Raw genomic sequence first — 287,316 nt, 5'->3', positions numbered from 1 at the left:
ACTTTTTGAGTCCATTCCACATATTTAAAAAAGGGTGCCCAGTCCTTTTGAAAGTCTTCCAAATTTTTATCGTTTAGTTGGTCCGTTAGTTTTGCCATTTGTGCCAAGTTTAGGGATTTAAGTATCCATTCTTCCACAGATGGGATTAATTCTTCTTTCCACTTTGCGGCATAAGTAATTTGGGCCCAAGTAATCAAATACAGTAGAAGTTTTCCATAGTTTTTTTCCAAATCTTTGTTCATAAAGCCCAATAAGTAGAATTCCGGTGATTTATCAATGTTTACTGCCAATATTTTACAAATTATATTATGTATAGATGACCAAATTTTTTTTGCTTTTTTACAGGTGCACCACATATGGTATAAAGTTCCAATTTCGTTTTTACATTTCCAACAGATATTTGACGTATTTCAAAACATTTTCAATATTTTTTAGGAGTAATATACCACATGTACATAATTTTATTAAAAAAAAATTAAATTATAATTTAATGTACATTTTAATCCCTTAGTCCACATTCTTTCCCAAACATCGTATTCAGTATTGTATCCAAAATTTTTCTCCCATTTGTTCATACATTGCTTAATTTGTACATTTAATATTCTCATTTGTAATAGCATTTTATATGTGTTAGAGATCATGTGGTCATTATTAGCATAGATTTGTTCATCCCACCAAGATAGTTTTTTTGTAAATTTGTAACTTTTGGCATCTATTTTAAATTGTTCTTTTAATTGAATATATGTAAACCATTGACATGAATATCCTTCATTTTCCAGTTCTTCTCTTGTCTTCATTGTAAATTTGGTCCCTTGAAATTTTATTAAATCAGAATATTTTAGCCACTTATGGTTTCCTATTGTTTCTCGCCTTACAAAAGCTTCTTGTGGGGAAATCCATAGTGGTATTGTCGATGTTAAAATAGATTTATATTTTTCCCAAACTTTAAGAATGGACCGTCTAATACAATGATTATTAAATGTTTTATTTACTTTCAATTTGTTATACCATAAGAAGCCGCGCCATCCAAATTTTAAATCATGTCCTTCTAAATTTAGTAATTTATAATCTTGTAGGGTAATCCATTCTTTTAACTATAATAGACCACATGCCTCATAATATAACCTGAAATCGGGAAGACCCAAGCCGCCTCTTTCCTTATCCTCTTGTAGTAATTTGAATTTAATTCTTGGTCTTTTCCCTTGCCAAATAAATTTTGAAAGATCTTTTTGCCATAATTTAAATTTTTTATCAGTTATAAATATTGGAATGGTTTGAAATAAAAATAGCATCTTCGGCAAAATATTCATCTTAACTGCAGAGATTCGTCCCATAAGTGATAAGTTTAATTTTTTCCACCTCAATAAATCTTGTTTAATTTCCTTCCATATTTCAACATAATTATTTTGAAATAAATCACTAGTTTTGGCTGAAATCTCTATCCCTAGATATCTAACTTTTTTAACACTATTAAATCCTGATTTAATTTCTAATACATTCTGATTATTTTGTGGCATGTTTAAATTTATCATCTTCGTTTTTTGATTATTTATTTTAAAACCAGCTAATTCTCCATATTCTTGTAGTGTCTTTAATAAGTAATCAATTGATATTAATGGGTTTTGTAAAGTGATAACTAAATCATCCGCAAAGGCTCTTAATTTATATGTTTCTTGTTTAATCTTTATCCCTTCAATTCGATGATCCTTTCTGATAGCTTCTGTTAGAACCTCCAATACCAATATAAATAATAAAAGAGATAGCGGACAACCTTGCCTTGTTCTTTTTTCTATTTGACATTCTTGTGTTATCTCTTCGTTAATCACAATTCTGGCTTTTTGAAATGTATAAATTGATTTTATTGCTTTTATAAATATATCACCAAAATCCATCAATTCTAAAGTCTTAAGCATAAAATTCCAATTTAGGTTGTCAAAAACTTTTTCAGCATCTAAAAATAACAACGTAATCTGTTTTTCATTATGAAATTGGGCATGATCTATTATATTTAAAACCGTCCTTATATTGTTTTTTATATATCTTTGGGGTAAAAAACCATTTTGGTCATAATTATTTCTTGAAGTATTGTTTTTAGTCTTTCAGTTAGAATTAAAGTAAATATTTGATAGTCATTTTTAATAACGAAATAAGTCTATAATTTTTACATAGTGACGGGTCTTGTTTTTCTTTTGGGATTAGTATGATATTTGCCTCTGACCAAGATTTTGGTATTGGATTTCCTAACAGAATTGCATTCATTAAATCTTTAAGTGGTAACAAAATTTGATCTTGAAAATATTTATAATAACCTGCTGAAAATCCATCTGGACCTGGAACTTTGCCTGTTTTCAATTTTCTAATTGCCTCTATAATTTCCTGGGTTGTGATGGGATTGTTAATTAATGCTTTTTGGTCTTTAGTTAATTTCTTTAAATTTTGTTTTAATAAATAGTTTTCAATTTTATCAATTGAAATTTCTTGTTCCTTATATAGGCTTGTAAAGAAATTATGAAATGCCTTTTTAATTTTTTCATTGTCAACTAATTCTTTCCCATTTTCTCGAATTTTAGTAATATTTTTTTTCCTTTTCTTTTCTTAATTTGTATGCTAACCATTTTCCAGCTTTATTAGCATATTCAAAATTTCTTTGTTTAATATATCTCAATTTTCTTTCAATTTCATCTGTTGTGAGTATTTTTAATTGCTGCTGTAAAATTTTTATTTGATGATTTATACCTTCATCTGATGGTCTTATTTGAAGATTTTTTTCTTTTATCTTAATTTGATCAAGAACTATTTGAATTTTTTGTTGTGTTTTCCTCTTTAAGCAACTATTTAAATACATAAAATATCCTCTCATATATGCCTTGCTAGTCCCATACTGTCCCAATACTCACTTCATTATTTAAATTCCATTCAAAGAATTCTTTTAATTTCTTTTGGCAATCTTCTACAAGTTCTTTGTTTCTCAACAAGGTTTCATTTAATCTCCACCTATAACTTTTTGGGTGGAGTTTTATAACCAATTGAACTGGATTATGGTCTGAGAAGGATTGGTGGAGAATTGATACATTTAAATTTTTATTTGCCAAATTTTTAGATAACCATATTATATCGATCCTGGAGAACGATTTGAATCTGTCTGAATAAAATGTATAATCTCTTGCCGTACTGTTTTTATATCTCCAGGCATCTACAATAGCCAAATTTTCTGACATATCAAAAAAAGATTGGGGCAATTTTCCTTGATTTTTTTTTATTTGTTGTTCAGATTTTCTGTCAATAATTGGTAAGGTAACTCCATTCCAATCTCCCATCATAATCCAATTGTTATAGGATAATTCGGAAAGTTCATTTGATAAATTTTGATAGAATTTATTCTGATTATCATTAGGGGCATATACTCCAACCAATATTGCTTTAGAATTTTGTAGTTCTAATTCTATTATTAAATATCTCCCATTTTTATCATCACTTATTAATTTAGGATTTAGATGGGGCTTCACATATATTACAATTCCATTTTTTTTTTTTCATTTGCTGCTATAAATTCATTTCCTAATTTGTTATTTACCAGATATTTACTATCTTTTTTCGCAATATAAGTTTCTTGAAGACATATAATATCTTGTATCTGATGGCCCTAAATAAGGGTTATGGGCAGTGTAACCGTGCACCCTCAGCTTTTCAATCTATTCTGACTGTTGAAACCATGTTAATGAGTGGCAGAAAAAATAGGGAATTTTACTTCAGAGGTGATTATACTTAAATAAAAGGATATGTTCCTGTAGATATAGTATTCCATTTAATTGTGTATTTTACACTACTTTCCAAATGATAGTTGATGGAGTTCTTATTTATTTATTTATTTATTTACTATCTTGCTTTATTATTTTTATAAATAACTCAAGGCGGCAAACATACCTAATACTCCTTCCTCCTTCTATTTTCCCCACAACAACCCTGTGAGGTGGGTTGGGCTGACAGAGAGTGACTGGCCCAAAGCCACCCATGAATTATTGTAGATAAAACAAATATATAGCAAAGTTATCTATTTTTTTAGCCATTTAAAATCAAAATATGAAAAAATACATTTAACTGCATTAAGATGCAACAATGATGCAGCAATAAAACACAACCTTTGCATAATACAACAGGATTGTTATGAAGAGGGAAATAGTTCTGATGAAGACTCTGTATATAATTTTAAATTCTTTGAAAGAAATATATACTGTAAGTAATTAAAAATGCAAAGCATCATAATAGCTGTAAACACATTAATTTTATATTTTATGTTTATGTTTATATGGTACGTAATGTATCTGGTTTTATTGTATTTTAATCTTTTAGCTTTATTGTAAACCCTCCCGAGTCCCTCCTTTGGGGGAAATGGGCAGTGACAAAATTTGTAAATAAATATAGCATTAAAAGAAAGTGTATTAATATGATTTAGTGTATGACATTATATGCTTAAAAGTTTATTTATTTATATTTCGAATTTATGTCATTGCCCATCTCCCCCCAAAGGGGGACTCTGGGCAGTTTACAAAGTATTACATCTTAATATTCAAGATCCAGTCATAAACAAACAAATCTAGTGTTTAAAATGTAAGGATACTAGAAGCTGATTGAAAAGTAAAATTTATTTCATTTTTCATCCTCCACACAGTAAGTACTGTACAGAGATATTTCATCAAATGAGAACAGTTTTTGATTTTGTAACAGGAGGACAGAGGCCTTTCATAGATGACATTTATTCTCTTACCCCCAAATAAAATATATTTGAAAAGCAAATGCTAGCATGTCAAACATCGGTATGTACTTACCTCTTTGTGGAAAATGAAGTTCTATTTCCCTTTCATAGCCAGCTTACTAACAGCATATAGTATGTCCTGAAGTCTTCCAGGCCTTTTTTTGTTGTTGTTGAAAATAAACTTTAATGTGTTCTTAATTTCATCTTCCCAGACATGTTAGAATTAAAGGCAATGAATGGGCTGCCGAGGGTGGCAGCCGACAACAGTACATAGGAATCCTTTTCAGCAAATTACCTGACCTCAAATCTAATTTGGTAGTAAATGGCAGGAGCAGTGGGAAGGGCAAAGCCTCAATAAATTTCTGGAGCTGTAATTGGTATTCTCATCATAATCAATTGCATCTATCAAGAACTGCAGGCAGGAAAGTGCTCTGATTTGTCATAGTGTTTGCACTTATTCTCTGGCCTGGTTAATTCATAATGCTAAGCAATTATAAAGTTAGTTTGCTTTTCCTATATGAACCAGACCATTCAACAAACCATGATAAAAATCCTGGCTCAGTATAATATGTGAACCCATTCGGTATCTTCTGAATGGGGAGGGCTGGCAGCAGTGTATACATTTTATATGCTTACCCTAAAGTATACTGCTCCAACTAATTTAATTTCTAGCTGAAATTACTAAATCTGTAGGCTTTCTTGTATAAAAGCAAGTTCCCTGATTCATGGGTTGCTGATTAGGTCTAGCTCTAAAGTTGAGGAAGACCTGCATAATCTGCTTTTGAAGGGTTTTCTCTGTCAAAAGATTATGATTGGCTTATCTGACAAAGGACAGTCACTAACACTGCTAGGCCATTGTTCTGAATTCTCAGTATCTTAGACCCATTCCATATACAACACACTGTGGGAAATTTAAATAGTAGTTAACTGCAGTTACTCAGTATACTGTGTTAAGTTTTATTGTTAAGGATAGCCCAGGGATGCCTGGCGCTGATGCTAGTCTTGTTGATGATCAAATATATTTTATTGATGGCCAAAGACTAGAAGTTCTTTACACAATGGATATAATTAAAAGAAAAATACATATACAGTAGTGGGAAAGCACAAAGAGTATACAAAATTACTTGAAGGTTTACTACATTAAGTGATACAGTTCCATAGGATGTGTAGTATTTATACATACAAAATTTGGATTGAAAATTTATATGAAGAGTCTCTAAACAGCAAAGCTGATGGACAGAATTTGCCCTCCCCTTCTAGAGATTTCTAAGGATGAGTTTACTAGTAAGAAGGATACATTCTCATCATCTGACCTATTAGGACAGTTAGATAACAAAGGCTTTATCCAATCAATGTGCCATGTCAGATAAAATGAGCAGCCAAGTCAAATGTGTAACTAACTCAATCTCTCCAGTTGGGCAAGAATAAAGGCAAACTTGAGTTGGGGAGTGAGCATTTGTTGTTCACTCTTCGTGACCCCATGGACCATAGCACGCCAGGCCTTCCTGTCCTCCACTGTCTCCTGGAGTTTACTTAAATTCATGTTCATTGCATCAATGATGGCTATCTAACTATCTCATCCTCTGCTGTCCCCTTCTCCTTTTGCCTTCAGTCTTTCCTAGCATCAGGGTCTTTTCCAGTGAGTCCTCTCTTCACATTAGGTGGCCAAAGTATTTGAGCTTCAGTATCTGTCCTTCCAATGAGCAGTCAGGGTTGATTTCTGGTAGGATTGACTGATTTGACCTTGCAGTCCAATGGACTCTCAAGAGTCTTCTCCAGCACCACAGTTCGAAAGCATCAATTCTTCGGTGCTCAGCCTTCCTTATGGTCCAACTCTCACAGCCATACATTACTACTGGGAAAGCCATAGCTCTGATTATACGGACCTTTGTCGGCAAGGTGTCTCTGCTTTTTAATATGCTGTCTAGGTTTGCTGTAGCTTTCCTCCCAAGGAGCAAGCGTCTTTTAATTTCATGGCTGCACTCCCCCCAAAAGGAGCCCAAGAAAATAAAATCTCTCCCTGCTTCCATTTCTTCCCCTATTTGCCAGGAAGTGATGGGGCCAGATGCCATGATCTTAGTTTTTTTAATGTTGAGTTTCAAGCCAGCTTTTGCACTCTCCTCTTTCACCCTCATCAAGAGGCTCTTAGTTCCTCTTCACTTTCTGCCATTAGGGTGGTATTATCCGCATATCTGAGGTTGTTGATATTTTTCCCGGCAATCTTAATTCCGGCTTGTGATTCATTCAGCCCAGCATTTCTCATGAGGTACTCTGCATATATATATATATGCAGGTACTCTGCATATACTCATGGCGTTCCGTGAGTCATGCTGGCCACATGACCCGGAAGTGTCTATGACAACGCCGGCTCCAAGGCTTAGAAACGGAGATGAGCACCGCCCCCTAGAGTCGGATTCGACTGGACTTTACGTCAAGGGAAACCTTTACTACCTTTACTACTCTGCATATAAGTTAAATAAGCAGAGTGACAAAATACAGCCTTGTTGTACTCATTTCCCAATTTTGAACCAATCGGTTGTTTCATGTCCGGTTCTAACTGTTGCTTCCTGACCCGCATACAGGTTTCTCAGGAGACAGGTAAGGTGGTCCGGTACTCCCATCTCTTTAAGAATTTGCCACAGTTTGTTGTGATCCACACAATCAAAGGCTTTAGCATAGTCAATGAAGCAGAAGTAGTTGTTTTTCTGGAACTCTTTTGCTTTCTCCATGATCCAGCGAATGTTGGCAATTTGATCTCTAGTTCCTCTGCCTCTTCGAAACCCAGCTTGTACTTCTGGTAGTTCTCAGTTCATATATTGCTGAAGCCTAGCTTGTAGGATTTTGAGCATAACCTTGCTAGCATGTGAAATGAGCGCAATTGTGTGGTAGTTTGAACATTCTTTGGCATTTCCCTTCTTTGGAATTGGAACGTAAACTGACCTTTTCCAATCCTGTGGCCACTGTTGAGTTTTCCAAATTTGTTGGCATATTGAGTGCAGCACTTGTAACAGCATCTTTTAGGATTTCAAATAGCTCAGCTGGAATACTGTCATCTCGGCTAGCTTTGTTGTTAGTAATGTTTCCTAAAGCCCACTTGACTTCACTCTCTAGGATGTCCGGCTCAAGGTCAGTGACCACACCATCGTGGTTATCAGGGACATTAAGATCTTTCTTGTATAGTTCTTCTGTATATTCTTGCCACCTCTTCTTAATTTGTTCTGCTTCTGTTAGGTCCCTGCCTTTTTTGTCCTTTATCATGCCCATCTTTGCACAAAACATTCCCTTGGTATCTCCAATTTTCTTGAAGAAATCTCTAGTCTTCCCCATTCTATTGTTTTCCTCGATTTCTTTGCATTGTTCATCTAAGAAGGCCTTCTTATCTCTCTGGAAATCTGCATTCAGTTGGTTATATCTTTCCCTTTCTCATAACTTCTAAATAACATTTTGTTTATGGACTGAATTTAAAGTGAAAGTCAGTTGCTTTAATCTAGTGATTGGGCATGGGTGGAATGGATTTTCATCTTTCACACAGTTTCTTCTCACATCCCCAAAATTACTTGGGAGAATTAGGAGACCCTCTAGAGTGCAAGTGGGAGAATACAGGTATGGCAGGGAGGTAGGAAAGTCCTAATATTCAAGAGATCCCTTTAGGGGAACTTAGTTCTTGGAGCAGTAAAAAGCTCAAGAGTTAAGCTTTCAAACAGGATACCTGTATAGATGCTATTGCATGCAGTACAGTTTTCCAAGTTCATGCTGGTACCACCACTATAAGAAACTTAGCAGCCTCTCCCAATATCTGGCCAACATCACTAATGCTTCATTGAGGAAGGCTTTTACAGCTCTTAACTTTAAGACCATTGCTTTCACATACCTTGAAGGCAGATTTTGTACACTTCCAGTGGACAGTGCCTCTGCCCCTGTGATGCTGGCAAAGTGGAGAATATTATTCATTATATCCTGTACTGCCCTATCTGCAATGAAATTAGAGAAAATATTGATAATAACTGAAGGTGTTGGATGCCAAATGACTGAATTACTTTCTTGCAGAAATAATTCCAACTGTTAGTCAGGTTGCTACTTTTGCCATCCTTTCTTTTAAACTTAGAAATTTTAGGCTTTCAATTGTAGCATTGGTTCCATCTTAATTTACTTGTACTTTTTCCTTGTTACTGTTTTCTCGCCTTACTGATTTCATTGCTTTTTTATGCTGCATTAATGTACGACCCAACACAACAATAAACTTATTGATTGATGGTATACAAGAGACATTGGCATGATCTTGGATGCCACCCTGTGCTGAGACCCAGTTATTGTTACGCAGTAAAACCCGTAACCAATTGTCATACTTTCTGATTATTTAACTGCTGGAACTAATTATAATTTATTATTCCATAAACTGAAGAAAGTTATTCCATGGATATGTATGTAATTCAGTACATGATTGCCTTTCATTTGCATTTTGCATAATTTGAGAAGCAATAGAGTGCAAATTTTTTGTTTTGTTTTTTAATTGTATGGCATAGCAGTTCAGTGTTCATGCTGCTTTTCTTTTCTTTTTTTTGCTGGGAAATCCTTGTGAGGTCCAGCAGACAGATGTGTAGACTATTTAGCTGTGACAAGTCACGTTGCCTGGGGTGCACCACAAGGAGGCTAGTCTACGTTGCACCGAGTTGGGCTGAGAGAAGGTGACTGGCCCAAGGTCACCCAGCCGGCTTTCATGCCTAAGGCAGGACTAGAACTCATAGACTCCTGGTTTCTAGCCCAGAACCTTCATCAGTAGACCAAACTGGCTCTCATAGACTGCAGTGAAGCAATTTCAGCAAAGTTTGATGTTCTTCCTGAGATTATTTATTTAAATTTTATAAGGAAAATAAAATTTACATAGACTCTTTGAAAATAAATTTGAGTTGTTTAAAATGTTTTTAAATTCAACAAAAAGCCAGAAAATAAGAAAATACAAAAGACATTAAACATTCAGGCATTATTTATTTTAGGTAATGCTCTTTCAGAAAAATCACAGAATGTGAGAAAATCTTGAATAAGGAACAAAAAAACTGTTTATTTGAATTATAGGGAGTATACTCACCTTTTCACAGAGAAATTCTATATTGTGACTGAATAAATATAAGATCTCTTTTACTTCATTTAACTTACAGAAGTCAAGAATGTACTTCTCTAAGTAACATCTTGACATTCTTACAAGAATGCCAAGATGTTTATGTAAATCAATGCATACTTTATTGTTCTTCTGACCTCATGAAAGCACAGAACAAAATAAACAATAAAGCCATATATTAGAATAGGAGAACCATGAAACTCTGTTGATTGGGAACAAACTGAGTATTTGGACGTTGTGTGTTTTCTCTTAAACAATTCTAATTCTTATAATCAAGAGCCCAAGACAGAAAGTTCTCCTTCAGTAGACTGTAGGATTATTGCTAAGAGAAGGATAATTACCAGTGATTATAAGTGAATGTTGGAACAAAGTTATCAAACTGATCTAAACTGATTGTTTGCAAATCAAAAATACTGTAAAAAAAATGGAAAGAAAATTGTAATTCATAATAGACACCACAACAATGAATATTTATAGTGCCAGCCTGAAACTAGGAGACTTGTGAGTTCTAGGCCTCCCTTAAGCATGAAAGCTGGCTGGGTGGCTTTGGGCCAGTCACACTCTCTCAGCCCAGCCCACCTCACAGGGTTGTTGTTTTGGGGGAAATAGGCAGGAGTATTAGGTATATTTGCCACCTTGAGTTATATATTAAAAAGGTGGGATAAAAATATAATAACAGTAATAATTTAAAAAATAGGTAAGACTAGACAACCCATGACCCGTTGGGACATTGTTTCAGAGACATTTCCTTACCTAAACAGAGAAACAGAATGACCGAGGGCAAAAAAGAAGTGGGAGCTGGAGCGAATTCCGACTTGCTACCGGATTCCCCATCCCATTGACTTCACTTGTGGAAAGCTGGCTGAGAGTGTCAGAAATCTCCCTCCCTCTCTCCCTCCCCCTTCCTTTTTTCCTCCCTTTCCCCCTCCCTCCCTTCTCCTTCCTTCCTTCCCTCCCTTTACCCCCCCCGTTCTTCCTCCCCCTGCCTCCCGCCATCTTCCTCCCTCCCTCCCTGCCTCTTCCTACCTACCTATATTATAGGCATGCATTCAGGACCCTCAGAAGAGCCCTGGTGAAGCCTCCTCCTCCTCAACTGACCCAAGGAACTGCCTGCCACTTTGCTGGGGAAAGGTAGAACCAAGGGAGCTAAATACCTCCTTACCAGATTCCTCAATGCCTTCACGATGGCAAAGCTTGTAATGTAGATTCTAATTCAGGGAGAGATGTATCTGCCTTGAAAGTAGCCAATGTTGAGCTGTATAGCACAGTCAAACATCAGGAGTTGACCACAGGAAATGTTTTATGACGGTTTGTATTATATCATAAAATGTTTGATAAAATTTGCCAAATTTCAATTCCATGGGAATCATGAGTCCTGGATTTTGGTTAGCCCATTTGAGGTAGCTTGGTTCAAAAACTGTTGTCCTGTGATGCACCGGTTCACCCAGTTAAAGGTTACGGTATCAGACACAGGACTTTTAGTAATCCATAGATAGATACCTTTACAAAAAATTTAAAGATTGAAACATGCTAATATATAGATTTCCTGATTTAGCGCAGACAGACCCCCCCCCCGTCTGATTATTTATTGATTTTAAACATTTAGGCCACCTATCCTGAAGGTCTTGTGGCAGGTGTTAACACAATAAAGCCAAGAAAAATAGGTAATAAATTATTTTAAATCATTCTGTTTAAAATAAACATAATAAATAACCCTGACAGAGGGTCACTTAAAAGACAAAAGGCATTGTGTGTAAATCCCAGGTAGAAGAAGGAAAACCCACCTGGTACTGAAAGGCGGGTAATATTGGCAGCAGACAGGCCTCCGGGAAAAGGGCGTTGTACAGCTGGATTCCCAAAACAGGAAACACTCACCTGTCGTCACCCCCCTCCTCAATAATGTGCCTCTCCCAGCCATAGGGGACTGGGAGAGCCCCTCTCTGCTGCTACAGTGCTTAATATACACAGTGGTCCCTTGAAGTCCCAGGGATAATGTTACAGGCACCTGGTGCAATTCTTTTAGGGCTGGTGTTATGTGGTCTCTTAAAGCTGTTCCAGATAACAGTTGTTTATTCATTTAGTCGCTTCCGACTCTTCGTGACTTCATGGACCAGCCCACGCCAGAGCTTCCTGTCGGTTGTCAACACCCCCAGCTCTCCCAGGGACAAGTCCGTCACCTCTAGAAGATCATCCATCCACCTTGCCCTTGGTCGGCCCCTCTTCCTTTTGCCCTCCACTCTCCCTAGCATCAGCATCTTCTCCAGGGTGTCCTGTCTTCTCGTTATGTGGCCAAAGTATTTCAGTTTTGCCTTTAATATCATTCCCTCAAGTGAGCAGTCTGGCTTTATTTCCTGGAGTATGGACTGGTTTGATCTTTTTTGCAGTCCAAGGCACCCTCAGAATTTTCCTCCAACACCACAGTTCAAAAGCATCGATCTTCCTTCTCTCAGCCTTCCTTATGGTCCAGCTCTCGCAGCCATATGTTACTATGGGGAACACCATTGCTTTAACTATGCAGACCTTTGTCGTCAGTGTGATGTCTCTGCTCTTCACTATTTTATCGAGATTTGTCATTGCTCTTCTCCCAAGGATTAAGCGTCTTCTGATTTCCTGACTGCAGTCAGCATCTGCAGTAATCTTTGCACCTAGAAATACAAAGTCTTTCACTGCTTCTACATTTTCTCCCTCTATTTGCCAGTTATCAATCAAGCTGGTTGCCATAATCTTGGTTTTTTTGAGGTTTAGCTGCAAGCCAGCTTTTGCACTTTCTTCTTTCACCTTCATCATAAGGCTCCTCAGTTCCTATTGACTTTCAGCCATCAAAGTGGAATCATCTGCATATCTGAGATTGTTGATGTTTCTTCCAGCGATTTTAACTCCAGCCTTGGATTCCTCAAGCCCAGCACGTCGCATGATGTGTTCTGCGTACAAGTTGAATAGGTAGGGTGAGAGTATACAGCCCTGCCGTACTCCTTTCCCAATCTTAAACCAGTCCGTTGTTCCGTGGTCTGTTCTTATTGTTGCTACTTGGTCGTTATACAGATTCTTCAGGAGGCAGACAAGATGACTTGGTATCCCCATACCGCTAAGAACTTGCCACAATTTGTTATAGTCCACATAACAAATAACAGCCTTACTGCAGTTTCCATCTTCAAAGACAGACCCACATAGAGTACATTGCAATAACCCAAAGAGCATGTACTAAAGTGACCAGGCCATCCCTCAGAGTTTCAGCTGCCAAGTGGGATAGAGGTGGCTGAATGCACCCAGTGACACCTAGGCCTTGAGTGGCAGAGATGAATCCAGGACCAGAACTGTGTATCTGCTTCTGCAGGGGGAATGCAGCCCCAGGTACATTCACAGCATTTCCATTTTGCTGACAGTTAGCTTCTGTTTATTAGTCTGCATCTAACACTTGCACTGCCTCACCTGAGTCTGATGAAATGGAGAATCAGTTCCAGTTACAGATGGGGGATTTTATAATTACAGAATTGAAGACTGGATTTTCAGTGAAGAATTCCAGAACTTCTGTACTTGCACACAAGGGTCTTATGTGGAAAAGACATCGCTATCCATCATTTTTCCCATAAACTGGGCGCAGGGAGGGGGGTGTCCTTCATGTATTCCTTCATGCATGTACAGTGCCTGATCTAAAATATTGATATATTTCCTTCATAGTGCATCCATATAACTGTGACATGACCATCTCATGACTCTGAACTTGTTGACCCATTTAGAAAAAAGCAAAAGCCAATAGGATAATTTGCTCAGATTTGCCAACTGCCTTTGTTCTTATGCAGCCGGGTGTCCTGTGTTGTTTGTGGCTTTAGGACAACGAGCAGCAACAACCCTTGTGTCTAGCATGAATTTATGGGCTCTCAGTTTGTCAGCTCACAGCAGTTGCTTTCATCTCCAGATCTTTCGGCATTGTTGCTGGTTTTGAACAGAGACGTTTCTGTGCCTGTGGGCTACAATAGTGGCAAATGCCCTCATTAAAATGCCTAAAAATCCATGTTCTTTTCTTGTAGAACAAACCTTTCTCTTCCTGCCACTGTGGAGGGTTTTGCTTGTACAAAATGCTGACATTAATGAAAGTTGTCATGGATTCAGTCTGAAGGAGCACAACACTGAGAAGAACCATGTTTATTGCAAGGGCCACCGGGTGCCTGCTTTACAAGAAAGAGGAACCCTGAACAATGGAAAAGCAAAGTTGAGGGCTACAAGATGGGCTTGTAGAAGCTGAGGGCTACAAGGTGGGAAATCCTAGGGATCTGATTGGCTGGCCAGTTTGGGGAAGCTAGGCAGGTCCTTGCCCGTGTACCTGGGGTGAGATCTATTGTTAGGCAAAATGGGCCTTTCAGGAGTTGGAGCAGAGCTGGGAGCCCATTGTTAAGGAGGTGGCATGTTGAGGTCTTCAGCTGGTAGAGGGTGAACTATTGGGGTTTCTCTGGGCTGCAGTTTCTTTGCAAGGGCTGCCCTAGGGCCACACTGTGAACTGGTGAGGAGGCTTCTGTTCTTCAGTTTAGAATAGAAGCAGGGCTTTGTCTGAGGCAGGGAGGGTCAAATTGGGTCTGATGGATTAGGCACAGAGATCAACTGGGTTTGACCCTGGTCATATTCAAAAGGCGGGGGTGGGGGAGGGTGCAGTGTCCATTTTGTTTGTTAGGTTTATTTTCTCCACTACAAAAGTAACTTGCAGTGTTTGACCTTTGGATGAAAAAAGGCCCAGGGGTGAGAAAGTAATTTTCAGAAATGCACATAAGAGTACAAAGGCCTTGTGTATGGTGTATGATCTCTCTTTGACAATTGTCTCCTTCCAGATGTGCGTAACTTTATATCCTCTTGAAGAATGCAGCATTCTTTTTTTCCTGTGATGTACAGTGACAGAGTTTATTTATTTATTTTTATTTATATAGCCGCTCATCTCAAATACATGACTCTGGGCAGCTTACGACAATTAAAAACCTACAAAAAGAATAAAATACAATCAAAGCATACAAAACGCATAAAATCATATGTATGAAAAACAATCAACGCTTAACACAACCACTGTATAGGTTCTGCTGCACATCCAGATCCCCAGCCTGGTGACATAGCCACATCTTTAAGCCCTTAGGAAAGGCCAGTGGGGTTGGGGCCAATCTGATCTCTTCGGGGGGGATGACTTCCAAAGGGTGAGCACAACAGAAGGTGGTGGCTTCTCCTCTTCCTGAGCCCCACCAGATGACATTCTCTAGTGGACAGGACCCAAAGCATGCCTCTCCTGCTGGATCTAATGGGACAGGTAGCTGTAACCAGGGAGAGGTGGTCCCTCAAATATGGTTGGCACATCATAGCCATCTTTGTTCTAATTTCTGAATGCTTAGATAGCTTGCACGTTTAAAGATCTTTGGCATGGGTGCAGTAGTTATCTCCAGACAACTAAATGAACATGGAGTTGATAAGACTGGATTATAGATCCAGTCAGAGGAAGTAACCGTTCCCAAGATAGGGACCCATTAATGACCTCTTAAAGCTCTCATTGGGGGAATTGAATAAGGCAACAAGTCCTGTGTTAGATAATTTTTACAGGTACGCATATGCCACATTGTGATCAATTCAACAGTGAATACCACAAAACAATGCATTGTATTCTGATGTCACAATAAACCATGATTTAGCACATTGCCTCCCTTCTTCTCTAGCACTACCTCAAAGAAAAGCTTTGGAATTTGTTTTTGTTTCTCTGTTTATTAGCCATAGTTTATAATTACTTCAAATCTAACAAACTGGTTATTCTAAATGTTTATTTGAAACAAGCCAACTTGAACCATTAGTTAAGAGGAACCCTATTCAGGCTTTGGATGAAATACTGAAGTGTGATTAATTAAAACTGAAAGTAAAACTGAATCTCCTTAAAACCAGCTTAAGTGCATTCCATCCTGTAAGTCTCCAAACCAATTTAAGTGCATTTCCATCCTGTTCTCTGGGGCGTATTTAGATAGGACATTCCTTTTCAGCCTTTTTCCCACAATCTTGGGGGGTGGGGTGTTCTCCATGCATTCCTCCATGCATGTGCATTGCCTGACCTAAGAGATTCATGTATTTCCCTTATGGTGCATCCATCTAACTGTGACATGGCCATCTCAGGATTCTGAACATGTTTGATCTGTTTGGGGAAAAAAGCAAAAGCAATAGAATAAGGTTGCTCAGATTTGCTGACTGCTTTGTTCTTGTGCAGCCGGGCATTCTGTGTTGTTTGTAACTTTGTTTGCTGCATTCACAGAGCAACTGAAATGGGAGACTCCTGTACCAAAAAAAATAGGAAGGTTCATACAGATTAACCAGATCATACAGCTTCACAAAAATGAAAATGGCACAAGTTGTCCATTTTCAGTGTGTATCTTTCTTTTTTATAGTGTGCTGATATTGATAACTGGTAACATGCCAATTGACACTGGTAATATGGCAGTATCCTCATTGATTAAATCACAGTGAATCCTGATGGAACTACACAGTTGAATCAGGGTTTCTTGTTGAAAGAAATAAAATAATTCAAAATAACAGCAAATTGTATATGTGCCCATGTAGGGGTAACATTCAGAAGGTCTCCAAAAACAGGAAATCAGATGTCCACAGGTCTCACATACTAAATTATGCACCAGTTTGATTAACCAATGTTCTTTGGCTGGGTTCACACAACATGTTAAGCCAATTAAAAAAAAAACTTATATTTTGGCTTAGCTGGATGCACACATTCAGCCTGGGAAATTATTCCACTTACACCCTTCACTGTTTGTCTTCCTTTGCTCCCCATATTGAATTCACAGTCCAGTCATATTGTCTTCCTTTGTATAATTGCCAAAGTAATGCCTTTCATCTTCTCTTCTCAGCAAAATTCTGATTCATGAATCTGGACTATTCTGACCTTGTCCTCTGGTTTTCTTTACCAGGACTCTTACCTCCAGCTAGAATATGCTCTTGTCACTGTGACATATGACATCCTTTCTTACAGCTTTCCACTGGCTTCTATTCTGGGATGCAGAAGAAATCCTTTATTCTTGATTGTTGTTTGGAGCATATCTATATAACACTAAAATACAGTGACAGAAGTCTTGATCTTCAAAGCCCTCCATTGCATTGCCCAATTCCTTTTTCTTCTACCATTATATTTTTTGCTACCATTATACTAGCTTTCTAAAAGCTCCAAAAAGCAACTCTGCTGTTAATCACTTTGTTGCTTAAGCCTTAGAACTCCTCACAAAATACTTTATAACTCCATGCTGTCTTCAAATACCTCTTCAAAACTTATCTTTTAATATAATTTTTAATACTGTGTTTTAGCCCCCATGTCAAGAACTAGACTTAGGTCTACTTAAGAATATGTAAGGGAAAATAAACATGTAGATGTCATTTATGGAAAGCTCTCATTAGAACAAGAATATTTGCTAGTTCACATTCCTCCTACAACTCAGGGAAAATCTGCTCAAGATGATTAAGGGACAGGAGGAGGAAGAGATGAAGCACACCAGCCTTGTCTGACTCACTGTATAAAATCACTCCAGGATTGTTCTGAATTTTGTTTCAGCTGAAACCTAAAAGAACCCAAAATTTCTAGGCAGGGGTGTCCATAGGTGGGGAAACTAGCAGCTGAATCTTACTTCAGCACTGGCACACCTGTCTAATCTTGGTTTATCCATAGCTGCTGCCTGAGGCTTTCTCCTGTCCCTCTGCCTGAAGGGAGAGCCAGCCTGAATTAGAGTAATAAAAGAAAGCATCTGTGCAGCAAGGTACTGTAGTTTTTGTATTTCTTAAGCAAGCCTATGAGAGATTACAGGATTGCTTTGTTCAGTTGAAGGGCATATCATGTAGATCTAGCAAATCAAGAAGCTGTATGGACAAAATGACCAAGATTGGCCATCTTGATTCAGTAACTTCTGAAGAAGGTGCATATGTGGGGTAGTCAACAGGTCATTTATGGATATCATCGGTGTTAACATACAGCAGTAAGAAAACTTTACATTAGAGAAATCTAAACTCCATATTAGGGCAATGTTAATGGCAAACTGAAATGTCACCAAATAGTTTAGAAGACGCTGAGTTCTCTGGATGTTAAGCTAAACTGATGGAGTAAAAGCCCCCAAATGCAATTTACAACAGGTTGGAGATAGAATGCAGAAAGTCCCAGGTAGATTTATTAGTTTATGTGGAAAACAGATTTCAAGGTACCCCAAAGACTCTTAGGATAAAATCCTGACAGGCAGTTGTTCCTCAGTTGTATTGTAAATCTAAAATCTGTCTCCAGTACTAAATTGAACGCACAAATCCCTTGTGAAGCAGACAAGAGTATATCCCAAGGGAATACCACTAGAATAGATAATTCCATGGATTTATGGACAGGGTCAGGGAACAGGCAGGAGTGTGCAGATAGCATCTTGGTGTGTGTTTGTGTGTGTGTTGTTTGTTTTTAATTGTATGGCATAGCAGTTCGGTGTTTATGCTGCTTTTTTTCCCCCCCTCCTTGCTGGGAAATCCTTGTGAGGTCCAGCAGCCAGATGTGTAGACTATTTAGCCATGACAGGTCATGTTGCCTGGGGTGCACCACGAGGAGCTTTCATGACCCTCTTACATTATTGGCTTTTAATCAGAAAGGAGCGAGCGGGAAGTAGGAGGCAGCTAACAGATTTTAGAAATAGTACAAAAGGAAACTTCCTTTAGAAATGCTTAGGCAAAGCTATTGTTTCTTGAAGGAGATGGCAAGTCTTAACCCCAGAGCCTTACTCACTACAGAGTAATCTATAAGTCACTATGTTCTTTGAGGAACATTGGGGTTACTGAGAGTTGCTTCATTCAGTATATCATAGAGATTGTATTTGACACTCTATTTAGTATTTCCTTAATTTATGTACTGTTTTGTAATAAATCTCAAGTTATTAATTAGCCAAGGAGAACAAGCAGATTTTGCCAGTACTCTTACCAGTTTAGCGTCAGGACTTCATGATCTAGGAATGCTTAATCACAGCAACAATAAATTTGGCCAAATTAGGCTTTTTTTTCATTTATAGTAATATTCATTAGAATTAAGAGTGTTTAAAATCTTACTTTCATTTTTAAGATATCAAGAATTTTATATCCATTATAAATATGTAACTGTGCCTTGAAACACTTAATTTTAAAATACTTTTGTTTATTTCTTCGCTTTCTAAAGTTGTCTATTCACCAAGTGATTATGTGCATCTTCAAGAGGATTAAAAATACCAACATGGGAAGACCACCACCAATCCCCCCCCCCAACAATTGGTGAAGGAGTTGCTGCAATTTCACCTTAAACATTTGGTTACTTCACTTCTGCTTTAATCTTAATCTCCTCAAACATTCTTCAATTATTCCTTGATCCTGACCTGATAAATTTCTATCCCTCAAAGTAAAAGCCTACAGCAAACCCTAGGGTAAAGGTAAAGGTTTCCCTTGACATTAAGTCCAGTCGTGTCCGACTCTAGGGGGTGGTGCTCATCTCCGTTTCAAAGCTGAAGAGCCGGCGAGCTAAAACTATGTATCTTATCTGGGCACCATGTTAAAAAACTCAAAAATGGATGTGATAAAAGATGAAGGCAAAGGTCTACTGGAGGAAAAAGATGCAAAGAACAAATGATACAAATACATGGTAGACGTGTACAAAAAATGTGCACATTTCTCTTGGCAGACCATCTGGCCTACTGATAGCTTCTTCGGAGCCTCTTTGGACCCTCTCAAAGTAGTATCAGAACATCTCTGATCAACAGTGCTACCTGCTTCCTCCCTTTAGGAGAGAGGTATGAATCCTTCCCTTTACAGACCCTGCAGAATCCTCCTCTTCAGTCTCTGAAGTTTATAACAGCTGTTCTTTATCCAGAGTTCAGAAACATCATGAACAAGGGGGCCCTGGAAATTATTCTGAAGCTCCAGAGAATAAGAGCAGTTCCTGACAAGCTCAGGCCTTCATGTCATTGTTCCTCCATTTCTCCATCCCTTCTGCCTGGATTGCTTCTGTCTTCTGGGTGGCTCCTTGGTACCACTGTTCTTTTGCAAAGACTTCCTACGTCCAATTAATGAATTCCTTATCTTCCTTGAGAAGCTGGAGGATGGACAGTTTTGTCTGTAGCTCCTTCATCTTCTCTTCCATGGTCAGCCAGCACTTGTAGCACGTGCAGTTCTTGTTTATACATTTATGTCTGACCATTTTCTTTTTCAGATGACTTGGTCAGATGTTCAGGGGCAAAGCTGATCATTACAGCAACAATGGGTAGTTCCTATATGCACTGATGTATGCATAAGGATGCTGTATGTGTTCTGCTGAATATATCCCATACGTTAATAAAAAGTAACATCTTCAAGCTTGATTCATGACGACTTCATTGACAGGTCCATGTCATTTTCTTGGCAATAATATGGAATGGATGTGGCTTCCCAGTTGGCTCCTTCAGGATTATTTTTGATTTCTCAGTCTAGCCTACAGCCCTGAAATTTCTTGATGGATTCCCATTCAAGTATTAAAGCAGGATCAGCAAAAATTGGCTAAATCCTGCCACCTGGATGGATATAAATTTAACACTCCATTTAAAAAAAAAAATCACTAGAGATGCCTTTCTGTTGTCTTTACAAATAAAGCTACAAGTGTTTGCTCACCTTCATTTCAAGATTTATACTGATTTTGCAGCCTAACAGTATAAATAAAATTTAGGAATGTCATAGCAATGTTTTACCATCAATCTTGCATTACTTAAATCTCATTTTTAGCTTGTACGGAGTTATTCCATTATTATTGTAGTTCTCACTCTTAATGTCAAATTTAAATAAATCTACCCTGCCCCCCAAAACAACCTCACCCTATTTTGATGTGCATTTTAACTGCAGTAACAAAATACGATAGCTTTCAAGTTGGCCCTATGGAGATATCCTTGCTGATTTTTTTAAAATAATGAAATGAAATAATTCATAAATTGATCCTTCGCTATCTTTGAAATATATGTTCAAGTATACACCACTATATGGTTCAGCCTGTTTATAGTACTACAGTATTCTAAGTATTTTCAAGAAGGCCATGTTAGCTCATTATAGTAACAACAACAACACTCTTGTGGCCCTCAAAGAGTAACAAAACAATGAAATGTATGAGCTACAAGTATATACCGAGGACTGGGAAATTGTAAATAGCCAAGTCAGATGGGGATTAAATGTTGAAAGTATATACAATATAATTATGCTGATTAAGTACATGGTTACTGAGTGGTAATTTGGATACCTTTGCAATTGTATGATTAAATTCACATGTGTAGCATAATTGAAAAAAAAAACACTGCCCTAGTGCAAGCCACAGGAGATACAAGTGAACCCAACTTGAAGTCAGTGGTCAGAGGCAGAATATCCTGGGAAGCTGAAAGATTTCCTGTCTAGTTTTTAGAATTTAAATTTCTGGTGCCAGATTGCTGTCTTTGGGTCTTCGACACAACATGCAGGCACTTCCACGTAGCCAGTTTTCACCCACACATCCCAATTCCAAGCTGGTTCAAAATACACTGATTGTCCTCATTGCTGTTCTTCTTGCAAGATTCTGGAACTGCTCATAACCTATAGGGGAGCACAAAAATCAGCAGTCAGCCTACCCCCACTCCTGTCCTGACTTTGGGTTCATGCAGCAGTTTTAAAAAATAATTGCCTACTACGACTGCTCACTTTAAAAGGACCAGTGGAAGGGTAACCTGGTGCCACAGCACCTTAACCCCAATGTGCATAAGAACTGGAGAGGTGGGAGCGGCTGAGAATCCCCCCCACCAGAATCCACTTAGAGGCTGCAGAACTGAATTTGTAGTGATGCCTCCTGTCCTGCTGCTGATCTGGAAATTCATTGTGTCTACTGATCCTTGACAATGGGGGAGGGGTGGACAGGAGATTCCAAAATGTCAGGATGGCTCCACAACTATGCAATTGAAGCCCCACTCCATACTATATGTGCCACATCTGCAACACACATAAAAAGGGGTGCAGCTTCAATTGCACGGTTGTGCCCCTCATCTTGACTTTTTTCACCCTCCCTGCAGATGGAACCACAGAAGTTCAAGCCAATTCAGGATTTGTGCAAATGCTATATATTGAACAGCCCTGAGACCAGCCTGTTTTAAGTTTTGGGAATTCTGCTGATCTAATATGTCCCTGTTGATCTGGTAATAGTTGTTTCTCTCTCATTCAGTGTGGATAAATCACTTATTGTTTATATTGTCTATTGTATTTTCAGAACCACTGAAAACGCTGGTCTTCATTTTTCACTCATGTAATCTGTTTAACCCTTTCAATTTATTCCCTAACACCTTGTGTTTTTTTTTTCAGTTCCAAAATAGTTCTCATACAGTACTTTCTAGTATTTGTCCTGGATATCTTCATCTTATTTTTGTTGCTTCTCCTGCATCTATTCTGTTTTTAGTTTCACTAGTGTTTCTTTCTTCTATTTGTTCTTCAACATTTTTACATCAATCTATAAATGTAACATTTTATATTTTAAGATAGGGAAAGTATTTTGGCTTGGCTTGGTCTAAGATGCTAATAGTTTCCCAATTGAAACTGTGGTTGAGTCTGTCCATGTGTTGCGATATTAAGGAGTTTTCATCATGTCTTCTGACAATTGGTGTTTGTGGATGCGCTCTGCTAAGTCTAGGACAGGCAGGCAGGCAGAAGACCAGTCCAAATCCAAAAGTGCTAGAGAATTCCTGGAAGCTTGGCATTCAGATGAATCAGCCATCAATAGACAACTTGAGATAAACCATATTTACACCCCATTCGAAAGAGACAATAAAAAAACCTAGGAAGGAAACAAAAAGGCATATTCCCTCCAGCAGCCCAAATTCAGATGAGCAGGGATCAGCACCAGACAAACAATCAGACAGAAAACAATGTTCTATTCAAGGAACCATTAAGGAAGAAGCCACACGCCCACCAAAGCTGGCAGGGCAAGCTACTGCATAGAAACAGGCAGCAAACCTCACACTCACTTGCACTGATGATGTTACCTAGTTGGGTAATGAAACGTCTGCAATCAAACAACCAAGCTCAGAGAGCACCAAGGACTCCACAGTTCAACCCTGAGCTAAGAAGGAAACAAAAAGACCAGAACACACCCTCCCCAGAAGCCAATACCCAGATAAGCAGGGATCAGCACCAGGCAATCAAACAAATTTCCTAACTCTGGCAAGTATTTATTACATTTGTATCCTGCTGCAATCAGTTCAACTCTCAGCGGTTTATATAGAAAACAATTTGAGAGCATCCATGGTAAACTTTGTAACTATGAATCAAAACAAAAATAAAACAAAAGGTGGCTCTGAACAGGGGAGAACTCTCTGGAACAGCTCCATCTTCAATGTCTTCCTGAATGCAGCCAGGGATGGCATCACAGGAGATGGATTTGGTGCTGCCACTGAAAAGTGCTCCCTCCTGGCTTCAGCTTCTTTTCTTTCCCAACAATGGGGCACCAGCAGCAGTTTTTTTCAAGATGATCTAATAGGTTGGGCCAATTAGAAGTTAACTGGTAGCCAGTGCAGGGTCCACACTATACATGTCAAATGTTCCCAATATGACAGGAATGAGTTTGCACCCAGACCACTGCATTTTGGACTAACTCAGCTTCCCAGTGGTCTTTAAAGGCAACCCCATATAAAGTATATTGGGGCAGTTTAAAAGAGTGGCAATGAGGGCATGAGTTGCTGTAGCCAGAGGCAAGTAGCAGGAGAAATTGAATAGAATACTACACAACCTCAGGAGGATGGAAACATCCAGTTCCATGCATGTTTACTTATTCCCTATCTGTGACTTCTGATATATGCAATTTTTCAGGTTATAAGATGAAAGGTTAAAGCTTGTTCCCTGGTAAGGTCACAAAAGTGTCCATGCAGTCTTCTTGGTGAAATATAGTTGCCATTGCCTTTTTGAACTTCCCAATATAGATTTGGAATTTCCAGGTAAAATCCCTCCCCAATATTACCCAAAGCCCTCCCTGCTTAGCTTTCTCAGATTTTTCTAAGGTCAACTACCGCCACCACTGCTGAGCATTTTTACTGAGAATGAAAAGTTATTTCTCACCTTGCTGATTTGCTGCTACTTGGGGGAAGACAGGAGCATATAGTTCAACATTTCTGGCTGAGAAAAAATTACCAAAGAAGCTTCGCATAGAAAGAACTTAGTGCCTTCTAGTTTCAGATACGCATGCTGCATCGGGCTGCGTAAGAAGCATACGTAGTTGTCAATGCTTTTATTAGTCTGTTGTGCTAAAATGCAAAACACAGAGTGCTGGAAGTGCACTCAGTCTGGGGCCCAAGAATTCTTGGATATAGGCCCTCCAAAAATTGCCATGGAATGGATAATTTCAATATAACTTAAGAAGATTAATACATAGACTTCAGCAATTCATGGAGTGAGAATTGCCAGATGCACAAGCTGGGTTTAGAAAAGGCAGAGGAACTAGGGACCAAATTGCCAATATCCGCTGGATAATGCAAAAGGCCAGGGAGTTTCAGAAAAACATCTATTTCCGTTTTCTTGACTATTCTAAAGCCTTTGACTGTGTGGACCATAACAAATTGTGGCAAGTTCTTAGCGGTATGGGGATACCAAGTCACCTTGTCTGCCTCCTGAAGAATCTGTATAACGACCAAGTAGCAACAATAAGAACAGACCACAGAACAACGGACTGGTTTAAGATTGGGAAAGGAGTACGGCAGGGCTGTATACTCTCACCCTACCTATTCAACTTGTACGCAGAACACATCATGCAACATGCTGGGCTTGAGTTAAAGGCTGGAGTTAAAATCGCTGGAAGAAACATTAACTATCTCAGATATGCAGATGATACCACTTTGGTGGCTGAAAGCGAAGAGGAATTGAGGAGCCTTATGATGAAGGTGAAAGAAGAAAGTGCAAAAGCTGGCTTGTAGCTAAACCTCAAAAAAACCAAGATTATGGCAACCAGCTTGGTTGATAACTGGCAAATAGAGGGAGAAAATGTAGAAGCAGTGAAAGACTTTGTATTTCTAGGTGCAAAGATTACTGCAGATGCTGACTGCAGTCAGGAAATCAGAAGACGCTTAATCCTTGGGAGAAGAGCAATGACAAATCTCGATAAAATAGTGAAGAGCAGAGACATCACACTGACAACAAAGGTCTGCATAGTTAAAGCAATGGTGTTCCCCGTAGTAACATATGGCTGCGAGAGCTGGACCATAAGGAAGGCTGAGAGAAGGAAGATCGATGCTTTTGAACTGTGGTGTTGGAGGAAAATTCTGAGAGTGCCTTGGACTGCAAGACCAAACCAGTCCATCCTCCAGGAAATGAAGCCAGACTGCTCACTTGAGGGAATGATATTAAAGGCAAAACTGAAATACTTTGGCCACATAATGAGAAGACAGGACACCCTGGAGAAGATGCTGATGCTAGGGAGAGTGGAAGGCAAAAGGAAGAGGGGCCGACCAAGGACAAGATGGATGGATGACATTCTAGAGGTGATGGACTCATCCCTGGGGGAGCTGGGGGTGTTGACCGACAGGAAGCTCTGGCGTGGGCTGGTCCATGAAGTCATGAAGAGTCAGAAGCGACTGAACGAATAAACAACAGTAATTAGCTATAATTAATAATTTAATGTCATGCACTGCCTACCGCCGAGTAACACACAGACACTGGTTCAGATGAAGCAGGCTCTGGTTTATTCATAGCGTAGTTACAGTTGTAGAAAAAAGCTGAGAGTGACAGGAGCGCGCCGGTGCGGGGTTTAAATACCCCGCGCCGGTCAGCGCCCCCTCACTCGAGGTTACGTCACCCCCCCTTTGTCCCACATGCTGTCTTGCCGGTAGGTGAGGGGTTGCGAGGCCCCGCTGGCGCTCCGGGATCGCCCATCATCGGTTTCCCTATTCATCCGGTGATTGCTGTCAGCTGGGCGATCTCCGTTGCGCTAGCGCTAACAGCTTGGGTGTGCCTCGCGATCCGCTTAGCCATTGTATCTTCTCCTTTCGTCTTTGTGAGTTGATGGCTGCTTATCTTGAGCCCCTTCCCCTGTTTCCTCGTTATTGTCATGTGTGCCATTGCGCTGATGTCTTCAGCTCAACGGCACTCATGACATTTAACCACATTTAAAACCACAGTTAAATTTGAGAGCTTAGCCTTTTCCCCCTAGTTTCATATCAGTATACCTGCAATCAGAGCAAAGCCATTATTTTCTTCTGCAGTGTTGCAACTCTACAGAGCTTGTGGGTAGCTTGTTTGCTCACTGGTAGTGACTCTTGCTTCATTCTGCCTCCTGGCTCTGGGCTTCAGTGTTGTGTTCCAGGTATCCGCCCAGAGTAGCATGCAACTGTGATAGAAGTACAGTATTGGGAAAAGGGCTTGGTTGTAGAACAGCCACCTGCTATTATTTGATTTCGCTTCCCAGCTTGCAAAAAGATTTGCAATGCAGCAGGAAAGGCAATTTTGCAATTGAAAAACATCCAGATTAGATACTTGCGTATTTTTGCGTAACAACACAATATGAATTAAACACATGGATGAAGAGGGTGGATGGGTAGGCTTTATATATGTATGTATGTATATTTCAAATTTAGTCACCACCCATCTCACTCAAAGAGCAACTCTGGGCAGTTTACAATAAAAAAAGAATAAATAATCATTAAAATACAATAAAACAATATTCTTAAGCAAAAAATATAATCCAAGAGATAGGTGTTAAAAAGTTTTATTTCGTTTTATATGAAGTTGGTATGAAGGGATTTTTGTTGCTCCAGGATCTGTAGTAGCTCAGTGAGTGGGACCCTAATTGGATGATGTTTTTGACTTGTGCTAGTAAACTTCTAGTAAACAACAATTGGTTGGTGCTTGTTTGTTTGTTTAATTAATGTATATAGCTGCCTACTCAGCACGTGATTCAGGGTGGTGTACATTGTTAGTAAATAGAAAAAAAAATAAAATTGCATAATTAAAAAATACATTAAAAAGATAATCCAGAATAAAACGTAACTCATCCAGTGTGTCATATCACCTCCAGATCAAATGCCTATGGGGAAAACAGGCCTTTAATGCTATTCAAAAGACAGGCAGGGATGGGGTCAACCGCATCTAAGAGGGAATGCTATTCCAAAGGGTGGGAGCGGCAAAAGAGAAGGCATCTTTCCTCAGTCCTGCTAGGTGATACTGCCTAAGTGCTGTGACCTGGAACATGTTGACCCTGTCGGACCTTACTGGAGAGGCTGAAATAATTGGAGAAAGACAGTCCCACAATTAACCTGGCCCTGCACCTTGAAAGGTTTTATAGATAAGAACCAGCACCTTCAATTGCATCTGGAAGTGTACTGTACCCAGTGCAGGTTGCAAAGTAGAGGTGTTATATGGGCATGCCAAAGTCATCCATCACTGACTGAACCCCTGTGTTCTGGACAAGCTGAACACAGCTCGTCCAGTGGTCACCAAGGCAGTTCTACGTAGAGCACATAGCAGTAATCCAATCAGGAGTTGACTAAGGCATGAGTGATCACAAGCAGAGCCTTTTAATCCAGGAATGGGCACAACAGGTGCACAAGATAGAGTTGGGTGCAAAGGCCCTCTGAGCCACCTGCTCTTTGAGTAGGAGCCACAAGTCCAGGAAGACACTCCCCCAATTGTGAACTGAGTCTATTTGGGACAGTGCAACCCCATCCAGAACCAAAGATGGAAAATCTCCAGACCCAGAGGGTCCTACAACCCATAGTGACTCAGTCTTACCTGTGAAGGGCCTGCTTCATCCAGGGCCCTTTGAAATAGCAGTGTGACCTCTTCCTCAACAACCTTCCCTAAAAAGGGAACAGTGGAAACAGGCTGGAAATTATTCTGTGCAATCAGGTCCAGTAATGGCTTCTTGAGTAGGGGGTGGTCCACTGCCTTCTTAAGTGCAGGCAGGACCATCACCTTTCTCAAGGAAGAATTTGCCACCAGTTCATATTGTTCCCTGCCCAGTATCAGCTTTTTGAGGTCAGCAGAAGTGAGTAAGTGTGTAGATTGGTTTCCAACTCTTTGATGGAGGGATTGGGGAGTGGAAATGATGGTGGTATGTAACTCCCAGAAGAGCCAGCATATCAGTCTATTTTAATGCATCTCCTGCTGAAGAAAAATGTTATGTATGTATTTGCTTGTTTATTATGTAACCTGCCCAATAACCAACATTTTCTTGGGGAACTACAAAGTTACTTAGAACATTACACGCTTCTCAACTGAGAAGAACAAAATTAAACAGTACAAAAGTAATAAATTTGCAATAAAGAAATTGAACAGCTAAACCATTCTAAAATCTCCTATTCCAGTACTAAATAGGGAGCTCAAAATCAACCTGATACAGAAATGTGGGCACCGTCTTTGCCAGATGCTGAAAAGACATTGAAAACCCTCCATCGGCAGGAGGTCCCTTAAGTTGCGGTTCTCAGTTGGCCCCTGCCTCGCTTCCCACAGTCAGCATACTCCAGGGATAACCAAAGAGCCCAGGCCTAACCCTAACCCTGGGCCTAAGGGATGAGGCATTTTATAATCTGTGACCTGTATTCTGTTACTTGATATATAAATAGGTAAAGAGGCTGTATAACCTTTTGCCAGAGATTTATTCGACTTCGCCCAATAACCAACTTCAGAAAAACCCTTCTTGATTGCAAAATAAGGAGATACGCCTTCTTCATCTCCCAGGCCACAGCTTGAGCAATGATTCAACTTTCTGATTATGCACTGGGAGTTTGTGGCTGTACACAGTTTCTGCCAAGCAAGAAGGGACAGCATGATTCCATGGGCTTTACAAAACTAACAAACAGTAATAAAACGGGCAACACCTGCTTTAAAAGAAAAAAAGGATAAAAGGGATTAGTTTCCTGTGTTAAAAAAAAATGACTTTTTAAAGGAGGAGGAGGAGGAGGAAGAATAATATGTGGAATGTCATGCCATGTTCAGGTTATAAATAGCATAAAGTCAATTGTTTGAATGAGAAAGGCAAGAACATTCAGGAGATTTTCAAAGCGGTTACAGCCCTAGATTTAAGGCTTGGGAGTGATTAAGCTTTATCCTCTCTTCCAAATGCATTCCAAAGTAACATAACTAGCTGGATCAAGAATCATTGCTGATTGCACCTATCCACCTTTGAACTTTTATCAGAAAGCAATTGAGAGTAAAAATACTCTTACTGATTTCCTTTTTTTATTATACTGATCTGTAATCTGTCCTTGCGACATCTATTGTTATCATAAGTACTGTGTGGACTGTGCTGTGAGTAACATGGTAGAATAGCTATAACTATTTGAGAAAAGTCCATGTCCAAGACAAAGCCCATTAAGACAGAACACTGCTTAGAGCAAGGAGCACCATCCCTGAGTTACCAGTATGTGGGCGCAGGAAATTCGAAGAACTGGTCACTTGCCTAACAAGAGCGGCAGATGGGCTGCTATTTATAAAGACGCAAAATGTAATGTGCAAAATAAATGGCAGGTGAAGAAAAACAGCCTTTGAGCAATACTGCTTCTAGGATTTGGTCCTCAGTCACTATACTTTTAACCTGGAAAAGGTGAGGCGTGAAGATTTAGAATCGGTCCAGGTTGCAATCAGTGTTTTGGAACCTTTTTGCAAACTGGGAACGGCAGTGCTATTAGGGTGGCAGTTTTCTGTTAGGGTGGGGGTTCTGCTAGCTACCTAACCTTGCTATCTTCTGGAGTTAGCCCTGCCTTTGGAGGTAACTCTGTGAATAGTGATATACACCAGAAAGTGTAATCACATATAAACTCTTGATCAGACCTTACTGAGACTTGCTGTGAAATTGCTGGTGGCTAATCAAGTACTTCAGAATCAGTAGATCAAAGCAAAATAACATTACTGTACATAGGGAGTTATGAAAATGGGAGGAAGGGTAGTTAATTATTTGAAAGCATCAACACTTCTGGAATCAAAGGATGGAAATAAATTGCTGGCAATTCCATGTTTTTGTGCATTATTTGGCTTGGACTGCTACTATTTCTAGTAACCTGCTCTTACAACTTCCATACTGGAAAGCCTCCCAGGCAGAATTTCAGCAGCTAAAACTTTCCCTAGCATGTTTCATTCAATGTTTAGGCCTTGCAACCTTTTTAGCAAACCTTGTGCCTTTACTGGCTGTTTAATAAGTGTTTTTTTGTTGTTTATTCGTTTAATCGCTTCTGACTCTTCGTGACTTCATGGACCAGCCCATGCCAGAGCTTCCTGTTGGTGTTTAATAAGTAACAGGTGATAATGGTTATTTCCTTACCATAGAAACAAGGAGGCATCTAGTAGCAAAATCAAGATTAAGATTTACCATAGCATAATATTTTTGTAGAAGGATTTGGACAGATTTGGACATCTTCCCCCCCATGGGTAGGTTTTCTTGGTGGTTTTTTTTTTTTAGGGAACCAAGCAGCTTATGCAATAATAAATATCTTCACTTTTAAGATGTTTCAAGTCAGTTTACTAGGGTTTTCTTTTCCCTTTGGAATATGGTAATATCCTTACCTTTTCTTCTGGAAGGAGCTGCTATGCAAATGTCAGTGGTTGGTATCTGCACACTGAGCCACTGTTCATGGCCCAGGCAAGGTAATGTTCTGAGTCACTGGCATCTGCTGTGTTTCTCAGGGAGGGAGGCAAGGGTCATTCCCAAAGCCAATTTCTACTTTGTGCCGTCAGGTTTGATGAACCCATGGGGCAAGGATTGGGCAGCAGGGGAGCGCGAGGTGGTCCCTGGTGCCTGCAAGCCCCAGCATCTATCTCCCCTGCCTTCTACAGAGAACCAGTTTGGTCTAGTGGTTAAGGTGCTGGGCTAGAAACCAGGAGACTGTGAGTTCTAGTCCCGCCTGAGGCATGAAAGCCGGCTGGGTGACCTTGGGCCAGTCCCTCTCTCTCAGCCCAACTCACCTCTCAGGGTTGTTGTGGGGAAAAGAGGAGGAAAGAGTATTAAGTATGTTCGCCGCCTTGAGTTATTTATAAAAATAATAAAGGGATAGAAAATAAATACATCAAGTGCCATCTCTAACTCATGAAAAGCCTTGCATAATATCTAGAGTAATTACCATGATCTGTCACACCTCTAAGCGTCCACTGAAAATGGGGGCAAAGTCTACTTTTGTATGGCAAGATGTTCTTTAAAATATTTCAGAAGGGTGTGTGTGTCTTCTGCACACATTTCAGCCTGTTAGTGTCGTAGTTAGCACTGGTGCCATTAGTATAGACATGTTTCTATCAGCCTACACATGTCTGCTGAGTAGCAAAGAAAAGAAGATTCTTGGGCCTTGAAGCTCTTGCAAGAAGACACTTTTGCTTAGTACATGACAGGGATGAAGGAAGAAAAGTGAAAAGTAAAGTCTCCACAGACACACCCATGTTGTTTTCATGGCAACAGTACCAAGTATGTTTTCTATTGCTTTCTTCTGGGATATTTTCACGTTACTTTCTGGTCTGGCCTATACACCTGGGAATTCCCCATGTAGGGACAAACCAAATCCAACCCTACTTAGCTTTTCAAGATCAGTCAAGGTCAACTAGGGACATCTGCCCAAATCCCCACGGAACTTAACTGGAGTCTTCTGAACAAACACATTGAGGACTAGCTGGTTTTTCAGTTTGTCCGAGTCGCGGCCCAGCAGGGTAACTTTTAAAACAAACCCTTTCGTGTGTAGAAGAGGCGTCTGAAAAACGCCTGGCTTGTGAAGTGCAGGGAGTTCGTCGTGAATGAATCCTGCCTCCCGCTATTCCTGGGAGCGGCCTGCTGATGGCCCCAGAGAGCAAAGCGCCAATCTTAAAAGCCAGCCCTCCGCCGCTCATTGAGAAGAAAGTCTCGGAGCACCGCTGCTTGTGTTCGGCTCACTGGGCTGGGCCCAGCTCCGCTCCGGCGATGGAAGGAGGCTCGAGCGAGGGGGCCGCCGAGGAAGTTTTGCTCTCGGGCGTCTTTCGCCTCGCCCCGTCTCTGAAGGTGACCTGCGCCCTGAGCCTGACCAGCGGCGCGGAGCTGCTGGTGCGCCGGCTGGACTCGGATGCCCGGAGCAGCCGCAGCGCGGTCGGCGCGCTGAGCCTCTCCAGTTGCGTGGGCTGCACCGCTTTCCAGAGCAAGGGGACCCCGCAGCCGGCAGCCGCCTACTTCACCGTCTTCTGCTACCCTCTCAAGAAGGGCTGGTGGTACCCCGGGCAATCCCGGTGGAGAGTAGCGAAGACCTTTTGCGTCGTGGCGTCGCAGGACGCCGAAGAGAACCGGCACGTTGCCGAGACCTGGGCGAGGACCATCCGGGAGCGCTCGGCCCCCCACCTGGAAGGTGAGCCAGGCAGGCGAAAGGATGTCTCCCGACCGCGAATGATTAGACGGCGGTTCTTCTAACTCGCTTTCCCGTAGCGTCTGCCGGCAAATCGCACCTTTATCGGAGGCGGTTCGATTCACGTAACGGGCGAATCCCAAGGGTGGTTCGCTCGTTTGTGATGTTGCGTGTTGGGAGACCCCAGCCAGCCTGATCTGTAAAGCAAGCTTAGTGTGTGGCGCGAAGCCACCGAGGCGCGGGATAGGTAGTCAATTATGGTTAAACAAGCTATGGTTTCAAGGGTTACGGGATGCCGCCTTGCTAAGTTTATCCGATTGTATTCCGTTGGGTTTGCTGCCTCGAGTGCCTAGGACTACAGCCTCATCGGGGTAAATGTCTTGGCTCACCCCTGGGTAAAAGGGACATGACAATGCCTTAATTTTTCTCCGGATGGATAAAGCACTGTCTAGATTAAAAAAAAAAACATGGCTAAAAATAAAAGAAGTGTTAATTCACTTTGAAAACTCCTATTCATTGGGTGGGGAGGCAGGCCCAACACACCAGGTACTATTTTAGCCAAGTATGTCTGAAACAAATTGCTTTTTAATTAACTTTCTTAGCTAAGTTAGTACATTTTGCATATTGTCAAGTACTAAGGAGACTTCCAGAGAAAAGTTTGTGTGTGAACTACTTAGTATATATGGGATTTTAGGCAGGAGCAGAGATACTTTTTTTTGTGTTTCCAGTCTTCACATGAGTTCCTAATTTTTTAAAAAAAATTCCCTTGAAAATATCCTTTGGTGGCATTAGCAGCCATCTGTTTAGAACAGCCTTTCTCAACCCTTTGACCCTGGAGGAACCCTTGAAAGATTTTTCAGGCCTTGGGGAACCCCTGCACACTCAGGCTCAAATATAGGCCAGAGGTGACAAAAGTATTACGTTTGTTTTATGTGTAGGCCTGTATATATGCATTAACAGTGTTCCTAAACTAAACATAAAGAATGAAACTTACCTCTTTAATGTGAAGTTGCCTGAATTTGAAATAATTTTTTAAATAAATTGTGATCTCCCAGAGATCCTTAGTAACCTCTCGTGGAACTCTGGTTGAGAAATCCTGGTTTAAAAGCGTCTCTATTTGGAAAGGTCTGCCAATGTGGGAGGTTAATAATACAGTCAATATGCAGATTAGTGAGTGTGCCAATGACACAATATGTGCATGTTCCTGTGTGTGAACCCAGGATAAAAGTGCATGCAGCAGCGTGTATATGCACATTATAGTCATATGTACAAGCTCTGAATAATTTCTTGGCATCACTTGAAAGCATTCCAGAGTTTTGGAACTTGGGAAGTGGTCTGTGTAGCATGGCCTCATGCATGTTAGAAGTAAATCCCATTGATCATCTGATATATTAACCCTTGCGTACTTGATGGAAATCCCAAATTACAAGTGAGTGCTTACATGTGACCCTGTTAGCCTTTGGCGAGACCTGGAAGTCCTGGCTGTTTCCCCAGGCATTTGGGTCAAGGGGAAGATGAGCTCTGCTACTGTTGACAGTGAGTGAGTTTATCCTTGGGCGCTGGAGGGGGGCATGGTTGGTTGGTTGGTTTTAACTTTGTAAGCTGTCCAGAGTCACTCGTATGAGATGGGCAGCTATATAAATATGGGTGAATAAATAGATGTAGGATTGCTGTCTTACTCCCAAGCACATGCATTTAGGAGGACTATGTTTCAGTTGAAGTAAGATCTGCTGACTCAAGATTAGTTGGACTCACTTCTAACTCAGCTGCATTGGATAGCATTTTAAGTCTCATTTTACTTAATGGATGAGTATGATGAAGCTCCTAGGTTTGCAGGAGAACAAGAAGGGTAATTCAGATACAGATACACAATCACATGTGAATGAATCAGAGGTAATGATGCTCAGTAGGGGGAGCTAGAGGAGCAATAAGGGGGGAAGGGCCTTTCCCAGATGTGCAGATCTTTAGATGCTTCCCCTAAATAAGTAATTTGTCCAAAAGGAGTATAGATCCTACCATGTCCAGTGTTGGTTTGGGGATAGCATCAAATTACAGGCAACCTGTATAATTCCTGATGCTACTGGTCCCCATTGATCATCATCTTAGGAATCTTGGGATCTATAGTTTAGCAGCATCTCAGTGGCTACAGCTTCCCTGCCTTTGAAGTAGCTCAAGGTGAAAAATTAAGATTCAGGGCCACATTTGAAAACCTTATGTGGGCTATCAGAGCCCCTCCAAAATTGCACCAGACTGTAATTTTTAACTTGATATTAACCCTATACATGGGCAGTAAGCACCCACAACTCCAATTATTTTAATTCCAATTATTTTAAAGTAACATCAAATCACTGTCTTGTATTGGAATGCTGGGCCTGGTGTACCAATAAAAAGTGAAGTGCAATCTTTGCTCAGAAAAAGTTGTGCTGTAGTTGTTAGAGCTACCAGGTCTGAACAGTAAAAACCTGAATTATCACTAGATGGCAGCAGAGAGATGCAGAAACCTCAAACTTTTTGCAGCCATCCAATGGTCATTTGGAGTTTTGCAGCTCAGATTTGGTAGTCCTAGTAATTGTCGTCTGGAAGAGATGTGTGGCCAAACAAAACTGACATTAATTTTTTCCTGGACCACAGGGTGCCCTGACTCTCAAATGCAAACCTTTTTGGCAAGTCAAGCTTGAGGGGCTTGTGCAGTTCCAGTTGCCTTTAAAAAGGTAATACAGGCCTCTGTTAATAGGTATTGTACTGCAATAACTCTGCAGTCCAAGTTGTGACTACAGTTTTCTTTTGGGGTAGGTAAAACCACTTCCATACAATGGGATGCAGACAGAAGAAAGCCAAAGCAAGCACTGAAATACGGTGTTGGGTAAATAAAAGCATTTGGGGCTTTATAAAAAGCTGTATATTTATTTAGATTTAGGAGATGTATCTTTGGCAGGGATTATATAGATTCTGCTGATTTTTGTGTTACTCCAAGAATCTGATCAGGAATAACAGTGGGATAAGAGAAATGGATGAACACACAGTGGGAAGCAAAATTCTCTTTCAAGTTTTTTAGAGCTATTATTACAGTTTCATTCTTAGGTTAACCCAGAAAAGCTTGCTCTTATGTGCATCATTGTCTAGCCATTTGGATAATAACAAGGAGATTTGTATGTGGTTTGAGTCACCCCTGAAAGCAGTGAAAGATCAAATTCTTTTCCAAGATCTTTATTGCACTGGAGGTTATAACAATAAAGTTCTTTATTCCAGCCCTTTCTGCAAATCCTTTTGCTAGCTCTTTTCAAAACATCTCCTTGGGGAGTTGTGCTACACACATCACACAAAACTGGCCAAGTTAAAACGAGCTCTCCCGGGTGGGTTTCATGATGGCTGTAGTGATGTGCTCCTTCACTGCCACTAAACCATGCTCCATTATAGAACTATATGACACACCTGGCCAGCTCTGGAGGCTGTGTACCTTTTAAGAGTGGTGCACATTTTCAAGTACCGAGGGCTCTATGACTGAGCGACAAGCTCAGCCTTCTGAGCTTAGCTTTTTCAGCCTATACGTGTCCGGGAGACCCGACTGGTGCCATTGCTCTCAAAAAAATCATTCCTTAGAATTAACAAATGTGACTTTTAAAAAGCTGCTGCTGCTTTAAAAAGGAATCCACCCCTAGAAATTAATGTGATTTTCAAAGTTGTGGCACCTGAAAAGGTCAAGCTGCATTGAAAATAGTTGAGCTATACTCAGAAGATATCCAGAGCACTTTTTCTGAACCATTTTCAAAGCATGGACCACCCTTGAAGCTAGGACTGTTTGCCTTCCTATGTCCTCCTGCAATCATCTTTCTGTTAACCATCTTGCAATTAAATGCTGATGATTGTCACTTTTGCAAGGCTTCCTTCTCATTAAGTAGAAACAGGAAACCCTTTCTGTTCAAGCTGGTGGTCTGCTTGGTTTTGCTTGTGGGAGCCACATGAACTTGGAATCTGATGGATGCTCAGGACTGGCTCCTTCGTTCAAGGCTAACCTATGGCTTGTTTCAGTCCGTGATGAATGCCTTAGAGTCCTTTCTCCCCAGCTTCCAGTCATGCATGCATGCCAGTCGGTCATCTGCGGAGCTGCCATGTGATGTAAACACACACGCTCCAGAACCAGAGGGATTTCAAAACCTTGCAGTTGCTGGCTGGCTGGATTGTCATTGTGGTGACTCAACATTTTTTTTAGCCATTACCATAAAATTCACAGACAGATGAAGCAAAAAAAGTAAGAAAGAAAAGGATTTGGGGTTGCTAATTGAAGAATGAAAAGTACTGTTCTTAGCCAATCTTTTTTTCATTTTAAGTGTTTTCCAGGAAGAAGGAATCCTGCTGTTTTCCCCTCTGCAAGAGGTCACTTGGAGGGTGGGAGCCTTTTCAGATGAGAAACTGGGAGTGGGGGTGAGACAGGGAGAGACAGTTGCTGACTCTGCTCAGGATTTTGCTTTGTAATCCAGTCTGTGAACTGCTAGAAGAGGCTTCTGCTTGATTGGCCATTGTGGCTAGACAGCCTTCAGGCTGTAGTAGCACATTCTGTCGCTATGCATGCCCTCGTGGTGGCTTGCCCTCCAAAGGCCTCTTGATGTCTTTGTGTCTTATAGAGGAGAGACTGGAGGCTGCAAGGGAGCAAAAAAGTCAAGATGGCAATCATGTCATGATGCATCTAGGGGACAAGGCTTTGATCACATGTTAGCGGCCTTCAGCTTAATGTTTTTGATCCTCTCCCCATGGACGCCCATGGAAGAGACCATGCTATCTTTGGCAGCATATGCTATTCTCCTTCTGCAAGTAGTTGGCATTTTCCCCCACAACTTTTCTGGGCTTGATCTGATCTGCAAAAAGTCTGGGTGGATCTCAGGAAGAGTTGAGTTGCTATGGCAAAAGTAAGGTCAGTAGTCCCTATCATTTATGCTTTTGATACTACATATCAAATTGATATGTATCAAAAGGCAGAGTGATTCCCCCCCATGCACACAAAACTGAAAGGCTTAAATGTCTTTTAAAAGTCAAATAAAAGGATATTGCAGGCCATCTGGAAGATTCCTACAAATAGGATCTCCATTCTTTTGAAGCAATCCATTCCCTGGAAACCTGTAGATCACTCAGGGTTCTTTCTGCTTTTAAAACTAAGCTGTGCCATTCCTATTCTGCTAATATCTGGGACAGGATCCTAGCATGCACTGAGGTGGTGCATCATTATCATTTTCTGTTGCAGTGTTAATATTTAGCAGAGGAGAGAATTGCTGAAGAAATGCCCGTTGGCTCATTTTTACAGTGCCATATATGTATGGGAGGGAGTGAAAGCAAGCCCTAGGAAAAAGGTAGGTCTTCCCACCCTTCTGGAGGGTTTCATTCCTGCTTGTTATAGCCAAAGAAACGACATGTTATGAACCTTACTTTATGGAGCTCCAGAGCTCTTTGACCATCTTACCCGAAAGCCAGTCTAATTTATGAACCAATTTAGCCATGATGGTGAAGGCTCCTGTGACCCAAACAGCTCACCAGGACGGCCTGGTCATGGACAGGTAGCTTTCCTGGCAGCACAGAAGTGGTTTGCATGTCATGAAGCATGGGCCTATTAGCCCCGAGATTTTCTTTTCTTTAATTGTTTAAGTACGATAGTCTATTAAAAAAAAATAACACAACTACTTTGCTTTTTGTATTTGTAATGATTTGTAGAATTTGTAATTTGACTTGATTTGATTTTATCTTACCTTGAATTGGTGTTTGTTTGGGGTTTTTTGGTCTTAGCTGCTCAGGACTGTATGACTCTAATGGGAGGGTATAAAAAAAATCAATCTGTCAGATGTTACTTTAACTACTGAAAGATTATAACTTTAGGAGCGCAGCCTTCAGGTTATCTAGAACATTTTTCTAGGCTGAATGCTAACTAGCCCAACATGAAGAAGTCAGGAAAAGAAGATGGGGAGTAAAGAATAAAAACAGGGTTAAGGTATGATTAGGGATTGGTATGATTCGGTTATACCTTCCTCTTTTGTGCCATTGAGGGATAAATCAAAAACAGAAGTACTTTGAGCAGTAGCCAACTTAATTTCAGTTAGACTCTCTCCAAATGTTCCTTTATAACTGTTTTGGAATTAGGGTCTTTCATCTATTGCACCAGCATTAATAATCTGTAAAACTAGCATTTGAGATGCACTGGACATTGAACTAAAGCAGATACACACATATAAGCAACCCCGTGCTAGTGTGATGGCTAGCCACAAGGATAGAGGCTTGTCATGAAGTTAATTCAAACTCTATGAGTGGGGAGATAATTTGCATGAACTCTTTGCTTGGTGTGACCAGTTCCAATAACCTTCCTTCAAAAAGGTACCCAGGGTATTGCCAGCACATGTGAATTGAGTCTAAGGAGAAATTATGCATGAGCACTGATTCCAGTACAGAGCCTAGGATGGACAGAGGAAACCGATACGGATGGAATGTGGAGTGTGATGTTTCTTGTGAAGATCAGTATACTCAAGTTCCATGCTGAGTACTCTATAAACAATCAAAAACAGATCTTGGCAGTTCTTTATATGCCTGATGTGGGGTTTCGGTCTGTAGAAAAGTGATTATTTCCCCGTTATAAACAAGGAGTATGTAGTAAGGAAACACTTCAGAATTTCATTTGCGTTAAAAAAACAACAACCCTATTGACATCTGAAATAACACCTTCCTTATAGTGTTGCCTTCTTGGTGTGCTTGTCACACTGAATGAAGTATGCAATCTGTACTTGCACACACTGTATATATCAGAAGTTTGCACCTTTAGTGTGTTCAGAGAGATAAGGAGAGTGTCAGAGTTTCATTGGAAGCATGCACTTCTTTAAAAAATGAAAATTGAATTGTGCTTCCAGTTAGAAAAACAAAGTGAATAGGCTCCAACGGACAACTTTTAAAATATGATCATCTCAGACCTCAAGAGGCTATTTAAATGATTTCAGTAGCGAAAATGATGCTTTGTTCAACACTGAAAATAACTACCAGTTTAGGCAAAGTAATTTCCTCCCACACAAACCCAGCAGTCTTTTACGTACACAAATTCAGGCATTCACTTTTAAGTTCCAGAATGAATCAGAATTTGTGGATATCTAGATGCAGAATCATTTGGGTTAGAGATTCTGTTATCTGCATATTGTCATCTGTGTTCATCTGTAGAAGATAATGAGTGGGCACCCTGGGGAGACACCCTTACACCATTGGCAGTAACCCCTTGGAGGTGCATCGGAAGCCAGTGGCTCAGCTAATGCTGGGAAAGAGGCGGTGATCCCTCTTGTGCTCTGCTGCAGGAGGAATGCACACTTGCCCATGTGTTTCCTGACCTTTGTTTTCTAGGTGGAGAGGCTGACTCCCTGCCACACCTCTGCTGATTGTAGTCCACTGTGGGAGGTAGCCTGTGAATCCCATGGATTATGGTGTGGCAGAGCTGACTGCCTTGCATAAATTGGCTTGCTGGTGTTTTGTGAAAAAGAGATTCCAAAAGAGCCTGCCCAGAATCTTTTGCACTCTTAGGGGTGGGTGGAGAGGCTGCTGTGCCTAGAAGGAAAAAAGGAGCAAGAATGCATCTTTTCCCTGATGCCCTTCCTCTTGGCAGAAGAGGCTTGCCACAGGGAGAGTGGCCTGGTTCACAATAGCAATAAGCCAGCAAATGGTGAGTTGGTTATGGCTTAGTTATTTGTGTGAATCCAGCCAATTGTGGCTTATCCAGTGAACCATAATTATACAAATCAAGGCTTAGTGCAGATGTGAGCCCAGTTAGTAATACTTCTTGGAAATGATTCATAGGAGCCATATGGGCGATTAGTGGTACAATAATCATTTCCCTGAGAAGGCTATGCTGATGTAAGGGATGAGCACTTTGTGCAGTTAGACTCTCTCCAACACATAGTGGATTTTCCCTCAAAGTCACATTACTTTTCTCCTGTTCGTGAAGAATGTGCTAAGGCCCTATTTCAAATATCAGCCCTCTCTGTAGTGTTGCAAATAACAGCAGGATTGCATCGCTGGCTTCTTTTCCCAGAACCCCTCTTGGAACCATATCTCAGTAACTGGGAGGGGTGCAGTGTGGAAAAGTGACTCAGCAGAAGTTTTGACTTCTTGAAAATCAGCAGGCCTCAACTTTCAGAGAAATAACATATTTTCTTTGGTCTGGGTTTTTTTTTTCCATCACGCAGTGCTGAATCATAGCCATTTGGCCACCGCAAAATCATATGGCGAAAATAAGCCAAGCTTATTCTCTAGATTTTTTTCTGTGTCTCGGAAATAAGCAGTAGAACAGAGAGTGGGATGATGGGGGCTGAAATCCAACATATCTGAACAACATAGCATTAGGGAAGGGTTGATTTATATATAAGAGAATATACACAAAAGGAATGTGTTACATGATATTGTTCCTAATATAATTTAAGAAATAACTGAATAATATGGAGAAATTAATTGTATTGTACTTGCAATAAACTAAAAGGTAAATTGTACTAGAATTTGCAGTGAAGACTGATGAGGCTGTCTTTGCTACCACTCTGCCTGTAGATCCGGGCATCAGAAGTTAACTCTGCCCTATAACGCTCAGTACAATAGAACCAAATAGGAAGTGAGGTGAAGTGAAGTGATCCCGCAGAGAGGCAGCTAAGAAGGTAGGGCTTGTGCTGTAGTTGGTTGTGGTATTTATTGTGACCCTGCTAGCTTATTTGGGTAAGGAGAAGTTGGCCCTGACTTTGCTAGGATATTCCCAGTAACCTCCTTAGAGGATTGCCATTTCTTTCAAGGTGGAGCTCCACTATGCGTAGCTTGGCTTGATGGGGACTAGCTATAGTCTAATCTGCCTGGAGGGCACCAGTTTGGGCATAATTGACCTATGCGCCAGTCAGCCCTTCTACAGTTAGGCCCCAGTGGGCAGGACTCTACTGTTTGATATCCTCTTTAAAAAGGATATTTTAACAGTAACCCATTTCAAAGGGCAGAATTAGCAAGTTCTGAGCCATGAGCTGAAACCTGAAGAGCAAGATAGGAAAGAATAACCTGCTTCTTCTGGGAAGTGTGTGCAAAACACCCGCTACTGTCATCCTTTCTGCAGAATACTTTCAGTTGAGAGCAAGCGCTTTGCCCATCGAACCAAGTCTCTAATGGGATCTTTTGTACTTGGCCCTAGGTCAAACCTCTTTTGCTCAGTCGACTCGTATGACAAGCTAGTCTCTGTTTAGCGTTAAGACTGCCAACTTCCCAGCTGACAAAATCTGGATACCTGAACGGAGTTCGTTTACCTTGTATATATCCACCCACGGTCCTGGGCGACTCCTGAAATTCCCTCTGGAGTAGCTGGCAAACTCCAGTGGTGTAATTGTGTTGCCAAAATTTAGCATTGTGGCTTGCCACTGGAATGCAGTGGTTTCCTGGAGTTTTTAGAGTAATAATGCACAGGATGTGGAGGAGCTACATCCTAGATCGTTATTGAAAAATTTGACCTGGCGCTGCCCATTTTTTTGCCTTTCCCTGAGATTCTAGTCCCATCCACTGTGGAAGTATGCTCCCTGCTATACCTCTCAGACACCAAAATTTGAGGGCTAAAAGATTGCCCACCCAGTAGCAAAGGCTAACAGTAAAGGGAACTCAGTCAGCCTTAAACTAAGACAGCATCCCCCAGCTCAGGGATGTCTGAATGTTTTGGAGCACATTTCCAGAAAGTTTGTCTAGTGGCAAATGAGTCTTTTGTGACTGGCTGTAGAGGAGCACAGAGATGACCTTGGAGAAGGTGTGGGAACCGTGAGCAAAACATGAGCTCAGTTCAGGAAATTAGGAAAGTGTGAGAAAGAAGCTTAACACAGCCCCGCCTTGACTCTTTGTTGTAAGAGGGAGGGAAGGGGAAACACTGTCAGGCTTTCAAGGCTCTGTTATTATAGCCTGTATCAATAGAGTTGAGCTCTAATCGTTGTGTCTGTCCTGGCCTACCTTGAAGGGCTAACACTGGCTTTCTTCATTATGACAGCCATTTTGTGATTAGGAAGCCTTCCCACAGCAGCCATTTTGATAAAACACCCCCTAGATCAGTGTTTCTCAACCTTGGCAGCTGGAAGATGTGTGGACTTCAACTCCCAGAATTCCCCAGCCAGCAAGCTCGGGGGGTTGAAGTCCACACATCTTCCAGCTGCCAAGGTTGAAAAACCTTGCCCTAGATGATGCCAGAATTCTGAAGATGTCCATCAACTCAGAAAAGACTTATTAATAACCACAAGTACGTAGGTGGAACACAACTGGATTTTATGGCCACCCATGAGAGTAAGGCAGATCGGCAATACTGCAGAATGCGAACGGACAGGAGATATGCAAAGAAGGCAGAGATGTCAGGGGCTCTTTGAAAAGGGCAAAATTCACATGTTTTAGTGAGCAAGAGATACAAATGGCTATTCTTTAACCAGTGGCTTTTAGGACATCCCACCAAATTCCTTATCAGATTGTGAAGTTCAAAGATAGAGCAACTGAAATGAATGAATACAATGTGTGCCCACCAGATTTACGGGCACATAGGCAAGAGCTGCCCTTTTACCCATGTTGATGCTATCTCCAGGCTTTTCATAGGAAAAACACTTTTGGATGGGGGACACACAATTTTGGAAAAATGCTTAAAACTGAACGCTTTAATTTCAACTAGTCTTTTTAGCCTATGCATGTTGTTTCAGAGAAAGGAAGCACCTCAGCTTTTCTTTCCAGGGGTACAAAATACTTCCAGAAGGGAGGCAACAGGATGTTGGTTCATCATTTTCTTTGTTATAGGCCACAATTGGCTTCCACTGCAACCTCAGCATGCTCCCCTCCTAAACATGACCAAGCAAATAATTCTAGCAGGGTCGCATTTTCTCCTCCTTGGGGTAGTTAGCCAAATCTGTTTTTGATTTAGAGAGATCTAGTAGGATGTGGGCCAGCCGTCTGGAAAGTACTGTCTGAAGGGTGTGGAGGAAGTGAGGCCAGAGAAGAGCTGCCTTTTCAGCATCTGGAGCATGGGTGAGTTCAGTCTGAAGGGCGGCTTTCTGCCTGGTCATCTCTCATGAGCGGCTTTATTCGCTGTTATGAAGGAAAGTGGGTTGTGAATCATATGAGGCAGCCCTTGTGCATAAAGGTAATTTTAGACTCTCGGCTTAATGGTTTACCAGGGTCCCCTCCTGAAGCTGACAAGCTGCATAAAGCTAGCTTGTCTGGGTCTCCCCCACTTCCCAGGGCACTTCCATTTTATTATTACTTCTGCATTCCTGGTACGCTTGTGCAAAACATGAAGCAAAATAAAACCAAAGGAGAGAGACTCTGAGCTAGCCTTTCTCGACCTTTTGACCCCAGAGGAACCCTTGAAAGATTTTTCAGGCCTCAGGGAACCCTGCACATTCAGGCCAGAAGTTACAAAATAATTATATCCATTTCATGTATAGGCTCTATATAAATGTTAACAGTGTTCTTAAACTAAAAATAAAGAATGAAACTTACCTCTTTAAAGTGAAGTTGTGCCCGAATTTGAAATAATTTTTTAAATAAATTGTGATCTCCCAGGGAATCCGTAGTGACCTCTTGTGGACCCTGGGGTTCCACAGAACCCTGGCTGAGAAACCCTGTTGTACATTCTCAGAAATGTTTTTCTCCTGTTTTTCTCCCTTATTCTCAGGATGCTTGAGAAATTCTTTTGAATTATCTTGGTGATATTTTTTGCACTTTTTTGCCTGGCAGATGCAGGTTGACTAGCATGAACGCAGGGACGGCAATCTGATGCACATCTTCATGGAATGGCAGCACTTTCCATTTGATGAAAGTTCCTTTCTTTCCTCTTATTAAAAGAAAACAAAGTGCTCAGGGCAAGTGGCCAGGCAGGTAGAAAGTTACAAATGCTCCTTTTATCCTATTACATTTTCAAAGTACATTATCATTTTCTAAAACACAATGGCATTTACTCTGAAATAAATGGGTTTTGCATCTGAACAGTAGAAGCCAGCTCTGTTTTATTCTTATAGTCATGACTTCAGTTTAAAATGTGAGGTGGGCACGGCCAGGTTGACACACAATCTTTTCTCTAGGCAAACATGGCATAGCAATGGCCAGGGAGTTGTGCGCTTCACTAATTAAGTAACATGAAGGCCACTTAGAAAATTACCGTATACCATTAAGTTAAGCAAGAATGTTCCATAAGTCGGTACTCACAAGATGTGTGGGACTACAACTGCTGGCTAGGCTGGTAGGAGTTTGGGGGCTTGTAGTTCCAAAATATATAAAGGGTTCCTCTGTTTGGCCTATGGGTGAAGTGGCAGCATAATCCACTTGATGAGCAAGATGGTCACTATAGTTGCTGTGGTCTCCTGGGATTTCATCCTTCTCGTCCTGGGGATTCTTACTTGTCACCCCTGACTTTCGAGGAGGTGCTTTCAGTGTAAATCTTCCTGGAGAAGACAGGGATTCTGGCAACCCATGGCCCAGTCTGACTTCCTCTCTGAGCTGGCATCAGGGGTCTCAAGCATTATACAAAAATCTTGGGAGACCTAACCTTACACATTTTTTTATCGGAGAAACTGTTTCCATGCTATCACTATGCAGGATCACCCAATGGAATGATAGGACACTCCTTCTAGACTTTATTTACACACAGCTGTTTGACCCCAGCTATTATAGTCTGTAAGCCATACATAGTTGATGGCTAAATATGTTTAATCATATCATTAGTGGTTTATACAGCAACCCATAATTTAAAAAAACTCATGACTTATTATGATTTGTGAATTCAGTCACAATCTGGGCTGCAACAGGTAGATGCTCCAGTGTTCCACTGGGGCTTGTTTGCCAAGCATAATATCCTGGATTTGTGACTGATGCTGCCTGAGTTGCCTGATGACTGACGTGTTTGTGTGTGTACATGTGTTGCATTGTCACTCTGTCTTTTTGGATCTCTTGGTGGTGTTCAGTGTCATCAGCTGTGCTGTCCTGATATGCTTTGCCAGAATGAAACTATCTGCCAGTTGCTTCATGATGTCAGTTTTAAATATATGCACGTCTATGACCCTTGTAGAATCCTACCCAGCTTGCCAAGAAGATAGAGCAGGCCTCCCTAATTGCCACCTTCTGGAATCACTCTGACAAACTGGAACAAAGCCAGTGCAGTTTGAGCACTGACATGTCAACCAAGTACTTAACAGAATCTATTAAAATGCAAATAAACACTGTACCAGATCCTGCACTGAGCAGGGATTGAATCATCAGCACTATGATTCTATGAAATGCCATGATCCAGCAATGGGGAGGGACTAGAGGATCTCAAGAGGGAGAGAACTTGTTTGATGGGATCAACCAATGCCATCTCTGGCCTTCTTCCCCAGTTCCATTCCTGATTCTCGCCAACATACTCTGAAGCTGGTCACACCATTGTCTTCACTCTTGCCAACCTCAGAACACTGGGGAACACAGAGGTCACTATGAGCCAATCAGTACTCTTTCTAGCTGTCCAATGAGAGAGTGCAAAAACATCCTGGGGTCAGTGGTCTGTGCCTGGGGCAGCAAAACTCTCCTCTTTTCCACCTCATGCCAAAAAAGAAAAACCAAATAAAAAAAATCCTCTCGTCCCCCACTTCCCACCATGATAGGAAGTTCTGTGGGGGATGTATTTTGCAAAACAACAGAGCTTTGAAAACATTCCTTTGTTATGTTTAAAAGCTACTAAAGGTGGAAAGGAGAACAGCCTATCATCACTTTTGCAGCTGCATGTTTTTCCAATACTTGTAACCAGTACAAGAGATGGCTGTGCTGTGAGAGGGGGGACGAGAAATACAGTATGTAACGCAGGCTCTTGAAAGGGAACTGTACGCTCTGGAGTTGGGATGAGAACACCAACCATCAATACCATTCAGTCAGTGTTGCAGGGGGGAACATCCACTTTCATTTAGCTTTCAGAACCCCCTCCCCCCTGCCAAATGCTGATTCAGTTTCCAAATAAGCCAGTGACCCACAACCTGGAATCAAAAGTCTGGTGTCAGCTTGAAACTGGCCCAAAGTCATTGTATGGAGGTGTCCTCTGTGTATCATAAGAAGATCAGAAGCCAGACTGAGAAGGATCATGAAAAGGTCCCATGTTTTCCCAGCATTATACTTTTAGCATACTTAAAATAACAGTTTGGCCTTAAAATAGCTTTCTAAATGCTTTGGACTTCTGGAATGGATGAGACCACACTGCACCCAAGACAAGGGAAATGACTGCGGTGCAGAACAAACACCAATCCCAAACAAAACCCCAACCCCCTCCACAGCATCCTCACAAAGACAAGTGCTCCGAAATCTCTGATCTCAGCTGCCATCAGTCTGGGTGCATGTTTTCAATGGTGTGCAGCCAATTTCCTATACCTCTAAGTGCAAAGCTGCCAGCCTTTAACTGAAGAAACGGCTTCTTCCCTGCTGTTGTTTGGGGCAACCTAGTGTGGTGCCTCTGGATAGTTTCTCTGGAGACTATGGTAAATTGGCCCTCTGTGGGCACAGGGAAGCTCTTCTTTCATTTTCCTGAATGAGCCTGCCCTGCCATCAGCAGTGTTCTAGAAGGCCTTCATTTATCACTTTGGGAGGGAGAAGCACATCTCCGCTTGGTGAACTCTATTTGGGGGTCCAGGAAATTATCCTTTGCCCAGCTCTGTGATACCTGGAACTGATCTACTATGGGGCAGAAAGGGATCGAAGAAAACAACCCTGGTGGTGGTTTTCCTTTAAAAGTAAGACCAAGATTTCATCTCTTTTGGGAAGCACAACTTGAAGAACGTTGTCATGAGTGGGTGCAGTCTTGGATGTGCCCAGTTTGGAACCCCCACTGAACTTAACGGGGCTCATTTCTGAATAGGCCTGAATTGTAAGTTGGGTCATTTTTGTGAAGTTTGTGGTCAGCTGTGATGCTAAATGTGTGGCTGAGGGAGACCTGGGTTAAGAGCAGCTTGCTTCTGATCCTCCTGCTGGTAGATTGTTCAGCATTAAGACTGAAGAGTTCTGGTGCTTGGAATCCCAAATGTATTATGCAGGAGGTAATGTTACTGTATGGCATCAGGTCTAATGACATCAGTAAAGCAGATCTCTGTGTTAACTTTTAAACCATGGTTCTAGCCTTTGTCAACCTCCCCAAACTGCCTCCCAATCCCCACCCCACCCCACCCCACGCTTTGTTTTGTTTTGTTTTGCTGTACCACACCAGGGATGCTCAGGAGGCTGCAGAAGGGTAGGGTGAGGTGCTAAGCAAATCAGTGCTTCTCATAGATTGTCTGTGCCAGGAGATCAGTAAGCCTTTAAGGAGAGGGATTTTTGAACTGGGCTGAGCAGGCACATCTAAAGGGAAGGAATTATTTTCTTCGCCAGGCCAGTGATCTTTTGATGGGATTGGTAATGCTTAAAGCTGCAAGCCCCAGCATTCCACCACTTAGTCATTTTTGCTACTCTGTTTCTGATTGTGTGATATGTGCTTGTGTCTTAGCAAATACAGGGGCCACCCATTTTATATTGTAGCTGGAACCAGAGCTAGTAGCAGCCAATGTGCTGAAAAATAATTGGTACATACAATAATAGGGTCTGGTGATGAATTCTTGGTAAAGTGGCTTCTTTCTTAGCTCTAGATGGGGAAAAGAAGATGATAGTGGTGATATGGCTTTTCCCTGGGGAATTCTGCAGTCTCATAAATCTGGCTCAGGATGACGAGTTAGTAAAATGGAAGATGGCTTTGAGTGAAGTGCAATATTGCCTGTTGTTAAGCTGTGCACTGTCTGAGGCTGGTCAACAGATTTATTGCCTGCAATAAAGACATTAATCTAATAGAAGTACTGTACAGGTTGAAAACATGCACACCCTACTTTGGAATATGCATTTCAGTGATTTTTCTGCAGGAATTGTGGCATGGAACCTTTGACACGGATTCCAGGGGCCACTCTTCCACCCACTCTCTCTCCCTACCATCACTTCCTCACTGCAGTCCTCCTTGCAAAGCCATGAACTCCTCATGTGCTGACAAGTGCTCCCCTCCAGCTGACTAACAGGGGAGTGCAAAAATGGGCATCCAGCTAGTTGTCATTCTAACTTCACACTGCATGTATTTTGTCCCATTTCAAAAAGGGGCTTGCAAAACTCAAAGAAGACCATTGGCAGATACCAGGGGAAAGAAGGAGAATTGAAGAGAAGGAGACAAGAGCTTCTACCTCCACATTCCAGAAATATGTTACTGGTTATTCTTCCTGCACCATTTCTAGCCCAGAAATTAATTGGATGCCCAATGGCAACTATTCAGTAGCAGAGCAAAACCAGGAGCTGGACAAATGCCTTGTGCAGGGAGTGCTCCAGAGTTTCTCTAGCAGCCTGTCTTGTGGCCCCAGTTATTCTGACCTCCACTAACAGTATCTCTGACTTCCATCTTCCTGAGAGTTGACCTAGATGTTCAGACAGATGGCTGGTTAAGTTTTATTTTAGATACCTTTGTGGTTATCATGACCTCAGGCACTTCTAACTTTTCCCCAACATTCACTCAGTTCTGTACCAGCAGAAAACAGACATTTATGTTGCTGCTCCCTTTCCTGTTCATGTGAGAGCTACTGTAGGAAAGAGAGAAGAGTGTGACTGAGAAGGGAGAATGTTGCCACCTTGTGCTAAGCTGTCTCCTGTGTGATGGGCTGACTTGATCTCCAGAGCAGTGAGATTGTCCAAGGAGTCAATCTTGGGGGCTGCCTCTTTGTCACTTCTCCTTGTAGCAGAGCAAATAGAGAGGAACATTGAGGGGAGAGGAACATGGTCTTGCTGGCCATGGAGCTATGGCAAATCGTGAAGTTGGAAAGCCTGGCAAATGGCCCAGTGCAAGGGAAAAAAGAGATTGAAGGTATTTCCTTACATTTATAACAGCACATTGTGTTTCTTTGTAAAGACAAGACAAAACAAAATTACCATTATTCTGCTGTTTTTTTAAAAAGAAAAATGTCAAGTCAGCCTACAGCAATACAAACAATTGGAATTAAAATGAAATCAAGGCAACTAAAAGCTGTAAGCAACTGGGGAGAATCAGAGAATTGAGGCTCAGGTCAAGTAACTTTGCTAATTATTTTTAGTGTGAAAAATGCTTTACATACTATGTCAGTAAGAACTTATTAAGTGAAATGGACCTGCCTGAGTTGCAACAAAAGTCACCATAGTTGCTTTGACATGACTTTGAACTGTTGTCCCCAACCTGCTGCTCTTCCAAGATTGTGGGACTCCAGTTCCTGGACTTAATCAGCCAACCTGTCATGCTGCCCCTGAACCTTCTCAGTCTTTGGATCCCAGGTCCAAACTTTACTTTTCCATGGCATTAATTTTTAATTCTCCTACTTTTTTGTTTCTCTACATAGGAGGCATACATGGGTTACTTCCTCAGCCATGCCGGGTGATGGTGCTGCTGAACCCACGGAGTGGAGCAGGACGGGCTCTGCATTTATTCACATCTCGAGTTCAGCCAATGCTGACAGAAGCCAACATAGGATTCCATATGTTTGTCACTGGTGAGCCTTGTGGCCGGCTCAGGGCAACTCAAGAAACTGGTTTAGCAGATGTGGCTCGAACTTCCCATTTCCAGTTCTGTTCACTCATTTTGCCTTTTGCCAGAAATGCCTTCCCCAGCCAAGCTTGGGTAGAGTGACATCATTGGCTATTCCATGTTGTGGACATGTTTGTAGTTTCAGTGTATGAAAATAGGTAGTTAATTCAGACTTTTCCAGTTCTCGTATGTGGAGGGTAACAATGAACTGTGTAATCCATTTTATAAAGAAATAAAATGTATGAATAAATTAAAACCTATCATCCCAATCAAACTTAGGTGATGCTAACTGGGAAACAAAGACCAAGACAGTGGGAGGGTGCTGGGTTTGGAGAATAAGGCTAGTTTGAAAACTGCAGTTGTATCATCAGAAGGCCACTAACTTAGGAACTCCAATTGTCTGATTATTTTATGCTTCAACTTTATTAGCCTCTCTGGCACCCAGTCTGTTTCTGCGCATATTTTAAAGCAGTGGCTTCATTATTATAACTCTCAATATAGCTTGGGACCAGGGTTATCTAAAGGACCACCACTACACTGTTGTGTGGATGCCTCCCCAAGTCTTAAGATCTTTCCAGATTCCTTCAGCAAGCATAATAAGCCAGTTTGCCATTTTTGTCCTTGTATTTATACTGGATTAGATTTGCTGGTTTCTTTTCTTTCCTTAACTGCCCAGATAACTTTCTGTAAAAGGTGTTTGAGAACAAATGCTTTTAGCAAGCAAATAAACAAGGTAGTTGATTAAATCAACCCAACAAATATTTGACAATAATGGTGGCCAAACAGAAGGGTTTTGTTATATATTGGTGAAACAGCTCCTTGTGCTTCAAGTAGGGGGTTGAAGTAAGTGTCTGTGTGTGTGTGAGGCAGGGAGGGAAGGAGGGAGGGAGGGAGAGAGACAGAACCAGAACCAGAACCAATGTAAGAGGGAGAGGCAGCTTAGCTGTGCATCGGTGGGCTAGCCCAGAACCCATAGTCCATCCAAATTAACATCATCTACAAGACATACAAGTTTTTGTCTTTCTCCCCAGAGAAGCACAACCATGCTTGGGAACTGGCAAGGGAGGAGGACATGTCCAAATGGGATGCTGTGGTCATTATGTCTGGAGATGGTTTGCTCCATGAGGTAAGGAGCAGGGCAGATGATTGTGGGGACTTTGTGGTGCCATGGCCCCAGTGTCTTTCCCACCACCTTTTCCACCATACAGAACCAGCTGTGTCAAACTGCTCCAGCCAGGTCCATCAGAAAAGAAATGGATAGGTATGTTAGTATTCTTACAGGAAGTCACTGTCCTGGTTTAATATCAGTCTACCACTTTGAAACAGGAGGAATTGGACTGGATGAATTAGCATGGATTGAAAATGTTAACATTGGGCCAGAATCTTCGGTCATTCATAATTGAACAGAAGGTAAACAATTAGTACCTGCAGACTGCATTAAGATTTTCCCTTCTGTCCATCTTGACCTCGGTCACTATGAGTAGTGGCTGGACTGTATTTAGAAGGGTAGGTATTGTTTATTCTTTATAAAATAGGCTGAGACTTTTAGTTCAATGACTAAACTCTTCTTTTTAAATAATAAAAACTCCGAACCTGCTCTCAGTTTTTAGCCCGCCTGCTCTTAGCAGAAGGCCTTGCTCTCAGACTGACTCCTTTGTGCTACTCTGAGTTTCTCCTTCTTTTATAAGATATTTTCTCCTCCCCCTCCTCCAGTAGAAGTTCCAATGCTTGTTTAAAAAATATTTTATTGGTGAAATAGAACCACCAGAAGATATGATGAAGTACAACCATAAATAGGTAAAGGTAAAGGTTTCCCTTGACATTAAGTCCAGTCGGGTCCGACTCTAGGGGGCGGTGCTCATCTCCGTTTCAAAGCCGAAGAGCTGGCATTTGTCTGTAGACACTTCCGTGGTCATGTGGCCGGCATGACTAAGTGCTAATAGAGTCAGAAAAGAATATGCAGAATAGTGATTAAATGAGAGACATTTGAAGAAACTAAAAATATACCCATAAAGTAATATAGAACCAGCTCAATCCTTTAACATGTTATTAAATCTAACTATATATGCCATCTGTTGCTCCATATTTTCAGTTTTGGTACACTATATTATTTCAATACAATGATATTTATGTACTAAACTTAGATTCTTCATGTTCTGTTATTTAGGCACCTAAGAGAAGTTGCAATGCTTAATCGGGAAGCAGCAACAGAACTGGGACAGAACTGGGCTTTTTATTAAAGCTACCATTTTAATATACTGCACAACTACATTTAACTAAGTAATTTCTACATGTTTAAGCTTCAAATGAATTGGTTACATTTGGGGTGGCGATTTTCTTTGTCCTTCACTTTTCTATTATGTTCATAACTTTGATATTGGACCAATAAGACTTGATCTCCTAACTAATGACATAAAAGTTAAACTGGGAATAAACAGTTTTCACTTTCACCTTTACAAAGATGAACTAAACATATTTGTAGAGATGCTGCAGAGAGCAGAATCAAGAAACTGCTTGGGATTCTCCTTTCGCTTTTTCAAAAAGAAAGAATTTCCCTCGTCTTCATAGTTCGGGAGACATCCTTGACTCATTTCAAGGAGGAAGTTGAAATCCACACATCTTAAAGTTGCCAAGGTTGAGAAACACTGCTGTAAAGGTTGGCCCAAGTTTGAATCACAACTCCTGAGTCTGTATCTCTCTCTTTCTTGCTCCGGCACAGACACTCTGTCCCAATATATATGCTGAAAGCGACTGGCTGTTTTGGTAATGACCTTCCTTCACTGCAGCCAAAGCCCAGGTCTTCCTTGGGTTTTCCCTCTGAGAGGCTCTCATCTTGTGTCTTGCAGGTGATCAATGGCCTGATGGAGCGTCCTGACTGGAAGACCGCTATCCAGAAGCCTCTCTGCATTCTTCCAGGAGGCTCTGGGAATGCTTTAGCTGCTTCACTCAATCACTATGCTGGGTAAGATATCTCCTAAAGGTTTCTTGTACTGCTTGTACTATTACTGGCACCCACGGCCATCCCTACCATTAGGCAGGATAAGCCTTGGGTAGCACAGACTAGCAGGTGGCAAGAAAGGAAATGGAAGGACAGTCATTCTGTCATCCAGGCAATACAGCCTCCTTTGAGTTGACCTTGACTTTGGGTGATTTCATGGACACATCCCTGTAATTTTTCTAGCAATGAAAGGGATTGCTGTTGCCATCTTCTTGATGTTTTTAAATTTACAGTTTGATCTACAACCTGGGTTTTCTTGATAGTTTCCCATCCATTTATCCCACAGGACTGACCCCGATTAGCTTCTTGAGATTAGCCAAGATAGGCTAGGTACTGCCTCCTGCTTTAGCTGCCTTTAAGTAGAAATATACAGTGCCTTTATGTTGTTGTTGCTGCTGCTGCTGTTGTTACTAGCCCGAATCTGCACCTCAAATTCTGTAGTGAGGACTCTGTGGCAAGATGCAGAGAACAGGTTTTGCATCCTTTTACTCTGCTCACCACAAAGAAAGGCCACAATACCAACCCAGGGTCTATGATGTGGCCACTGCCAATTGGAAACCCTGTCTGGTCTTCTTCCATTGGTGCTGGAGAGTCTGGGCCTTTCTGACTGGAGCAAGAGTCATCCCTCTTTCTGCTTTGTGAGGCAGCCATTGGTAGAGCAGTTTCTCACTGAATCTTCCCATGACAAACATGGTGCATAGTATCTCTTTGGGTTGTTATGTGTCACCCTAAAGAGAAGTGGAGGAGGTTGTTTTCTTGCAAAGCCTCCTTAATTACTAGTCCTTGGCTCAGCTTTCAATAATCTCCCAGAAACTACGGCAGAGCTTCCCCCTCCCATGTCTCTCCATGCCGGTCTCTGCCCTTTGTGCAGCGGGCCCCTCTTCCATCTGCTCTGTGGTTAATCCCCACTTCCCCCAGGCTTCACTTTGAGGAGGGAGGGTGAATGAGGTGTGTGGAAGGTGTTCTGAATGGGCTATTTTCCTCTCTGTTGAGCTGGCTCAACCACCTGGCTTCCTCTAAGATAAATGCTCTGGCATCATCATGGCAGAGAAACAAGGCCAGGGGAACAGGTCTGGGTCCAGTCAAACTGAGCCTCAGGGGGGAAAGTGTGTCACTCTTAAGCGCTGGGTACATTTCAACCCAGTCTTCCTCAGCATGGTACATTCAGATGCACTTGACTCAGCTAGTGAGAGCATCAGGTAGAGAAAGCTGTTCTAATTATTCTCTCCTCCCATCTTTTTCCCATCCATTTTCCTCACCCCTTTCTGCTCTTTGAGGGCTGTGTTTCAGTCACCTTCCTCTGTGCCTGCATCTGGGTGCTCTTAGTAGAGTTGTATCACTGACTCCAAAGTCCTCCAAGAAATCCCTCCAGGAAAGAGGGCACTGGGGGTCTTCATGACGGTTAACACCACTTGCCAAGGCTGATGGGAGTAGGAAGTTTAGAAGGCATCTTGTTGCTTTCCCCTGCCTTAATTGGTTCGTTGAACTTCTGTAGTTTGATAAATGAGCTGAGATATCTCAAAGGAGTCCAACCACACTGTCTCTAAGAAAGGCTGACCAGACATTTTAGAAGTTAACTAAAACTGCAAAGTGGTGAAATCCTAAGCTCTTCCTGTTGCCATTGGCATCTGGGAATGCTCTGAGGTCAGAATGGGATCACCTTAACTGGAGGAAGGATAGGATGCAAACTGAGGATATCTAACATATCTTAATCATACAGAAATTACTTTCAGAGTTATCACGGTGAATGGGAATTCTCCAAATTATTCTTGAAAGGAAATATTTGTATTGATGACTGTGCTTCAGCAATTATTGTAAGATGTGTGCGTATATAAATATAATGGAATCAGTTACTTGATCTTTGTTATTTAGTTTTAATCTAGATTTCCCCAAGAGCGATGTTCTTTTTACATGAGTTGGATCTCAGCTACCACCCTGAACACCTGGCACTGGCCAGGCTAGTGAAATGTATTTCTTCTGTTTCCTATTGCGAAACTCTATTGCTGATGATGCACTTTTTAATGGCAGTACTCCCATTATGCTCCGTGGCTTTGCTCCCAGGTAGGCATGAAGTGCATGAGCCCTCCTATCAAGGTTTATGATAATGTCTTATCTTTATTTTCCTTTAAAGAAATCAGTCATCAAAAACGTGGGCCTCCCCACCCTTCATTTTATGGCCTTATTAAACTGAGAAAGGGTGACTGTCTCAAGGTAATTCCATGTGGCCTGGAATATTTGAAGAACCTGGTTCAAATTGAGTACGCCAACCCAGGGCGAACAACCTGCAGTCTGGGCGTGCTTGTACCTTTCCCCTGACACTTTTAGCAGTATGATTGTTTTAAATTTTTATTCACAATTATGGGTGGAGGTAGGTTTGAAAGGGAAGGATTCTGCTTCAATCCCTTTAAGCCTCTCAAATATTAGAGAAGAAACAGATCTCCTGTGGGTCTTTGGAAGGTGACAAACTGAATTGCCCTCCCCACCCCCTCCAATGTTGCCCATCCCTGCTCTGATCTTTACCCTCTACTGGGCCCCAAGAAGGAGGCTGCTTCTGCACTAGCAGAGGCCTTTACTAGAAGAAAACTGGAAGCGCTCAGCTTACTTGATTTCCTTATGTTCCACGTCCCTCCTGGCCCCTTTGTTCTCTGTGAGAATCCTTGCTGTGAGCAAGTCCAAATGTTTAATTTTTCTCTCTTGTTCTTTTAATTACATTAAGTAAGAAGCGCATGTTCAAGTTATAGCTGTTACACAGCCACCCCATCCGTAAAGACTTCCAGTTCTTTGCAGGCTTCTACTTCCTTTGTTCTAACCTATCCAGACACTTCCTAATTCACATCCATTCCTCTTGAATCTTTTCCCTCTCTAATTCCCTCAAACTCCCACCTGTGATCCCTCCCATCGCTGGAAAATCCTGTGGTGTATTCAGAAAAGGTGCTACAAAGCTGCTTGTGTGTCAGAACCTCCTACCAATCATCCACATACAGTACCACCATTGCCACCCCACTACCATTTTGACATGTACAAGCACTTGTTCTCATTCCAGAATTAAATTTAAACTGAAAAACAGTCATATTGAACATCCATTTTAAGGCAGTACTTCTACTGAGCCTCCTAAATGCTTTCTTTGCCTGTGTATGCTTGCTTTTGAGTCAGTCTTGACTCCTGGCAACTGCCTGGACTAGTCCCTGCAGTTTTCTTGGCAAGATTTTTGGAAGTGGTTTGCCATGGCCTGCTTCCAGGGCTGAGTGTGACTGGCCCAGTCATCCAGCTGGCTTCCTGCCAAGCAGGCCCGCAACTAGGGTCAGTGTCACTTGGGGCAGACATGGATTCTGCACCCATTTTGGCACCCCCCCCAGTGCGCCGCCAGGGGCACATGTCCCGCTTGTCCCCCCCCCCCCCAGTTGTGGCCCTGCTGCCAAGGCAATACTGTACTAGAACTCAGTGTCTCCCAGGTTCCTGGTGCTTTAAATGCTACACCAAACTGGCCCTCACTGAATGCTTACAACATAGCAAACTCTTTTTAAAGCCATCAGTAGGGCTAAGAAGGGTGTTGCCTTAATGTGGCTTTAAGTCTAAGCAGGCAGTTGGGGGCTGACTTTGGTCTTTTAGAACTTAGTTTGTGCCAGGGCTCAGCCTTGACCTTCATCTTCACATACTGGAGCTTCCTTCTCAAAACTATTCACAATCAATATAAAGCTTCTAAAATGGCAGTAATAAAGCCTCCCTCAAGTCAAGGGTAACTACCAAGTCTCTCTGAACTCTGGTTATATTTGTTAGAAGGAAGGTTAAGGTTACAAGGCAAACATTCCAGTGAAAACATTACTTTCAAATGTGGCATGAACATGCAGTGCCCTCTTTTGGAGTTTTGTTATGGTGGCATGGAAGTTTGCTGCACCTGGACTGCAGCTGCTGTGACGATGGCATCTTAAAACTTATTTGGGTGGCTAAAAGGAACTTTTTGCTGAAGGCAATTTGTAAGAGGTCATTTAGCAACCCCTGAAGTGTTAAGGGAGGATTTGTACTAGAATTTGTATTAACTGTGTAGTAGGGTTGCTACCCACTGCAATAAGGGTGACTCTCATTGCATAACCTTACATCTGCAAGTAGCATCACGTAAGTGGCATTCACGTAGAATCCAGTAGGTCTGGGAGTTGAAGTCCACACAGCTTAGAGTTGCCAAGGTTGAGGAACCCTGCAGTAGGTGCTTCAATTATGAGATCAGATGTTCCTCCAAATTCAGTATTCTTGCATATTTCTGATTGGGGGAAGTCAAGCAATGGAAAACAGTTCTGTAGTAGCAGCAGCTTACAGAGAGAAACACAGTTCTCAGGCTGGGGGCTGCCCTTGGTTTGTGAGGGGCATGTTTACAATCTCACTGAGAATGTGATTACTCCAGATGACTTTAGGTTTTCCCCTTTTGTCACATTAAAGCATTCTATCTTGGCGGTGATGTTTGGAGGGACTGAGGGTGCATGTAGTACCACCTTGGTATCAAAGAGCAGGGGAGGTCAGCTGGACCTGTAATACATACAGAGGAGGCTGCTCAAATCACAGCTAATGTTTCTTAATATACACTTTTCCTAAATACATTGGAAGAGTAGTCCTGTGCTGGTTTTCTGTGCCACTTTATTTATACTTCTCCCCATGGTTGGGCTTACACAGCCCACTAAGCAATGAAATGGCTTGGTTAGTTTTGACTTAGCATGATGTGTAAGCCCAAAACTTGTAATTGAAAATTGGAGTTTATAGCTCAGTATTATGCCCAAAGAGTTACCAGGGCATATGGAGTGGCTTGTTCAAGAAATCATGGTTTAATCTAGGCTGTCCTTCCCTCTCTTCCTCTCCCCCATTACAGCCAAGGTCATTTTGCAAAGGAAGAACTGTTGATGAACTGCACTTACTTCTTATGCAAAGGCCTGCATGCTCCCATGGACCTTGTCTCCCTCCACACGGCCTCGGGCAAACGTCTGTTCTCCTTCCTTAGCTTTGGCTGGGGTTTTGTCTCTGATGTGGACATTACCAGTGAGAGGTACCGTAAATTGGGTAGTGCCCGCTTTACAGTGGGCACATTCCAACTCCTCACCTCACTCCAAGTTTACAAGGGCCGCCTCTCCTACCTGCCAGCTGAAGCACAAAGCCCTGCCTCAAGTTCCGTCAATACCTGCTCTTCAGCTCAGCATCCTCACCAGGTCTCCACTGCTAATGGGAAGTCTCCGGTCCACATCCTCCCTCCACCTGCGTCTTCCCTCCCAAAGGAGGGCTGTGTGCTGGAAGACTCCTTGTTGGTACCCTTTGAGCAACCAGTTCCCAAGCACTGGACTGTCGCCCCTGACGAGGAGTTTGTCTCTATACTTGGCATCCATCAATCCCACCTGGGAACCGACCTTATTTTGGCTCCCGCAGCCAAGCTGTTTGATGATGCCATCCATCTCTTCTACGTAACTGCCGGAGTTTCCCGGATGGGAATGGTCAAGTTCTTCATGGCCATGGACAAAGCGAATCACTTGGCTCTTAACAACCCTCATCTCCACTATGTGCCTGTGAAAGCCTTTCGGCTGGAGCCCCTAGAGCCCAAGGGCTTTATGACAGTAGATGGTGAAGTGTTGACATGTGAGCCAGTGCAAGGACAAATTCACAACCAGCTAGCCCGTATTATTAGTGGTTCCTGAGCGAGGATCAGGAAGGAACACTGACGGTGCTAGAAAGGCACTATGGAAAGTTGTGAAGGGATCTCCAAATGCTGCACCTATTCAAGATACCATCAACACTGTTGACAGTGATAATTCTCAGGTAGAGCTTGTCTTTCTGTGCAACTTTTAATCGCAATGCAAATAGCGAGGGAGCTTGTCTTGGGTAGCAGATGACATTCCTTCAGCTGCTGAGCAGTGAAAGAGGCAGCTTTAGGGTCTTCTTGCTCTGCATTGGTCTAGCAGAAGGAAAGGATGTCTTCAAACTAAACCAAAGCCAGTTCCCTCACCCTTCTTTCAAAATCAAACCCTGCTGCAGAAAACCTTTCATCCTAATGCAGTGGCTGTCTGGATAAAAATGGCTCAATCCTATGCCACTTTGAGGACCAATTTTAATATTTTGTAAGGACTATAAAACACATACATGCCTAAAGTTGTATGTGGTTGCTTATATTCCTATGGAGAATGAAATAAAAGATTTTGAAGAGAAAAAGTAAAACTAGATGTCTGTAATCTTGATGCTGTGATTTTGGATTGCTTTTTTATTGGAAGGCAAAGCACTTAGTGTAACATTTAGCCACCTTTATCATTCAACTGCAGGTAGATATTTGAAACAGCCCTCCAACTTTCTCCAGTACAGTACACTTCTCCTTCAATTAGGTGCACCTTCTATTAGCAATTCATAGGTTATTTGCATAGTACTAACATTTATAGTACACATTCCATATGACAAACTATAGTTAGATTACAGGCAGATGCCAAAAATGGAGGGTTACATGGCCATCTTTTTACAATAACCTGCTGTTTACTGTTAAAGTATCTTCTATTAATGCAAACAACTGACAGCTAAAGACATTTGGGGGGGGGATGGTGGTGTCAGGGCTTTCTACAATTAAAATTGAAGCCCAAACTCTTATCACCACCAATCTAAAAATGTAAAAAGTGGACAGAAAGGACTTACACTTCCCAGTATCTCTGGACTGGGCAGTATAAAAATCAAAGTTTGGAGAATGAATGCTCTAACTATAGTTGCTTTCTAGGTACACTCACGTCCTTGATAGTTGGACTGATAGTTTGAAATACCATATAGTAAGTAGGCTGAAAGTGCTTTTAAAGCAGAGTATTCCCACTCATCCACCCTAATGTAATTCTCTGAAGAATTATCTGTTGGCACCTGTCTGCCCCCCCCCCACAACAAAAGGTAAGGTCAGACCCTAGTAAACAGAAGTCTCAATCGGTCTCAGGAACCTGGGGCTGTAGATTACCTAACTCTGTTGTGACATGAAGATCAGTACAGCTCTTATGATCCAAGTTGTAGTAGTGTAGATAATGAGAGTAAAAAAGAAGTAAATGTGGGGTAATCCTGTTTCCATAAACCACTTTGTAAGAAACCCCCACCCCCACGGGTATGCATGTATCAGATGGATAGCATTGATCTGAGCTTATGGAAAGTGTCTTTAAATAGAGTCAAGCTCAAGTCCTGGTGACTTCATAAACACATTCATGTAGTTTTATTGGCAAGAATATATAATTGCTTTGTCACTGCCTCCTTCAGGGATGTTTATTCAACTTCCAAGTCTAGTAGACAGACAGCCCAGGTACTCCCTGGTGATCTCCCACAAAAGTCTGACCCTGCACAGCTGCTCAGCCCAGACAAGGTTGGCCTGGTGCTGCCACCTGCAGAGAGTAGGGTTTTATTCTAGCACTAACTTTATATGGGTAGAAGCTACTACACTGGCCACACTTCGAATGGCTAGAGATTAAGATGTGCACATATGTGAACAGATTTTTTTTACTGAGTTTTCTTATGAACAGCATTTCCTCTGATACCACTATGTACAGATACAACAACTCTTCAAGAGAATTTGCTAAAATCTTGAAGTCTGTGCATAGCATCTACTTGGGCTTCAACAGTTTAATATTAGGCTGGCTTCTTACACATTTTAAAAGCAATACATAGCATATGCAAGTTGAATTGGTTTCCATATTTGGCATGTATTACAACATAGTGGACACTGTACCCTTAAGATGAGGCATTCGCATCTTGTATTTGATAATTATTGGCTTTGCTGAAACAGCTAAATCACCAGGCTGGCTACTACAATGTAATCTCCAAAAATCAAGACAGAGGCATAACGTAAAAGTATTTAAAGCATAAATCAGGATGTGGAGGCCTGATGAATACATCAATACAAGCAATTGCTACTTAAACAATCCGTATATTGGGAAAAGTAGACAGACCACAGGGCACAGGTATTGGTCACTGGGACATATAGGCACAGATAAAAGAGAACCAATTTCCAGTGCAAAATCATGCTAAACATAAGGGGGTAGCAATGGGGAGACTTCTACATCCCCCCCCCTTTAAAACCTTGGGAGTCAAATAGTTGCTGCCTTAATGACTTTGACAAAAGCATCAGCTATAGGAGAAACATTTGTAATCCAAAACTGAACCATTATCTGGTGCAGACTAATATTCAGAAATTATTCATAGCAGTGTGCTGAGCTGCAAGAGGAAAAGGGCATAGCAGTTGACTTGTGTTCTCACAGAGGAAACCTTGTTTTCCTGTTGTACAGCTGACATGACAAGTCTGTGCCTAGCCTGTACCATTGCAAGGTGGTCTTGTGTGATTGGGGGGAAAAAAAACTTGGTGTTGCTTTTAAGTGCTATAGTGGACTTTCAGGTAAGAGGCCGTTGGCTTTTTTGCCTCCCAGGCCTTTGAGAGGACAGAAACTAGAGAGTCCCAAAATGTGTGTGTGTCTCTCTCCCTCCCTCCCCTCAGGCCATGACTTATTCCAGTATGGGGACAGTGTGCATCACTCCAGAATTTTTTTCAGTAGTTAATGGATTTGTCCAGTTAATTTTCAATAATAATTTATGTTGTGTTCTAGAGGAGAGGTGAAGATTGTGACAAATCAGTCATTAGGGGGTGCCTTAGCAACGAATTATGGTATCCTAACATTCTCTTGCTGCTACTGCTAAAAAAGGAATTATGTGCAAATTTAAAGAAGCATGATTACTGTGCTGCATAAGCTTATGCATGCTCCGAGAAGCATAAATGTGCCTCTCTCAGGCAAAACTGACCAGGGGTAAGTGGGGAGAGAGAAAGAGACCCTTCTGACTGCAAAGTACACAGATAGGAGTATGATGTAACATGCAGATTAATACAGTAACCAAGAGAAGTGGGATTATTTAACAGATCCAATGACAATCAGCCAATTATTGTTGAAGCCTCAACTGTGATAAAGGAAGTTGACAGGGAAACAGAGGAGATGGCAGAGTTTAGCACCTTGAAGATTTAAAGGCAAGAAGGGTTCCAGAGAAACCTCCAAGTGAACTTATTGTAGCTTTCACAAGCCCTACGATGTAAAGACCAGGGCCGCAACTGGGGGGGGGGGGCGGCAAGCGAGGCGTGTGCCCCAGGTGCTGCGCGGGGGGGGGGGGGGGGCGCCAAAATGGGCGCGGAATCCGTTTGCCCCGGATGACACAGACCCTAGTTGTGGCCCTGGTAAAGACGTAAACGGTGTCCCCGGGAAAGACATGTTACTCAAGCTCACTTGGCCTGCCGACACCCCTTTCACAGTTTCAGAGATACATAAACCTGGCACTTCAAGCTGAAACGATACACAGCATGGACAGTCAAACCTATGAACAGCGGCAAATTAACAGCAAGCCACTTTCTCTCCTTTATTACTGCATCTTAATTAGCCAAACAAAATTTGCCAGTAAAAAAAGATTCATCACACAGTACTTTATACAGATATTGTAAGCAACCAAGCATTCACAGCTGCAAAAGTAACATACCCCTAAGCATTGCCCCAATATGACAGCTCCATCAGTTTTAAATACTGTACAGAATCAAGTCTATAAATTTATTTTTGTAGTATTTCTTTCCCCTTCCCTCCCCAGCACTTAACAGATAGAGATTTTAATTTATACATCACAATCGTGTGGCCCATCTCAAGACTAACAATATGCCTCATGCTTTGGCTTCTTGGTGTGTATGTATAAGCATCTGTCTCTTAGACAGTCTTTTCACTCTTGGTTACAGACATACACCCAAAAAAGTTACACGGTCGCAATATGCCCAGTGGCAACTGCATAATCTAGAGCTTCACATTATCCAATAGTTAAGCGGGGGAGGGGGGATGTAAACTTCCGTGCATGCCTCTGGTAAGGGCGAAGAACAGCAAGGATAAAGGGACAGTGCTCGAGAACGCAAAAGGTGTCAGCAGATTCCAAGGAGGAAAGAATAAGCAAAATTTTCTCATGTTAGAACACTAGGATTTCAGACAAAGTTCTTCATTGCATTTTGAGAAAGGTGGCTCTCCTGTAGCTTGCATAATTACATTTTCACGGCTCCTCTTGCCTTATTAAAACATCTCTCAGGACCAACTGGGCAGTTACATGATTATGATTTGAAAAAAGGCAGGCTTTTTAAACGGGTAATCACATTAGGATAGGCGGCTGGTTAATTCTCTTGGGGGGAGATGAGGTACCATTACCTTATCTGCATAAGAAATGTGACAACCCATCAGAACAGAGAACACAGTTTTCCCTTCTACACAATTAATGAAGGGCCTGCTAATGCAGGCAACAGGTCCCCTTGCCAAATTCCTCTCTTGCCACTATCCTTGACCTCATACAATGACCAGATCAATTTAACTATTCTGCATTTTTATTAAGCTGGCCTCTCTTCTGAGTCATAATTGCCTGGGCTACAATAGCTTGCATGCTGCAAGCTCTTAAAAGAGAGAACCACTATTTCTCAAAACTTAATCTGCAGTGCTAAAATAACTCATTCACTACATTCCAAGTCAACACAAGATTCCTGTCATCTTCCTCAATGTTCTCCAAGTAGATTATTCTCCTGGGAGGATGACTGAGAAGGATATCTATGTTGTTATCAGAGTAGGAATAGATATGGTAAAGAAGAGTGAAGCCATGCAAAGATGGAGGAAACACCAAATGAAAAACAGACTGTACTTCTGTTCTGAATGTAGGAATGTGGACAACTAACCAACGGAAATTTGTTGGGAATATGCAGTTTCACTCTCTGCAATCACTGCTTTGTCACAATTACCATTCTTGGAAACAGCTAAAGCAAATTACATATAATCTGAGAACCATGAATAACATTAAGAAAAGGATGTGATTTTATTTAAAGATGCCAGATTAGAGAGACCCACTGTCTACCAGAATGTAGACTTTGTTGCTGCAGAGTTGGTATGAATCCATGGAGATACAGTCAGGCAGAGTTGCCACTTTGCAAGCACATAGGTGGAAGTGGAAATTCAGAAATATGGTTTGCACCATGTGATTTTTTTGAGTATCATCCTGAGGTACCTTAGTGTTCATAGTGGAGTTAACAGTAGATGTTCATGTATCCAAGAGAACAGTGGGCTATGCTATATGCACTATTCCCCTTCAAGGCAAAGTGGAACCAGATACGCTATTCAGAAAAAAATTGTACACTTAAGACAGACCGAAGGTTCCGAGTGCTTACCTCATCAAGTACAGCTTGCCTAGCGCTTACTTACTGCCTCATGATTAAGAGATTAAGCAATCAGGAAAAGCAAACTGCTTACATTTATCATTTGGTGGCTTTCGTACAGCAAGTCCTCTTAGTGCCAACAGGTATAGGCAACAGTGAAAACAACTAAGAATGGTGCAGAGCAGAAACATGGGCTACTTATTTCCTTCTAATCAACAGACTTTAGTGAAGTTAGGTCAGAAGGTAGAAGAACACTACAGAACTACATTTCCCCACTAGAGACTGAATAAGGATCTTTCAGGATTCAATCAAAAGCAGTCCTCACTGTCAGCAATATCCACAGCACCCAAGAACTCAAACAGGGAAGGAGGAGTCACTTTATTGAGGAGCTGAGGGGGTCCAGTCCCAACTTCACTTAAGTTCTGAAACAGAAAGACCACAGCATCTCTCTTCACAGAATCAAGCCCCAAGGGGGGACATCTTGTGTGCATGGAAGGGGAGTGAATGTGCATGTGCTCAACCATCCTGTGCATCTGGAATGTGGAGAAAAAAGACAGCCTAAAATGAGTTATGGAATTTTGCTTCTCTATAACAAACCAAGCCAAGGAGGGGGTGCAGTGAGACAGTCTATTTATTGTTAACAACTTTTGCTAGGTTCTTCCTCCCTATTTCCCCCTTTTTTGTGTGTGCCTGTCTGTCCCTAACCTGATTTTTTTATTTATCTTCTGTCCACTCTGGGATACTGGCCTCTACTAAGGCAGCCCGGTACTGCTGCAAGACACCGCGGATGCTCTTTATGAACCCTTTAGACAAGGGGAACAGGGGGAACCCAATATCAGGGTAGCCACTCCTCTCAGGGAGAAAGCTCCTGTAGCTCTTTCTCCTTTTCTTTGGTTTCACACTTGGCTGAGCAGCAGAGTCCTGAGCGGCTTTACCCTCATCAGTTACGTCCCTGGCAAAATGGGCTTCTCTGGCCTGGCCCATGATCTCGGAGTCTGAACACTGATGGGTGTCACTAGCAGCCAGGGTTGACATTCCACAACCAGAGTCTTCCAGCTCCTCCTTGCCATCGGAGAGCTGGCTGACTGCTGCCGCCGCAGCCCCTAACTCTTGCTCTCCCAACGGCCCCATGCTGTCTACAGGACTCTCAGCCAGAACGCCTCCTGCTGAATGCACAAAGGAAGACTCTGCCAGACCGGCGGGATCACGGCTCCTCTCCACCAGTTCGTTCGTCTCCACCCAGGACTCAATACGGTGGACCAGGCGCCAGCCATTACAGCAGAAATGCTCATAGATCTCCTGCTCAAAGACTTCCACAGGCTTGCGCAGCAGCTGCATCATTGACTGCACCACACGGATCAAAGCCATCTCGTTGTAGCATCGGCTGTTTTCATAGCCCTCTTGTAAGCCCCGGTCACTGTCAAAACCAGCCTCATTGTAATAAGGCTCATTGACTAGGATAAGCCCTTGTAGTAAAAAAAAAAAATAAGTAGGAGGGGGAAAGGGAAAGTAGAAAATAGCAGGAGAAAATAAAATATTTAGAACATGTATAATTTGGAAATGCATGCATGCCAATGGGGCATGTTTTAGTTCAAACTATAATACAAGCTGGAAAAGAAACGTAATATACAGATGCATCAGGACAATGATGATGCATCATCATCATCATCTTGGAATTTAAGATAGACGTGAGAAGGAAATAATCTTTATTTTGGGAGGCTTTATTTTTCAGACTATTTTTTAAAAAAATATTTAGAGTTTGGAAGTCAAAATAATCTGCATTTAAAGTAGAATTGTCCCAAGTTTAAATTATTAACCCCAAATTACTGGGTTCTATTATTCTGTGAACTCTCCAACCATGCAAACATTTGATGAAAAGCCATTACAACACAATCTCTCCAAGATTTTGGAAAACTACAAAATGTTCACTTTCTGGAGAAATCTGAGAAGAAAAAAACTCTACCAAAAGAAATACAAAAGGAGAGAATTCCAATGCTTTCTGAAAATGCTATTTTGATATGAAGGTCATTAAGTTTGGGACTAATGCCTTCTTGCTTTTACTTTCTCAAAGTACTTCTAAGAAAAAGCCCCATTGTAGCTTTTTCTTACAGGGTCTCTTTATAGCATAATACCAAGTCAGATGTTCTGGTTATTCCTGCCCCCCACTGTTAAAAAAAATAACAAGGTAATTTGGACAACCTCTTAATATGAAAAATTGCCTTATTTTTTAAATTAAACTTCCTCTAACTTCTTTGGAGATACTGTTACAATTTAGCATAGAATGCACTCCATAAGGAGGAGGCATATTATATACTGTATGTGGACAAATCACACAGTTCTTCATGAAAAATATGCCTGCTGTTCTCTAAACATATGAGGATCTCGGAAGATTTACAGCATATACATAAAGGTGTTCCAGTCTGCTCTCTGCAATGAGACTCTGGGGTTCTTAATTACATGTAATTGCTGCACTGCTTTTTACTGAAGTGGACTGGATACCTGCCAAAAATGGCAGTGATGGAGCATCCATGAGTAGCAAAGGAAGACCATGCGCATCAGCCTGGTGTTTCTTTGCTTCTAACGGCAAGTTCAGGGAGCTACCTGCAGTTAGTTCTCCACGTTGGCAGCTGTCCAACTGGTGACTGTGGCTCTCCTTTCAAGGCATGAAAAAAAAGCCATGGACATCACTCTTACTGGGCAAAGAAAACCAAGCTGCAGCTTGGCCAGCCGGAAAACAACCTTCTATCTATGGAAGCAGGTTTTGATCCAATATCTCCCTCCACCATCTGACTGGAATTTACCTTGGATTGAGATGAGCACCTGGAGAAGGCTAGATTTACTGGTCCATCTCTCTGTGCCCTGGAATAGACAAATAACAGCATGCAGTTAATGTAACAGCAAGGACTACATAGCATTAAAATGCAGCAGTAACTGAGTCACAGCAATGTTTAAGAACAAGGCACTTGGACTGATCCATGCTCTGCAGACTTCCATTCCTACTGCAAAATTACTGTTCATATGAATGATGCGAATGTCCTTGTGTCTGGAGATTCTGGGCAAAATAAATAACTGTGCAGTACTACTGAGGCCAGGGTGGCCACATCTACCTTTCTTCACATCTCTAACCCAAAAATTAACATACTGTAGGATAGGGTTCCATTATATATGTGTTGCTCATTGAAGGACAAAAGAAGGTTAATCCAATTGGAGAACTAATAATAATAATGAAGGTGCTCTAAGGAACATACACATAGAGTTTATTTTACTACAATTAACTATTACCGGAACAGAGTTCAGCGGTAAGCTTTCCTATAACTGTTATGAGGGAGTGGGTAGAGGGAAGGGCATTTATGGAGAAAGAGCTCTGAAATTAGTTGTGAAGGAATTCTTTCTGACAACAGATGTTGGTTTCATTTGCTATGTTCTGTTTATCTTTTGTCTGAGCCAAAGTAGTGACTATTATGAGAACTAGATTCCTAGATAAATGTATGGGGCCTGCAGTAGGTTATTTTTAACAGTAGGTAGCTAGAGAGAAGCCTCGTGTGGCGCAGAGTGGTAGGTGGCAGTATTGCAGTCAAAACTCTCCCCACGACTCAAGTTCGATCCCAGTGGAAGCTGGATTCTCTCTCAGGTAGCCGGCTCAGGTCGACTCAGCTTCCATCCTTCCGTGGTTGGTGAAACAAGTACCCAGCTTGCTGGGGAAGGTGACGACTGGAGAAGGCAATGGCAAACCACCCCGCTATAGTCTGCCAAGAAAACGTCATGAAAGCGGCATCCCCCCAAAGGGTCAGACATGACTCTGTGCTTGCACGGGGGACCTTTCACACACAGCTAGACAAAGTTTGCACACCCTATGGTTGGGCAATATTGTGGATTAGAACAGTATCTTTGAACAGCAGACACAGTAAGCCAGCCTTGCTGTTTGAGCTAATCCACTGAAGAACACACTGCAATCGCATGCAATTTATAATGTGATACTGAATGATCCAGATCAAGAGTAATATAGAAAAAGTCAGCAGCAGTTTTACCTTGCCTATCCATGTGCCCAGAAGGCTTACGCAAACCTTTCCATTGTCATACAAATTGGGATTCAGTCTGCCACTGCACTGGGAGAGGTAACGGAAGAGTGGGGGCACAGCTGGATAGATGTTGGGGAGCTGGATGTCAAATAAAAAGAGGCCATCTTCGTATGGTGTGCGTGTAGGTCCTTTGACAAGTGCTGAGAAGAGATCCTGTGAAAAGGCTATGTGTAAGCCCATGCAATAATCCATAAAGAGAGACCAGAGCTAACTAAGAAAGTGTTACATCCAATGCTATTAGGAAAATGCACATAAACATCCTGTTTGGTTTCCATCAGGCATCAATACGCTTGGTATACATCCCAATAATTCATGCCAGGCTGAACTTTGACTGAAAGTTCAAAGAATGCCTTCAAAGAAAACTTCTACTAAGCCGTGTCTGTTCCCCATTTGCTAGAAACACAGAAATATTAGCCCATACCAAATAAGAATAGTATTACTAGGCAAACTGAGAATATATACTATTTTGCTAAGCGGATACAAAACCTGCACAAAATCTACATGAGTTAGAGATACCTTATATCTACATCCTCTTTAGTTCCATTAGGGAAAGAAGGAAGGATATCAAATGTATCAAATCACATTGGACAAGTTGCTGATATTTAGTACCTTCCCAGAAAAATACAGAAAGGCATACCTCGGAACCACCATATTAATTCATTCAACAAATGACATAGTTCCACTACATTCAATAGCTATCTGCCAAGCAATGTTAGCAACATCACATTGGCAAAGTAACTGAATTTAACTCCTCTTCCTCATATATACAAATTCAGGTGGTTATTTACTGTCTTTAGAAAAATACAGAACAAATGTAGCTCTTAGTTTTAATTGTCTGCTAGTAGATAAATTGAATTGTTTTTTCTTGGGGTGTAACAAAAAACGTATTTCTTTTCATTAAGAAATACCTTAGATGGACAGAGCCATTGTTCTTTTTAGGATCCTATCCAGAAACAAATGGCATACCTTTCTTGATAGATAGTGAAGTTCACATAGGTTTACATGACTTACCATTCTGTCTTCAAATGTTTTGACCATGATTCCATCTGGCAATGAAGTTGCTAACAGAGCCATTTCTTTCCTCACTGTGCTGAAAAACTTCTTGGCTTCTGGAGGCTGAAACTCCATTTTCTTAAAGGCATGGCTATCTAACGGGGCAACAACAACAACAACAAAAAATGAGGTAACAGATTACAGAACTTTTCACACTCTCCTTTGCTCCTAACATGTGCCAAAAACCAGCTTAAATAAAGTTTTAAGTTATTTAAATAGTTTAATAATTATTAAAATAGACAAAAATGACTCTGATATGCTACCCCTGTAACTGGAAACCAGCACTAAGATTATTAACAAATAAGGTATCTTCAGACTGGTGAATATTTATATACCCTTGGATTGTCAAATGATGCTTGTATTAAAACTGTCTAGCCTGATCGGGGATCACTAATTTATCAGATCGTTGAACTGGATGCAATCACTAAAGGCTCCATACAAGACCAGATAAAGGTTACGAGAAGAGAGATACACAGAGAAAAACCCTAGAAAGAGGTTAAGAGTAAGAGTCCAGACACAAACTTAATCTTATGTTTTACATACTGGCTCATATGTTCAGAAAGAAAGGGGACCACTATAACTTACTTTCAAACACTGGTTCCAATAAAACAGAACGACAAATTTAGGGCATTCCAGAAATTGCTGGACTTCAATTTCCCTGACACGGGCCATGCTGCATGGAGCTCATGGATTGCAGCATTGCTAGAATGCCCTGAGGTCTACCCCTGGAACACTTTTATAACTGACCTGGAGCACACTCTAACACAGAGAAGACTTCCCCCTTGGCACTGGTGAAGGTCACACCAGGCTTGCCTCCACTCTGCTGGCAAAGCACTGGGGTTTCACTGGGCCATTCCGATGCCACTGGTGTCTGTGTCTGGGCTTCTCTCTCTTCCTTCTTCTCTGCCTCTGCCATTGCCTCCATCTTTTCTTCTTCCACAATAGCTACATTATCCAGGGTCTTCTTCAGATTCTCCTGCAGCTTCTTTATATCATCTAGAAATTTCTTCTCCCGAGTAGGCTTTTCTGGTTCGACTGTGGGAGAGGTTGGGTAGCCTGTCAGCAGTTGCTCGACTGTCATATTCTTCAAACTCTCCAAGATCTTGATGGCCTCCTTCAACTCTCGGAAACTCTTTGGGGTTCCTTCCTTGCCTGACTTATCTGCTGCTAGATCAGCCACAGCCATTGCCACAGCACCTTGTACTTGCTCCTCTACCCTTTTCACCTCTTCCACAGGTAGTTCTTCAGGTTCAACTTCCTCAATTTTTGTGTGGTCATCTTCCATGAGGCCATTATCTGTCTCCCAGCTATCACTCTCATCTTCCCATTCATCTGAAGAAGCACCACTAGTGCTACCATCTATGGAGTCAAGGTCTGTCTCTTCATCCATTTCAGATTCTATATTGTACAGGTGCTAGAAGGCAGAATAAAAAAGAGGAAGAGCCTCAACACATGGGAAAACATGCAAAGCCATTTTAATTTTATTCTGTGATAATATAGTCTGGTTTTCTTTTATTAAAAATGGATCGACCACATTCAATATGGAATGCTGAACCAGTGCTTCATCTCTGGCATCAAGGGCATCCTGGGTTAGCTGGAGTTGTTTGAAAAGAGGCTAACTAGTGCTGAGAGCCTGCCACAGATCAGAGAGCAATATGCATTATCTTTCTAGACTGAAGCCAAGATAGTGCATTGCTCTAACAAGTTATCTTATTTATCTTTACGCTGCTTAACTTCACCCTTACTGTTTCTGCTAAGCTGTACATTTTGTAAGACAATAACAGATGAAAATCCCTGAATTAATCCAAAATGCCTGTTATTTTTCTCAGACATTGCTGTCAGCAATGGTCGATCTGGATAACCTTCAGTTGCCCTACTTCACCAGTACAGCTCAAAAGGAGCTAGTTCCCTTGATCTTTTAAGGAATGATGATCTTTCTGACATTTTCCTGCATTTTCTGTGTACTGTCCTTCAGGCTATCGTGCACCCACTCTCCCACCCTCAAGGCTCAATGGATTTTGATAAAATGCGTGTCTATATATTTTCATAAAATGTTCAGATATCCTTCAGCATGTAAGTTTATACAGAATTATCATGAAATTTATTCTATAATAAAAAAAGATTTAGAGTCAGACCACGGAAACAGGGAAAACATTTTTACTTAAAACGATACAACTTATAATACAGAACTGTACAGAGACAGCTTGCCTTCACAGAAGGATTCTCCCTGTGATATGATCATGTGTGACAAGAGCAGGATGGGATACACTAGAGGGCTTTGTATCATTCAGCCACAGTTCCGGATCAGACTACTTCCCTACAATTAAAGGGGAACTTCTCTATTTAAGAAAAGAAAGCCTCGAATGCCAAGTATTTATTTACATTAATTGGCTTCCGAAGCAAGACTGGGCCTTAATTGTGCTTCAGTAGCTCCTGTGCTACACAGAAACAAAGAGACAGGGCAAACTAAAATATTTAAAATATAATAACGGCCACTAATTTTGATTTTGGGACAAATACAGGAGTTCCTTAACAGACAGAAATATTGATTAGAGTAACAGGCCTTAAAGGGAGTATTAAATATCTTTCAGAATAACAAACCATATTTACATTCTAAGAATAAAGCAACTATATAGTAATATAAACTGGTGGTCTCCTGGGAAGGTAAGACTTGAATACTAAAAAAATCACAGCAGCAAAACCAGAGCAATCTCTGTTTTTACTATACAGTGTTACTGAGATGCCAACAGGACTAGTTTACTGAAGTAACAGAGCAATCCTCCCACACATTCTAGAAAGCTCCAATATATGCAGGCTACTTAGTAAAAAGGAGATAATTAACATCTTAAAGCAAAGGGAGGCAGCTTATTATTTACCTGTGGCAGAACAATTGTCCTGGAGTTATCTGCCCATACAACTTCTACTTTACTGCTGAAATCCACTCGGGCCACCTGTCCTACAGAGGGCTAAAGAAACAAAAGTAACCATTGTTTATTTTATGGTCTAGAGCCTACTTTTTATAAGCATCCCAAGCAAGATAATCAAGGTAGCTGAGCACACAATAAAAATGTAACGTTTAAAGCTTTGTCATTAAACTTAACAAAAGCACAAATACAAATGCTAAAATAATCCTTACATCAGTTCAAATGGCCAGATTAAACAGGCCTATTTTAAGAATAAAAAAGCTTTGCTAAATCAGACCCAAAGCTTGTCTATTCCAATGTTGTGTCCCTTGGGGGCTGCCGTATCTTTACATTTGCCCACAGCCGTATCTTTACAGATGCCCATAAGAATTTGAGCACAGAACTATTGAGAGGCATATGGAGCTTCCATTTACCAAGGCAAATTCTGACAGGATGTTGCCTGTTCCCCTTCCCAGCTTTACCACAGGGTAAACTGGTAGACAGAGCAAAGAGAAAGAAACAGACTGGGTCAGCACTGTCAATCTGAATCAGACACATGCTTTTCCAGCACCGATTTGGCATTAAGGAAGCAAGATCTTTGGGATGGAGGTTTACCTTTGTAGTGTGATTATGCCACACCAAAAATGTGATTACTGACAAGGGTAATTAGTCTTTATTCCCTATAATTCTGAATTCTCCCATAACTCCCATATCCTCTCTCCTTGGTAGGTGCTTTCAAATCATTTCCAGTCTTCACCATTCAATTTTATCTCTCAACACCAGCCCCCAATTAAAAATAGCAATAAAATTACTGCCATGTTACAAAGTTCACCCCTCTCTGCACATTTGTACATGATGGGGAAACACCCCTCCCCCCAGTGTAAAGCATCTTCAGCTTCTAGACTGAAGCCCCTTTTTTATGGCTCAACTGTGCAATGTACCAATGAAGGCCAGCCAGATGGAAAAAAACCAAGCCACTCTATCAGAGGCATTTGAGAAGAAAGTGTCTCGGATGGGAAATTGAGGATGTGAGCAGCCCAGCTACTCAAGAGGAAGATGGTGCCCTAGACAGGGAATCTAGACAGGCAGATAAGAACCTAGCCTGAGATAGGAATCTTGTCCCCAAGTTCTGGAATAATAGTTATTGCCTTTTCCAGGTAAATGATAAACAGGACCAAGAAAGTAGTATACCCAGAGGAATTAGGATTGCAACAGCAGCCAGAATCATTACTATCTTAGGGAGATTTCATATACAGCATGTTTTCTAAATTAATCTCAATGGCAATAGAGCATGCTTTTAAAAATCCTTTCCACTGTTACAAACTATGCCTCCCTTTGGAAGAAAATAAATTTCAACTACTGTATTTGAAGAGCCTGCCACCCAGTGGTGGTTTAGAGATTGAGATTTGAGCCTTACAGTACTTAAGACTGTTTCCAGCTTTGCAGAGAAAGCCTACATAGAATCTGCCCAATTCATATTTGATTGACTTACCACTGGGTTCAGGAGGAATGTGAACCAACTGTTCCATGCCTGGACCAAACATGTGTTCTAGCCAGAAGTATTTTGGGGAAAGAGGAGAGTGGGAGAAAGCCAAGGACATCTGGCATGTGTAGACTGGCTAACAAGAAAGGAAATGGCTGGGAATACTGCAGAAGCAAAGACCTGGTTGGATATACCATGCTTGAAGCCAAGGACTCTGGCAGCTAAAAGGAGGTGGGGGAAAAAAGGAGTGGGAAGACTGAAGAAACGAAGGGCCATGCAGGAGAGGAGAGGAGAGGAGGATTGATATGTACCAACTTTCCCTACTTGCCCTGCAGGACCCCTCAGCATGTTGTTTCAGCCAAAACTTGGAAAGCTGTTGAAGTACAGCCCACCTGGAACAGTTCAGTAGAACTTCCAAAACTCAACATAATTGTTTCAAATTCGAAATTAAACACATTTACTGTTTTGTGTATAATCCTAGTAGGGCTACAAATTCAACCAGAAATCAGACTTTAAAAACTACTTGTCCAAAAGGAAATTATACCTGAAGCCATTTGTTAGTTTTAATCTAAAATTGTCAGTACAATGTCATTACTGAAGAAAGTAATTTCAAAAATAAAAGCTGGTGTGTTGGGCTTGTTGCTCAAATTCTATGAAAATTTTAAGGTTTTGCAGCTATTTGACTGATTCTAAAGCCCTCGGTTCTAATCAGCAATTGGTTCTGCTACAAAAGTAGGAACTCCCTTCTAGGGCTGTATGTGAGGACCAAAGCACATGGCATCTATTTCCAGAAGAAGCATTAGACGCAAGCTCAAATGCCTTTCAGTTCAAACCAGAAGACAGGAACAGAGATAGCTGGCCCAGCATCTCCCTTTTTTCAGCTCATGGTTTTTACCAATTGCCCCAAGGACATACCTTATCACTCACCTCATTTTCACCAGCTGAAGCGCCATCCTCGGCATTGCCAATGCGGATTACAAAATCAGTTGTGCGGAAGCGGAAGTCTGGGTGATCGGCAATGTCATACACACTGACATCCTCCTCCTCCCCAACCAGCTGGAAAAGGTCACACAAAGATAAAGACCAATCCATGCACAGAGTCTCCAAGTTAAAAATCTTGCGACTCAATCTTGTGTTCCTTTTTCATGTTCTGCTCTTATGTAGTGACCTGCATAATATTTACAGAGTCCTCTGAAGGATAGGTAACCACTCCTAAATCTACCACCCCAGAATGTGGTTGGCATTGAAAAGAGTTCATCTGAGAGTATTCCTGCTGCTAAAAGGTATCCCCAGAAAAAGGACATAAAGCTTCTATATAATTTATACTGAGCTCTCAGAAAATGAGGAAGAAGCATTTCACCCCACAGGACTCAACAGCTAAACACAGACATGTGTAACAGATCTACCTAGTCTTGTGCCTACCATATTACTGCTCAATACAGATTCTGAAGATGTCCTGCTGTGCTAAGGCTCTCTGTAGGGGATCTGTACTGTGTAAGAACCTACAAAAGTATACTATTTTCTAAGCATCTGCATGCATTAATTCAGACCTGTGTTCTCTTCCAGACTGAACTTAATGAAAATTTGAAGATTATCTAAATACAAAATTTGATGATGATGATAATTGTGCCCTGGAGTCAGTCTTGAGTCCTGGCGACTGCCTGGACCAGTCCCTGCAGTTTTCTTGGCAAGGTTTTTCGGAAGTGGTTTGCCCTGGCCTGCTTCCTAGGGCTGAGAGAGAATGACTGGCCCAAACTCACCCAGCTGGCTTTGTGCCTAAGGGGGACTAGAACTGTCTCCCAGTTTCTAGCCTGGTGCCTTAACCACTACACCAAACTGGCTCTGAAGTACAAAGTTTAACACTTCCTAAATCTGCTCAAGTTCACAAAAATCTTACACCAGCATATCCCCAGTCCATTTAATCCACCAGAATTCAAGACCATCACCACCTTCATGCTATTATTTAACCCAAAGGTATGTGCACAAGAGGAATTGAAAATAAAAACACTCTTCCCCCAAATGCTTTGGCATCCAGATAGTGTTTTTGTTTAGCTCTTGTAGCTAAATCTTAACTTAGCAGTGAAAAAAATCAAACTTCATTATTAGGTTCTCTTAGGAAAGGGACTGGGTATTGAAAGAGCCAGTGAAGTACTGGGCATATTTATGTACACATTCTGTTTTTGTCCAGAAGCTCAGAATGGCTTAGAAGAAATAAATTTAACATCCATTTAGCAAAGCAAAACTTTATCCCAGAGGCCAAGAGAACAAAACAAAAAATCACAGAGACTTTGCTCCTTACCTCCACATCATCTCCACTAGGTCTCAGCTTGAACCATTTCACCACACAGGTGCGACCAACATGGTCACCTGACTGCACCACTCCATACATACTAGGATCCTGAGAACTCTGGGCTATTTAGGATTGAAGAAAGAAGCATATTCTAGTAAGAGAAAACAATACACTATAATTTTGTTTCTCTGCTGTTTTGAGAAGTATCCAATATTTGTTTTTTCCTGAAATCACCTTACGCCTTGTTCAAATTTCCCTCATATTTCCTGTAATTCATTTGAGAGATCAGAGCCAGATAACTATGCCAGCTTGCAGAGAGGCACCAAACGTTAGCAGAAGTTTGCTAGCCCTTAAGCCCTAATGAAAGGCTATTGGAAATGTTTCTGATCAGCTATTTATTAAAGAGTGTGAGGCTGAAGTAATGCCTTGCAATACACAAAGTAATTGCTGCAGCTTGTTACTAGCTGTGCACTTTAGTGCTGTACAATTAATCCTTCTCTGGTGACAGACTTTAAAAGAATAGACAAAACAACCTCAGTTGGCTTTGACAGCTAACAAATTTTATTCTTGTCATAATTTTGCCTGCCCTTGATGGCTCCATAATACTGACTCTAAGACTCCGTGCAACTGTGAGGGGTGAGGCTGTGCCTACACCCCAGAGCTACAGAGAGGGAGGGTTCCCATTTCTGCTGTGCATGTGAGCAGAAACCAGCATGGGGTTTCTCAGTTTTCCAAGTTCCTCCAAGGTATTGTTTGCAGCCATCTGCTAGCACTGCTTTTAAAATAATGGAGGCGTTATAGCATTTCTCCAGGCCAGGAAAAAACGTGAAGACTCACCTCAGACACATTTTAATTATTTGAATCAAGGTACTCATCTTTAACAGGTTGCTGTTTGCTTTTTTCTAATGTGTGCTGCTTTTATTAACTTATTTTAATATTATATATTTCAATTATTGTATCTCACCATACACACTTATTATTTTAGAACTGGTCTAATTTAGTAAACTGTAACTCACCCTAGGAAAATTGGTTCTGAAGGGAAGAATACATATGTTTAATATAAAAGAAAATATATAACTTTATCATATGCCAAAATTAAATTATGTGGGTAGTTATATAAAACAATTGTTCTCAGGATCTCTTGTGCAGCATCTTGAGATGGCACCTTTCTCTGACCCGCAATGGCAGGAAAACTTATTAATTCTTTAATGCTTAAGGCTGATAAAGTGCCCCCTTGTCCCAACTCTAAAACTTAAGCAAGTGGAATTATGCAAACTAGCATATAAAGGATGAACTATACAAATTAATGGTAAGCAAATGATGCCTTTAGTGACAATGAGATGATAAGGAATTCGTCTTAGGAATGTTTATGTACCACTCTCATTATATGGCATTAGTACAATTTAAATAACTACTATTGTTTCCCAGACATGACTTGGTGCTTGCACAGGGGACTTTTCACCTTTTCATTGTTTCCCAAAGCAGACTAAATGCTGGTCCCTACAGGATGGGTGAGAGAAGGCTAAGCTATGAAAAAAGAAATTCACAATAAAGAAAAAATCCCATATTTTTCAGAGGCTAATATAGGGTATCTTATGACTTATACAGTAACAGGTTATAGGCTTTTGGCCTAATGTAGTAAGAGCTTTTGCAGAACTTTACATAATGGTAAAGAAATGATATCTGTCTAATGTTTGGTGAATGGTTGGATGCTCACATAACCATTTTTCTAACCGAAGTATTTCACACATTAAAATAATATAGTCCTTAAACTATTTAAATCCAGTATTTTACTATCCAATACTTTCAGAAGAAAGGAAATGAAACGTCTGAGTTATCCAAAATAATCTCTAAAAACTATGCAAGAAATCATTGAAACTTTGCTGGAAAGGTAAGTGGTATCTACAAAAGAAATATATATTTCTGCCTTGTGGGAGCACTGCAATTTCTAGAAAGACTTTTTAAAGATTCAGATTGTGGATTTTTTTGTTCACTTTCAATGTGGTGAACTGCTAACTGGCAGCTTCCCAAAATTTCTTTTCCTAAAGACTTGATCCACCAGTAAGGCAGGTGAGTACCACAGGAGAACATAAGCTGCACAACATTTCTGGACTGAAAGCAAACAGCATGTTCAATTTTTTTCCCCTTCTTTATATATTTGAAGATAAATTTTGAGACAGAAGAGCAGTGTGGTACTTAAAGAGAGATCCTGCTTATCCAATACACTACTGCAATCGTACAGAAAAGGGCTACATTCTGACATTATAAAAGACAGCCTAAAGATTGCTAATCTGTAAACTATTGAGATTCAAGAAATTGGCAGTTTTCCAAACTGTGATTACTTTTACAACTGTTGGGTCTAATTGACTTGGGGTGGTGGTAGTAATAATATTTAAATTTCTAAGGAAAAAGGCCATATTGTTTTGTTTATATAAGTAGATATGATGAAAAGTACAACTGCTGTTGTCACACTATACAATACTGATGATCTCTAGATCATTATAAGATGGGGCTACAACTTCCAGAATTCCTAGTCAGCATTATCCAGACTGACTGATATTTTGAAGCTGTAATGCCAACACATCTAGGCTTCAGCAAGATAAGAAAAAATGCATGAGACATTATTGGCAATTTCAAAATCCAGACTGCAAAATTCAAATATAAATTGTTAATAATAAACACATTACCCAGAGGGAGCACAGTTCACCAATTACCTCTTTTATCTACTACAAAATCCCCAGGGCAAAACTCATTATTGTCCAAGTGATGGACAGGAAATAGCTCATTGGAACGAATGTTCTTCTCCACCGTGCCATCCTGCCACATCACATCTGCTGATGTCATCGTGGTCACCACTTCTACAGCAACCCTGTTACCAACAAGGATAGAAAGTTATTAAAGAAAATTCTCACAGTAAGTCAGGATAAAGATTTTAAAAAATGGCATTTTAAAACAACATAAAGAATTGACTTTAATGCTGGATGTAATACAAAAGGTAGCTTTTGAAAGAAAAACCTTTCAGCTGAAAAAGCCAATCAATTGAACATAATGGTAGGCATGCATTGGGCTCCAGAAGACCACTGATGCAGATTATGCTACAACAGAGCAAAAAACCTAGCCTTTATGTGGGAAGCTGCCATTTTCCTGAAATTATGAATGAATGAATGAATGAATCAATCAATCAATCAATCAATCATCTCATTTCTATCTCATCCCAGACTGGATGGTGAACAGGAAATATAAAAATTACAAAGCAACAATATTCCCCCAAAACCGATATACAATGTTTTAATATCTTATCCTTGTGCTCACAATCAGATCTGGCCAAGCCACAGTAGAATAAGACTCACTTGCTTTCAAAATGCAAGGGGTGGGGTGGGGTTGCATGTACTTTTGGGGGGAGAGAATTCCACAAAATGGGGGTTACCATAGAGAACACCTGTCGACACCATCTGTACCTCACAAGGGGTAGAGACTCCCAACAGGCTCTCCAGATTTCTAGTCTGGACAGGCAGATTCAAAGCTAATAAGGCATTGCCTGATATATCCTGCTGCTTCAGTATGTAATGTTTTAAAAGAAATGACCAGCAGGTTGAATTGGGCCAGGCACCAACCAGTGGAGCAACTTTAAAACAGGTGCTATTCCACAGTGGCCTGGTCACCCTGCCAGTAGGCTAGTCACTGTACATGGTACCAGCTGCAGCTTCCAGGTTGCCTCCAAAGCTAGTTCCATGAAGAATGCTGTGCAGTAGCCTAACCAAGTGGTGATAATGGTCATAAGTTACCACTGCCAAGCAATGTGGTCTAGGCAGAGTTATAACTAGTGTACCATCCAAACCCGGTCAGAGTCCCCACAGCCACACTTTCTACTTGCTGCTTGAGTGGAAGCCAAGAGTCCAAAAGGACTCCCAAATTACAACCCACCTCCTTTGGCAAACAATAACTGTGCCCTGAGTGACCACTGGTGTTAGGGTACCCCACTGTTTACTGATGAACAGTAGTTCTGTCTTTGAGGGATTTTTTCCCTCACAGCCTCCAGGCAGCAATTCAGGGCTTCCACAGCATTTCCAGCTCAGCCTTTGATGGTGATATATCCCTGGGTGTCAACAACATATTGATGACACTTCACTCTGACTGATGCTGACCTTTCCCAGCAATTTCATGTAGATACTGAATAACACAGAAGAGTACTAAGCTCTGTAGGACCTTGCACTGGGTTCCGAGCACTTCTTCCCTACAGTAATCCCATCAGAAACACCCATTTAGGTAGGAGCAGAACCATCAGAAAATGGTGCCTCCAACCCTCGCAGTCAGTCCAGAAGGATACCATAATTAATGATATCAAATGCTGCTGAGACATCTAACCTTACCAAGTAGTATATATGTCCCCCATTTAGGTCCTAACAAAGCTCATCCACAGAATCAATGCCATTTCTGTCTCATAACTGGGCCCTAATCTTGACTGAAAGGATACAAATAATCCATTTCCTCTAGATCTCTGTAGCTGCTTCCCCACCACCCAAGAGATAAAGCTGCTGCATACATTTTGCCCACAATCAAGAAACTAAAGGAAAAAATAAAATGAATTCCTCATGTTCTTATTTTTATTCAAAATCTGTATTAGGATAATATAATAATACACCTTTTGTAATATTATAAGTGGGCTACTATAACTCATCAAATCAAACCACTTCACTAGCTTTTTTCAGCTGCACTTCAGCAACTTCTATTCTTAGGAAACGTCATTCATTTCTCTGTTTCTCCAAGGATGAAGAAGGACTCATTTTAGATTAATCCTGGCCAACTTCTGCAAAAACATCACTTGTTTTGGTTGCTTTTGTTGTTCAAGACTTGTACATTTTTTCAGTTTGAAGGGCAAGATACAAAATAAATTTGCCATTTGGTCAAAAACACATAGAAATGAAAATTTGGAAGTGACTAATGAATAACTGTGATTGACTCCTGGTGATTTCATGGGCATGTCCCTGTAATCTTGGCAGCAATATGGAGGTGGTTTCCTCATCTAGCATATAATCCTGCTATTTCCTTGTAATTTCCCATCCAAGTATTAATGGTTGTCAATATTTTCGCCTCTGTGTGATAGTATAAAAACAGCTAAAAGCAAATAAAACTAACTACTAGATTGATTTCTACATCTAAAGGATGGTGCAACTGCATGCACATTACCTCAGATCTTTAACTTTTTTCCCTTTATTTTTAATGGTAACACTGGAGATTGAATTATCTTCAGAACTGAAAACATATGATACATATTACAAATGTCTTAATTTCCTAAGTAATTTCTACAAAATAATTATTCAAGGATAAACGTTAGGGCTACTGGTTCCGAGCTGCAAAGGCTGATTTGGCAAATTGATTTTCAGTACGAGAGTCTTCTTAATTTCTTTGCTGCCATTGAGTTATCTGATTTTTGTAGCCAAGACACAGTAGCTCTGGTAACTGCTCAACTTAAGTGTAGCCTATATACTACTGGAAGTAACACTGTTTGCCCTACAGATACAATATTCATCAAGTCTTTGTTGGCAGTCAAAAACCTCTACCTACCCTCCAACCTGCTGGAGTGATAATGTGCAATTTGTTGAGCATTCTTTTAATGGGAGACTGCTCCTTTAAAAAAATAGATACAATTCAATACCAAGTGAAATTTTTTGTCCGCTGTCAAGGCAGAATTGTCCTGCCAGAAACTCACTTGGTTTTCCAAAGAGATTATTTTAATAATTATTATCAGTGGGATAAATATCAATATATTGGGTTTTGATTAGTGCAAAAAAAAAAAAAAACCCCACAAAACCCCACTGAGTCAGCTGATTATTTTTGAAAAAGTTTTTATGCTTTGCTTAACTTTGTCTTGCCCAAGGAAGGTCTAAGTTTTAATTGGACATCTATTTAAGATGTATAAAGCTACTGTATATCTTAAATAGATATACCTTGACAACTGTATCTGTAGTTTGCAGGCAACACATGTCTTCTTACACTCTCATCAAGAGCCATACAGTACTTCATTATTTATAAGTTCTTGAATTATGTACAGAGTTTTAGCAAGAAATCAGATCAGGTAGAACTTAATGACATTTATAGGTGGGACGATATGAGCTCTGGTCTTACCTGTCACCTGGTTTAAATTCCCGGGAAACCTTGGTTTTCTTTTTCTTATGTTTTCTCTTGAGGTTTTTAATAGAAAGCGGGATACTTTTTTTGCGTCCTGTACCACTGCCACTTTGAGAAGAGGCTGTGGAGCTGGCAGAAGATGTTACTGAGCTAGTGTCATCTGTGTCATCAGCTGCTTCATCATCAGCATCCTGTTCTACGGACTGCAGATTGTAGTCTGAGGAGCCATCATTTCGTTTCAGTACAAATGGTGGTTGCAAGGGCAGCCCAGCTGCTTCGCAAGACAAGCCTTTCCTTGTTTCATCAATGTGCTCTCTCTTTACCTCCTGCAGGCTTACAGTATCACTGCCAGAGTCCTCTGCTCCACATTTCAAGTTGGCTTTCAGATGTTCAGATTGTTGGTCACCTGCTGCAGCAGATTCTCCTTCAGGGAGATCAATGGTACTCTGAGTGTCTGGGGAACATGACATGATCTTCACTATTTGTTTCTTCAGTAGTCTCCTTACCTACAGAGAATCAGTGCCGGTCAAGAAACACAGTCCAAGATGACTACACACTTGGAGAAAAGTTTCATCAGAGCTAGTCATGCTATTTTGTTTAACAGTTTGCTAAAGAAGGCGCTGTATATTTTCCATAGCCTAATGCAATTTTTGGAATGACATTTCCCACCTCTTAAGGAATTGAGCCAATAAGAAAAGATGTGCTGCCTACTTGGGAGCTGAAAATTATTTGTTTACCCAGAACTGTTATCTGTCACCTAAAGCACATGATGTTCATTGCCTGAGGAATCTTTAGTCTTTTATTCCTTATTTCTTTACTCCTTGGCACATTGTATTTCTGGATTGTGCTTCTAACTACATCTGCTGCTGCTATCATAACTGATATTTATAAATGTAAGGTCTCTGCATTACCTACCCAAAGACTTTTAGAAAACACATGAAAAAGGAAAGTTTTACAATTTTCTAGTAAGGTTTTATTGTATTATTTTCTTTCTGAAATAATCTACCATTGTGGGCAAGTGCATGGAGAATAGTTTAGGGAACTAAACTAGGAACAGTAAAAGAGTAGCTATAATCCCAAACCTTTGGGGCAAAACCCCTCTGACAAAACAGGGAATTGGTGATGGGTTAAAATGGCAGGAAAGGGAAGGGAAGGGAAGGGAAGGGAAAGGAAGGGAAAGGAAGGAAGGGAAGAAAGGGAAGAAAGGAAAGGAAGGAAGGGAAGGAAGGGAAGCAAGGAAAGGAAAGGAAAGGAAGGAAGGAAGGAAGGAAGGAAGGAAGGAAGGAAGGGAGGAAGGAAGGGAGGGAGGGAAGGGAAGGGAAGGGAAGGGAAGGGAAGGGAAGGGAAGCAAGGAAAGGAAAGGAAAGGAAAGGAAAGGAAAGAAAGGAAGGGAAGCAAGGAAAGGAAAGGAAGGAAGGAAAGGAAAGGAAAGGAAGGGAAGGGAAGGGAAGGGAAGGGAAGGGAGGAAAGGAAAGGAAAGGGAAGGGAAGGAAGGAAAGGAAAGGAAGGGAAGGGAAGAAAGGAAAGGATGGAAAGGAAGGAAAGGAAGGAAAGAAAGGAAAACAAAGGAAAACAAAGGAAGGGAAGGGAAGGGAAGGGAAGAAAGGAAAGGAAAGGAAAGGTGCTGAATCTCTTCCTGTCCATGCAAAAATGTTGTTCTTCACGGGTTACATTTCCTATAATCCTCCATAAACAATGGAAGAGCAGGAGGGGAAAGACTGAAGAATGCAGCCCCACAACCTTTCTGTGGTTTTTAAAAAGGCATGTTTTTGTGCCCTCAAAGATTACACAAAGGTCTTCAATGGAATGATTTTACTAACTTCTTTGTATTACTTGATTTTCATCCTGATGCTTTCATGCTTGCTCCAAGATAGAGATAAAGTGATTATGACCACCATGATTTCTTCTTCTGTTTAGACTAAATTTTCAGCAAAATTCAAGATTACATAGATCTTGAATAGACATAGATACCTATCAAGCTATTCTCTTTTGGGTGAGCAATATTATGAATTTGGAATGGTTTGAAACAGAAGTATATCCTAGCCATTTCCACAAGCAATTTCAATACAGCTTCAAAGACATGGACATGCAGAAAAAAAAGATATTGGGAATCTTTTTTTTAAAAAAGCAAAATGTTGTTAATTACTTTGGGAATGACAGCTCTCACATCAATTTTAAGATTTGGCTTATATGGCTTTTCTTCTCCCTAATTTTAACCCACTGTTCCTTCATAAAAGCCTTTATAGCTCCAGCTTATGAAAGGATCTAAGGGCTTCAGATATATGTTGCTGAAGTACAATTCCTGGAAGACCAGCCAGTATGGTTGATAGGAAGGAATGCTGGGAGTTGCAATTCAGCAATATCTTGAAAACCTAAGTTGCCCAGATACCTGAACTGTGGATATCTGTCATTTCACAAGAAGCTATCTGAAAGGAAAGTATACACTTTGACATATCTTTGCAATACATCTACATTTATTAAGAAAAAAAAGGTCCAACCTCTGCCTTATCCTACTTGTTTAAGAGACCCTTGATATATTAATGGCTATAAGTCAAATGGCTACTTTGCACATTACGGACATAGGAACTACCCAGAATGGGGCAGTTCAGAATGTGGTTAAGCAGGCTCATTTCACTAGGAGCAGCAAAGAACGAACCCAGCAGGACAGCACAGCATCACTTCCAGGAACTTTTGAGTGATGGAGATAAAATCACAAATACACAAAACCAAATGAGATCTTTAAAAAAAAAACAAAACTCCGTAAGATGCCGGTATCAGGGCAAATAGAAAAAAACGTGAAGATATTGCTAAATGGAAAGAAGTAGGAAAAAAGAAATGACTTTGGGGAGTAGGAAGTTTTCAGTGTAGGTTTGTTGATACATTTACTTGCATTTGTCTAGTTATGTGCATATATATTGCAAGGGCACATCTTGTTTTTTGTTAGGAGAAAAGCCAACTTGAACAATTTTCCATCATCAACTGCAAATCTGGCTACTGAAACTAAAGGAAAGTATGCCTAAATCATAAATTGAATACAAAACTTTAACTCTGATTATAAATGCTTACTTATTCTTCAAAGCCAAAATAATGCATACAGATTGGACATGCTGCCTTCCAATACTCCTTCAGATGTTATCATGTTACCCCATGAGGGAAATTTTACTACTCAATTTTGATACAAACTCTGATTCACAGTATTATCTTTCTAGTGAAAATGAAATAAAATGTAGCCCATCATGTGGTTATATACAAAAGGCTTTTAGATTTCTCAGCGATTCCTACTGAATGAGTAAATAATGGAATAATAAGATATGGGACAGTCTACAAGGGGAGGAAAATCTGCACCCTAGACTGTAGGCCTAGCACAACCTTATTTTACATTTTTAAAAATTTTCTTCCAGGAAATTGAAGTGCTCTCCACCTCCATAGGAAAATCAAAACTAAGGAGAAAATCTGCTATCCGCTCTTAATGCTAAGTATTTCAGCCCTAAATGACAGAAAACAGGGCACTGTCTCATCAGAGTACCACTGCATACATCCTTATCATCACTACTACCACTCTGCCTATATCACAGCAGATGGTTTATCTTTGCTTTTATTCCAGGGAACAGACTATGTTGGTGCCAGCAGGGCTGATTAGGGACAGCAGTGGCCCAGGGAAAGGAGGGAGAATGTTCTTCTAACACTGTCCCAGTTCAACCCCCACCCACCCACCCACCCATGTGCGAGTGAGCGAGCGAGAATATCCAATAGTACAGCTGCTCTGTCTCTTTCCATCCTAAATGCTGTTAAGGAATAAATACACTTCTTTTTTTTCAAGACTCAGACAAATAATCTTCTGGCAGGATGATAGGGAAGGGGAAGGCCGTGACAAGGTCCAGCTGTAAAATTATTGCAGTGCTTACGCCAATGGGCTCCCTAACAAACATTATTCTTCAGGTTCCAGACCCCCCAATAAGTATTCTATCTCAGATGTGAGAAAGAATCTATTCTGAATCGGTAGTAAATGTCTGCATTATAAGCATGCATCCTTCTCTTTCCCTGAAGGTCCTGTAAGATACAAAGTCTTCACTTACATCGTACTGATGTGCGTTATATTCAAACAGAAAATTGCTATAAAGAACAAAAGGTAGTGTATGACTCAGTATATTTATGTGGTGGAAGCAAGGATGACTTGCAAGGACAGAAAATTATGGAGAGAGACAGTGAATGGTGCCACTGAAAACAGAGTTATATTTCCTTTACTTTTTCTTATCTCATGGCTTAAAAAGACACACACACACACACCCTTATACATATACTGTATATTATCATAATGTTGCTTACCCTGCAAGGAAATAGCATGATGAGTAGGTATGCAGAAAATTATTAAAAATGGCTAAAGTACATAATCTGCTAGTTGTTTTAAAAAGTTACATTAATAAATCCTTCAGAAATACTCAAGAGTCATATAGAATGTTATGAATAAATGGCAAAATCTGCTGCAGACTTTTATATCAGAAAATGAAGTGCTTAGAATAATAAGAACCTGTTATAGGAAGAAAGCACTCTTCATTTATTCATACTGAGACACTTAACTGTCATAATTGGACTTTAGGAGGAAATAAATATATTGAAGATTAAGGTGCTTTCAGACAGAGGACAAGTCTATATTACAGTACCTTTTCAGGCTTTACGTTGGATACAAAGCAAGGACAGGCCATCTGCAATATTAAACACCACAATTTTGGTATTACTGTTGAATGCAAAGGATTGTAACAGAGGTAAAATACATTTAGAAAAATATTCCACAGTTTTGGAAACATTTTATTCACGTTTTCATTTGTATGGTAACCCCTAAAAAATCTGAGAAATAGATTTTTAAGTTACGCTTTTCTCAGAAGATGATGCTGGTTTGAAAGAAAAAAAAATTACTGTAATTTGAAACCACTGAGGCAGGCATGATCTGAAGCCTGAAAAGGTCTTCCACTTTTTTCTTTTTAAGACCTCTAAAGTATGGGAGGTTTAGCCTTAGCTAATAAATGTGAAATATACCTTTGTTTTATACTTATGATCTCAAAATGAAATTAATTCACCAGAAAATATTATTTTGTTTTTATTGGACCCCTCAAAGATTATTTAAAAGGGGATGGACTTTGGATTTCTTTAACAAATTTGAATATTTATTAACTCACATGATTTGGCCTTTTCCAGGTACAGCCTTGTTTTGGTTTCAGATTACTACATATGTTAATACAATTTGGGGAAGAAATAATGTATTTAAGGATCTCAATATGTTGTTGAACTATACTCCTGAAATGTGGAATTTCTCACTCATCAAGCCTGTGGCATGGCAAAGAAGATAATTTTACATCACTGGAAAGAAAGTTATTCTCATGATTTTAAGGAATGCATCCAAGGTATGAGTTTGCTAACTCTTCTTTAAAAGTCTGTGTGTTCTAAAAATGAGAAGGTGGCACAATATGTTGATATATGGTCTAGATTTAATGATAAACTAAAGGATTGAATTAACTATACTGCTATCTATAGTTACCATATGGATTTTTCTGTTAATTTCTTTTGTCATATCATGTTTATTTTAATCACTATATCGAGGTTTTCTTTTTTCACTAACTTTTTACTCTGTTGGTGATATAGATGTTTTTGTATTTCACTTATTTTAAAGTAAGAAAGAAAGCAAGGTTTGGCTGAGCCACCATACGACATATTCTTTGGTGAATGAAATTTAACAGGCCTAGATTAAAGAATGTATTACTGAAATCTGACTACGTTAATATTTTTAGATTAGTTCCAAAACTGCCTATACAAATAAGAAATGGGTGCAGTGGTTGGAAATACTGGCTATGAAGTGTCAAGGATATACATTTATTAGATATTATGACTGTAAAACAGTTATACCATGTATTATACTTAATATAGATTTCAGTATAAAAAATGTTAAGCACGCAGGATAGATTGCTTGTAATTTATGAAATGCTTAAACAGCCCTTTACAACATAAATTCTGAACTAATCTAAATCTCAGATTTGGATTTTAATCCAGATTTTATCTGAATCAGTATACAAAGGTGTGGAAATGCATCAAAACTAAACCCAGGTTACTATGCATAAATAACAAGCATTTCTCATGTGAAAAAATTGTTATTAAAAAAGTTGCCACATGAAGGCAACTTCCACTATTTATCAGTTAATCCAAACAACAGAACACTATGCATTTTCTCTGAATGATCAACTATCATATGTATTTCCCTCCAATGCTATAGGAATTCAGTTCAAAATTCTCAGATCACTTAACATTCATCTCTTCCTAATCCCTTGCTGATGTGTAGACTGGGAATATAACAACACTAATAATTAAGCACAGTTTATGCTAACTAATGTCTGCACAACCGACAAGACTAAGTGATGTCTGAATATGGTTAAGCATTCAATTAATATTGTGCTTGGGTGTTTCTTAAAATATGAGGGCCTGAGAGATAGAATTTAAAAAGGGAATGCAGCTCCCGGAGACCATTCCATCTTCTTAACCGCAGCAGAAATCAGCAGTAGTGGGGATATACAGAGCCAAACAAGAACAGTTACAGAAGTAATGAATAAAGCAGACTTCTCAGAAGTAAATAGTTCGATATTCTGAGCCATGTTATACCAGGGCACATACCTTCTTGGAAACAGATCCTTCTCCCAGAACACAGTTTCTCTCTGGGCATTCACATGTGATTTTTGCTGGCTCCACTTTCTCTGGAAATACATACAGACACCTTTCCCCAAGTTGCCGCTCAGCATGGTCAAAACAACCCAGGCGCTTTACCCTATTAAAAGCAAAACAAAAGCAGTATCACCTTACTACTGGATGGTATCTCCTTGATTCTTAAGTGTTGGCTGAAATGTCTAGAAGTGTTTTCAAGCATATGCAGTGACACACTATTTGGGAAATCACAGCATTTAAAGAGATAACTACTTCCTAGTTTTACAAAAATTTAGACTAAACTCAATTAATAAAAAGATCCACTAATGGAAAACAAACTCCTATATCATAAAGCAGGGATTGGGTTTCAAGGCATATACAGAAACAGGTCATGAGGTGAGTGAGTGTACACACACAGAGATGCACATGGCTGGAAAGCTTTATTCCTTCAGAGCCCAGTTAGCCTAGAGCCCCACAGTACAGAACAGCTGATGCTGTAACTTCTATACAAGCAAACTTCACATAGATCAATGCTTTCTAGAAATGTATTTATTTATTTATTTAAAACATTTGTATAGCTGCCCATCTTAAAACCAACTCTGGGTGGGCAAGCAATCAGAAGGCTGGATGAGAGCTGAGGAGTCATATAATGTCATATGGTGATCATTCCTGATATAAGCTTTGCTTGTAAGAAGGAGAATTAAGCAGATTTTCAAACTCTGCATGCCCGGCAGCTCACATGTATGCATGTCTTAATATCATTTTCACGTATGTTAATCCATCATATGATGTATTTGTTTTGGTTTAGTTGATGTAAAACCTGAGAAAGGAACTATGATTTATAAACCACAGTGGATAACTCCGCACCCACAAACCCAAACAAACATTTTGTTTTTATCATAAAACAGAGGAAGCTCAATTTTTTTTTTTTTTGCATTGTGTCAGACTGGAGAGTACCTGGACAAGTCCCTGCAGTTTTCTTGGTAACATTAAAAAAAAAAAAAGATTTTTATTGAAGGTTTTTAACAGTAATAAAAGCTAATACAAAATGCAATTAAAGAAAGAAAGAGAAATAGAGGAAAAAGAAATATAAAGAAAAAATAGTGTGCAGAAAATAAAAGAAAAAAGAAAAGAAAAAGGAAGAAAAAGAACAAAGAAAAAAGAGAAAAAAAAACAAAAAAAACAAAGATAGTTAAAGAAGTGACTTTGATCTTCTTTACAGCAGGTACTAGCAAACTTATCTTTCCTCTCCCTTTAAATTACATTACGTATATCACTTCTTCCCATATCCTAACCCATTTCAATCTGCAAATCCAAAATCAGTGACAGTTCTGTCCAGTTTCTGCAAAAAGCCCATAAAGGTTTCCTTTTATGAAAGTACTTCTTATCTTTATCCCTGATCCAACAAGTCGATTTTATATTCTTTGCTCTTCATAGTATTCTGACATTGTTAATCCTTGATACTGAAATATTGTTGTAGGACTTGGTCTCCATCCATACCTCCTTCTGCCCATCCTAAAAAATTTGAGGCTTAAACAGCCCTCTCCTTACTATTTTCACCAAGTTGTTCTATAAGTCCTCCTTTCTCTTGTAAATCCAGTAGTTCATTATCAACATCATTTTCATCTCTTAATGTTTGCTTCACTTGGAATTAACTCTCCACTAAGTTGTCCTGTAAATTCTTCAAGATTATTTTTGTTTCTACTTTTAACTCCTCTTTCAGATCTCTTTTGAATGATGCATTCAGATAGGCAATTATTTGTGCTGTTAGTGTAGCTGCAACCTTCTTTCCCAATTCCTCAAAAATCTTTTGAAGTGTCTCAAGTGTGATACCTTTTTCTGTCATTTCTATAGTTTCACTACTTTTCTAACAGTTTCATCAGGTACAAAAGTAGAAGTAAAAGGGAGACCTTTCCCCCCCACCTTTCCCTAGTCTTTCAATCTTTGATCCCTTCTGATGCTCTGTAATTCTATGGTCACGTGGTTTGCCTCAAAAATTTCTTTTATCTTTTTCTTCTGCAAGGTCCACCAACTGTCTTTCCACTAGAACTCTAAATAGTCTGTGTTCCCACAAAGGATTTTTTTAAATTAAAAACACTTTAATAAAAATCCTAATATTTCAAATTTACGGCCTCTTAATCCGTTTTAAACTTTCTTAGGTTAAGTTCTTGTTAAGACTTTTGCCACTGATCTTGAATTCTTTAAATTGTTATTTTACTCTTTTCTTTAATCTGGAATGAAGTGTCACTCACTGGAAGGTTTTTGTTTTTTTAAACTGCTGTTAAAAAGATCTCTTTTAGCTATGAAGTAATTGTAATTCAAATGTGCTTAAGAAAGTGAGGTTTCGGTGAACCCAGTGTCCTTATAGGCTCTTCTGCAGTTGTGAGTTTGATGTCTTTCATGCAGCTCCTGGTGCTTTGACTGATGAGTCGACCACAATCCTGCGGTTTCCTCATGAGGAGCAGCTGTCCAGAGCACAGGTTGGCAGTTTCTTGGCCTTTCCTTCTCTGGAGAGGCTCTGTTGGTCTGGGCCTGTCCCTCAGAGATGTTTTAGTCTGTCATTGTCCTCACCCAGAAGTTGGTTGTCTTCACCTGGAAGTTTTCTGGCAACATTTTTGGAAGTGGTTTGCCACTGCCTTCTTCCTGGGGCTGAGAGAGAGTGACTGGCCCACTCAGTCAGCTTTGTGCCTGAGGCAGGATTAGAACTCAGGTCTCCCTACTCCTAGTTCAGTGCCGTAGCCAGTAGCTCTACAACAAAATTCAGAGCATGTCTACTCCTTGAATTCAATCATCTCATCTCATCTCATCTCATCTCATCTCATCCCATCCCATCCCATCCCATCCCATCCCATCCCATCCCATCCCATTTCATTTCTATACTATATTTTTCCTCCTAGAGCTCAAGGGTTTACATGAAAAACTCTGGGAGATGAGGTAGCTGAAGAAATGCCTGGAATATCAGTGGAATAAAACTGATTGTGAACTTTGAACATGGGTAACAGTTCCTGTTTGAGCCTACACTGTGATGACAACGGTGGCAAAGTGTTCTTACTTCTCCTCGTTTGCATCGTAGAGGATGACCCAACACCACATTTAGGGTGTTCTACTCCCTTTGGGTTAGTGAAACAGAGGAAGAACTGGGAAAAGTTTGTGCAACGCTTCACTGATAAACTCATTCAAATTCTACCTGAGCAAGATCTGAGGAGGTGAGTGGGATAATGGCTTGGAAGGTTACCTGGGATTCATTTGTCTATCAATTCTGAGGAATTCACTGGGATGAACTCTACCACTTGTGGACTTGATTCATGCTCAGTTGGACATCTTCATGAGGGTGGCAGGGGGGTGATCCAGGAAGTGGGCAACATCTCATTGGAGAAAAGGATGATAGTGAAGGAAGGGAAAGTGTGCTGTTCTGGTTCTTTGGACCTGTTAGGAGCTTTCAATACCATTGACCACGTTATCCTTCTGGACTGCCTGCAAGGACAGGAGTTGGGAGTACTCTTCTTCAATGGTTCTGCTCCTTAAGTGGGTAGCTTTAGCCTAGGTGTAGGTGGAGAGGAGATAGCAACCCAGAGTTGCTTTCTTAGGCTTTTTAACATCTACATGAAACCACTGAGAAAGGTCATCAGTAGGCTCAAGGTATGGTACCGTTAATACACTGATATTCAGATATGTGACTCTGGACCGCTCACACTCTCCTAGTCCAACTTACCTCCCAGAGTTGTTATTATGGAGGAAAACAGGACAAGGGAGCACTCTGTGCACTACTTTGAATTCTTGAGCAAAAAGCAGAATGTAAGTCTAACAAATGCACAAACAAATAATAAATATACAGTACATCAGTTACTCAGGTCTGGACAGAAATGTTGTGGAGGTCTTGACCTGATCTGTGTATGGAAGCCAAGAACAATTGGATGGGAAGGAACAAACTGAAGTTGAAACTAAGCAAGACAGATATGATGTTTGTCCAGCAACCATCTGGCTCTTTTTCTGTTAATCACTCCGGATGGATAATACTTCCCCTGAAGGAGCAAATCTACAACTTTCAGGTCCTCCTAGATGTTGGAATTATCAGGGGTCAACTCAGCATTGTCTCACAAGCATAGTAAGGGGGTTTCTCTGGTAGGCATGTCTCTATTGTGCTTGTGGGATGTTACATGGGTCACCTGATTTCCGCTTCCTCCTCCTTCTTGGGCTTGGAGATTAACAGTCTCCATTACCTCGTGGGCAGACATGCAAGCAGGAGGGCTGCATAATGCCACCTTGCCCCTCCTGGCTGGTAAAATCGGCCCGGGAGGTGATTTGTGGTTGGGTCCAGGCGATGGTTATTACATCCTTGAGAGAGGGGGAGTTTCTGGCTGCCTTCAAGGAGGCCCTGGTACACCCCTCCTCAAGAAGCCATCCCGGGACCCTACTATACTGGGCAATTTTCGCCCTGTCTCCCACCTTCCCTTTTTGGGAAAGGTGGTTGAGAAAGTGGTTGCGTTGCAGCTCCAGAGGATTCTGGAGGAAATGGATTATCTGGACCCCTTTCAGTCAGGTTTCAGGCCAGGATATGGGACAAAGACTGCATTGGTCGCACTTATGGATAATCTCTGGCGAAAGTGGGATGGAGGGAGTGCATCCATCCTGGCTCTTCTTGACCTCTCAGCGGCTTTCAATACCATTGACAATTTTGGGTCGGCTCAGGGAGTTACGAGGTGGGTGGCGTAGTCTTGCGCTGGTTCACCTCCTTCCTCCAGGGCCGGTCCCAATCAGGGTGATAGGAGAGGAGAGATCTGCCCCTCGACCCCTCCACTGCGGGGTGCCACAGGGTTCAGTTCTCTCTCCTCTCCTATTCAACATCTACATGAAACCGCTGGGTGAGATAATCTGTCACCACGGGATGAGGTATCATCAATATGCTGATGATACTCAGTTATATATCTCCATCCCTGGTGAGGTAAGTGATGCGGTAGCTGCCCTCTCCAAGTGCCTGGGGGCTGTGGAGGTCTGGATGGGGAACAACAGGCTTCAACTGAACCCTGGTAAGATGGAGTGGCTGTGGGTTGATGGCTCCTCTGTATCCAGGAAGTTATCATCTTTAGTTCTGGATGGGGTTGCACTGCCCCATTCAGACCCGGTGCGTAACTTGGGGGTCCTCCTGGACTCACGACTCCTGCTCGATGAGCAGGTGGCAGTCATGGCCAGAAGGGCCATTGAGCAACTTTGTGTTGTGCACCAGTTACGCCCTTTCCTGGATCGAGAGGCCCTCTGAACAGTCACTCATGCCCTGGTCATCTCCCACATAGACTATTGCAATTGTCATGAGTAAGGATGGCGAGCAGGGGGCTCCCATCCAGACTGTCAAGCGCATGCGTAGCACTGATGAATTGTTCAGCCATTCAAAGAGACACAGATTGGGACCGCCTTAACCCTTGGGGGTTATATGTCTGGGTTTTCCCACGCTTCTTCAGTTTGTTAGGATTCCTGTTAAGTACTAGCAATAAATATTAGAGACCAGTTCCATGTCTCAGTGTGTTTCCTGGTTGTTAGGACAGCAATGTGCTCTACATGGGGCTACCCTTGAAGAGTATCCGGAAGCTTCAACTGGTCCAGAATGTGCCGCATGAGCAGTCATTGGTGCCCCAAGATCGGCGCATGTGACACCACTGCTGCGCGAGCTGCACTGGGTACCAGTTTGCTTCTGGGTCCAATTCAAGGTGTTGGTTATCACCTTTAAAGCCCTACATGGCATGGGGCCAGGCTACCTGAGGGACCGCCTCACCCCCCTAACATTGACCCGTCCCACCCTGTCATGCAGAGAGGGCATGCTACGAACCCAGCTGGTAAATTCCACCTGGCAGGGTCCAGGAGGTGGGCCTTCTCTGAAGTGGCACCTGCCCTCTGGAATATTTTGCCCCCGGAGGTGAGACAGGCCCATTCGCTCCCAGACTTCCAGAAGAACCTAAAAACCTGGTTCTGCCATCTCCCTTGGGGTGGGAGGGCACCAGTTCATCTCTCCCCAACTAACAAGATCTGCGCTGCTGGATTTTATATTTTATATTTATTTTATTTTTATAGAGTTATGTATATTATAATTTATGTGTTTTAATTCTGACCGTAAACCGCCCAGAGTCCCCTTTTCGGGAGAGATGGGCGGTGATAGAAATCTTAAATAAACAAACAAACAAACAAACAAATAAATAAATCAGGTCTTGTCCTCTAACATCTCGCTTGCATGCAGACTTTCTATTCCACATAGGAAGTGTCTACAAAGAACCAGTGATGATTAAACGCTTTCTACTATGAATCTACTTGTATCCAGACCTACTGAATAAAAGTAAGCTATCTCTATTTTTCTTCATCTAATTACAGTGTGAAGACTGAATATATTTCTGAACGTAACTAAGCTTAATGAGCAAGTTTCTTTTTTGGTTCACACTTCTACTCTGCAAGTTTGCTGTTAGCTGCTTGGAGTTCTTTTATTAACCTTTAAAAACTCCATCACTAGATTCATGGCTCCTACTGGGTAGGCAGGTGCAAGCTGTGGTTAAGTGGAATTTTACCCAGCTTTGGTAAACTGCAGCCCTACCTGGAACAGGAGGCCCTGAGAACAATTGCCCATACTCTTATTCCCTCTAGTTCAAACTACTGCAATGAAGTCTACAGGGGACTCCCTTTGAAGACTACATGGAACCTGCAGTTCATACCAAGCGCAGCAGCCTATTTACTGCTGGCAACAGCTGTCATAATCATAGAATGCTAGTGTTATGGGCAATGCATTGGTTGCCAATAATGCTGGTCATTGCCTGCTGAGTCCTACATGGTGTGACAGACCTAGGTAATTTTAAGACTGCCTGTTTCAAGTAGAACTGATCCATTCACTGTGTACATCCAGATTAAGGATGTTGAGGTTCCCCCCAGGGAGATCTGAGGAGGGGAAACTATAAAACAAGGCATTTTATGAAAGCAAGTTGTTACTCTACTTTTATCAATTTAAAGACATTAAGCAATTTACTTAGAGCAGGCCTTTTAGAAAGCTGGTATGAACTACTTCTTACCTAGATAAATTCTCTTGGGTGATTAAAGATGGTGGTGGGCTTATACTATCAGTTCCCCCAGGACAGAAGCTTTTAGTGATCCAAGTAACTTTCAGTTCTACTACCTGTACCTAAGGGGAAAAAAAGAGTGGATTGTGAGAGAAGTATTTCATTAGAATGACCTTGTATTTTGAAACCAAAGCCATTTGCAGAATTAAGATACAATTTCTGATAATGTTTTCTTTTCTGAGCCACCATCCAGGGAGTTTTTTGTCTCAAATTCTGAATTTCCTCTTGATTTCCATCTTTTTCTGGGATACAATCCTAATATTAATAATGCATCTTAAAGAGATGTACAACATACTAGACAATTTTTTAAAATTTTCTGCTAGCCCTTCAACATAGGCCAGGTCAGGAAAAAGACAGCACAAAGATTACAGTGTAGGACTGTCACTTTATTATTGTATGTATAACAAAATCTTGAAATTCTGCCAGGTTTTTCCTCTGCCTCCTTTTAAACCAAACAGAATCAAGGGCAGGTTTATTCTGAATTTCTTTCTCATGCCTCCAGCTTTCCCACAGCTGAATTGTCTCCTATTTTCCCTTATTTGTTCCTGCATACCTTCTTCAAGGTTATCTCTATATTCCTCTGCACTTACCTGTCAAGAGGCATCCTTTACTGAGGATTCCTCTGATCAAGTACTAACCACCTAATACCTAAATGGAGGTAACTTCCATATTATAGACTTTTTCTATTAGGAACTCAGACTATGAACTGACCAAGAAAAAAAAATTGCTGAAATGGGATTGTTTCTCATACAGCAGACTAGTCCCTCTCTTAGTTTACACAGTCATTTCAAGACTGCACACCAGGCTTTGTTTGGGGAAAATCCAAATGATGATCTCATAATAGGGTTAGCTCACTGAAACATACCTCTTCTACCACAACTCTGAATTTGCTCTTTGTGCTGAGTACAGGTTTCACTCCTGAAAGCCACTGCACATTTGAGAAGACTTTTGAAGGACCAATGAGAACTTGCCCAGGATAAAAGCCATATGAATCATCAAAAAAGAGGCCCTGAAAAAATGAAGCAAAACCAGAAGCACAAGTCAGAAATGACTAAACCATGATTTGTCCCAGTGGAATGAAATTCCTGCATTTTAGTCTTATTTTTATCATTAAGGAAATACTCAAGAACTGGGGCTAGTCTTCCTGCTCCTCCTAAAGTGCTTCTTTCTGTTGTAGTCAATTAGTTTCTAGCCATTTCTAAGCAACTGCAGAAATTGCATATAGAATTATGACTGGCTAAACTACAAGGAATTCAGAGGTACAAAGAAACAAACATGTAATTTCAGTCGACCACAACAACAGAAAAACCTACTATAAACCTGTGCTAAATAACTTCTTGAGCCTTTGGCAATAAATAGCATTTTCTAAGTGTACTTCCTTACTTATAAAGCTGGTAATAACTGTTATTTAGGCATAAATTGTTGAACTATCAGGAAGGCAAAGCAGGCAAAGAGAAGACTATTAGCCTATATGAACAGTACTTGAGAACAATAGCTTACTTATTTTTATATACAACAATGGGGATATGTACATTTGTTGAGAAGGGCCAGGTCTTGCTGCATGTCTGCAGTGAAACTCTTTATTTTTTTTCCTAGCAAAAATGATTGTCAGCCATTTACTTTTTTGGCAAGAGAAAACATTGTATTAAAAACATTTGGACAGGATCAAAACTCTGGTGGTGATTTTGAAATAGATGGAACGAAGGGACTGTGTCTATCTGAATGATTTTTAGCTTCAAATACCCACATAACGGTTGTCCTAAGTGGCTATTCACAGTCAGAAAAATATGCTGAACTATTTCATTACATTACATGATAATAGCAAATCTAACTCTCCCCCAACCCCTTTCTCAAATCCCAAACACTGAATAATCTTTTAGCTAAGCTATGCTCTAGCAAGTCCTCAAAAATATGTTGAAATGTATCTCTACAAATTAAGAATTATTAACATGGTGAAAAAAACGTACTGAATCACTGACATGTGGGCAGACATCATAGAGTTTTGCTGCATCTTCTGTGCTCATGGAACATCTAAAGAAACACATAATCATTGGGAAACAGACTGCATAAGAGTTAGCAGAACCTTTTTAACAGCATATTTGAGTTTACACGCTCTTATGCTAGAACTTAACAATAGTAAACAATGTAGTAAAAAGATACTGTATCCTATATACAGGTCATTAGCAACCCATTCTGAAAATCGATTCAGTGTGTGATAACTGAATAGAAAAGGGACTGCTGCAAAAAATTAAGAGGCTTGGGGGAAAATATCTTGAGCTCCTATCCATCAGTTTGGAAGTGATAAATATCAAGACTGGTTGAGCTGAGAAAAGAGCATCATTAGTAATTTTAAGGGAATGTGTGATCCCGCAATTCTCAGGCAACCCCAAATCATTGTGATAGCAGTTCATTCAAATTCTCCACTTTCCATTTTCCTCAGTAAATTAGATAGGGATGGGACACAAGGTACCTACTGGCATGTTATAAGCACTGGTAAAAAGAAACAGGACTGATCTCAGGAGAAAAAGGAAAGGAGGGTTCATGGTTCATGCTTTCCTTTCCAAGTTAATTTTTTATCTTAAGTCATGATAAAACTAAGCAACTGAATCAGGAAATGATACAAACAATTATCTAGAGAGAAAAATCAAACACAAGAGTGCAGTAAATTGCCTTTATATACTGAATCAAATCATTGGTCCATTAAACTCAGTATATATTCTATTCTGACCGTCAAGAACTTTCCAGAATTTCAGGCAGCAGTCTTTCTTAGCTAGTGCTATCTGGAGATGCCAGCAATTGAACCTGGAAGTTTTTGCACGCAAACCATTTTTTTTTGGTTACTGAGCTATGACCCCCTGCCCCAGATTTATCTATACTAATTGTTGTTACTAACTAGGTTAAACACAAATAGGAAAAAAAATGCAGATATAACCAAACTGCATGGGTCCCCAACATGGCACCCAGGGGCAGTGTCCTTTAGTGTTCACCAAGCTTTCTGCCCTGTCTGATTTTATTTTTTAGAGTTTATTTTAATTAGCTACCATGCAACAAACAAATCAATAACATCAAGCATAACTATATACTCAAGAATGCCCTCAGGTCCCCCAGACACCCTGGGGCACTCCTAGCAAATAGAATGAGACTGTCTTATTTTTGCTATCTGGTAAATGGATGTTCTGCAATTGGCTACACCACCTATGTACAACAACTGTGTGAGAGTGCTTACAAAATGGTCTTAAAATTCCAATGTGCCCACTGGCCCAAAAAACCTGAAATTTCTTGACACACAGAGCCTAACAAAGCCCTACTGTATGAAGCCCCAATGTTAAGAATAATATTAAGGCCTTTAAGAAAGCCTGTTATTGTTATGTCTGAGTAAGGTACTTTGGAATAGACAGATTTATTTATATATTACCCATAAAATTTTGAGAAATATAGCTTTAATACAAAAAAAGTCTTATATTCTAAAGATTTTAGGAGAGGCATATGGGCCCAAAAAAATGTACTCAAGGTGCTGAATTCAAACAGAGAGTTGTCATACTTGTTCAACAGAATGAAATGAGGATACTATCACCAGGGCAGATGGTTTGCTGAAACAATAATAGTAAAGTACTACGGGTAAATACTGAGATTAATTCACTTACATAACATGTTGTTCAGAAATAGTAATTATAGACTATCAATTATGTCAAACAATTACAGTATTTCCAGAGTTAGCATCCAATTCTGCAGCCTTCTCAAAAAGGGTGTCCTCCAGAAGTTTTGGCTACAACTTCCTCTGTATCTGATAAGTGACCATGTTAACTGGGACTGATGAGAGTTGTAGTCCAAAATATCTGGAGAGCATGATTCAGTTAAGCATATATCAGAACAGTTTACTGGTTGGAAATTTAGTTTTCTACTTAACTAACTGCTTCAACAAAGTTCTTATACGCTTGCTGTATAACCTAGGTGCCCCTCAATCTCCCACTGTTAACATAAAAGCCTCCTAAAACACATTACTCGGCTACAGCCAATGCTGGCCAATGGAGCTTTTGCAGGCAAGACAGAAGAGTTAACATACAAATAGTAAGGAATGCAAGAGCCAAGCAATCACCCCAAATTACTGTTTTCACTCAGGTTACATAGGCAACTTTGAATTAATCTCCAACTTCTTATTAAAGATTCTACACTGCATAGATTTATCAACATAGCTCATATCCGAAGAACAAGAGTACAACTAAAAAATCAGTGTTATGAGACTTTAATTCAGAACTTAATTACCTGGGAGTAAGTTTAATGGGACTTACTCCTTGATAAGCATTTATTTACTGAACAGCTAATCACATGCTCCATAGCAGAATCAACAGAAATACCTGGCGCCATTGGAGAGCTTCAGAATGATTTGGTTCTTTAAATCATACACCTTTCCAAGCCACCAGTCATAGGCTATGCAGTCACCATACATAAAGGGCTGAGGGGGAAGGAGAGAGTTAGAATGCCTGATTTCTTAGTTTTATTTCATCAGACCTAGAGAGAAATTATATTAATTCAATTAAATTCATAAAATTGTAATATGGTAAACTAAAAGTAGGAACTACCTCAAGCGCAAATGAACATGATCAATTGAACATCCTCCAGTTGATTAACTTCCCTCCTTTATAAAATTCAGGTATGCAGAAATGTGTTAGTGTCTGTATTTTATGATCAACGTCATGGTGAAGCTGAACAAATATAAAAATAGCTGGAGACATCCTGGAGCAATTTGACAAATAAAATGTTCCAAGAAAAGACAGAATATTTTGTGTGACAATAAATTGAGAGATGGTTTCCTCAGCCTTGTAAGAACTGTGTGACAGCCAGTGTGATGCAGTGGTTAAAGGACTGGTCCAGCACTGGCAAGCCCCAGGTTCTACCCGCTCAGCAATGGAAGCTCACTGTGTGACTTTCAGTCAGTCAGTCTCTCTCAGTCCAATCTACCTGGCAGAGTTTTTGTTATGGGAAAAAATAGAGGGGAGAACTATGCACATTACCTTAAACTCCTGTATGAAAGAAAGGATATAAATCTAACAAATAAACACATTGTAATGCTTCTCATCTTTTTAAAGGAGGATTTTAGAGCACAATCAAAGCATTTAAGTAGATTCTATCTTTGTTCAGTTAAAAAAAGGCAATATACAGTAAACAGCTAGGAAAACAAACAAATGCAGTTAGAAATTAGCAAGTTCTTATATGTTCCTAATATAGAAAACATATTTCTTTTCTTGTTAAAGGTTTTACGGACATTGTGTATTAACTGCACTCTACTGCAGTTCTGGATCACATTGTTGACATGGGCCTGCCTTGATCAAGTGATCATTTTGCCTATGTAGAGGCTTCTTACCCCACTCTAACATTATGACTAAACTCTTGCTTAATCTGACAGAAACTAGTTGCAAATTAAAAATAACATATATTGCATTATCTGTTTCAAAGACTTATCTTCCACACATTAATGTTGGCAGAAAAGCAGCTTACAGAAGTTGTTCTTCTTGCTTTTATTATTTTTTATCCCGATTTTATTTTGTGCAACTCAGGCAGCATACATAATGGTCCTGCTTCCTGTTTTTCCCATGACAACATCCCTGTGAAGTAGGTTGGGCTGAGAGTGATTGACTCTAAGTCACCAGCCAGCATTCATGCTTAAGGAAGGCCTAAAACTCGTGATCTCCTGGTTTCTAGGTCAGCACCTTAGCCACTATTAATAATTTGTAGAAAAATTTAACTGTAAGACAGAGAAAGAAGAAAAAATAATATTCTAGTGGAGATTAAATCCAGAATTTGATTTTATTCTGAAAGAATAGAAGGACTTACTCTATGTTATAAGGGCAAAAGCTTTCAAACTGGATATCAAAACTAGAAATGCAAAGGCACAGAAAAAAATCTGGAATAACTGAAAAAATGTATTATGAAATATCTTCTAATACTGTATTTTTAAACAATGCATCACATGGCTAAGAAAAGTGTTCATGATTTGCTAGTCAGCCTTTACTCCCCAAAATGATTTCCAAAAACTACCTATGGGAAGACTTTTATATAAGAATATTTACAGTATCAAGTCAATACAATTCCTGTCCAGAGAGGACAAGCTATTTGATACAAGTCTCAGTGTACTGGACAAGAATGCATTTCTTCCTTAAAGGGCTCTGATATTTATTTTTATAGGACAGGAAAGCATTATTTGTTTATTGATTTTCTCTTGTTGGTTTCTGATCTAGAGGTCAGTCAATCTGTTATTGTTCTCCCCAAGGCTTCAAAGCACTTGGAATGCAGGAAACATTTATAGTATTTGTATCTCTACAGGGTGCTAAAATTAAGCTTTACATATCATTACTTTTCCTCCCCAAATAACCATTTCCCCTCAAAGCCCTAGAAAAAAAGGGTTCTTTTCTATTATTACAACATTACAACAAGTAACAAACCATCTATAAAAGGGCCTTAGAAGACTACCTTAATACAGAGGAAGGTTCATGTGGAATCCCAACTCATGTAAGATTTAAAGGAATTACTCTCTCCAGATCAAATGTGAGCCTTACTAATTGACATTACTTATTATTCCTGTTGTTTCAAGGTTAAATTTGTTAAGCTAGAAGAGTTCTTGCTGTGTCAGGCTAAATAGTTTGAAGTGTTCTCACCCAGATATTCTGAAGATCTTTGCTGTTGACAGGATATAGGATACAGTTGGTTCCCACCAGTTTTACTGCACACTCTATATTGACATCAACAACTGTCCCACACTGGCTGTCCTGGAAAGGAAAACAAATATTTTTTTAAAATTTAGAATAAAAAAAAATTGAACTAAAAAAAAATTAAACTTCAGCTTAGTTTTAATTTTTGCAGAAGTAGAACCCAAGAATCCTGAAAGTTTCACCCACTGCTTATCATAGAAAGAGAACTCAAGACCCATGAAAAATAACCTAACAAGATGAATAAATAGTCTTTTTTCCTATTCACTGGGCAAGAAAACTGCTGTATCCATACTCCTTACTTGTTTCTACATCCATCACTCTCATGTGAAATTTCTTTATAAGTGTGGAGCTCCTATATCAGATAAACTACTGTATTTCTCAGACTAGATAGCATCTGCCCAGTATCCAAGACTTTAGAACAAGGAAAATGTTTACAAGTCTTTATATACAAGTCAACTTAGATTACTGTCAAAAGAATTCCACAGAAAACCAGTATTCTTAAACACTATTTCATGCATTGAAGCATCAATGATTATTGAGCTTGTATTCTTTGAACACTCAGAAATGTGCCAAATACTTTACTCCTATCTGTAGAACAAATATCAGTACAAAGTACTGTCATGTATCCTAACAATTGTGGGTGTCCTTTTTTCTCCCTTTGATTCTTCAGAATTAAAGCATTATTTAATTAAATAATTACTAACCAAGAGGATGAAATACTACTTTATACCCCTTGTGCCTATATACTACTTGCTTGCTGAGAAAGTAGATACAAATCTAGATACATCATTATCTTTTTGTAATCTGGCAACTGCTAGAATAATATTTATTTATTAATGAGTGGCATCCACTTAAAAATGGAGCCAACAGCTGACTTCCACAGCTATTCCCAAACATCAAGATTTATTAAAGGACACATTTGCACTGAAGAGATCTGTCAATATAAAATATATGAATTACTTCAGGGAAGATAAGGCTATTAATGGCTCTAGTCATAATGACCAGACATTGCTTAGTATATCAGCAAATTGCCTCTTAATACCAGTTGCTAAGGAACACAAGCTGATAGTACTATTATAATCTGTTCTGCCTGTGGGCTTCTCACAGGCATCTGCTTATCTATCTATCTATCTATCTATCTATCTATCTATCTATCTATCTATCTATCTATCTATCAGAATTTTATCAAGTTTGAAAGAAAGATAAAAACTACAAAAAAAAACTATAAAAAGAAAAAGAAAAAAAGAAAAATTAAAAGTACAAAATGAAAGAAAAAAGAATTTTGGAGATTACATGAAGTGACTTCTGACTTTCAACAAGAATATACAGCAATTTCCATATTCAATCCCTTACTCTATATCAAACCAAAATCACATTATTCCTATAAATTCTTCCATTAGCACATATACAGATCACTAATGCAATTGCTACTTCCCCTTATGGGGTGGGGGGGGGGGAAGAAATATATAAATCTCTAAATCAACTTCCCTCCCCCCACTCAGAAAAACAACATTTATTTATTTCCTTCCTACCACTATTCTATATATTTCTGTCCACTATAACAAATATCAAATTATAAAAACATATAAATTGTCTACTTTTATAATTAATACTCTTACAACAAACTTAACCCTATTAAACCTAAAAACCAAGCAATTATTATACCTTATAAATACCTTATAAATCTTATAGATCAAACAAACCTTAAAAAAAAAATCCAGTCAAATCACTGAAGAAAAATGGAATCATATAAGCCTTAATATCAAACCAAACACATATTCTTAATTTTTTATCCCACATCAAAATATACTAGAACATTTACTTGTCTCCATATTACACATAAGGCATTTTTCATAAAAAAAATCAAACAGCCCAACTGCCCCCCTTAAAAAGTCAGACTGCTTGGCAGAAAGCCTCCCACAGAACAGAGCCATTTCATTCCCAAAACAATCCCTAAGAAAAACAAGCCAGTCAGTATCTTGCAAGTCAAACTGCCTTAACCCCTTCATCACCAAAGTGTGTTTGTCGCCTGGCATTTCTTCAGAGAGTCCAATCTCACTGCTGGTAATGAACTCTTCTTCTGTCCTAACAGTGAGACACACGCTGAGACGAGTAGTTCTCTAATGTTTATTACTGCTACATAAACAGAATCCTAACGAACTGAATAAGCGTGGGAAAAATCCAGACATATAAGCCCCAAAGGCTAAGGCGGGCCTGATCTGTGTCTCTTTGAATGGCTGCTTAATTCCTCAGTACTATGCATGCGCTTTACAGCCTGGATGGGAGCCCCCTGCTCGCCATCCTTACTCATGACATCTTCTCCCTCCAGAACATCCTCAGCCCATTGACAGATTTTAAAACTGGTATTTTCTGCAATATCCCAAATATCTTGCAGAATAACTTGAAGGGTGACATGAAAAATCTGTTTGAAAATCACAATGAAGCTCAGAATGAAGCTCTGAGAAAATCTCCTTAAAATCCTCCATGTTTCAGGCAGTAGATTATGGCACCCCCTGGATATTTGGTTAGCACAGGTAGGAGCTAATGGGTTAATGAAAGGCTTCCAAGAGTAATTGACAAAAAGGAAAGTATGCTAACCAGCAGCTATGGCTCCCAAGGAAATTGAATAGAAAACTGAAGACTCAAAAGGGCAGCTTCAACATGCAGGAAAATGTTAAATCCTTCAAATTAGATATAAAAATAATAGTAGGGAGAAGATTATTTATTCTCAGTCCTCCTTAACGTTTAAATGGGAAATAATCCAAAGTTTAAAAAAAGATTTTGAAATTAATCCAGAAATAATGATAAGCACCAAGAGATTTTGCTTCTTCTTGCTGTAGAAAGCCTCTCTTGGGGGACATAAGCTTGCTTGCTTGCTTAAATAAATAAATAAATTGGGTGGTTTAGAAATGGGGTGGCTCGACCTAGCGTCCCTTTAAGGCTGCAGTGGAGCTTGGAAATTATGACGTCCCCGCCTCCCATTGTCTCTTAGTGGATCGTCGCGAATGCTGTTTGCAATTCTCTGGCTACAAGATGGAGTCCTGGAGAACAAATGGGATGATTCCAAGGGTTTTTTCTTTGTCATGAAAATGCTCTTGGGCTTCAGGAAGAAACCTGCCCATGCTCCTCCCCAAAGCCTCTGCTGTCTGTTCTGTCCACGGAGTTCGTGGACAGCTGTTCAGTCAGCCATATTACCACTGGAAGTCCACAGTCATCTGCTTACCAGTAGGAATGGAATGCTGGACCAGATAGGCAACAGTCAGGCATACCACATATCTTCTTTTGGTCATTTATTTATTTATTTTATTAACAGATTTATAAGGCCGCCCAACTCACACATGGTGACTCCAGGCAGCTTACAGAATTAAAAACCATAAACACACAATAGATACCCGCAGCAGCAGCAAACACATTCATACCAGCCACTTGATTGGCTCTAATGTATGTTTCTCTCTCCAAAAAACAAATGTTAACTGGTAAGTAGATGGGTCTTATCAGCATGCAGCAGGAGGAATTTCCAAAGGGAGACCATATCCTTCAACATCAAGTGTAACTTTAAGACCCTGAACATGATAGCCATGCACAGTAGTATGTCAAATAAAAATGCTAAGGTGTCATGATTGGATACAGGTTACAATTGTAATGTACACTAAGGGATTATTCCTCACAATGCAGGTGTACAAGAATAATGATTCAGGAGGACTCAAGATTTCTTGAAATATATATTCTACTCTATCCCTTATCTCATTGTTCAAGGTTCTTATACATCCTTTTTTGAAATGGAGGTTCACACACACAAACACTGCCAGCAATGGACTCCTAATTTTCAAATCAAATAAAGCTTCAAAAATTTCCATGATCACTGAAAGCAGGTACAAAAAACAATGAAAATGAATACCTCTATATCAATTATTGCAGACCAGTTTTAAAAGTGCAGAAAACTCCAGACACTGCAGCATTTGCATTTCCCCCCCTTTATTCAAAACTATGCAGCATGTGTTTATATTACTGAGTAAAAACAAAAATGTTTAATTTTATAAATCTGAAAGCTGGTATGTTAAAAGTCTTCCACTATGCAAAGAATCTTAGAGGACTTCTGGCATATATTTGCTGTAATTTTTTGTTGTGAAACAAAGCATTAGAATTGCTGATACCTTTCTAGGCGCGCACTTAACATTGATATTTTGACCCAGAACCTTTAGAGGATTTTCTGTGTGTGAATATATGTGAATGAGTATGTATAGGCAGCACATAAATTGATAAAAACAAAATAAAAAGAAGTAAGATTTTATAAATTAGCTCTGGTTGATATTTATGGACGTCTAATACTTTTAATGTTTTTCTCATTCTTTTCCCACTGTGTGACTCTAGCTTCTATTTGAACAGTTATAGACTATGTTTTATACTTTTCTTCTTTCTCGACCATTTGATTTCATGCTACTTTATCATTAAGAAAAATGCTTACTGAATCGTGAAGAAAACTGATGATTATATAAACAAATGGCATATATCTAGCTTTTTTCTTGTATCTTTAATAATATTTATTCAAATCTGAATAAGTGCAAACTGTTCTCTGCAGAAATCAGTACCCCAGCCAGAAGATAAACTGTGAACAGCAATTCACCCTCAGTGCTGATACTGCTGATCTAGCCCCAAAGTTCAACTCACATCACATGCTATCATGCTGACCTTTGAGCACTATTTGCACATGAGTATTAAAACACACCATTACTTCTGTGTAAATAAATTATCTGGCCCTTGTAAAATATATCTGCTGCAGCAAAATTTAATACTAACGACACACGAAATACTGTTTTGTCTCTTTGTCCTATGCATAGCAACACTTACACGTGAGCCCATATGCCTGACGACGTCTCGAGGCACGACTGACCTGTCTTCGAGCTTCAACTATGGTAAGGAAAAGAAAGAGAAGATAATCAGTATTAATTCTAACCATGTTTGACTATATGAACAGTTAGTATCAATGATAATGAAGATTAGATTTTTTTAAAAAAAATTATATACAGGTAACACATTCCTTCAAAATATCATCATTGGGTATAAGAACAATGAATACATAATGAACACTACAATCATACAATTTTTGCATCTCTACTGTGGTCATAGACTTGGGAATCCAACAAGAATATATATTATTCTATTATATTTGTACTTTGTCATTCCTCAAAGCAGCTCAGGCTTACACCAATAGGTTCCTCAAATATCTTCCATTCAGATACTTAAGAAGGCCTATCCTGCTTATTGTCAGAATCAGATTACACAACATGTGCTTAAAGTGTTCTTTCATCACTAACCCAAGTATCACCGTTAATAGCTATTACAATGCCATATAATCACTACACTGGAGATGCCATACAAACGTACCTTCCTTCAGAATAACATGTGCTATTCTGATTAATGGATGGGGAAGTATTCTTACATCTGCAAGAGCTTTGGTGCAAAAACGAATGCAGTCACATAGCCAGCAGTATCTGACAGTAGTAACAAAGCAGGGACTTTTGCACATAAATATGCATACACTTCCTTGATAAGGTATGTAATACTTCTGTTTCTGGGTGGACTCTGGCACAATGCTATCTCTTCATCCTCTTGTACCAAAATTAAAATATAAATGGCAAGATATTTCCAGAATGCAAAAAAAAAAAAAAGGTAAAAGGCAACTACTTACATTATTAATAACCTGTCATACCAGGAAATAGATCTGAGGACATAGTCTACAAATGCCATTTATTTATATCCAGTATTTACTGGGTATAAATACTGTATATGCTTCCCAGTATTGTGTCTGAGTAAACATTCATCATCAAATAAAGCAGCTATGATAAAGCATTTTTAAACAGGTATCTTCCCCACACATTTGCACTCTGTGAAAATCAATATTATGATACAATTCTAAATTCTGTTTCTACATGCTCTGATGAATATGTGCAGGAATGTGAAATTGTCGTTTCACCTCCCAAACTTGATCATTGCTGGCACACGAGCATTTCGTTTCACTATGCTAATTTTTTTTTGGTCCTAGATAGGCAACAAGTCTGCTTTGCCTCTCTTCTGACATTTAATACATCCTTTTTCACTTCACTAAAAATCTATATTTAGAAAGCCCAATTTTACCGTGGCAGAGCAATACTTGTCTGCAACTACAAAGGCCAGCAATTGTTTAATGTGAGAGAAATAGAACTATCTTATTACAATAAACAGCTTCCTGGCAATTTTGAGATAATCTGCTGTCTGATTTTAAATAACGTATAGGTATCAGTGCAAACTTTCAAGTATCTTAGAATATACTAGTATTAATTTATGCAATGGATTGTGAAGCTATGCTGATGAGAAAGAAATCCGTTAACATTAAGTATCAGAAGTATTCTCTAAGTTGGGAATGGACAACTTGCATTTTGTAGAGCTATTCTCCAGACAACATACCATAATCTAAAGTAAACCCTCAATTTAGGGGACTTCAGATTCCACAGGCAAAATTTAACTCCAGACACCACCACAAAAATCCATAAAATATACTGTATTCAAAAAAGTCCAGTTTATATCATTGTGTCAGTTTACATCATTTGTATAATGATGTCATTACAAATATTACAAATTACATAAATTGATGCAAAAGATGCAAGTTATATCATTCATGGATTTAACAGACATTCCAGTTCAACATGCTTAACACTTTAATCTTCCCTGAATGGTTCATTCAACCAAGGGTTTACTTTATTTGCAGGAAAACATAGCTCTTCTTATAGAGCGAGTATCTATTACAAATTATCTGGCTTCTCTTTCCAAGACCAATCAAAATGACTAATATAAAATAAATAAATCTGAGAAACAGTTTCTAAAGGACCGTCAAAATAATCCTGGTATGTCAACTCATAAAATGCAATACTATCAGCCTCCATCGAAACTCTGTTGTTAATCTGATGAAAGTGTGACAATAAAGAGGCCAAATATGGCTACTTGGATAATTGTTACATTATGCTCAAGCTACAACTGAAAATGCCCTGACAGGAGCAGGATTTTTAAACACTACTAGGAGCAAACTACCTTTATGGTATGCATGAGGCTCTAAAAATTTTGGCTGCATCCCCTAATTCCCACCCAAAATTGATACCAAATTGTTTTGGCCCATCCACTTCTTCGTCTCAGCACTTGTTGGAATGTTACACACCTCTCTCCCTGCTAAATGCGGTCCTCAGTCAAAAAAAGGAAGCGCAGGCTGTGAAGATCTGCATTTTGGCAGTATAATCACCAACAAGGACACAAAGGACCAAAATAACATATTCCAACTAGCCTGACCCAGTCCAGCAGCAGCTTTTTAAACTACAGGAAGACCTGCAGTACCTGGAAAATATTTCATCACATTGTTATGTCATGGACTCCTCCTCTAACTCAGAAGTAGAGGGGCCTAATCCAGCAAGTTGTCCGCCTCAGTAACCTGCAATTAATCAACTACTTGAGGCTGACTCAACAGATAATCAGCAGGAGGAGGTGTGGGAGGAGTCAAGCAATAGTCTAAAACGAGATGGATAGGCTGCATCTCTCCAAACAACTCTCCTATATTTTCAAGCTGTAACAACTGACACTGAATCTAAGTGAAAAGGAAGCTGCTGGAATTCTTAGACAGATACAGTATTTAGGCTACATTCAATAGAGCATCCAAGTCAGACTGGAAATGAGTAATGGGCAACTAAGGGCTACAAAGAATTCAATATTATTCATCTGGGAAGCTGCTTCAGTGAATCCTTCATCACTGCATGCTTCACAAGGACAGTGAGAACTTCTGTTCTAGATTTGAATGCCTTTTTATTTTGGGAGTTTTTGGGAATCCCTTAGCAATATTAGGAAAGCACATACAGTACAAGCAAAACAAAGAGACAAGTACCATTTCTATGCATGGAAATAGTAAGAAGATAATCCAACTCTGGTCTGTTGGAAAGTATGTCTATGACCACATCTAGTTATGTATTTCACAGATTAGCACCACTGTTTCTATTTAAACAAGGCAAAAACCCATTAAGAATATTCCTCATCAGAATTCTAAGTTTTATAAATTATTATTCAGTAAGGAGTCTAAATGAGGTTGCATGTCAAGGTTGCCATGGAAACTATTTCCACAGTACAAAATATCAGACAAGCAATGATCCATTGAACAAGGCAGTACTCTTCCATAACAAGAGCTAGTGGCTATATTAGTAGCTCTCAAGATTGCTTTACCAATATTTCACAATACTTTTTTAATGTTCCTCAGCTGGAAACTAAAAACCCATCTATTTCATGTCTAATATTGTATTCAACTTGTCAAATTGTACTTTAAAGTTCATCTGCAAAAGTATGGTTTTTAGTACAGTTAGTAAAAACCAGATGCTTTATAGAAGTCTAGAAATCCTGACCTTTGAGACTTGAACTTGAGAATCACTGGTATTACAAGGTTGCCCTAATGAAACAAATAATTATGTCATGAAGCAAACTACTGTAACACTCAGAAAAAAGTGACATGCTTTTATGCTACACAGATAATAGAGGAAATCGTGATTTTTATTTCAATTTGTTTGCCAATAAAACCAATAAAACTTTATAATATTTATTTGCACAGTGACTTTTCCACAAGGAGACAATTCAGTAGTATACTGACCATTCTCACCACTAGAATAAATGAGTATTTCCCACGCCTATAATCTTTCATTTTAAGTAGCATATTCTGCCATTAAGAAAATTTATATAAAACAAAGCAGGCTTCCCTTCTGGAAAATTTAAACTACAAAAATAGCAACACTAGCACTAGGTGGCATTGTTACCTAGCAGGAAAATTTTCACAGGCTTCTGCATCTGACTGACATCCAGGAGTTGAGACAAGTTGGAGTAAGGATGTTTGTTCGTTCAGTCGCTTCCAACTCTTCGTGACTTCATGGACCAGCCCACGCCAGAGCTTCCTGTCGGTCGTCGACACCCCCAGCTCCCCCAGGGACGAGTCCGTCACCTCTAGAATATCATCCATCCACCTTGCCCTTGGTCGGCCCCTCTTCCTTTTGCCCTCCACTCTCCCTAGCATCAGCATCTTCTCCAGGGTGTCCTGTCTTCTCATTACGTGGCCAAAGTATTTCAGTTTTGCCTTTAATATCATTCCCTCAAGTGACCAGTCTGGCTTTATTTCCTGGAGTATGGACTGGTTTGATCTTCTTGCAGTCCAAGGCACTCTCAGAATTTTCCTCCAACACCACAGTTCAAAAGCATCTATCTTCCTTCTCTCAGCCTTCCTTATGGTCCAGCTCTTGCAGCCATATGTTACTACAGGGAACACCATTGCTTTAACTATGCGGACCTTTGTTGTCAGTGTGATGTCTCTGCTCTTAACTATTATATCGAGATTTGTCATTGCTCTTCTCCCAAGGATTAAGCGTCTTCTGATTTCCCGACTGCAGTCAGCATCTGCAGTAATCTTCGCACCTAGAAATACAAAGTCTTTCACTGCTTCTACATTTTCTCCCTCTATTTGCCAGTTATCAATCAAGCTGGTTGCCATAATCTTGGTTTTTTTGAGGTTTAGCTGCAAGCCAGCTTTTGCACTTTCTTCTTTCACCTTCATCATAAGGCTCCTCAGTTCCTCTTCGCTTTCAGCCATCAAAGTGGTATCATCTGCATATCTGAGATTGTTAATGTTTCTTCCAGTGATTTTAACCACAGCCTTGGATTCCTCAAGCCCAGCATGTCGTATGATGTGTTCTGCGTACAAGTTGAATAGGTAGGGTGAGAGTATACAACCCTGCCGTACTCCTTTCCCAATCTTAAACCAGTCCGTTGTTCCGTGGTCTGTTCTTACTGTTGCTACTTGGTCGTTATACAGATTCTTCAGGAGGCAGACAAGATGACTTGGTATCCCCATACCACTAAGAACTTGCCACAATTTGTTATGGTCCACACAGTCAAAGGCTTTAGAATAGTCAATCAAACAGAAATAGATGTTTTTCTGAAACTCCCTGGCCTTTTCCACTATCCAGCGGATATTGGCAATTTGGTCCCTAGTTCCTCTGCCTTTTCTAAACCCAGCTTGTACATCTGGCAATTCTCGCTCCATGAATTGCTGAAGTCTACCTTGCAGGATCTTGAGCATTACCTTACTGGCATGTGAAATGAGTGCCACTGTTCGATAGTTTGAACATTCTTTAGTGTTCCCCTTTTTTGGTATGGGGATATAAGTTGATTTTTTCCAGTCTGATGGCCATTCTTGTGTTTTCCAAATTTGCTGGTATATAGCATGCATTACCTTGACAGCATCATCTTGCAAGATTTTGAACAGTTCAGCTGGGATGCTGTCATCTCCCACTGCCTTGTTATTAGCAATGCTTCTTAAGGCCCATTCAACCTCACTCTTCAGGATGTCTGGCTCTAGCTCACTGACCACACCGTCAAAGCTATCCCCGATATTGTTATCCTTCCTATACAGATCTTCTGTATCTTCTTGCCACCTTTTTTTGATCTCTTCTTCTTCTGTTAGGTCCTTGCCATCTTTGTTTTTGATCATACCCATTTTTGCCTGGAATTTACCTCCGATGTTTCTAATTTTCTGGAAGAGGTCTCTTGTCCTTCCTATTCTATTGTCTTCTTCCACTTCCGCGCATTGCTTGTTTAAAAATAATTCCTTATCTCTTCTGGCTAACCTCTGGAATTTTGCATTTAATTGGGCATATCTCCCCCTAAGTCCAGTCCCTTAAATCTATTCTTCACCTCCACTGCATATTCCTTAGGAATATTAGTGAGCTCATATCTAGCTGATCTGTGGGTCTTCCCTAATCTCTTTAGTCTGATCCTAAATTGTGCAATAAGAAGTTCGTTGTCATGATCACCGTTGCGATGCTTGTGACATTGCAACGGCTCGCATGACAATACAAGGAAATGGGTCCCTGGCGGATTAGGCAAAGGCAACTAGAAACACAAAGAACCAGCAGCAGGTGCGAGGAAACAAAGTAACGACCAAGACCGGCAGACCGGGAAACAAAAGATACAAAGTAGCCAATGGGTAATTGATTAACAACAGGAGAGGCACGCCTGGGCTTTCGAAGAATTAAGAGCCTGATCGCCCGGCAATGGATCATTACCGCACAGGAAGGTGATCGAGGCGATGCCTGGGACGCAGGGGGGCTGCACGACCTCTCACCTGGCAGGGACGAAACCGTTGGGACTCGTGGGACGCACCTGGAATGATGTGGGGTGGAGCGCTGACCGGCATGGGCTATTTAAATCCCGGTCTGGCGCGCTCCCCTCACTCTCAGCTTTCTAAAGGCATGCATTCTATTCCCAAATAAAACCAGAACCTAAGTCTACTCTAGCGTCTGTGTTTTTATTGGGTCTCAGGCAGAGCCTGACATTCGTGATCAGAACTACAGTCAGCTCCAGGTCTTGTTTTTACCGACTGTACAGATGTCCGCCACCTTTGGCTGCAAAGGATGTAGTCAATCTGATTTTGGTGTTGTCCATCTGGTGAAGTCTGTGTATAAAGCTGTCTCTTAGGTTGTTGGAAGAGAGTGTTTGTTATGCAGAGTGAGTTGTCTTGGCAAAATTCTATCAGCCTATGTCCTGCTTCGTTTTGTTCTCCCAGGCCATGCTTACCTGTAATTCCAGGTGTCATTTGACTGCCCACCTTAGCATTCCAGTCTCCCGTGATGAAAATAACATCTTTTAGGCGTGTTGTCCAGTAGGTGCTGCAGATCCTCATAGAACTGCTCTACTTCAGCTTCTTCAGCATCTGTGGTTGGGGCGTATATTTGGATCACTGTGATGTTAGATGGCTTGCCCTGAATTCGAATTGAGATCATTCTATCGTTTTTTGGATTGTATCCAAGCACTGCTTTAGCCACTTTACTATTAATTATGAAGGCTACTTCATTTCTTCTGTGGTCCTCTTGTCCACAGTAGTCGAACTGGTGGTCATTTGATGTGAAGTGGCCCATTCTGGTCCATTTCAGTTCACTGACGCCCAGAATGTCTATCTTTAATCTTGACATCTCACCAATAACCACATCCAATTTGCCCTGGATCATAGATCTTACATTCCAGGTTCCAATGGTGTGTTGATCCTTAGAACATCGGATTTGCCGTTCACCACCAGCACCGTCGGCCGCTAGCCGTCCTTTCGGCTTTGAGCTAGCTGCGTCATCACGTCTGGGGCTAGTTGAACTCATCCTCTGTTCCTCCCCAGTAGCATTTTGACCATCTTCCGACCTGGGGGTCTCATCTTCCGATGGTATACCGACATATCTCTGGTTGTACTGATCCATTGAGTTTTCACGGCAAGAATACTGGGGTGGGTTGCCATTACCTTCCCCAGGGATCGCATTTAATCTGACCTCTCTGTCATGACCTTCCCGTCTTGGGTGGCCCTTCACGGTTTAGCTCATGGCATCATTGAGGTGCTCAAGCTCCAGCACCACGACAAGGTAACGATCCTTTGCTGAAGTAAGGACATGCTTACATTAAACGTAACAGAGCAGTAAAAACTGAACAGGAATAGAGGGTGGATGGGAACACAGAAACTTATTCTACCATCTTCTCCTTTGCAATAGGCTACCTTGTAAGGAAGTTGAGGGGAGTCATTATACACTACAGAGATCTTTCAGTACACAGGTGACATGAACAGTATTTGCCATTGTAATCCTGATGATCGAAGCTCACAGGGGCTTCTGATCTTCCTGTTCTGAGGTGTTTTAAGATGGGAATGGTATAAAACTATATTGATTAACAGACATTTGACACTGAGGAACAGTAAAATTATTCAAGGTGTACATAAATGTCATGTAATAGCCCTTATACATGTATCAATTCTTCTGAAATGTTAAACAGAAAGAACAGTCAGATTTCCAAAAGTCTTTGAAAACATGGGGGTAGAATGGCTGTTGAGCCCGTTGATTTTTCTTTGTTGTGTTTGTTTCTTCCAGAAATGTATGATCCTTTTAAAAAAATCTTATTGTTCTTTACCATTTAAAGTATAAGCCACCAAGAGTCATTTGGAGTTGAGTGCCCTCTAAATTTAATAAATAAGTAAACATCACAATGAGGCATTTTTGGCAGCACACAATGTATACACACAAACACATACACACACACACCCCATCAGCAGGTAGTCCCCGTTTAGCGACAATTGGGACCAGCAACTTTGTTGTTAAATGGTTGCTAGGTGAAACTGCGACTGTGCTTGTGATCTTACTTCAGCTTTCTTTTGCTTTACAGACCTGCATTTACAAACCAAATGGGATTGTTTGTAAAGTTACTTGTTCATCACCATTGTAACTGCAAATGGTTGCTAAACGAGGCAGTTGCTAAACAAAGACTACCTGTAAACAGTAAAAGATATGCAAGTTGAAACTAAAAAAAAAAAGGGGGGGAGGAAGGATAAAGATGAGGATTGCAGTAGAACAGCTTCATTTTTATTGAGGGAAAACAAGATCAGCAAGTAAGTAAAAAATATAACCCCCTGAGAAAGACTAAATGGTGATTTAAAAAAAAAGAAGAGAGCGCAAAAGACATAATTAAGAGTAAACTAAGAAAGATTTAAATGTAATAAGGCAATAAGTTAAAACTGAATTTTTGGAGAAATTTAAAAAGGCAATGAAAGAGTTAAATATCTCTGTGGGAAAGTGGTTTGTTTTGGAGTTCCATTGTGTGAGGATTGGCGCTAATACAAAATAAGAGATTGGAAGAAGAAGGATTAGATGGAAAGGAATTAGAAAAGAAATATGGGAAATTAATATTGTATATGGTAACTGTGACAAGATTATTGCATGCAAGAAGTTGGAAAAGCAATGAAATACCTACAGTGGAACACTAGATTATAAAATTAACTGGCTGAAATGGCAAAGATGACCAGTTTGGTCAGAGGAAAAAAATGATAAAGACTTTTTTTTTTGAAAGACTGAGAACCTTATCTGGACTTTGTTGAAAGAAGAAAAAATTGAATGATTTTGGGATTTGGGATTAAAAAGGGATGAAGAGGTTGAGGAAAAGTTTAAGATGATAATTACTCAACAGAAAGAATGGTAGAAAGCATAATTGTATGCTTTTTCTTTTTCTTTTTTTTTCTTTCTATTTCTCATTTTCTACCTTTTTTCCTGTTTGTTTTGTATATTTTACTACATGAAAGGAAAGGGATTACAAGAATTTCAGAAACTGTACTATCTCTAATTTAGAATCAATTTATCCCTTAATACATTATGGTGAAAACTTCTTTAGTGTGTTTCTAATAGCCATCCCAAGAGACAATGGGGAGGTGGGTCTGAGAATGGAAAAGTTTGCAGGTGGATGTTTACATAACCATCTCCTGAATCTCAATCAACTAACCATTACACCAAAAACTGAGTGAGAACAGAGACTAAGTATTCACTTAGGAAAATACCTGTTTGAATATTTATTTATTTATGACAGAGAAAGGAGGATCTAACACTGATGTCCCCCATTTTGGATTTAACTTTAAATATTCATGTGGAATTAGATATTTGCCAGGAACTTTATTACTTTTTTGTAGAAGTAACTTTTGAATCTCAGAATGTAAATCTAGAAGTATGCTTGATCTGAATTATTTATGATGAAAGACTGAGAGAATTAGTGAAGGATACAAACAGCAATTAAAGGTTCTGAATATGGGACATACCATTATTTGGCGATGTCAAGACTGGATGTTGGGAAGAATGGAAAGAGAAGAAAACAAAGGTTGTGAAAAGAACTACAGTGACAACAGAATGTCTGAAAAAAGTGAAAATATAAGTCCTGTATTTAACATGCATTAGAAAATAGATTAATCTGCCACAGAATGAATGGGAAGTTGACATAAGGAAAGAGAATGTGGAAGCTATTTGGAAAAGTATAAAAGAAGTGTATGCAGTAACGCTAATGAGAAGAATGAAAAACGATGCTTGGTGGGATGATGAAGTGAAAGAGGCTATGGATGAAAAAAAATGTACATAAGAGAATGACTGTGGCAAAAAGGTTAATGAGAGAAGGATATTGTATAATGTAGATATACAGGAAAAATATAGTTGCAAAAAAATGTAGTCAAAGAGAGCAAGCAATGGTCAAGATTAAAAGCATCAGAAAAAATGTAGGGTGATTCTGATCAAATTGTTTCGGAAGTAGGTTAAAAGGGATAAACAGAGAGGCTCTATCAAAGTGAACAGAGGTTAAAAATAAAAGTGATAAAATGATTTGGGATGGAACTGAATTAAGGGAAGGCTAGAACGAATATTTTATAGAGTTGTATGGAAAGGATAATGTTACCTCAATATATCTAATTGAGATAAACTTTACAGATGTCCAGTTTAATGTCCAGCTCTGAAGATGGCATTTTCCCTAAAATCAAGCCAATGCCATGAATTCAGTTTCCCTGATAAATAGCAGAGTCATTCCTGTGGTTCAGACTACAGAAGAGTATGAAAGCTAGTGGAACAATCTCAGCTTCATTTTTTGTTCAGTAAAAACATTTCAGTTCCCTCTCTCTTGCAGTGATGTATAAACTGTAGTTAAGAGATAGTAGTGGATGTTTTATAAGGAAAGGATGCATAAACCAGACTGAATTGTACAGCTATAAAAGTATATGCAGCACACTCAGTTCAGCAGCCAAAGTGCTTTATATTCCGAAGATGTATTTAACTACCTGGAACTGGCAGAGGATGGAAAATGACACTTTGCACTCAACATTACTCTGCTCATCTCTTTTGCATAGCAGAGTTACTAGTATTCATATTAAAGATCTCAAATACAACATAAATGTGAAACATCAGAAAACGAAGTAAATGCATACAGAGCTGTTAATAAAATCATAAGAAATACAAATCTAAATGTCCACAAGTCTCAACTAAAGCACAACTGCTTGAGGTAGCAGAAATGGAATTTCACATCTGAGTGTTTTTTTCAATCTTTAGTATTTCCACCTCAGTTTTTCCCAAACTACATATCCTCCAGAAGCCTGGATTTTAAAATTTATTTATTTATTGCATTTGCCTACTGCCAAATCTGCCACAGACTCCTGATGTTTTTCAGCAAAAATCCAAAAAAAAAAAAATCATAACACTGGGAACTAAACATCATCAACAACATGTCCATGCTAATAAATCATTATACTAAAATATAATCATAATAATCATTGTCAACATCATCCTAGTAATAACTGAAGAGGAGCTACATCTTCATCATCTTTCAGAACGTTAGTATGCTATTCCTAGAAATTCCCAGGCAATATGGTCATTGTCAAGAATTCTAGATGTTGGAAGTCCAAATATCTGGATGACATCGAATTATAAAAGTGCTATTCTATAGCAAAACACGGGTTGTCTTGTGGAAATGATCTTCAAACCAATTATGGTAGGTATTTCTTGAGTCACATTCACAATTTCACCAATAGCCACTCTTAAGATAGCTATCACTTTATCTGGAACGTTAATACTTCTCCTTTCTAATGTATTTATTCATTTAATCTAACTTGCTCTATACTTAATGTTTAATTTCTTACACATCTGCGTAATGCTTTTAAGTCCCAGAGATCTCCATGCTGGAAGAACATTTTTTTTAAGATTCTTGGATGTATTACAAGCACAGTATTATGTTGTATATATCTAAGTGGCAGTAACAAGGGGAAAAAAAACATTCTGGCAATGGAGGCAGAGGCAGATTCATACAGTAAAAGAAAACTATGTAGGTTTAGGTTATTTTTTAGATATCTGCACAGCCACGTGTACAATTTTATCTACTTTTAAGCATTATCTACAAACAGGCATCTTAGTATTAGGAAAACAGCAGCTTAGATACAAATCACTCAGTCACTGAAGCCAATACTGTCTCATGTGTGAATATCATTCTCCTCCCCAAATTAATGAACAGATCCTGGAAAACATTCCATAGCCACTCTATCAAATGTTCTGTTGTTTTTCTAAAGGGCTTGTTACACTGGGGGGGGGGGGGCTTTACCTTTCACACATAGTATGTTTGATGTTTGATAATTGTCTCTCCATTAGGAAATGGATGCTTGATTAGACATGGCCTCTAAGAAGATTTTACCTGCATCACTACTTTGAAGTTTAACAACAAATATTGGTTAAGTTTTTTCAATCACAGTTTTCCACATTTAGTAATTAGGAAACTTGATCAAGAAAAATATAACTTAGAATATATGCAACTAAAAAAAGCTGTAAGATCTCCTACCAAGATAGCAACATTATTTTTAAGAAGGCTAAAATACAGTACAGTACAGTACAATACAAAAGTTCAATAATTGTCTCTGATGGTGTATTTAGATTCCAGTACAAGATCTGGAATAGAAAAGAAGATCAATATAGAAGTCAGGCATAAACTGATGATACTCAACTGTATATCACCATCCCAGGGCCATGATTATGGAAGAGCTGAATGGTTGTCTGGAGGCTGTAAGGATATGTCTAGGGAGAAACAAATTCAGACTGATCCTGAGCTAGATGAAGATGCTGTTAATCCAGAAATATCTAGGCTATCCAGAAATGTTGGTCCTGATGGTTGTCCTAGGTGGGGTCATATTCCCCCAAAAGAGCTGATTAATGACTTCAGAGCCCTTATAGAAACATGGCTCTTGGAACGTTAGGTGGAGGCTGTGGGTGGGTAGGATAGGGGAAAAGCTTTGCCCAGCTTCAGCTAATGTACCATTCATGGTCCTATTTGCAAAGGGAAGCTTTGACAATAGTTATTCATGTCTTCATCACAACATGCTGTAGTTGGAATCCCTTTGAAGACAGAATGTGGTGGCCAGCTTCATATTTAAGGAAGCCAATTATAGTAGAGTGACACCCATCTTATGGTTGCTGTACTGGTTGGCAGTAGGCTTCTCTGGACTGGATTCAAAGTACTAATTATTGCCTATAAAACCGTATATAGGGTGGTGACGATTTATATCAGGGACCACTTTGCTAAATATGATCCTACTCATCTGGTCCAGGTATTTAGGAAGTGGTTGCTAAAAGTTCAGCCTTGAAGGGAAGAGAGGTGTGGATCAGGAAGTGTGCCTTTTCATTAGCAGCCACCATGCTGTAGAATATGCTGCCCCCAGTGTATGCATGGCCCCTACTCTTCTGACATTCTGAAAGGCACTTATCACTATTCTTTCTCAGCAGCCTTTAGCTCAGGATGAAGCTTTTGAATCACCATTAGCTTTTTTCATGTAATTTTATATTGATTTTAACTGTTCTTTTTACTTGGATACTGCCCCAAATAGGCATTGCAAATACATAAGAGTAAGCCCCAGTTGAATTTAATCAGGTTTACTCCCAGGCAAATGGCTAACTATTTCTTGAGAAATGGTTGCAGCTGATTTGAAAGCAGAATTATTTTCCATGGCAAATCTTTCACATACATATACTGCCCCCCCACACTTTAAGATGGAAGGGTCCTACTGTAAAATATCTCCAGATGTCTATAATTCTTAACAGGGCTGCAGTACATTCAAACGAGTTCGTAATGGAAGAGGAGAATCTGTGGCCCTCAATATACAGTATTGTATATATATTGTTGTGGCAAGTATCTCAGCATGGCCGTGCGGGTGCACTTCTACAACAAACAGCAGACACCATACTGGGCTCTTTAGAAATAAAGAGGGAAGAAGAATCTGTATCTTCTTATTCACTCACCTGCATGAGAGTGAGATGATTCTGTACAATTAGCTATGTAAACTTTATTTTTTGTATTCCAGGGATTCACAGCTGTGGGGCTCATTGGATGAATATTTATGCGACTTCATTTTCTATTACCTGACTGTTAAGGAAGCTCCCTTGACTTGTAACAAGAAAACTGACTGCATGCTAGTGCAAAACAGGGAAAAAAAACCATATGGAGAAAATCTCCAACAAAACTGAGCTAAGCTTTCTGAATAAGACCTCTGGCTGGTGTCATAGCAAATAGAATGGTTAGTGAATGGAAAAGGAAAGCCTTACATAAGACAACAAAGACTGATTGGCTCAGGCATTCAAACATGGCTTCCTGGGCTAATTTGTTTCTATATTAGACAGATGCTACATTTTTGCGGAATTATTCAAAGACTACATCCCAAGGTACCGAAGCCAATGCAAGGACAGTACATTTATGTGTACAAGAATAAAATTTAATATTAAATATGAGATTAGTGAAAATGTTTTATTTTGAGGGAGAAACTAATGAAAGGGCAGCTTTTCTGTTCTAAGCAAGCAAGAAGCCAACCCAGAACTGTTTGAGTTAAAACCTATATATAAATGCTGTAAGTAGAAAGCCTTATATGTAATACATATTTTTATACGATATCACTCTACTCTGACCTTATAAGCTGCCCAATGGGAAGTGATCTAAGAACTGTATTTAATTCTCTCTCTCACCCCTGCTTCTAAAAATAAGTGTTAAATTAATTATTTTTCTTAAGTTGCTGCAATGGGATATAATGCAACTGGACTTCCAGTTCTGCAAGACTGTTTTTGAGTGGAAAGTGGGAGGTCACACTGTACAGTTCAAATCTGCATATATGAGAGAACTGCAGGAATTCAAGTTGAGTGTTCATCAAATTTTGGGCACTTTATAGAATGTTAAATAGCTTCTTATGACATTAAGATGAAACTAATTCATTAAAAAACTCTATTTTGGATCCCTTGGACTCTTCAATGGATTCTCAGTAAGGACTGGCTTCTACATTCCTATGTTAGAGATACATGTTGACCCACATGATTTGGTCATGCCCTCTGTTTTGTACTGGATGAATGCTCTTAATATAGTGAAACAGGTTCTAGGAAGGGAGGTAAGATTTAAATATGTTAATATGCTATTAAATTATATTTCAAATTTATTTATGAAGAAGATCTAATGTGTTGAAAAAAAATATTTTCTTGGGAAGATACATATACCAGACATCAAAAGCTGGCTTGATAAAATGTATAATCTCAGCCTTTGAATTGTCCCTTCATCAACAAAATGGGAAGACAGGAAATGATTCATGTCTCTGGATTGCGGTAGAGTCGAAATATAGATTATAAATAAATGTAGTCATTAATTTAAAAACTGAACTGAATTAGTATATGTGTGTGTGTATGTGTGTATATCTATACAGTATATAGTATAGACATATATACACAGTTATTTTTGCATTTTATTTAGATGAGTTTTTTAAAAAAATTTCTGTGGTGCATGTTCTATTCGTTCCTTTTTTCATTGTGATTGTATTAAAACAATTTTTTAAAGATCAAATTTTGGTCATTGAATTATTTTCTTTCTTGACTTTTTATCTGCTCCCTAGACAATAAACACAGCAGGGATATATACGCAATTTTATTGCATACTAGGACAAAGACACTTGAATTCCTTTTACACCCACTGCAGTTTAAATTTGCATTTCTTTTTCGTTTGTTTCCACAGCTTACTGGACCATTTGCTTTCCACTTTTCAGGCCTGGTGGTAGATGATTGTTGACATAATCAGTACTCCAGCTTTGGAAAAATTTAGCTCTCAAAATAATTCCTATATTTCTGCAGCAAAACCCAGAGGGGAAAAAAATTAAGTTTGGATATAAGTACAGTATTACATAATATTCTTATCACAACATTGATGGTACCTATTTTGAAATTTTATTTTCCCGTTCTATACTGAATGACCATCAGAGCAGTTACTTGCAGTTCTATCTCCCTCTGGTTATTTTTATAATTTTACTTAGCATATTTATGCTGACTGAAAGCTAACTAGGTTATATATAACCTATTTTATGTTCAAGTGGTAAATTGCCAAATCAGCATTACATTATTTTCTCACAGCTTTAAAATGACTAGATTTGTCGGTGCTTTTTTTCCCCCTGTGAATCAGGGAGGTTGAATTGATCAAACATTTTTTTTTTACAATGCAAATTCTACTCTAATTCAGCCTTTAATTAAAAATTTGCCAGGTCACCAGACTGATTTTACATTAATTATTTTCTAGCTGGTTAAGAATCTTCAATGATACATGTAACCACAACATTTTGCTTTCAGGCAACAGAAACGTATCAAACTACTGTACCTTTAATGAGATTAAAGGTAAAGGTTTCCCTTGACATTAAGTCCAGTCGTGTCCGACTCTAGGGGGCGGTGCTCATCTCCGTTTCAAAGCCGAAGAGCCGGCGTTTGTCCGTAGACACTTCCATGGTCATGTGGCCAGCATGACAGTCACAGAACGCCGTTACCTGCCCGCCGAAACGGTACCTATTAATCTACTCACATTTACATGTTTTCGAACTGCTAGGTTGGCAGGAGCTGGGACTAGCAACGGGAGCTCACCCTGTCATGCGGATTCGAACCGCCGACCTTCCGATTGGCAAGCTCAGCAGCTCAGCGGTTTAACCTGCAGCGTGGGTTGAAGTAAATTAGTGTTTTATGTTTTAGTTATGATTTCATTACATTCAGTTTTATAGTTTGTACTCTCACTTGTACTGTAGTCTAAGATTATTATAAACTATTACTACTAGGAGAACCATTTAAAGCTTCATTTGAAAGTTAGAAATGACTTGCCCTTCTCTTCTTTTACAAAAGACTGAGACTCAAAGGAAAGCTTTTAGATCTGGTCTGAGTCAGATCAATATGTTGCCAATTGCATGCATAGTGGAGGGCTGATAGACATGACACAAAAATATATCAAGAAAAGTGTTACATGACATCACTTACTATCAAGATCCTATGCAATGATCAGTACATAGAATAAATTTTATTATAACCATTTATATTTTCCTGATATACACTAAACAATTAAGAATCATGTATATATTAAACATTAATTATTTTGAAGAATCCCTTTGTGAAGTTTGGCCAAATTAGTAACCATTTTGCAGTCTAATTATGTGCTGTGTGAAATCTCTTTATCAATCCTTTTGGCTTCTCTGGATTATCCTCTGTTCTAATAGTTCGAACAAAATACGAGGGTTATATGAAACACTTTAATAAGGTACTTCACAAAGCACATTTAGGTGAATAAAGCACCTTTTTAAAGGAGCTGCGACCTTTGGTCAGCTTTGCAGAGCAGGTTTGAAAGCTGACCATGATTGTCTGAGTGTCTCTGTGCATGTGCATGCAACTGGTGTCAACCAGGGCCAACTCTTGACACTCTCACAAGAGTACTGCCTGACATCGCTGCTTCAGTGCTTCATGCTTTATGCAGTTTCCCTTGCAAATGATTTGCATAGCCCTATTAAATACTTTCTCCACATTATGCAGAATTTAATTATCCTATATCATATCACATAATTCCCCTCCCCCTATCTGGTACTTGTCTCTTCTTTCTTCTACCTGGTACCTACACAAAACTTTGTAGCCTTCTCTCATGGGTGAAAGGCTATAGCTCCTCAATAATTTTTGTTGCCCTTCTCTGCTTTATTTCCTTGAACATGGGGGACAAATTATGTGCTCTATAAATTAGTCACACCACTGTTTTAATACTTACTAGTACCCGGGCACATCGACTGATTTGATGAAAAACATGAGACCATTTCAGCAAGCCTCCAGGCCAAGAACAAGGCCTACGCAGACTGGCAGAACGATCCATCATCTGTCTCAAAGAAAGACAAGTTTAAGCACCTGCAGTCCAAAGTACAGATGGAACTGCAAGAAATGCAGGACGAGTGGTGGCAGGGATAGGTTGATCAAGTGGAATGCTATGCAGACATGCATGCCACCAGAGTTCTTCAGCGCCATAAAGTCAGTTTATGGTCCTTCTAAATCAGGATGCTCCCCCCGCTATCATCTGATGGGTTGAGCCTGATCAAAGACCAAGAAGGACTGAAAAACTGCTGGGCTGAACACTTTTCCAAACTACTCAATAGGCCATCCACAGTTGATCATGATGTCTTGCAGCAGATTCCTCAGCTGCCAGTCTTGTATGCCCTAGATCTGCCTCCCTCTACTGATGAGATCAAGAAAGTGATCTCACAGATGAACTCAAATAAAGCAACAGGACAGGATGGCATTCCTGCTGAGATCTACAAAGTACTAGATCCGAATGCCTTACAGGTGTTCCAAGACATCTTGGGAACATTTGGTCCACAGAGATGCCTGACAACTTCTGCGATGCCCTCATTGTGGCTCTCTACAAAAATAAGGGAAGCTAGTGAGACTGTGGAAACTACAAGGGTATCTCACTATTGTCCACTGCAAGCAAGATCTTTGCCCTCATTCTCCTGAACAGTTACTTGTTACCGTCTCGGAAAGGAACCTCCCAGAGGTGTAGAGTGGCTTTCGGTCAGAACTGAGTACAGCAGACATGATATTTGCCGTGAGGCAAGTCCAAAAGAAGTGCATTGAGCAGAACAAGCCTCTTTACTGTGTCTTCATTGACTTGATAAAGGCATTTGACACTGTAAACAGGGAGGCTCTCTGGATCATCGTGAGATGTTATGGATGTCCAAGGAAATTTGTGAAGTTGATTCAGCTACTCCACAGTGGAATGACAGAAAAGGTTCTTTACCACAGTGATACATCAGCTGCATTTGCCATTTCCAATGGGGTAAAAACAGGGTTTTACAGTCCTGTTCAATCTGTTCTTCACTTGCATGTTGTCACATGCTGTCCAGAGTGTGAAGGAGGGAGTATACATCAGGCACCAATTGAACGGCTCTCTTTGACTGCTGCTTGAATGTGCAGATGAAGTGTTCCCATACAGTCATCCAAGAAACACTCTTTGCTAATGACTGTGTGCTCCTAGCACGGAAAGACAGTGATCTACAGTTGATGCTGAACAAATTCTGACTTTGCTATGCTCTTTGGCCTGACTATCAGCCTGAACAAGACTGAAGTATTTTACCAGCCCATGCCAAGTACCAAATCCGTAGAACCAAAAATCACTGTTGATGACAACTAGCTGACAAATGTAAACAGATTCGAATACTTGGGAAGCATCATCTTGAGTGATGGGTCTTTGGACAAAGAAATTGACTCCAGGATCAGCAAGGCCAGCCAGGCACAAGGGCAGCTACATACTAGAGTGCTCAATCAACACATCTATATTTCCACAAAGCTGAAAGTCTACCGAGCTGTTGTTATCCCTTCTCTCCTGTATAGATGTGAGTCCTCGACTCTGTACCAAAGGCGCATCAAACAACTGGAGAAATTTCACATGAGTGCTCTCCGCTCCATCCTCGGCATTTGTTGGCAAGCCCAACCAGGAGGTCTTGGATTGTGCAGAGTCCACCAGCATTGAGTCCCTGATTATCAGAGCCCAGATGCGGTGGATGGGACATGTCATCAGAATAGATTACCACTGTATGCCTCACCAGTTGCTTTGTAGTGTACTGGAGTCTGGGAAGAGACCTTGAGGTCAAGCACACAAGCATTACAAAGATGCTGTGAAAGAATCCTACAGAACCCGGTGGTGAGCCTTGTGCTATGAAGCCTCCACCAGCTTTGAAGACAGGTGCTGCCAAAAACTGATAGAAAACTGTGAGCAGCATCACAGAATAACACCCATAGCTACTACAGCAATGGACTTCTAGTGCCCCCATTGTGCTAGACTCTGCACTTCCAGACTGGGACTGCAGAGCCACCTCTGTGTCCACAGATGAATTGAACAGCATGTCTTCTTCGACCAGAAGGACTACCATACATAATGGTAAAATTCTTGCCCAGTATGACTGAGAGTAGTGCATTCTGCTGATGCTTCATGTTGGCTAGTTGGCCATTATTCTATCAACTGAGATGTCCTCTCACCCTTCCCCAGACTGTTGGTCTCTTCTTCTTCCAGCTGGTGAGCCCACAAGGGACAGCAGAAGTACTTATTACTAGTCCCCATCTATGTGACATTATACTCTGCATTATCAGATTTCATTCAATTTCTACTTCTTTACTCTGAGGTCATACATTAGTTGCCTGATCCTTATCTGTATTGGCTATGCCTATTGATTGCAAGCCATCAGCAAAATCTGGCAAACATTCATCATAACTTAAAACCATTAAAAACAGTGAAACGGCATTTAGATTAGACACCTGCAAGATTTTAAAAACTCCTCCAGAACAGTCAATTTTATCTACTTCAGCACCTTGTGCATACAGTTTCACAGTAAGGCTCATAAAAATCAGCATGTTTTTTAAGATTCTGAAATAGTTGTTTTATTTTTAAAAGCTGCATTTGAATCATGTCCATGTATATTTCTGTTTCTTAGATGTATTTATTTAAGTTGTATTTTTCTGGCTATATTATGGTTATACTCAGAATCTGGTCTGACAGATTGTTTTAACTTAACACTTTAAAAGCCTCTTCCAAAAAGACACAATTAGATAAAATCCCTCCAGGTCCATCACTGGAGGAAAGCAGACAGCAAACTGGAAAGTCTATGGTCCAATTTTCTCAAATTTTTAAAGGTACATTAAAAAAAATTCTGCCTTTATGGTATTCTCAGTCTCTCCTACTATGTGAGGGTGGGGTGTGAATGTGTTTCTGTGTATTCTGTTGTTGGACATACGTCACCTTTGGAGAAGGACATTTTTAATTCTAAAGACTGTGGAAGTGGCACCCAGAGAAAGGGTTTATTTTATTTATTTTCTATCCCGCCTTTATTATTTTTATAAATAACTCAAGGTGGGGAACATACCTCATACTCCTTCCTCCTCCTATTTTCCCCACAACAACCACCCTGTGAGGTGAGTTGGGTTGAGAGAGAGAGAGACTGGCCCAAAGTCACCCATCCGGCTTTCCTGCCTAAGGGAGGACTAGATCTCACAGTCTCCTGGTTTCTAGCCCGTTGCCTTAACTACTAGACCAAACTGGTTAATATTCATTCTATTTAATATAGCTCTGATTGTTCTCCCTAACTATATTTACAATTTTAATAAAATCATAGACCACAGACCACTAACCAATTCTCTAGCTTGGCCTATAATGAGGTAATAAATCTGAATAGGCTAAATCATTTCAAACAGCAACAGTGTCTGTCTGTCTGTCTGTCTAAGTGTGGCCACTGAAGTAAAAAAGACTCAGCAGTGTACATACATAAATAAAAATACAATAAAACTGAGTACTTTTTGGTTTTCAAAAAGGTTTCCCCTTGACATTTAGTTTCCATAGTCTTTTTTCAGTGTTTGGAGACACATGTATATTGAAGGTACAGTGGAACAAAAAAAGTTTCCAGTTAGTCTAGCAACATTATCTACCTACTGTATAGCAAAAGCCACATGTAAGAAGATATCCCTCCAATTTTATCATGCAATATGCATCATACATCAAGCTTACATGTTTGGATTTTACCAAAAACCTTTCAGTGAACTGGCCTGAGGGTCAATTACACATTCAGTAAACATGTATTTGCAAAGCCATGATTATAATTCAAGAGTTTGCATACATATTCAAATTTTCTGCTGGAGTTAACAAAATAACTTCCAACTAAAATAACAACAGCAAATGCCACTTCCCATTAAGGCTCTCCATCAGTCTTCAACTGCACCCACAGATTCCAAAGAACAACTGCATAATATCAATATATTTCCTTGAAAATAAAGTAGGGGCGAAGGTGTTTTTAATTCAATTTCTTATAGTGGCAACAGAGAGAGGCAGATAGAAATTTTAGGAAGTCAGCACAGTCACATGATTTTTCGCTTAACAACTGCATCATTTAGCAATGGAGTTCCCAGTCCCAATTATGGTCATTAACTGAGGACTACCTGTAGTCTTGTTTTTATACATAAGCATGATATGATTTACAAAACGTATTTCACCATTACAGATGATCTCTCAAATCTTAAAAGAGTGCTTAACAAGGACCATGGCTTTTTGCCAGCTCATCTTGTAGCCATATTTTCAGGCTGGAAGAAGGAGAATGGTGCTGATGAGCTGACAGGATAAACCACTTGCTCTATGTCTCTTTTTATTCAACTTTTATTCGTTATTTATTTTATTTTACTTTGCCAGCCATCTCTGACTAACTTTATTGCTCTCTGAAGAAAATTAAATAGTCCTAGCATCCTGAGTATTTTGAAATTTAATGCAAACCTCTCAGGAAAAGACAGAATGGAGAAAAGAAAAAATTGTAACAGAGCAAGTCCAATCTCTCAAACTGTACCTAAACCATCAAAGCAGCCAACAACTGGTGATTACATCCAGACAAGTGATTTTCTTAGAAAAACAAAGAAAAGAAAAACAAATCTTATCTATTTTATTATACACATTCAGGTTGATACTCATACAAATAGTTTGTGTTCATTTATGACAGCTTTGCTGATAAAGACAACAGAGATAATTTAGTTCTCATAGAAAAGGACAGTCTGCAGACAGGCTGGCAATAGAGGTGGTCTTAATAATCGGAGAGGACTCTGGGAAGGAGGAGTGAAGAGAACTGTAATGGAAGTGATGGCTAGCAATTAAAATGGATAGCTCCATGATTTTAATAAAGAACAATATGGGCTGGAAAACCCTTAATGGATTGGGTAGAGTTTGCACTGCTGATGGGTTGTTAGTTGGTGGTCAATTCTAGAGAAATTTGCTTGAGAGGACTGTTGGGCATGATCTAGGGAAGTATGCTGAAAACCAAAAGGTGAGTGGGTGCCATATGGATGTGTCTCCCAATGCAGAAAGCTCTCAGCGGAGCTGAAGATGATAGAAGGAAACAGATCAAAGGTTTCACAAGCCAGGGAAAAGGCAGTACCTGAGTGCCTGAGAGAAATAAAACTGCCACTTATCTGTGTGAGCCCTTCCTTAACTCTAAAGGTTAGGAAGTCAATAGAGTTAGAAATAGAGTAGTGCATAAATTCTCATGTAATGTACAAGTATATTCGCTCAGCAGTGCTTTGGGCTGAAATCTTGCATACCATAAAAAAAAAACTCACTTTGCAATTTGAAAGACAAATGGCTCAGCTGTATTATCAAGGCTTGGGAGAAGGGAGGAATTTGGAATAGAATGCAATGCAATTAGGTCACTTGTCAAATGAGGCTAAGAAAATGAAATTGCTCAAACTTCTCACCTTAATATGCTCCTTAATAGAAAGGAAAGAAACCTGGTGTCTCGCACTGAATTTCTATCAGATCCCAAGAAACCACAGACCAGTTGCCCACTATTTTGTACAAATGTGCACAACTAAACTAAATGTGGAGCCAGTTTGGTGCAGTGGTTAAGGCATCAGGCTAGAAACCGAGAGACCATGAGTTCTAGACCCGCCACAGGCACAAAGCCACCTGGATGACCTTGGGCCAGTCACTTTCTCTCAGCCCCAGGATGAAGGCAATGGCTAGCCACTTCTGAAAAACCTTGCCAAGAAGACTGCAGGGACTTGTCCAGGCAGTCTCCGAGAATCGGAGACAACTGAACAATAAAAAAAAGGTAGAATATCCTTAATATAAAAACATCAAACTATCACATCAATTGGTGTAACATAAAAAAAAAAAACCCTATAGAAAACGTTTTGTAAAGGCCTCAATTCTCCAGTTCCAAAGGATATCAGGGAACAGAGGGAAGGAATGTCCTATCATCCTCTTGCCTAAGAAAAGCTTACCTCATGAACAGCAGATGGCTTCTGTATCTCACCTAGGAAGCTGAAGAGGTGAAAGTGATGGGCTAAGATTGGAAAGGCAAAACCTGGTAATAACTAGTAAATAAAAGTAGTAAGATGTCTCATTAGTAATGTACCCTGTTCAAATGCCTCTGGAGTGAACCATTTTCAATACTGACCATATTTGTTTTCCTTGATCATGGGGATTCCTGAATCTTTGGCTGACTTGAGAAACAGGAATCCATTATTATGTGACAAGATAAATATCTGTGCCATTTTTTTTTAATCTGTTCAATCATGTACTGATGTGCAAGTTATTCTGAATTCAAACTATTTTAAATCTGAATTGCTCCATCTGTAGTTCAAAGCTCAGAACAGACTACAAGTAGTCCTCAACTTATGACAACTGGGACTGGAATTTCCATTGCTAAGTGATGCAGTCATAAAGCGCAGCAGGTTATGTGGCTGCTGCTAGGTGGGGGAGGGAGTGAGGTGGTGTAAATGGATGGTGTGTGTGGGTGCACAAGAGGTGCTGTGCGGGTCAGGAAGGGTGCGCAGGGTGCGGCACAGGTGGGGAAGGGTGTATGGGGCTGTGGTGTGAGTCTCAGAGGAACGGGAGGTGCCACATGGGTCATGAAGAGTGTGCAAGTTGCTGGTACAGTGTGAACAGTGAGGGATTAGGGAGGCTATGTGGGTGGGGGAGACTTACTCCAGCAACTTGTGACCTTCCTTGCTGGCTTCCCCATTGACTTTGTGGGAAAGCTGGCAGGGAAGGCTGCAAATGGCGATCATGATCACATGATTGTGGGGTGCTTGGCAACCAGTTGTAAGTGCTAATGGGTTGCCAAGAGCCCAGATCACAATCATGTGACCGTGGGGACAACAGCTGTAACTTCGGGGGCTGGTTGTAAGTCCCTTCATCCAGCACCATCGTAATTTTGAATGGTCACTGAACAAATGGTCACAAGTCGAGGACTTTCTGTACATGGGGAAAAGGGGGTTGCGGAGTTATTCTATTTTTTAAAAAAACGGATGTTATGTTTTTAAAATTATGTGGCATATTATTGCATAAATCCCACTTCTGAAGGTTACAGATAGACTGAAAGTAAAAAATAGAAAACGTTATAGTTATGTGCTTTATTGCTTTTGCATTTTTACATCACCACAAAAGCAAAGTTTAGCATACATAATCAAGCGTGAACTCCAAACATCAAGGATGGTTACTGAAGACTATGTAATCAGTTTCACTGTATTCAGTTATATTTGACCCTCTTCTGGACACTTCGTTTAACTAACAGGTTGTAAGTATATGACAATCTTCACCCTAGAATGAAATAGCACTTTAAAAAAGGCAATCATCACTAGATTTAACCAGGAGTTGAAGCAAAAGGTTTTTCGAAAGCACAAATGGTGTCTGATAGTCTAATACATATCCACTGACACATTATTTATTTATATATGTTATTTGCATGCTGCTCATTCTGGAAGGCTCAGGGATTTTAAGCATTAAATAAGAATTGCTCTTGGAAAAAAGGTTTTCTCACTCTAGGTATGGATTTCTTTCCAACCCTTGCAAAATAACTGAGTAGTATTCCAAGACACAGCACAAAAGCTTTTTCCACAGGGATGCACTGGGAGATTTTTAAAATTTTCTCCGCAGCCCCAACCTGCTCCAGTCGTATCTGAGCTTTCTTTTTGCTTGCTTCTCCCTCCTCACCAAAGTTGGTCCTGCTCTGTGCAGTTTTCAGAGAGCTGCTGTGTTGATGGACCCTCTGCCTTCTACCATCTCTCTTCCCAACGTGGCAATGACATTACTTTTCCAAGTCCACCTGCTGCGTGAAGTCCACCTTCTGCACGAAGGGGAGATTTGGAGGGGACAACATACAAGGGAGGGGATTAATCTTTTCTTTCTTCCCAAGAACGTGGCCTTTTTCAGCAGTGTTTGTTACAAAAATTACTTCTGATATTGCACAGAAGAACACAATTGATTACTGTATCTAATACAGCATCAGCATGTTGAGGTAGACAGGCCAAGAAACATAGGGATTCCTGGAATGCTACAGGTAGTCCTCGTGTTATGACCATTTGTTCAGTGAAGTTACAACAGTGCTGAACGAAGGGACAACTGGTCCTCAAAGTTCCGGTTGTTGCAGTGCCCCCACAGTCACGTGAACAAAATTCGAGGGCTTGGCAAGCAGCTCACACTTATGACCGGTTGCAGCATCCCACAGTCATGTGATTGCCATTTGTGACTTTCCCTGCTGATTTCCCACAAGCAAAGTCAATGGGAAAGCCAGCAGGAAAGGTTGCAAGTCACTCAGGTAAGTCTCCCCCAATCCCAGCCTTTCTTCGCTCACACACACCACACCCTCCTTCCCCACCATTCTCATGCACCCTGCGCCCTCTTTCTGCAGCTTCCCTGCATTTGCACACACCCCGCGCCCTCTTTCCCTGGCCTCCCTGCCTGGATTGCTGTTCCAAAGTGATGCGGTCATGTGACATCACGCTTTACAGCCTTATCACTTAGTGATGGCAATTCTGGTCCAATTCGCAGTCATGACTCACGGACTACCTGTACTTTATTGTTGTCGGATATAGTAACAAAATCTTATACAGCCTGTCCAATTTTCTCTCTGTCCTACCTTATGCTGAACAAAATCAAGGTGTGGTTATTTTGAATGTCTTTCTCATGCTTTCTTCTATTCCGCTCGGAGGAGATGGGCAGTGACAAATTTGACAAACAAACAAACCAACTAATATTTTCAGGGCTGCATAATCTCTCCTCTAACCCCACCCCACAATGGCTTGCTCTTTCTTTTCCCTCTTAATGGCTCTCTCATACCTTCCCCAAGGTCAGCTCTAAATTCCTCTAAATACAGAAATCCATAATAGGTTAAAAAGTAAATGTTCATTATACACTCTGGACCGTCCACACATACATGTTTTTTGTTCAGTATTTTACTGTTTTTATTTTAATATTTTTTAGGAAGCCAAATTGTCTTAACCTAACATTTTAAGATTCTAATCTATTTTGTGCTAATGACATCAATACAAAATTAAATAGTTAAGAGCAAAGGCCTTTCAGCAGGGTGCACACTCTAAGGCCCCAAGCCTGTAAGCAGCTGTCAGAACTTTTTGATGTGGCCTTTATAAACTCTTTCAAATTCGTAACTAAACTGCACTAATCTGAAATTATTTGACTTCCTTGTCTTTGGGATTTACAGAAACTAAGGTAAGATACCAAAAATTTTAAGACAATATTTCAGCATAGTCAGAGATGTCTGAACTTCTGATTTTCAGTTGGGTCAGAATATGGCTTGCCTTGCAGTTTCCAACTTGAATTCTTAGAATCACTGAGAAAAGTATTACTTTGTAATGATCATGAGAGCCAGTTTGATGTAGTGGCTAAGGTGGTAGACTAGAAATTGGGAGACTTTGTTCTAGTCCTCCCTTAGGCATGAAAAGCTGGCTAGGTGATTTTGGCCTAGTCATTTTCTCTCAACCCAACCCACCACACAGGGTTGTTGTTATGGGGAAAATAGGAGGCAGGAGGATTATGTACACTGCCTTGAGTTGCATAAATAAAGGTAGGAAATAAATCTAATAATAAATAAAAATAAATTATCTCAAAACTAAACAATTTGAAAGCAGATAATAACGGTAACAGAATTAAATGGAACTCTCTTTTTCTCCTTCTCAATGTAGATCTGTTCTTCAAAATCAATCAGTTATAAATGATTGATTTTGAACAACAAATCTACATATATAGCAAGGAATATACTAAGATGGTGAGAGACCATCAAAATTACTTCAAAATCCAACTATTGAATGTTATCGCTTTACCTGCAAATTGGCAATAAAGGGTACTTAACGATTGGAAACATTATTTGATCAGGTAATTCAATATCATAGCTTAAAACTTTTTTGTCTGTCTTGGATCATTTTGGTGGCTTATGAATATGAAACAGCATATAGTTGAAAGTATCCTCAAAGATCATTGTTAAAGGAATGGCTGCCTCCTTGCTCCTAGAATAACCTTGGTGGAATTTGGGTTGCTTCTGTTTAAAAAGCTGGATTCAATATAGATTACATTTATTAAAACTGCGAACAGGAATTCTCTCATCACAGTTTTTATTGTTGTGCAGCCACAACTACATAAATTTGCTTTTTTAAATAAAACCTCAGAGTATTTATGAATGAGACGTAACTAGTGAAAAAGCTGTTTCCAGTAAACTTAAAGATAATTATTTTGTACAGTAGCCTGGAAATCAAAAGTGTGAATGCTGACAAATGACTCTGCTTGGCCAGATGGTACCAGAGATGTACAGTAGTCACTGCTTAAATTAAAAGGCATTCTATTATGGCTGTATTCATTAAAATCCTCTCAAAGGTTTTTGTTCTAAATGTACCCATATATTAGTACTAGAAAACTTAGTAAGGAGAAGGAACAGTACCATTAAGCTTAAGCTAAGTATATTTGTAATGCTCATTTAATTAACAGTCTGTTTTTTCTCACATTTTTTCTGGATGCAAGTTTTCATCTATATACTAGACTTAAATCCACAAATTTATTTCTGCTATTAGTTAACAAATCACTACTTTAAGCACTGTTTCATGTTTCTGTGAGCTAAAAAGAATTGAGACTTATTTAGTGAAGCACAACTTAAAATAATTTGCATCTGTTTTCCAATGAAATATCTTTACTTGATTATTACACTTTTTTGGTAATGTATCTTGAACCATAGCAAAAATAAAGTCAGCCCATAAGAAATTATCTGGCTCATTACTGTAGTCAAGGGCAACATCTTAACAGCTTTCAAGTTAGTACTTTCTTTGGAATTTCCATCCCTTTATCAATCTTTTTTTTTTTTGAAAGACAGTCTGGACATCAGACTTAGGTATTTTTTTTCAAATTAATTTGTATTTTTCTCCCCTTCCAATATAAATTAGCTGTAGCATCAGCCTCTTCAGTGAGAACACACAAGACACTATGAATAATTAGGGATCCTATGTCTTTAATAAAAAGTATTTTGGCATCAGATTTTTAAAAAAATCTTTGTTTAAACATTGTTGGAACATTGGTAATGAATATAAATTCTCAATTGTTCTAATGTCAGTTCCTGATCCTTGAGTGAGGAGAAATTGTAGCTTCCAATTTGTTTTTTTTTTCCTCCTCTTACAGAATAATTTGCAAAGAGATAGAGAGAGACAGAGAAAGCCGCTATCATGCAAATAGAAAATGATATTGGGTAGAGTGAAAGGGGATTCTCAATTAACAGTTACGGCTTATCAGCAAGAAAAAGAAATGAGAGAGTTAGGAAGCTCTGCAAATTGAAAGGATACATAACATTGGAAAAATGCCTGAGTGGACCTTTCTTGTGAATGAAAGAATACACTGTTTCATGAAGTGTTATATTTAATGTTCCTCAAAATCACAATTTTAATCCCTTTTCCAGCTAGTTTTTTTTTTTTAAGTAATGCCTTTGCGATGTTGCCCTAGTCTAGAAGTAGTCTAAAAACAAAACCATTCATGGATTGTAATTTTATACTTGGGCTTATACCACATCCAAAGTTTGAGTTTCTCTTAATGTAAACTTCCAATATTTAAGTCTTTGTCTGATTTATTAAACAAAATGAGAAATCTTAGATGGAAATTCTTGTTAGTTCCTTGTAAATAAGACTCTACTGGTCTTTATTGTTAATTACTGCATACTGGCTCAACTTGAATAATGTTCTGAAGTCCTATATTGATATAATTTAATAAATACTGCTGACCTAACATTATTTATTTACATAAATGTTATATTAAAAAAATAGAAGTAATCCCCAAAAACGTGAACACTGCACTTTCATTTTCTGGGTACCAAACAATATTACCTTACCAAAGACATAGTATGTTGTAAAGACATTAAATTTTGTTATTTCAAAAATTAAAGACTTTCAAGTAAACAACATTTGTATTGTAATGGTTGTATCTGAAATACTGCAAGGGCCTAAATGTATCTGAAATCTTCAAGGGCCTAAAAATTGTTTCTGAGTGCAGAATAAGGTTCTGAGCATTCAGGGGAATAAAATGGATCAGTACAGACCTGGAAACAGGATAGTGGAAACCTAAAGGTCAGTGAGGAAGCAACTGTGCCCTGTAAGAAGACAAACGGAAGAGTCATGGTAATTGATGATTCACTGAAATGAACATATGTTGACTGGACCCATCATTTCATGAAGTGTGCTGTCTACCAAGAGCAAGGATCAAGGACATGATAGAAAAGCTTCCAAGGCTCAGCAAGTCCACTGACATTTACAGGTAGTCCTCACTTTATGTCCACATGTTCCATGACTGTTCAAAGTTATGATGGCACTGAAAGAAGGAACTTATGACAGGTCCTCGTAGTTGCAGCTATCACAGTGTCCCTGCAGTCATGTGACTGCAATTCAGGTGCTTGCAATTACGACATTGCATCCTGCAGTCACATGATCACCATTTGCAACCTTCACTGCTGGCTTCTGATAAGCAAAATCAATGGGGACACCAGCAAGAGGCTGCAAATGGCAATCATGTGATCGCAGGATGATGGCAACCGGGACTGCCAGAATTGCCATTGTAAGTTGACGTGGTCATGTGACATCACGTCTTATGTCAGCATTGCTTAGCGATGGAGGGTCAATTACAGTCGGTAAGTGAGGATTACCTGTATTCTTACCTTCTGATACACTTAGGACAAATGATACTGAAACAAACAACTAAAACTGTATCACTACTAACTGAAAATCTTAGAAGAAAGCTCAAGAAACCAGGAGCTCTCATTTCATCTCTTGTCTATCCATGGAAGGCAACTGGAAAGGAAAAGAAGAATAGTGTAAGTCAACGACTGCCAACACAAAACCTGACTTGCTGATGTGAGACATTTGGTATCAATGAGCTTTTCTTTCAGGAATCATGGAATTAATATGAGCCCTTTAAGTTCAATAAACAGAAGTGCAGGGATTCCAGAAATGTTTCTATTGCTGCTAATTTGTGTATCAACGCTTAATTTAGAATTTGCATGACAGATACCAAAGAATGAGAACACCAAGGGAGATGACAGGACAGCAACAAACTTTGAAGAAAGTTTATTAATAAATTGTTGCCAAATATATTCACAATACCAGGGGTTCTTTCTCGATCTGCCACAGTGAGCCCAAGCAGTGAGGATGGTCTCTGGAATTCAACTCATGATAGGCCCATGGTTTTGTGGGTCAAATCTTATAGTCCTTTTCCCCACTCCCTCACCCTTTGGAATGTGCTGTGATGGTTAAGAAGGAAATTAATGTATCTACATTCATAGGAGAGGAAGAGATTACACATGAGTAAACAGGCACACAATAGAGGATTCACATGGAAAGGAAGGTGACACTGCAGCTGTTTGCCTAGTAAGCTTGTGGCTGCCATCGACAAGCTGCTCAGAAGGCAAAAGCCATCAGCTAGTAATTTATTAAGGTCTTATCAATTTCAGGCAGCACTGCAAATAACTGCAAGCCATTCTGGTCCTGTGACTGCAAGAACATCCCAAGCTATAATGCCCCCACTTCCATGCTTCATTGTTAGAATGAGGTTCCTATGCAGTATTTTATTTTCTCCAAAAAGTTCCACGTTCATCTGTCTAAAAACATTATTCCAATAGCCTGCTGGATCATCCAGGTGGTCTCTGACAAACTTGAGACTAGCAACAATGCATCTTCTAAGGAAAAATACTTCTTCCTTGGACTCTTCTCATGCACGTCACTTTTGTTCTGCTTCCCTTATGGTAAACTCATGAACACTGACATCAGACAATGCCAGAGTGGCCTGCTAATCCTTTGCCATTATTCTGAGGTTTTTTGTGACTTCTCAAAGCACTGCATGCCTTACTCTTAGGGTGATTTTTGTTGGATGATAACTCCTGAGAAGAATAATGATTGTGTGCATTTTCTCCATTTGAAGACTGTGTTTGGACAGAGGGCAAAGTATTTAGCAATGGTTTTGCAGACCTTTCTAGCCTCAAGAGCTTCAACAACTCTTTCTCTGAGGTCTGCAGAGATCTCTTTTGATTGGGGCATGATTCATTTCCACAGACTGATCTTATGAAAGCATACTCTGATGGTGGCAGTCAGTGTGTGTGTGTGTGTGTGTGTGTGTGTGTGTGTGTGTTCTTGTTAACAGCAGAGGACCTCTCAACTCTTATGTGATTGTCATTTAATTGATTGGAACAGTGTGTTATGTTACCTTTAAGATAGCTGATTATCCTAAGGCTTCACAATTTTTTTTCCACCATATTGAATGTTGGTTCAGTAAAGATATGACACACTATTTGGGGCATCATTTGTTCAACCAGAATCTCTTTAGTTATTAATAGGAGTTAGATGACCACATTGAAGATCAGTTTTTCAGGAATACGAATCATTCTAAGGGATCCACAAACTTTCTCTCAACATTCTTGTGTTGGACTATTTGATTTTAATAAAAATTCAACTGAGCATAATCAAATACCTATCTTTAACTTAATTTTTTTTTAATAAACTCAAAGGAAAGTAGGATTCCATGGCAGGAGAATCTAATGAGAAAAGGAGTTCAAAATGGGAGTTTCTCCAAATAATACTGAAAACACAGCTGTAAACAATTTCAAGAAGAAAAAATGAAGGACAGTAAAAGAAGCCAATATGACTACAAAAAAGGCTAAACAAAGTTCTTAAAAGAAAAAAAAAGATATTTAGATGAAATAAAAAGACATGCAGGCCATAAAGGAAGAATACTGATAGGTAGACCAAAACTTTAGAGCTGGTATCAGGAAAACAACACATCTTTAGATATGTTAAGAACAAAATCAATATACTAGCTGCTCAATGAAGGGGCCAAAAAGCCAACAGGTAACAAGGTAACGGCAGACCTACTCAACTCCTGTTTTGGTTTGTCTTGTCCAAGAAAACTCTATCTTCCATTAAGACACTTAGAAGGGCAGAATGAAGGGGCAGGATTAAACCTTGAGACTGATAGAAATACTGTAAGGGATCATATCTTTACTCTGAATAGGCTTAAATCTCAAGGACCTTATGAACTGCATCCTAATATATGGAAGGAACTAGCTGATGGTCTGACTTAATCCTTATGTAGTATCTTTGAGAAAGACTGGTGAACTGGTAAAATGCCAGACAACTAGAGGGGAGTAAAACTTGTCGTTATCTTCAAACTGCTATAGGTATTGGAGATACAACAAATCATTAAGAGATTGATCTGTAACCACTTTGAACACAATGTAGTAATTATTAGAAGTCAACATAGATTTGTCAAGAATAAATATTGCCAGATTAATCATTTTTTTATTGGATTCATTTCCTTAATGGATTGTGGGAATGCTATAGATGTTGTGTATCTTGACTTCAGCAAAATATTTGACAGAGTACCCTATAACATGCTGATCAGCAAAACTAATTAAATGTGAGTTAGGCGCACAACAGTTAAGTGATACATAGTTAGCTCATATTCACCAATACTATAGTTTCTCATCACAGAATGCCATCCTTTATGACAGTGTCAGATTTTGCCTTACAGATCACCTTATCTAATATGCCTTTGTCTGCCTTGTTAAGTCATCAAGAGAGGCTCTGCTTAGGGTATAGTTCCACGTGAGTAGGTTATGGCTTAGAAAACAGGCTGTGACCCCAACATTATAGAACATATTGCTCCTGGCGATACACTTTTTTTCTGGACATCAGGATTTATCTAAAAAATTTAAGCACGCCTTTGATACTTTGGAGGCCCAGTGGAAAAGAAGGATACCCATCTTTTATAAGGATAGCTCAGAGTTTCCAAAGTTTCTCCTCAGAGACACCCTTAGTGTCTCATAATTTTTTCACAGTGCCTCACGGCTCCCAAACTATGTACCACATTGCCCTGGGATGCCCTAGCGAACTTATGGGGTGGCACAGGATATTTGATGCAAGTGGTACAACAATTGGAAAATACTCAGGTTATAAGATTAATTGTAAAAATTTTTTTTTCTATTGGGATCTGATATATCAGTACTTTAATATAAGATGCCTGTTTTTGTCATATGCTCAGAATATATAAAATATTTAGGATCAAATATATCAAAATCTTTCCAAATATATGATAATTAGTAAATCAAATGCTATAGATAAGGTTTCTATGGATATTAATCAATGGATTAAAATTCCATTCTGTCATGAGTACAGATGGTGAGCAGGAGGGGGGCCCGATCCAAGGGGAAAAGCGCATGCGTAGTTTAGAGGCTTTGAACTTTCCTTCAAAGAAACTCAGAGCAGACCCGCCTTGAGTTTTGGGTTTATCTGTGTGGGTTTCCCACGGTCTTTCAGTTTGGCAGGATTTTCTGTCTACTAGAGTAGGACAATAAACACCAAGATACCATCTCACCGTGGTTGTTCGCTCTAAGATAGGACACATTCAGTTAATACGGTAAGATTACTGTTGTTGAAAGGAATATATATATATATATATATATATATATATAGGCATCCTAACATTAAATCCAAATAGGTACTTTATTCAGTTTTATAGACTCCTAAGCAAGCAAATATGGCAAGACAGGCCACCAAGGATTTAATTGGCTAAACTGAAACTAACTCCTGAAGGAGGAGGTTTTAATTTACCAGACTTTCAAAAATAGCATTGGGCATTTATTTTATCATCCATATTTATGGGGAATGAGAATTTAATTGAGTATTAACCTCTATGGGATTTATTGGAAAGTTATTACGTATCTCCATTAAAATCTTGACAATCCCTCGAGTCAACATATAGCAAAAAAGGTCTTTCATTTCCTGGTTTATGTGCAGCTAGACATATTTGGGCCCTATTGGGAAGCAGACTTATGCTGAGTCTCAAGCATATTTGACTTCGTGGTATAACTCTATTTTAAAAACTGGTGGTAAGATGTTCTATTGGAAACTATGGACAGCGTTTGGAATAGTTACTTTAAATCAGTTACTTCATGATTATTATTTTAATTATTTTAGCTAAATGACTAAAAATAGAACTTTGTATTGCCACTGATTAAGCAAAGAATCAACTTATGCATGTTTTGATTTCTCAGTATGGACCAGACATTTTAGTGGCCTCAAAGAAGCTCGACATGCTTTCATTTCTATTGAATCTATTTCTGAAATTAAACCAACTTCAAAATTATATCAGAATTTGAAAAATATCTTTAAAGTCAAAATTACTAATATTTATGACTTACTGAAAAAATAGTTGGAACACCCAATAATGGAACAACAATGGATCCAAGCTTGGTACAGTTATTAAATATAATATAATGTGATTATATTAATTTAGTATATCAATTTTTATTTTTGCTTGTTTTGGCATTACAATTCCATAACTAACCAATATGTTGAATATTACTATTTTTTTCATTTTTTTTGTAAACCATTTTCTCTGCATTGCTCTTTTAAAAACTGCAGTAAAATTAAATGAGGACTACCTGCATATATAAAGATACTTTTACTCTTCCAGGCATTTTTGCTTTTGATAGTTCAGTTGTGAACTTTAAATGCCCATACATTTTGGGATTCACTCTAACATATTTGACTTTCTCATGCTATATGTATCTTTACTCCTTATTCTTTTAACAGCTCTTTAAACTGCCCAGATAGTTGGTCAGAAACTATAACGGATTACAGAAATTAAGTTCTTTAAATACTATATCTAATATTAAGTAGTCATATGAAATTTTTGAATACCAACATACAGTTTGATTTAAACTGTATACATTTCTCAGCTTGGGATAAATATCTTTCAATATATAATCAAAAATAAAATTAAATATATTTTCAAACATTGTAAATGCATTATCATAGTTATTATATGATCTACATACTGCAGTGGCAATGTAAAATATCAAAGTTTCTGGCAGAGTACACATCTCTACTAAGTTTTTTATAAGGTGATGAAAGCATAAAAGAATAAAGAATCCAGAGCAGAACCCTTCATGCCAGTAATTTTGAATGTAAATAACTTAAATGAAGAAACAGGCAAGGCTTTATATGGATGACAATGCCTTTCCCCCCAGTACTTAAGTTGTTTGTATTCATCTGCTTAATCTTTAGAACACCATTAACACAAACTAATAATTTGTGTCTTGAGGGACAAGACTGCTCAACAAGAAAGAAGCAAGACAGATTACAAGAGGGCAAAGTCCAAGCAAGTTTTTGCCCACCTGGTTGCTGTCCACCTTCAAAGCCTGCAAATCCCCTTATCTAATTAAACAGAGAAAGGGAATAGGCCCTTCTCTTTCGAAGTATCACTTACTACCAATACTATTTTCATTTAGAGATATGAAGTGACGCTTTGTACATCAGTCCAGAGCTATAGACATTCAAAATAATGCTTTTCCTTCAACTTAAGAAATATTTTTAAAAAATAATAAAAGAGATCCGCAACAATAAAAATTAGTTCTTTGCTCAAGAATTTCTAAGATTCTGCTGCTAAGGGTAAATAAGTATTTTCAAGAAATAAAATATGGCTCCTGATATTTAAAGATTTCTTTGTATGATAAGATCTAAGCTCTGGACTGCATATTGAAAATACAGATTTATGCAGAATAAACTGTAGCAGTAAAGAGACTCAGTGACATCATAAGTTTGAATTCAGTTATCTTAAACTTCCCAGGATAGTTTACAAAAGAGGAAGCAATAATGTATGTATAAAGTCAACTTGTTTTTTAAAATAATTTACAATTGTACTATGAAGAATGCTTAATTAACTTCACTGAACTATGAACTGTAAGACCAAAAGATTTGATGATCTTCTAACTTACAACTTGGTAACAGATTAGCATGTGCAATTTGTATTTTATGGCTGAGAGAAAAGCAGTACAGGCATCTGGAGAGCAAGATGCACATTTTGGCCATTCTACAGGGGAATGGTTAAAAAAAAAGCCCTATCATTCTCAGTAGTGAGTATTTTCTGATATTTCTATAAATAACTTGGATAAAAGTGTAAAGGAATTGCACATTAAATCTGCAAATGACATTACACTATACAGTTTCCTTAGATTTAAGTTTAAATAGAGAAAAGGACTAAAACTAATAAAATGAATTTCTAAAGTAACTTTTGTATCTTCATATGAAGAATCAAAGGCCTAATACAAGATGGGTGGTATCTGGCTGTACAGCAGTACACGAGACTAAAAATCTGTTTTCAAAAATTCACAAGCCAAATGTGACTCAGGAGTATGATGAGGTGGCTAAAAACAATTCTAGGCTACTTTAACAGAAGTACAGGACCCAGATTCTAAGTAATAATTACTCCCCTTCGGTCAGATCTGATAGGAATATATGTCCAGTTCTAGACACTGTGGTTTAACTCCTCAAAAGGGCCGAGGAGGAGAATGAGAAATAGGCAATAGCCTACTGAGTCCTATGAAAAGAAGACTGAAGGAATGAAAAGTAAATAACTGGAGATGAAACCATTAAGAGATTTAAGCCATTTTGTATGGTTTGAAATATAAAATAATGGATCAAATTTGTCTTTGGTTGTTCATGCTGGCTTTTATGTCTCCACCCACTTGAAACTGTAGTGCTTGGGGTGTGGGTGTGTGCTGCGGGGAGGGGAGGAGTAAGAGGGTACCATTTCCTGTACAATCCAGTAGCATATAACAGCCAATACATCCAAAGTTGGAGAAAAAGCAAGCCAAGCAGAATGAGGTTTTTGAGATGCCCCTTAAGGTAAAGGTAAAGGTTTCCCTTGACGTAAAGTCCAGTCGAGTCCGACTCTAGGGGGCGGTGCTCATCTCCGTTTCTAAGCCTTGGAGCCGGCGTTGTCCATAGGACACTTCCGGGTCATGTGGCCAGCATGACTCACGGAACGCCGTTACCTTCCCGCCGAAGCGGTACCAATTAATCTACTCACATTTGCATGTTTTCGAACTGCTTGGTGTGCAGGAGCTGGGATTAACAACGGGAGCTCACCCCGCCGCGCGGTTTCGAACCGCCGACCTTCCGATCGACAGCTCAGCGGTTTAACCCGCAGCGCCACCGCGTCCCTGAGATGCCCCTTAGGGTTAGTGAAATACCAGTCTTAAAGATTTAAATGAAGCCTTATGTTTTATTCCCTTTTTAAACTCATATCTCAGAAAAGAAAGATGCTTATATTTCCAGGGAACAAGTGAACACAAAGTTCCTACTAACTTTGGCTCTGGTAAACTTGCAATACTAGTCGTTTAGATACTCATGCTATCAAATAACTCTCTCAGGAGGAGGAATGCCATTCAAGTTAACATTTTAATTTCTTATAATAAATTACAAATGTTACTATTCAACTAAAAAAAATCTCAGCAGCATAACCACCACACTGTATAAAATTAATCCATGATTTTTAACTTGCAAACAAATCGAAGTAAAGAATATATAACCTTGTAATGGATATACAAGAGGACTGGTCAGGTTAACAGTTCAACTGTATAAATCTTAGACCTTCTCAGCTGCAGGAAGCCTTTTGTTTTCATGATCTCTCAAACCACTAGAAGTATCAGATGCTTCTTAGGTAATCTCCCAAGAGACTGGATAAAATGTTAGAAGCAAGAGGTCTGTTAGGATATTTAGGTGGATAACAGGCCAATAGTTCAGAGCATTAAAGACCCTGTACAATATTGCATCAAAACTCCCAATTCTTCATAATAAATAAATGTAACAAGAGCTGCAAGTCTTTGTTTTAGACCTTCTTCACACAATGGAAGATCTCTCTCCCTACCACCACCCTTAAATATAAAAACAAAATTACATACCTATTTTGTTGCTGTACCAACAGCCCCCCCCCAAATTACATTTGCTAACTTGCAATAGAGGATACTTTGGAACATTTCCACTTTCAGGCTGCAAAAGCATATAACTATCTCAAAGAAACGAGGCAATAATTTAAATTCCTGGGCTGCAGAAAAAAGTGTACTGTCTTAAATGGAAAGTATTGTAGTGTTTATACCTTCTTACATACATAACATCTTTCAATACTGGGGAGCATGAGAGAAAAGACCCTCTCATGTGCATGGAGTATATGTATGCCCTGCATTCTCCAACCAGCAGCACTTAGAATATTTGACAATTTTAATGCATGGGCAAGTTGATATGGAAATACGTTTTCATTTAAGTATCTAGGTCCAAAACTATTTAGAATTTTAAAGAAAAGTACTAGTTTGAATTAAGTTTGGAAGAAAACTAACATTTTTTCCTCTACAACCGAATGAAGAAAAGCATAGAATCAATTCCATTGTAGAATTACATAATAGCAATAGACTCATAAAAGCCTAAACGAAGGGGACCAATTCCAAAAAGGATGAAAAAGATTTTCACATGTTTTCTATTAACCTCATTCACAGCTTACCATGCAGATTAATAAGAGGAATATAGGATACAGAAGAATGTGAATACAACTATAACAAAACTTGACTTTCTGAAGCTAGCTAAAAATTAACACCAGGCAATATGTAGAATTTTCATATTGAGAAATAATGTAAAAGTAATAACTGAAGAAATTTAATTTAAACCAACATAGTGAAACCCTGATTAACCGGACCTTGTTGCAAGGAACATTCTGTCCCAATAACATCATTAGTAATGGCATCTTTATGGAACTATTACAAATTGCTGCAGAGTTCTCTCCAATTTAATAGATTTCATAAAGAATGGACACCTCTCCTCATAATAGAATAAAGTTTCACTGTCATCTTTTTTGTTTTCAGATCAAATTGCTGAAAAATTTCAAGTTTTAAAGTTGACTACTATCCTGTGCAGAGCATTCTAAAACTTACCTTTATTGCCAAGGAGGGCTGAATATACTTCAAAAATGATTCAGAAGAAATGCTTCAGAACTTGTACCAATCAATTATCTGCTATATATTAAGACAGCCTACATTTTTTTCAGGCTTCCATACAAGTTAAAAAAAGAAAAAATGCTGCTTTAAGAACCCATTTAACTTTTAAAGAAACAGTATCTTTTTTTCAGGTTCACACAGAAGCCTAAAAAGCGTATGCCAATTTAATCAAAATGAGAGAGGTGCTGTGAATTATAATTATTTTATAATTCATTTGAAGTGTTACAGTCCTACTTTAAAGGCACAAGAACTACTTATTCCCTCTTGTTAGTACAACCACTGTTTTATAGCTGCCTGCATCTTCCAACCTAACAGAATTGCAGAAAATCCAAAAGAATCATATTGGCTGTTTGTACTATTCAAAGTGGCAAGAGAGGCTTTATTAGGGATCAATCCAATTTCTTAGTATTCTCAACAAAGCAATGGCATGGAATATAAATAACACCTAATTATTTCAGAAATTGTTTCCCTATAAGACACCACCTAATTCCCAGAGGGAAAGGAAGAAGAGAATAAGATGAATTGGATAATAATAGTTTATAAAATTACCTGGCCTACACATAGTAGTACAAATCTAGAAAGACTTCCTGAGATACAGGTTAATTATGATAAAGACAGGAAACCCAAGAAAATACTGTATGTTTATAGTGTACTGAAAGCTATGATAGGGGATTTCAATTTCCCTGTTTAGGAAGAATGAATGAATTCATAATCTGAATCTGAGGAAGAGAGTGCCAAGTTTAAAGCTTGTCATCTAGGAAAAAATAAAGCATTTATCATATAATTATAATACTTTGGATATATTCCTTTGGATAAGAAACGTAGCATAAAGATTGTTCATTTGAGAATATTAAATATATCCTTTGGCATGAAGATTGCACTAAGATGTGAATGATACCTCTACATACTCCAACCTCCTACTCCAACTGTAATCATTATACCATACCTGCACATTATATATAAAACATTTTTTGTAAAGCAAAAATGGCGGGGGGATCTTGAATGGCCAGGCTTTTATAGTCTCTCAATCAGCCTTTCTCAACCTTTTGACCCTGGAGGAACCCTTGAAAGATTTTTCAGGCCTCAGGGAACCCCTGAACATTCAGGCTCAAATACAGGCCACAAGTTACAAAATTATTATATTTGTTTCATGTGTAGGCCTGTGTATATGCATTAACAGTGTTCTTAAACTAAATATAGAGAATGAAACTTATCTCTTTAATGTGAAGTTGCCCAAATTTGAAATAATTTTTGAATAAATTTTGATCTCCCAGGGAACCTCTAGTAGAACCCTAGAGTTCCATGGAACCCTGGTTGAGAAACCCTGCTCTGAATGAAATCTATCAGTTTTGTCAAATCCAATGACTTTCAAGTTCACCTCCCAATGAATTTTAATCAGACCTCATACTTCACAGAACAAATTTTCTGGATTATTCTCACAAAGGGTTAAAGGAAAGCTGAAAGTTTATATAAAATTTATAAATATATTTTGTGTATGTCCATATAGTAGCTTTGGACCCAACAGTCATTCATATGCTGAACCTTTTAGGCAAAAGCTTTCAAAATTTTTGTTTTGCCAGTGATATCATTTTCTTACTCTTCTTAAACTTAATGGATGCAATAGAAAAAACACACCATCAATAGCACTTATTCTATTTTAAAATGAATGCATCATTTTCTTTATAGGAAAACATGCATAAATTCCAGATCAAAAGATTATGCTTGCAACATTGTGTATAGAACTTACCTCTCACAGCACATATTCTTTCAATATCTGTCTCACAAGCTTTCAGATCCACACATTCATCTGTTTTCTAAGATTATCTTAGGGTCCATCCCTCCCCATCTTTTTTTTAGTGAGACTCTTAGAACAACTTAGTCTTCAAAGTTTACACTCTTTCTGAAATCTTAAACTTGATGTAAATTACTAAGTTTACATACACTGATAATCACTTCACCAGAGAAAACTAAAATGACTCATTCAGGACATCTCTTGGATCCTTGTTATTGCACACACACACACACACACCCCAAAGTACAGTAGGACAATTATTTCCTTTTCTTTCTCAATACATACTGGAAGATTTGTGACCCAATCAAGAGTTTTCAATCTCCAATATTTTTCATTTCAAAAGTTATATTCATTTCCTTTATGCCAGAAAGCACAATCTATTATAGCTTGGTAAGTGAAAAAAATATGATCTCATATTAATACAAAATAATTTATTTAGACTCCAACACTTTCAGACAGGGTAAAACAAAATACCCTCAATATAATTTTAAGGATAACTCACAAAAATGTGCATGAATTCTAATATATGATAATATAGCACACATTGAACCAGATAAGGGTTCCAAGCAATGTTTTTTGCACTCCCAAAAGCTCCATCACATTTAGAATCATATAGTCAAAAACAGGGATTGGATGCAGCTCTGTAGAGCAGAAGCAAAATAACAACACAGAAATATTACTGCAAGAGACGTAAAAGACCTCAATTAAGCCAAGAATTAACATTTCTAACACACTACTAAGACCCTTACAGTACACAGAATTATAGGTGAGACTACTGTAGGTGCTGAAAAGAATGTATTTCCTCACAAAATATTAAAAGTGAACTTGGGAATGATGAGAAAAAGATGCAAGAATCAGGTGCTTCCCAATAGAGGGTTTCTAGTGCTATTTCTCAAAAGGCACTATGCAGCTTTTCCCTTCAACCAATATTGTCTGTAAAGAAAAATGACAGCAACTGTGGCCAAAGATTGGAGGAACACAAATGGAAGCCAATGTCATCTTGACACATCATAAAATCCTATGCATGAGCCAGAGCAATAAAAACCTCATCTAGAAGCACCCAACCTGGAACTTTATTTCAATTTTGCTGCAGAAGTCCCTTGGCTAATGAAGAGTCTATTTTGCAAAGAAGACACTGCAGACCAGACAACCCAGTGGTGCAAGGGAGACTTTTCACATCCTCTTGGCTGTGATCAGCTTCTATCCGTCCACACAACGCTCTTCCAGGCCAACTTCTTCTAGGACCACAAATGCTACCATCACCCTCAATGCTCCCCAATAGCTGGCCGTTCACTCCCACCTGACACCCCGGGAGACCCTCTTAGCCTACGCACCTCTCCCTTCCCCACCCTTTTCTCAGCTGCCGCTGCCGCTTTCTCAGCCCCACTGCGGACACCCCACCCACTCAACCCACCGAGCCGCGTGTGCAGATGAGATGCAAATGAGGCTCGGGCGGCAGCGACATCGAAGCTTCGTTACCTTGGTCTCTTTGACGTGTTGCTTGATGCCCTCCGGGTACCATTGGACTCGCACGTACCCGCGGCGGAGGGGGCTCCCGCGGCTCTCCTCGCCCCCCCCGGGGCCCCCAGACTCGGAGCCGCCGGAGCTGCCAGCTCCTCCTCCGCCTCCCCCGGGGCCGCCTCCCCCGGGGCCGCCGCCGCCGCCGGGGCCTCGTCCGCCGTCCTCCTCCTCGGAGTCGGAATCCTCGCCATGCATGACACGGACTAGGCCGAAGCGCACCGAACCCCGGTACCGGCCTGACACCAGGTCGTGAGTGAAGAGCAGCCGCTGAAACCCGGCGGCGGGAGTTGCAGCGGCCGGCGGCAGAGCTGCTGGCGAGGTGGGAGAAGCAGGCGGCTCCGCCATGGCGCGCGCACCGGCGATGACTGGGGGAGGGAGGAAGAGGCGGAGGAGCAGGAGAAAGAGCGGTGGCGGCCACCTGGCCCACACAACGCAGTCACCACCCGGCGAGGGGCGGGGCTAACACCCCTGGCCCCGCCTCCCTGAAATAGCGGCCCCGGCCGCTCTGGGGGCGGAGCAAAGGTGGCGCGCGCTGCGTGGGCGGAGCTCCTTTGGAACCTGAGAGGGCCGAAGGGCGAGAGGGGGAGGGTAGACGGCGGAAGGGACCCATCAGGCGAAGGGCGGGAGAAACGAAGCGGAGAAGAAAGGTCGAGGAGCCGCCGCGGAGGAAAGAAGGGGGCAGCCGGCGGCCCCGCTAAGAAGCCCGCCCGCCCGCCCGCCCGCCCCAAAGGAGGCTGGCAGGTGGGACGGAGGGCGCCGAGAAGAAACCGCTGCGGAGGACGAGATGGAAAAAAGAATGGAGCGGGAGATGTCTTGGGTTTGTTTGTTTGTTTGTTTGTTTATCACATTTGTATAGCCGCCCATCTCACATAGTGAGTCTGGGAGGTTTTAGACTTACTTATTGCAGGGTTGCTGATTTTGTTCCTCTTCACCCTCGGCTTCTGCTCTAGAAGAACTGGGGAATGGTGGAAGAAGGGACGAGTAGGTTCTGTTGGCGAAGGGACAAGGAGGAGGCAGTAATGGAAGAGGAGGCTGTGACAGGAGAATGAGAGCAGAGAGAGAATTTGAAGGGATAGAAGAAAAAACAAAAGGAGCACAATGGGTAAAACCTGGTTAGAGACTTGGGGGTATGTGTTTATTTTCTGCTCAATAACCTAGGTGGCTCATTGCAGTATTCTGCACTAATGAGGCCTTTGACATGCCTTACATTCTAAATAAACATGGTGTTCTCTATTAGCTTTTCTGGATATGGATCACTGCTAATGTAGGTCAGGGGAAGGATGCCTGGTGCCTCCAGAGGTTTTGGCCTGCAGTTTCCATAAATCCTAACTAGCGTACTAGGTGATTCTGGAAGTTGTGACCCAAAATATCTGGAGGACAGCCGGTTGCTATCCCAGTTCTAGATTTACAAATGAAAACAAGTCAAGGAGTACAGGAGTAGCATGCTCCATCTTGCGGTCATTTATTTTCTAACTGGAAATATCTCATAAAGACTTCTAGCCTAATGATTATCTCAGATTATGAGCTGAAATCATTCTTGTTTATAGAAGGGAAAAGAACACACAGAATAATCAGCCAAATGGATGGGGAATACTTCTTATCCTATAGAGACAAGGAATACCTGCTTTGCTAAAGGGATGAAATTGTATTATTACTGGATGAACTTGCTGTCTCAAATAGTCATGTTTCTTTCTCTGTACTGCTGTGCTATTCAAATTCTAGAGTTATCTCAAGCAGGACTCCTGAAGCTGGTCTTATAAAGATACCCTAACATACATACAAATAAATAGTAAGGGAATACTAATGGGAGCAGATCAGTATTCTTAACTATGTTCTGTGAAAATTAAATAAGAGCAGCCCTACTTTTCTACTCTTATTGTGTCCGTAGATAGCCAGCTTGCTGTCCTGTCTCAGGTGACCAGGCCCCTTCTGGGTTAGGAGGAGCTTGGGGAGCCTTGCTGGGTTGCTGTGAGAATTATTCCGAACATCTGTTGGATAAATTTGCTCAGACCTGCTCTGAGATGGTCTCTGGCTGGGTAAGTATTATGGAAGTGACTGACATGATCTTTCCTGGTTATCTGGGAAGAGTTAGAATGGAATAGAATAGAATAGAATAGAATAAACTTTTATTGTCATTCCACTATACACCAAGGTGCACATTAAAATGAAATTTCATTGCAATTGGCTCACACACACAAAAAATAAATACTATAATATATAATATATATTCTTTACCATTCAACTCCCCTAATCATTATCCCTAATAAATATCACGATCCTACATACAACATATATATCCATGAAGTAAGAGGGGATTATTAAGAGTTCAGGAGTCTAATAGCCCAGGGGACAAAACTATTGCCTAATCTGGCTGTTTTGCACTGAATACAGCAGAACCTTTTCCAAGAGGGGAACAAGGGGAACAAGCCATAATGAGGGTGGGAGTGGTCACTGACAATATTTCAGGCTCTAGACAGACATTGTGTATAAGCTATATCCTGAATGGGAGGAAGTGAAGTCCCAATTATCCTCTCTGCTACCCTCACCACCCTCTGCACAGACTTCTTATCTGAGGCACTACAGCCTCCAAACCAGATAGAAATACAGTTGGTCGATACACTCTCTATAGTGCCTCTATAGAAAGTAAGGAGGATGTGAGGTGGAAGATGGGCTTTCCTCATCTGGCACAGAAAATGCAAACACTGCTGTGCCCGTTTTACCAAGGATGCAGTTATCTGGTTTATCTGGTTATCTGGGAAGAGTTTCAGATGGTTAGTCCTGAACAACAGGACAGGGTCTTGACACTCTGAATTCTACCACCTTGTTCTGGATCCATGTACTTCCTGGTTAGTCAAGGCCTCCTGGGAAGTGGCATATGTTTAGGTCCAAGCGATAGTAAATGTTCTTTGTGGGAAGGAGTGCTTCTACCTGCTTAAGGAGGTGGGGGTCCATCCCTTCCTCAAGAGGTGATCCTTGGGTCCAACAGTATTGGATAACTTTAGTCCAGTGTTGAGATGGTCGTGGGTACAAAGCTTCAAAGGGCTGTGGGGGAAGTGGACCCTTTTCAGTTGGGATTCAAGCTGGGTTATTATAGTATTGAGATTGCGTTGGTTGCACTTGTAGCTCAAGATAGGGTGTATCCATCCTTGACCTCATAGATCTCTCAGTAGCTTTCAGTACCATCAATCATGGTATCTTTCTGGACTGGCTTAAGGGATTAGAAGCGAGGGAGTGTTTTGTAGTGGTTCTCCTTCTTCCAGGACTGGTTCCATTTGGTGCTGGGAGGGGGCCTAGCTCTATGCCTGTTCTAGTGGGGTGCCTCAGGGCTTGGCTCTCTTTCCACTCCTATTTAATATTTACATAAAATTGCTGGGTGAGGTCATCCATTGGCACCATTGTTATAGAATGATGTATTATCAATATGCTGATGATACTCAGTTATATCTCTCCACCCCAACCAGACAGATGGTGCTGTTGACATGCTTACCCAGTGCCTAGAGGCTGCATGAATCTGGATGGGGAAGAACAGGCTGCAACTCAACATTATGAAGAACAAGTGGTTTTGTGCCTCCTGGTTCCAGAGATTTTTCATCTTTAATATTCAGTGGGGTAGCACTCCACTGAGGTTGGTATGCATTGGGTTACACTGCTGTTGCATGAGCTGCACTGGCTCCAATTACTGTATGCTTCCAGTTACAATTCAATGTACTGGTTATCACCTTTAAGCCTTGCATGGCACAGGGCCAAGTTACTAGTAGGACTGCCTATCTCTGAGGTTTTTGCCTATCCTACCAGTTCCAACAAGGCAAGTACTCTCCAGGTCCTCTCTATTAAACAGTGTCATCTTCTGGGTCCAAGGAGTCAAGGCTTCTGTATCTCTGTTCCACAGGGCAGGCACTATTTCCCCCTGATATCCACAGGGCCTCTTCCAGAAGGTTGTGAAGACTGCTTTTCCCTAGATACTGGGCCAGGATGTTAGATGAGTCCAATGTAGGTGTGGTTTGTGTGGTTGAGTTCGTTATATGGTAATTGTACTATGATTCTTTTAATTTTGTTTTTTTGGGAGGAGATGATTTACAGAGGTTATATTGTTCTCGTTGATTTTTGTTAGCCACCCAGAGTTCATATGTAAGAAGAGCATCCATGTAAATTTTCTAATAAATAAAATTGTCATAACCTATTGAAAGGTATGCCATACAAAAGGAACAGCATGGTACCACTCAGCTTTTTATTATAGAAAATTGAATTATTGATACATTTATTAAAAACCTATATAGAGTTCTTTTGTGAGACAAATTGTAGTTTATGGATTAGTTGTTATGACTAAGAAAGCTATAAAAAGGGACATGGATAGTATATTGTCCCACCATTATTAAAACTTAAATCAGTTCGCTCCCACCTTCCTCCTCTCTTTTAATAGTTACTTAAAAAAAAGCTTTTATTGATTTCTTTTATCCCATTTTGTTCAAATCCTATGAACTATTTATTTGTCAAATAGCATATCTGCTTACTACCTAGAGAGGGAATAGGCACCCCCTGTGGATTGCTGGGCACCTTTTGAAATTTTAGGAACTTTATTGGTGCTCTCACAGAATAGCTTGATGGGGGACAAGGCCAGTCATAAAACAACCATTTAACTGCAGCCAAACTGATGATGTTGCTGCTTCTCACCTGAAACTGCTGTGGTCTTCCTTCTTTCTACAGATTGGCACATTTCCCAATCAAGCACTGAGTTACAGGGATCCACTGTTTTTTATTTTCCAGGTGAACCTAGGGAAATTTTAGAAGCTGGTGCTTTGCAATATAATATTTTCCCATTTGTTCATTTTTTAAAAAATTAAACATATCTTTAAAGTGTCATGTTGGGCAAGGAGCCTGGTGGGTGCTACTCCTGGTCTAGTCAATCAGTCTGGGTAAAAAAAGCATTCTTACTGTCATAGTATAAGGATCAGGTGCTTCTTTCAAGGAGGATGAGTGAGCAGGAACAGTACCAACTTAAATGGATTGCTAGAAAACTGGCAAAACTGAAAGGTGGACTGTGAACCTGTCCTCTGAATATTTCCTTTTGCTACCATAATCTCCTCTGCTGAGCATCTTAGACTGTGGTGCAGACTTTGCAGTTCCTTGAGGCTGCCTCTCAAGTGGAACAACATTAGAAAGGAATTAGAGAAAGCTGAAGGCCATCCCACTATCATACAGGGAATGTCTTGGCTAGACTTGTTATGAAAGAAAGTTGTTCCTTGCTGGGGAGCTGAGACTTTCAGATGAGAAAATTAGATTGTTTTGAAATTAGGGACACTATGAAAATGTGCTGGATCCACAGGAATATATATGATTATGTGTTCTTCTTTTCCTTGGCATGTCAAATTAATCATGGATGGTCAGACTCTGGTGACATCTGTTTTGCTGCTACAATAGGTGAAATGAGCAAGCAGGTAACTGAGAGGGCTGAAGGTAGTGGTGATGTAGTCTGTATGATACAACAATGCAGGAGATACGACAATGAAAACCAGGGAATGGAAAAATGGTTAGGGAGTGTCAGGCTATCCCCAGGGTTCTCTACTGACTCCCAGATGGAGTTTTCCTGGTTGCCATGTCAGCAACCCCATCACATCTTAATGGGTTGGTGCTAAATGCCAAACCAACAAATAAAAAAGCATCCATGATTTGATTCTGGATGTAGTGGCAAGCACTTACGCTGCAGAAAAGAATAGAAAACAGGTTTCTTTAACCTGGCTGAAAGGTTGTGAACTATTTGTATCCATGCTTCTGCTAATGTTCTGTTAATATGTAAACAGATTTAGGAAGGTGAATGTGTAGACAGATCTGCCTATATTAGTAACTATAAAGTACTATAGTCGTTTAATGGTATGTCTCTCTGTTTTTCACTGATCTACTTTAGAAATTTTGAGTGCTTTAAGAGAGAGAAGGTTTGCAGCATTACCAGGCACTATGCAGTTGTTGTGTCATTGTAAGAAAAAATGGAATCAGTGTTGGGAAGATATATTGAAGTGGTAAATACGACCTCCCTACCCCCATGTCTTATCAATGATTTGGGTCTCCCTTCTCTGTCCCCCAAATCCAGTGAATGAGGCAGACAGTTGCAAAATAAAAGCCTCCTTTGACAGCATCTTCATTTTTTTCCTTCAATTTGATGTCATTTTCCCAATAGATGGCGCTCTTAGACAATTTAATATAACACTAAATAAAATCTATTCATGTCATATGTTAATACTATTTCAGCAATTTTGTGATTAAGATCTAAATTTTATTACAATAAATTTAGTGTAAAAAATCTAGTATAATAAATCAAAGCACCCCACAGAACTCAGCACTCAAGACATCCTTCTTTAAAAACATTTGGGTTTTATACCTCCCAGAGTTGCTGGGAGTTGGGTAATAAATGAAATATATTGACGTTATATATTGAACAAGAGATATCCATTAAAATATAAGTAAAAGACAGAAGACGCTGCAGTACATTGGACATGTTAAAGCAGCATAGATGCTTTGTTCTTATCTTTGGAAAAGATCTACAGACCAAACGTGTGCAATCTTCAGTTTCTAATAAGGGCAAACAAAATGACTGAAAAGAGACGTGAAAAAGTAAAAGGTTTTGATAATTATTTTTATCCCTCAGCCCTCTTGTTTAAGAAGTAGAGAATAGCACCAAGGTGATTCATAACAGAGGCACTACAGAAATATCAAGCTAGATATACTGAGAAAGAGTTGAATTTGCTATTTGAGAGATGGTACTTGGGTCTCCTCAAGGAATGTACTAATTCCTTTTCAGTAGTAATCGAATTAACCTACTTATCATAGCCTCCTGTCCTGTGGAGCCAATTTGGGAGTCTTCATGGGTCATATTGAATTGTTACATACAGCACTATTTTATTTATATAGCTGTGGTATGGCTTGATCCTTGCAATGATTAATATTGTTCTTTAAGACTACAGTCTAACATACAGTTCTGTAAATATATATATGTATGTCTCCTTCTGAATTTCTGGGTTTTTTTGCGGGAGGGTCCATCTTTGTCATTGAATGTTAGCATGTGAATGTTATCTCTGTTAAAATCCATTTAGTTTGGAAGAGATTATAAAACCATTTCAAAGGTCCCACAGTTAGTCATAGTCATAGGGCAGTACTGAATCCTCTCAAAATCACCACAAAGCATACATGGAGAGCAGGGTAGAAGCCAGTGCTGGGAACTAAAAACAATTTGGCAAAAGCAAAGATTGCTGCATGTCACTATTTTCAAGGTGAAATTTGACACTGGGGAAAAATCTATTTTTAAAATTTGCAAAGATTTTTGTGGCTGGCAATATTTTCAAAGTCCAGCAGTGCTGTGATTCAGTATTGTTTTGTTTGTTTGTTGTGGGCCTGTTTCTATTTCTCTGTAGACTAGTCAACTCTCTCTCTCTCTCTCTCTCTCTCTCTCTATATATATATATATATATATATATATTTTACAAAAAGTGTAAATATTTCTGGTATTCTATTTTTCAAAGAAAACTGGCCATGGAAGGTTACTCTGGAACTGTCTATCATAAGGGTAGCTTGAAGCGATATCTAAACCCAGAGGATCTTTTATTAAGAAATTAACCTGATACTTTTCCAGAGAATCTCCACATATGGTGGTGTTGCTATGAAAACAGTGAATCCTCCCCAAATCTAAGCGCTTATCTTCTAAGACGTGGGCATACAAACTGTAGTAAGTTGTCAAGGGGTCATGTAATGCCTACTTTACAAATCTAAGTACACTGTAGAGATAGGCCTACGTTACTGTCACCCTGCTATGTTTCACTATTGCTACTTCATTTAGGAAAATAGACTACTGTAGTTTAAAATGTTCCAAGTAACAGCACACACCACATGTTCCTGTGTTTGGGCCGTACTGAGAGACAATTATAAAGCAATAATTTATGCATGTGTTCTGTGCCATAATTTGTTCTAACTACACTAATATGTGCCAGATTATGGTGAGTTGTTCATTTCCCATTTTAATTACCTGCACCTTCCTGTGTTAAAGTAGTAACTGTGATTAACACTTAGCCTTTCACGGGCCACCCCTCTGCTCACATAATCCCCACTCCACACCCCCAGGCATGCTGTTATTGGAATATTAGGGTTATTCAAATCTTAAGGTTCCTGATAATAGTTGTATAAGTACACCTTTGCAGATCTTCACACTGAATTAAAGCCCTACTTGGCACAGGACTTAGTTATTTGCAGGACTGCCTAACTCCAGTTATATCATCCCATCCCACATGCTCTTCTGGGTTGGGCATGCTCCAGGTCCCTTCTCTGTGCCAGTGTCATTTGGTTGTACCTAGGAAGCGTACCTTGTCTGTGGAATGCCACTCCTCTTGAATGATCTCCCCACCACCACCCCTCCAAGATTCAGTTGGCCTGACCTTGCTAGCCTTTCATAAGGCATTAAAAACCTGGTTTTCTCTCCAGGTATTTGGGCTGGGATATTAGATTTAGAAACCACATTGCATGATAGAGTTGATGGCCGGATTGTATGTCTGTTTGTATTTTTCTTTTTCTTTATTGTTTCTAATGTTGTCTTAGCTACCTGGAGTCACTCTGGCAATGAATGGCCATATAAATTTGTAAAAAAAAAAAATGCACGAAGATTTTTTTTTAAATACTCCTGTAGTCAGCAACATGAGAACAGGGCTTCTTTGTATAGCTGGCATCATGCTCATTGCTTAAAATTTAATTATTTGAAATTTGTCAGACTTGATAAAATTCTAATTGACATTCTAAATGATATAAAATGTTTACAAAAGAAAATCACTAAAAAAGTTTCTGAGTTTCTCCTAGTCAATCATTGTTAATTTTAATCTGTATTTTTAGCTTGATTGATTGATTGATTTATAAAATACGTTAGCTGCTGTAATGGTATGTTCAAAGTCTATGTCCTGTTCAGACTAAGCACCAGACAGGTTCTCAAAGAATATTCTTTATTAAATAACTATTTACAATAATTAAGTCTTTGATATGCAAGACTGGGTTAAGCAAGCCCAACTGGGTCGACTGGATCCGACTGGAACATGAAGACCGGAGGCAACAGTTCTCGAACTGGAACAGTACTGGAATGACACTGACACTGAATCTCTGACTCACTGGATCTGGGATCAGGACTACGAACAACAGACAGGGATGAACTGAAGACTTGCACTCAGAGCAAGGTTAGACTCGGCTGGGGGTTCTAGACTAGGCTGAATACTCTGAACTGAAGACTTGAAGACAAGGCTTGAAACTGGAGCAAGGCTGGACTCGGCTGGATGCTCTGGACTAGACTGGATGCTCTGGACTGGAGGCTTGAAGCAAGGCTTGGAACTAGGCTGGACTTGGCTGGAAGCCTGGGACTAGGCTGGATTCTCTGGGTTGGAGACTGGGAGCAAGGCTTGGAACTTGGAACTCGGCTGGCCGCCCTGGACTAAGCTGGCAACCAGATCCTGAACACGATAGGTGTGAAATTCCCAGACACAATGGAGCATACAAAGCGCAGGTGCCCTGGACTGAAGGCAAATGGTGGCGCTGGAATGTCAAGGCTTGCCCACTCTGCTGAGGAGATTGTGGAGTTTCACAGCTGGAAGCAAGGCAAAGGCTGCTGGGCATGGCTGACGCTGATTCCTCATTGGCAGCAGATGCAGGATTCAGTTTGTCTTTGGAGTGGAGCTCGAACGCTGGTTCCTCTTCGGCCACAGACACTGACTCCGATGCTGGTAAGGCCTCTTCTCCTGAAGCTGCAGGCTTAGAGGATCAGTTGTCTCTGGCAGCTCGCTTTCTGCGCAGCTGCCTTTTATCCTGATCTTTGGTGCACTTGGAGTCTCCTGTAGCCAATTGGGCTGCCTTCTCCTCCACGCACTTTTCAGCCCGTCTCTGGCACACACTGATTGGCGTATTCAAATCCTCCTCTGGATCTCTCCCAGTCAGCGTTGTGGATTCTTCCCACTCTGCTGAGTCATGCTGGAGTTTCGTTTCTCCGATTCTAGCCCAGTAAGTTTCCAATTCCTCCTCTGACTCAGAAATAGTTTCACTTTCTGAGTCAGAGGCAAGCTTGGTTCTGACAGTGGAAGAGATTCCCATTCTGGACACTTGGACTTTCCTCTCTTATTACTTAAAAGAACAGCTTCTTTGCCACCACACACAGGCAAGAAAATCCTGCTGAGTGATAAAAATGGGTTCTGACCATGAAAACAAACCAGTTATTGAGATTTTTGCAACCTAGTCCCTTTTTCTAATCAAAGAATCTTCTTAAAAAGTCTCCACAAGAATCCTGTTTTTGGGTGTAATCAGTTATCAAGAGTTTGAGAGCCAGCTTGAGTGCTCAAACAGAGTAGAAAAGTGGAATGTAAATCAAATAATAGGAGATAAAACTGATGACCCTAAAGCTCATTGTAGCTCATTACTGTTACGATAAGAACATTGTGATGGCCAGTGACTTCTTTATGTAGTTATTGTATTCTAAGTGCATCTGGTATCAATCTTGGGAAAATCGTCACAATTCTGTCATGAGATAGTGTTGTTCATCTTCAGGGTTTCTTCCCATTCAAACATCTCTAAAAGTTAAATTTCTTAGGCTGAAATCCCATATGCAGACTTAAATGTAAGCAAGTACTATTACATCTGGGAGTTACTTTTGTTGTGTATTGGCCTTCAGGGTCCTCGAGTTTCCCTTATTTCTAGTATACATCTTGTAGACACATGCATGATGCACATTAAGATTAAAATATTGAGGATTGGTCTGCTATTTCACACACTTTACCCACTGGGATGTTATTTTGAACTGCTGATAGCATATGGTGTGGTAAGACAATTATGTTTTTCTAGTATATCTTTGCCAGAGGAACATTAAAAATAATTGATGGAAGGAATATTGTGGCATATTTAATACAGCTTTCAATTACGAGTTAATAGCTTTCAAAATGTACTATAAATGCACATTTTGCACAAAGTGAACCTATGATTATTAGAATTGGGATGTTTTTAATCATCTCTCTTTTTAATCCTGAAATATAAGATTTTGTGATCCTTGTAGAATCCATACAATTTGTATTTCAGTTTGTTTTTTTTAATAGCTAACATGGCTCCTTTGGGTGGAAAAAGCCTATTCAATTTAGAGAAACCTCACACTCTAAGGTGGTGGTCCTCTGATCCCTGGAACATCATCCCAAGGACCATAGCATGTGTTTAGAGTTGCTCTAAGGTAAGAGGAATATTAACAGTTCCTGCTTTCTCCCCAAGGCTTCCTGTTTTTGAAGTTGAGAATCTCTGATTATGGAAAGCATATGTGGACAGGGCAGAGCAATGAAGGCTGAAGATCATACCACAATGGGAAGGATTGTTTTTTTTTTCTTTTCCTAAAGAAGGAATCTGAGGAGAGGCAGAACATAGCTTGTTCAGCCAGTAGGGCATAGGAATTGTCAGAGTGCATCATTAGATGTTCTGCTTACATATACAGTATATACCATGAATTAGTTTCTGGTGGTCTCCATTCTCAGTCTGATCTCAGCCCTGCTATTCTTGCTGCTTGTCTACATTCTGTGCCTGTATCACTGATAACTGAACTTACTAAAGACATGTGAGTAGAATTCCATACTCCAAGCAAAATATTTAGAAGAGAGGTTATTAACCTATTTGTTGATGTGGTAATGATGAAGAATTTAGTTGGTGCAATTAATGGATCAAAGACAATTCCAGGAAGGCAATAATGTTTACACAAATATTGATTGAGCTACATTTACTTTCAAGCAGGGTGTCCTTTGAGAATTTATAGTTCCAGGAAGAATGTTCAATGTGCTTTTGCTCCACCAGTACTCTGCCAATGCACGCTGCTTAGCTATTCACCTGTGACTTGTAAGATGCCCTATGTATTTAGCAATAAGCTAAAACACTTTATCCCTTGGGAGAAAATCATGCCAGGAAAGTAAAGCCTGCTTGGTCTTTTTGTCACCTTGAAGCCCTTTCGCAATTATCTGTCTCCTGAGGGTTTAAAAATGTCTTAAGAGAATCATCACATGCTACATAAATAACAAATGTATAAGCTGGAGTTTCCTAAGTCTCTGGAAAATAAAAGCTGGGACCCCATCAGCATTCACTCCAGTCTGCTTTGTTCTTCTCTCCAGCAGCAATTCTGCAGACTGTTATTCTGGAGAGGTTAACAGTCAGACCACTAAAAGAAAACTCAACACACCGGTAAGAAACACCCTACATTTTGATTTAACTTAATGAAGTTGATTTCCAAGGTCAAGAAAAGTTTCATTCAGAAATTAATTTGAACTCTTTTACTTATAGCATTGGGTGTTTGTTCATTACAAAATGTTAAATTGTAATATGTTAAATAATCAGATCATCTGAGCAAAACAATATAATAATTTGAAGGTAAGATTCATTCCTCATTGTTATACCTTGCTTACATTGCAAATCTAGAAAATAGTGTCTTCTATTCTAATTTTTTTGTGTATTTTAATTTTAACATTCTGTTAAAATTAAATATAATTACTCTTTTCACATAGCGCTTGCAGGTAACTACACAATACTTTTTTTGTAGTTACACATTTAGTATACAAGAAAATTAAAGCTAATGTGAGAGAAGCTTAACAGTTAACTGTGCAGAAAATTAAAGCTTATAATCCTAAGCATACTTCTTAGACAATAAGCTCTCTTGAAAAAAATGGCACTTCTAAGAAAGTGGATTCAGGATTGGAATATCATTTAAATAACTTATTTTTAAATGATTTATTGTCAGGTTAACTAATACATATATTACATAAGTGCAAAGCAAAACATAGATAAGAGATAAAGCTGTAGCTTTTTCTAGCACAAACAAGTAATGTCACAGGCAACCTACTTTCTGGTCCAAGATAATTTTTTTTTCACAATTGTGTAATTAACAATATGAATCTTCTGCACCAGCTGGTCTAATTCTGTGTCTTTAAACAGTAATTAATAGATGAATTATATTGCATATTTTTAAATGCTTTCAGCTTTGTAGAAAAGAAAATATGAACAATTATCTGGAACCCAAATTGTGGCCTACAGTCAGAAATATCCTTGCATTTCCCAATAGAATAGATTACTAGTTCCATGCAAATCCTAAATTTTCAGGAGGTAGAATTTCATGACAATGCTTACCAGGGTCAATGTGTACATTTCTGTTTATGGATGCAAAGAATCTCTGTAAAACGATTATTAATGAGAAAGGTCCATTTATATGTTGTTACACATGCTGTTGAATTGAAAGACAATTATGTATAAATTCAAGCACAGCCTGAACAAGTCTGTTACCTTTGGACAGAAAAAAAAAATTAGCCTCATTGGCTAGGGATTTTGGTATCCTGTAATCTGTTTTATTGCAGTCAGTCCTTCTATTACCATTTATTTCTTCTTATGAATGCTGCATAGATAAAGAATTTAGCACCCAGTGGCACATTCTTTACCTTGTGGGAGTGTAGTGGAGGGATTGCATAGTAATTAATCTCCAGGGATATGATCAGTAGATCCTACCATAGATCAATATGCTGGGTAACAATTTCACTGACATAGTTGTACACATGTCAACATAGAAGACAATCCATTCAGATTGCTTATAAATGATTGCTAAATTTAAACTCTTTATACTTTTATTCGGTTTTGGAAATTTGAAAAGTTCAGAAATAACTAAAATAAATCTACATTGAACTTATGTGTTTGAAGTTTGAGGAAAAAGGCTTAAATGTGCTACCCAAATTCAAGATGGTGCAAAATGTTTTGTGGAAACTAAAATGAATATATACTATCAAAAATATAGTCTGCCTGTCTACTGTTTTCTGTTGCAGGCCACAAAAATAGCAGCTTTGAGGAAAACCAAGAAGCTGAACTGTACATGTGCCATGGTATCCCCTGCTCCAAATCAGTTCACAGCTCAGAAACTAGACAGATCATGGAGTGTACAATAAAAAGCTGCATGTAAAAAAATGTAAAGCTACATGTTAAAAGAAAAGTATAGGGGAAATCTTATACATGCCCAAATCAAGCAGGCTTGAGCCATAGATATTAGCAGGTTTGATGCCACCTGTATCTTTCCTGCTAATTCCTACTGACCACCCATTTAGATCCTATGTTAAGACACACAACCATGCACATGAATAATAGAAATAAAACAGCAAGCTCCAATAATTAGTTGCTAGAGATGTGGTTCGGATAAGGCCACTTAAGAAATCCATGTAATGATCACTTGTCAGGTTTAACCACTAATTTTGTAGCAGATTTATTAATTTCCCTCACCTGATTTGTCTTTCAGTTCCTTTTCACACCAGAAGCCAAACTGAGAAACAGCATAGTTAAAAACCATACTTAGAGCATACGCATGTGTATTGCATCCCCACTATTCTCACAGTGTTTAGAAGTTGACTGCCAGAAAGCCCCATCCAGATAGTCCTATATGGATATTCACATGGATTAAACAGCACAAACCCTTGCAGTTACAGTAATCTGTAACTTTGGTAATCAATTTTTTTTTAATCTGTTCAATTGTGTCCAGTTCTCTGAGACTGCCTGGACAAGTCCCTGCAGTTTTCTTGGCAAGGTTTTTTCAGAAGTGGTTTGCAATTGCCTCCTTCCTAGAGCTGAGAGGGAGAGACTGGCCCAAGGTCACCCAGCTGGCTTTGTGCCTTAGGCAGGACCAGAACTCACGGTCTCCCAGTTTCTAGCCTGGTGCCTAAACCACTACACCAAACTAGCTCTAATAAAATGGTACAACCCACTTTTTCTTACATGGTATTGCATTTATGAATATTTTGCTTGTCTTGTTCTTTGGTTCCCATTAACCAGAGCTAACCTATACTTAGTAGACCATGTACCAGCTAAACAAGCATCAGTAATAACATAGATGCAGTGTTTTTGGTTTTCTCTTTTTTCACTATCTCTGATTTTGCTTCTGATGGTTATTCACAAGATTCAGATTTTGTTATGCATATCCACATTTGTACAAAATTCCATGAAGGAACTTGAGCTGGGTCTGTATCATTTTCATGCAGCAGCCCAAAATCTAACAGCTTTGGCCCAAAATAGACTGATTGTGAATAATTCAACTCAGTTGACTGCTCAAAAAACATTGAGTCTGTAATGATTGCCCAAAATAGACAATGTGAATAAATCAAAACCCAAAGTTTTTGTAGATTTAATAGTTCAGCAGACATCTGCTCAAACCTACACAGACCATCCTACAAGGGAAATATAGATGTATGTATGAAAATGTATGCTAATATGTCTAACATCAGTTATTAATTTAAGTGCTCAAAAGGTGAAATAAGATGTAAGTCTATCTTGTAAGGTCCCAAGATTCAAGTTTAGGAAAGGCATAGGCTTATTAGATGAAAGTGTTAGAAACACAGAACTTCTTTGGGCTGTAGTGAAATAAGGGGTGCTCCAAATTATTTGTAGCAATGTCATGTTTAAGAAATAATAAGACAACTGTCTAAAATAAGGATAGTATATATATTTTTAAAAGCCCTATCTAAGCTTGGGTCTAGTTCCATGGCATTATGAGGAAGAAAGGTTATTTGGATCATTCTGGTGATGAGGCAGAATTAATTTGTAGAGAAGAAGCTAATTGTTCAGTCTTAAACCTCCATTCTTGCAAGTATGCCAGGAGTGAAATGTCGACCTGGGAGAAGAACCTATCATTTACACAAACTTTGCTTCACTATGACACCAAAGGCATACAGCTTACCAGAACAATATATTATGATCTTCCGTTGATAACAATATGAGTCTCATTAGAACAATTGTTTCTCTGGTCTCCATGTATATGTGATGGTCTGGCTTTCTTGTGACTTTTTTTCCTCTACCTGCCTCAGACTGTTCTATATTTTTTGAAAAATCTAAAGCATCAGAGTTGGCAGTTCATTTGGAAGATCTGTATGTAAAATTATCAATTTCCTCACTATCTCAAGTTCAAAATTAGTTGGTTGGGTTTACTCTGGATAATTGGATCTAGGAGTGTGTCTACTCCCTTGCTGAAAATGTGTATGTACTTTGTTTATTTTGCCAGTGACCTCCACTAATTGTCAGATTGTAAAGAAATAAATGGAAATATCATGAATAAAGCTTAATGAGAGAAGGCTGGCATTTATACAATCTAATAATGATGATATAATAGCAACACCTAGTAAGTGGTGCTTTTCCAAGGTAGCAAGTGGTGCTAAACTATTTCACACATATTCAAAGCATTTATTATAGTTATATTCTGTTCTTACATGGAGGGGCTCAGTGGTCATCAGTTACAGTTCTGCAGAATGAGACCTGTTATTTCTGTTATACATACAATAGTTTATTAGTCCTTCTGTTGTTGTTTATTCGTTTAGTCGCTTCCGACTCTTCGTGACTTCATGGACCAGCCCACGCCAGAGCTTTCTGTCAGTTGTCAACACCCCCAGCTCCCCCAGGGACGAGTCCGTCACCTCTAGAAGATCATCCATCCACCTTGCCCTTGGTCGGCCCCTCTTCCTTTTGCCCTCCACTCTCCCTAGCATCAGCATCTTCTCCAGGATGTCCTGTCTTCTCATTATGGGCCAAAGTATTTCAGTTTTGCCTTTAATATCATTCCCTCAAGTGAGCAGTCTGGCTTTATTTCCTGGAGGATGGACTGGTTTGATCTTCTTGCAGTCCAAGGCACTCTCAGAATTTTCCTCCAACACCACAGTTCCAAAGCATCGATCTTCCTTCTCTCAGCCTTCCTTATGGTCCAGCTCTCGCAGCCATATGTTACTATGGGGAACACCATTGCTTTAAGTATGCGGACCTTTGTTGTCAGTGTGATGTCTCTGCTCTTCACTATTTTATCGAGATTTGTCATTGCTCTTCTCCCAAGGATTAAGCGTCTTCTGATTTCCTGACTGCAGTCAGCATCTGCAGTAATCTTCGCACCTAGAAATACAAAGTCTTTCATTTTCTCCCTCTATTTGCCAGTTATTAATCAAGCTGGTTGCCATAATCTTGGTTTTTTTGAGGTTTGGCTGCAAGCCAGCTTTTGCACTTTCTTCTTTCACCTTCATCATAAGGCTCCTCAGTTCCTCTTCGCTTTCAGCCATCAAAGTGGTATCATCTGCATATCTGAGATTGTTAATGTTTCTTCCAGCGATTTTAACTCCAGCCTTGGATTCCTCAAGCCCAGCTTGTCGCATGATGTGTTCTGCATACAAGTTGAATAGGGTGAGAGTATACAGCCCTGCTGTACTCCTTTCCCAATCTTAAACCAGTCCGTTGTTCCGTGGTCTGTTCTTACTGTTGCTACTTGGTTGTTATACAGATTCTTCAGGAGGCGTACAAGATGACTTGGTATCCCCATACCACTAAGAACTTGCCACAATTTGTTATGGTCCACACAGTCAAAGGCTTTAGAATAGTCAATCAAACAGAAATAGATGTTTTTCTGAAACTCCCTGGCTTTTTCCATTATCCATTGCATATTGGCAATTTGGTCCCTAGTTCCTCTGCCTTTTCTAAACCCAGCTTGTACATCTGGCAATTCTCGCTCCATGAATTGCTGGAGTCTACCTTGCAGGATCTTGAGCATTACCTTACTGGCATGTGAAATGAGTGCCACTGTTCGATAGTTTGAACATTCTTTAGTGTTTCCCTTTTTTGATATGGGGATATAAGTTGATTTTTTTCCAATCAGATGGCCATTCTTGTGTTTTCCAAATTTGCTGGCATTACCTTGACAGCATCATCTTGCAAGATTTTGAACAGTTCAGCTGGGATGCCGTCATCTCCTGCTGCCTTGTTATTAGCAGTGCTTCTTAAGGCCCATTCAACCCCAGTCTTCAGGATGTCTGGCTCTAGCTCACTGACCACACCGTCAAAGCTATCCCTGATATTGTTATCCTTCCTATACAGGTCTTCTGTATATTCTTGCCACCTTTTCTTGATCTCTTCTTCTTCTGTTAGGTCCTTGCCATCTTTGTTTTTGATCATACCCATTTTGGCCTGGAATTTACCTCCGATGTTTCTAATTTTCTGGAAGAGGTCTCTTGTCCTTCCTATTCTATTTTCTTCTTCCACTTCCGCGCATTGCTTGTTTAAAAATAATTCCTTATCTCTTCTGGCTAACCTCTGGAATTTTGCATTTAATTGGGCATATCTCCCCCTATCACTGTTGCCTTTTGCTTTCCTTCTTTCTTGGGCTACTTCTAGTGTCTCAGCAGACAGCCATTTTGCCTTCTTGGTTTTCTCTTTCTTTGGGATGTATTTTGTTGCCGCCTCTTGAACAATGTTGCAGACTTTTGTCCATAGTTCTTCTGGGACCCTATCTACTAAGTCCAGTCCCTTAAATCTATTCTTCACCTCCACTGCATATTCCTTAGGAATATTAGTGAGCTCATATATAGCTGATCTGTGGGTCTTCCCTAATCTCTTGAGTCTGATCCTAAATTGTGCAAGAAGAAGTTCGTGATCTGAACTACAGTCAGCTCCAGGTCTTGTTTTTACTGACTGTATAGATGTCCGCCACCTTTGGCTGCAAAGGATGTAGTCAATCTGGTTTCGGTGTTGTCCATCTGGGGAAGTCCACGTATAAAGCCATCTCTTAGGTTGCTGGAAGAGAGTGTTTGTTATGCACATTGAGTTGTCTTGGCAAAATTCTATCAGCCTATGTCCTGCTTCATTTTGTTCACCCAGGCCATGCTTACCTGTAATTCCAGGTGTCATTTGACTGCCCACCTTAGCATTCCAGTCTCCCGTGATGAAAATAACATCTCTTTTAGGCGTGTTGTCCAGTAGGTGCTGCAGATCCTCATAGAACTGCTCTACTTCAGCTTCTTCAGCATCTGTGGTTGGGGCGTATATTTGGATCACTGTGATGTTAGATGGCTTGCCCTGAATTCGAATTGAGATCATTCTATCGTTTTTTGGATTGTATCCAAGCACTGCTTTAGCCACTTTACTATTAATTATGAAGGCTACTCCATTTCTTCTGTGGTCCTCTTGTCCACGGTAGTCGAACTGGTGGTCATTTGATGTGAAGTGGCCCATTCCGGTCCATTTCAGTTCACTGATGCCCAGAATGTCTATCTTTAATCTTGACATCTCACCAATAACCACATCCAATTTGCCCTGGATCATAGATCTTACTTCCAGGTTCCAATGGTGTGTTGATCCTTAGAACATCGGATTCGCCGTTCACCACCAGCACTGTCGGCTGCTAGCCGTCCTTTCGGCTTTGAGCTAGCTGCGTCATCACGTCTGGGGCTAGTTGAACTCATCCTCTGTTCCTCCCCAGTAGCATTTTGACCATCTTCCGACCTGGGGGTCTCATCTTCCGATGGTATACCAACATATCTCTGGTTGTACTGATCCATTTAGTTTTCACGGCAAGAATACTGGGGTGGGTTGCCATTACCTTCGCCAGGGATCGCATTTAGTCTGACCTCTCTGTCATGACCTTCCCGTCTTGAGTGGCCCTTCACGGTTTAGCTCATGGAATCATTGAGGTGCTCAAGCTCCAGCACCACGACAAGGTAACGATCCTTTGCTGAAGATTAGCCCTTCTAAAAAGCCCTAAACTTCTCTAAAATAATGAGGTGAGGTTGGCAATATAGCAACTGGTAAATGAGTTGTATATTTGTAAATTATAATAAAGCTGTGCATATATAGCTCCTTTTGACTTTGGGAAATTCTTTGTAGCTTTTTTCATATACTTTATTTGGATGTATCTTGGTGTGTTAATTTCTAGCATATTAACTGAGCTTGCATCAAGCAGTTTGTAAATACCAGTATGAGACCAACCCAAAATGAAGGTATTTTGTGTACATGTATAAAGAAATTGAGGGCATTCACAAAAGAATGATGAAGTTTGCAAAGTAACAGTGAGGGAGACCCATCAACTTTGAACTGGCCGTTTTTCCTGTGAGTAGTTGGCTTTAAGAAAGGTAGTTTATTGGACATTATCTTTGAACCCTGATCACTGATTAATTTGTCTCTTCTTACCTCTTACAACAGTATTAAGAATCTGATTCTATTTGGGGTCCAAGCACATTGTTTCCAGTGCTTAAATCCTTTTTGCTCCATTGTACCCAGATGGACCCATATCTGTAAGAATTAGGTCCTAAATTGCTTTAGAGTTATCTGAGCCTTATCCAAGCTTTTGGGCGATCTTGGCATAACCAGTCCTTCACAGCTCACATTAGTGTATTAACCTTGTCTGTGTTTTCACTCAACCCTATAAGCAGATTTCAGGCTGTTAAAGCTATGAAATTGTTTCTTTTTCTTAATATTATTGTTGCAGGGCAAGCATCTGATAGGCTTTGCTTTTGTGAGCTGGACAGGAATAAATAAATAACTTGATGGACATTCTGTTCCACAGTGGGGATGATAGCAATGATAAGAAGCTAGCAGTAATGCCAGTTTCCTGACGTGTGTATAAAGAAATTGCAAATATTACTTATCTTCTCTGCAGGTGTTTTCACCTGCTGGCTAAGTGTGTTGGAGGCAACTGAATGAAATAGCTATCCCAAAAAGAGGAGGAAAAACATTTACAGAAGAGGCAGAAATACCTGGAGGATGTCTAGGATCAGTGCCTCGCCATTTTTCAAACCCCTTGATCTCAGATCTCCACAGAACTCCCTTGGGCACCAGCGTCGACACACTCTTCCTGCAAGTGAATTCCGGTGCCTCACACCTGAAGATGCCATTGGGGTGTTTGAAATTGAGAGAGAAGGTAAAATTCATTTCCTGGGTTTAATCTTAAAAAAGGTATGTTCGTAGTATGGAAGAACTGTATTGCTGGACTCTTTTACTGAGTACAGAATAGAATTGATGCATGTTGGGGTGTGAGGGAGTGTATGGTATGAAGTACAGAAAGAAAGCAACATTAGCATATTGTATAATATCATAACCTGGAGCCAGTACAACTAAAAAGCAGAATTTTGTCTTTCTTGCACCTTTTTTCCAAATATATCTATCAAGCATGGCACATGATGAACATTTTATAGATATCTCCCATGGTCCCAACTGCTGAGAAGTCAAGGCAGACTAGCTAGTAGGGAAGACAGAATAATATACAGTAAGTCTAAACTCAAAAAGAGAATTAGTTTGGTATAGTGGTTAAATTTAAAGGCATCAGTGAGTTCTAGTCCCGCCTTAGGCATGAAGGCAGCTGGGTGATCTTGGGTCAGTCACTCTCTCTCAGCCCTAAGGAGGCCATGGCAAACCACTTCTGAAAATGCTGCCAAAAAACTGCAGCAATTTGTCCAGGCAGTCACCAGGAGTCAAAACAGATTTGAAGGCACACCCTCCCCTCAAAAATCAAATAAAGGAGGAATAATAAATAAGGAACTAATGGGGAATTAGGAAAACAATACCACTCTAAAGATTAATCTGAAGCATTAGAAAAGCCGAAGTTTGTAAAGCTTTAACGCAGGTAACATGTATGGTATGTTCAGATTTTCATCAGAATTTCAGATATAAGATCTGATATTGATAATTAAAGGGGCAGTGCACCAATACAAATTGTGTCATGCCTTATGTATACAGTTTATTTAATACAATTAAATAATATAATTATATGCAAAAACATTAAAATCAAAATGTTTGTTGTCTAAATATTAAGCAACTGAACAGAACAGTATCTCTCTCATCTAGAAGTTGCAGTTGGATCAGGGACCGGAAGGAAGAATTCTGCTGGCTAACTACAAAGAACATTCATTTTCCCATTTCTAATCCCTGCAGATGGCAACAGCTCTGCCATTAATCCATGTATTCCGTATTTTACCAACCCCGCTATCTGCTTGTATTTCCTATATACAGAGACAGATATGTATGATGAAACTAACTTTTCCGTAGACAGTCGGAGATTTTCAGCTAAACTTGGTGTTATTTAGATGATGCCCCAACATAAATGTGGTGCACACTTGCATCTGAAATGTAATAATTTCATTAATGGTAATCAGACTCAATTAATTAATCAGATTAACTCATTTGTTCCTCCAAATGTATTATTTTATGCATTTGAATGCTTATCTGCTAGCTCTGCCTGGTAACTGAACCCTGGCATAGCTGATAAAAGAAAACCCATTGCAAAGAAAGGCATCAGTTAAATCCCCTCATAGAAAACCGGTAATAAGAAGAAACCAGACTGGAATCCTGAAAACCTCAGTTTACAGGACTCAAGAGTTTGGCAGATTTATCCTCTCACCTAGTTTTATTTTGTTCTTGGGCAGGGCCAATATCTTCCTAGCTTTCTGGAAGGTCAGCCTTACTGTAATCAGCAGGACAAGATTAATGCCTCCCTCTCTTGTTCTCTCAAGCCTTTATTTCAGTGTCAGGAGACTGCCCCCTCCACCTGGATGAGATTCGCCATTTTCTTAACCTGTGCCCTGAGCTGTCACTTGGCTGGTTTGAAGAAGGCCAACTAGTTGCATTCGTTATTGGCTCCCTCTGGGACCAGGAAAAACTTAGCCAGGTAAGCCAAATATGTCTTTGTTGTTTTATATTTGGGAGAGGATGAATGAGAACTGAACCCAGCTCTTTTAAAAAAAAATCTTCAGCACCTGTCACTACTAATGGGAGAGGAATAGTAGGTAGGTAGGTAGGTAGATGCACATACACATATTGTACATACACAGCCATCTGCGCACCAAACTCTTAGAAATTACGTTTCTGTTTATATAAAACTTCACTTCTGTAAAATTCCAGGCACTGTTTTGTTGTCAACTAAGCAGAAAACACCTCATTTAATCTGAATAATGGTACTTCACATTTTGCACATATAGCCAAACTGTAGAACTGCTCATTCCTTGCACGCCTCCCCTTCCCAAATATATATTAATTCACATATGAAGCTAATAAGGTGGCTGTGTTTTCATAAAGTTGCAGCACAGTAATCACATTGGGTCAGATCACATTTAGTTAGAAATTAGTAGTCAAAAATGCTTTGCAGAATTTGGACATAATTTCAAATTATCCAGAATGGGCTATGGAAGAATAGATTTGTTGAAATGCAATATGGTTATATTTCATCAGGGCCAGCTTCTGGCCAACTTTTTCTGGGCTCAAGAAGGCAAGCAAGATCAGACTTGAATAGTTCTTGGGTGGAATCAGGGACTCCCAGAGCTATAGACTAGACTTGGAAGTTGAAAACACATTGGGAGACAGTGGCAAACTACTGGCCTTCTGTGTCAAGGAAATCACAGGGATGTGAAGACATTACAAGATGTCAAGCTCATCTACAATGAAGCTTTAATTTGCCCAGCAAGTTTATAGAAACTGAGCAAGATAGATTGAGAATGCAGAATTCCTATTCTGAAATTATTGGACTCCTTGAAGTCACAGCTCATGTCTGCAAAACTTAGATAAATACATTGTGTGAATAAATAAATGGTATGATTCTTACTGAGAGACTTATAGTCCAAGCATCTAGTAAGGAAACCGTTCTGGAGTGGATATAGGGTATATTTTGTCAAATATCTTGTTTATTAATATTATAAAGGTACTGGAAGGGATGCACAGTGTTCTAAATATTGGTGTTCCATCTCTTTTCCTCTGAGTCTCATCACTTGAGATTCATACAGGTGACTCTTGAAACTTACACTGTCTGCAAACTGGCTCTTTGGCTAGGTTTACCTGTCACATGAAGCCATAACGGACTTGTTTGCTTTTAACATTTTGTATGAACCTAACTTTCATAGTTTGTTAATCATGGGTTAATGGCACAAACTAGACTACTGTTGCATATTTAACAAATCATGATTAAAACAAACTACAGCTTAGAGCGATTGTGAGCTTAGCTGTTAGGCAGACATATACTTGCCTAGAGTTGCCAACAGGAGGAGATTCAAAGCCCAATCTCTAAAAAGTGGTTTCTTCCCTCTTCTCCCATGGCAGGATGCGCTGACCCTACACAAGCCCCATGGCACCACAGTCCACATACATGTTCTGGCAGTACATTGCACTTTCCGCCAGCAAGGCAAAGGGTCCATCTTGATGTGGCGCTACCTACAGCACCTATGCTCCCTGCCCTATGTGCGTCGAGCCACGCTGATGTGTGAGGACTTTCTTATTCCCTTTTATTCGAAGTGTGGCTTTAAAGTGCTAGGCCCCTGTGAGATCACTGTTGGTTCACTGAATTTCATTGAGATGAACTATGCTATTTGGGCTCATGCCTTTATGCGCAGAAATAGTGGCTGCTGAGATAACATCTCCCCTTCCTATTCATTTCCAACGATCTGGCTAGAAAACAAAACAACATTTCCTGTGATTCTCAGTCCTTTAGATGGGGCTGAAGTCTAGTGAATCAAGGAAGTCCTGAAAGGTAAGACCCTGGTCATCCATAAATATAAGAGCCTTCTAATTCAGCAGTATCAGGCAAATCTACTTTTCAGTCTGTGTAGACCAGTGCTTCTCAACCTTGGCAACTTTATGATGTGTGGACCTCAACTGGCTGGGGAATTCTGGGAGTTGAGGTCCACACATCATAAAGTTGCCAAGGTTGAGAAACACTGGTCTACACAGACTGAAAAGGAGGAACTGATAGATCCCAACCTTTGGAAGTTTCACCATCATTACTGTATGATGATTAAGAGATCTACACCTGATAATGCACTGTAGGACTGCTGCTATCATTACCACAGTCATTGCATTGCAAGGTAACAAAAATGCTAAGGTTGCAGGCAAGGCTGCCTTTAAAAATTATAGCTAAGCCTCAGACTTCTCTCTTACTTGTGTCCTGCACTGTTGGTCTGGTTCTCACGTAAGGGTAAGCTGTAATGGACTTTGGTGCTTTGTGGTTTAGCTTGATGTGAGCACCAGGCCACTGCGCATTCAGCAAACCATGTGAAGGAGGTCTTAGGTTAGCACAGTGTGTGAATGTAATGGCTGTAAATAGAATAAGGAATAATGCCCCAATCCATCTATTTTTCTCAAAATTTAAACTATGAAGGCAGCAAAACATGGTAGCTGCTTGCAGTTCTAGCTACTAAGATTTAGTAGTAACAGTTGTGAGTACTAGAGAGATTCATTAGAAATTAATGCATTTTGCAATTCATGTTTCACTCATAAAAAATAACAGCTCTATTTACAAGAGGGGTTTAGTTGCACTCTGATCTTATATCATTGGTTACCTTCACTTAGTGTTCAAGCAACTAAGTGTATTTACACAAATATTACTGTAAGTAAGTTATTTTTTGCTCATTGAAGAGCAATTCTGTGCCTTGTTGTGCTGGTTGGTTTTATGTAAAGGTATGTGATTTCACATATTTTATAAATATATGCTGCCTCAGTACTAAAGCCATGACAGACTTGCTTCTTAGCAGAATTCCTGCCAATACCTCATCGTTTAATTGCCTCCTAATATACAGTATATGCTTTGATATGCAGTGAAATCTGCCCGTGAAGATTCCCATGATACTGGCGGGAAGAGAAAACAGTTGTACAGTATGTGTATTTGCCTGTGGGTATATACATCTCATTATTCAGACCATCAGTTGTGAGTAAAAGGATACGCTTGTGTGTATAACTTTTTTATTTAAAGTCAGGTCATCTGCTTGCCTGCCATCCTGCTGATTTTAGAAAACCAGTAGTGATTTTCTGTCTGTAAAAATGAGGTTGATAATGAACCTGAGGCCCAAAGATCAGGCAGTGGAGTAAAGCAAGGGCTAATGGGTTATGCCATCTATTCAGCAGTAATGCATTTAATTTGCACGATCTAAGTCATAGCACCTGACTGCCTCCACAATGATAGAAAGCTAATGATTGGAAAAGTATTCTTTTAGAAATGTAGCACAAACCAATCAATCGGAGGTTTGCAAAACATTTTGAGATTAAAAGGGAGGGTTCCAAACTTGAAATGGCCATATTTTGAATTCAGAACAGGTCAGAATGCGTTATACCATTGTTTGAATTTTCAGTTTTAACTCTAATCAGATGTAGGTGTGGGTATTTCTGCTGATCTACTTACTACAACTACAGTAGAAATAAAAGCTGAGCAAAGGAGGAAGTTATGCATTCTGTCTTCCCTATGAACAGAGCAGATGCCTGTTTCTTTAATAGTGTGGACTGGGAAAAGGCTCCTTATTAAGGTAGTATAAGCATATCAACTCAAAGTAAGCACTGCTAAATTCAGTGAGATTAGCTCCAAGGAAAATATGCAGCAGTTCAAATTTATAACACGTCATCTATAATTAATGACTAATTATAAAGTAGTTGCACATTTGAATTCATTACTTGGTCAGTCTTGTGCACAGGGAAATATATAAAGTTCTTGCCACTGAATAAGGAAACATTCCCCAAATGCTATTGTTTGTGCCATTTAACACTTGCCTGGTCAGCAAATAAATGTCTTTTTTTCCTAATGTGTTCTTGCTTTTTTTTTCTCCTCCTATACCATGATGTAATCAAATCAGACCATGACACCTAGTGAGAAGTTATTTTATACAGTTCAGGCAGGTTGAGATTGTGACTGGAGGTGGAGGCAAATGATGAGTTAACGTCCATTACTCAGTCACTCCACATGTACAGGATACAGATAACGAACAAGGTTCCAAGAGCAGGGAACAGGAACACTTGAAAAAATTACTGGTGAGACTGTAGACATGCTAGACACCTGAGTGGCAGCCACAGGGCTTTGTGAAAATGCATGTATTGTACCTTAATGGCACATTTGTCAACATACATACTTGTCTAAGATTTGCAAGGAACAACAGTTGAATGCAATTTAATGAAATCCAAAGGGAAATGGCAAGCTTTAACCAATTTTGAGACCAAGTGGGATACAGGGGTTAACCATTAATATTCTTTGGGTGTGAAGAAATGATTTATCAAACCTATGTCTAATGAAAAATGGGATAAAGGGTGTTAATTGGGACACATCGTTCAGTTTCCTCAAAGGAACAGTCTGATATTTACACATTAGTGACAATGGTTATAGAAAAAAACTTCCTCAACCAAAGGTTCTAATGAATTACCAGTAATAGTACAGGAAGATTTTAGAATGCTTTGTTGCTCAGGGATAAATGGTGAGTCAGAATCCTAAATAAACAGAGTTATGTAGCTACATCATGTCCTCTGGGAAGATGTGCCTCCAACTTCAATACTTCTAATTTGGAAAAAAGTTAGAAATACACGCACACCCCTCATAGAATTTAAACTCATTTATTTAGACCAAAAATATTTTTTTTACACTTCTCATTTTGTCACTAGAGAATCTGCTTGCCTTCCTTCCTCTTTAGAATGGAATTATACTTCAAGTGTATTTTTAAAGAAATTCCAGGTTGCTGCATTATCAACCCAATGTAAATATTGGAATAACTACCCGCATTTCTTACTAGGACAAGGTGCCTTTAAAAGCAATGTTCTTGGCCAGAAAGTATTTGACCCTAGTGACATATAAAGATTGTGAACATAAAACAATTTGCATATAAAAATGCCCCTTGTACAAAAAGATGGCGTTTATTTTCACAGTACAATTCCTAGTACCACAAAAAGGCACTAAGGCAGGGAGGACTGCCACAAGGTCCAAGCACTGTATTGTGCCAAAAGGCATTAGGAAAGGAACCCCCAAACCAGGATTTGCATAAAAAGGAGGGACTTCAAGTAGGAGAACATAGAGACAGGCAGATAGTCAATGGAAGCAGTTCAGATTAGGATACCTAATCGCTGATAAGAGTCTTTGGAAGTCATTGTCTGCCTGACGTCCATCTCACAAATGCCCAATCAGTCCCACAGATGAAGGATGTCTTTGCCGGTTCTTTGCCAGTTCATCAAAAGAAACTTGACCTCGAAGGCTGAGTTCACGTCTAGGAGGGATCTCAGGATCAAAGCTTTACAGAGATTGCCTTCTGAGTCAAGGCACCTGAGTGGGAAATGTTCTGATAATACCACCTCTGATTTATTGGGGTTCAAGATACTCCTAACTCTCCTGGTAATGATTAATTAATGTTTAGGATTGCCACAGAGTTATACCTGGTTACATTTTACTGTGTACATCCAGAAGAGCATACACCTGACAAAAGGTGGCAGGGGCTGCCCACTTGCTCTGCTTTAGTACTTGGCGCACGCTGTTTCATGAATGGTACTTGGGAATTCCAAAGAGAAACTGGAAATGAAGATGCTCTGCTTAATACAGCCACAACTGCCTCTGTCCTTTCCTCGCTCCTCAAAATCCTTTCTACTAAACCCACTTAAATGCTTCATCAGTGCAAGGTCTGGTCCAAATCATACTTCTCGCAAAACTTGGTTGTGAAAGCCAAGCAGGTTAAATGTTCAGTCCAGTGCCAATTAATGGGATACACGTACAGCCAGATCACGAGAGAGGCAAACAAACCAACGAAGATCAGTAGCGAGACAATGATCATCACCCGCTTGCGATATTTGTCTGCAGTACCAAAAGTGATATAGGGCAGGAAGGCAAAAGAAAGTAATAGGCCGCTGAGGAAACCAAATATGTGTGCAATATTGTCGATCCATGGCAGGAGGCCACAGGCAAAGAGAAAAAGGACAATTCCAGAAAGATTTAAAAAAGCCTTCCAGGGATTCTCTAGGACCTGCCAGCTCTGGAAGAGCTCCACGAAAAGGCAGGCTAACAAGCCGAACTGGGATCCTGCTGGGCCCACCTAGGGGAAAGAAAAAAAACCCAGAAGTTAATTATAGCATTCTATCACTTGACACCCCCCTCCCCAAAAGCTAGCAAGCATTGTAGTTCCAAAGTTTTGACAATTTGGATATTTTAGAGCAATATTTCTCAACCTTGGTGACTTCAAGCTGTGTGGAGTTCAACTCCCAGAATTCCCGAGCCATCCATGAAGTCCACACAGCTTGAAGTCACCAAGGTTGAGAAACACTGGTTTAGAGTATTCCTCACAAAGATGCTGAAAATTCTTACCCTATTATTGCTTCTGTCAGAACCATAACAGATAGTTTGTTAAGGGGCATGAACATGGTTCAAATCTTAACCAACCAACCTTTTCCTGAGATAATTCTCTCTGATCTAGAAGAGGTCAACAAAGCAGGCAGTTTTTAATAGCAATATACCTCTGAAATTGTAAGTTCAAATCTTCCATCCACAGTGCTGAGAGCCAGTTATAATGGATTTCAGTCTTTGGGAAGTAGGGGTAGATATATTGTACAGTATACCAGTTAGGATATTGATAAATGAATGGATTGATTCAAACTAAAAACAGTTTTAAAATACATTTGTGGGAAAAAAACCCAGGAAGCTGGGAAGCATATAATTTTGCTTTTTTCATTCCATTTCATCCATGCAAAGCCTAAATATGTTTAATCATAAACAGAGATGAATGATCAAGCTGGGTTTTACTTCATTTGTTCATTTTTTCAGTCTTTAGTTTATTCCATTCCCACACTAGTTTGCAATTGTAAAGGCCATATGCAACCACAGACATTAAAAATACCTTTCTATTAATATTACCTTCTTTATTTACAGTACTTCTAACATACCTATTTGCAAGTAAGATTCTCTTGCATTCTGGATTTTGTACACTTTTTACACTGCAATGTGTATTGCTTAATATGAAAAAAAAATTCTTGTGAATACTTTTTTGCTTTCTGTAGTGGAAACTGGGTGACATTCATATTGAAAGGTAAACAGAATAAAGAAATAAAGCATTGCTCAAAATTAAGTCTATAAATCCATGTGGATATATTCTTGATTAAATGAATGTAGGATTGTAGGCTTCGTCTAGGTCTTGTGAAGGATGCGTGGCTCTGTTTATTTATAGAATTTATGGGCTTCCCTAATCTATCTCAATTATGGGTGGCTTACAAAATGCAAGAAAAAAAAGTTTAAAAACAAGGAACTACATTACCAAAAGAGAGAGCCAGTGGCTCAGAATGTTGCCAACTCCTCCACTCTAAGCCCCCTCTTGGTCACAAGAGCAGAGTGTATGTAATCTATCCTGTGCTTCCTGGTACACACATGCAAATATACACAAATGATACAAGGGGAGAGTGGAAACCCAAAGAAACAACACATACACACTTCGCTCTGATTAGAACCTCTCTCTCACACACATATACATAGGACACACATCTGCATCCACCTTGATTAGACCCACACAGACAAACAGCAACACAGGCACGCATTCTGATCTCTCTGAGCTTGGTGATTTGCATTTCATTATCCAATTAGGTAACATCATCAGTGCACATACATTCTCTTCTATTGGAAAAATCAAATGCCGGAGTATAGGATGGAAGGACCATGCAACACAGCAATACATGTGAAAGGATATGGGTATCTTGGTAGATCATAAACTGAACATGAGCCAACATGTGATGCAATTCCAAAAAATAAAAAAATAAAAAAATCCTGGCCTGCATCAATAGAAGCAAACTATCCAGATCAAGGTGAGTCACACTACCTCTCTAGTCTGCATTGGTCAGAATGTAACTAGTACTGAGTCCAGCTCCAAGCAGCACATTTTAGAAAGGACATTGACAACCCAGAGCACGTCCAGAATAGAGTGACCGAGGGGCCTGGAAGTAAAAATTTATGAGGAGCAGTTGGGTATGTTCAGCTTGTTCTTTGCTGCAGGTTTAAACAGAGGCCATCTGTCGCTAATGCTGCTGTAGTGGATTTCTGCAAAGGGCAGGGGGTTGGACTCCAAGGTACAGTCCAACTCTATGCTTCTATGAGTATTGTAGAATGCAATACATTGTCATGCCCCAATGAGTTAGGTAACTACAAGATGAAAGCTGTACCCTCATTGTAAAAGACACAGAGTGCCAGCTGAAGGAATTCTACCTTGATTTATGCCACTTTCCAAATAAATCAAGGTGGGCCATCCAAATTCATAAGTTTAAAAGATGGGGCCGTAGTCATGACGCTAAAGTATTGTTGGAGGAGGGATATGCAGGGGTTATCCATGACTCCGCACGTTGCTGCAGCATGTTCCCAACAAAGCAGTATGCTGAGAAACTGCTGATACTGTTGAAGGGATTAGAGAAGTGATCTGCTTTACAGCCTGTTAGAACGTCAGATTAGCCAACCGTCTCTTACATCAGTCAAAAGGCATGGGTGCTGTCATGTGAGAACAAAGACGGACTAACATGTGCTGGCCTGGCACGTGGAAGCGAGGAAACTACTGTTAGGAGACCATTACCTTGTCTCAATTCCGCCTCAGATAGAGAATAAGGCAGATCACCCATCTCCATAGATCAATAAAAGGAAATCTATCTATCTATGCAAAGTATTTGTCACTCTCTTCTCACTGAAACAACTGCACCTTTTTCAGGATCATAAAACAAAGGCAGCTACATTAGTTGAGTTGCCATGATCCTAAAAACGAAGATGGCTACTTCAAAGAGTTGCCAACAGCTGCCACTTTCTTACTCTAAAGCACTTTTTCAAAGTCAAATCTGAAGCACTGCATAGCCCCAGAATTTGATTTATTTAATAGAAAACATCACTGAATTAATCCTGCTTCAAGCCCTTAGATTCTTCCCAGTTATGAACAGGCATCATGATTCCTTAACACAAAATCCCTTCTAATGATTCTGATTGGAATTCAGCAAATGTTCTTCACTGCAAAGCAAATTTTCATGTTTAATTAAGAATCGATGAAATGAAGTCATAGGGGCCACTCTACCATACCAGATACTAACCCTATAGAGCAGCCTTTCTCAACCTTTTGACCATGGAGGAACCCTTGAAATATTTTTCAGGCCTTTGGGAACCCCTGCACATTCAGGCTCAAATATAGGCCAGAAGTGACAAAATTATTATATTAGTTTGTGTAGGCCTGTATATATGCATTGTGTTCTTAAACTAAAAATAGAGAATGAACCTTACTCTTTCATGTGAAGTTGCCCAAATTTGAAATAATTTTTAAAATAAATCATGGGAACCTCTAGTGACCTCTCGCTGAACCCTGGGGTTCCACAGAACGCTGGTTGAGAAACCCTGCTATAGAGTCTATCACCCTTTGCCTCCAAACAACAAAATCATTTAGCACTTTACCTACACTACTATCTTTTTTCTGAATTACATCCATCTTTTGTTACATTAGAGTTTTCGTTTTAAAGAAATTCTAACAATTCTGCTTGAAAAACAAGATAAAGCATGTGCAGAGCAGGGCTTCTGGAATTCTCTCCAACTGCTTTACCAGCACTGGCCATAAGAGACACATTCTTCTGTGTATCATATAGTGTGTGTGTGTGCATGCAGAAATGTGTGCGCTCTTTCTCCCCGGGGTATGTGCATATGTGCTGCCTCTTTCTGTCTGTCTGTTTTTGTTCTCTGTTTTTGCTCTCCCCTCAGATTTCCTGTGTGTGTGCATGCATGAGACAGTCTGATCAGAGCAGGCGCATCTCTGTTTCTGCTATCCTTTCACATGGTGTGTGTGTGTGCGTGCGCGCTCTGGGCTGCATATGCTCCATTCTTGGTCAGGAAGGAGCTACTTAGAAAGGAGGAGTTTGTGGCACCCCAAGCTGCTTCTCACAGAAGGATGCAATGGGGATTTTTTCTGGATTTTTTTTTCTCCAGCTGGAGTCCGTCCATTTTGTGACTTGATCTCTCTTTTGCTTTCTCCCCCCAGGAAATTTGGTCCTGTTCCATTCTGCTTATCTTGCAGGCTGACAGGCTCCTGGGCCAACACTGCATTGAGTTGGAAAAGCTGCTGCAGTCTCACTTATTTCTGTAGAGGCTGCTGTTTTAACTACCTAAAGACTGGTGGCTCCAATTACTGGCTCACAACTAGTAGGCAAGAGTAGGCTTCAACTGGTCCAGAGTAGCTGTGCATCTTATATTGTATATGGTTTGATTGCCTAGGCTGCTAGGAAGGGAAATGGAAAACCCACGGGAGGGGTTGTTTCCATCTGCTGGTGCAGCCCTTCAGCAAACCTTCCAGTCTTTTCCCCTTTTCAAATCAGCAGTCAAAGAAGTTGAATCAGCAGCTCCTTTCATTGCTGCATGTAAACAGTGACATCATCAAATGCCACCCCCTCCCCAGCTTCCCAGTCCTGTGCTGGGCCAGAACCAGATGGCAGCTGGCCAGGCTGGCTCGCTTACCAGCCACATGCCAAGAAAAAGGAAGGAGAGGGGGTGAGGCAAAGGGAAAACTGCTCCTGGGCAAGAGAGTTTGGCAGAGAACTGGCGGGCCAAAAGCTGCACATTGCTCCTTTTGGAAACCTCCTCTAATCCATTTATTTCTCAGTAACTTTCAAAGAGGTCCAGGTGTTTTCAGAACAGAAAACCAAAGAGATTCCAACTGACAGAAAGGCGAAAGTATCCATAGGGCAATCTGGGTTAACGGAGTGCCCCTGCCAAATGATACTGCTCTCCTGGAACTGCAACCAGGGATCACATCCGAATGATCCTCAAGTTTTAAGTGCAAACAGATCCCTGCCCACAGAAAACTAGCAGTTTATAGATTCTCCTTGGCATGCTAGCTTTCCATATGCAGATTTGCATCAAGGAGTATTCAAACATTGGGCCTTCTTGAAGACTGAAACAACATTATCTTAAGACCTCATGTGTCAAATTAACTTACTGAACCTATTAGAACTTGCTATGTATGTGATTCACAGATAGCTTTCCTATTCCATGGTTTCTGACCGCCAGAGGAACTGCTGCCCTAGATTTTTTCATGCTAGTGCTATGAAAGAACAACATTTAGCTTTGGAGTTACCAAATCCTATGTTAAAGTATGACAGAAGGCAAACATACATGAAGGTAAAGGAAAGGAATTGGGGAATGGGGGTGGAATGATGCACCATCAGCTGCAAGGTCAAATCAAGTAGGGCACTATTGGTTTTACAAGTGGACTCCTAATTTTAAGAAGCAGCATTCAAATAAACATTAGATTTTAGAACAATCCACCCTTAGCAAGCTAACTTGAATGCAAACTCATATGGTATACAAATCCTCTCATTCCTGAAGTCATGACAACCTGAAAGCTATAAACAGTGACAACACACACCCTACTCAATAACAAAATCAGATCCAGTCTTCCACAACACAACATACTTCAGTTTATTTATCTATTAATCCTATTTGTATCCTGCCACAACCATAGGATTCTTAGTAGCTCACAAAGTCAGAAACTACAATAAAATATAAGAACACAAGGATAAGAGAAATAAAGCTCAAACACATTGTATGGCATTAGCCCCCGAAAGCCCTCTTGGTAAGCTCTGATTCAGCTTTTTTTGAAAGGTGGAAAATGTTGGAAGTAGACAAATCTCCAATAGGAGATCATTCCAGTGGGCTGGTTCCATCACTGAAAGACAACACTTCCGGGCTTTGGCCCCCTGACCTCCTGGAAGTGAGGGGCAACCACAAGGTTCTCAAGTAACTGATTCCAGCAGGAATCCAGTAGGATTCCATCCACTGTGGATGCTGGATGGCAAAAAATGTCAAAGAAATCTCATACTGAAGTAGTCTTATCTCTGTTTAATAAACTGGGATGCGAACAACAATTATGGTTCTGCCAAAGCCCCTTGGCCAATCCCTTCCCTTCTGCATGATAACAAGGCAGAAAGTTTTGGGTTAAGAATACTTCCCCATTTTGTCCACACTGGAAAACTATGATTAATGATTTCAGTATGTGACGCTCACTTCAAAGCCATGACTTCTCTTTCAGATGTGATCAAAAGTCTTTAACCATAATATCACACTTATGAAGGGAAAACTATAGTGAACTGAAGTTTGCTGGCTTGTTTCTCAGCTTGCACGAAGTAGCTGCATACCAAACCTGAACACTTGTTCATATCTCAGATGATTAGGGTAACATGATTGTCTGAACAAAGACAGCATGGAGACAGAGAAAGAAGAGGATATGTAGGAAAAAAAGAGAAACTCAGCAGTTTGTGCAGGAAGATTTTAAAAGCCCTTCCTTCTTACTGTTCATATGCTGCCTTTTGCTCAAGTAGAGCGAATGTAGCTCCTTTATATCAGGGCTGTAAACAAAACTGTCCTCTCCTTTTTGACCTCAAATATTTCAGAATCTGAAAATCTTGTACTGACATCACAGTGGCAAAAGGTAGAGTCCCCCTGAATTGAGCTCAGCCCCAAGTGGCATCATATATGTGGTTTTACTGGCAGATGCAGAAATGGTTTGCTTTCCCAGTCTAGCTTACAGCCTTCACATCTTCTGGTCTCCCATACTTGGAGTAACCTGGACTGATCTGGCTTAGCTTTTGAGATCAGCCTAGGTCAGTTATGTGCGGCCAGCTACCCAGGAGATAGCACCATTGGGTTGTGCCAATATGTTCTTTACTGCTAATCATATTTCTATATTCCTTTGCTACAAGAATTTAGTACTGGATGCAAACAATTCTTGTTGGTTGTTCACAGTGATCAAGCTCTCCTTTTGCCACTGTCTTTGAAGATTTAGCAGCATGTTCAAATTTTGGGGCTGCAGAACATGACCAACTCCAAATACACCTGGAGAGCATTGCATTTAAGCTAGTTCATACACCTGTAAGAAGATTCTCCTTCAACAGAAAAGCCCAGCAATGCCCTTACCTCTGCCCTGTAGGGTAGGAAGATGGCACTAGCCAGATTGCCTGTGATGCCACTGAGGACGAAAATGATAGTGATACGAAGCCAGCCTGCCAGCTTTTCCAAATCTCTGAGCACTGTCATCTGGAAGATCACAGACACCATACAATGGATAATCCTATGGGAGATAAATAACTGAATTAGATCTAAGTTCCTCATTGCTTCAAAAAATAGTCCTTCTCCTTCACCTCTGCACACAATACTAGTCTGGACAATTTTACAGGTTACAACTGTTGTGCTAAACATTTGCCAATTTGATAAATAGCCTGGATTGGCACAAGGGATCCTGATACCAGTTAAAATAGAAGCAGCTAGAAGATAGATTGTGGTCTCTTCAGATACTTGTTTGATCTTAAGTACTTTGGGATGAATTTTTGACTTCCACTACTTAACAGGAAGAGCACAACATGAACCTGCACAACCATTCCCATCATTCATATACCTGAAATGGGGAGAAAAATTGAAAAATGAGAATCAATTGGTGTGTGGAAGGACCATGAGCTCCACTTAATTCATTCAGAAGAAACAGGATGTGTTTCAAGGACTACGCTTGCTCAAGTTAATTATCAGAGAGGATCAAGGAAAGGCTAAATTCTACCATACTTTATTTTAAAAAAAAACCCAATTCTTTGATTGAATAATCACCCTACCTCATTAATTATATTTTAGGTGGGGTCTGGATGTCATCTTCTGGCTGGGATCATCCAATTTCTATTGCTTCCTCTATCTTTTCCCCTTTCCATTAATCCCTCCCCACAATGTATTAAAGTGCAGAATAGTTGCAAAGTGTCTTTTGACTGCCGATGCTGAAGAACTTCTGTCTGGAAGTAACTTAAGAATGCTTGCAGGACAAAGCCCTAGGCATCCCAGCAAAGACCAGGAATGAAACAGTTAGGCCTCATTCTAGCTTTTGGGTCTGACCAACAGAAACCTCCTCTGTCAGAAAAACAGACAAGCAGGCAATGGGCAGAAGGAAAACTGAACCAACAAGAGATGAGATGCTAAGATTACCAATGCAAAAGTATGGGAAATCCAGAGGCAGTGTTTATGGACCCAAAAAGATTAAGAGACAGGGCTGAAAACACTAACAGGGAGACAATATAGTGCAATGCTAGCTAGAAATTGCAGGCATTGAAGTCCAACCTATTCAGCAAGAACAGGATTGAGTAAGGAAGGCCGAGAATTATGATTAGAGTGTCAGACCAAGAATAAAATCCATCTTCATTCATAAGGTTTCCTTTGGCCAGCTGTCACCTCTGGCTGCTTGCTAACTAATCTCACATAGTTGTTGCAACTATAGAAACACAGAGGAGGGAACAACCACATTGTTCTGAGTTCCTTGGAGGAAGCATGGGATAGCCATAGGGCAATGAAAAAGACAAAGGGCAATGTCAAGGCATTGTGCCTCACATTTTTTTCTTCTTCTTACCCTGCGTGAAGGAGTAAGGACAACCAGAGCCTGTAGAACTGATCTGGAATCTCTGGGTTGAGAAATGGTAAGAGGCCACACACCTCACCCATGCAGTGAACCTGAGAACAGAAAGAAAAAGAACGCTTTAAAGTATGTAGATAAGCTCTTCTCCAACCTGCTGCTGTCCAGTCATGGACTACAGCTTCCAGAATCCCCAGCCATCATGGGGGGATGTGATACAACATATATGAAGAACCACACCAGGTTCTAGTGGAACGTGGTATAGAAAAGCAGGTACTGAAAGAAGGAAAAACACTGATCTTGCTTCTTGATCCAGTAGGACTCAGGGATTCCTGAGGGCTACTGGTGAGCGCACTAGCTCTCTTTTTGATTTATCACAGTGCCTTCTAGCAGTGTCGTGCCAAAGCATTTTTCAAAAGCTGCATCAAGCTGCTTGGCACCACTTATCTTATGCTGGCTTATGGATATTTCATTCAGCAGGAAGCCAAGGCAGCATCTGTGAACCTTGCTGAGACAGTGGGGCCTGGCAACTGCCTAAATGCCAGATTCTGATGCTGTCCCTACTCTGAAGCCCTTTAGCCCTTTCTTCAAACGTGAACTAACGTTCTCCTAGTCTTAATCTACAAGTACAGGGCAAACACTTGACACCAATGCAGCTTGGAATAGCCTTCCCCAAATCTGGCTCCCACTAAATGATTCAGCTGTTGGGACCTGAAGTTCAACTTGAGCTTGAAGATATCAAAGTAAGGAAAGCTGCCTGAGGATATTACTTACCTGTGAACAAAGAGTTGCTTCTTCATGAAAGTAGCCATGCATGAATTCACAGTACTCCCGAGTTGTGATCTCACAGCTAATATAAAGAGAACGATAGACTCAGTCTAATTCATCATCCCTTCCTTTATCTTGATTTCAATGATACTGATTTTGATTACATTGACTTTACTATTGCGTTTTATATTTGTATTTAATTTTATTCTTGTAAGCCACTTTGGTTGCTTATATAAGCAGAAAGACAGGGTATATATTTAAAAATAGCAATGTGCAAAATGTTTTGAATTCAAAACATTTGTTCACATTCAAAACAGCAGTCTGAAACATTTTGTAAGTCCTGTTAGCTTGAAAGCACCCAAAAGGTTGTTTTGAGCTTGAAAGGCTTCCAAGGTGGTCAGAGCACTTAGTTTCATGCTCAGGCAAGGAACAATTCAATTTCAAATTATTATGCACTACACTGCTTAATAATAATTTAACTAAATTTCAATTCCCCATTAAGGTCTTGTCTTGCACAATCAAGACTTGTATTAATGATCACAAAATAGCCATTGTCCATGCTGTTAAAATCCCATGCTGAGAGAAAGACTGTCCCATCATCATATTCACAGAACTTCACATAACATAGCAATGACATCTCTCAAGTACATTTCTGCTAAGTACTGGGCATTGAAAACAAGACAACAACAACAAAACCCATAACCCACTTTAAGCCTCTTGGCCAAATCTAGGAAACCCCATTGTTTGTCCTCACACACATTAAGCCTTAATTATACTTCACTCAGCACTTCATTCTAAGTTCAGTGCATCTGACTGTATTCTCAGATAGCTTAATTGCCTGCAGATGAGTTCGGCTCTAGAGTTTGTCAGAATGATCTAAGCACTTTAAAGACTAACAAATTTATTAGGGCATAAACCCTCTTAATCAAATGCATTGAGGCCACCCAAGTGAACTCTGTTAGTTGAAGAGCTGCTAAAAAAGTAACCTTTCATGAGATTTTAATAAAATAAGATAATCACATTTGTTTAATGAGCAGCAGTTTATTGGAATATACCAGATCATATTAAATTTACTTATATTTTCTGCATTTCTATCGTTTTTAGAATTTATGGGTAGCCTACAGACTGACTTAGACATAACAAGTTCTCATTGAAATTCACGGGGCTTAAAGTAGTTTGATTACTAATTGTCTCAATGATCTCAATGATGTTTCTAATGAGTAATATAGTCTATATTCTAAAACAACACTAACAGATTCAAATGCTGCATTAAACAGCAGATCTGAATAACAAAACTTGAAAAATACTAAGCCGTGTTTCTTGGCTTTAAATATGCATGCTAATCAAGTATACTTTACCTCAATAGCAGTGCTTAGAGAATTCGTAGGATCTAAACTTTTCTCTGCAGGCAGGCTTTAAAATTTATCCCCAAAATGGAACAGAAACATTTTCACAGTTGCTAAAAACATCTCTGGGATGCTCCCCTAGTCACAAGCATTTACCTGCCTTTGGTTCCAATACAGCATGGCCTTCCTTTAATGTCACAGTCCATATGTAAGAAACCAGTGTGATTACTTTTGGCCTGATAAGTACATATCTGTAAATAAAAGAAGTATACATTTAAGGGGGGAAAAGGGATGGGGGAAGTATACCCAATGTCACATTAATTTTGCATAGTTGTTACCGTAAAGAGTTATATTCTAGGCTATGGAGAGGTAAGAACATCACCATCAAGACAACATCCCAAGACAGCAGACAAGTAGTTAAAATAATTTGCACGTCTTGTTGAAAGTTGGGCTCAGAAAACAAAGATTCCTACTTGGAATAAGGATATAACTTGTCTGCATGAATAGAGGTCTAGGGTGTATCAGACTTCTGTACACACCTGCTATATAGAAGCATGCATCTGAAGTTCCTACATTCCAATAGAAGAGAATATATGTAGCTCTCTGAGCTTGGCGGTTTGCTTGCAGACATTTCATTACCCAACTAGGTAGCATCATCAGTGAGAGTGTGTGTGGGGTTTGCTCCCTGTTTATATATAGTAGCTTGCCCTGCCTCTGTGTGTGTGTGTGTGTGTGTGTGTGTGTGTGTGTGTGTGTGTGTTTCTCCTTGGTAATTCCTTGATTGTTTTCTGATGATTATTTGTCTGGGGTTAACCCCAGCAAATTAGAAATGCAAGTTCATTGACAAACAACCCACACTAACGAAGTGCTCCATTACCAAAGTAACAAGCCAACCACCCACAAGAGGAGCTGTGTAAGAACATTGTACAGACAAGTGCAGATGCACTGCAGCAACCCAGAACACCAGAAAAAGCAAACGGCACCTTCCAACAAAATGAATACCCATGCAACTTCATCAAAAAATTGCCTGACCACTCAACCCACTACAGCACAACCAACACAAGCTATGAAAAGGATTAACACTACCACAGACTATTACAACCACACAGCATCACCATAGCACACAAACCAACCAAAGCCCTCCAAAACATCTTAAGTAACCCAAAAGACCCAATAGCCCAAGAAGAAAAAAAAGGAGTCATCCACAACATACAGTGTAAGGACTGTAGCAGCCACTATGTAGGACAGACAGGCAGAAGACTAGCAGAGCGCATCCACGAACACCAACTAGCAGTCAGAAGACATGATGAAAACTCCTTAATCTCACAACACATGGACTCAACCATGCTTTCAGCTGTGAAAGTGTAAGCATCCTAGACCAAGCCAAATCCAAAAATGCTAGGGAATTTCTGGACGCTTGGCATTCAGACAAATCAGCCATAAGTACACATATAGAGATAAACCACATTTACACACACCATTCAAGAGAGACAATAAAAAGGCTAAGAAGGAAACAGAAAGACCAGAACACATCCTCTCCAGCAGCCAACACCCAGATAAGCAAGGATTAACACTGGACAAGCAATCAAGCAGAAAACAATATCCTAATCAAGGAACTAGCAAGGAGAAAAGCACCCCCCCATCCTCACTGGCAGGGCAAGCTGCTGTATATAAACAGAGAGCAAACCCCACACTCACTAGCATTGATGATGTTATCTAATTAGGTAATGAAATGTCTGCAAGCAAACAACCAAGCTCAGAGAGCACCAAGGACTCCACAGTTCCTACACTGCAATTTTTCCTTCACACAACTGCAGCCTTCCTTCCATTTTATCCTAATCTGTGTGGTCCTAGAAACCCTTTTGCTACAATTCAGCTTTTCATTCCATGTAAGAAGCCAGGCTGCCAAAGCCTTCCCTCTTTGAATTTGGTAAATGGGTATTACTCAGAAAAACAATGCATGCATGCAGGAAATCACAGTTCCTTTCCTCATTAGACAGACTTCTCTATGAAGCAGCCTGTGCTGCATCAGGTAAGCAGGCAGAAAAACAGCTCAAACAGCTTCCTACTTTCTTATCTGCACATAAAAATCATTTTCAGTCAATACAGAAACTAGTGAGACAATGAACAATGACGACTCATTTAAGCCCCATTAATTTCAGCAAGACTCAATTCGAAGGAAGGAAGGAAGGAAGGAAGGAAGGAAGGAAGGAAGGAAGGAAGGAAGGAAGGAAGGACTGAATCAATCTTTACTGGCCACTTGGTGATGTCATCTGGCCAGATGTGAGGTGGATTTGAAGCTGGTTCCTCACAGGTCCTATTGGAAGACAGACAAACAAATAGATAGCAGTGAAGAGTTAGAAATGTTCTCATTCTTACATTCTATGCCTCCCACGCTTGTCTTATTCATAAGGTACAAGACCTTTGTTAGGGGGAGATGCGCATGCCATATGTTCACCTGGGATCCTGAGAGCACACTGCTCCTGACATTCTTCTCAGACTTGAATTGCTGGGGTCAACAGCTGGTGGATTATGATCTGGCCACTTTACAAACGTGGCCAATGTTTCCTACAGAGAAAAAAATGACTTTGTAAACTACGTATCACAGCATCCACACCTAATATTTCTGTAATGTACATACTTTTTTTTTTTGAAGGAATAAACATCCCATTAGAAGCCTGCTCATACAATTTTCTCCCAAATATGTGATCTCCCTATGACCATGGACATCATCACTGAGAATCTGTTATTTAATTAGACTACCAGTAACAAAGTACAAAGTACAGTAGAAGAAAAAATAAAAAAATAAAAAAAAGATCTAGGAGGAGTTTGGGGGGGTTCAATTATTACTAAAATTTACAGTAATTATGTTAATTATATGACCAAGCATAGCCCATACAAAATTGAAAATTATGCAAATGTTTACAATATTTGAAAGGAGATTGCTATAATAGAATTTAAGTGCTCATTTTAGTACTTCAGCTTTTTCTCTGCCTTATTTCCAGAAAACTGTGACCACTAACCTCACAGCAAAAATGGAAGAATTAAACCATGATTCTCAAAGCTCATGAAAGCCATATGAAAGCCTTCTTCAACTTGAAACTTGCTGGCTGGGAATTCTGGGAGTTGCAGTCCCAACTCATTTCAAATCCCAATTTGAAGAAGGTCATTATCCAATTTCAAAGGAGTTAGCTGTCACCAAAGAACAATGGTCAGAATACTGCTCTTACTGAGCAATCCTCACGCAGAGTCTGAACACAACCAGAGTTATCATTCTGGACACAGCAGCCAGAATGGTGCTCTTTTTCCCTCTGTTTCTGGATCAGCTTCTCAATCTGTTGGTCCTTCCGGATACAGGGGGAGAACTTGGCTCCCAGATGGATCAAGTCAATCTGAAATAGAAAGTGGTAACGTGAAAAGCACTCAACAAACAAGCATTTTGCCGATGTAACCTCTCCCCTCGTCACAGTGAGTGGTGGAGGATTTTAGCAAAAGCCATGCACACTGAGGTGACTAAAAGTGCTAAGCTGCATTTTCCCTTTTGTTACTGTTATGGAGGGTGGATAGATTGCTATGCGTGTTCCATAACAGTAATAAACATAAAAGTGCACCTTATAGATTCTTCTTCTTCTGGGTCTCATGGAAAGGCTGGATTAAGTAGAAATATACAGTATGTTGTGCGTTCCAGAATAACTTGCATATGTTCCCATCCTTACAACTCTTAGTAAATGTAAAATATTCACTCTTCTTCTTGGTAATTCCATGGAACAGTTAAAATTCTCTGCTGGCATCCAAATACTTCTTTTCCTGGTATAATTTTCCCAATTATGAGAAAATTATTAGGGAATTTATTCCCTAATTTCCTAATCAGGGTTGAAAAAATATGAGAGAAATGGAAAGTCTGATGCTGAGATGGAGAACACACCCACTGATGGGGAACAGTCCAATTTTCATGTGGTATAGCTGGGGTGCGTGTCTCCAATGGCAAGAACGGACAACCTGTGAGCACCATGCAGCTCTGATCCATTTTTTGGACCTGCAGAGCCTGTGAAATCATGCTACTGAAATCTGATGACAAGCTACTGACCTACAGCTTGGGTGATGATGAGGGAAGCTGCTTAATTGTAACTAAGCAACACCTGAAGAGTGATGGGTTCTCTACCTTTGCTGTAGTTGATTGCAATCAACTGAGACCAGGAAGTTACAGACTTTTTATGCAACAAGTTATTGGAGTAACACATGGCATAAATTTCCTGTTAGAAGAGGAAAGCAATGAAAAAAGGAAGGACAGCCTTTACCGAACTTGGGCCAATCCAGAAGTTCTCCTGCTGGATATACTTCACACTCTCATACACGCCTTTGTTTCGTAGTACCTGCAAAGTAATGGTGAAGTTCCAAGGTAAGAGAAACAACAAATACCCAAAGGCACAGATTAGATGGGACCTTTTCCCCTGAGCTGCAAATGTTAGATGTCAAAGGGAGTGGCTTTCTAAGCGTATCACGTTTTCAAAACCTCTAACCAAAAGATAGACAAGATTTCACAGCAAACTGAAGAAGACTTATTCAAGGGAAACTATTTCAAATCAATTTTTTTTTACTAATCTGCATTTGAATCCATAGTCTTGCATTTTTTTCTGGATAGACCACATCAAATAATCTTAGCTAAATTATCGCCTTTTTTATATTACTAAATGAAAAACATGCAAATCTTGGTTTCTCTGGCTGCAGATTTTAGATTTTGGCACTGGGCCAACTAATGTCATTCAATGCAGAATACTATCTGCTAGGGGACTCTGAAGATTTTCTGAAAGTTCCAGCTGCCACGGAATGTTATACCACATCTATTTGGGCATATGGAAGATTTCTGGTAAGCTCTAAATTGGAAGGGAGTTAGTTTCCAGGTCCAGTTTGACCTGCTGTTTTGAACTTTCAAGTCCCAGGAGTTTAAATCCAGGGCATCTCCTCATGCACTTAGGCCGGCCTCTCCCAGTTGGAGCCCTCCAGATCCATTGGGACTAGAATTCCCAGCCTGACTCAGCTGTTGGCCATTCTGGCTGAGAATTCTGAGATAATAGTTCAAACATATCTGTGAGGCAACTGATTAAGAAAGGCTGGTTTAGATCAGAAGACAGAATCCTGTTCCCAGTATCAGCATTGCCTGAACTCAATTGGCTGATACAAAGAGCACTGCATGGCTAGTTAGACGACTTGATTATTTTTTAATTCTTAATGTACTAGTTAAAAACCATATTGTTCCATTGAGCATTTGGAGAAAGGTTGCATTTTATTTCAGAAATCTTTATTTGTAATTAATCTGTAATTGTAACTTATGCAGGGTTCATTTTTAATGGTTAGCAATGAACAGGTAGTCCTTGTTTAGCGATCGCAATCGGGACCATTAAGCGAAGTGGTCACTAAGTGAAACCACAACTCTGCTTATGATCTTACTTCAACTTTCCTTTGCTTTGCAGACCCGCAAAGGTCATAAATGTGAGGATTGGTTGTAAAGTCACTTCTTCATCACCACTGTAACTGCAAATGCTAGCTAAACGAGGCAGTTGCTAAACGAGCACAACCTGCGCACAATGTATCTTTTTCAATTGTAGCTGGCCACCCAGAGGTTTTTTAAAAGATCCTGTTTTCATATTTCATGGAAATACACAAAGTAAGCAGTACTGAAATACAATTAGACTCACTAATTCTGTCTTCACATGCTGAGCAAAGCCAATTGGAGCAAATCCGTAAGTGCAAATGGTAAGTAGTGTGATGATGATGTGGACAAATGTGATCCAGTAAGTAAAGTAAGGCCTGTTCCAAACAAGGAAGAAAGAAGCGGTGGAGGAAAGTGTCAGAGACCAGAAAGGGTTCCGTAGATAAATCTCAGTCTGGTATTCTTTGTTAGGAAAGAGACTACGCCTAAACGTTTAGAAAGCATGGCTAATTCAGGAAGTATCTGATGCACAAAAGAGGATGGATGTGCAGCAGCTGGGACACACCATGGAACTGAACACAAAATGGCAGATAACTTCTTTTGCAGACAAAAGTATCCCCTTCTCCACTTTTGGAACCATTGCTGCTTTCCAAACCGTTTGAAATACCTTTCCCTTGCCCACCCACAAAGAGATCATTTATTTTGGCTGTAGAGCAAACAGCACTTTGGAGTTACTTAATTGCTTATTCATTACATTTCTACCCTACTTTTTCTCTGAGTTCAAAGAGGCACTTACAGGGGGCACCTTTAATTTCATCCCCGTGACAATCCAGTTGGGCAGGCTGGACTGCAAGAAAATGACTGGCCCAGAGTCCCCCAGGAGGTTTGGTGGTCTGATGCTACCTGTGGCTGTCTGTGATCTCCAGCTGTGAGCGTACCACACTGCTGATGCTCCGGCGGTATGTTCTGTTCAGCCAGTTGCCCACCACTCCCAACCCATAGTAGCGCTTCTTGCGGTCAAAGGCGAAGTGCTTCACCCTGGAGGCGATCCGAGTGCCCCGCTTAGGAGCAGAAGCTGTTTGCTGGAGGCTTCTGAGGGCAACAGGTCCTACACGCCTGCAGAACGAGAAAGGACATATTGGAAAACCCAGCGTGACAGCAGCTGAGACACACAGGATCGTTCCAGCCTTCTAAGAATTGTGCTCTGCACATGTTACTTGCTCCCAGTAAATGTGTATTGACTTGTTTGATTCTTCAGTGCATCAAAGTTACTAAAAATCTTGCCTGGTTTTTGCTATAATCTTTCATCTCCTCCACTATGTTTGTATTGGTCTTTTCCTCCTTGCATCTGTCCCTTTCCTTACAACTCTTAGATGTACTGTAAATGTCTTCAACCTTTAAGACAAGCAATTCAAGTGGCCAATCTTGTTTCAAAAGGCTAGTTCCCTATTTCATACCCTCTGTATGCCCTGTCTTGCATCCAATCCCCCTACCTCATTTCTGGAAAGCTACTTAAAATTGTCTATGCAGGGACAGTAATACTTATATTCATAATAGAAATGTCTTCTCCATCCTTCAAATACTTCTCAGGATGACTTACTGTATAAAAATGTTACAAGTGCAAGAAATGAATCTAAAATCCAGTCCAAAAGCAGCAAAAACTATAAAGTTTACAGTTCATGGGCAGATAAAATGTCATTGACAAATTAAAGCTCTTTATTTGAAAAAAAATTAAAAGTTTTGCTGCTGCAGTGACAAAGTAGACTTCTCAGAAAGAAGATTCCAGAATAGGAATGCCACAGCTGAAAAGGCTTTTTCTCAGTAGCCACCCATCAATTCTTGAGTGGGAAAGACAAACACCTAGCTTTGTTTCCAGGTAATTGTGGTGACAATAGCTCAGATTTGGTGACATGAATCTGGATACGTTTCCTATGAACAGGATGCCAGATGCCATGTCCCTATTGTACCAGTCCAAATGGGTCTCCAAGACTCACTGGAAAGGCTGGTCAGCCTCAGGCGACTTGCTATCTTCTTGCTGTGGAAGTCCACGGTAGCAAGTGGCAGAGAGGGGTGGGGATTCAAATACATCATCTGGCATGGAGCACATCTCCTCATGTGCATCGGCCTGTAAGAAAGAGAAATAGTTCATCATGGGCCCATTTAAGATGAGAACTGTATACCTTGTTCAATGAGGGCTCCAGAGCCCAATCATTCAGGCAAACATCATTTTTATCTATGTATCTAATTATACACACCTTCATTATATCTGATGGAAAAAAGCAGTAAACAAAGAGGCTTCTGGACTATGAATTACTGCCCAATATCTTGTTTTATGCAGGAATAATATTGCTTAGCTCAGCCTTCTCTAACCGAGTGCCCTCCAGATATGTTGAGACTGCAGCTCCCAGAATTCCCAGGTGGATGGACTTTAATCATACCACCTAGGAATCATGCATGGAAGTATTTCAGTCCCCATCCAGACACATCAGGAGGGCAGCAACCTGGGGAGAACTAATTTAGCTCAAAAACCAGTATCTAGATACACGTATGAAAGTCAAGATAGCAAGGAAAGCAGGAAGGAAGAAATTTTATTGTTATAGCCAAAGGCTAGCCAGAAATACCAATAAAGTAGAAGGGTTAGCCTTGTTTTTTTTTATAATGGCTGGTTTAGTTTTCAATCAAATAAAGTACAGAACATTCACATAATCAAACAAGGAGTTTAATGTAGGACATCCGAAGACAATTTATTTTGCACTTAAATACACGATCTATGCTATGCTTATTCTGCCTGACACATCAAGCCATAATATAGCTCAGCTGCCAATAAGCGAATTGCATTCGCTAGCTACTCCCAGGGTAAGCATTACTGATAATCTATAGAAGCTTAGTTTGCAAAAATATAAATTCAAATTCAAATTCATGCTTTTCAAACGGAATAAGATGGAAAGGAAGGCAGGGGTGTGTGTGGAAGCAATCGATGGAAAAGGTCAGGGTGGGGGGATTAAGCAAAATGAATTTTGTACCATGGACATGTATTTTCTTTCATCCGCACCCAGTCTTCCCCTTTGCCCCACTCACATACAGTCCACAAGACCCATATGCAATCCTCAACTTAAAGGCTGTGAACCCATCATTTAGCATTTTGTTTGAACCAGGCCTCTGGCTTGTTCCCCGCAGCACCATCCATAATTTGCTGGCCACGCTCATGTACAGGAAGAACCAGCAGATGTGATCATGCATGTTCACATGTAAGCTTTAGCAAAGTTTAGCAAAGTGTGTGAATGGTGCAATATAACAGGAACACGTAGAAATCAATCAGACAGTAGCACACTGGACAACTGTAATATTTTCTGAGCAAGAAATATTACACATCAATAATATCCTTGCCAAACAAATAACATTTCAAACTAGAGAGAGTGCAATTACTAGGAACAAGGCCAGGGAAACTAGTCCACTCATTCAATGTGTTGAAGGTGCCTTACCATTCATGTGGTATCAGAAACATCAGATTGTGCCCAGTTCTTGAAAGTGGAACAATGCTAGTTGCAGGATACGATGGCTCAGTCTTCCCTCCCCACTTGCTAGACCATTCCTCTGGGCAAAGGACATGTCCAGGCATGCTTAGACCAAAAGCAACCCAAATATTTACATCCCAGTTGTTTTCCTTATGACTTGTCCTTGTGTTAAAGGTACAGTACAAATCAAGTAGAATATAATACAGACCAACAGGTATTCAAGGCAAGCCCCAGTCAGTCTGAATTGCCCACCTTGGAAGCTACTCCCACCTACCTAGAAGAACCCCCTTGGTGAACCTGTTTTGTCTTCTTTAAAATGATGGTGAAAAGGCCATATTTTACAGTGAGGAACATTTTAACAATAATAAAATATTAAAGTTCCTGAAAAGATTATGTAGCTAAGTATGTAGCTAAGTTGCATAGCTTCAGGAGCGATCTTACCCACATGTGAGACTGCTGGGTATACACGCCTCCTTACTTCTTAAATGAAAAAAGGAATCTCTGAAAAAAACCCAATCCTTTTCTAGAAGAGCAGTCCTTGGGGTGGATTCTCATGAATGGCTGAAGTTTAATAATCATGCCAGTACATCCACCTTAAAAATATATAAGCAAGGGTAGAACTACCAGATCTGGGCTGCAAAGGTCTAGGTGGCCACAAAGTGGCATCAAAGACTTAAGAACTTTCTGTCTCTCTTCGTTGTCATCTGGTGGTTATCTCCTTTTGTGCAGGCCAAATCTGACCAATCTACTGGAAGCAAGGAGGCCTGGCAGCCTGTTCCATTTCACAGCGCTGGAGGTGCAGACACTCCCAGGATGATCAAAAGACACCATGTAATGACCAGGTTCTTCAAGAGCATGACCACTTGCTTGAAACAAAGGCTTGCTTTGGAATGGCACAAAGATTTTTAATCTATAGTAGTGCAGCATCACAAACTGGAAAGGAGGGAATGAAGGGAGGTTCAGTAAAGACGGAATGAGAAATCTCTCAAAGTCAATAAAGCAATTTGCTGAACTGTTGCGGTTCCTTCCCTTTGCAAATTTAACAAGGGGATAGCAGCAGCCATGGAAGCAGTGAAACAGAGCTGACAGAGCAGAGCAAGAGAATGGAACAAGGAGGCCATGGAACCATGCTTGCCTTACTGAAGAAGGAAGAGTCAAATGTATCCATGCCATCCACCACATCATCGTCCATGAAGCTAGGATAGATAAAGCTCCGTTTGTTGCCCCTGCGTTTTGGCACTGAAGGATCCAGAACTGAACGTCCCTATGGTAAGAAATAAATTGGAATAGTGAATGGTCAGGTTCAAAACATGCACCATCAATGGTTCAACCTATTTTCAATAGCTTCAACTCCAACTGGAGTTATGGAATATGATCAGCCCCAAAGTATTCTTCTAAAAGGGAAGATGCCTGAAAAAAAGGAAGGCTTGGGGTTTTGCACATGATTAAATACTCTGGAGCTATATCCAAGCAGGTTTGAGATATAGTGACTTTAAGCCAAGATAGTTAGTGTTTTCTTCAGTAAATCTGTTTTGCAGCATGGTCTGTTGGGTATAAGCCAGTAATATTAATATTGGTTCCAACTCTGAGGTAGATAGTTTTACATAGTATCCACCTTCCAGCCAAATGTCACTAAATCTACTTCTCCACCCTTTGTCTGTGCTGTACAACAGCTCCCTCTGGTGATACTTCTATTCAGATATTCTCAACTGAGAATGTGCTTTTACCTCAATTGTGGACCTATTTGGGTTCCCATCATTTAGGGGGAATATGCTGTCATTGTGTGCCTATTTGTGTTCCCACCAAATACTGTTTCCTTTCAATAGTGACCTTTCTCAGGACAACCTACTTCATAACCCTCAGCATTAGGAAGCTTGGAATATGAATATCATCAAAGTCCGCTAAGGCAACTATACAGTCATGGATTAATTGCATCCCGAAGTTCAAATATGAGCTTACAAATAACAGCATAACAAAATATAACAGATTTTTTTTCAAAAATAAAGTAATTGATTATCTAATCTCATTGAAATTAGGATTTAATGTGAAATTTTAAAAAAATCATTCACAGAAACTGTGAAGTAGGAGAATAATAATACACTTGTATGCTCACCAACTCTTAATGACTTTGAATGCTTCAAATATCTGGTTCATTCCTACAAAACACAGTTCTATTTACAGCTACTGCAGTGATACTATTCATCCATGAAAAAAGCACATGTGTGTTTGGAAGGTCTGCATGGGTACATATTCCTTATCCATCAAACATTATGTTGCAGCAATATACATAAATATCCTCCATCCAGTATAACTGCAGACACACACGACCATCTCAGAAATAGGTAAATTAGTTGGAGAAATAATTGCAGACTGGGATTTAACTTGTATTCTAGTTCAAATTTGAACTGAAATCCTATATATCCACAATTTTTTTTTCTCCCCAGAGTTCTGGGTGTGCTATTGATGAACAGAAAGATAAGGCAGTGGTGCATACATGACACCATCATCTAAAGAAGTAAGGAACTAAAGATCAGAGCTTTACCGCAAAACTAGAAGAACTCACTCTGATAATTGCTGCAGCTGCCTTAAAGCTCATATGGGCCACGGATTCCCTCTTCCTGCGGGGCAGGCGGGTGTAGCCAGACCGTACACTACCTAATGATGCCAAGGACACAACGCCAGGAGTCAGAGGGGGAAGGACAGGATGTGGGGTGCGTGGACGATCCACTTCATCTGGGTGTCTGAACAGACGGCCTCGGGCCAAAGGATCTACAATCTGAAAGGATAAAACAACTGAAGCAATTAGTCACACATTCAGCCTGGTGAAATGGAACAGGAATGTTGCTTTAAATGTTTAATATAGACATAGGATGGTGTCTTAGATTAAGGTGAATGGTTGATTCACCTCCCCTCATATGATCTCCTCTGACCAACATCTCTTTGAGCCCTTTAACCATGATTTTTCCCATCATCTGATGTACAATCCTTTTAAACAGGTGATTTAAGGTTTTTCTCTGAGGCTGTGGCCACTCACCACCCCTTTAAGTTTCCTTACAGAAAGAAAGAATTAGGATCAGCTCTTTCATTAAGCAGAGGGAGGCCATCACCTCAGTGGCAAATGAGGTGGGAGAATATCAGGTAGTTTCTTCACAGCCATAAGCTAGCCTCCTGACAGCTAGATGACTTCTGTGCAAGGAGGGGTGCCATCTTGTTCTTCACCTCAGCTAACAAAATGTTTCAGGCCAGCCCAATCTGGTAGGATTTCCTCTGGCTGACTGTGGCTTCCCAGATCCTGAGGTAGAGATGGGGCTTTCCTGTTGCCTGATACTAGACCTTTTCACTTGGCAGTGAGGTGAACTTGGAGGCCTTCCAAAGATGAAGCCCTGACTTTCTGACAGCCCTTTTCCAACAAGCTTTATGTCCAATAGGGACTCCAACTTCTTCTCTACAGCCAAACCCAGCATAGCTGTTTTCCTGCCTCACTGACTCTCTTGTGCAATGACACCTACCTTGGGCATTTTTGTTGGCTTTGGAGATTCTGTGCCTTGGAAAGAAGGCACCTCCTGGCTGGCCAGTTCTACTTCCCGGTAGGCAGGTTTGAGTTTTCCATACCGCAGGCTACAGTGCTGAAGGCTCTTGCGTTGCCAGTTCTGCTGCTTTCCATCCCAGTCATTGCTGATGCCAAACCACTGAGCTGCCCCTCTGGGTGTAGCACATAGAGGAGACAAATATCACAGGACATTGATGGCTTCACAAGCAACTTCAAGATCTTAGAAAAGTAACTGGGGGCATCTAATCCACCGAGGCCTGAACATTAATCCAGATTTGCTTCCAGGAATGACTGATCTGTGGATGTGCTTCCACAGGTGGAAGGGTGGGTATAAGGGACACCTTTAAAGCTGACAGAGTAAACATGAAGCATCAAGGACAGAAATATTCAATTTCTCATCAAGGTTTGAAAATGTGTTTGGGCGGCGGCGGGGGGTGGGGGGGACGGAATCTAGCCTGTGGTATGAGTAAGGATGAAAACACAGCAATTTGATGGTGGGGCCGAGCCACTTTTTATGGATAATATTTTCTTCCCTTTATCTCCCTTTTCAGCATCTTATGAAGCTCTGTAAATTACTATGACTCTGTTCTGTGAAAAGCCATGGCCATGCTTACAGCTGAGATGGAGAGGGAACAGTAACCCAACCATCTCACAGTGTTTTTTTTTTAATCCATTCAATCATGTCCGATTCTCGGTGACTGCCTGGGCAAGTTCCTGCAGTTTTCTTGGCAAGGTTCTTCAGAAGTGGCTTGCCATTGCCTCCTTCCTAGGGCTGAGAGAGAGGGACTGGCCCAAGGTCACCCAGCTGGCTTTATGCCTAAGGTAGGACTAGAATGCACAGTCTCCTGGTTTTTAGTCTGGTGCCTTAACCACTACACCAAGCTGGCTCTCAAGTGTAAAATAGCTCACCATAAATAGTTGACATGTATCTGTTTTCTTTCCCCTTGTTTGACACAGCTCTCAGTTTTAGCAAGTCTAGGTTCAAATAGTGGCTAATCTTTTAAAGCACGGACTGCCAACATAATGGCTATCAGTAAAACTTGGAGCCTATTCATTCTCAACAAGCAAAGGGTGCTTTTAAGGTACATAAGTGTACAAATGAATTCACTGAGTCTGAGTCCACCTACCAGGCCCAGAAAGTGGGTTTCAAAACTATCTAGCAAGTCTTTTTAATGCTACTAACAGCACAGCAACCACAAAAATCAAACACAGAGAGAAACACAAATTATCCTCAGCTGTCGTTTATGTTTCATATTACGCTATTACTTCGCTTTTAAATATCGTAAGCCACCCAAAGTCACTATTATGAGATGGGCAGCTGTATAAATAAAAAAAAGTCAATCAATCAAATAAATAAAAATAGCACAGCTTGACAAAATTCTCCTTACTTGCGAATGCTCTGGGACAATGAGGTTTGCCTATGCAAGGCGGGATGTCTTTCAAGGTTGCTGTCCTGCCTTTTCAGTCTCGACTCTTGGAGGCTCACACTCTTTTGAAGAGCTGGGTTTTTTTTCAGAAGCTAAAAAGAGACATTGAGGTCATTAGCAAGAAAGATGGGGAAGAAGGATTGATCCAGAGACCCCTCAACTAACCACACAAAGTATGAATACTCAAGAACTCATGCTTCCTGATCAGGGAGGGACCAGGACCTTTCTCCAGGTCTTGGCAAGATAAGCTGGACAAGCTGATTAGGCAGGCATTGATATCTGTGAGAGCAAAATGGTACATAGATCAAATTACACACTTGCCTCCGAAGCAGTTTATAACCTTAGGGACCAGTGAAAGAGAAAGTTCAAAATGCAATGGAATAAGGGATGGGATGGATGGAATTTTCTACTACTGTAAGTGCGACATTCAGAAAAAAGTTCTGTAGAATACCAAAGAACTGGTTGGAGCTTACAAAAGATTTTATCTTATACTGTGCTTATATTATTCCTTCTCACTAGCTGGTGAGCACTCACATACAGTATGCATGGTAGAACACACAACACTTTTAAATGGTGCAAGATAACAAGTCAATGAAATAAATGCTAAGGTAACTTAATTGGCTGATTATCTCTGCAAGATTATTACAGTGACTTTTTGTAAGAAGTCCCACCCCAAGACAGATTGCCTGCATCCAGGAACGGTTTACTGAAACATATTGCTTAATCACTTGGATCCAATTTAGCTTCAGCATCTGACAACTACCCTATAAAGAGAGAATACAGCAGCATGTATTTGGGCCAGCTTTCCTCAAATTCATGTCCTCTGCATGTTCTGGGCTAGGAACTGTTGTAATCCCAATACATTTGGAGGGCATCCATTGGGGAATGCTACAGAAGGACATGTGAAGGCTTTGACAAACTTCCAGATGGCTGCAGAGAAGTAGGTTCTCTGTGAGTCAAAGCAATATAATATAACGATTTGCCATATTTTGGTTGTTATCAGAGTGACTGGATGTGAGCGTCTACCCTTTAGGTTGGGATGATATAGTTACGCTTTGGGAGGTGAAGTTCAGAGATGACACCTGGAGCCCTTACAGCAGAAAAAGAAGAATGAATATGACTAAGCAGAATTAAGAGCCCATATTTGGGCTACACTGTGGCAATAAGGGCAGTGAATTGTTAATATTCTCTATCCTTGCTGAATCAGCAGAATATCATGTGGCAGTTCAGTTTAAGGTAACACACAACTTGTTGGGGCAGGGTAAATTGGCAGATCTTCCTTTGGGTTGCTGTCTTTACAGATTTGCTAGACATTTTACTGACCAAGTCATTTGCATTAGCTTGCTGTATCCAGGAACGGATTGAACAGGACAAAAGTAATGAAACATGGCAACATCATGTGAGACTATCTGGGATTGTTCTGATCTTGTTGATTCTGAGGACATGGGCAGAATTTGTTGCAGCATGAGTCCAGCCACCTGCAGTTCAATCTTACTGCACTTGACTTCTTTGGAAAGGGTAAGGGAGTGGGTCTGAGAAGTGATCAACAGTTCTTTCAGAAAGGGAGTGGCACCTATCTGTTGGCAGAGTGCTAGAAAGCATTTGGCCCAGGAGAGATCAGAAAAGTCACACACCAGGCATTTCTATAAAAATAATTTTATTTACAGAAAACAAACATATTTAAAGGCTGTTTGCTGAGAGGAGAGATTTCTCTCAGCTGCATATTCTCTGCAAGCCTACACAGAAGGGAAACTGAAACTAAAACAAGTTCAGGCAAGTTCCTCCCTTAGGCAATGCAACCATTAACACGTGAAAAGGGGACAATTAAATTCAACCTCTTCACCTGGCCAAAATGATTAGTTACCATAGTAACCTTAATCTGTAGTAGAAAACATATTAACACTATCTATCTCCTCAGAGGAGACAGCAGCGCACTTCCACCTGAAGAGACCAATACTTGATCCAACCCTATTAGACAACTCCCATCCAGTCTCTCATCTTCCCCTTTCAGGGAAGATTCTGGAGAAAGTGGTAGATGCAAAATATCTTGGCTGAAACAGCTTATCTAGAATCCTTTCAGTCTGGGTTCATAACAGGACATGGGATGGAAATGGCATGATCGTTCTTGTGGATGACCAGGATTGAAACTTGATTGATGGGAGTGCAACTCCTGTTTTACTATTAGTTCTTTCAGCAATGTTTGACACTATGGAGCACTGTCTCCTTCTGCACAAGGACTGGGAGTTAGGAGCACTGAATTGCAGAGGTTACATTCCCTTCCAAGTGTCAATATGTTAACACCAGTCTATGATGGTGGGATTGAACAATTCAGCCCATGGCCACTCCCATATGGGGCATGAAAGCCAGTTGAGTGTCACAAACAACAGCCTAATATCAGATTGCTTTCAAGAGTGAAACAGATTATATGGATCATTTGGGAAGTGTTTTAACTTAGAACAACTTGCTTTTAAGAACAAAACACTGCTTTGTGCTTGAAACAGCCCGACTCACACTTGAAACAGGATGTTTCGATTTTGAAAGTCTTTGCACCACCTTAATACACAATAATAAAGGACACCTTTCCACACAGCATGTAACCCTAGCAATCTCATAGTTAATAGACATTTATGGATCTCAGTCATTCATACCACTGTTTGGCTACTTTCCTCTTCTCTCTTCATTGGCGGGATTGTGATGGAAAGGTTGGGGGGCTTCTTGCTCTGAAGTCGACTGCTGCTGGTGCTAGAACGGCTGCTTCCATTCTTGTCGCTATCTGCCATCTTGGGCCAGAAGGAATCAGCCTACCTGCAGTGAGGAAAGGAACAAAGCATTTGCAACTGCACACTCCCTCGTGTTCGTTTTATTGAAGGCAACCTTCCCCACATTTAAAGGCATCCTCTGGCTGTTGGGCTTGTAACTTCCAACCCCCATACAGCCAGCAGAGGAGTGGCAGTCCCACATACATGGAAAGCTCCAGGTTGGGGACAGGTGACTCAGGGAGTGTGACAGATCAGTAGAATAACATACTAGACATCTGTTGGGCAACCACTGTAGCTGTTTTCAGAGAGGCAGAGCAGCTTGTTAATGTGCAAAGGATTTATTAATTAAATGTTTTGATTTGCAGGGCTGCCTATCTTGCCACAGCAACTTTAGGTGGCTAACAACAGATGAAACAACATCAAAACAACATAAAAAACCCTAAGGACAGCTCAGGTAAAAAAAACAATTAACAGTAACACAAAACCACAACTACATGGATTTCAACTAACTATTCAGCCCACAGCTCAGGAACACATAATTTAGACATGCATGAACCAGAAGGCTTTGGCTAATCGGTATATCAATATTTATTTCTGTTTATCCTGCCTTCCCAGGATTACTAAGCCAGTAAGGGGGATTTTGATAGAAAGATTACAGGTAGTCCTTGCTTGATGATTGCCCTGTTTAGTGACCATTCAAAGTTACGATGGCGCTGAAAAAGTAACTTTGCAGCTGGTCCTTGCACTTACGACCATCCCATTAGCCCTGCGGTCATGTGATTGAGATTCAGGCACTTTGCAAATGGGAGTTTACAACCGTCGCAGTGTCCTGCAGTCATGTGATCACCATTTGTGCATTTCACAGCTGGCTTCCAACAAGCAGTCAATGGAGAAGCCAGCAGTAAGGTTGCAAATCATGGTCACATGATGTCTCGCATAACAACCATGTTGCTTAGTGACGAAGTTGCCGGTCCCAATTATGGTCTTTAAGAGAGGACTACCTGTAAACGTAATACATATTGCAGAGGGGCTATGTAGTACACAGCAGTTAGCGGCAGCCTCCACTTCATTCTGCAATAGAACATGGAATCTGGCTCTTTTGGCATCACATGTTTTCCATTTTCAGGAAATTGTTTTTAACTAGAATGGGAAGTACTTCATGCTTTATCTTACAAGCCAGTGCTTCCAAATGAGGATACCGCACCAGCGTCTACACAGTGAGTTAAAAAAATGTTGTGAACAAAAGGAGAATCAAATACTAATGGGGTCTTAGGCATAAGCAGTTTGGATCTGAAGCAGAAATGGTAAGATGGGGCACATCATTCAAGTCTCTTTTAAAAAATATTTTCAAGTCTTGGGGGTCTGCTTTCTAGTACCTTAGAAATAACGAAAGGGACTTCTGGTGGGGACAATGGTGGATTGATCTGTTTTTTTCCCGCTGTCTGCGGACTGACCTGTCAAGAGACGCTTTTTTCCTTGGGCTCAGGCAGGCTTCCTCGGAGCCCAGAAGCATTCTCCGGATTAAGGAGAACCCAGGGAATCAGCCCATGTGTTCTCTAGACGGCTGGTCACAGCCAGAAGACCGCAAAACTCTGTTTTGCGATTGACTAGTAAGCGACCAGCTGGGAGGCAGGGCCACCATCTTCTTCCCAAGCTGCTCTGAAGCCAAAATGGACCTTCAAGCTGCCCACCCCATTTCTACAGCACCAAGGTTTTTTTTGTTTGAATTTTACCAAAGAGAGGCTTTCTACAACAAAGAAATGCAGAATCTCTTGGTGACTCTCATTGTTTTTGAAAATTATTAACTTAGTTATTTGGCTTTTTATATATAATTTGTTAAATTGAGATTTAAATAATTTTTATTGCTTTTTTTATTAAAGTGAATTTTGAGGAATATAAAACTTCCTCTTCTTTGCTGAATCTGCTGATTGGAGTTCTGATCTATTTGCTTTCACTTTCCCATGGGAATGCTGTTTGTTACTACTTTTTATTTTCCTGATTGGCCACACCGGAGACAAAAAGGCTGGAGAGAGTGTTCAGTTACAGCGTTAATGACTTTACCTTCCTGAGGCGCTAGAGGGCGCCCTAAGCTATCTTACTGTTAAGAAATATGGAGGAAATTAATTTGATATTTAAAGATCTCTACAATGTTGTTATTCAAGTCTTGGGGCATTTCTCAGAATTTGTGGAGTCCAAATTGTCACAAGAATCGAGAGAAACTGATTAAGGCTGAAAACTACCTTAAGAGTAAAGTGGTTTCTCCAAAGAAAAAGATGAGAATTGGTGACTTATGTTTAAATAGGCAAAGGAAAATTGAGTTGTCAAAAGTGGAAGATAAGAAGACAGTGTTGCTACCACACCATTATCAAGAAAGAGAATTAAATTCTAGAGGCTGGAAGATTTTGCACAAATATTTGGGCTTTTTAAAGCAGGTTGTAGAATTTGACATTGACAAGAAGAAAGCTCTGTACATAATACTGAGACATGCAAATGCCTGAGTTTACTTTGAAGTGGGATAATTGTTTAAATGTGTATATCAGGATGGTTTCTTAAAGGCTTGGATAAATGGTTATACTGTTTTGAAAATTCTTACATTTTTGGTAAATGCCTAGGTTATTGTTTAAATGTGATTATCAGGATGGTTTTTTAAGGGTTTAGATAAATGTTTATGCTGTTTGGATAACTTTTATGTTTTTGGTTATTGTTAGTTTAGTTGGCAGATAGGAGCGAATTATAGTGAAGAAGTGTTTGCTGCTATATTAGGTTCCAAATTATGTTTGAAGGGTTTTACATGTTTTTCTTTAATTGGGAGGGTAATTTTGTTTTAGAAGGGAATGTAATACTGAGACTTTAAATGCTTTATAGAAATAATGTTTACTATAATATGAATTGGAGTAAGAGATTGATACTGATTTATGTATATCTTTGTTATAGAAAGTTGGAAGTCACTTTGTATTTGTTTTGTGTTTTTTTCACCCCTTTTTAGTTCTGTTTCTTTTTCTTTGTAGGCTTCTTTGTTTCAATCTTTTTAGTTTTTATGTATATTTTGAAAATGCTTTAATAAAGTTTTCTTAAAAAAAAAAAGAAATGGTGAAAGGAAGCCAAGTGAAATGTTTTTGAGGCCTGACTTTTAGTAACCTCTTAACTCATTGCCCCTTTTCCCAAACTGCTAATCCCTGCAAAATAAAGTATATTTAAAAAGAGACATTCAAACTCACGGGGTGGATAAAATCAAATTCCTTTTTCACAAGCCTGGCAAATGTCATCCCCTCAAGGGACTATGCCATTAATCCTACATGTTTAAACCAATTCTTTTACAACTTAAAAAAAAACACGTCAGTTGTTCACTGATTTCCAGAAGGAGTCACAGAAATGAAGTTGCAGTTTTTCTATAGTGAAATCTGGATTCAGACTGGAATCAAAGCAGGTGGCTTCTGAAGCAGTCCATCCCCCATGTACGCTTTTTTCAACCTGCCAAAGCAGGATCTGTGGTTTGTACCCATTACCAGAGTTTGTACTCATTTCAGAATTGAAACTTTCCCTCAGTCATCCTAGGCCTGTTTACACAAGGGACCTCCAAGGATTGAAGTTAATAATCTTGGCTTATTCAGGTTCACCAGTAGCTGTATTATTCTCTATAGGAAGAAGGAACCTTCAGAGAATGATGAGAGCCATACTATACGGAACAGGATAGAAAAGACTCTGGAGGGGATTTGCAATTACTGAATGGGTCAGCTAGGGTTTACAATGCCACTTAAGTAACTTCACCAGCTCTACTACTGGAGCTATTTAAGTTAGGCTGTCTAAGCCTTGTGACCTATAAATACTAGCATGGGAAAAGCTACCCACTCCTAACAGCTTACGCAATGGTCAAGTAATATCTTTTATGTAGCATGTAGATGCTGACCCGGTTATTATATACATCAGATCACAGACCATAACAGGAATCTCAAAGGCTCCACTAAGAAAATCCTATCTATTTTTGTTCATGCAGTGGACAATGTGGACAATGTTGTACTTTATATCCAGAGGAGAGAAGATTCCCCACCTTATCTTTACAACCAACTACTCACATTCTAATATAAGAATTATCTGTTACAAGAGCTCTAAGAAAGATACTAGCGCACTGCCATTGACAGCGTTAAAGAGCCATGTGCTTACCTGAATTGCAGTGGCAATAATCATTGTATTTCAGCAAGTTGGGAAAAAAAAATAAAAGGTCTCCTTCAAGTCAAGCTTGATTGGTGACCTCATGGACACCGTCATGCAATTCTCTTGGAGGTGTTATATTCCTGGGCAATATTATGGAAATAGTTTGTCACTACCTTGTTCCAGGATGTATTTTTTTTTAAATGTCCTAATCTAGTTTACATTCCTGGGATTTGCTAGTGGTCTCCCATCCAAGTACTAACCAGCTCAACCCTGCTCATTTTCCAAACCCAACAAAGGTCAGCAAGGGGCTTCAATTGGCTGAGGTCAAGTCACTATAATTTAACAGCACAGCACAAATCTGCTCAAGTAGCAAAGGATGACAGTGGAACTAACAGAGAAGAATCTGCCCAGCCAATTTGACCTTCCAGGGTTGGCATGCTCTGGGTTCTTTTGATTAATCAATGTCATCTGTCAGGACCAGGGAAGTGTGCCTTCTCTGTAGCAGCGCCTGCCTTCTGGAATGAGGTTCCCCTGAGATCTGGAAGGCCCCCATTGTGCTGTTGTTTAGAAGAGCCATGAAGACTATCTATCTAGTCTGTCATTCTTGTCATATTCTGTCTTTTCTTCTTCTTTGAAATTAGTTTTATTGTAATTTCCTTGTTTTGATTGTTGTGAACTCCCCAGAGTTGTTGGGAGTTGGGCAGCATGCAACTTTGATAGATGAATCAATGAATCAATGAATCTGCAGAAATTCTGAATTCGTTCTTAAGTGAAAAGGCAAGGCAGTTTTTTTAAAAATAATTAATTAAGATTCTGAAGAGCTGTGACAAATAGTAGTGAGTGAGAAAATGTTTTCGGCCTTACTGACAACAAATTGATAGTTAACCAATCACCAGATGGCATTCATCCAAGGAGTCTTAAAGATCTCTCATATGAAATTGCCGGTCTTCAGAGAAAGATATTCAACAGGTCACCAAAACTGCTTTCTATACTAGAGGTTTCAAAATGTCCTATATAACAACAATTTTTAGAAAGGGACTTGGGAAGATCTAGTAAATTGCTTAATTGTTTAACATCTATTCTAGGTAATTTACTAGAAAGCATTATTAAAGATAAAATGATCTAATATTTAAACAAGTCTGTTTTTTGAGAAAGTATAGTGACCCTTGTCTCAATAATCATTCAGGCTTCTTACATCAAAGGAATGCAGGCACTCATCATAAATCAACTATGGAATCCACTTCCTGAAGATGTAGTGATGATCATAAAATTAAAAGATTTGACAATCATGAAGGTCAACATATACTACCTCTACATCAGAAGCATCAGAACACCAACCTTTCCAAAACATGAAGAGGGAGGAAGGCCTTGTAATTATGCTCTGCTTGTGGAATTCACAGAAATCCAACTGACTATCACAGGAAGCTAGATGCTGGACCTAATCCAATAAACTCTAAGAATGAAAATCTCAGTCCCTCAACCACAAAACAAAAACATGGAAGTTTGTTCCCATCCTCACATAAAACCTTAACTCTTTCCCTTGAGCTGCAAGGATGAATGGTCTAGAGCCTGGTGGAAGGGTACTTTCATTTTTAACTGTGTTTTTTATGGATTGTTGTGAGCCACCTAGAGATAGGAAGCCATATAAGTCCTGTAATTAAGTAAGTAAGTAAATCTTGATTATAAAACTGCATTTTGGTCCAAATGCTTGATACAAATATCAATTCCGCCTACCCCAAAGGTGACAGATTCAGCAATTTTCAACTGTCTCCTACAAGGAATGAAGAGCTTGCTGCAGGGATTGGCAACAGACAGACTGAGAACTCCTGGCAGACCCCAGAACAATCTGCTGTATATACTAAACAGGAGACATTTTCTTTGCCCAGACTTTGGAACTTTCCACTAAGGAAGTTAGGTTAGCCCTACTTCTATCATACACACAAGCAAAACCTTCTTACTTTAAGAAGTATTTTGACCTGTAAGCAGGTTGGGGCTTCTGAAACTGAGATCCCTCTGATCCTTATGTAGATTTTATGATGTCACATTATGATGTGTGATTTTAATTGTCTTAAACTGATTTTTTTTCTTTCTCCACCTTGAGGAAGATTGGTAGAACTATGAGCTATAAATCCCAGAAATAAGGGGGGGAAAAAAAGATAAACAAATCAGCCAGGGTCCTCCAATTTTCTTTCTTTTAACAGCAGCAAAACCAGAAAAGGTTTTCTTTGGGGTGGGGGGTATCCTAAATTAGGCTCTTGAGACAAAGTAAGCTTGAGAGAAAGAAATAGGTATGGGGTTTTGTGTGAACAGACTAAGTTAAATTCATAGAGTAAAACAATTTTTGGTCTAAATATGTGGTTGGAGACAACTATTCCTTAGTTCTAAACACGTCTTCTCAAATCATATCCCAATATTGTGCATGGTTTTGCTTGAACCTTGGAATCTAGTAAAAACCAAAACAGATCCCATAAGCTTTCAGACTGGCCTCACCCATTCCTGCAAGATAGAAGAATATGGCAAGAGTGATACTTCTTTTAAAGGACATTTCATTCCCAGAATGAGCTGGAGTGTTTTCTGTCAGCAATGTGGACATGGCAAGCATGATGTGTCATTGTGGTAAAACATGCCCCTCCTGTTTTACTCTTGCAGGATAGGCCTAAGCAATAACAAAATGCAGTTGGAAATATTTTTCCATGCTCCCAGGCAAAAGTGTATATTTTCCTGTTCTTCAGACATACCAAGTTCCTGCAAATGCCTTTTTAAAAACACACTGCAGTGACACAAATGGCCATTAGAAGGCAGCAGCCCCCTGTTCAAGCTTTCTCTGCTAGCCTAGCATAAACAAGAGCCTTACTGTGGCACCTTCAAGTCTTACTGTGAGAGTTTAGAGGAGAAAAATGGTAAACAAGGAGGCCCAATGAAGACTGCAATGTTTCTATTAGGCAAGTTCAAGTGTGTACAAGATAAGCAGAGGGATTGTTCCTTTTCATTGAGCTTATATTATATACCGCTGAACTCCATGTAGACCAGTGTTTCTCAACGTTGGCAACTTTTAGATGGGTGGACATGCTGGCTGGAGAATTCTGGGAGTGGAAGTCCTACCATCTTAAAGTTGCCAAGGTTGAGAAACACTGATGTAGAAGAATCCAAGACAATCCCTCTTGCATTCCATATCTTTGTTGTAATTTACATTTGCAATTTACACTTTCCTTCAGAAGCTACCCCTAAGGGTCTGCAGATTCAGTCAGCCCTATCCCAGGGGGCATGAGGCTTTCAGGGAAGGGCCTTTCCAGCAGTGGCTCCTCTGCTTTGCCATGTTCTTCCCAAGAGTCCCGCCTTGCACCCACTCGGATTCTTCCTAGTGCTTGCCAAGACCTTTTCTTACTAGGTTTTTCAGCTTTCTAATTTTCAATAACTTGCTGATCTGTTTTGCAGATGGATGCTGCTCTTAAAGGGTGTCAAATTTAGCTTGCTTTCCATCCTTACCAATCTGCTGCTCTCCAGGTACATCAATTAAAATAATAGAAATCCCAGCCAGCATGAGCTGCTGTTCAATATAGGAGAGCCATGCCTTGGGGAAGGCTACATTAACTATTTCATGGTGTTTTAAACATATTATTTTAAGCTGCCCCATAATATATTCAAAGGGTAAGTATATGCTTAAAGAACTATACAGGTTTTAAAAAAGGAAGCATGGGGTAGGCTCTGGTCACTCTCATAATCATAGGCCACTAAAACAGCAAAGTCTCCTCCAAGTCGAACTTGATTCATGGATACTTTAATGACATGTCCATGCGGAGCCTTGGTGCTCTCCGAGCTTGGTTGTTTGCTGGCAGATATTTCATTACCCAACTAGGTAACATCATCAGGGCTAGTGAGTGTAGGGTTTGCTCCCTGTTTATATACAGTAGCTTGCCCTGCCAGTGTTGGTGGGGGTGTGGTTTTTCAGCTGTGCAGTTTATTGGAGGTTTGTCTCTGACACTGATGGGCAAGGCATGCTATTGTAGGCATTCATGTCCACGTATGGAATATGGATATGATGGAATATGGATGTCCATGTTGCCCTGGCCTTCTGGGATTTTTTTCAGCTCCCTCGTCTTATCTGCAGCCCTGAGAATCTCCCTTGCAAAGAATAACCAGGTCTGATCCTGCTTAGCTTCAGTGGTCAGGCAAGAGCAGCTATCTGCTGAGACATCCCTAAACTAGATTAGTAGACAAATATTTGTGCTGTATACACTTCTCCTGCCAACCTAGCAGTTCGAAAACATGCAAATGTGAGTAGATTAATAGGTACCGTTTCGGCGGGCAGGTAACGGCGTTCCGTTCAGTCATGCCGGCCACATGACCACGGAAATGTCTATGGACAAATGCCGGCTCTTCAGCTTTGAAACGGAGATGAGCACCACCCCCTAGAGTCGGACACGACTGGACTTAATGTCAAGGGAAACCTTTACCTTTACCTTTACTATACACTTCAACATTTATAGACAACATTTATATTATTAGGCTAAAACAACTATATAACATAATTCAATTAAAGTGTATTATTATACTTGGTTTACTGGTTTTCTCATTTCTGAGACAAAAGAGATACCGTGTGTGTGTCTGTGTGTGTACATGCACTAAAAGACTCAGTTTGGTCTAGTGGTTAAGGTGCTGGGCTAGAAACCAGGAGACTATGAGTTCTAGTCCCGCCTTAGGCATGAAAGCCGGCTGAGCGACCTTGGGCCAGTCACTCTCTCTCAGCCCAACGCACCTCACAGGGTTCCTGTTGTGGGGAAAACAGGAGGAGGAAGGAGTAATAGGTATGTTCGCCGCCTTGAGTTATTTATAAAAATAATTAAGGGTGGGATAGTAAATAAATTTAAAAAATTAAAAGTTGAGAACATCTGTGTCCACTGTGCCCAGCAGATAAGCCAGCTCTTGCTACTGTGCTAGTTTCACAGTTACCTTAAAGTGAGATCCCCTCTTTTTGAAAAGAGCAGCAGGCTTTAGTCCAGCATCTCAGCAAGAATACATTGCATGGGAGAGGAAGCCATAAATGTTTAAGAGGCCCCTCTCAGGAAGGGAGCAATGTAATAAATAATCCAGGCCCTCAAGCATCCCAGGAGAACAAGCATCCTATACAGCAATTCTCAAAGAGCTCGAGCAGGCAAGAAAATAGAGCTCATGTCAACAGAGAATGAGGGGCTGGTGCATTAGTAGTTTGTCTCATCCATTATACATTTCAGGACCATTGCCATCTGCATGTTGAGGGGGAAAATATTTATACAAGTCAATACAACCCACAAATAGGAAAGCAACAACAGCAGGTATTGGAGACCACCAGAGCAGGCAGGCAGGGCTTCAGCCAACCTCCTGCAGATAAGCAGGAATAATGGTATAGAAATACAACAGGGCAATGGTGTTTCTGGTGACCTCAAAACAGCCACTTCTGCAGGCAGTGGTATTTTTGAGGACTGGATAGACTCCTGTACTATGCTCCTTCATCTGCACCTTCTTGGCTGATACGGTGGATTGAAGGACCCGTACACATATCCGATTAGCTTCCTGTGATTAGCTGAGAGGTCCCATTTTGACTCTTGCACTTTTTAGGGATGTTTCTCACTCTTGGCAATCCTACAGCTGGTTGTTGGAAACAAATCTTTTCATAACCACACCAGGCCTTGCACTTCTGCATTTGGAGTGCTCGACACTAAATGCACCACAAAGGACATGCAATTTCCTAAGCCAAATCTGGCCTAAAAGTAAAGTACTGTTCTATTTCCAGTGGGAAGTTATGCATTGGTAAGATTAGTTAGCCTGCCTGAAATCTCTGTGCCATCCAACAAATTGGAAGCTTTATCAAGGGACCATCATCTACTTTGGAAGCCCAAAATAGCAAAATTTCCCTATGCAACACTTTGCTCAGGCTGTTGTTGGGGAACCTCTCTTACACATAAAGGTCAGGCTTGAATGATATGCATAGAGAGTACAGTATAATAGTTAAGGTGTTGGAGTAGGGCTGGGAAGTGCCAGGTTCTAGTCTACTTTCAGCCATAAATGTTCCGCAAGTGACTTTGGATCAATTACTCTCTCTCAGTCCATCCTACCGTTCCAGGTGGTTGTTGTAAGGCAAAATAGGAAGTGTGTGTGCTATGTACACAACCTTAAGCTCCTGTACAAAAAGCAGGATAAATGTCTAACAAATAAATCATCTGTTTGAAAAGAGGGATTATGTTCCTTTGGCAAGTGAGCACCCCATTCATAGAGAGGATGACTAATTACACAAGAATGGCCACCAAACCCAGCTGCCAGCACTGCCCTCAAGAGTCCTTTCTCTTTGCATTTAATCCTCTGGCTAGCACTACAGCTCTCACTCCACCAGCACAACAACGTGCCCTACCAGTTGGCAGAAAGTCATGTCTGGGCCCTCAGTGACTTGTTTTTCCATGACAGGCAACCTGCCAAGGAGGAGCATTTAACAACAAGTGGTTTACCATAATTATAGAATGAAAGGAGGACCATTAGAACTTGTGGCTTGGCTCCTTTAACTCCCATTCTTCATGAGGGTGACTGCAACCAAGACAAGAGCTATGGTGCCCAAGCGGGCTCAAAGACAAGCCTTGCCACATCATGAGAAGCAGCCCTTCCTGGACCACCAAGGTAATTCTCCAACAAAAATGAACTGGCATAGCAGAAACAGAAACTCTTCTCTCCACAGGAAGACAAATGCTTATCTCCACAGGAATGAACTACGAGAAGGCAGTGAAATAATCTTGGAGGCCATGTTGGCTGTGCAATTATGGAGGTTGAAATCCAATCCATTTGCAGGGCACCAGGCTGGAGAAAGTTAGGGTGCATAAACGAAGCCTCAGCTTGCAGCCACAGTAGATGAATCTTCTCTTAAAAATCAACTGTACACTGCTATTTACATTTCATTGCTAAAACAAACTGTTGTGGGAATTTATCTTTTCTACTGCACCATATAATGATTAGTCTGTCTCATTAGATATACATGTATGCACAGGACCGCAGTTAAATCTCCATCAGTTATTTCAGTCTTTTGCTATTTGACACCTTTTAGAAATATTGGACTACAACTCCCATTATTCTGAGTCATCAGGAGTTGTAATCCAATGAACTTGGAGAACACCAGACCAAGAAGTGCAGCTGCTCCCATTCCAATACAATGAATGACATCTTCCATCATCCCCTGCCAGCACACACAACCTGGCTGGGCACGATGAGGACTGTGTTCCAAATACATTAGTGTGCAGAACTGGGAAGGCTGCATTTGGATATGAGCTTAGCAGTCATGCATCAACAAAGTTGCAAATAAACGACTTTATAAATAAACTAGTGTAGATTAAATAATGCTGCAGCATAGTCATTGCAAATCAATCAATCAATCAATCAATCAATCAGGAAGCAGTATTTATTTCAGGTTATTTCTATAATATGATTAACTCTCCGATGTTTTTTGAAAAACCATCTTCATTTCTCAAGCTTATTTCCAAGGTTTTGTAACCATTAGAATATTAATCAGTGGTAAAAATCAAGCAAGGGTAGTTTATTTGGCTCCATCACAGAAAGCTTAGCTCATTGGTAACTTTTGGGTGGTACCGATTCTTCAGAGAGAGCCAGTTTGATGTAGTGATTAAGGCAGCAGGCGAGAAACTGGGAGACTAGGCCTGCCTTAGGCACAGAGCCAGCTGGGTGACCTTGGGCCAGTCACACTCTCAGCCCTAGGAAGAAGGCAGTGGCAAACCACTTCCGAAAACGTAGCCAGGAAAACCTTCTCCAGACAGTCGCCAGGAGTCAAAGACTGACTTGAAAGCACCCAAAAAAAAAGTCTCCAAAGTTGCATAATCCACTCAGTAACACACACAGCTACACAACCCAGAGGTTGATTTCTTTTTTTTTCCTATTTGCTCACATGCTTAACAACTACCTCACTTGGGATAGACTCAACATACTAAAGAGAGCCTCAGTCAGGATGGAAAATTTCCCTTCGAAGGCCCTGCAGACAGTCAGAAAAGAGACTTATTCTCTGCTAGCAAGGAAGAGAGTCAACCACCCAGATATGCCTGCTGTAATCTCTATCACTTTGGAACAGGAGAATTTGATGGGTCACAAGGGGAGCGGGAAGAGAAAGAGACGATCCAAGCAAGACAAGGACAAAGACCATGTGGTGGTTTGCCAAAGTGAGGTCATTCATTCACAGTAGAACAGGTGTCTCCGGTGCTCTCCCCATGTTGCCACCTTGCTAACATAGCTCGGTTGGCTTTCCCAACCCTGAAAAGCAACAATCCCACTTGCTATGATTTTATTTATTTACTTAGTATGCTGTTGCTGTTGCTGAACCCATTCAGACTTCCTCAATTATAGAAGGACCCTGTAATCAAGGGACTGAGCTCATGGAAGAGAAATAAACATTATTTACTTAACAACCCAGCTGGTGACTGCTGAAGGACCAAATAAGGAGAAAGCAGTTCCACCTAGACAGTGTACGATACTTAAGCTTTTAGCCAGATGAGAGGCAGCCAATGGTGGTGCCTGGAACTTTAATACAGGAGCAGCACAGCAATTTGTGAATCATTCTCAAGTGACTGGGACTCAAGACCAGCTCTTGCAACCCCCACCCTCCCTCCAGCCTTCCCTAGCATGGTAGCCTCAGAGGCATTGGGATTAAAACAACCAGAGTTTCCAAGCAGCAGGGCTGTGGAGAAGGCTGTGGAGAAGGCAAATACAATACAATACAATTCTTTACAATACTTTATTATTGTAAAGTATTTAATATAAATATTACTACTACTTTGTACTGAAGTACTATTATTACTACTTTGTATTGATAGCTTACATTTCCTGTATGGAGATCAAGTCAGCCTTAATTTTATTCCCCAAACAATAGTCCTGTGAAGTAGATTGGGCTGAAAGAGAACCATTGGCCCAAAGTAAGTAAGTTTCCATGGCTGGTGGTAGATTTGGACTTGGGTCTCCCAGATCCTAACCAAACACCTTAGCCTCTATTCGGATTAATACAGGGATAACACTAGTCACATGCTGTATATATTTGATCTGATTTCATAATTTGAAGCTGGGTAGTAACCCTGATTAAGAAATGTCAGCCCCACTAGTAGGAGACCAGACCAGGAAATCAACTCCAATTTAGGATGTCAATATTACAAACATAAAATTGAGACTTTATTGAGACTGGCTACAACAACAGAATCTTGCAAGTCTGATTGTGCTGAACCTCCTCTCCCTTCCTCTTATACTTTGGTGAATTAGGGAGGCATCTGCCTGAGCCACTTCCTAAAGTTATCTCATTGTTCTGGATTTTAAAAAGTGTTTCAGCCCTTTTGCCTAGGTAACAGTTCCTGCATATTTCAGTCAAGGTCATCTTCCTCATGCTCTGCACAAAGTAACTATGGTGTTACACGGCACAATTTGCTCTGTTCTCACGTGGGTGGATGTTGATGTATGATGCTGTAATGCTGATCTAGAGGGAGAATGCTTGGAGCTCACACTGAGAGGTAGAAGAACAATCATACTCAAATGCTCCCATTGCTGCTAGAAAGAGCAGGCGTCTGAAGGAGGAGCCTCCTCTCCCTGCCTGAACCAGCCCCGGAAGAAGGAACATGCTAAAAAGCGGTCCTGGCTCTTCTTCCTTCCTTTCTCAAATGGAGCTCACTGGCCTCTGGTTGCCACCATCAGTTCTTCCACAGCCACAGGCTGGAAATGTCAGTCAAGATGAAGACTCCTTGGGCAGGTAGTTGGCTAAGGTAGTCAGGAAGCCCAGCAGCAACTAATTAACAAAAACAATGAGTGCTTTGTGACCAAAACAGCAGAAGGACCAGCTTGTGGTCTCCTGCCCTGCTAAGGGGTAAAGATAGCTAAGGTTGCTTAGGACCAGCAGAGAAAAAGCAGGAAAAATCCACCCCAGAAAGGGTGAAGGATATCCCTTTCATCAGCCTCATTTTGGGTTAGTTTTATTCATGTGAAAGAGACAGTGAAGAAACTTGCAGGCTTGGCCAGGATATTTGTGCCTGAGGCAAAGCAGTACTGTATATTGCTTCCCTTGAACACACTAAGCCAATGATGCTAGGGAGAGTGGAAGGCAAAAGGAAGAGGGGCTGATCAAGGGCAAGATGGATGGATGATATTCTAGAGGTGACGGACTCATCCCTGGGGGAGCTGGGGGTGTTGACGACCGACAGGAAGCTCTGGCGTGGGCTGGTCCATGAAGTCACGAAGAGTCGGAAGTGACTGAACGAATAAACAACAAGGTGGCCAGGACATTTTGACACAGGAAGGAGATCCTCTCCTCCTCTGTCAAGTAAAATTAGAATGCTGCCCAATTAAACGGCTAGCAGATGGCTTCTCAAATCTCACTCTGCCTAGATCTGGTCCAAGGGGGCTGCTGTCCCCAGCATGAAGCTTTTTTTCGTTTTTATTATATTGTTATAAATCTTGATACATTGTATTGTTTCAATACAGTAATGCTTATATGATATGATTAGAGACTAAGCTACCTAAATAATAGGATGTTAATAAAATATTTAAAATAGAGAAAGGAAAAAAAATTCTATCAATATTAACTACAATTTAGGATGTCAATATTACAAACATAAAATTATTTGGCTTTTTCATCCAAAATTAAATATAACATTAAAATAAGAACTACTGCAACTCACATCAAAGTATTGAAAATATGATAATAGTATCGATCTTAAGCTAATTACTTAACATTAAAATCTCCATCGTATGATAGGAAAAGGAAGACAGACAAAGCAAATTTAACAAAAGCTAAAATGCCTAAAAAGTTTAAAAAGAATGAAAAAGGAAAATAATAACAACAATTGGTTCCCCCCTTTTTTTTATACATTTGCTAATTTGCAGTATTTGTGGACATTCAGGCCCACAGAAAAGCCAGACTGTAAGTGGTTATGTTGCTTTTTCAAAAGTAAGCCAGGACTCATGTGAAGATGGCCGCTGAAAAAGAGGCCTCAAAAAACGAGCCTTAGAGCAAGCACCAGCGCACTCATCTCTCCACCAAAGTGAATGAATACAGCAACTGACATTATTATTATTATTATTTTAAATATTTTAAATTTATTGGCCACCCAACTCCAATAGGAATAATCATATTCTATCACTTCATCCTATACCAGACTTCCCCAGGCTGGTACCTTCGAGATGTATTATTGCTAATTTGGTTGGTGAAATAATTTGTATGCTGCTCTTCTTCCCAATGGAGCCAAGTACACAGAAAGACAATAATAAATTAACCTTCAATTTTAAAAATTCAGTAAGGGAATCTGTGACAAAGGACTCTATCATAAATTAAAACATTAAAAATAAAAGGCTACTTTGGGGCTGCAGTTCCCAGGAATTACGGCCTTCAGTGGTCTCAGCACATCTGCAGGTGTCAGATTGGCAAATGCTGCCTTATCCTATGTTTTTTATTGCCTTATCAATCTTTGGCTGTTGCCTTCCTCTTCCTAAGTTTACTTCCACCCACCTCCTCAATCAACAGCCTTCAGACTTGTAACCACAGCTTCAAGCCACTTTCTGCTCATTTCAAATATTCTCTCAAGCAGGAAGAAGTCAAGATAGGAGATGACTCTAAAATTTAAAATAGGGCACAGGTCAGTCATATGAGTAGAGAGGAAGCAGTTTTTGTTTTTAAGAAGTTCTAAAGAGGAGGTGGCCTCCCTTTGTCATCTCACTAAGGAATGCAGTGGAAATCCCTGCGTACTGGAGAGGTTTCATTTGGCAAACCACAATGTGGCTCTGTCAGAAGCCTGCGAGAGTGGCTATACTCCTCTGAATTATTCCATAGAATGAAAGTTTAAGGGCAATAAAGGGAAAATATTCCTCACACGTGTTGGCCAGAGGATAGGGACATTTCAAGCAAAACTGGAGAGCCAGTTTGGTCTAGTGGGGAAGGTGCTGGGCTAGAAACCAGGAGACTGATAGTTCTAGTCCCGCCTTAGGCATGAAAGCCAGCCGGGTGACCTTGGGCCAGTCCCTCTCTCTCAGCCCAACTCACCTCTCAGGGTTGTTGTTGTGGGGAGAATAGGAGGAGGAAGGAGTATTAGGTATGTTTGCTGCCTTGAGTTATTTATAAAAATAATAAAGGTGGGATAAAAATAAATAAATAAACCAACTTTCAGCTATTTTAAGATTGTGCCACCTCAATTCTCAAATAAGTATGTGTATCAGAAAGCTACATGCAACACTAGAAGTGGAAACCAATGGCAGCCAACCTCCATATTCCCACAGGAGTGTGTTAACATCCTCCTAACTGACCTAGGTCTGGGTCTGTCTGAGCCATGTGCTTACTGAGTGGCTCCAGTCAAATGCTTCTCATTCTCTGCAATCCAATCCATAAAACAAGAAAAGCAATGTCTTTTTTTTTATTGATAGATTTATAGCCCGCCTTTTCTCCAGGGCTTCCAAGCAGCCTACATGGAGCTCCCTCCTCCAATTCCAGGTGAGGTTTGTTGGACTGAGGGAGAATGACTGGCCCAAAGTCACCCAAGGGGCTTCTATGGCTGATGGTAGGCTCCCCAACTCAAGCTTAAAACCTTCGCTGCTACATCACCCTGGCTGCACACAACAGTGACCCACCCCACCAGAAGTTGCTACAAAGGCACAGCAAAGAGGAACTTCAAATGACATTTCATTTAAGCAATAATTCCAATGTTGTAAGGCGCCCTGAGTCACTTGCTGAGATGGGCGGCTATAGAAATCAAACAAACAAACGAACAAATAAATAAATAGTATCTCCCTTGAATTTTGAGCTGTCGAAATGACATCTGACTCTCATTTTTCAACCCATGGATGTTTCTTGGTGGGTGCCTTGAGTAGTGTGAAGAAACAAAACTGAGATAATTTATTTTTAGACATAATCAAGCCACAGTTTCAGCTATCCAGATTCTATATAAGCCAGCAACAAACAATGGCTTTTTCATAGGAGAGATCTGGAAACAAGAAACTACAAATAGACATACTACCCATGCCTTTATTATTATACATAATAAAGCAGCTCAGTTTACACAATTAAAAATTTAAGGCGCCACGACATTGTTTTTGCTGCACAAGACAAACATGGTTACTCCTCTGAAGCCATATTCAAGAAAAGAAGAAACTCAGAATTAAATATTTGAAGTAACTTCTCTGGGAACCATTGCTTAAACAAGGAATAAAATATTAGAAAAGTCACAGAGAAGTACAGAGTCATGGTTTCATGCAGCACATTGATTACAGAGTCAGTCCAACATTTTAAAGTTGTCATTTTATGATAAGGCCTAATATCATTGTTTAAAATTATACAGCAAATGCACATTTCCTGACAGCCTTTTATCACTTGCATCTCACTGCAGCACACATGTCCCAGCAACACCATAATACTGCCTTTATCTAGTCTCCACCCATACTAGGCAGGAGGACTTCACTGACACCAACTTCATGGCTTGCCTGGACTACTCTAATGTGCTCCTCATGGGGCTGCCTTTGAAAACCACCTAGAAGCTTCAGTTTGTACTGGATGCAGCAGCCCAGTTGTGTGGCACATGTTGCCATGAGGTCAATACACCAGGGCTGCAGGACCTGCACTGAGTTTCTGTTGCTTCTGGGTGCAATTCAAAGTGCTGATGTTAACCTATAAAGTCCTTTATGGTTTGCCTTCAGGACTGTTATTTTCCAACCAGAATCAAACCCATTTATTCCATGTATCCTGGGTGAAACTGCTAATGGTTCTCCATGTCTGGAAGGTGAAGCAACCTGAGGCTCCCAGGCATTTCCCCCCCCCAGTATTTGTGCCCAACCTATGCAACAGCCTCCCTCTAGAGATTACTGCAGACTTGTACCCATGTGGTTAGCCTTCTGGAAACATTTAAAGATGGAACTCTCCTGGAGAGCTTATGTGAATGACAGGAGTTATTTCTGCCTTGGCTGATTGTAAACTTATGTTAATGCTGTGTTGTTTGGAATGTCTGTTATTTATATCTTGTTAGCTTTAATCTGATTTTTTCCCATGGACATTTTAGTCATAATGTGAACTTGTACGTGCTTAACTGTTAACTGCCAAGAGTAAATGTCACACCTCTAAACTGCAGCACATAGTCAAGGAAGCAAGATTCACACTGACTTTTTTTTTAATGAGTTTCAATGCCAGGAATTAGGGTCAGAGTAAGAAACTTGCTAACACTGAAGTGGCACTGCAGAGCCCTGCTAGGGTCTCCAAAACAACAGATGCCTTGGGAGCAGCATGAGTCCCTCACAGCTTCCTTTATTCCATGCCACTATGGCTCCTATCTAGGCGCCATGCAGCTGGTCTTTTAAGAAAAAAAAAGGCATGGGGCAACAGGGACCCAGGCCCCCTGTGCCTGTTGGTCCCAAGGCAGCTGCCCCCCCCCCCGCCTTCACTACTTGTTCCCCTGCTCCCAGTCCCAGGGAAGCACATACAAAGCCTCAATCTTTCCGTTACTGTATTGACATTCATTCTGCTGATAATCTATACCTGTCTCAATTGTTTGCATGAATGTGGGAATAGGCAGGAAATTAAGAGGCCTATGGGAGTTAAATTTATAATTTTTGAAATCATTTTTATATACCAGTGTAATTCAAGTATGGCTCCTGATGATTTACCCAGACAATAAAGAATATAATTCTATTAAGCTAAATAAGCACTCACTGGTGCCTGTTCAAATACTGACAAATACAATTACATATTAAGAATGACGTAGAACCGTGTTGTTTTCAGGGATGCTTCTTTATGGCTTATCGACAGCCATTCTTTGCAGCTTAAGATGACAATAGTAGTAAGTAATAGAAATCAAAAGTCTCTCTCTAATACAGCCTTTCTGAACCTTTCAATCTTGGAGGAACCCTTGAAATATTATTCAGGCCTCAGGGAATCCCTGCACATACAGGCTCAGAAGTTATAAAACTATTGTATTCATTTCATGTGTAGGCCTGTATGTATGCATCAACAGTGTTCTTAAACTAAACATAAAGAATGAAACTTACCTCTTTAATGTGAAGTTGCCTGAATTTGAAATAATTTTTTAAAATAAATTGTGATCTCCCAGAGAACTCCTAGTGACCTCCTGCGGAACCCTGGGGTGCCACGGAACCCTGGCTGAGAAACCCTCCTCTATTATGATGAATAGCACCAGAAGTACTGGCAGCAGTTGTTACAACTGGATCATATTTGCATGCTTACACCTTAACTGGGATTCACTGGAACAAAAGGACAATCTTCCTCTTCACTGCATTACTCTTGGGAAGCCAGCCGATTTAAAGCTTGTGGGGGTTTGAGCTTCGTCACACTGCAGTTGCAAGGGAAAGAAACGAAGCTGAATTGAGAGAAACTCTCCAGTCTGCCCCATCAAAGCCCTTTCCCTGCCCAGAGTGACTTAGAGCAAAGCCCCATTAACTGCATTTATCTGCACAAAGCTTTTAAAAATATCACAGGCAGCAGCAACTTTGGAAGAAGTGATGTAGGAGGTGAACTCCAGGGCATTAGTCATCCTTGTATTGTCAGCTGCTTTCAGAAGCGGCTTGTTGCCCCGTCTCTCCTGCCATCAAGGGCCTCTTTGTCACACATGCCCCATCTGCGAAATCTGTTCCTGATAACCAAGTGACAGCAAGACCGGCTGGTCAAAGGAGCCTTCTTCCTCCTCTTGAGGGACCGCAGAGAGAGTGGAAGAGGAAGGGGGGATTTCTTTTTCAAGTCCCAGTGGAGTTAAGCTTAGTGGTGCTGATGTCATTGGTTGCATTCTAGCACACACTCCTCCTGTCTATGTGCTCCTGGACCCAAACTATGAATGCACGTATTTCTGAGTACCACAAAGCAAAACTTGCAGACCCATCCTCACGTGCTGTACCACGTGATAAAAACAAGGAATGGACATAAAAGAAAGACTTCACAGATATAATTTCTCTGGAACTAGAAAGAAGACCCAAGTAAATGTGTTCCTTTAATGATCTATTTTAATGAGTCCCTTTTACTAGATAAATACAGTATAATTGTCTTAGCTGATCTTGAAAGCTAAGAAGAGTCAGAACTGGATGGGAGACCACTAACAAACTCCAGGGCTGTAGCCTAGATTGGGAAGTCGAAAAAACATCCTGAAGTTGGGACTTCTGGAGAAGAAATGGCAAACTGAAGCTGACGACCACGGTGGAATGAAGAGCCAGCGAGTAGACCGGCTCTTCGTAATTCCTCTCCGACAAGAAGAGGACTTGAGATTGCCCTCAGGTGCTCCAGAGAGTTGCTCCTTGTGAGGAGACTGCAAGACAGTGGTCTCCAGTGTGTTTAGAGCTCTGAGAGATGAGGGAATAGCCATCTTTTTCAAACCAAGGTCAGCCCCTTTGAAAGGACGCTACATTTGCATGCTTCCTTTTCTAATCACTTTCAGAAATTGCTTATTAATTGCTTTTCAGCTATTAGGAACCTTTAGAGAGACAAGTTTTGGACAACACCAGGGGAGTTTCTAACTTAACGTTTTAAATATAAGTTTAAGGACTTTATATATACATACATACATACATACATACATACATACATATATATATATATGTCCTTAAACTTATATTTATATTTATGGAATAAACAGCAAAAGGGTGATTAGAATGTTGATTTTGGAAAGCTACAAACAGACTAAGAGTCCAGATGGATTTGAAATAAGATTTTGAAATTAATTATAAGAATCCTTCCTATTGGAAAATGCTGTTGTTCTGAATTCTTAAAAAACATGATCGTATGGGACTTTGAAGGTTGGACACTAGAGGGAACCAGAAGGAACTAAAGATTACAATTAAAGGAGAACAACATTTAAATTTAACTTACTAATACAGAATGGAGCAAAACACATTAACACTGGACATATTGAAGGATATTTGTGAACAATGGACCCAGAAGTTAATTTTAAGAGTGTCTCCCATTATAGACAGACGGTGTTTAAAAGATGTTATGGAAGAGGAACAAGTTTTACCAGACAAGACTGAGACTAATCTGAAAGTGGATTTAAAAATGGCAGGCTACAAGAATGATATGGAAAAAGATGCTACACTGGATATACAAATGAAACTGGCAGATGTCTTAATAATTAAAAGGGATTTACAAATAACAAACCAAGAGAGTAACTATACTGGATTTGCAAAAGAGACTTGAAGAATTTTGTGAGAAGGAACAAATAAAAAATGAAAAGAAATCAAGTTTTAGGACATTATTTGAAGGGACTAAAGATTGAGATTATTAGAAGTAAAAGGAAGAAATATAAAATTGGTTTATTTGATCAAGATTTAAATAGATATGTTGTTATTTCTGGTAACCCTTAATGGACTTTTGTTGACATCAGGATTGAACGAGGATGAGGCTTTAAGGATTTGTTTGTAGGAAAGAGATGGGATATGGGGAGAAGAGATCATCTGTTATATTTTAAGAGAAGGTGATAAGTTACTAAAATTGTTTACACTTGTTGTGATGAAGGGGGAAGTCATTCCTTTATTTTCTTTTTCTTTACTATATTCTTATTTTTTCTATTTTTTCTTTCTTTTCTGTACAATTTCTTCTTTTTCTTTTAATTTTTAGTTTGTATTAGTTTTTATCTTTTTAACTAATGTTTAATAAAATTATTATTTAAAAAAGGGAAGTTGAAAAAACATTCTGGAAGATGCCAGTGGTAAACCACTTCCACATTGCAGCCAGGAAAACTACACAGACATGTCCACAAAGTGAACACGAGTCAAGCTCAACTCAAAGGAGAGTTACTTAACCTTTTCTAAAAGGGTAAGAAAAGATTTTTCCACATGGGCCACATGAATATAATTACTTGCAAGCTAATTGGCTTCAGTTCGTTGACTAGGATTCAAAATCTGCCTCCTGTGGATAGAACAGTTTCTTCCATCTATGGAAAGCTTTAACTCCAAGGAAGCACAGCTGGTGGTAGAAAGGGGAATGGAAACAATCTTACCAATTTCAACCTCTTCTGATGTGGAGGATTGAGAGACAAGCATGGGATGCAAAAAGAAAACCAGGAAAGATCACACTGTTCAGGATCTATACCTCTTGACAGAAGGAAGCCTTGAATTCAAGAAAACCTAATTTTTGTGGCTCCTAGACCCAAAAAACATGAAGACTCTGCTGAATCACAGGGACATTACTATGGCTCAGGGGCTACATAGAGTCCTCAAATGCTTTCAGTGCCATGGTTGCCACCTTGCCAATTGCCACTGATAAAGTTGAAGAACATGGAAGGTAAAAGATAGATTGGGTGAGACTGGGGAAATGACATAGGAGGAAATTGGATAAAGTTTAAGAAAATGAAGCTGCTATTCTGAGCCAGTCTCTTTCTACTTTGGACACATTTGTACCGTGCCATGGTATGGCCCACAACCTATTCCTCAAATTCTTGACCTAAAATGTTTGTGTACCCATGTGCTTTATTTAACATTCACTGGAAATATTCTCTGCACAATACCTTATCCCAATCTATTGCTTTATATATTTCAGTGATTATATTCTACACTATCTCTTCCATTTATTCTCTCAACAGTATCTGTGAGATGGCTTGGGATGTCAGATAATGACTGGCCCAAAAGTCATCTAGTGAACTTCCACTAACCTGGGTCTTCTCAGCCCTAGTCCAATACCTTAATCACTACTCATGGTTTAAGCTAAGGACCTGGAATGGAGAATTCCTAAAGTAGATGCACAGTGGCACAAACACTGGCCTTTTGTAACTATCTGCATGTCACATGTACCCAGGAGAGGCTAAACTCATCCTTGTCCACACAGTTGAGTTCCATGTGGCCTATGCAGAGGAGCACTGGGATTATAGTTCATCAGCTTTTGGAGGACCACAGATTTCCCGTTCATTTTCATGATGTACTAACTGGGCCTCCAACAAAAGTATCCTTGGGAGGCAGTTTATTTCACACATCTTACTGAGTGTCATCAGGCTCCATCTAATTTTGTGTTCTAATTATTCTAATAAGAAATAGGAAGCTCGCATATTACAAAGCAAAGCATCAGCCTAGAACCCACAGAAGCACCAAAGGCATACTTAGAAAAGAAGTGAGTGGCTGCATACCAATGATTTGTTTGGAAATCCCTACCTGCCCAGAGAAACATAAAGGTTAACTGAAATGATAGAAAGGATCTTGAAGGATAAAGTAGTTTCACTCACTAGTCTCCTGCCAAATGGATATTTTGTGACTAACCATACTACCCAGGGCAACTGTTGCCAGAGTGTCCATATGTTCTCAAAATCTGGAATTTGCCTACTGGTTCAAAAAGATTAAGGACTCTTGGCATCGCAAATCTCTCTAACCCCATGTCTGTGGTGACTGGGAAATTCATTACATGGAATTTGATTTTCACAGCAAGCAGACTATCAACACAGCTACATATTATGACTACTACAATGTTAAGTCAATACATGGCGTTCTCAAGAAGTTCTCTGTGTAACTGGGGGTAAAACAAAGCCTCTGTCTTTTAAATATCACCTAATTAGCTTTACTACAAGGGTCAAGAACAACCCTACCTAGGTCTGGTAGTGGACAGTAGAACAAGGAAGTAGGGTAAGAAATCTATGTGGATGTGAAACAGCATGTCTTTGCATGAAAAAGAGGAGCCACCACCAAGCCATCAAATTTCCATCTTGGCCAGAGTCTGATGTTGTAGATATTTCCCTAGTGAATCCTCACTGCTGGAGAAAGATAGATGTCCTATCCAGTGTGCTACTTCTTAAAGCAGACAAGTTGGGAGAGATGAAGAGATATCAGAGAGTGTTCTGTCTCAGAGCATAAAAGCTGTTAACAGTGAGAAAAGGAAGGCAATTTTACTGGAAAGGGTAACGGTACAGGAAGGAACAAGTCATGTTAGAAGTGTTGCAAGCCAACCATTTGCCACTTGATGATCTCATGAAAGACACACTTGTAAAATAAGCAGTTTCTGAAATGTTCATATTACACAAAGGAGTATGTTGATATCCTGTTTCCTGAATAATTTATGCATCGATTTAATTTGAAATTGCCACAATACCTACACTGAATTTTCTTTCTTTTTTGGTGCCTTTGAGTCAGTCTTGACTCCCAGTGACTGTTTGGACAAGTCCCTGCAGTTTTCTTGGCAAGATTTTGGAAATGGTTTGTCACCACCTCCTTCCTAGGGCTGAGAGAGGGGGACTGGCCCAAGGTCACCCAGCTGGCTTTGTGCCTGAGGCAGCACTAGAACTCATGGTCTCCTGGTTTCTAGCCTGATGCCTTAACCACCACACCAAACTGGCTCTTCACGGGAAACGGAATATTGTATAAGGGCTGGAACAGGAGAAGAAGGGAGAAAAAGATCATATTTTCATAATTAAAGAGAGCATTTTGTAAAATCCTCATCATGTAAAGGCTTTCTGGAACAGGAACAAGGCCAGGGGTATTAGCTAAATTAGGCAGTAATTGGTTCTGACAATACCTGAAACCTGCACAAGTCTCTTCAGGAGAAGGGACCCATGAGAAGCCACAGAATGTGTTCTCAAGAAAATATATGCAGAATTGAAGGCCAGAGGTGATTCCTCTTCTATTCTCACGGCACAGGCTGCTCAGCTTCTCTGCCACCTAATGTCTGGGCACCCAGACCTCTCCCCCACACTCTTCTCTTTTGCATGACCTTATATCCAGAACTGCCCATTCTCCCTCTGCAGGGTTTCACCTGCAATTCTGATCATCTCTCTAATTATGTCCTTAGGCCTGTCTTTTCCAGCTCACTTCCTCTGCCTTTGCTGTTAAATGTTATCTAATTTTGTTAACAACCAGCTTTCAGGAACTAGACTGAATTAGCTAGATAATACCCCTGGGCATGACCCATCCTATTATTATTCCCCATCACCTAGAATTTACCACACCAAAACGAAAATCCTCCAGGATCCAACCGTGCTAGCATGAGAATAGCAGGAAACAATGATATGGTGATCCTTTGGGCAGCAAAATTGTGAATTGGCAACCCACGTATCCCACTTATCTGTTAGTGGCAATGTATAAGCAAGTCATGACCTGTAGCCAGTATTCTCCTGTCCAAGCAATAAAAGCATTCATTTTCAGAGTCCTTCTAACCAAGTTACATACTAGTGCCCTCCAGATGTGTTAGAATACATCTCCCATCAACTCTAGTTGGCATGACCCAGCCAATTGGGGAAAGTCTGAGTTAAATTATGTATTCACTTTTTAATTCCCCTTTGTCTGTCTTTAGGTTGTGATTTGTGCCAAATGCACTCAGAGAACAGGGAACATTCACCTCACCACTTTGCTGCAACATAAAAACTTCCAGGAGACTAAAACCAATCTTTGATGGTGTTTTCATGAAACATAGAGAAGAGATTGTGCAGAAACAAAATTAATTTGAGGTTTCTGGTTGGGAGCATAAAATAGTTAGATTCGTTTAAAAAGTCAACTACTTAAGCCTCCAATGTAAAAACTACAAACATTTGCATAGTAGTTACATGGCTTTTAACTCTTTTACAGCAACCTGAAGGCTACAGAGCTTGAAATGGCCTTTTTAAAAAAAGTGAGCCCACATTTCCAGAAGCATTCTCCTCCTTCCGTACTTTCAAAAGAACGTAACTGATCCGTCATGAATCTCAGCTGGTGAAAAAAACAGCAGAATTATCAATACTTAACTACTGCACAGAACTTTCATCAGGCGGGCAGCAACTAATCAAGAAACAATTCCATTATGAAGCATTTCTGGTTCAAGGGCTAACCATGCTCATACCAAGCTGCAGCACATTCATGTTTGCATCATCCACCCTAATGCCATTACATACATACATACATACATACAGGTAGGGGTCTGTGTGTGAGGGGTGTGTGTACACAGAGCTGCACAACAAAAGGAGGTAGCCCTTTTAAAATTTTTATTTCCACACAGCTTGAAACAGACCCAGAAAAATAAAGGCCCTTTAGCTGGCAGAGATCTTCTCACCAGCTTTCTGGAACAGACAGCAGCATCTTCCATGTTTCCAAATACTGCAATCCTTTGGTCCTAGGCTGTCTTTGGACGGAGGGTTTTAGTAGTAGCAATCAAAACAACCACTGGGCTGCTATTCACATTTCCTCCCAAAGAGTAGTGGTGAAAGAACATCAGGAATGAGTGGAAGCATCTGCTCCCACCCCCAGCAATTCCATGAACAAAGCAAGGCAATTGCACAATTAAGAATCTCATTTGCAAGCACTCTACAGTGGTGATTCAGCAGTCACTTAACATCCCCCAGCTTCACCTGGATGCTGGCGTGGAGCAATCTGAGCAGCACATTCTTAAACAGCCCAGTCTGATGGGCAAATTGACTACTTTTTCTATGGGATCATATAATCTCTGGAGCTTCTTTCTTCTGATCTTCACAACATACATCTTCATTGATTCACAGTGAAAAGAACAAGAAGAAAAGCAAATACCAGAACATTTGCCCAAATTTTGTAAACACAAAGTCCACCTCCTTTGTTTTCCTGCTACACCTGAACTCCAGCCGAAAACTAATCCACTAAAAATGCTATCCTAATTTGTGAGCCACCTGCCAAACCTTGTGGTTTGACAATTATATTTTGCTCATGTCTTTTCCACCTGGTGTGATATGGCCTGAGAAAAAGATACAGAATTAACACATTTTTGATGCAGAAATACTTCAGTTTTAATCTCGTGTATTCACTTGAACTTCTTTAGTTAGCTAGCCCAACCTTCCCCAACCTGAGGGCTCCAGACATTTTGGACTAGAACTCCCATGATTCTTAATCAGCACAACTGAAGCCTATGCTGTTGGCTGGGAATTAGAGGGGTTGCAGTCCAACACATCTGGAAGTGTAGAGGAACACAGAGATGATGTCCTAACAGTCAGGAACCACGCTGAGACGAGGAATAGGTCTCTAGTGTTTTATTACTGCTACATTAGACAGCAAATCCTAACAAACTGAAGAAGCGTGGGAAAAACCCAGACAGATAAACCCCAAAAGTCAAGGCGGGTCTGATCTGTGTCTCTTTGAATGGCTGCTCAACTCCTCACTACTACGCATGTGTTTTCCCGCCTGGATAGGGGCCCCCTCCTGCTCACCATCAGTGCTCATGACAGATGACCTTGGAGAAGATATGCAGAGATCATTAGCAAAACATGAACTCAATCTGGGAAAACAAGACAGTGTGAGAAAGAAATCTGAAGTTGTTCCCCCTTGACTCTCTATGGCAGTGCTTCTCAACCATAGCCACTTTCAGATGGCCATCTGAACTTCAACTCCCAGAATTCCCCAGCCAGCAAGGTTGAGAAACACTGCTCTATGGTATAAGAGGGAGGGAAGGGGGAGAATAATTAGGCTTTCAATATTCTATTATTATAGCCAATGAAGTAGAGTTCTAGAATTTCTTGTGGTGTCTGTTTCCTGACCTGGCCTACCTTGAAGATCTGACAGGAGGTCACCCAATTGGGAAGGGTTTACTAGGCATTCGCAAAAAATAATAAGTTCAGGAGCAGGTACTGAAATATTCCAGAATGCAGCCACCTGAAATAGCTCTCCTCATTCCCTCTGCTGGGGCTAAAATAAACATAAGGCAAGAAACCCAGAGCAAGGTGAGGCACCGCTAGCTACAATTCTATTTTTAGTTTAAAACAAAACTTTCCAAACTCTGGATTGCTAGAGCAAGCAGAAAACATTGCAAAACATCTAAAATATATCTTCCTTCTAAGACTCAAAGCAGTATTGCAGAACTGGGGCTACCTAGTCAAGAGTTTAAAAAGCATCTTCTGCTTTACTAGCAAAAATATATAATTTGGTTTCAATGGCACCATTATGGAGCATTTTAGGACTGATTCAATTATGTGATCCCGTAAGTTTCTATCAACACTGCAATTAGGAAAGTTCTACTGGATTTAATTGGGGATGACGTCATGCACTCATGCAGTAAGTCTATTGCATCCAGTGATCTCTGTCTCTATCAGGATGGATCTATGCACACTCCATTAATGCTTTCTTTGACACTCAGATTCAGTGCAGTGGTTTGGATACATCCCCTGCATGGCCTCATGCTGACTTTCTTATTGATTGTACCCCTTGGGTTGGAAAGTATAGCAATCAGCTCCAAATAAAACTTGGCTGAAGCATGTGGAAGAAGCAAAGCTGAGACTCAACCCAATAGAAGCAAGACAACTGGCCCACCCACCACAAACAAAAATGGAAGAATATGCTACATGATGTCAGCAGACCCATAGCCCCTATAACCACATACTGGCTACATTGTGGGTCATTACCAGATGCAAGCTGAGGACTTTGTGTTTTCCTTTAAAAGCTGGGGCTCCCTGCTGAGCCAATGAAGACAGAAAAACCTACACCTCTGTTCACACAATCAATGCAGAGGCATGAGCATGTGTGGAAGCAAGATCTCTCCCTGACCCCATCCAAAGATTTTCATACTCAGAGCTATAGACCTACAACTACACATGTCAAGGACGCATATTATAAATGGGCCAGGGAAGGGGGGAAACAGGCAAACATTTTGCAAGTTGAAAGCTATACTTTTTAAAATGTAATTCTCATCTGTCAGTAGACTTTAGGCTTCAAAATAAAAAAAAATGGGTGGATGCTTTTCAGCTTAAAGAAACAAATTGCTTATTCATTATAAGGCTTTAACATTGCCTATCCTTAGAATCTGCATTCGGAGGGACACTAAATTCTTGCATGATTCGCTATTTTACATCATATCGCTGGAGTCCAACAGCATCCATAATTAGGAATCTGTATTATTGTACAAGAATCTGAGCTGGAACATTTCTCCTACACCCACACACATTATGGATCTGCTTCTTTTTGCTATCAATTACAGTTTCAGAAACTTACTATACATTTTCCAGCAGTGTACGAGTGTCAGATTATGTTCTGGATCTTTTGCTTTTGAGAAAGCAAACCAACCACACATTGCAAAGAAGCCACTAAAAATGTTTCCACAGCAGCACTAAATGGGGACAAGGGGAGGAAACAGCAGGGTTTTTGAAGTATTGAGTCAGCATACCATATCCCTCCATCACTACTTATGCAATGCTGGGAAGATTCTCCATGATCCACTGAAGCCATGGGCCCTACGAGATAAAACCCTGATGGTGAAATGGGCAGTAGAAGAGTTCTTGATCTGATGGGGGAATGTGAAACAACACCCACTCTTTGGAAAGTGAGAAGGCCGATGTCAAAGCCTGCTGGGAACTCACTTGTGGGTGTTTAGCAGCTGCTGCAGAAGCTCTGGAAACAGTAAAGGGGGCAGCCAGCATCTGAAGTTTCAATTAGTAGTTTTTGTTGACAGAATTACAAGGCTGAAAAGCAGTGGCAATGATGCACCCCAAGGCAATCCGCGCGATCTGCAGTATATTACCAGGCCTCGTAGAAATGTTGCAATGGGCCATTGGGACAAAGTTTTATTAGACTAAGAGGAAAGCAACACTTGGAGCTAATAGGGTTTCTTGAAGTTTCTTGAAACTTCATAAGGGAAAACTGTTTAATAATAATAGCAATTAAATGATCCAAACAGATATGAGTAATAATGTCCAAAGTAAAGTATAAAAATATTCAAGAAGCAAAGTAGCCGGGGAGGTGGGAGGGGAAGAAAAACAGTGGAGAAAGGGGTGGGGGCTACCAGAATACCCTGTTAATTTTTATTTTTATTTTTGCTTTTTAATTTTTTAAACAATTCTTTGAATATGTATATGTATCTTTTTCTTTTGGGGCTTTTTTTGATTGCATATTTTATTTAATCAATAAAAAAGACATTGTTAAAAAAACTGAAAATTTCAACTGATTTTAGATGTTATCCTTTTCAACAAGAAATATTTTAGAAATGATCTTACTGCATTTACGTTGTTGGAGATGCAGTTTATTTTTGACTTTTGGACAAAGAAAACAGATTTACAATCAAAAGACTTGGAAAGACAAAGAAATGGCTCCAACCTTTCACAGAACTGATTAATACAGACCAGCTATGGATGACTTTAATGAATCATAGCATCAATTTATTCACACACACATGCAAGAATGTCTTATTTTTGTGTCTTTTTTAGCTTTTCCCCCTTTTATAATTTTGTGTATTCTTTTTCTTTCTTTGTTTTTATTAATTGAATAGAAAAAACAAAAAACTTGGAGATAATAGGACCTGGCTTAAACTGATGACTGCAGATCAGGTTTGCAGAGATCACTCTATTTCTTCTCCTATAATTCATGAAGATACTGAAGACTGAGGGGACAGCAAGATTAATCCTATCACATTCTCTACAGGATATAAATACATATAGCAATTTGCATTTAATCCCCAGCTTCCTTTTTTACAACCAGACAACCCACTCAAAAGTTCTAAGACGCCTAGAGATACTGAGATTTGGAAGTATATAAATTAACAAAAAAGATTTTCTGCTCTTTTTTAAAGAATAAGCAGTAAAAATAGGAACATTAAGCCTTCAATGGATTTAACCTATCCATTTTATTCACCTGCCCATCCCTATTTCCAAAACCTGCAAAACAACGAAGCAAAATTCCAGCTTTCTTCTTCTGATGGCAGTATAGTACATTACAGTCCCCCTTTGGGGGAGATGGGTGGTGACAGAAATTTGAAATATAAATAAGTAAATACCATACCCCCTTCAGCTCTCAGATATTGAAAAAAAAATCTGCATGTTTTTAAAGGAGTAGCTCCTAGCCACTCTACTGTAAAGATTCACGAAGGAGGCATACAAAAGGAATACACAAGATGAATTGGTCAACATTTGTACGTCTTTCAAAAAAAAAAAATCTTATGAAGGAATATACACGGAAGACATTACTCTGAATTGTACATTGTAGGAAATGAGCAACAGATTTTTTCTGCCACTACCTTCATTCAGAAAGACCAATATATATTTCATTTTTCATAAGCATTTTTCCATGTAGGAAAATAGAGAAGGTTGAGACTGGTCCATAGGGCACAGAGTTCTCTCTTATCTCCCAGAAGCTCTCTCCTGAACTGCTGCCCTAGAGTTAAAAGATTTAATCAGCAGATACAGTACTGAGTTTACTGACTTTTTTTAGTAGATAACAATACTTCTGGAAAAGAGTGGGGAGCTGCAGATGTGCAGAGTCTTGCAGGCAACAGGCATTTGATGCTGCCTGTCCCAGCTCCCAGGATATTCAAGTTTGCACAATGATCTGCCTCTGTCAAGTCTGCTTCCTGTCATTAAGCAAGGGAAGGCTTTGAGCACATGTTCTCATTTACTAGAAAGGGAGGAACTTACATGTTGGCACAGCACAGGTTGCCAGTAATGCTGCAAAACCAGTTGGAAAGCAGGATTACAATCCAGCCAGCACTTAGTTACTGTTTCAAAATCTGTCCCTATTGTAAAAACAGACCACTGAATTCAGCTAGCTCCCTGGCTTTCATCAAGCAGCTTGTAGTTTGTTTGGTTGAGGACCTTCACCTCTTTGCCACACTGGTTCTCTTCGTTCTTTCTACTGTTTTGAACATGCTATGGTGGCTCTAAGAATCTTTTGTCAAGAGAGATGGGCTACAGCGAGAGAGCCATCATGGTGTAACCATTGCCGGCGTTGGATGAGGCCCAGTTTGAAATTCCCCTTCTGCCAAGAAACTCACCCAGGGGTGACGTCTCAGCCCTAATGCTTCACCCAGGGGAGTTCTGACGCTGAAATGGAGGGGGGAGTTCAACGGATGACCTGGGCCAGTTACGATTTCTCAAACCAACCTTCCTGACAAGGTTGCCATGAGAATAAAAATGAGGGAGAGACCACTTACGTTGCCCTGACCGCCTCTGAAGATAGGCAGAAGAGAAAGGTAGCCCCACATTGCCCGAACATTGGAAAGAAAGGGAATGGTGATCCTCATCTCTGAGCAGGAAACAACTGTACAAATAGCAATCTTGTTAACTTTGTTCCAGCTGTGAGTTTTCCTCTGCCGGATATTGATCCCAACCCCACAACAGGAAGTTGAAAGCATCATATGGCCCACAGACTCTAACACAATACATTTTCTCTGGACAGCTATAAATTGCCTCTGCGTAGCTAGGAGGCCTTGAACTACTCTATCAAAAGTAACACATACACACACTGTTGACCTTTCTCTGAAATAATAGCTAACCCTGGCACTATTATAATGCATCAGCAAGCCTTTAAGAAATAGCGTGTGTCCTGCAAACTGTGCGAAAGAGGAGTAAAATGAGCAGGCTTTCCCACTCTAAGGGCTGCCTCACTCAGGCATTTCCCTGCCCAGCATTAAGGAACTGTTTGCTCACAGAGAAGCCAAAGGAGGCAGAGGCTGGCCACTGGTTCATTAAAAGGCTACAAAAGGACAAATATGGCCACGGAACTGTGGCCAGGTCCAGCCTCTCCATCTTTTCTCCAAAACCTGAAGCGGAGCCCCTTCTTGGCTGCATAGATTGCTCATCTGCGTACCTGGCAAAGAGCATTTTCATCAGTAAGGCCCAATGGATGAAAAGAATCCTTTCAAAGAAGAAAAAGCTTGGGAAGTAACAGCTTTGTTTAAAATCATGTTCTGCTTAAGTCTTCCTAGATGGTTTTCCAAACCCAACTTACTTTTTCCTTACAAAAATACTAACATTCTGTTTCAAACACACGTGCCAAAATGTTGCCCTTCAGGAAAGTAAACGGAGATGACCTCAACTTGCAGTCTTTGTTAACCGTAACTGTTTCTAAACCAGCCATGACAATTTCTAAACCAATCACAAAAGTATGCCCCAATGCTGGTTTGTGGCTTTATGAGAAGCGTATGCTTTGTCTTTCAGGGAAGGCTGGCACTTGGTGCTGGGTCTGCAACTTCCAGACAAAAACTTAATCTGAATTTAATCTATAGTAAATTAAAACAAAAATATATAAATAACATATTCATTCTTCACATATTTAATAATTTCCCCTTCCTAACACTTTAGAGCAGGGTTTCTCAACCAGGGTTCCACAAGAGATTACTAGGGGTTCCCTGGGAGATCATGATTTATTTAAAAAATTATTTCAAATTCAGGCAACTTCATGAAAGAGGTAAGTTTCATTCTTTATTTTAAGAACATTATTAATGTATATGTACAGGCCTACACATAAAACAAATATAATAATTTTGTAATGTCTGGCCTATACTTGAGCCTGCATGTGCAGGGGTTCCCTGAGGCCTGAAAAATCTTTCAAGGGTTCCTCCAGGATCAAAAGGTTGAAAAAGGCTGCATTAGAGCCAGATGGTGTGGTTAAATCATCAGGCTAGAAACCGGGAGACCGAGAGTTCTAGGCCTGCCTTAGGCACAGAGCCAGCTAAGTGGCTTTGGGCCATTCACTCTCTCAGCCCTAGGAAGAAGGCAGTGGCAAACCACTTCTGAAAACGTAGCCAGGAAAACCTTCTCCAGACAGACTTGAAGGCGCACACACACTTTCTAACACTTCAAAGATTTCTTTTATGTACTGTAGGGACTTTGGAGAGACCCAGGGGTGCAAGTTGTATCTGTTTCCCTACAACAATCGAAGCACAATCAGGCTTGCTGTGGAAGTAGTGTGCAGTTAGCATAGAGGTCATATATAGAACCCCCACGCATATAATAAGAATCCATGCAGAATGGTGAACAATAGTTTATGGGATGTGAGGCCAACCTGCAGTTCTAATGAATAATTTCACGCAGCTCCCTGCAAAGGATAAATTCAAAGCCCAGGTTGGTGGGGGAAAAAGAAGTGGCCAGAACAAGAAGATGGCCATCTTCATCTGGGGCTGTGGTTTCCACTTCAGCCACGCAGTCTGTCAGATTACTCCCAAGGGAAAGTAGCCTCAGAACAGAAAAAGGCCTATCCCCTTATTCTCCAGAGACCGCCTGCCAATTTTCACACAGGAAGTGCTATTTGCCAAGGAAGATTGTAATATTTACAGTAATTCAAAACAGAATAATAAAGGAGCCATAAATAGCATGCCCACCTAGACAGCCTTAAATTCAGCTGACAGTATTTATTTTCTGATCTCCTAGCTAACTTTGGTTTTGAATCTTAACCTCAATTGGTAAACTGAATTATTTTAAAATAATCATGATACACATGGACAAATCATTAGATTATTTATTTATTTATTTATTTAATTAATTTATATCACCGCCCATCTCCCCCAATGGGGGGCTCTGGGTGGTTTACAATAAATAGCATTAAAACATAGCCAGATAAAAATTACATTAAAATATACATCAAAGCAAACATGAAATCCAAGTGGAGATGGATCACTAAGGGGTGCTATGGCACCAGCCATCCCCAGGTGGAGCTATCTCTCTCCCCCTCCCAAGCAAGGCGGCAGAACCAGGTCTTAAGTTTCTTCCGGAAGTCCGAGAGTGAGGAAATCTGTCTCAACTCCGGGGGCAAGATGTTCCAAAGGGCGGGCGCCACTGCAGAGAAGGCTCGCCTCCTGGACCCCGCTAGTTGAAATTCCCCTGCTGAAATTCCTTTGCTGATGGGGTCCGTAGCATGCCCCCCCTGACTGACCAGGTGTGACAGGTCGATGAACTGGTCTTTGATCCTTGACACCAAAGTCCAACCCAACCTCTTACACGGACTTGCTGGCCCTCTAGAGATCCATATTATTTAATTTTATTTTATTTTCTATCCTGCCTTTATTATTTTTATAAATACCTCAAGGTGGCCAACATACCTAATACTCCTTCTTCCACCTATTTTCCCCACAACAACCCTGTGAGGTTTGTTGGGCTGAGAGAGGGGGACTGGCCCAAGGTCACCCAGCCAGCTTTCATGCCTAAGGCGGGACTAGAACTTTCAGTCTCCTGGTTTCTAGCCCGTTGCCTTAACCACTAGACCAAACTGGCTCTTTAGGTGTGAACAGGTTTGCCTGTGCATCTTCCTTAATCACAGGACAGGCTTGGTAAGTCACTAGTTGTATCACGGGTTGCAACTCAAGAGCCTTGAGTTTATACATTTGCTCTTTCCCTTCCTCTGAATGTGAAAGGAAGAAGTTCAGAGCACCAAGCTGGATGGCATTTCTAATTAATAACAAATCACAGTTTCACCTGAACCCAGCACAACCCACTATATTGCAAATCAGGATCAGAAGTTTCTAAACTTCTCTGCTCATGTGGTGGGGAAGGGACCACAAAGGCTCAGCACTAGGACTGGCCTCCTCAGGTCACTGCCACAGTTCACCCATTGTGGTAGGTGTCTTCACCATTATGGAGTCTATTCAGCTTGGGTCCACTGAATTTGGCAACAACTAGCTACCAACATGGTCTATCGAAATTGTCAATAGATTTCTGACAATAATCAATTCTCCACAGGCTCCTGGCATTTTAATTGCTCTCTTTGAAATCTCTGGAACAGTCAAAACAGAGCTGGCTTCTGAATGGATAAGGGCCTTCATGCTAATGAAGAGCATCAACTGAAGATGGGGAGGGAAGCCCAACAGCAGCTAAAAAGATGTAAGGGCACCACCAAAACAGATATCTACCCTAGAGATGAAGCAAACATGAATCCAAGGCTGGTACAATTTCATCTGAATGCAGCTATGGTGTTTGAATTCACTTTTTAAATTTATAATAATCAGTAATGACCCACAAAGGTTATAGAATAATGAAGTTTGGGTTTAAACTGGCGAAGTTTAATTTTGTTAAACTAAGGGGGAGCAATCTGATTAAAGAAAATGTAAAATCAATCATATGAGTTTAACCAATCTCAAAATTAAATTTGCTTACAGGAAACTTATTTCTGAATCAAGGCACCCTTGCAGAGAAGGCTCCTTTTAATATGGTGCTTGCTCCTGTTAAATCTACTGCATCTTTTGTGGTTAATTAAAGGATTTGAACTGATTAATTAGCAAAGGGCCAGGTTAGGTCCCGAATCACCTACTGCTGATTGTGTCTGTTCATTCCGTGAAATCCAACAGAATGGACATGTTTTGGATACCTTCCATGAAACAGTATCACCTGAACGATCCAGGAGGTGCATTCTCTGTTACAGCACCTACACTTTGGAACAGTATTCTCTTCTCCACACCCAAGATTTTTGATAATCCTGACCATGCTGGCCTTCCATTAGGCTTTAAAAACCTGTTGCCCCACCCCAGGCACCGGGCCAGTTTTGACGAGCCCATCCGGGTTTCAGAATATGAATGTGCTGCTGCAAGCTGGCCTTGGCTGTGTTGTACGTTGTTGTGTTTCTGTCGTTTTTATGTTCTATGGTCATTTTGTTTTGTTTTTAATTCTATATTAGCCATCCAGAGTAAGTTTGTGAGTTAGGCAGCCAAATAAGTTGCCTAAAAAACCCCAATAAATAAATAAATGATAAATGATATGTTTCTTCAAAATACACAAGCAAGCAGATATTCACATGGCTGCCACAAGGAGTCATGTGAATCCTAAAACTAAGCAACCCCCCACCCCCTACTAGTATGTACAAGCACTAGTTAGCAGGTACTCCAACAACATGAGTTTCTAGAGGTTAGGTCAGGATGCATATAGACTATTTCTATTTCTAGTAACTCTAGGGAAGCTGGTTGAGGTTTACACCCTGAGGTTAAATTCTGAAGGAATTTTCTGGAGCTGTTTGTTCCTCTGAATTTTTCCCAGGAGCAGCAGTTGGCTATGGCGAAGGAAAGCAAGCTGCCCCACCCTCCTTGCAGGACACAGGAAGGAATCTAACCCATGCAGCATTCTAGGTGTAATGAGTAACTAGACAGCAGCTAGACATAACTAGGACCGATGGTTTGATTTTATTTTCTCTGGCATCTAATCTCTACTTTAGATGAGCCTACCCATTATTCTTCTGGTCACACTTCCTCTTTTGAGGCCTAATCATTTTCTTTAAGCCACTCATATATTTCTTCATTGGTGTATGTTCTAAATAAACGCACCATTTTAGAAACATTTTTGGTGCCAATTTGTGCCTAGGCCTCTCCAGATTGACTACCAGACAGTGTTAAGTGCCTTTATATTTCTCACATTATACACTGCGTGCACAATTATTAGACAAGTTGTATTTTTGAGGATGAATTTCATTATTGAACAACTACAGCGCTCTCGGTCAATCCAAAATGTTAATAAACCTCAAACATGAATATTTAAGTAAAAGTGAGGTTTTGGCTTTCTTAGGAGCATATCTATGTATGCACAATTATTGGGCAACTATTAGTGTGCAGAATTATTATGCAACTAAATGAAAAACGAAAATTTCCCCATCTCATTTTTTTTCATCTGTTAAAGTGACAATAATAAACAACTCAAAATTTCCAAATAAACATTTCTGACATTTCAAACAAAAAATCAGTGACCAATATAGCCATCCTTCTTTGCAATAACAGTCATAAGCCTTCCATTCATGGAGTCTGTCAGTTTCTTGATCTGTTGACAATCAACTTTTTGTGCAGCAGCAACCACAGCCTCCCAGACACTGTTCAGAGAGGTGTACTGTTTTCCTTCACCGTAAATCTCCCATTTGAGAAGGGCCCACAATTTCTCAATAGGGTTTAGGTCAGGTGAGGAAGGGGGCCATGTCATTATTCTTTCATCTTTGAGGCCTTTACTGGCTAGCCACGCAGTGGAGTACTTCGATGCATGCGATGGAGCATTGTCCTGCATAAACATCATGGTCTTCTTGAAAGATGCAGACTTTTTCCTGTACCACTGCTTGAAGAAAGTGTCTTCTAAAAACTGGCAGTAGGTTTGGGAGTTGATTTTGAGTCCATCTTCAACCTGAAAAGGTTCAACTAGCTCATCTTTAAGAATACCAGCCCAAACCAGTACCCCACCTCCACCTTGCTGGCGTCTGAGTCGAAGTGCCTGTTACTGATCCAGCCATGGGCCCATCCATCTGGTCCGTCAAGAGTCACTCTCGTCTCATCAGTCCATAAAACCTTAGAAAACTCTGTCTTCAGATATTTCTTGACCCAGTCTTGCCGTTTCAACTTATGTGTCTTGTTCAGTGGTGGTCGAGTTTCAGTCTCCCTTACCTTGGCCATGTCTCTAAGTACTAAACACCTTGTACTTCTGGGCACTCCAAGTAGGTTGCAGTTCTGGAATATGACAGCACTGGAGGATAATGGCTTCCTGGTAGCTTCACGTTTGATTCTTCTCAGATCTTTGGCAGTTAATTTGCATCTTTTTTTCTCAACACGTTTCTTGTGACCCTGTTGACTATTTGCAACAAAACGTTTGATGGTTCTGTGGTCACGCCCCAATATCTTAGCAATTTCAAGAGTGCTGCATCCCTCTGAAAGACTTTTTACAATTTTCAGAGTCAGTTAAATCTCTTTTTTGGCCCATTTTGCTTGAGGAAAAGAAGCTGCCTAGTAATTATGCACACCTTGATATAGGGTGTTGATCTCCTTAGGCCACACCCTCCCTCATTACACAAATACACATCACCTGATATGCTTATATCCAATAAGCATTCAGGTTTATACAGCTTGGAGGTGGAAAATATGCATAAAAATAGTATGGTCAAAATACTCACTTGCCTAATAATTGTGCACACAATGTAGAAAGTAGAAGGCATTTTCCTTATATTGACCTTCTGTCTATAACCCTGGTTGAGAGGAAGAAGAGATGGTAGTGGCTGCAAATAGCAGCCACTGGTAATTATCATTGGTTGGGGTGCATCCAATGGGAAAGAGACTTTTTACAATTTGCTTGAGGGAAGTTGAACTATATATATAGCAAAGGAGAAGGAAGTTTGTTCTTCCTAGTGAATGCTGTGCAGCCAGAAAGATTTACTAGAAACTTCCCTTCATTCATACCTACTGATCAGAACAGTCTGCAGAATGCAAAGCAAAAAGTCTTGCTGCACATTATAGGCTAACAAATGCATTACTCTTCAAAATATTGTTCTAGAAGTTTTTGCTGCTGGAAAATCTTATATAGGAAACGGAACAATAATATCCTTATTACGAAGGTATGTTACAAGTCAGGTGACTCTTTTTCTTACAGGGGGAGAAAGTAAAATAGATTTTGTTTAACAGTCAGGACAAAGACTGAAAAGACGATTCTGCTGTCATTTTCACCAAGCGCCCAACAATAAACAATACATGGTTACTTTCACAACCTAGGAGGAGCAAAACAACCTTGACTGATAAGTAGGTCAAAGGCTTGCCAAGCACAGGCACCTCAGCATAATTAACAGCTAAGAGATTAATTTTTAATTGTAAATCCTTGGTTCTACAGGATCAAATATAAACTGTTCATCCTTCAGAAACCACAATTTGGCCATAATAAACAGGCATCTTGGGGGATACGAAGAGAGAAAAACTATTGGGGTTGTGATGCACAATGCACGCATTCCTTGTATGACAGAAGCCTTCATTTTCTGTTTTTTTCAATCCTGGCCTGCCATTTTTAGTGGGAAAAAACAAGGAAAAACAATTACAATACATGCTACATTTGTGTCATCCCCATGCTTAAAACTGTGTAATTGTGAAGCAGACCTCAAGCTATGAAGTTATGCAGATTAGATTTCCCAACGGTCTTCTTCAACATTGGTCCCCTCCAGGTGGGTGGACTTTTTAACTTCCAGAATTCTCAACAATGGCCAGGACAGCTAGGGAATTCTAGACGGTGAAGTCCATAAATATAGCAGGTATTCAGGCTTTGAAAAGCTCTTCTAAACTCAGCCTATTCAGCTAAGCTAGACATTTCTCAGACACATTCCTCCCAATTAATGACACTTCAGCTCTTAAATCAAACATCAGATGGGCTTCTTTCTGATGACAGGAAGAAAAATTTTGCTTGTTTCAAAATGGAAAATAGGTCATGGTTAGGAGTTCAATTTCCAAATTCTGTAGAGTGACCAGACTTCATTGTCAGATAAAGTCCTCAGATGAACCTCATTAAAGCTCCCCGCTTTTTTTTACTGCAGAACAAAAATCAAGCTTGGGTCTTGCATTGATAGTGAGACATTACAATAAAGCCTTCACTGCTTAACTGTGATCATTTAAAGAGAAATCTTCTTTTTGTAAACTGGCATTCTGTTTTATTCGAAATCCTATAAAGAATAATTGAGTGAACTGAGTTTGCTTAGTTTTCAGAGAAGTTGATGGGGGAGTGGGGCAGAGACAGTACAACAACACTCTTTAGCTGAGTTCACACATCATGTTAGGATAGGCTAAAAGGATGTGGGTAGAATGATTGGTTCACTATGTTGGGGAATTCCAATCATTGTCTTAGCTTGTTGTGTTAATAAGGTCATCATGTTAATTCATAACATGGGACATTTATTGAAGATAGTATGTTACAGGAATGTAATATGTTTTATCAATCCAGGTTTAAATTTGTTTTACCACATTTATAACCAACCAGCTTTGTAGAAATGCTGGGCAGCTTACATACAATAAAATTAAAAACCATACAAGGAAAATCTAAAGCCATCTTTAAAATCCTGTAGTTAAAACATAACAACATGGTGCAGTTATTTAGGATCCAAAGCTTCTTGAAAAAGACTGGTCTTAAAAGCTCTCCTAAACTTAGCAGCTGCCAAATTTCTGGAGGCAAATAATTCCATAAGAATGGGGCTGCCATAGAAAAACCTGGTGTCTGGACTCCGATCTACCTAAACTCTCAGAGAGAAGGTCCTACAACATTTCCTCCCAGGGTGATCCAACACAATGGGAAGAACCCCGCACTCACTCGCACTGATGTTACCTAGCTGGGTAATGAAACATCTGCAAGCAAACAACCAAGCTCAGAGAGCACCAAGGACTCTACTGTTCAACTCTGAACTACAGATATTCTCTTCTATTGGAACAATGGGAAGATTTTATTTGATGGAGATGGTTCCTAAGATAAATCTGGCCCAAGCCCTGAAGCATTTGATAGGTCATCATTAGCTTTTTGAACTGTACTCAGAAACTTATTGGTAACCAATGCAAGGCCTGCAGTATTGGTGTTACATACCTGAAGTAGCTCTCACCCTTATGGACTGTTCGCAGAGTGTATGGACTGCTGCAGCATTTGGTACCATATTGAGTGTTACAGCAACCTAATCTAGAGGTTAAAACACAGACAGCCAAACCTAGGCAAAGGCTACCCTAAGAATGGACTCTACCTGCACCTCCAGAAGGAGGCAATAGACCAGAAGGAAAGGGCAACTCCGTCCAGAGTGAGGATGGGGACAATGAGCAAACCTGATGATTTTTGCATGAATAACAATTTCACCTTTTTGGGGCTCAGCTGTAATTTATTTTATCCCATCCAATTCCAGACATCAGATCAGGACTTGCATTGCATCTCCTGCCTGGCCCTTGGTGAGATATATAGCTAGGTTTCATCAGTATACTGATGATATCTCACCCTTAACTGAATAGTTATCTCCTCCAGTAGTTTCCTATAGGTGTTAAATAACACAGGGAAAGAGCAGAGTTCTGCAGTGCACCATCTTGGAGTTATCTAGAACTTGAATATTCCTCCTCTGTCACTATTGCCTGGAACCATCTGATCAGGGAGGAGCGTAACTAAGTCATGCACCCAAGCCACAGCCTTTGCAGGTAGCTCAGGAGGATACAGTGGTCAATGGTTTCAAATGACAAAGAGATTGAAAAGCACCAGGAGCGTCATGTTTCCGCTGTCCTAGTCTCCAAGGAGGTCAACCACAAGAATGACCAATGTCAAATTATATGTCAAACCAAGGTCTAAATCCCACCTAAAAGGAACCATGGTAATTTACACCCCAAGATCCTTTGCAGCTGTTGTCCAACCACCTTCTCTAAGACAGGGAGGTTGAAGACTAGATAAAAGTTGCCTGTAAATCAGGCATCAGGTGTACTACCCTTTCTTCAAAGCGAAGGAACGATTCCCTTCTTCCAAAAGACATTAACCATCTCCTGAATCCAGCATTTCACTCCCCCAGCTGCCCAAAGCAGCCAGGTGGGGCATGAATCCAGCCCGCATATGGCCAAACTCAGACAGCAAAGAATCCTGTGCACATCCTCAGACTCCACAAACTCTAAAGAGCCCCAGATGACTTTGCAAGGTGATGCATCTCTATTCTGTTAATACAGTGTCTAGATCTGAGCAAATGTGAGTGCTTTTATCAGCAAAATGCCTTGTACACCTGTCACGGCAGCCTGAAGGAAGTTTTTTGCCTGATCCTCCCCGAAGTGTGTATGGGTCATCTGAAACAGTTCCATCAGATGGCATTCCACTGACTCAGTGAGGGCAGAGAAATATTTACTTTTGCTGCCTTCACGCCATAGTATAGGCCCAAACATGGGTTCACACCTGTGCTTAGTTGTATTCACATTTAGTATATTAGGTGACTTCAGCATTCACATACTTGAAGGGATGTCACACAGAAAATTGTTCATTCTCTACCATCCCAGAAAGAACAACATGGAATTATAGACCTACATTTCAGGGTGGTAGATTCCAGTTGAATGTTAGGAAAAAATTCACATGGTGGACTTCTTTAGTTACGGGACTGGACAGATTTTTTTTTCCAGATATTATGAAGATATGCATAATATTACCATGTCTTTAACTTATTGTGGGATATTAAAAATTAATTTAAAAAATAAGAAAATAGGAATCAGCTGCATCATGGGATAAGAGGGGGTGAGTGAAACAGTGTTTTCAAATGGAGGGCTCCTATTGCTGCCAGTCAAAAACACTGGTCAGTAATTCCAGCTTCCATTCCTTACTGGATTTTCTTTTGCAAGGAAAAAAAAAAGATATAGAATAATGGTAGGTCAACCCTGAAGCATGCAAATGCAAATGCAAATGCAAATGATGACATCTGGACTCCAAAAAGTCCTATGTGTAAGGCATCCTCCCATGATCAACCTAACCAGCTCTGAATTGCTTTTTCCATATTGACTGCCTGCAGCTCTCCAGGTTTCAGACAGTAGCTTTGTTATCTCTACCTAAGAGATACCAGGGATCTTGAAACGCAGGATTTACTTTATGCAAAGCATTTGCTCTGCCACCTATTCACAACCATTCCCAAAGACCATTCTAAGATCAAGAATTTAGTTTTTGTGCTGATTACACTGAAGGTTATACTAAAGTATATTCAAAGTTGACTGATTTATGTTATTTGCTAAAATGCCAGCTTCTGTTATAAATAATAGATTAGCCTTTCTCTGCAGGACACCGAATCAAATGTGGTCTGAAATAAGCAAGTCTTCAAAATTCTCCTAATTAGGAAACCAGATATGGTATACAAATGTTACAGCACTCAGATATTGATCCTAAAGCTCAGGCAGGCTCTTACAGATTAGACTATCCTTGAGACAGACAACTCAAAATCATCTACTGTAGGAGTTTGGAGGGTAATACCAGGACCTTAAATTGGGTAGCCACAGGGCCACGACTGGGGGGGGGGGCAACCGGGACATGTGCCCCAGGCGCCACGCGCGGAATCCATGTTTGCCCCCAGGTGACACAGACCCTAGTTGCGGCCCTGGGTAGCCAACATATTTGGTCCAGAATACATAAACAAATGCTTGTCTCCAACAAGTGTCTTAGTTGTAGCATTCTGCTCTAAATATACAGTAGTTCTGGACAATCATAATTTTTATTATAGTAGTCAAATCTTTAATTATGACATGTGTTATAGGTACAGCATCAGATTTCTCTATATAAGGCTTAAGCTAAGAGATCAGATGAATCTGTTAAGAGGCATTTTTGGCCACATGGCTTCTATGTCAAGCACTGAGCTCATGAGAGCTTTCAAATTGTATCAGGCTCTTGAAAGGGAATACTACTCAATCTAGAGGAAGCTGCACACATCCATTCAGATTAGCAGGTTTTTCCATCAACTCTCCTATTCTCCAGGATAAAGTTCCAGCTTGTTTGTCTCTCTCTCCCCCCGCCCCCCAGCTGCTCCCAAATCCCTATTCAGAGTTTCTACTACTTTTGTGGGATTAGAGAAGGAGCTATAAATTATTCCCACTTTGTTAACTTGATAACAAATTTCTGATTATTTCACTCAGTAGTTCCACGTAGACATGCAAAATACAGAAGGCAAGACAGAGGACTTCAAATGCTAACAAACCATGAAATGGATGTTCCTCAGCACCAGCTTTAGAACTCCTCCAGTTGAAGCCAATGTAAAACTATGCCTCAAACCCTGAAAAAAATCACCTGGAAGGTTACTAGAACTAACAGCTGTGAAAGGTGCAGTGAGATTCAGGAAAACAACAGGTCCTACTTTCCCCATCCACTTCCCAGCATAAGTCAGCTACCAAGAGAGTGGTTGGAATGGAAGTAGCACTGCTGTTCTATCCCTGACATCCCTTTGGCCATATCTGCACTGTTACCTTGCCTCAAAGTAAAGACTTTGCCACTTTTTCCTGAGGAGTACAGTGCGTAGAAGAGTACAGAGATGGCATTGAAGAAGGTATTCAACAGCTGTTAGGTAAACAGCAGCTTAGCCGTGAAAGGGAGGAAGAAGTTGAGAAGAAGCTGAAGCCTGCCATGCCTTGATTCTCTTTAGCATAAGGAGGAGACAGAGAATCAGGCTTCTGTCAGGCTTTCAAGATTCTATTATTATAACCTGCAACAACACAGTTCCATAAACCTTATGGAATCTGTTTCTTGATCTGGCCTACCTCAAAGGGCTGACAACATGTCCTCATGCCAGCTCCTGTATCTCATCATCAGCCTGCCACTAAGACTACCCAAGGATGACTTCAGGTGCTCCAAATGGTCTTCTTATGCTTGCTCAAAATGTTCTATCTAGGCTTCTAGGCAATCCATGGCATATGGAGGTGGCGGCTTGAGGTGATGGTCAGCTGCTTGGTCTCAATTGGTCTGGCTCAACTGCTGGGGCACTGCCCATCCCATCTGGTCCATAGGGTGAATACCTGTTCTACAGTGCAGAGACCAGAAGCCCAGCTTCCACCACCACTTTTTTTTTTTTCAAACAAGACTGGTTGAGCAGTCAACCAGAGCCAGAGAAGCCCTGAAACTGACTAACCCATTTCTAATTTATCACGTGTATCTGACAATATCACTGAAAGGTCTTGGAACCTATCCTTCTGTAGCCTGCAGGGATGAGGAGATTCCCTTCCCAGTGGCTGCTGCTCCCCAGGAAGCCCTGGATCCTCACTTCCTTTCCTCCCATAATGTTCTTGGGGTGGCTTCAAGTTCCCACACCAAACCCTACAGCAAAACGTTTTTTGCAAATTTCAGCTCTTCAGAAATGGCTGCATCTCTGCTGCACAGCCACTAAATAGCAGCCAAAACATACAAATGTTAACCTGTTACAAGTAATGGAAAAACACACACACACACAATGCTTTGCAGAGAATAACCAGTGCCAGAGGCGGCTTTTCACAGGGTAGATAACATTGGGTAGGGTGGGAATTTCATATGCAATTAACAGTCGGATCCCTTACAGTGCTTCCCCATTGTGGACTTCAACTCCCAGAATTTTCATCAATGGCCACACTGGCTGTGGAATTCTGGGATTTGAGTTCACACAGCTGGAAATTGCCAGAGTTGGGAAACTGCCTAAGAATATTGAGCATTAATGCGACATGGACAGCAGGCATGGAACGCTGTGGGGATAGCAAGATGGAGGATGGCATGATTTCCTGCCAGCTCTGCAAAGGGGAGGAAAGCATGGCAAAGGATGTGGCCTTTGTTTCATACAAGGCACTGTCTAAAAGATTCTTATCGTCACAATTAGTAAAACTCTCCCCAAAAGACTGAAAGGAGCTGGCAAAAATATTGTAAAAAAAATCCACCTCATTGTTTTTATGCCATCTCTTTGATAGACCCTTTCTACCGCCAAACAAACTAATCTGATCAATGGTAAATAGTTCTACTAAAGGCTGCAAGTCCGTTGTGTTGGCTACAACAACCAGAAGTGCCAGATTCCCTAGCACACATTGGGGGATGGCGGGGAGAGAGAGAGAAAGAAACGGAATCCTTACAGATGGAAGGTGGAAAACATTTGCTCAGAACGTTTGCTCTAGAAGCAGAGCTGGAGCAACCTTGTTGATGAAATTCAGCAACGGCCTTAGCTTTTTCTAACTTGCTTTAGCTATAAAATAAATTCTTCAGCTGCCAAACAAATAAATAGCAAAAAAAAAAAAGTCTCCTTGACATATCTTGCCCATATCTGCAGCCAAGGACTTTTCTAGTTAATGGTAATTCCTTGGCATGCCACACGGAGTGCCTCCCAAACAGCACTGGAAGAAGGGCGGAAGAAGGAGGACCTTGGAAGGCATGCTTGCCCCTGTGGTTCCCTATGTCGCCAGAGAGCTACACTCAGATAGATCAAAAACCCTCCAAAGCAATCCGTTACAGGTGCAGTTGCAGGAAAAAGAAGGCATAACCCAGCTGCTTTCCCTTCCCTTTCTCCAAGGTTTGTATGTGGGGAGGAGGCGCTCTTCTGACAGTACCAGATCTGGGGTGCCAAAATCCAGACAGCCACTACATGACAGCAAAGAGACAGAGCAAAGAGAGCTGCCATTCACAATTGTCGGGAATTTGGTAGCCCAGATCTGGTATCTACTGGATAGATAGAGACAGAGAAAGAGATACAGTAGATATGAATGAAGACTTCTGTTCAGGGAATTTCCACATTTTGATCCAAAGATGAGTTTAGATAACTAATGCCAGACAATACCAAGTATCTGTTATTAATCCAGAATTCATAAAGCCTTTTGACTTTTAACTCATAATCACACGTTAGAATCCACGCTGAAATTCTTAAGTCATTACTGGAGAGGATAGGCTATGTATGACCATCATCGAGCACCAATCCCTATTGTGAGAGCAGTAAGCAAAGGTCAAGTAGTCCACAGAAAGTGAGCTTAGCGCTGAAGAAGTGTTGTAAAAAGCCATTTATTATACAGACTTTTATATTGAGGGAGTGATCAGGATGAAACTCCCTTCTTAGGGCTGGGTCTTCTTTCGCCACTTTTTTTTTTTTAAAGAGGCATACCGTAATAATTGTCTCCCCTAGGCAAAATATACAGCTCAAGACTCACCCCAAAGCAAATTACTTTCACTAGGTATCATCTTAGCTATTATTCTAAAGTCAGCAGGTTTTCTACACAATGGCAAAGCTGTTCTTTCAGAAGAGCAATAATGGCAGGAGACTATACCAGAGGTCATTGAGTCAGTTGCTAACTGTATGGGCTTTGGTGCAAATATCTGATTTAGCAGAAGGACCTCATGAGGTACAAAACAATCCCTTAACAGCTAGGGTGGGGAGCTTTTAAATCACAAGGATGTGTCAGTTCATTCCTTCCTGAACCTTTTCTGGCTAAAAAGACTGTCCTACTCTGCCTCATTTGTATGTTTCCTATTTTTTATATAACTAAGACATTTTGTGTGGTTGAGTATGACATGCATAGCCCTGTTTTCTGCTGTGTCTTTTCTGCCAATTCTGTTTCAGTAAAGACTATAAGAATTGATCGGCTGGATTGCCCTGTGTCGTTCTTCTCACCTATTACTGCTAAAAATGGTAACCTCTAACTTCTAGATTTAAAGCACGACTGGGCAGCCTGAGGATCAGATCACATACCAGCCCACAACTCTCTCTCTCTCTCTTTTTGGCAATCCTAAATCCCCATGACCACAATTCTGAAAAAGGCAGTTTCCTGACACTTTCAGATGGGAAATGCACAAAACCTGTAATGCAGTAAAACCTCAGTTTAGCAGAGCCCCATGTTGCAAGCCTCAGATGCAACAGACCCAATTTCCATCCTGATTGTGCCCTAAAATCATGGATGAGTCTGTTGCATCTGGAGTACTCTGGATGAGGCAGTTAAATTTATGTTAGCTTTTCTTTAATTTTACAACACCTCTAGCAGGTTACACCATTTGTTTAATGACCTCAGTATGCAAATTGATGCAAAGTATGGCATTTGCATCAATTTATATGACATACATCAAAAGAAACCATGTATTTTCCTATTGAATGAACAAGCATGAATAATGGACGTCCCCTTCTACCACCATCCCAATTAGTCCATTAAATCACAGTTTTACTGTATGTGACCTAAAATCAGCTCTTTCTTTTAAAGAAAAAGATCCCCACAAAATGCAAAGAAAAAAAACCCAGAACATTCTGGTCTGCTTATGTGTATGACATGAACCTGTCTACTTTTCATTATCTCCCTTTTTTATATAGTAATTTTATTAAGCGTTACAATTTTAAAAATACAAACTAATACAAACTAAAAAGATAAAAGAAAAAGAAAAAATAGTGCAGAAAAAATAGAAAGTGCAGGAAAAGAAAATTAGAAAATAAAAAATTAGAATATAGTAAAGAAAAAGAAAATATATAACAAAGTGATTTCCATCTTCATCACAACAAGTATAAACAATTTTAGCAACTTATCACCTTCTCTTAAAATATAACAAATGATCTCTTCTTCCCATATCCCATGTCTTAGCTATAAACAAATCCATAAAACCTGATCATTTCAGTCCTAATGTCAGCAAAAGTCCATTAAGGATTACCAGAGGCAACAACGTATCTATTTTAACCTTGATCAAATAAACCAACTTTATATTCCTTCCTTTTACTTCTAACAATCTCAATCTTTAATCCCTTCAAATAATGCCATAGAACCTGATACCTTTCCATTTTTTCTTTGTCCTTCTCACAAAATTCTTCAAAGCTTTAGCAAGCCTCTTTTGTAAGTCAAATATAGGAAAATTATGCAGATCACTCTCTTGGTTTATTTGTATATCCTTTTTAATTATTAAGACATCAGCCAGTTTCTTTTATATGTCCAGTATGGCATCTTTTTCTTCAGCAAAGGATCCTTACCTTGTTGTGGTGCTGGAGCTTGAGCACCTCAATGATGCCATGAGCTAAACCGTGAAGGGCCACCCAAGACGGGAAGGTCATGACAGAGAGGTCAGACTAAATGCGATCCCTGGCGAAGGTAATGGCAACCCACCCCAGTATTCTTGCCGTGAAAACTAAATGGATCAGTACAACCAGAGATATGTTGGTATACCATCGGAAGATGAGACCCCCAGGTCGGAAGATGGTCAAAATGCTACTGGGGAGGAACAGAGGATGAGTTCAACTAGCCCCAGACGTGATGACGCAGCTAGCTCAAAGCCGAAAGGATGGCTAGCAGCCGACTGTGCTGGTGGTGAACGGCGAATCCGATGTTCTAAGGATCAACACACCATTGGAACCTGGAATGTAAGATCTATGATCCAGGGCAAATTGGATGTGGTTATTGGTGAGATGTCAAGATTAAAGATAGACATTTTGGGCGTCAGTGAACTGAAATGGACTGGAATGGGCCACTTCACATCAAATGACCACCAGATCGACTACTGTGGACAAGAGGACCACAGAAGAAATGGAGTAGCCTTCATAATTAATCATAAAGTGGCTAAAGCAGTGCTAGGATACAATTCAAAAAAACAATAGAATGATCTCAATTTGAATTCAGGGCAAGCCATCTAACATCACAGTGATCCAAATATATGCCCCAACCACAGATGATGAAGCAGCTGAAGTAGAGCAGTTCTATGAGGATCTGCAGCACCTACTGGACAACACGCCTAAAAGAGATGTTATTTTCATCACAGGAGACTGGAATGCTAAGGTGGGCAGTCAAATGACACCTCGAATTACAGGTAAGTATGGCCTGGGAGAACAAAACGAAGCAGGACATCGGCTGATAGAATTTTGCCAAGACAACTCACTCTGCATAACAAGCACTCTCTTCCAACAACCTAAGAGACAGCTTTATACATGGACTTCCCCAGATGGACAACACCGAAATCAGATTGACTACATCCTTTGCAGCCAAAGGTGGCAGACATCTATACAGTCGGTAAAAACAAGACCTGGAGCTGACTGTAGTTCAGATCACGAACTTCTTCTTGCACAATTTAGGATCAGACTCAAGAGATTAGGGAAGACCCACAGATCAGCTAGATATGAGCTCACTAATATTCCTAAGGAATATGCAGTGGAGGTGAAGAATAGATTTAAGGGACTGGACTTAGTAGATAGGGTCCCAGAAGAACTCTGGACAGAGGTTTGCAACATTGCTCAGGAGGCGGCAACAAAATACATCCCAAAGAAAGAGAAAACCAAGAAGGAAAAGTGGCTGTCTGCTGAGACACTAGAAGTAGCCCAAGAAAGAAGGAAAGCAAAAGGCAACAGTGATAGGGGGAGATATGCCCAATTAAATGCAAAATTCCAGAGGTTAGCCAGAAGAGATAAGGAATTATTTTTAAACAAGCAATGCGCGGAAGTGGAAGAAGACAACAGAATAGGAAGGACAAGAGACCTCTTCCAGAACATTAGAAACATCGGAGGTAAATTCCAGGCCAAAATGGATATGATCAAAAACAAAGATGGCAAGGACCTAACAGAAGAAGAAGAGATCAAGAAAAGGTGTCAAGATGATATGGAAGACCTGTATAGGAAGGATAACAATATCGGGGATAGCTTTGACGGTGTGGTCAGTGAGCTAGAGCAGACATCCTGAAGAGTGAGGTTGAATGGGCCTTAAGAAGCATTGCTAATAACAAGGCAGCAGGAGATGACGGCATCCCAGCTGAACTGTTCAAAATCTTGCAAGATGATGCTGTCAAGGTAATGCATGCTATATGCCAGCAAATTTGGAAAACACAAGAATGGCCATCAGACTGGAAAAAAATCAACTTATATCCCCATACCAAAAAGGGGAAACACTAAAGAATGTTCAAACTATCGAACAGTGGCACTCATTTCACATGCCAGTAAGGTAATGCTCAAGATCCTGCAAGGTAGACTCCAGCAATTCATGGAGCGAGAATTGCAAGGTGTACAAGCTGGGTTTAGAAAAGGCAGAGGAACTAGGGACCAAATTGCCAATATCCGCTGGATAATGGAAAAAGCCAGGGAGTTTCAGAGAAACATCTATTTCTGTTTTACTGACTATTCTAAAGCCTTTGACTGTGTGGACCATAACAAATTGTGGCAAGTTCTTAGTGGTATGGGGATACCAAGTCATCTTGTACGCCTCCTAAAGAATCTGTATAACGACCAAGTAGCAACAGTAAGAACAGACCAACGGAACAACGGACTGGTTTAAGATTGGGAAAGGAGTACGGCAGGGCTGTATACTCTCACCCTACCTATTCAACTTGTACGCAGAACACATCATGCAACATGCTGGGCTTGAGGAATCCAAGGCTGGAATTAAAATCGCTGGAAGAAACATTAACAATCTCAGATATGCAGATGATACCACTTTGATGGCTGAAAGTGAAGAGGAACTGAGGAGCCTTATGATGAAGGTGAAAGAAGAAAGTGCAAAAGCTGGCTTGCAGCTAAACCTCAAAAAAACTAAGATTATGGCAACCAGCTTGATTGATAACCGGCAAATAGAGGGAGAAAATGAAAGACTTTGTATTTCTAGGTGCGAAGATTACTGCAGATGCTGACTGCAGTCAGGAAATCAGAAGACGCTTAATCCTTGGGAGAAGAGCAATGACAAATCTCAATAAAATAGTTAAGAGCAGAGACCTCACACTGACAACAAAGGCCCGCATAGTTAAAGCAATGGTGTTCCCCGTAGTAACATATGGCTGCGAGAGCTGGACCGTAAGGAAGGCTGAGAGAAGGAAGATCGATGCTTTTGAACTGTGGTGTTGGAGGAAAATTCTGAGAGTGCTTGGACTGCAAGAAGATCAAACCAGTCCATCCTCCAGGAAATAAAGCCAGACTGCTCACTAGAGGGAATGATATTAAAGGCAAAACTGAAATACTTTGGCCACATCATGAGAAGACAGGACACCCTGGAGAAGATGCTGATGCTAGGGAGAGTGGAAGGCAAAAGGAAGAGGGGCCGACCAAGGGCAAGGTGGATGGATGATATTCTAGAGGTGACGGACTCGTCCCTGGGGGATCTGGGGGTGTTGACGACTGACAGGAAGCTCTGGCGTGGGCTGGTCCATGAAGTCACGAAGAGTCGGAAGCGACTAAACGAATAAACAACAAATAGCATCTTTTGCCATATCAATCCTGTAGCCTGTCATTTTTAAATCCACTTTCCGTCTCAGTCTTGTCTGGTAAAACATGTTCCTCTTTTCCATAGCATCTTTTAAACACAGTCTATCTATAGATGCAGAAACTTTTAAAATTAACTTCTGGGTCCATTGTTCACAAATATCCTTCAATATGTCCAATGTTAATGTATTTTGCTCCATTCTGTATTAGTAAATTAAATTTAAATGTTCTTCTCCTTTAATTCTAATATTTAGTTCTTCTAGTTCCACCAGTGTCAAATTTTTAAAGTATTATCTTTTTTTTAAGAATTCAGAACAGCATTTTCCCATGGGAAGGATTCTTTATAATTAATTCCAAAATCTTATTTCAAATTTATTTGGACCCTTAGTCCACTTGTAACTTTCTAAAATCAATGTTTTAATCACCCTTTTGCTGTTTATTTTAAAAAAACATTTTTTTTTGTTCTTAAAGTTGTGGTTAAAACTTTCTTCTGCTAAGGATTGAAGGAAACTCACCCGGTGCTGTCAAACTTGTCAATCCAAAGGTTTCCAATAGCTGAAAAGCAGTTAACAAGCAATTTCCGAAAGTGATTAGAAAAGGAAGTATGTGAGCCCAGTGTCCTTTTGAAGGCACCAACCACAGTTCGAGCAAGATGGCTATCCCCTCATCTCCCAGAACTCTAAAACCACTGGGTCTACTTGCTAGCTCTTCATTCCACCCCAGTCATCAGCTCTGCTTTTCATGGAGCTATGTTCAGTTTACCATTTCTTCCCCAGAAGTCCTTATTTTTCATTATCTCATCCCTGGTGATTCTCATCTCATAGGAAATGGGTAAACATATAAATAAGTCCATTGCAGCCCCCATTCCCCCAAAGGGATGCAGATTTGGTCACATGGAATTGCCGGATCACAACATTTTGTCTTCTAGATGTTGCTTGCCCATATCTTCCAACATTCTTCACCATTGACCATGCTAGCTCACACTCTGTTTGCCCTGAGAACAAAATTCAGTGGGGGTCTATTGCTGTTGTGGTAGATATAGTCAGAATGAAACACTGAAGTTTCGGCATGATAGGAAACCCTGGGCTGATATACTCGAAGAACATTGACTTTTTGGACCATTCAAAACCAGAAGACAATGGAAAATCAGTGCCATACTCTTGAATAGTCAAGCTCTGCACAAGGAGCTGTTTATCATGCCCCCACACAGGCATGTGGGAATGCAACCAGCAAATCCAGCCCTGGCTTCTCCCTGTACCTCATACGTATTCAAGGCAATACCGCAATACAACAGCAATTCATATTATCTAGATTTCAGAAGTTAGGGAATGTTAATGCCACATTATGCTTTCAACATCCATCATTTTAGAACATTTTGGAACTTATTAGAAACAGCTATTAAACTGACCAGCAAGCTATTTTGAGGCAGCAATGTGTCATGGGAGGAGAAGAAACATGATACCTCAGAAGTCATCAAGTAATCATCAACTAATTCCCGCAATCTATGTTTTAGCACAACAGCTTCCTCTTCTCTTTCTTCTATTCCAGGAGTTCATTTCCTAGTAAGGCGTCTCCATGGCTATGCAACTGTCTACAATTTTTCTTTCTAAAGGAAAAAAAGGGGAAGGCAGCTTACACTGACCAGAGCATTTTGACTTTGATTGCCAAACAACAGTTCTTTCAGTAAGACTTTACAACTGCCTTACTCTGATGCTAAAGTCTCAATGATGCAAGTTTGTACTGGAATTTCAAGTGGTGTGACATCATACACACACACACACACACATCCCATACATATTGCCCATTTCATACCCAAAGAGGCAGGTTCAAAACGAATTTATGGAATTCGCATTAACAAAGCAAGTTCGTAATTTCTGTGTGCAGCGGTGCTCATAGGCCACCATAAAAACAACTTCCTTTGGGCTATGAATCTCTCAGAACTTGTTCACTGTTTTTTTTCCTCTTTTCTCCTCCAAAAGTTTGAACTGCCTAAATCCACATTTCCTCTTTATTAGTCGATTTATAGTATTTGTTTTTCCAACTCCAAAGAATTTCTACTGGAAGTCAGGAATCCTGTCATTTTGACAATATGTTCCTCTCTTGTTACAGTCCTTCCATCATCTCATCTTTTATATTTCAATTGCCTCTAGGGTGCAATAATATTGCCTCGTTTTCTTGAATTCAGCTCAATCTCTTAAATCAGACCCTTAAACAACATAATGCTAAACCAGAATATAGCTTAACATATGGAGCAGGTGCTGCTGAAGACATTCTCACAATGGGTATCAGGAAAAAAAAAATCCTTTGTTTGTACCAGGGCAGCCAACTACCACATTTGTAACTGGCCACCAACTACTGCATCTGTAATTACAGAGCCAGCATTTCTACTACAATAAGAACCTGTTAACTAAAATGTCAGTAAATCCTTGAATCACTTCTTCCTTTTCTCTGCCCTAAATAAATCACAGATAATTTTAACAGATAGCTTTGTGTTTCAGTGGTTTAAGCAGGAAAATTTAAGTGGTCTCAATTCACACTGTTTACGATCTATAAGCTTCTGCTTATCATGGCCCTATGTCATATTTTCTTCTCTAAAGCTGTGTTTGTACAACACACTAAACTATAAACCAAGGGTAACAAGCTAGCACTGTACTTTCACGCAGCATGCTATGACAAGACAGACGATATTATGACGTCCAAAGGAATCATGTGTGCTGTATAGTTTTGGCCTAGCAATTGTGGTTTATAACTCTTGTTGTATGGTGTTGTACAAATGATTCTAGAAGTCCCCTTTATTTAAGGTTGGGTTTTCCTCTGAGCTAAGGCCCCCCATTACAGTTAAAGTTTTAGTAATGCTTTTTGCATTCTTTCCCTTTGAAAGACAGGACAGTGAGAACCGTAACTTAAATTTGGAGGGACAAAAACTTTAGATAAGTCATATGAAATACATAATACGTAGTTTAACAATGGGATAGCAGTAATAAAATACTACTGTACATCACTGTTCCCTCTATACAGTGGAGACCTTGTTGCATGTTCTCTTGGAAAAAAAAGGCACCCAACCTAAAGTAGTACCTTCTTTCCCTTGTAGTAACTTCCAAAAGTTAACTGTGTTGGCTGCTGTACCTAAAACAGCAAGACTTGTGGTACCCAAGATTACCAAGTTCAGAAATAAATTTGTTCGTCTTTAATACCACAACCATCTTGCTTGTTTTGATGAGGATAATCCTGAAGACACTCATAATTCCTCATAATTAACACACACAGCTTCACTAGAGAGAACTACTGAGGAGGAAAGTATATCTGATTTGGTGATCACCCTCAAAGGACCTCCAGAACTCCTGGGTCAAATGTGTACACAATGAACAGACCCTCTAAGGAGTCTGGAGTCCTTTGCACTCTGACACAGAATTAAACTCCATTGAAATCAACATTACTTAATGATGAGTAAATACTGTAACATTTACAGCTCATTACAAACTATTTTCACCATCTGGAAGCAGCTGCATTCTTACCAGAACTTTAAAAAAAAAAAAAGGAAACAAAGTACGGTAGGCAAAATGAATCATTGGGATGAAAACCGGGGCGGAAAAACTAAAGAACTGAAGTTACAAGGAAAAGGAAGGCAGCAAAAAAAAGCCTGTTGAAATACCGTGAGTCTTAACGCAATAGCGGGTTCTCCCAGAAAGGCGGCGAAACTAGCTCCAGACGCAGGGGCAGAAGTCTTGTGAGGGGGAAGGGGGCGCGCAAAGCAGTCTCGACCCACACTCTGGGTGAGGATGATGGGAGCTGTAGTTTAACACGGCGAGAGGATACCAGGCTTGCGGGTCAAGGACAATAACAAACGAAAGCCAGTGGACGAGGCAGAGCGGAGTCTCACTTGCTAAACTAAGCGTGAGGAAGCATGTGAATAACGCAGCCTCGTAGGCAGGAAGAAGACAGCCAAACTGGAGCGGCATCCCTCATAGGGCAGAGAGCTCCCGTACTTACACACACTTTGCGACGCCCGGCAGAAGTGAATTCCTTTTTGGCGGCGCACGTTTCGCTGAGACGGCGGCGGTCGGAGGAGCAGGGCAAAGTCGCCCTCGCTCGATCGCTCTCCCCTGTCTTCGATCCACCCCCGGTTTGCCCTCTTCAGATCCACAGCTCGCAGCAGCCCTGGCACCAGCGTGCCGCCGGTAGAAGAGGGCGTGGACGTGCTGGCGAAGGACCCAGAAGCAGGATCGGATCAAGCCAACCCGGCCGCGATTAACTATCAAATAAGGAAGCGACCGAGCGAGAGAAGAAGGAGCCACGAAGACCTACGCACGAGGTCAGAGCCATCGTCCACTCCGGACTCCAGAGCGCCCTCCTCTCCTTTCCTTATCTCCCACACGCAGCCAAAAGCGCGGTCAGACCGCGGCAACTAAGCAGGAAGAGTCGAGCGCAGCCCGCCTTCATTTTTTCGCTCTACCTGGGAAAGTAACAAGGGGTGGAGTCTCGTCCCCATAGGCGGAGGGAGAGAAGGCGGAGCGCCTCTCTCTGGAGTAAGGCAGGTGGAGGACTCATGCGGCCATGGGGAGTGACTTCCTTTTCTCGAAAGCGGAGGCGTAGGCTGGCATCTTGGGCCGGGTGCAGCTGGGCGGAAGGGAGTTCCTTCGACTGCATTCATTCTTAAATAGACTTACTACATATATACACGTATACGTATACATCTTTACTTCTGAATGAACTTGGAGATTAGCCAGTTGGTGTAGTGGTTAAGGCACTAGGCTAGAAACTGGAAGACTGTGAGTTCTAGTTCTGCCTTAGGCACGAAGCTAGCTGGGTGACCTTGGGCTAGTTGCTCTCACTCAGCCCTAGGAAGCAGGCAAGGGCAAACCACTTCCAAAAATGTTGCCAAGAAAACTGCAGGGACTTATCTGCAGTCTTGCAGGAGTCAAGACTGACTGAAAGGCATGCACGCACTACCACCCTCAAGCTGGATCATTCCTACTGAATGTGAATCACTCGTACCAAGATGAATTTCAAACTAGATTATTAGTATATTTGTGTTGGAGAAAGTGCTCCCATTCACTGCAGGGGAAGATTTTATTCTCAGTGTAGGTAGTAGGAATGATTACAGTGCTTCAAGATGAGGCTTGTATTGCCCAATTGATCTGTTTCACTGGCTGAATTTTACAGGGGTCTAGATGTCTGCCTTCTTATAACCTCCAGGGTTCTTCCACTATTTCTTTTGCTGGTTTCTTATTACAGGTATGTTAGCTACAAATTTTATTGTAATTTCATTTTTTTAAAGAAAGTAAAAAAAAATGCCCCAAATGTTGTAACTCTCCACATAGGGGAAATCTGAAGAAATCTTTTGAAGTATAGTGACCAGGGCTGGACACAGGATTCTCAGTGTGAAGGCGAACTTTGTATTCCCCAACTAGGAAACCTAGATTACAGACTAGGCAGTTTTATTTACTGTTTCTTTCATAGCAATCCTGATGACTGCACCACAATCTCCAAATCACTTCCTACTCAGTCACTGTTTGTCTAGACTAGTGTTTCTCAACCTTGGCAACTTTAAGATGTATGGACTTCAACTTTGGCTGGCTGGGGAATTCTGGGAGTTGAAGTCCACGCATCTTGAAGGTGCCACGGTTGAGAAAGTCTGGTCTAGACTACCCATGTTTCCATAAATTTAGGATGAACCATTTTTATCCATCACTTTAGCTTGCTTACACTAAATCATAGTTGCCATTTTCTGTAGCCTTACTACTTACCCAGCACTAGATACCTTAACATTTCTAACCACCCGGTCAAGGAGGAAAAAATGTGTCTGGATATACAGCCTGATCTCACACAATGTCTTTAAAAGTCGGACAACTTCTGACTCTTCCCTACCATGGCTGTCTTCTTCCCCCAAAGTCTCAGAAGCCATTTTCAATTGGCCTCACTGTTGTCAACCTTGAATGCTGCCGCCTAAGGTCATGAATTCACCTTCCAGATGACCCAAAGAGAATGCAGAAATCCCCAGCCGTGTTCTTAGCATATATTGTTTGGCATTTGGGGCTTTGCAAAAAGTGTCAGCATTGCAGTTTGGGGTGGGGGCTGCCAAGATGCAATCTAAAACTGCTGTGAAATGACTTCTGGGGGGGAGGGTGCTGGACCCAGGAGTGGGTGAGGCAGATCTTCCTACAAATGAGAAATGGTGTGCTCCAAGGCTCCACAGAGCTCCAATGTTTCCATAGCATAGTTGGTCCTACAGATGGCAAGTGCCACGTATGGAGGTGCCTTTTCTCTCAGATGTCCTAGTTTAATCAGGATAATTGTGGTCTTCCATTCATTTGCAGAATCAAAATTAAAGAGCTCATCTCATCTTAAAGATACTGCTTTCATAACACACCCAGCTGCCATGCAGCCTCAGAAACCATGCATTTATCTTCTTCTCAAACCCGATTCTCTATAAATGAAAAATGTACTTACTGTATGTGGGTTGTCTCACTCATCAAGTGAAGAGGGAAAAAATGAAAAACCTTTAAGTTTATTTCCATCTGAAATCATGCTTCCAGTAGTTGGTGAAAAGTTACAAACTTTCCGATCTTTTGATTCAGAAATAACTTCTGACCCAAGTGGCTCAAGGTTTTTCCTCTCTTTTGCAGTGAGAGGATTTGTGATACCAGGCAAAATAAGTTCTACAGCATTCCTGACTGCTGCAATCAACCTTATATGGACTCTGAAGTTAAACAAGGTTATTCCTGCTTAGCATTTGAACGGGGATTGCCTGGGAACTCCGGTGCTATTGGCTTGACTTTTTTTCCCCCTGCCTTTGAGTCAGTTTTGACTTCTGATGGCTGCCTGGACAAGTCCCTGCATTTTTCTTGGCTAGATTTCAGAAGTGGCTTGCTGTTGCCTTCTTCCTGGGCTGAGAGAGGGTGACTGGCCCAAGGTCACCCAGCTGCCTCTGTGCCTAAGGCAGGCCTAGAACTCAAGGTCTCCTGGTTTCTAGCCTGGTGCCTTCGCCACCACACCAAACCATCTCTCTTGGCTAGACTGGAAACTGGAAAAAACATTTTGAACAAACCACTTCCATAACACTGTCAGGAAAACAGCATGGAAACAGCACAACTTGAAGTGTCTTTTTTTTCCTGCATGGATTCCTCCTGCCATCTGCTTATGTAGCTTTCATCTGCCACTGTATATTATATACAGTATGCCTTTAAAGTATATTAGTTATTTCTAAATCTTTTTAGAAATTTAGAAAAATAAAAATTTTCTAAATCTATTTAGAAAAATAAAATTTTATTGTAAACCACCCAGAGTCCCCCCTTTTCAGGGAGAGATGGGCGGTGATAGAAATTTGAATAATAAATAAATAAAATCTGCACTGTTACGTTTACATGTACATGAGAATACACAAGTTTATGCCAAATAGGGTCCTCTTTTCTTTGCTGTGCATAAGTGGCAGCCTGGGTTAAAAGCAGAGAAGTGTTAAGTGTCAGAGGAGAGTAACTGACAAGGAAAATATCTTTTTACAAACATAGCCTGCAAATGTGGTCAGGAACAAGCTAGGCTTAGCTAGCCAAATTTAGCATGATATACAAACATCAGATCCTGACTTCATTCACAAAAAAAAAAAGAGTCTGGCACTGTTAACAAACAAAACAAGCCATGTCTTTGATATGTGGTTTCCTTGCACTGGAGGAAGCCATAGACACATGCTGTGCTAAGCTTGGGGAATCAAGCCCTGGATGGCTCATTGGCAGCACCACTTGTGAGCAGGGCTAGCAGGTGTTTTGCCACTAAACTAGCCTTAAGGCTTCACACAGGTATAGGCAATGTTGCCACTATGAAACCCCAGGGCTGCACGCAGTCCTCAATTCTTTACGTTTTTTATTTTTGTGTGTGACTCACAGCATGCCCTTTGACCACAGTTGTTAAAAATCAGCAGCAGGTTTTGGCTTCCACCATTTTGAATGACAAAAGCTGTAGCTTTATCATAGAGAAAAAGACAATGCCACTCACTTCCCCCACGATCCAGGAGTAGGAAAAAGGTCTGGCTCCACCCATGTGCATGACATGGCCTCTTGTCTTATCATCTCTTTCGTCATTGCAGTTCTCATTGTCCTATACAGTATTAAGGCTGGCTACCAACCACCAAAAGGTTGCCCAACCTTGGTTTAATGTGACCTGAAAATGCAACCCCTGGCTGTGTCTGCATATCACGCTAAGTCACAGTGTTGCATCAGCCCAGCTAATTGTGGCTTGTTGAACAAATCATGGTTGAAACCAAGCTGGCTTAATGTAAAATACCAACCCAATCCATGTCTCTTAGGCACTCTTATTTAATTTATTCGACAGAAAAAGAGGCCACTGAAACTCTGCTTCTTATAGCTACAATAAAAAGGTTTGTCTGACTGACAGTTTAAAAATGCCCAAGATAACTCTCAAGCCACCCAATTGAAATGTTCAATTTTAAAAATGGATTTCCTACAGAAACACAATTTTCAGGATTACTTCTCTAGCAGAGAGCAAGAGGGAATTTTAGTCAAGTGGCTGGCAGAGCATTGATTATAAAAAAGAGATAAATCTTAACAGGAAAGAAATACTTCAGTTTAATAAAGATCATATTGGTTAGATTTAGCTTTCCTCATTTTATTACAACTGGGTATTTCTTCCCTCTCTTTTCTCACACAGATCATGGTGGTGTATAGGAGACTCCACAGCTACTCTACCATGCTTGCAATAAGCCCATGATCTATGCTGGGCACATTAAACTTAAAAAGCTCCATTAATGAGTGCATGTTCACCACCAGTTTTTCCCATTATGGGCAGCTGTTAAAGAAAACAGTAGTTAGGTGTGACACAGTTTTTGCATTTTTCTTTGACTTTATTGCCATCTGCTGGAAAGATTTACAAATGTACCAGTTCCTTTTAAGACACAGACTTAAATAGATGTAGAACTAACTGTGCCAAAATCCATCTTGTACATCAGCTTTTCTCAACCTTTTGACCCAGGAGGAACCCTTGAAATATTTTTCAGGCCTCGGGGAACCCCTGCACATTCAGGCTCAAACACAGGCCAGAAGGTAAAAAATTATTATATTCGGTTCATGTGTAGGCCTGCATATATGCATTAACAGAGTTCTTAAACTAAAAATAAAGAATGAAACCTCTTTAAAGTGAAGTTGCCCAAATCTGAAATAATTTTTTAAATAAATTGTGATCTCCCAGGGAACCCCCAGTGACCTCTTGCGGAACCCTGGCTGAGAAACCCTGTTGTACATTCTCAGAAATGTTTTTCTCCTGTTTTTCTCCCTTATTCTCAGGATGCTTGAGAAATTCTTTTGAATTATCTTGGTGATATTTTTTGCACTTACATAACTGCTGGAGGGTGCTACCACTCTGGTGGTTGTTTTTGGCTAGACGTCTTTCTATTATTCTGCAGCCTCCCTGGCTGTCCAGTTTCCTCTACCTGAGAAAGGAGAGCAGTTTTAGTGATGTTTTCCCTAGCATTTAACTGATGTAAGGGAAGCCAGGGAGACTTCAGACAGCTAGAGAGAGAATTGCAGAATGAAAAACCATCTTTGGTGACCTCATAACTAAAAAGTACAAGAACACCACAGTCCATCCAAAAGCATTTCACTAACATCCCTTTATCTTTTGATGGACATTTCAGAAGCAAATTTGCTTTCATCAAATGAAATGAGAACTAATAGGAAATTTAAAAAAATCAGGAAGCTTTTTTTCTGCTTAATACTACCTAGGACTCAGTCATTTGCATTTTTTCAAGTGCCTTCTCAGTGGCTGCAAATGTAACATGCGTATGTGCTAAATTTGCATGCAGAAAGGTTATTTTGAATGGTGCTGGGGAGGAAAAATGAAAGATCAGCTATAAGCAGTGCATACTCAAATACCAGGATGTGGTAGCTCCATGTACATGGAGGGACAAGCTAAGCCTTTAGGCTGCAGGCCTCTGTTTTCAGGCCAGCATGAAATGCTGAAGCTTTGCACAGGTGCAGAAAAGCCAGGAATGGAGGGCTTGCAAGAAATCCCTCCTTAGGGAAAACATTGCAGCAAGACTGCATATGTGGAGTGCTGTTGAAATTTCCTCTATTAGATTTATGGTAGTAATGTGGCAGATTTCTAAGGGGGAAATGTATTTTCTTTGATGGGGAAGATAGATAGTACATGAGGCATTCTGCTGGTGGAATAAAACATTTATCTTAAAAGTCACTAGGAGTTATTGTTGAACTCCTTCAGGATGTAAGAGTTTATCACACCTTAGGTTTTTCAGAATCAGCAAATGGCAAATGGAAGGGAAGGGGCTGTACATGATTAAGATTGGAGGAAGAACATGGTCTCAATAGCATCACTATCCCGGTTCTGTGCATACACATGCGCATCCCTGCACCCACATCTGCAGCTGCTTTAAAGAAGGAAAAACCAGATCTCGAGTTCTGATGGCACACCTTCCAGACCTCACATAACAGATTTGTATCCATAGAGGGGGCAAGGGAGATAAATGATGAAACATACCTATATCATGATGTGACTTATGTACTTGTGTTCAGTCTTATGATACAAGTGCAAAAGACTGGGGTTTGTGTCATGATGTGTCACACATTTTACCTTTATTTTTCTCACTGGTTTGCACATATATTGACTTTAAGGCACAGCTGCATTGCCCATCACCGGTATGAGCCACTCACTGCTTCCTGACTGCAGGAACAGATGACACCACCCTCCATCTCCTCCCAGTCCATCACAAATATGCCCTCTGCCCATGTTTTGAAGCTCCTATTTTCCATCCTAAAATATCTTAAGCCCTTTGTAGCTGAGGGTCTACAGTGCTTCGCTCCAAGGTAGTGACAGCCCTAGCTCTGAGTGGCCACAGCACTCGGCACACCCTATTCATTCATTCATTCATTCATTCATTCATTCATTCATTTAGTTTCAAGGCTGCCCAGTTCTATAGCAACCCTGGGTGACTTACAGATAACAATAAAAAGGAAATAATATATATCAAGAAAAAAAATTAGACAGCTGACGAGACCAAAACCCCAAAAGCCAAGCAGCCAATAACCAACCAAAGGGACGGAACCTCCACCCTAGCCCAGGGCCTGGGAGAAAACCAGGTCTAAAGCAGTTTGTGGAATGTCAGAAGGGTGGGGGCAGGATGAACCTCTAGGGAGACATCATTCCACAGCAGCTCCAGCAGATGGTCACTGCCCTGGGCTGCCAGGTTCCTATGTTCTCCACTGGTGAACAAGGAAGATCACCTTGACAGAGAGAGGAGAGATCCATTACCAAAGTAACGAGGAGGGAAACAATGGAGGAATGTAAAAATGTCCCAGACAGACACCCCACTAATTCACCTGAGTATAAGAAAGGGTGGAGGTAAAGCATAATCAGACTTGGAAGATTCTGTTACTGTAACCAGCCTTAATAAAAGTAGTTTAGCCTTTCTGAGGAGCTGATTTCCTAGTATCTACATCTTGGGTCTGATAATGGGTCAGCAGCTGCCAAGATTTAAATTATCTTGTGATTATGCCAACAATGGCCTGTTGAGTCTTCACCTATAGGTGAGTCTTCACCTATGTTTTCCCATCCCCTTAGAAACTCATTGCTTCATTCAACCCTTACATTTCTCAGTGGGCACATTTCAGTTTTGGCTCTGTCAGAGTGAGGAACACTCCCCTTGTTTTCCTACCTCTGCCCACAGTACTGCAAAGTTTCCCTCCCTTTTAAAAAAATTTCTAAATCTTTAAATTGACAGATTGCTACTTTGCTTCTATGAAGCTGAACCATTGGATTTTTCTTGTTACAAAGCTTCCATGGATCTCCAGGAATGAAGGAATGTTCCTTTTGCCTTAACCTCTGAGTATCAAAGCAACAATGGCACAATAAAAGGGAAAGGAAAAAAAGAGAGGTTGCATTAAGGTCAAAGGAGAGAACCTAAGAGTTCAAGATTGATGTCAGCCCTTTAAGGTAGTCTGGGTCAAGAAACAAATGGCAGGGATTCCAGAAATGTTCTTTATTATAGCAAGATAAAACAACAGAATCTTAAAAGCCTCTCCAAGTTTCTCTCTATCCCATCTTACACTAAACAAAATCAAGGTAGGGTGACTTTGAGTTTCTTTCTCATGCTTCCTTCTATCTCTGACCTGGGTAATCTTTTCTGCAAGTCCCGCATAAAGGCTCACTCCTTCCTTTCTCCCCTCACAGCAAGCTCATACCTTCCCCAAGGTCAACTCTACATTCCTTTTACAGGTAGGGAGATTGCCAGGTTGTGGGATGAACAATACACCAGGAGAATTATCATTCTATCTCTATGGTCAAATAGCAGTCCTGAGGTCCTGCACCCGAGTGGAAAGGTCTCTTGGTAGGTTGAAGAAATACCTAGGAGTGTGGGCACCCCACATCCCATCTCTGTAGTCTGCAGTTATGGTACACTGAGTACCCAGGCAGCCACAGAAGAGTCAGATCAACTCATCTAGCGAGAGCCAGTTTGGTCTAGTGGCTAAGGCAGTGGGCTAGAAACCAGGAGTCTGTGAGTTCTAGTCCTGCCTTAGGCATGAAAGCCGGCTGGGTGACCTTGGGCCAGTCACCTTCTCTCAGCCCAACTCGGTGCAATATAGACTAGCCTCCTCGTGGTGCACCCCGGGCAACGTGACTTGTCATGGCTAAATAGTCTACACATCTGGCTGCTGGACCTCACAAGGATTTCCCAGCAAGCAAACAGCAGCATGAACACTGAACTGCTATGCCATATGATTAAAAAAAAAAAAAACACCTCATCTTGCTCATGCAAAGGGTTATTCTGCAAGGGCTTCCCACTGTCCTCCTATCTTCCTTTCATGACATTTTCCTCATTGTTTATTTTAAACTGGAACAGAGACTTCTCAGTGTTTTCTGCATAATTGTGTAAGACTCCATATGCTTCACACAGTAGTAACAGAAGAAGTAGAATGAAGCAAAACAAGAAAATGTGATTTGCTTCAACTGTCCAGAGAAGGAAAAACATAGGAACCAAATTCTGTATGGAAAAAAAAAAACAGAGGGTTCTAGTGCTTGCCATGGAACAATGCATTCAATAAAACCTCATTGTCCATTCACAACACATTCCCCATGCAGGACAGGGTGTTCGGTAGTTGTTCTGCATCACCCCCTTAGAGAATAGGAGCCCAGCTCCTTCCATTAATGCTTCTGCTTTCCCTGGGTGGCAGAATGCCCTATGTATGTTCATATCCAGCACACAATCTTCTCATGTTTCAGTTCTTTCTTCTCTGAACAGTAGAGAGCAGTGTGACTCTGCTGTGACTCCATCTTCAGAGACTCAGAGGGTTGTTTTTCTAAGCTCTATTCTCTTGCTATGATGACATGTTACATAAATGCCCTGTAGATAGACCTTTTCTAGCCAGGGTTTGATACAGAAATGAATGTTCATCTTTTCCCAGAACATTTTCTTAAAATGTTTTCTAAATAAGTAAATTCTCACCAGTAGAAAGCCTGCTTTCAAACTCAGAGCAGATTTACATTTACACAACTCTCTCAAGATAAGAAAAATAGAAATTTTACAGTATCACAACAACTAGGCCTTTAGAGAATGGGTGCCCTTCTTTTGTTACCATTGTGTTGGAGTGGGCTTGTAGCAGGGTTCCTCAAAAGTCCTGGGCTACCAGGCAGAGGAGCATAATTACTCTTCCTAGGAACTCCCCTTCTAAAAACAAAGGCAGAGCTGGTGGGGAGGGCCTGCAGTACAGCTGCTTCCCATGAGGATCTAAGCCAGTGTTTCTCAACCTTAGCGACTTTAAGATGTGTGGACTTCAACTCCCAGAATTCCCCAGCCAGCATGGCTGTCTGGGGAATTCTGGGAGTTCAAGTCCACACATCGTAAAGGTGTCAAGATTGAGAAACACTGGTCTAGGCCTTCTTCTTTTCCCTTCCCAGGAATGCTGTGAGGACACTTCTACACAGCCATCAGTTTCACCTTACAAACTCAAACATTGTGGCTCTGCCTTGTTGTGAGGGACCTCATTGCTACCATTCTTGCAATACTGAGAATGCCCAAGTAGGCCACTAATGGTCCTTCCAGCTGACCAATGGGAGGCACAAAAACTTGCATTCATCCAAAGTGCCCCCCTTCTGGGCTTCTTGTCCTTGCCTCACTGAATTTGTTTTTACACTGTGTGGGGAGAGGGAGTGGGAAGGAAATCCTGCTCACTCAATTTAAAAAGCATATAGGACTAGTCAGGCCAATGTGAAAAGGGAATTCCCTTGAATTTAAGACTTGAAACAGTAAGTGTTCCAGCTTGTTGCAGGTTTCTAGATTTTGAATTTCTAAGCCAGGGCAAAGCAACCTCTGTTCCATAGCTGGCAGTGGCCAGAGCATTCATGTCCACAATGTTGTACTAGTTGCATAGTTGGGAGTTCGGGGGTTGGCCTGCATAGTTGGGGCTGGGGGTTGGCCTGCAGCCTTGGTGGCTCTGAGATAGGTTTCTCCCGAGGGAAAAGATGACTGCCTTCCTCTGAAGTCATTCCTGCAGAGTATCTAGCCCCAGGGAGTGGGAGCCAGCCCTTGGCTTGCAAAGTGGAAATCTAGTTATTTCTGATCTCCTTGTGGCTCTCTTTCTTCCACACTGCCTTTAAGGAGCAGTGCAACTGGACATCAAAGACAACGTACAGTCGAAGAATTCAGGGCTCAGTTCCTGCAGTGCGTTGCAAACAAAGCTTCCCCCTCCCCAAAACAGAGAAGCAAAAAGAGGTTTGATCCTTCAAGTGGAAGGTATCTTGGGCATGAGATAGGTGGGCATTTATTTATTTTGTTGATTTTGTTCCTGCTCTAGAAGGGAAGAAAATGTGTTACTTACTTGAATCTCTTGTAGCAAATGGTGGGGAGGCTGAGCTTTGAGAGTGAAGGTTGCCATGTGGAAGCAAGATGAGCTAAGGCAGAACATCACAGAACTGTGCTGCACCTGGTGCATGTATATTGTGGTCATTTCCTAAATCCAAGAGATTTGTGGAGATTCTAAATAATACCAGAAACTAAATGTGTGTAGGTGAGGGTGAAAGAGAGTTTTCATTTCTCTGTGTTCAGCAAAAGAATAGAAGTAACTAGACAACCTGTGACCTATTGGGTCATTGCTTCAGAGATATTTCCTTACCAGATTCCTCAATGCCTTCAACAATGGCAGAGCTTCTAATGTACTGCCTTCACTGGAAAAATTCTTAAAAATTCAGGAAGATATTCAGAGATTATCTGGCTTGCAAGTAGACCATGTCATTCATATTGAACTGTTTAGCACAGTCAAATATCAGGAGTTGACCTCAGGAAATGTTTTATGACATATTGTATTATGTCATAAACTGTTCTATGATAAGTTTTATGTCATAAAATATTTTATAATATTTGCCAAATTTCAGTTCCACGGGAGTCATGCATCCTGGATTTTGGATGCATTCTGTAAGTTAGCCCATCTGAGGTACTTTGGTTCAAAAATTGTTGGCCTATGATGCATTGTTTTGCCCAGTTAAAGGTTACACACAGACAACAGGAGAGATTTAGTAGTATATAGATAACATAGAATCATAAGCCATGATGCTCTCTGAGATGTGTTGGACTATGAACAGTCATCATCCACAGCCTAACTGGGGAAGAATAATATGGGCTAAGGGCATGTTGACCCACAGACCTTGGCATTTCTCTTGCCCAAGGAATTCTGGGAAATCTGAGCCACTTAACCCCCAGCTGAGTAGCATGGCTAGCCTGGAGTTCTAGAACACCAGCAGTCCACCCTGCTGTCACGAGACCTTTTCTTGACAAGTAGAGTTGCAGGATATTGCTCCATGCCTCCAAGATGGCCAGTTCGCTAAGGGGAATTCAGTGGAGGTGGGAAGGGAGAAAGAGGAAGCAGGACTGTTTTATCCACCTGCAAGTTAACACTATCACACTGCTGTCAAAGCAGGGTTTTCAGCAGCTCAGTAAACTCTGGCTGAGGAACATAGGAAGCTGTGATTTGGTTTAGACACTGAACTAAGTAAAAAAGTAGCTTGTTTACTTTTGGCTCAGTGTATCCTGTTAGGAACACCTGCAGGCTGTGGGGAGTGGACTCTTACTGACTCGGGGGAGGGACTGGAACTTTTCTAAGCTTTAATTGTTTGAAAGACCCGCACTTTTGCCATTCTCAGCTTTGCTCTTGAACCTGCATACTACCCAGTAATAAATCAGATATCCATAAGCTTCTTGTGTGAGTCTGGTTGGAAACTTGGGTAGGCGTTCATCACAATATGGTCTTAGCCACTGAAGTTTGGAAACTCATGGTCATGATATTGTCCAGGGGTGGGCAACTTCCAGCACAGGACTATACTTGAGCCCCTCTGACCATGAGCTGAAGGCTTCAAGATTTCAGCCATTTGAGACCGGAAATTCAAATATTGTCATGCCAACCCTACGAAGAGGTTTAACATGGTTTAGATACAAATAAACCTGATTCCCCAATTCCCACCAACCAGTGGAAAGAAATAAAGATCTCTGCCCTGCTTACACAGTGGTATGCCCTGCCCAGTTTGCACCTGGCTTCCTTAAAATGTAAGTGTGGCCCCAGTTTATAATAAACTGCTAATGGTACCTTGTTCAATTAATCAAAGTATGATGTGTGAACTAGACTGTTATACTGCGGTGAGCAATCTGTGGCCCTCCTGATGTTATCAAACTACAAATCCCAGCCTCCCTCCCTCCCCATTAGCTAAGCTGGAGTCAGCTGCTAAAATTTGAAGAACAGCAACACCTGGAATCTTGGGTAGGGCTACCAGATTTGGGTAGTAAAAATCCAGATAACCAGTAGATGGCACCAAAGAGTTGTTATCTGGTAGCCACAGTACCTCCTGTCGCTCCAGTGGTGTGGGTTCGAATCCCATGGCTATCCCTACTTTGTGGCTGGGGCTTTGTCCTTTGGACTGATGAATGATGCTGTGCAAAAGCAGCACTTTTTGATGTTTGAATCTTGTTTGGAAAAGTATATTAAAGTGAAAAGCACAAGCTGTTTCATTTTCCTAGCTTTGCTTGACAAGCAAACCTTGGCTATATGTCTATCTGGCCCATGATAACAGCTCTCCGGGGTCTTGGGCAGAGATGCAACTTTTCTGTTACTGTTCAGTTGAACATGCCAAGGACTCAGCTAGAGACTTTCTACATGCAAACCAAGTTTTAGGGACTGTTTTCCCCTTGTCTCCACGTTAAAAGCTGGGTGGGCAGGCAGGAGGGAGGCAGCCCCTTCCTTTGGGCTGAACTCTGCAGAGATCCCTTCACAATCCCCCTGCCGGCATTTAGCCATTGTTTCTTTTTCTCTCCCAACACCAGAGGAGCCCAGGGGAAGAGCATCCCTCGGTCATTTGTCTTTCCATAGTATACAATACGCAGCAAGGAAACATTTCTGCTTACATTTGGCTGGCCAGTGGGATACTTTTGTTTTATTGCTTTCCCAAAGCATAAACATGTGCCAGGGATGTTGGGAGTGCAGGATTTCATTAAACAGGGCAGCAGCACAGCCAGGCTAAGAAACCCATTTCCCCTGGCACCCTTCTCCTGGATGGTGGTTTAGGATTGCTGATCTTATTCCCACATAAATGTCAGCCTGGTGAAACATTACAGCTATAAATAGAGCTCTCTGGTCTGGTCCCAGAAAGCAGCCTGAAGCCCCGGAGGGACTGTAGAAGTTAGAGACCTGTTCTGCAAGATCAGGGTTGCACCGAGGAGTGGAGATGAAGAACTCGGGCAGATGGTCCCCAGGAGGGGCAAACAGATGGGCTATTTTTAAAAGGCCCCACAGCCCATTCTGCTAAATGGAAGAAGCAAATTCCCCAGGACGTTAAAGGGGGATGGCGTGAAATAGCTGTGAAGCCTTGGGAGTTTTTAGAGCTTTTCCAGTAGGTTGGACCAGGAGGAGATGGCAAAAGGCAGGAAGAGCAATTAGAGAATTCATGCCCATTTGACTTTAGACAGAAAAGGAAGGAGAGACCATGTCAAAGGAAGCGTGACAGCACAGTGTGGAGGGTGGCAGAGCAGCCTGCCCTCTTCCAGGCCAAAAGCCACTCTGGATTTCAGAAGGCAGATTGATTTTCCAGACAGGCCTTTCACTCCTGTCACAATACATTACAACATTTGAAAAGGAGATGTCTATCTGGAAATGTATGCAGGAAGGCTTGTTTGTTGACTCTCCACAGCATGTTCTGCAAAGTCATATTAGAGATTTGGATAGTTGGCAGCGAAGAAAGACAACAACAGCAACAATGTGAGTGTTCTGTAAATGGATATCATGGAAACTAATCTACCATATAAATTGTGAAATGGCTCCAGGAATGGATTTTGCATCTCAGGTCATGTGCATGCAGTATGCTTGCTAGGAATCAAGTCTCTTTACACTCGACAGGGTTTGTTATTATCAATAACGTGCCAAGGATCACTTTCTAGTATGCTCGACCTTATAGCCCACAAAGTGATTGAGTTTATGGATCAAAGATCAATCCACTTGGAATTCCTTCTGTTCTGTCTGAATTATACAAAGGAACATTTGGTGATGATTTTTTTTAAAAATTAAACTTTATTAGATTTTCAAACTAAAAGATAAAAGCTAACAGATGATGATGATGATGATAGAAAGTAAAATAGAAGAACAGAGTGGAAAAAAGAGAAAGAACAAAGTCAAAACCAACTCCATCAACTTCACCATCCAAGAACATTTGGTGGTGTTGATGATGATGATAACAGGGATGCTTTTATAACTAGATGGATTGTCTCTTGGGGAAGGCAAGGCCTACTATCTGCTAATTTAGTGATAACAAAGAAGAGGGCCTCTTCAGGAGGTACACAAAGAAAGATTCAGCCCCCGGCCTCTTTGTAAATGGGTTTTACATTCAAGATTAATTTTCTTTCAACAAGTTCTGAATTATACATTAATGTTGCCAGCTTTTTTTTAAAGCTCATTTCAGAGTGAGGAAGGGGGAAGGGGAGAGAAGAGTAATCCGTAAAACCAGTATTAAAAGAAGTTTGGTTTCCCTGGATAAAATTGTGATTTATTGAAATCCTTATGTGGACTGAAAGGCAATACATACTATTTTTTCTATAAATATGAATTCTTGATCCATAAACTCAATCACTTTGTGAGCTATAAGGTTGAGCATACTAATGAGAAAGCAGAAGACCAGCAAAGTCTCGTATCTCCTAATTCTGCAGGCCTTATTCTGATGTTTGAAAGTGTTTTGTAGACCATCTGGCCCACCCCAACCCCAATTTATAGGGGGAAATGTTCTAAGGCAGGGGTGTCCAACCTTTTTGGCTTCCTTGGGCCACACTGAGTGAAGAGAAATTGTCTTGGGCCACACATAAAATATGTAATACGGTTAATGTATGTAAGTAATAAAACTTCATTTTTAAAAAGTATTTTTATTATAAAATTTTTAAAAAGAGGGCAACATAAAACTAGTGGGATATTTGGCATGGTTTTTGTGAAACTAATGCATCAGTGTCCGGTTCAATGAAAGTGGTTGCAATTCTCAGTGAGTTCTCAAGGTGCTCGTCAGAAATTTCAATTCTAATCTTCATGTGCTTCATCCTTGAAAATAGTTGCTCACAAATGTACGTGCTGCCAAAAAGCAATGTCATGAATAAGGCGTGATTGTGAAGCGAGGGATATTTTTCTCTGGGAAGACAGGTCTTATGAAAGTCCAGTGGAGAGACGTGATCAATTTTTCTTTTGAGTTGAATGTCTGATTGCAACGCTATGCATTCCATTTGAAAATTCGGGGGTAATGTAGTTATGTCACCTGAAAATGGAGTCGAAAACATACCAAAATATTGATGATTTTTCTGGAAATCTTGAAACCTGTTCTCAAATTCTTGTATCAAACCAAAAAGCAAGTCTGCATATTTCTCGTTGTTCACGGGACTCTGTTCAGCCAACGTATTAGAATGTATAAAATTATTTTCCATAACTTGAGCTTGCCATACTTTAAGTTTCATTTCAAATGCTGTTATGGTTTGAAACACTGCAGTGGTAAGTTGGTTTTCACCTTGAAGATGCATGTTTAACTCATTTATTTGAGCAGTCGAATCCACCAAAAATGCTAAATCTGTGAGCCATTTTTCACCTTAAAGTTCTGGCACAAATTTTCTTTTTGATTCCATAAACGACTTGATTTCATTTCGCAAATCATAAAATCCTTTCAGCATTTTACCCCAACTTAGCCACCGTACTTCAGAAAAGTAAATGATGTCCCCATAATCAGCATCCTGTTCCTTTTAAGGAACTCCCAGAATTGGCAATGATTCAGTCTCTTGGCCCTTATGAAATTCACTGCTTTGATGACAATTTGCATGACATTATCCATTTTTAAAGCTTTTGCGCATAAATTTTCTTGATGTAGAATGCAGTGATACTTCATCAAATGTGAGTTGCTGGCGGCACTTGCATCATCTTCAGTCATTTTGTAAGTCCCTCACTTTTACCAACCATCGCCGGGGCACCATCAGTAGATATACCGGACATGTTGACAGTGGTTAAAGAAAATCGCTTTAATGTCATTTTTACTGCTTCATACAAATCAAGAGATTTAGTTGTGTCTTTTAATGGCACCAAAGAAGCCATTTCTTCAGTGACATTATATTCGTTATCAATACCTCTAATAAAAATGGCAAGTTGAGCTGTATCTGTAGCATCAGTACTTTCATCCATCGCCAAAGCATAAAATTTGAAATTAGCAGCTTTACTCTTCAAACCTCTTTCGATAGATTTTCCTATTTCTTCAATTTGCCTGACTATAGTCTGGTGAGACAAACTGATTTTAGAAGAATCGCTTTTTTTATCAGGACAAATTATATCTGCCATACTTTCCATACATTGCTTAATAAACTCACCATTGGTAAATGGTTTTGAATTTTTTGCAATTAGATTTGCTACCAAATAACTAGCTTTTATAATAGAGTCCTTTTGAGTTGTGACTTTTTAAAAAAAAACATTGTTGAGATGACAGACCTTTTTTCAGTTCCACTAATTTATCTTTGTTGGAAGTCCTGGCAATCCAGCATGCCTCATTAACATGTGAATTAGCATGTAAATTGAGTTGTCCCACAATGCAACTCTGAGGAAGCTGTTTGTTGCCACTCCCACTTCCTCTTTCTCTCTTTCCCCTTCTTCCACTCAGGGAGAAGCAAGCATGCTGCTCTGCTCTCCATTCATCAGGGCCATGTGCTCGGGCCTTGATGAAGGATTCTGCCCCTTTCTTCCACACAGCTCTTGGCAGCTGTAGGGCTGAGAGTTTAGGGCAAACTAAGTATTTAGAAAGGAAAAAAGAACAAAGGAACTTCATCTTTTCCACCAAGATGGATGTAACAGAACAACAAAAAATAAAGTCAGTATGATTCTTTTTACTTCTTAACCTGATATGTCTAAGCATGTGATTCTTTATGCTTGGGAGGGCTGAACGTGTAAGATTAATAATCTGTGTTTCTCTGATGTGCTCATTGAAGCTATCTAAAATAATTTTCTTTTTCTGTGCCAGCTTCTCAGCTGTGTTATAAGCTCTGCTCCATTTTAGTGGTTCTAGCAGGCCACTAAATTGGCTTCAATCTTTACGACAAATTCCTTGATACATGTCGAATTTGGCAGCATGATTTTCTATATAATGCCGTTTCAAATTGTAGTCTTTGAAAACTGACACATTTTTCCTACAAATTAAGCATAGTGCCTTAGTATTTGTCTCGACAAAAAAGTACTCATCTGTCCATTTTTCGTTGAATACTCTTCCTTCATCCGTGATTTTTCTTTTTTTCTTTTCTTTTTTGGGTTCTGTTTTCTGTTGAAATGACTTTGAAGCCATGCTGGAATAAATTTATTTAGGAATAAATATAAATAATATAAATACATATTTTAAGAAATAACACAACAAGCCCATCGTAAATTGTTAGGTAGGCAAATAAACAAAGCAAAGTTTAATGATCAAATAAGAGTGTAAAATGGGTGAACTTAGGGGCGCCCAACACTACATGCACAACTGCATTCTGGACTAGTTGTAACTTGTGGGTGGTCCTTAAGGGCAGTCCCATGTAGAGCACATTGCAGTAATCCAAATGAGTTGTAGCTGAAACACCATCATCTGAGCAAAAAAGTGTTGGAGTAAATTTATATTTCACTGCTGCCATGGTAGATCTCAAAAAAACCCATATCAGAATACAAAATGTGAGATTTGGTAGTTTCATGAATTCTGGGGCATTTTTCCCTCTTAAGAATATTTTTGAAAAAGAAAATCTATGTCCTATTTTATTTTGGAGATCCATGGACATAGTCTCAGGGCCCTGATGATCCATGGCATAATGGATCTTGGATTTATTAGTTGCAACCAAATCATAAATTACTTAGCTATTAATTGGTTAGGCCTGGTGAGAAATGTAGAGGAAAACAAGAAGAGAACTGAAGGAAACAGAGACTATTGCTATTAATGTAGACTTCAGCTGCTCTCAGATAAATGTTTATTGTGTAATTGTCCTTCTTCAACTCAGACCCATAGTATTGACATCATTGGGTCCCCTTGAAACTTCTTGATTTGGACTGCTAAAGATCCAGCAAAAGCTGTTTTCTAGCACCAAACGAGATGTCAGGGACATAGAGCTAAATTTGTCAAGTGCAATGTGGCTTAGTTCCCCATTTTTCTACTTTTGATATGCACACTTTCACACTTTCTCCCCGAAGGAAACCTCCAGCGCCGCATCTCCCAAATCCCTCCTTCAGGAGGAGAGCTCTGGGCAGGCAGCCCCCCGCCCTGGCTTCCCCACGTGGGGACGCCTCCCCGGCCTCGCCTCCCAGGACGGCTGCAGTGCAGGCAGCCCTGGAAAGGAGGAAAGGAGGGCCGATCCCTTTCTAGCCAAAAGAGATCGGCCCTAAATTCCTTCTTCTGCCCTCCCTGGAGACCTCCAGCGCTGCGTCTCCCAAACCCCTCCTTTGGGAGGAGAGGGCTGGGCAGGCAGCCCCCCACCCTGGCTTCCTGGTGCAGAGATTTATAGGCTAAGCCTCACCAGCCCTCCCAGGAAAAGAAAGCAGCCCAACTCGTGCTTCTTGCCCATTGCTGCAAACGCCTGATGGCACGCTCACCCCAGTGGCAATCCGGGGCTGGCCAATCGGCGAGTCGCTTCTCCACCTTGTGGCTTGCAGTGCGCCCGCCGCTCTTCCCTGGCCTCCTCTTTCTTCGACACCCAAATCTGCCCTCTGCCACACATGCCCTACCCCGCACCTTCCCTTGGCTGCTGTCACCTGCTGGGCTGATCGCAAGGTATGAGTTGCAAAAAAAATTGCAAAATAATGTTTTGGGGCCGCATTACTAGCTGTTCAGGGCCACATGCGGCCCATGGGCCACAGGTTGGACACCCCTGTTCTAAGGGAAAGACTTCTCAATGACAAGGCCATTTCTCCTACTCTAGGGCCCTTAGATGGGCTGGATTACAAATTCCATTATTCCCTGCTGGCATGCCCACTGGAGAATACCAGCTTGGGCAGGCTATGCTTAAGTAACAGAGAGATGACTGCTGCCTTTTATTCTCAAGTGAGACTGCTGTGAAAATCACCTTTCAGGATCAAAGAAAAGGGAATCATTTTGAATGTGTTTCCCATCCCTGCTTGACTGTTTAGATGTTCCACTCAGCTCTGGTGCACAGCCAGACCCTCAGCTGTGTTTTGTCATTGTAGATTACAAGAGTGTTTACAATCAGCACAGTAGCTGAGCAAAGTACCAATCCAATTGCCTGAAAACTCTTCACAGAGAAAGAGAGAGTGAGCGAGCAGAGGAAAATCAGATGGGGAGAAAGCTGGTTTCAGGAGCAAGCAGGATGATTAAGGCTTCCTAATCAAGACAGAGATGGCAGCAGGAACCTCATGGTTAAGGTGGGGGGGGGGCGGGCGAGGAGCAGGCAAGCACCCCACCAAAAATCGCAGTACCAGCCAGCAAAAGCCAACGTGGAAGCATGCAGAAGCCACTAGTGCCATTTAAAGAAGCACCTCTAGTTATCAGGGATCTAAGAATTCTATTCAAAGTTTTCATTACGCAAAGGTGGGGGTGGGAGGATCTCTTCTTATGCATCATTATCAGACAGTAGCTTCCTGCACATACTAAAGTTCCAACGTCTGTTAGGAATCTGTCGCCCCACTTACAAGGCCAAGGACTGGGAAGGCCAAAAACACTGGCTTCCCCACAAAGGAAGGCCTTTCTATAGAGAACGTCCGCTCCGAGTGTCAGTTCAGGGACCAAATGAAACCATATCTTAGAAACAAGATATGGCACCTCATATTCTGAAATTCTGAGAGGATGCCCTGGGGGGAGGTGCTAGTGCCTGGTGGAATGGGGTGGAGTCTGTTGGTAGGGGTGGAGCCTCGTGGCAGTGGGCAAAAAGGGGTATAGCTCAAAACAGAATCTGGTCATCTTTTGTCTTAAAGAGATACCTGGTTCTACTTTGACTTGTAGTTGACACATTCTGAAAGGACCCGCGCATGGTTTGATGCGATCACTTTTTCAACACTCCTGTCAGAAGCAAGGCAGCCGTTTCACTTGAAAGGCCACATCAATTCTGAACTGGAATAACTGATACAGTCTTGGCTCTTTTGGATGGCAGGTCCAAAGCATTTCATTGCCTTCCCTATCTTATAATTCTGTTCTTCTCCACCCGTAACATCACAAGACTGGTTGTGACTCCTAGATCGTTCCAGGCATTACAGTATCGGTAACAAAAGGGGCTTGCCAATCCTCCCTGGAAAAAGAGATGGATGAGATGTCGAAAAACCACAACAGAGGTAGAAAAGGAAGGTGGTGGGGACATCTGGGCCTCTTCCCCATCATTTGCAAGAGGGACGAGCTTAGCCAGGAGGTACCCACATGACAGTGTCACTGGGTTCCCCTCCCTTTTCTGGATTTCTTGATTCCTCTGGAGAGAGGCAGTTCTCTGCCAGAACCAGGCTGCAGGGCCACAGAGGCAGGAAACAGGGAAGATACTGCACACAGGCATGAGTTTCTTTGCCAGTTCGTTTCCCTTGCTGCCTTTCCTCAGAGGAGAAATCTAATTTTGCCTGACAGATAGTTGTAGATAAACATTGTAATCAACGGTGGTAATGGAAATAGGCAGGGACACGCAGAGCTCGCTCCTTCAGATTCAGAGAGGCATGCAGGAAGAAGGCATTTTAGAATTGTTTTATTGCTGGAATACACCCTAAAGAAAGAAGAACTACCGCAGCATACAAAACAACACGCATGCATGTGCACATACATGTACACACACATGAAATCCCAAATAAAAAAAACAAACACACGGAAGAAAATCCCAACAAAACAAAGCATAGATGTACATGATAGATCTGGAAAGTGACTTAGTTTTTAAAACAATGAATTAATCCTTGCCCGCTCAGAATTAATTGATCTGCCTCTTTATTATGCCAACAGAGTGCCAACTCAAAGGCTGAGCATGAACACATTTCTTCATTTCAGGATATTAAGTCTGGAGTGGTAATTTCTTTCCCACAATGTAAAATTACTTTTTTATCTGCACACCAGCTGGCTAAGTCCAAAATGCTTCATAAATCCATAAATTCCAAGTTTTGAGTATATATTTCAAGGTCCCATTAACATCTTTAAAACTTATTAGTCTTCCCAAAATCACAGTAAAAGCAGGAAGAACCCACACTCACATTCCGAAGCTCAGAAACGGGCTGCCTTATTGCTCAGGCTGAGAATAGGCATCATTGTTAGTGTGCTAGGAAAGAAAAAAAATCTCAGACCTCCAATCTAGCAAGACGAAGAGCTAAGAGCACATGTTGAGATCAGGCTTCCTTTACAATGAATGCGCTGTCAAGCTTCTTGCTGCCTTTAAAAGCTTGTTCTCGTGTGACTCCAGATCCATCCAGGTGTTGCCAAACCCTTGAGATAAGAGCAGTCTTCCACACTGCATCTGCTGGTGTCAACATAAGCACAAGGCAGGTGGTTGCCTTTCCATCACAACCTTCGTGTAGGTGTCACTATTTTCTATCTGGTCCTTCTTCTCCCAAACATATTCTTGATCCAGGCCCTCTTCCCACAATCTTGCCTCTTCCACCACCCTCCTCCTCCTCCTCCACCACCCTCCTCCTCCTCCTCCTCCTCCTCTTCTTCTTCAAGGATTGGAGATGTATTTAATCAAAACTGTCACTCAAAAGGAAACAATTTGTAAAGGGAAGAAAAAACAACAACCTTTGTCAGTATCAAGTTTTTCCTCCTCAACAAGCATCAGCAAGGTTTGGCCCTAGTGTAGAACAAAAGGTATAATTAGCATGGGGAGATCTATATCTTTAATAGATACATGGAGGAGATAATTTTGGTTGGTGCAGTTTTTCTTACCATTACATAACAAACTGTACTGACTAAATCTCTCTCTCTCTCTCTCATTCTTTCCTTTTGGTAACCGGTCACCCAGAATCTGATTCCTTGCATGTCTTTTCCTGCTATCTTGCAAGGAATAGGATTTCCTAAATGAGCCCCTTGTTTTGAAGAAAGAGTCCCTCATTCACAGAAATGGGGTGGAGTGTTCAAATGTCTGGTATTCCTCCCCTCTGTTCCCACCACTTACCTGTCATTCTTCTTACTGCCGTCCCTTAGCTGAGAAATTGAACAGTTGCACAGGTTAAGGGAAGTGAAGAGAATGCATTTGGAAGCACCACTGGCGGAACCGTTGCTGGAGAAAGTGGGACACATTCTGGGGTTGCTCCATTTCCCAGTGTTGATTCTCCTTCCTTTTAAAAACACTTAGTTTTCACCTAAGAAAACAAAAGTATTGGAGGTTCTTTTTAAGAAAGCAGACTGGCTTGTGTTCCTGGAGTGCTGTAACGCATGGTGTTTGCATTGCTCCCATAACAGCACCTTTGACTAGGAAACTCAGCTGTAGTTCATCTGGAAATGTATTGGATCCATAAATATCAGAGCCATGGGAAACTGGGGAGCCAGGCCATTTCCCCACTGATAAAAATTCTTATTTCATCCTGCCTCCCAGCTCCAGGGATAGTCACTGTTGCTTATTTTCATTATTTCTCTGCGCTGTGAATCAACTTAAGCAGTGAAGTAATGCCTTGGTGGCATGGCATCTTGATGGTTTTGCAGTCCCTCTTGATTGCAAATGTTCAGATATTTTAAATGTCAAAAAGAGAGGCTGGGTGCTATTTGGATGCCATTGTCTGCGCCATCTTATTGGTGACTTTCAGGGGCGGAGGGTTTGAGATGTTTTGAGATGATATATAGTGAGAATGACCAAGGGTAGGATTGAAACAGAAGCAAAGAATTAGGGGAGTGAAAACAATGATGACGTGGAAAGGACCTCAGTCTAGGGAATATTGAGGGTTTCCGGTATGGGAATTTAAGCCAACAATATCAAGCTCTCTCCTGAGTTTAAAGGAAAGATGGCCTCAAATTAACCTCTTTCGTTTTGCATCTGTTTCTGGGGGAGGGATTCAAGGATCAAAGTCACTGGAAAGGGAAAGCTCAACCATTCACAAACTATGAAATTCTCTCTCAATTCAAATAGAAACCATGTTGAATAATATAGAAGGAGACATATACTATACTAATAAAAGAAGAGAAAAATCAAATCTGTAAATTTTCTATTTATGTTGTGATATTGATGAGAAAGAAGTGGTGATACAATTTCTTTTCCTATTCCTATTAGCAATATGTACAGGGTAAGGAAAAGCAAATATTGCTATTGTAATGGACATCCTTTAGAACTAGCTACCCCAAGATATATTGCAGTGTCTGTTTACTTACATGACTTGTTTTAAAAGGTTAGAAGTTGTTTTTTTAAGCAATAGTTGTGTCTACTTGCAGCTGTTAGTTGTGATAGGCATGATAGTATCAAAAAGTGGTATTTCCTTGTTTAGTATGGTGCAACTTTGGGATCAAATGGTGGCAATTTTCATGCACTGTGAAAAGACCTGGGATAGAACTTGCATTCAGCACCTCTCAAAATGTCTGTGAAGAAACTGAAGAGATGGTCCACAAAAATGAGAATTGTGTGGATTAAGATGAGTTCAGGACTGGCCTTTCCCTACTCCCACTCTCCAGTTACATATAAGGCACACAGGGCTATAAACGAGGATATCAGCTGGATTTATCTCCTGGTTAGATGATGGACAATTGGGCATCACCACAGAAGATGCTTACCGTTTGCAAGAGTGGAAACTGTTTAGCTTCTCCCAGTTTGAGGTATTTTGTAACTAATGGGAGCATCCGCTTCCAGATTATTGAGATTGATGAGGATGTGAAAGAAGCCAGGTGAAGATGACTTCTTCCAAGGGAAGGTAAGATGGTAAGAAAATGGGAGGGTGGGAAAGCAGAGAGAAAACGCTTCCATTATCTTGCCAGGTTCTTCTGGACCAGTAATAAGGGACAGGAGAACTCAACCTGGCAAATGCAGCCATGGTGCAAGGAGTGACCAATGGTTGGAATTGATACCTGCTCACCATCCAACTGGCAAACCATACTTAAGAATTTACTACAGAATTAGTAAATTAAATAAATTTGGTAAAATAATGAATTCAGTAAATTAGTAAATAAAAGAGGTAGATATGCCATGAAAAATCAGGGCATCAGCTTGGGTGAAGAAAACAGAAAACAGAGTCTTCTTCTTTTCCTTCTGTCCATTTTTTCCACCAGCCCTTAAATATTGATATTTAAATATTTGATAATCCTTTGACCAACACTGTGTCTCAGCAGGTGGCAGCACCTACTCTTGGTATGGAAGCTTAGCAAAATCAGGTCTCCTTGGATAGGACATCATCAGGGAATACCAGGGCTGTAATTGGGAAAGCATCCTGGAAAAGGCAAAGGCAAAACATTTCTGGGCTGTTATCAATAAAGCTGCATGGGTGCGCTCATGAAGTCACCATGAGTCACACACAATTCAGGATCGCCTTCCCCTTACCAACATTCTGCTCATATGCCGTAAGTTAGTATATTTATGCCCAGCTTGTGCTTTTTGTCCTTTTTGTGATCATAGGGTTGAAAGGGATCTTGGAGATCTTCTAGTCCAACTCCCTGCCCAGGGTGGGAATCCTCAGACCACCTCAGACCAATGGCTGTCCAACTTTTGTTTGAAAACCTCCAGTAATGGAGCATCCTCAACTCCAGGAGGGAGACTATTCCACTGTTTAGTTTGGCTCTTTCTTTGTAAATAGATTGGTTGGCTGGACATTAGTTCTTGTCCTACCCTTGGGCACTACGGAGAAAAAGATCCATCACCTGTTCCCTGTAACAGCCTTTCATGGATTGGAAGACAGTTCTCATGCTACCCCTTAGTCTGCTCTTCTTTAAGGTAAACATACCCCATTCTTTTAATTATTCTACACTGGGTTATGTAGAAACCTCTCCCTGAATGTTTCTACTTGTCCCACTAGGTCCAACAGAAGGGCATTTTCCAGGTCCCTTCAATTAAAGAATGTCATTTTATGTGGCCTTGGAAGCATGCCTTTTCT

The 287,316-nt window shown here is 40.4% G+C and overlaps 4 protein-coding genes across 7 annotated transcripts; 2 read left to right on the top strand and 2 right to left on the bottom strand.

The window, feature by feature from the left end:
• Positions 1-31,743: 31,743 nt before the first annotated feature.
• Positions 31,744-58,918, top strand: SPHK1 (sphingosine kinase 1). Its single transcript, XM_063293020.1, has 5 exons — positions 31,744-32,176; positions 49,552-49,701; positions 50,768-50,862; positions 52,583-52,698; positions 57,590-58,918. Exons 1-5 carry the CDS (start codon positions 31,762-31,764, stop codon positions 58,401-58,403), a joined length of 1,590 nt encoding a protein of 529 aa, XP_063149090.1. The 5' UTR covers positions 31,744-31,761; the 3' UTR covers positions 58,404-58,918.
• Positions 58,919-62,084: 3,166 nt separating this feature from the next.
• UBE2O (ubiquitin conjugating enzyme E2 O) lies at positions 62,085-150,412 on the bottom strand. 3 transcript variants are annotated; one of them, XM_063293011.1, is made up of 19 exons: positions 149,939-150,411; positions 107,184-107,243; positions 102,282-102,392; positions 99,984-100,081; positions 97,596-97,659; positions 96,494-96,637; positions 95,581-95,690; positions 88,511-88,661; positions 86,515-86,556; positions 81,851-82,359; positions 78,439-78,593; positions 75,734-75,846; positions 74,362-74,490; positions 71,925-72,014; positions 69,796-70,462; positions 69,007-69,143; positions 67,945-68,148; positions 66,718-66,775; positions 62,085-65,382 (listed from the first exon to the last, which is right to left on the bottom strand). In XM_063293011.1, exons 1-19 carry the CDS (start codon positions 150,323-150,325, stop codon positions 64,631-64,633), a joined length of 3,981 nt encoding a protein of 1,326 aa, XP_063149081.1. In that variant the 5' UTR covers positions 150,326-150,411; the 3' UTR covers positions 62,085-64,630. The 3 variants fall into 3 exon arrangements, with proteins under 3 accessions (XP_063149081.1, XP_063149082.1, XP_063149083.1); XM_063293012.1 differs by having other exon boundaries at positions 97,608-97,659; XM_063293013.1 differs by lacking the exon at positions 67,945-68,148 and having other exon boundaries at positions 149,939-150,412.
• An 11,171-nt stretch (positions 150,413-161,583) lies between these two features.
• On the top strand, positions 161,584-174,378 carry AANAT (aralkylamine N-acetyltransferase). 2 transcript variants are annotated; one of them, XM_063293029.1, is made up of 4 exons: positions 161,584-162,193; positions 170,436-170,696; positions 172,285-172,439; positions 173,861-174,378. In XM_063293029.1, exons 2-4 carry the CDS (start codon positions 170,540-170,542, stop codon positions 174,164-174,166), a joined length of 618 nt encoding a protein of 205 aa, XP_063149099.1. In that variant the 5' UTR covers positions 161,584-162,193; positions 170,436-170,539; the 3' UTR covers positions 174,167-174,378. The 2 variants fall into 2 exon arrangements, with proteins under 2 accessions (XP_063149099.1, XP_063149100.1); XM_063293030.1 differs by lacking the exon at positions 161,584-162,193 and adding an exon at positions 169,591-169,885.
• Positions 174,379-177,108: 2,730 nt separating this feature from the next.
• On the bottom strand, positions 177,109-262,270 carry RHBDF2 (rhomboid 5 homolog 2). The gene is made up of 18 exons (XM_063293031.1): positions 261,815-262,270; positions 205,610-205,766; positions 202,923-203,053; positions 201,494-201,686; positions 200,548-200,760; positions 199,111-199,248; positions 196,464-196,594; positions 195,373-195,585; positions 194,735-194,846; positions 193,337-193,411; positions 192,269-192,430; positions 191,497-191,606; positions 191,292-191,355; positions 189,195-189,289; positions 187,699-187,774; positions 186,922-187,022; positions 185,457-185,610; positions 177,109-178,584 (listed from the first exon to the last, which is right to left on the bottom strand). Exons 2-18 carry the CDS (start codon positions 205,739-205,741, stop codon positions 178,165-178,167), a joined length of 2,520 nt encoding a protein of 839 aa, XP_063149101.1. The 5' UTR covers positions 205,742-205,766; positions 261,815-262,270; the 3' UTR covers positions 177,109-178,164.
• Positions 262,271-287,316: the final 25,046 nt, after the last annotated feature.

The sequence above is a fragment of the Candoia aspera genome, chromosome 2 (assembly GCF_035149785.1).
Source record: "Candoia aspera isolate rCanAsp1 chromosome 2, rCanAsp1.hap2, whole genome shotgun sequence".
Lineage (NCBI taxonomy): Eukaryota > Metazoa > Chordata > Lepidosauria > Squamata > Boidae > Candoia > Candoia aspera.
This window is presented reverse-complemented; position numbering and strand designations above follow the sequence as displayed.

Coding starts and splice junctions, on each gene's coding strand:
- SPHK1 (XM_063293020.1), top strand. CDS start 31,762: ATGGAAGGAGGCTCGAGCGAGGGGGCCGCCGAGGAAGTTTTGCTCTCG. Junction 32,177..49,551: donor CTCGGCCCCCCACCTGGAAG/GTGAGCCAGGCA, acceptor TTCTCTACATAG/GAGGCATACATGGGTTACTT. Junction 52,699..57,589: donor TCACTCAATCACTATGCTGG/GTAAGATATCTC, acceptor CCCCCATTACAG/CCAAGGTCATTTTGCAAAGG.
- UBE2O (XM_063293011.1), bottom strand. CDS start 150,325: ATGGCGGAGCCGCCTGCTTCTCCCACCTCGCCAGCAGCTCTGCCGCCG. Junction 107,244..149,938: donor AACACGTCAAAGAGACCAAG/GTAACGAAGCTT, acceptor TCCTTACCATAG/TTGAAGCTCGAAGACAGGTC. Junction 82,360..86,514: donor CCAACGTAAAGCCTGAAAAG/GTACTGTAATAT, acceptor GATTCTCTGTAG/GTAAGGAGACTACTGAAGAA.
- AANAT (XM_063293029.1), top strand. CDS start 170,540: ATGTCTAGGATCAGTGCCTCGCCATTTTTCAAACCCCTTGATCTCAGA. Junction 170,697..172,284: donor GTTTGAAATTGAGAGAGAAG/GTAAAATTCATT, acceptor TGTTCTCTCAAG/CCTTTATTTCAGTGTCAGGA. Junction 172,440..173,860: donor ACCAGGAAAAACTTAGCCAG/GTAAGCCAAATA, acceptor CTCCCATGGCAG/GATGCGCTGACCCTACACAA.
- RHBDF2 (XM_063293031.1), bottom strand. CDS start 205,741: ATGGCAGATAGCGACAAGAATGGAAGCAGCCGTTCTAGCACCAGCAGC. Junction 192,431..193,336: donor TCTGGATTGGCCCAAGTTCG/GTAAAGGCTGTC, acceptor TTTCTATTTCAG/ATTGACTTGATCCATCTGGG. Junction 189,290..191,291: donor ATGACATCACCAAGTGGCCA/GTAAAGATTGAT, acceptor TTTTATTTACAG/ATATGTACTTATCAGGCCAA.